Source organism: Micromys minutus (assembly GCF_963924665.1).
Source record: "Micromys minutus genome assembly, chromosome: 13".
Lineage (NCBI taxonomy): Eukaryota > Metazoa > Chordata > Mammalia > Rodentia > Muridae > Micromys > Micromys minutus.
Window position 1 is genome coordinate 1181352 of NC_137982.1, and position 286780 is coordinate 1468131.

At 46.0% G+C, this 286780-nt stretch overlaps 9 protein-coding genes and 5 pseudogenes across 31 annotated transcripts in view; 6 read left to right on the forward strand and 8 right to left on the reverse strand.

Moving 5' to 3' along the window:
• Positions 1-231: 231 nt before the first annotated feature.
• EHMT1 (euchromatic histone lysine methyltransferase 1) lies at positions 232-130556 on the reverse strand (the record flags this gene model as incomplete). 8 transcript variants are annotated; one of them, XM_080928039.1, is made up of 27 exons in its annotated part: positions 232-1463; positions 1618-1793; positions 10122-10200; positions 10621-10707; positions 11512-11627; positions 12363-12440; positions 13172-13316; positions 13507-13674; positions 14467-14621; positions 20936-21040; positions 22716-22817; positions 29662-29784; positions 35775-35881; positions 36990-37072; positions 38089-38256; positions 39247-39473; positions 40356-40499; positions 47639-47784; positions 51913-52050; positions 53980-54100; positions 55490-55567; positions 59748-59936; positions 60262-60395; positions 73992-74163; positions 79953-80509; positions 82186-82249; positions 130494-130556. In XM_080928039.1, 27 exons carry the CDS (start codon positions 130554-130556, stop codon positions 1283-1285), a joined length of 3906 nt encoding a protein of 1301 aa, XP_080784165.1. In that variant the 3' UTR covers positions 232-1282. The 8 variants fall into 8 exon arrangements, with proteins under 8 accessions (XP_080784165.1, XP_080784164.1, XP_080784163.1 ...); XM_080928038.1 differs by having other exon boundaries at positions 60262-60398; XM_080928037.1 differs by having other exon boundaries at positions 60262-60419.
• Positions 105473-106324, forward strand: LOC308428746 (large ribosomal subunit protein uL2-like; annotated as a pseudogene). Its single transcript has one exon. The product of its transcript is annotated as a large ribosomal subunit protein uL2-like (transcript).
• Positions 130557-136323: 5767 nt separating the features above from the next.
• ARRDC1 (arrestin domain containing 1) lies at positions 136324-144794 on the reverse strand. 2 transcript variants are annotated; one of them, XM_080928024.1, is made up of 8 exons: positions 144659-144794; positions 138577-138687; positions 137975-138025; positions 137725-137879; positions 137395-137577; positions 137122-137295; positions 136604-137042; positions 136324-136524 (listed from the first exon to the last, which is right to left on the reverse strand). In XM_080928024.1, exons 1-8 carry the CDS (start codon positions 144774-144776, stop codon positions 136454-136456), a joined length of 1302 nt encoding a protein of 433 aa, XP_080784150.1. In that variant the 5' UTR covers positions 144777-144794; the 3' UTR covers positions 136324-136453. The 2 variants fall into 2 exon arrangements, with proteins under 2 accessions (XP_080784150.1, XP_080784149.1); XM_080928023.1 differs by having other exon boundaries at positions 137122-137298.
• A 13023-nt stretch (positions 144795-157817) lies between these two features.
• On the forward strand, positions 157818-164133 carry ZMYND19 (zinc finger MYND-type containing 19). The gene is made up of 6 exons (XM_080927061.1): positions 157818-158079; positions 159392-159451; positions 160290-160396; positions 160951-161091; positions 162150-162330; positions 162822-164133. The coding sequence occupies exons 1-6, from the start codon at positions 158029-158031 to the stop codon at positions 162963-162965; spliced, it is 684 nt and encodes a 227-aa protein (XP_080783187.1). The 5' UTR covers positions 157818-158028; the 3' UTR covers positions 162966-164133.
• Positions 164134-165949: 1816 nt separating this feature from the next.
• On the forward strand, positions 165950-174172 carry DPH7 (diphthamide biosynthesis 7; the record flags this gene model as incomplete). 2 transcript variants are annotated; one of them, XM_080927564.1, is made up of 8 exons in its annotated part: positions 165950-166096; positions 166475-166608; positions 166926-167013; positions 168569-168663; positions 169115-169287; positions 171436-171571; positions 171828-172000; positions 173544-174172. In XM_080927564.1, the coding sequence occupies 8 exons, from the start codon at positions 165950-165952 to the stop codon at positions 173987-173989; spliced, it is 1392 nt and encodes a 463-aa protein (XP_080783690.1). In that variant the 3' UTR covers positions 173990-174172. The 2 variants fall into 2 exon arrangements, with proteins under 2 accessions (XP_080783690.1, XP_080783691.1); XM_080927565.1 differs by lacking the exons at positions 165950-166096; positions 166475-166608; positions 166926-167013 and adding an exon at positions 167703-167832.
• A 1591-nt stretch (positions 174173-175763) lies between these two features.
• Positions 175764-177480, reverse strand: MRPL41 (mitochondrial ribosomal protein L41). Of its 3 annotated transcripts, none has more exons than XM_080927425.1 (2): positions 177143-177480; positions 175764-176327 (listed from the first exon to the last, which is right to left on the reverse strand). In XM_080927425.1, the coding sequence occupies exon 2, from the start codon at positions 176302-176304 to the stop codon at positions 175897-175899; it is 408 nt and encodes a 135-aa protein (XP_080783551.1). In that variant the 5' UTR covers positions 176305-176327; positions 177143-177480; the 3' UTR covers positions 175764-175896. The 3 variants fall into 3 exon arrangements, with proteins under 3 accessions (XP_080783551.1, XP_080783553.1, XP_080783552.1); XM_080927427.1 differs by lacking the exon at positions 177143-177480 and adding an exon at positions 176884-177130; XM_080927426.1 differs by lacking the exon at positions 177143-177480 and adding an exon at positions 176546-176875.
• A 202-nt stretch (positions 177481-177682) lies between these two features.
• Positions 177683-250602, forward strand: PNPLA7 (patatin like domain 7, lysophospholipase). 2 transcript variants are annotated; one of them, XM_080928198.1, is made up of 35 exons: positions 177683-177925; positions 180520-180594; positions 180687-180774; positions 181171-181250; positions 181866-181957; positions 182106-182246; positions 184192-184351; positions 186379-186459; positions 194355-194483; positions 195298-195378; positions 196260-196383; positions 198268-198405; positions 201901-202001; positions 202180-202323; positions 209062-209139; positions 209936-210141; positions 212566-212697; positions 213876-213999; positions 214870-214983; positions 220527-220596; positions 228176-228325; positions 237995-238058; positions 238595-238763; positions 239824-240006; positions 240788-240906; positions 245030-245186; positions 247021-247137; positions 247277-247346; positions 247825-247941; positions 248538-248686; positions 248943-249095; positions 249210-249320; positions 249413-249497; positions 250228-250331; positions 250465-250602. In XM_080928198.1, the coding sequence occupies exons 1-35, from the start codon at positions 177896-177898 to the stop codon at positions 250573-250575; spliced, it is 4047 nt and encodes a 1348-aa protein (XP_080784324.1). In that variant the 5' UTR covers positions 177683-177895; the 3' UTR covers positions 250576-250602. The 2 variants fall into 2 exon arrangements, with proteins under 2 accessions (XP_080784324.1, XP_080784325.1); XM_080928199.1 differs by having other exon boundaries at positions 249000-249095.
• On the reverse strand, positions 183327-183758 carry LOC308428634 (protein MIX23-like; annotated as a pseudogene). The gene has a single exon. The product of its transcript is annotated as a protein MIX23-like (transcript).
• LOC308428603 (huntingtin-interacting protein K-like) lies at positions 192452-192820 on the reverse strand (annotated as a pseudogene). Its single transcript has one exon. The product of its transcript is annotated as a huntingtin-interacting protein K-like (transcript).
• On the reverse strand, positions 217101-218053 carry LOC308428747 (mortality factor 4-like protein 1; annotated as a pseudogene). The gene has a single exon. The product of its transcript is annotated as a mortality factor 4-like protein 1 (transcript).
• LOC308429406 (eukaryotic translation elongation factor 1 epsilon-1-like) lies at positions 224460-224918 on the reverse strand (annotated as a pseudogene). Its single transcript has one exon. The product of its transcript is annotated as a eukaryotic translation elongation factor 1 epsilon-1-like (transcript).
• Positions 250603-251377: 775 nt separating the features above from the next.
• On the forward strand, positions 251378-259366 carry NSMF (NMDA receptor synaptonuclear signaling and neuronal migration factor). 4 transcript variants are annotated; one of them, XM_080928203.1, is made up of 15 exons: positions 251378-251497; positions 251833-251894; positions 252401-252901; positions 253790-253889; positions 254943-255011; positions 255618-255670; positions 256185-256274; positions 256690-256814; positions 257047-257130; positions 257259-257292; positions 257381-257451; positions 257583-257662; positions 257750-257852; positions 257999-258074; positions 258172-259366. In XM_080928203.1, exons 1-15 carry the CDS (start codon positions 251427-251429, stop codon positions 258267-258269), a joined length of 1617 nt encoding a protein of 538 aa, XP_080784329.1. In that variant the 5' UTR covers positions 251378-251426; the 3' UTR covers positions 258270-259366. The 4 variants fall into 4 exon arrangements, with proteins under 4 accessions (XP_080784329.1, XP_080784328.1, XP_080784326.1 ...); XM_080928202.1 differs by having other exon boundaries at positions 253814-253889; positions 254919-255011; XM_080928200.1 differs by having other exon boundaries at positions 253814-253889.
• A 17273-nt stretch (positions 259367-276639) lies between these two features.
• On the forward strand, positions 276640-280010 carry ENTPD8 (ectonucleoside triphosphate diphosphohydrolase 8; the record flags this gene model as incomplete). Of its 3 annotated transcripts, none has more annotated exons than XM_080928093.1 (9): positions 276640-276765; positions 276852-276969; positions 277745-277895; positions 278028-278187; positions 278298-278534; positions 278626-278889; positions 279084-279198; positions 279608-279738; positions 279819-280010. In XM_080928093.1, 9 exons carry the CDS (start codon positions 276640-276642, stop codon positions 280008-280010), a joined length of 1494 nt encoding a protein of 497 aa, XP_080784219.1. The 3 variants fall into 3 exon arrangements, with proteins under 3 accessions (XP_080784219.1, XP_080784220.1, XP_080784221.1); XM_080928094.1 differs by having other exon boundaries at positions 278635-278889; XM_080928095.1 differs by lacking the exon at positions 279084-279198 and having other exon boundaries at positions 278635-278889; positions 279604-279738.
• A 420-nt stretch (positions 280011-280430) lies between these two features.
• The window catches only part of NOXA1 (NADPH oxidase activator 1), a gene marked incomplete at its 5' end in the record, with an annotated part of 8913 nt that continues 2563 nt past the window's right edge, over positions 280431-286780 (reverse strand). Inside the window, 10 exons of the mRNA XM_080927346.1 lie at positions 280431-280668; positions 280783-280897; positions 281002-281116; positions 281430-281584; positions 281748-281836; positions 281946-282015; positions 283823-283876; positions 284764-284871; positions 285056-285190; positions 286345-286453. Of these exons, the coding sequence (XP_080783472.1) occupies positions 280538-280668; positions 280783-280897; positions 281002-281116; positions 281430-281584; positions 281748-281836; positions 281946-282015; positions 283823-283876; positions 284764-284871; positions 285056-285190; positions 286345-286453 (1081 nt within the window). The 3' untranslated portion in view covers positions 280431-280537. The remainder of the gene's footprint in view (positions 280669-280782; positions 280898-281001; positions 281117-281429; positions 281585-281747; positions 281837-281945; positions 282016-283822; positions 283877-284763; positions 284872-285055; positions 285191-286344; positions 286454-286780) is intronic.

Here is a 286780-nt window from a genome sequence, read left to right on the forward strand (position 1 = left end):
CTCACCTGTTCTTCAGAATGGCTCTCAACCTTGAACACTGGGCAGCCCTCCAGGCACGGGTGGCAGTGGGCCTAGCAGACCGCAGAAACCATGGAACCTGAGTGTAGCACCAAGAGTGGAAGGGCCAGGGATTTGCAGAAACCAGGGAAAGAATGTATCATAATGAAAACTCCATTTAAAGTACTTTTTTTTTTATTGATTTCATTGAAAACAGAACAAGAAATGGTCTGAGCCAAAAGACTGCTCTTAAAACTGTCAAAAAACATTTTAACAGAAAAAAATAAACATGACTGCATTATGAATGTTTTAGAAGAGTCACACAAAAAAACCCACTGTCGCTGCACTAATTACAGTATTTAGAAAGGTATATGCCAAAAAAAAGTACATGACCTGCCAGGCCACCACACAAAAGGTGATGGCGAATTTATTCAACTACAAGACTAACATTTTAAAAAAGTTTTTCCTGCACTTTATTCTAAAATCATTTTGTTCTTTTTTTACAGTTGATAGTTATTTTCATGTGGTGAGAGGAACCACACCAGATTCAGCACCGTTGTCTGTTTGTGTTTTATTCTTTGTTTGCCTTAATGTTCAGTAATGGTAAAAAACAAACGGGTTTATTCATCCTCATAGCATGTGGCTTAGAAATCAACAAAGGTGCCTGCGTCAGCGGAACGGGCTGGGGCCGCACAGGGTCTGCCTGCACCGCCAACCTGCTTCCTCGCAAAGAAACACCAGTAAGAGGCTTGATATATGGGGCTAGATATAGGGTTTCTTTAAAAAGCAAACCCACATTTCATCAGAATGAGTGGTGGGTCAGCCAGACTCTCCAAGGCTTAAGGGAGCTGGTGTCCTCCAGTGGCACATGGGAGCTGGTGCCAGCAACACGGGCTGTGGGCAGCAGGCCTAACGGAGCAGCTTGTAGGTGACGGTGGCCTTGGTGAGTGCCATACAGGAGCGTGACCAGACAGTATACAAACAAAACTGGCAGTGGAGCAAGGGCCTCGGAGACCAGAGGGAGGTGTGGGAAGTGCTGCAGCACAGAGTCATCACCAGTAACTCACAAGTTAAGCAACATCAAGTCCCAGGTCTCTGAGGTGCAGGACCAGAGGCACGCTCTGGCCTGAGCACTGGGCCAGCTGAAATGAACACCTCAGGCCCAGAACATTCCCGGGAGGTAGCCACACCTCCAGTTCCTCTTGGACATGTGCAGACTTTCTTCCTCTCTAAATTGAAGTCACCAGAATCTGATTTTGAGGGTCCCACTGGCCCCACTGGCAATTCATAGAGGGTCAGCAGTGGCTGCAGAGCTGGTATCTGGAAGGCCATTCTCTTGAGCTTCCTGGGCTGCACTGGCTTGCCGCTGGGCCAGTGCTGCGCTTGAGTGCCGACACTTGGGAGACCCACACCGGCAACTGAAGAGCTTGCCTTTGACGTCCCAAAATCGTTCCCCATAGTCGAACCTGGGGGAGAAAAACTCAGGTGAGATAACTCAAGGTTCCCTGAGCTGTCCCACCCAGGCTCAGAACCCTACATGCTGGAAGCACAGTCAAGGCTAGGAAGGCAGAAAGCACACCCACCCAGCCAGGGTCACACTGTGCGTGCGGCGATACATACCCCAGCTGTTCCCCAGCCTGAATCAGGCGGGTACTGAAGAAGGCAATTCTGGGAAAGCGTAGGTCCTGGTGTGACATGAACACTCGCACAGGCACAAGGTTGGGCTCGCAGTGGTGGTTTATGAACCGGCTGACATTCCCATAGAACCGAGCATCAATGCAGTACACCTCGCCATCCTTGGGGACAAGCACAGGGGTGGATGACAGGCTGCAGTCAGTGTCGGTCCAGGGCATGTCCCCAGACAGCAGCACTGCCAGGATTAAACAACTTTCTTCTGTGGCCCACAGTGACGGCTCAGGGCTCAGCAAAGCAGACCTGTCACAGCCATGTTGCACTAAATCCTGCAGTGCACAATGCTAACCTCGGACACTGAGGAGGTCCTGGTGGGCTGTGCTAACTCTTGAGCCATTTAAGCCATTGTCTCACAGAGACCCTGTGTGTGAGCAGCTCCTCGGTTTGAGGACTGCAGGACAGAGGAGGCCTTTGCTGCAGCGCAGGCCTGACATGCAGAAAAGACCTGGAAACTGTTCCAAATGCTGACACGAGGTCTGTAGGCTTGTGCTATGGGTGTAACTATCACACACACAGCATATAAGAGAGGAGAAGAAAGCAGGTGTGCTGGAATTAAGTGTGTGATGCAGGCGTTGTAGGACCTGCCTCTGTGAAGGAGAAAACCCAAACAAGAACCTGCTCTAGACATCTGCACACACCCATGACAACACACTCAGAATTCAGGCAAAAGTCAAACCCAAACCAAGAAGGGGAAAGCCTGGGTCTGAGATGGGTATTCGACAACCTGTAACTTCAAGACTTGCAGGATATGGACACGGGTAAATATACTCCAGCAATATCCTATGAGAGAATCTACCAACAACCACTCAGATCAAAGACAGAGCAACCCATGTCCTGCATCTGCCATAAAGACAGTAATCTAAGAGACTTGGGTGTTATCGTTTTGAGACTATTCACAGACCCCGGCTTCCTTTGACCCGCACTGGCTGGTTCTGACCCAGTTACTTCTCTACCAGCTGAGAACTTAGCTCACATTTCCCAGAGCCTGGAAAAAAACATGACTCAACAATCAATAACTTATCAAACAGATTTATATGTGAAGTTCTCAATCCACAACCCATCCACATAATAAACATAACAAGCTGACAAAGACATAAACCACCTACCTAGGTAAGATAGACTGACCTACAGACATCTATCCCTTAGAAAGTACACAATCTATGGCTACTCAGGGCTGCACTGACCGAGATGGGTCATCTTTGTCATCCATCTTGAATCCCCTGCTTTTCCTTCTCCTCTCCTCCTTCCTAGACCTTTTCCCCGCCTACCCTTCCTTCTCATCCACTTAGGCTTCTGGGTTGGGTGCCAAAGTCTATACACTGAGATTTCTGGCTGATCTAGCCCATATTCAAAGGAGGCATCAAGCTGACTGGAAGCAATGAACATTTGGACAGAGACCAGAGCTGTGCATGAACAGCAGAGTTTGAATCTGAAGCTGGGCTTAAAAATAAGGGGGATGGGGAGGAGGACGAGCAGAAAACACACTTCAGAATACACACGAGCGCCAGTACAGTAGGTGCTCACACACCTTTACTCCCAACACTCAGTTCAAGGCCACCCTGGTCTACAGAGTTACAGGACAGCCACAACTACACAGAGAAGTCCTGCCTTGAACCCCCCTCATGAGCCAGGTGGGCACAGGAAGCAGAGGCATGTGAATCTCTGTTGAGTTTGGAGCCAGCCTGCTCTAAAGTTTCAGGACAGACAGAGCTACTTAGACACTGCCTCAAGATGAGTAAATAAGTAAAAAAGCAAGCAAACAAATAATATTAAAAAGTCAGCCCAAGACACACAAATGCTACACAGGGACAAGAGTTCCAGGAGCTGCCATGTTCTGTGTAACACAAACAGAAGGCCAGAGCACAGTCACTACAGAGAAGTGCACAGTCCAGGCTAAGAGAGGATGTAGTAGAGACTCAAGCAGGATTCTACTGAGGTCCACGGGCTACTTAGCCTCCTCCACATAATGGAGTAGGACCCGCAGCAGCAGCTGTACATCACTGCAGGGGAAACTCACTGAGATGCCATTTGCAAAATAGCCAAGGTGAAACCAACCGTCATATCCCCAAACGATGAAGAGAAGACTACGTGCTGATGGCTTCTGCACTGTACTATCAAGTGAGAAAGGAAACAAGCCTATACCGCTTTCTGTGTAAGCACAGAGAATAAGTACCTTTATTCCCACAAATAGTCCCTGATGGGAACGGCACCATGAGGGAGTGTCCATTCCCCTTTACTGCGACTTGAATCCTCACCTCCCAGAAATAGAATCAATAGGGACAGAAGATGGGCTACTAGGGAAGTGACAGCAGATGAGACTTAAACAAGAAGACTCAGAGTTCATGCCTCACAGAGCACAGGTACTGGCCATTTCCAGTGGTGGCCTCCACCAGCCTGAGAACTGTGAGGAACAGGGTACTGAGGTACAACAGCCAGAGAAGACGCCAACATCCAGAACCAGCACAGAACATGCAAAGAAGCACAACTTTTCTGACTGTTAACAGTTTCTACTTTTAAAACACACAGCCTTCTGCACACTCAAAAGTCTGATAAAATGCTTGGATAGCATATCCCAAATCCAATCTCCCAGCACCCCAGTACAAACGAACAAACCAACAACTCAGTCATTTTATTATTTTGGGAAATTACAATGCTTAAGGCAAAGGTTTCTGCCACTGAACCTAACCTGAGTTTGATCTGCAGAACACACATGAAAGAAAGGAGCCAATTCCCTCCCTCCCTCCCTCCCTCCCTCCCTCTCTCTTTCTCATTTTTAAAGAATGTATCTCTGAGAGACTGAACTATGTGAGACCAGTCTGCTCAGCACAGGGGTCGGGACTGCACATGTGCTGCCATGCTTGACAAAGCCACAAATTCTCAAACTCCCCAATCTGAATTAACTAACACATTAATATAACTGAGTAACAAATTGGTAACACATCTGCACAGAAATAAAATTACAATCCTTTAAGCCCTCAGTAAAGCACGTGCCAAGAACCAGACAGCTGTAGACAAGCAGGACAGACAGCAGCTGTGCTCTAAGTATGGTCTTAACATCAGCAAGGCCACTAGGACACAGACTGCAAGAACCTGAGCAGAGTGGACAGCCATGTGTCACACTGGTGACTCCAACTGTGACCCCATAATTACACATAAGTTTCAGCACCTTGGACAGGTGTCGTGGCACACCGTTAGGATTGATGTAAGTTCTGAGCCAGCCGTGTCCACCATGGTGAGTTCCATACAGGTCAGAAAGGCTACAGAGTTATTAGACAGAGGGGGCGGGTGGGGGTGGAGCACAGAGGTAGCTGGACAGATCTGTTCAGTGGTTAAGAGCTCTCACTGAACACCTGTGTTGATTCCCAGCTCCCAGGTTTACAACTGAGAAAGCAATTCCAGTTCCAAGTGACCTGGGCTCTTCTGATCTCCAAGGGCAGCAGGCACACTCATGGTACACAGAGATACAATACATGCAGGCAAAATACCCAGACTCATAAAAGAATGAATGAATGAATGAGTGAATGAATGAATGAATATCTTAGCAGAAGATTTTGTTCTATGAAATCCATTCTCACAAAGGACACAGGTGTCTTTAAAAAAATAAGATCGCAACTGTGAGGCTGGGCTGGTCACAGAAACCTACTGGTGCCAGAGAACAGCAGGACAGGTAAGGGGCAAGGTCTGTGGGACCCAAAACAAGAGCAATATGCACATTAAAGGGCTGTAACTGATCAAAACATACTGCAAATATTTTCTAAAAGAGACAGACAAACCGTGATCTATACCAACATTCAAGACAAAGGGTGATGGTATGCACCTGTAATCCCAGCTCTTGGGGGGCAGAGGCAAGAGGATGGTCACAAGTTCAAAACCAACCTAATATAAATAGTAAAATCCTATCTTAAAACACACAAAGGGAGAGAAATTAAAACAGTAAATTTCGCTTCACCTCTGGAAATGGGCAGACGCATGGACAGAGGCGTACCCACCTTCCCCAGGAAAGAGCAGATGGCTGGACATGGGGCAGAAACATCTTTATTTTCTTTCAAAAACAAAACAACATAACAAATTCTGGGCTGTGAAGTCAGGGAAGTGTCAGCCACACTAGGAATTTGAGTGTAGAACCATAGCACCATGTAAAAGCATGGAGATGCTCTGTTGTGTCAATAAGCCCACGCCAAAAAATCTGGTTGCAAGCAACAAGACACTAGATGCCAACATTAAGAGACACACATTCTACAGCCCAAAGTAAAAAGTTCCTTAGATGGATGCAAAGATGGCAGACGTCCTAGCAGTAGAGAAATGTCAGGTAAAAGGGGACAGCCAAGCTCACAAGTACCAGAGTTCCTGCGTGTGACTGGGCCTCAGGAAGCAAGTGCAGTAACAGCTGGGCACAGACACGCCCCAGTGGCGCTCTGTAGGTCTGTGACTGTCTGCTGAGGACAGCAAGCCTGAGTGCAGTCCTGACTAGCTCTGGGAACCTGCTCAACGTTGTCAGTCACAGGGATATCACAGAAAGACACACACTGGTGCAATGCTGTGAAATGGCTTATTCATGGGAGGGAGGAAAATTGTGCAAAACAATGCAGATCCCGTGGTAGCGGGACAGTGGGGTTGTCTTTGTACCTCTGGTACAAAGTACCTCTGGTTGTCTTTGCTCTTTTGCAGGTACACATTAAAAAAAAAGAGGCTGTTCTAACTGTTTGATAAATACCCCCAAGAAATGGCAGCCAAGTGAATGCATTCTTCTCTTTTTTCTTGTCCGCCCTTTCTTTTATCATCTACATGAAAGACTTCTTTAAAATTAGGGAAGGGCAGCAGAGAACAATCAGGCCAGAAATACATGTGTGAGGAAGGGTTAGAGCACAAGTGAGATGGTGGGGAGCAGGAGAGCTCACAGGGGTGTCCTGCACACGTACACATGCCTATGTTCTTTACTGCAGCTAACCAGGGCCCAACTCAGAAACTCAGGCTAAAAGCACAGGCTTTAGAACTTAGAGACAAACTCTGCCCTTGGAGCGAGCAATTTTCTATACCCGACTTTGGCTCTAGCAAACCAACTTCATGCATGTTCTGTTAATGCCAGCCTTTTCCAGAGCAGGGACAGTGTGGACTGCCATACCTCCTTTGAATAGGCCTCATCCAGCCCATTTCTCCTGTCAGAACCTGTCAGAGTCCTCAAGAAATCGCCGAGTCCTTCCTATGTGCCTGCATTTTGTTCTGAGTTTCTTTAATAAGCACACACAGATCTCAGTAAGACCACAGGACACAGTGCACTTGAAGGGCTGTCAGGGACCCTGTGCCCAGGCATCTGAATGAGGTGATACATAAATGTGGGCATTTTCTGGTCAAGGGACACCAACATGGTGCTCAGGGAGACACACTCTGGGGTTTGATCTAAGCAGGTATAGGAAACAGAAGGCCTTGGTATACTTCAGCTTTGGGTCCTGAATGAACAAAAAACACTGACACGGTATTCGAAGGTAAAAAATACAATAGCAGAAATCGAGAAGGATGGTCACGTAGCAGTGGTGGTGAGGGAGACGCCACAGGAAGTGATGAAAGAACATGGGAAAGGCTGAGACTCTGAGAAACAGTCCTAGATACCAGCCTCATCCTACAGCCATGGGGTAACGGGCGTGACCTCTTAGGAAGTGCTGATGAGTGTGAGTACCTGCCAGACTGCTGTACTAACACAGTACATAATTGTATATGCAACGAATATTAATCAATAACCAATAAAAAATACCAAAATTAAAAATTAAAGTGTGGGCTGGAGAGACAGCTCAGCGGTTAAGAGCACTGACTGCTCTTCCAGAGGTCCTGAGTTCAAATCCCAGCAACCACATGGTGGCTCACAACCATCTTTAATGGGATCTGGTGCCCTCTTCTGGTAAGTCTGAAGACAGCTACAGTATACTCATAAATAAAAATTAATTAAAAAAATAAAAAATAATAAAAAACAAAATCTAAAAACATGGGATTACCCATTAATAAAAAATGTTTTTAAAAAATTTTAAAAGTGAATAAAGCAAAATCAACCAAAATAAAGCAAAAGCAAACAAACACTCTGAAGTATTTTCCATAATTAGTTGAGAAATGAAATGAAAGGCAACAGCATTTTAAGAGCCATGTATAAGATCTATGCGCTGCCCAGCGAGGCTTTGCAGAGAGAAAGTCGGGCCCTAGTGGGTCTGGACACCTAGAATGCAGTGTTACGTATCTGAGTGGACAAGGTCCATGTAAGTCCCCACAAAGGCTGCAGAGCTGTTGACCATGCAGACACCACACTGACTCAGATGGACTGGGGAAGCTCACGTCCAGGCATGGAAGGGACAGTCTGAGGACTAACACCAATTGCACGAGTGACTCTACCATCAAGAGGGTGGTACCGGTATGAGAGTCAGAAACCAGACAAAGGACAAAAACACACCCCATCACAGACAGCAGCGGATGAGTGAGAGGCGAGTCCTGTCTAGCAGTGCCTGGATGACAAGTCCTCACAGACAGAAAACAGGTACAGAGCCAAACACAGTTTCTATAGAAAGGCATGGGAGAAAAGCGTTATGACCTTAGGGGAGATAGAGGTTCCTCAAGCCAGATGGACTGAACATTAAAAACATTTGACTGGAGAGATGGCTTAGTAGTTACAGTGCTGGATTCCATTACCCACATGGTGGCTCACAACCATCTCTAGCTCCAGTTTCAGGGGATCTGATTCCCTCTTCTGGGTTCTGTGAGCACTAGACACACAGGTCATATATATATTTATATGCATGCAAAATATACCATACATATAAAGTAAAACTAAAACTATTAAAAAAAAAAAAACCTGGAAGGAACAGGGAGATGGTTCAGTGGGTAAAGAGCTTGCTGCACAAATACAAGGAATTATGTTCAGAACATCAGCATCCTTGGTAAGAACTGAGCTGAAGTACACTACACACCTGCTGCTGGGAAGCCCTCAGACCAACAGAGAGCATCAGAACTCTTAGGACTACAGTTACAGACAGTTTTGAGTTGCCATGAGGGTGTTGGGAACTGGAACCAGAAATTCTTCTGGAATATCAGGCAGTGCTCTTAACTGCTGCGGCATCTTTCTAATACCTACAGTGGGTCATAACTAGATCTTGTTTCACAAACGCTAACCTCTTGAGTAACTGCAAGAGTCAGGGCCTGGGGTTAGAGTGGCCCAGTTCTCTGGGGATAATACTGATTCCATGATCGGGTAGTTAGTTAGAGCATAGAAAACCTTCATTGCCTTGCCAGCTAGCACAGAACGCGAGATGTAGTATGTATTTACTTAATTCCCTACTTGAAATGTAGGGAGCATTTCTGGCACCTCTGGACATTCTGAAGCTGGCCAAAGGCAGGAACCTGGCCTCAGTGCTACGCCCTGAGAAGGCTATGGGGAAGTACATCTGCATCTACAGCTCAAGGCAGCTACATACCCTTAGGGATGTAGCTCAGGGCAAGGCAGATTCAAATGTAGGCACAGCAGTCTCTTAGGATCCATTTTTGTCCCTGACCTTTACACCTGGTCTTCAGAAAGATGTTTACGGTTGTTAACGTGCTTGTTCCCGGACTCAGAACAGATGTTATATTTCTGCATGTAATTAAAGTGATTTAAAAGACGGAATAAACCAGGCTTTGCTTCAGCCTCAAGTCTGGCGGAAGTCATGTTACAATTTTTACTAACCTGTCTTTTTTTTTTCAATCCTCGCTCCGGCCCTGGGGAACCTGTTGTCTGACTGAGCTGGTCTCAGACATTTAAACAGCGTTACATTGCTTAACTCTGGCTGGTTTCACACTCAGAGACCTGCCTTTTTCTGTTCCTGGGTTCAAATATTGAAGATGTGTGCAACCACACCCAGCTTTAAGAGGTTTTTACAGAACAATTCCTGAGTTCAGAGACAGTGATGGGCCTTTTGCCTGGCCCAGAAGCCATTGGAAACCCCACTCCTGGAGCAGACCGAGCTTGGTCCTCTGTTCTCTCCCAACAACATAGGATATTAGTAACCCGATGTCAGTAGACACAGAAGCCTCTTCCATGGCCTGCATTTCTGGATTTCCTTCTTCTTCCTATTCGACTCTATGAGCTGCTCCCTATTGCTTGGTCTTAGGGGACCAGCCTGGGAACTGGGGGACATAATGAGGTGTCCCCAGTAGCTATTCCCTTGAGGAAGATAGCTTGCTACAACACAGAGATATCTCAAGTTAGGGGCCTATGCCTTGAACACCAAAAATGACCCCAGAACTGTGTGACAAACTTAACAGATGTGTAAGAAGCCTACACCCACATGTAGCAGGGTGTTTATCTGGAGCTAGCCTGCCTGTCCCAGTCACTTTCCAAAATCAACCAAAACAAAGTGTCCAAGTTTTACATTTTGTAACCATTTGTTCATATGCTCTGGCCCTTCACAACACATTACCTTATTGTCAAGATCAAAGAGGTAAGAGTCCTCTTCCCGAACATCAGCTTCAGAGTCTGAAATCAGCTCCCCTACGTATCTGTAGTGAGAAAAGGGAAGAGCCATGTCACCTCTGTGCCCTCAGACAAGGAACAATGCCACAGAAGGATGAGGATACGGGACACTCTGGAAAGTTCTATAGGCTAGAATCTGGATCTGGCCCCGGGTGTCTGCAGTAGAAGGTATGACCAAGGATGGCTTACCCAGATACCAGTACTAAAATTCTACAGCTAACACCTTTAGTGAATGACTGAGGTCGAACATCTGAACACAACAAGACCCTGGCTGGTGTAATCAACACCTCCAGTGCCTATACCCACTTCTGCATGACAGTGGAACATGCTCCCAAGGGTGTCTTAGATCATGAACATGTATGAGAAATCCCAGAAATGAAAATCAAAACAAACTAACAAACAAAAACACAATCAACAGAGCTGTGGGACTCTGGGGACCCACTTACTCGCAAACAAAGGTGCCCAGTGGGATATCCTGGAGGGATCGCACACCCCAGCCCATGTCCTGTGTCCGATAAAGCTGCAACCTTGCCCTGGAAAACAAACAGAGGGTAGGTGGTCATGGACCTGATGGTCTGCAAACCGACTATATCCATTCTCAAGTGAGCTAGATGAGCAAATAGAGAAAAATTACGAAGGTTCCAATGAAGGAAGAATTATGACTCTATAGTTGATTGAAAGCAGTTCCTTAAAGACACAGCACCACACACAGAGTGAGCTGAGAACCCAAGATTCAGACTGTCAAAGCACAAGCAACCCTTGGTTTCCTCAACTTATGGCTTAACCCACAAGGTAGCAGTGAAGACTAAAGGTATTCACCTCATACAAGTGTTTCCACTAGAGCCCAGACTACTGCCATTCCATTACTCAGGGAGGTTCCTATTGACTGGTGAGTTCTAAGGAGACCATACTTAAGGACTTCACCCTCTTTTCAAGGCATTCTCAGATAATGCCCATCCTACTGGCCCATCTGTAGATATGGGAACACAGTGTGTGTGCACTCTGCCCTTGCTGCACTATGAACAGAGCATAGCCACCAAGGTTTAAGACTTGAGTCTGGCTGTGACACAGGAGGCACAGGAAAAGGAACAATACAAAGATAGGGGGCTCAAGAACCAGAAAGGAATACAACAGTCTGAGAAAAGCCAACCAATATCACCATTCTCAACATTGGCCGGCTTTCTCTAACACTAAAGCCAAATGAAGCAAGCCCACTCATATCTAAGCCAGTCAAGCTTGGTTGGCTGTCTACACACATTCCGTCTCCCAGACAGTGGCTCTACCCACAGATATACATACCCCTGGCTAGCATGACCTGATGCATCTACAGCCCTCACCTGAGACCATTTTGCACCACACGATTCCGGCAGTTCCTCCAGCAGGAACAGGCATGATTGCACTCGAAGATCAAGGGTGGTTCTGCCATGTTAAACTCAGGCAGAAGACGGCCATCCTATTAACAGATGGCCACAAGGGCCAGCAGATGTCAGTCAGCATTTCCTTTAAGTGAACTTTAATGACATGTTCTTACAAAATGCCCAGTCTGGCTTCAAATGTACACAAACAATGGCTTACAGATAGACATCAACAGCTAGGGGAGTAACAGGGTTAGGCTCCACACCTGCAGTTTGAATGGAAATTTCATGGGATATGATACAGGTTTGAGGACCTCTTGGAGGAATCTCCCCTGGTTCTAATCCTGGTTAATGCTGTTCTAATCCTCCTGTCCTGCCCTGTCTCTAGACTACCCACCTCTTCTCTCTGTATACCTTGTCCCTGAGCTGCAGCCCGGGCCCCAAGGCTCTGCTGTCTTGGTGCCTGCTCCCCCTAGCACTGTCTATTATTTGTTAAGACTAGGACCCTAACCCCAGGCACATGGCAGGGCTCACCAAACAAAAACAACAAAATTGTTTCCTTCTATGGCTATGCCAGGACAATCACTGTACCACCATCCAGGTAGTGACAAAGAACACGATTTCAATCCTAGGACTCTGGGAACCCACACCTTAGCCCCATGACTACCCTTTAACTTCAGCTTGTCACCTCCTTCTACTTGTTTTCCATAGTCAGCTCACCTCCAATTGTCCCGATGTCACCAGGACATGTGAGAATCAGAAAACATGCTCAGAGACTCACTCTCATGGAACTTACCACGTAAGCACATGTGCAGCAAATGTGCTTTCCTCACCTTATCATACCAGCAGCGCATGCTCAGCTGGCCACACATGCAGGTGCTAGAGGAGCAGTCATCGACACACACGCAGTACTGAAAACAGAGTGCACAGCATTTCACACAGGCATCACAGTCTGCAACCCAACCCTGCTCTTACAGTCACTATCAAATGCTTGGAGAAATCTCAATTGGGCTAATTTGCTAATAGTCTCTCTTAGGAGCAGGGTGGAAATGCATGGGATACCCTGAAGAAATGCGCCATGTTGGGCATAGAGCAGGTAGGAGTTTAGATAGGTGTAGCCTGCAGGGAACTAAAAGGCCTGTTGCATTCAAGGCCAATTACCTCTCAGGAAAGATGAGAAGAAAGAATCTCTCACAACTAAACTAATGTTTATACAGCTTATTTTGTGAGAATCAGGAGATTCCCTTAAGCACAACTGTAAGGAAAAGCCTTTCAAATGAAAAAGTCAAAGAATGGGAAAACTGTGTGTTGGGCGATGGCTGCTGGGGCTGGGAAGCATTCAGTGACCTCTTAGCCCAGTATGGACCCTCTTGCTCATGACGTAAGGACCAGGCACTACTGAGGCTCTGAGCAACCACTGATCAGGGACACTTAGGGCCTTCGATAGGCTTTCAAAGTACGCTAGGAAAGCTGGCGTCCTGCCTAACAGGGAACTCGAGATTTTTATCTTTCTTCCACCTCTTTCCTTCAAGACAAGTACAGAGAGAACAGGATTTCCTGGGAAACCTCCACAGGCCTTCTTCCAGAATGGTGCTAAATAGGACCCAGTCCTAGGGATCTGCCATCCCTTCTACCCACAAACCTGCAAATGAGTGATGTTCCTGTCAATGTTCATGGGGGATGTCACACAGTTCTGGGAGACGTACTTATAGTTGGTGGGACACAACTCACTGTCCACGGCATTGACACAGGGAATCGGAATGCGCTCATACCCTCGAGCAATGTCTCTGCACAAAAAGGGAGATATTACTTGTGCTGTTTCAGATTCTGCCCCATGGGAGACAGACACAGCTGCCAACCAGTACCCACACTAGACTTGGATCCTGGGGTCTGGGCTTCACAAGTGTTTGCTCCAATCTCTTCTAGCCCACCTGTCAATGGTTTGCTAGAATCATCTCAGTCTTAGAACCTTCTCACCTGCTCACCGTCTTCTCAACAGCAACGGGTTTGTCAGGGGCTGAGTCTCGAAGTGCTTTGCTCATCTGCAGTGCACTCCACACCTGAGAATTGAGGCTTGCACACTGCAAGGGAGTCTCTCCTTCCTTGTTTTTCAGAGTAACATCTGAATCCCGAGAAAGAAAGAGGCTAAAAAGGAAAATGTAAGCTGACAAACCATCCAGGTCTGAATTTAGAAGAGACACTGTTAAGACACACAAAACGACTATCTGTCATGTAGCAAGCACCCAACTGCTAGCTCAGTGACTCTGGAAGAAGCTTGACTTACCAGGAGCACATCTCACCACCCAATACTCATAATGAGGTACCAGTCTTCTCACCCAAACATGCACATAGGCACTAAGAATGCTCAGTTAATTCTTAGTCTTTGTTTTCCAATTTGCCTTATATGTATGCAGAAGGGCAGCCCATCATGTCTGCCTGATAAAGGAAGAATGGCCACCACACCTGTACTAGAGTTGCAAGCACCTCTAAGCCACTTCATTTCCCGTTCCAGGTGAAGGAGAGAAGCCACCTGCTCATCAGAGCAGTCACTGCCCTCCCTCTCATTCCAAAGGAAATGGCAGACATGCTACACCATGCATACCACTGCCGGCTTGTAAAATCCTGCTTAAAAGCACCCTAAACAGCCACCATTTCAACCCAAGAAAGAGAACCAACAGTGCCCTCCTGAACTCTCCCCACACTGCTGGATCTGAGACTTTGTTAAGATTCAACTAAGAATGTAGGTGAGTTTGTTTCTGTTTTCTAAGACAACTATGAGCCCAAAGGGAACATAGCTGGTCTGAGATATCAGTTGGGAAAGGTTCTTCTCCACCTACACTGCATCAGCTCTAGGTAGAGTGTGGACACAGCCATTCAGCAGCCACTCCAGTGGCCTGGAAGCAAGAGCTATATTGACTGGCACAGGGCCGCACTCACACAACACAGTCGTAGCGATTCTCCCTGGCTGCGATGTGCAGGGGTGAGTCTCCATGGATATTCACAGCATGCAGGTCACACTTGGCAGCCAGAAGTATTTCAGCTATGTCCACACAGCCTGAAAATGCTGCCCAGTGCAGACAAATGTTCTCTTCCTGCACAGAGATAAAGTGAGAGCCCAGTGAAGATGGTCTCTGGCTTAGAACACAACGCTGGAACCACACAAGGCCAGCTTTGGTACTTGCGTACAGCTGGTTATTCCTAGCACTACACTGGAGAAGGGATTTGTAGTTTCACCAAACAGAACAAAAATCCTATCTAAACTGCAGCATTTATCTTTTTTTTTTTTTTATTTTAAAAGTAATATAATATGCGGCTGGAGCCATGGCTCAATGATAAAGACCACATGCTCCTCTTGCAGAGGGTAAGGCACCACAATGGGCGGCTTCCAGAGGATTCAACACACACATTTTTAAAAACTTAGGAGAAAAAGGGTAAAGAATCACATATAGACTATTTTGAAAATAGAATCATACAGAATTATGCCACCTTGAATAGGATAATTATTAAAATAACAAGTAGTAGATTTTTCTTCTTAAAAGTAAAAGCACTTAATGACCTAAGTTTAACCCCCAAAACTCACGTGAAAGTGAAGAAGAAATCTGAGAAAATATTGACAGTTGATGACATCTGGGGAAGAGTCATTTTCCTTAAGGATATGGCCAGTGATGATTCACAACTGTATTTGGTAGTTATTTAAGACAAAATAACGGAGGACATTAAGTCGGACAGGGCTGAAGAGGTAGGAAGTGGATGTGAGGAAGTTAGGTGGTCAATATAATCAAGTACAGTTTATGAATTCTCAGTAAAACATTAAGTATTTTTGAAAGGCAGGAGCTGAAGACAGTGGCTCAGAGCACTTATTGCTCTACCATGAGGACTGGAGTTTGGCTCCTAGCTCCTAAACAAGAAGCAAGGCGTCCAGAAATGGCTGTAAGTCCCACTCTGTGGGACTCTAGTGTGCACACACATATGCACAGACATCCTCACATGTTCACTATCATCTCACACAATGGCAACAAGCCTGTCAGCCTCTGCCTTCTACGCTCGTCATCCCTCTGAGGGACCCCAACTGAGCTTGCAACTACAGCCGACTTGTTTTCATAACGCTTAGGGCTTTTCCTTTCCACTTAATGATCGGCCCATCTATGATTGAGTAACTCTCTTAATTTATTGGATGCTGTTTTTCCTCTGGAATGTAATACTAATAATTATTCTTATCCACTCCTTCCTCTTACCCTCCTTTTCTCTTTCTTGTGGATTCTTTCTCAGGTCTCAACATTCAGATAGGAGTTTCTGGTTATAGATATAAAAGATTGGCCTGAAGTGGCTTCCTCTATATGATCAACTCATTGTGGCTTCCTTCCCCTCACGAATAGCTACAGACAAAAGTCTACCCTGACCACTCCTTAGTTCCCAGAGATCCCTGCGGTGAAAGCCATCCCAGGCCCCACAGCATCAGATCTGTCTTCTCTGTCAAGTGGGCAATGCCAAGCCACACCCCAGGGAAATTCTGCAGGCCCGTGGGGTCACATTCATCTGAATACTCTGGTGCTCTCCGACAACTGGACAGTCTAGTCTCCCTTCCAGTGCCCACATGGTGAGGTGGAGTCAGGGCTTTTCAATTCAATGAACACTTGAAAACACAGAAACAGAACGGAGTGTGTGCTGCCTATCAGCATCACTCCCAAACTGCCCCAAGCGCAGGCTTTGTTTCACTGCACTTTGTTTCACAAGCACTAAAAGCAAAGTGCTTGTGTTCAACATTAGCTATGTGAGTTCTGTTCAGTTGCTCTCAGTGACTCTCAGCCCTCTGGTTACACGGTCACTCCACTCATCTCAGAGCTCAAGCACAGTCCTGATCTCTCAGGGTCACTTTTCCTTACCGGAATGATCTGTCCCTGTACAGAATTACACTGTTCTTAAATTCTAAGATCCTACTCTTAGGAGACTGCTTACTACAGAGCCACCACTCTGGCCTGTGCTTCAGAGCAGCTTCACCTCCACAGTGGGAGTGACACTTTCTGCTTCCATGTGTCAGACTGAACAAACCCCCTACGATCGAGAAATGTGAAACAGAACAGTGTACGACCATAGTTATCAACTCTACACTGACAACAGGAGACAAACCAGGCAGCTGGAGCTGACTACTCAGTCAACCATCAGAGAAACCATAACAGGATGGAGCAATACAACAGCCTGTGGAGACTGAGCTTCCTACAGAGCAATTGGAGCAGACATAAGAGAAAACACCCAGAGGGCTCCAATCTTTCAGCCATCCCTTCAGCCAGGTGTGAAGCACCATCAGTGTGCAGACTGCCACGACCCTGCACCGAGAACTGCTATAGATTCACTAGACCAGACCAAAGACCCCACATCTATGCTGTAAGAAAAAGGAGAAGAAAAAAACCTCAAGAATATAGACAGCAAGGTGTAAGTTAACAGCAAACTGCCATCTGGCTTTAAGTCCTGACACACAGATAAAAGGCAAACTGACCACTGACAAGGCAGAACTGGTATGGACACTGAACTGAAATATCTGGCCATTAGGCTCCTGCTATGTCTGGATCTTACACACTCAGAATGTAAGGAGACATGGTAGAAATTACATACCAAAGCCCTTCCATTTCATTCCCACCAACACACAGTAAAGAAAAAAACTTACAGAGAGCTGAAAACCACATCTAAGGTAAAAAAAACTACAAAGAAAGGCAGTATATTAGCGGATACAGTAAAACCAGATGAACCAAAAATAAGAGTAGAAAAGCCGTATGTACAACCTGAAAAGACCATCCAAAGCCATCAGGACAATTCTTACAGTCTAATTCATATTATCTGAAGAAATCACAATTAAAATTCAAAATCTGAGAAAAACCCTAAATCACAGATCTAAGACATCCAATCAGCCTCCACATACAGAGATTAGTAGCACCAAGGCACATCACAAAGTAGTCATAACAGCTTGAAGAAAAAGCATATATTACTTTTTAAACAGACACGAGAAAAGGTGCAACAGTTTCCAAAGATCTTAGTAAGGACTCTGGAAAGCAACATGCACAACATAAACCCACTGACCAGAAAGAACTCTACACCAAGAAAACATATCCCCCAAACATGAGGCAGCTAGAGACCATTCTGCCGTGAAAACTAGCATGCGTAACAGGAGGAAGCAGAATCGAACAGATGTTCAGCTGGAGAGGAGCAACTACCCAAGGTACAGCTGACAGTCTTCCCAGAACTAAGTGTAAAAGAAGTGACATGTGACCTAGGCTCAGGATTACCCGCAGCTAATGTACAGAAAAATGGCCTCAAGTTGAGGTGGGAGACGGAAAAGACTCTTCTGCTACACACACGTGCTACTATTACCTCCACAAGGACATACTACGCTAGACCAGTCTCCTGTCTATGAGGAGATCTTGAGCTCTATGAAAAAAGAATGGCTTTCTTCACTTCAGCACTGGCAAATGCTCACATGAAAAGGAGGAAGAGGAGAAGAAAGAGGAGGAGGATGAAGGGCTGCACGCCTTTAATCCCCATCCTCAGGAGGCAGAAGCAGGCAGATCTCTGTAAATTTGAGACCAGCCTAGTCTATAAAGCAAGACCTAGAACAGCCAGGTCTGTCACACAGAGGAACCCTGTCTCAAAAAACTTTCATCCACATCTCACACAATATACAAAAATTGATTCAAAATAGACCATAGGCCTAAATGCAAAGCCAAAAGTTACACTGTAAAAACACAGAAAGCAGTGATATTTTGTTGCTGCTGCTGCTGTTTTTTGTTTGTTTTGAGAAGGGTTTCACTGTACCCCAGAGTGGTCTGGCTGAATTCCTCACAATCCACCTGCTTCAGCCTCTCAGGTGCTGGGATTTAGAAGCATGAGCCCCGATGTCCAGCTAAGCAACGGTCTTTAATACAAGAGAGGAAGCAGCTTCCACACACATTCACGAAAACAAAGACTATTCTAATGTTTGCCCCTCTCCAGGCCAACTCAGCCCCTGTGATAAGGAGAAGGGGGAACAGCAGCAGCAGCAGCAGCTACTACCCAATGATCTGAACACATCCTTCATCAAAAAGCTATAAAACAGCAAAAAAGCCCACAAGAAGATGTTAACAGCAAACAGCTACTACATGAATAAAAATTAAATGAAGATTAAAACAAACAGAAGCCAGAAACAGTAAGACAATGTGGCAGCTCCTCTAGATAGTTTCCCTTTCCAGGATTCATTTGGGAAAAGTCAGGCACAAATACAACTCAGGGGGTCAATAAATGGTCAATAAATAGACATTTCAAGCAACAGGAAAAAACTACCAACAGAGTGTAGAATGAATCCAGGACAGTCACTTCTCCTGAGAATTAGCCTCCATTTAGATAAAACCCAGAAAGAAAGCCAAATGTGAACACCTCACTATGCTCTTTAAATTCACTTAATCTGCAACTATATGTCAACAAAGGCAGCTAAATACAGTGTCATACTGGATAAGTAACAAACTTAAGGGCTAAGTGTGCTGGCAGATGCATTTGATCCCAACACTCAGGAGGCAGAGGCAGGCAGATCTCTGTGAAGTTGAGGCCAGCTTTTCTATATAGTTCAGTTCCAGGCCGGCCAAAACTTACATTGTAAGACCTGACATGAATAAACATACTAACAAAATCAACCCAAAAGCCAAACCTGACAGCTAAGTAATCCTTCCACATTGTAGGAACAGCCACCAACATGTCAAAGATACGTGACACTCATTTCTCAACAAAGCTATGAAAGCCGAAGGACTGAACACTGACTTAAAACTTTGACAATTGTAAAGTCTGAGGTGTCAGTGAAATACAAGACAGCTGGGCAAGTCTGTTTGATCCCCAGAACTCGTGTAAAAGTACTGAAAGAAACTGACTCCTCAAAATTGTCCTCTGACCTCCAAACAGTCCTATTACATGTACAACTCCCACTCCTAAATTCATAAATTAAAAAAAGAAAAGAAAATGATAAAACTTAAAAAACCTCAGCGTTAGCTGGGCAATGGCAGCACATAACTTTAATCCCAGCACTCAGGAGGCAGAGGCAGGCAGATCTCTGTGAGTTCGAGGCCAGCCTAGACTACAAAGCTAGTTCTAAGACAGCTAGGGCTACACAGAGGAAGGAAGGAAGCTCAGCAGCACGCTACAGTGAAGCCAGCTGGGCTGTGAAGAACGCTGGAGTATGGATGGCAGGAAGAACTGACATGCCTACTCGTGCACCTGCACCAAACGCTGCTCTAACTCAGCTCCTGCTGTGCTGCACCTTGCTGACATTGCTGTCTGTAGTTTTTACCCAACTTTCATTTGCTTAGAATGGACTAGGATAGCCCTTAAGAGATTCTGTCCCCTCTCTGTAACGAGATTTTATTATGTAACTCTTGAGTGAGTTGCAGATTTGGAAAAGCATCTGGAAGAACAATAAAAATAGCAGTTAAATGAGTCTGAATGAGAGCACAGTGCATGGGTGGGAAAAGGCGTTCTTGGAAGCCATAAGGTTGCTAAATGAGAATCTCAGGGCCAGAAGGAGGGTCCATTCCTAGGAGCTGTTGGCTGGCGAGGCTAGGCCAAGGTCCACAAACATCAGAGCTATTTCTACTGCTTTGGCTGCGCACTAGAACCAGCTGCTGATACACTGGTGCTGCTTAGTTTTTATCATCAACTTGATCCACATGAGAGTCACCTTGGAAGAGGGAATTTTAAATAAGGAATTCGCCCAATCAGGTCAGCCTCTGGCCAACTGTCTTGATGTTACTGATGTTGGAGAACCCACCATATAGACTCACTGGTTTCCCAAAGTGAACGGCAATGGTGGGATCATGGCTCAGCTTGCTGAGGACCTTACAAAAAGGGGTTGACACTGCTCCTACCTCTGTGAAAAGAAATTTTAGCAACAGATGGTACACTTGCTTCTTTGGTCTCTGTGGTCTATGATGAATGTCTGTCTGGGATGAATGAACATTTGTTCAGCTATCCCCAGGAAAAGTCACATGGTGTCTAGAGGGATAACAGAACTACTTCTCTGACTCCATAAAACTAGGCACCACTGAGTGTACATTTCTTTCTCTTTCAGATCACGACCCCTACATGAGACCTGATTTGTAGTGGTTTTTCTTGGGCTCATCCCCCAGGTCAGGTCAGCCAGGGACATGAGCCAGGAGAAAAGCATTGGGCAGGGATTCACATAAGCTACACCCATGAACACTTACACAAAGGCCAGATCTGAAGGGCTCCAGTACAAGATCCATGTTGGGTCAGTATACTGTTGACTACAAAGGGTCAAAATAACCACTTCAGAGATTTAAGCCCTCCAGAAGGAAGGAGCTGCTAAGTAGCCTTGCTCCTCTGGCCTTCTAAGAGGCTTTGTCCTAAGGTTCCTAAAGCACCCTGAAAAACTCACATTGTCCCGGATATTGATGTCAGAACCTTTAGACAGCAGCAGCTTCACCAGGTCCACGTGCTTGTACTCAGTGGCCCAGATCATAGGTGTCCAACCACCATCATCCTGAGTGTAAGACACAAAAGGTATCAACACCACAGACAGCAAGTGATAGAAGGACTGACGTCATGCAGCTTGCTCAGGGGCTGGGGACCTCAGAGAACTGTTTTTGGAAAGTTCCCTCTGAAGTAGGGGAGATGGGCTGCTGGCTGAGCTCTCTGCTTCGGCTAACACTTTTGTCAGGACTGAACTTTCAGTCAGCCTCAAACAGCCCAGGGAGGACCCATGGCAAGGTTTTTGGGAAGCATGAACAGAATGTTTCATTCTTGCTCTTGGCCCACAAGACCAACCAGCAGACAGACTAATAAATCAGGCACAGAAGAAATGGTCACTGCCTCCTTTAGAAAAGCAGAAGGGGCAGAAAGAGGAATCCTGTCTGAAACTCTGTAAGATCCATTAAGGATCTCATGAGTCGCCTTCCTACCACTATAGAGAGATTAATGTATGTTAAGTATTTCATTTAGACCAGAAAAGGTATCTGCAGAAACTGAGTGCTCTGTCAGCACTCATCAGTCTGGAGGTGGGAGACAGCCTCTTCCTACACACCTCCAAAGGGCTCCCAGTCCACCCACACATGCAAGTCCTCATAGACACAAGCAGCCTCCACGAATAGACAGTGGTGACAGAAGGGCACACATCTGCGTAAACACCAGCCCAGAGTGACAAGGAACATAATGTCTCACAGTAACCCAACAGGATTAGTAAATATATAATGCTAAAAACAGTTAAATCAGACGTGTTACTTTCAGATCATGAAAAGGGGAAGGGGTCCAACTGTAAGCTGGTTTTTTCTAGTCCACATGGCAGGAGATCACAGCTAAGACAGGACAAGCAGCCAGGACTAAAGCAAAATGGCAGGAAGGTCCTGAGCTACAGACGTAGGGACATGAGGGAGATGGAAATGCAACCTTAAACCAAAGATCAAGGAGCCCTGCCATGGTGTGTGGGACAGTCATGGAGCCAGCTCCTTTAGATCATCTGCTGGACTGATGTGTATTTGGAGATACCTATTGTTGCCTAGCAACCATGCAGCATAGGGGGTGAGACAGGTCATCGAGATCACATACAGTGAGACAATGGGCAGTGCCAAAGCACAGCCAGATCTAGAAAGGAGGCCTGGGTACTCTCTGGAGGGGCAGAAGCCCTCGTGGGTATGAGAGTTAGACAGGAGGAGGCCTGACAGAATACCAAGGATGGAACCATTAGCCAAGTATTACAGAGAGACCCTACAGAGCAAGATTATTGGGATGAGGCCTGCACTAGCCACTTTTAGTCTACTTAATATAAGCTAGGGTCATCTGGGAAGAGTGAACCTCAACTGAGAAAATACATTCATCAGAGATTGTATAAACCTGTCTGTGGGGGCATTTTCTTGTTTCACAATTGATGTGAAATAGCCCATCCTAGGCAGGTGGTCTTGGAATCTATTAGAAAGCAAACTAAGCAAACAAGCCAGTAAGTGTTGTTCTACCGTGGATTCTGCTGCAATTTCTGCCTCTAGGTTCCTACCCTGAGTTCCATCAATTAGGGACCACAGAACCTGTAAGATCAGATAGCCCCCTTCCTCTCCAAGTTACTTTGGTTATGGTGTTTATCACAGCAACAAAAACTAAGGGTAGGAGATGCATGCATGAAAAAGGAGGAGAGACAGTTTTGCCACCTCACAGAAAAATGGCTTTACCTGGCAGTTGACATCCATCTGTCCATTTGAAAGCAGATACTGTACCACATCATAGTGGCCTTTCTTGGCAGCCAAGTGCAAACATGTGGAGCCCTCTGCGTCCTGCAATACAAATGCCATTCAATCCAGAGAAACCACTTATGACTTAATTCTGGTGCAAAAGACAGAAAAATTATGTTCCCAGCCTAAAGAGGTCTTGTCAATAAATCTACTATACTGAACCCAGGCTAAGAGGATCAGGGTCCTGTCCCAAAAGCTCACAGCCAAGACCCAAGTCCTTTGTCCCTATTAGGGAAACCCTTGGGTTAGGAAAAAACCTCCTGTTCCAATCACACACACCTATACAACTTATGCATCATGATGAAGAAAACTTGCCCATTTCTATCCAACTCTTTCTGGGACCAGTTCCAACATGAACATGTGTCCCATTTAGGCCACAGCTGCTCCTTAAAGGACTGTGGTAACAGAGCACATAGAAAATGAAGTGACTCGATCAGTTAGAGCCATCCACATACAGACAACTTAAAACAAGGTGAAAAGAACAGGCAAACTTGTTGTACAGATGCAATTCTGTATTACTGCTTCGTATCCTATGGTGCTGTGAATATTTCATTAGCTTTTGATTCTGCTTCCTCCTAGATTCTACACACATCATATTACTTCACAATAAAAATAATAAGACACTGACCAAGACACTCCAGGACAGGCAAAAAGTCTACACAACAAAAAAGTGAGTAGACCCACCAGACCAGTCGTAGTTCCTCTGCCTGCTTTGACTGATCACAAGGACCATATGGATACACTGGCCACTGCTCTGAAAGACAATTCTCCCCACCCTCATTTTGTGCTGACCTGATTTATCTCTATTGCCTTTCTCCACATAAGTTTTAACACTTATTATGAACATATATCAATACATCTGATATTAATCAGGATGCCCATCTTTCTAAAGAACTGTCTGGATACCCAATTCCATGTCACTGATATTGAGAATCAATACTGGAAATTTTTAAGAATAGTGATGACATACATCGCAGAAAGAATTCCTAGGTCAATGAACTATGAGACAACTATGAGGCAAGCATGAATGTTTGTGTGTGTGTGTGTGTGTGTGTGTGTGTGTGTGTGTGTGTGTGTGCACATACACGGACACAGACACACACTTCATGTCACCAAGGTATGTGAGTGTGTATGTGCATGCATACTCGTGCTCCAGGAAAAAGAAGTGTGAGGGAGTGGTTCTTAAAAGGTAAACTGAACAGTATTTAAGGCAAAAGAAACTCACAGGACTAAGGCATGAAATTAACAAATGGCAGGGAAAGGCTGTGGTACACTGTTCAAAGTCATCAGTAGTACTGTCTCCAAGTACAACTCAAGTTTTTTTTACACCCACCACAGAAACATTCACACAGCTTCCTACCTTTTCACCTTTACCTTCCTTACCTTTGCTGTCCCCCCAAAATCCCCAAGGACAACGGCTCTCTTACTATCTAGTTTTGTGATGTATTTCTATACTACCATAGTGGGGATCTTAAATGACTTATAATAATGTGCATTGTTCTACAGGTCTTTCACATTCCTTCCTATGAAGACAAAAGTCCATTTACTGAATGTTTACACATGGAGATTCTGCGGCCCGTGTCTCCTGGGACTGGGTTGCAGATTATGGTAATCAGCAGTCTGCAGCCATGACAGCAGGCACAATGCTTTGCAAGGCCTACTTGGCCATGCTCTCCCTGTCTCGTCTGCGTTACTACTTCCACCATGGCAGCTACAGAAACTGTTTTCCAGACTCCATTCTACTTTCTGCTGGCATTATTTCCCTTTAAGTCTTTACTTCGATGGTTTGGTATCTGGATCACTTGTTCCCCTGGTGGAGAAACTGAGTTCAGTTCCCAGCGGTCTGCCTGCTCCAGGCGGCTCAGGACCCCTGGAAATCTGAAGTCCGCTTTAGCTCTTCCCATACACCTGCCTCACATGTATAAATCTACAGAGACTCAGCGCAAAATTAGAAATAAATTCTTAAGTGTTCACTAAACCACTACTAAATATTTATTGACTGCATTCACAATATTTACCCCATGCCCACAGGAGTCCTCATGGGCTCACCAAGAGGACTGTGCAAGCGATGGAGACCACTACAGAAACCATGGCCCCTGCAGCTGAGAAGCCCAACTGACACCTCTACAAACAAGGAAAGGCTCTAAGGAAACAGGAAGTTGGCTATGAGACGAAGTACCCTAGCAATGTCAGAGAAGCTACACCCATGAAGTCTCAACAACACAGCTGCCAAAATATGAACTGAACAAGGAGGATACCAACAGACATGCTAATGGGCGGGGGAACTCAGGCAGACTCGGTCCTAGACAAAGAACGGCAGGAAACTAAGGAATGCTGAGAGTGGAGAAAAAGGTGTTCCCAGGAAATAGCCCCCACACTGGCTACACACCAAAGGGTCAGCTCTAAAAACCTATACATACAAGTAACATCATACAGACTGAGCAGGTCGTCTTTATATACTTATGTATGTGTGTGTATACACATATATAGACACATATATAATATACACATAAAAGTAACCATGAATTTGAGGGGAGAAGGTTCTGAGGGAGGAATGGGAAGGGGGAAATGATGTAATTATATTATAATCTCAAAAAATAAAAATATTTTAAAAAACATTATTCATCTATAATTAGTGTATGCAATAACTTTATGGACTGTTCCCATTTGCACACTACCTTTCTCTGATCTATTAATGTTATGATTTATTTGTAAATCTATATAAACTCCATCATAAGTATCCTTGTCTTAAACAGCTTCTTGTCTTGAAATTTTTTAAAGAAGTGAGTCTGGGAATAGTGCAGACTCATGTAACAGGCCCTCTGTACCACAACACTCAAAAAGGTCAGCTCAGAATGGGCATCAAAGGAGAAGCCCAAGTGTAGATCATCAAGGCTCTGCTAAGTTTGTGCCTACACAGTGGGAACAAAGGCCAAAGGGGCCTGGCTAAGGATGAAGTCATCAGACAAAAAAGAATAAACAAGACATAAGACAGAAACGGTAAACAGGCTGAAGTGGCTAGCCAAGCATCCAGATCTGCTTCAGACAACGGAAAGGCTAAGATCCAAGAGGCCAGCTTCCAGTTACAAGCCACGTTTAGCCCATCAGTCACTGTATCTATTGGTGTCTCCCGACTCCCGAATGTGTACCCCACTCCTCTACGGCCCAAAAGAATATTTACCCACCATGTTCTGAATGCAAGTTCTCAGTAACTAGAAACATTTTAAAAAGGAGAATCCCACCTCGTTCCATTTTTAAATATAAATAATTAAAAAAAAAAAAGAAGTGTAATCACTCACTTTTTGGTACAACCGGAAGAGAAAGTAGGACACTGACTGAACCATGGGAGGCTGTGACAGGTTCAGGTATCAGCTTAACATTCCACATAGGGCTAAGTTTTTCATCTTATAATATAAAGCATACTTAATGGAAATTTGGAATCTCAGTCATACACTTAATGTGTTTCAAGTGTTTTAAATTACTTCTAGCTTCATGTTTCTAGAACTGTTTTCTTTATAAATCAATCAATCAATCAATCAATCAATCAATCAATCAATCCTTGGTCCTTGTCTGGTCAAAACTGAGAGCTAAGTAGGCTATAGTGGTACACAGCTTTAATCTCATCACTTGGGAGGTAGAGAAGTTTGAGGGCAGCTTGATCTAGTTCCAGGACAGTCAAGACTATATAGAAAGACCCAGTCTCAAAAGAAAACAAAACACAACAAAACAAAACAAAACAAAAACCCCTAACAAACAAAAGAAAAAAGAGAAACTCTACCATCTTTAACATTTCTAGTTGTGGTGGTAACAACGTTGTATGAAAACTACAACCTTGAGCATGAAATATAGGTCAAAACTGAATGAGGATGTGAAGACCCTGTCGTTTGGTGATGTGTAAGAGCCTAAAGGAGAAAGCCGGAACATCACTGCAGTAACTGGTTCAGGAGAAGCATAACACACGGCTCTCGGGTTTTTGGTACATATATTAAAATTGTGTATGAGCTGAAATGTCTGTGTATTGATCCTCAATCAATAAAATCTCAGTTACTAAAAAGAAGGAAGTTTAAACAACAGCTTTTATTGTCACTTTATTGTTGAGACAGTGTCTCTCTGTGGAGCCCAGGCTGGCCTTGAACTCGGCACCCACTTGCCTCTGCCTCCCAAGTCATGAGCCGTCTACCACACCTAGTTTTACTTCACTCTCTGGGCTCTTTTCTTCTCAGACGACTTTCTGTGGCACAATGACAGTAGCCTCTTCTCATCCACTGCAAGTCAAATTGGTAGCAGCACAGGGTGTTTGCCAATATGCAGACTGCAGGATGTCTGTCTGTCTGCACTGCTTTTGCCAGATGTGTCTGAGTGTGGTGTGTTCTCTGTTTGCCTCACGCAAGTTTTATTGAGTTGATCTTTTGTTTGTTTGGTGAGACCTGTGGGTTACTGGTTCTTTTCGGTTTTTAAACTCATGATCATCATCATCTTTTTTTTTTTTTTTTGTTCTCCTATTAGGTTTTCTCTGCTGTCTTTCTAAGAAATTTGGCACAAAGATGTTGGGTGGTTTGGTATCTAACAATGTTTGAATACTGAAGAGTTCCCTCACCCTTTCTTTTGCTGTACTAAACCTGCTGCCAACCCACACATTCTCAGTCTTGACATCTGACCTCTACACTTTGGACTGCAGCTCCTCTAGTTCTTGGTTTTGTAACCCAACTGTTCTAGATGAACACTTAGCACTCCTCCTCTTTGAGACCCAAGAATTGTATTCAATACCAGAGAAACAGTAAACATTTTACTTGATGTGAGAACGGACATGATCAAGTCTGCACAGGGCTATGGTTGTATTTCGTTGACAAATACTGATGAAAATGACTTTCCAGTGCCACACAAATGAATGCTTTGTGCACACTTTACCACTGACTGACACCTATTCATTACGTTGTTTACTTACTGCGGTTACATTAAATGTTTTGTTTCCAGTCCTATGTACCAAGTCTGGCCCTTGAAGTCTCTCTTTAGCCAAGACTAACTTCTGAACCCCAAACTTCTAGTTCCCAGTGTAAATAACAGACTGACCCAACCATACCAGTTTATGTGGCATGAAACTGTGGGCATAAGTAAATAAATAAATAAATAAACAAACAGACAAGCAGACTTAAAATAGTACAATAAAAGCTAGAGGGCTGATGGTGGCTCACTGACTGGAGTGATTGTCTGGCATGCTCAAATTCCTAAGTTTGAGGTATTTATTCACTTCCCATCCCAACCACAACCTCTCCTCACCCCCCTTCTTTGCAAATCAGGGAGAGGGAACCTTGGGTACCAGTACACCCGGCACATCAAGTTACTGCAAGACACAGCACATCCTCTCTCACTGAGGCCAAGGCAGCTCAGCTACGGAACAGGATCCACAGCCAGGCAATAAGAGTCAGGGACAGCCCCTGCTTCAGTTGTTGGGGACCCACATGGAGACCAAACCTAGCCTATAGCTGTATGTTTATACTAGAACAACACCATTTTCGTTACTGTAGCTTTGTAATGAGTTCTGAAACAAGAACTTGTTCCACTATTCTAGACCTCATAATAAATCTCTATCAAATTTAGAATGGGTATTTCTGTATTTGGTGGAATTTTGATAAGGATTACATTAAATATGTACACACAAAGGATGACCTCCCATTTCTTGTTGTTTTTGTTTTGTTTTTAAGACAGGGAAATAGTCTAGTCTGGCATCAAAGTTACTACGTAACCAAAGCAAACCTTGAACTCCTGATTATACTTCCCAAGTGTTAGAATTAAAGATTTATACAGGGCTTAATGTGGTGCTGAGACAAGCACCCTACCAACCAAGCTATATATTACAGTCTCCTTTAACAACTGATTGAGTTTTCAATGTGTAAGCTTTTTCACTCTTTGATTAAACATACTTGTAAGTATTTTGCTCTTTTTGATGTTACTGTAAATGAAACTAACTCAACTTCCTTTTGGATAATTTAACTGAAAGAACATAGAAATATAAAGCAAGCATGGTGACACATACCTGTAACCCCAATACCTAGGAGACTGAAGCAAGAGGACCCCAAGTCCTAAGCTCACAGTATATAATAAGACCCTGTACCCAAAAAACAACAACCCACAAAATAGAGATAGAGAAATGTAACTGTTATTTGTGTCAACTTTGTCCTACATTTGTTAAATTGTTTCACTAACTCTAACAATACTTTTGTTGGTCCTTTATAACTATGACCTGAGTGGCATTAAGTCCTCTTTCCAATCTGGGTATCTTCCATTTCTCTTCTTGCCCAATTGCTCTAATCTAAACAAGAAGGACAACACAATCAAAGAGGGAACAAATCCTTTATGACCATCTCCTTACTGACTGCTCTGTCTATTACTGGACAGATTCAGATCCAGTGGCTACTAGAGACCTTTACTAGTAAGTCAAGTCACCACATATTTATAGTTTGCATTGAAATGTTCCCAAAGGCTTATTCCCAGCTTAAAATTTGTAGAATTTTCAGAAGGTGGACCTGGCTGTCAGAAGGAGATCACCTGTGTGGCTCCTCCTGCTCCTGAGCCCAGCTTACATCCTCCCGCTCTGCTCTATCCAGCAAGTTCCGGCTGCAATTCTGCCATGCCTCTGCACTTTGAGGGAGCAAAATCCCTCCGAAATCATGAGCCAAAGTAAATCTTTACTCCCATAAGTCACTCTGTCAGACATTTTGTCACAGTGTCAGAAAAGGAGCTACATCAAGTACAAACGCTCTGCTAGACAATAGGGCAAACGTTTGATGGAACAAGTTCCGACAGTGTTTCAAGGAGAAAACGCTCCCTGTTCATCTAAGAGACATCTACACATGAAATAGGAATATGAACCTGACTGGGTGGGTACCTTCGGATCCACCTGTGCTCCGGCCTTGATGAGGTACTTCACTGCATCCAAGTGGTTGTTTTCTGCAGCCTCCATCAGTGGGGTCCGCTGATCCTCTGAGCAAGTGTCAATGTTGGCACCCGCCTAGTAAAACAGAGACTGCTTAGATGTGTTGAGGGCAATGTCTGCATCCCCATCCCAGTAAGTAAAAGAGCTGTGAGGTTTCTGCATTTGTCATGAAGAGACTTAACAAACAACATTAAAACTGTTTTACTGACCAGCTGATTCTTCAAAGTTGCATTCAAGACAGAGTAACTAAAGCTGGGCTATTTAGTGGTAGGTACCCGATTGCATCAACAAGGCCCTGGATTTAATGTCTAGCCCCAACAAGTGCAAGATATTTAACACCCCACACACAGTCCCACACAGAGACAGGCACAATTACTCTATCACACTCTAGCTCAAACAGAGTATCTTTGCTAGATTTCATTTCTAAATGAGCCTGACATACAGGCACAGCAGGAGTGGACATGTTAAGGAAGGGGTGGAGAGCCTTACTCAGGGGAGGAGTACGAAGGGCATGGGACAGCATCAATTCAGCCTGCTTTGCAAAATACTATTTTCCAGAATAAGCAAAACAAAAACTAGCTTCAAGTAATACAGATTTTAGGATAATTTGTAGCTTTTTCAATAAAATAAAGAGACAGATGGACAGACAAGTACACACAGGAAAGGCCCCCATTTGATGTCAGCTGTGACCCAAAGCAAGTCGACTGCTAAAAGCTGAGCCTCCTCCATGATGGTCTCCATTTGCTTCTTAGATGAAGGACAAAGAACTAATAGCTTACAAAGTAAAACTGGCATTAAGTTCTTGCTGTCAACAGTAAAAAGAGACTTCAAAAAGAACTGTAGTTCTTCACAAGACAGAGACCAGAGATCCAGTGAGCATAGCAAGGTCTAGCTGCTGAAAACAAAGGAAAGCCATGCTTCAAAGCAGTTAATTTTTAATAAACAAGTAAATTTTAAAAACACACAGAATGGCTAGGCAGGTGGCACACACCTTTAACCCCAGCACTCAGCACAGCAGGTGCACAGCAGCCAGGAATACAAAAAAGCCTCTAAGATCATTAAAGCAGTTTGAGGGTGGGAATATAAACGTAAGGCCCACAAAGTGACTTTCAAATAGAGAAATATATTCTTCATTGCTGGACTCTACCACACCTCCATCACATAGGCAGAGTCTTGGATTTGGGGTACTTAAACCACCATGAAATTGGCGTGACCTGCTTCAGAAGCTTCCCCAAGCCCTCACTGAGGGTAAGAGAGCAAACCTAGGAGGGATAGTGACAGAGTGAGTAAGGGGAGGGGAGGGGAAGGAAAAAGGGAAGGAAAGGACACAGGGAGGGAGGGAGGGAGTGTTGAAGGTCTCTCTCTTATCAAGGGGGGTCATCTCCTCTGCAACCCTGTCAGTTACCCTCCAGAACCCTCAGCATAGCAGGAAATACTACAAAAGAATAAAGTGCTGGGAGGCAGAGCTCGGTCAATGAGTAGATACCCACAGACTAACGCTACTAGATACGCAGCCAGGCATAATGGCGCTTCCATGATCATTGCTCTCTCGGCCCAAGAGCCACACGTGAGTACCCACATCACTGTCGTAAGAGCACTTCCAGCAAAGGTAGGATAGAATGCCTTCATGTCACTCAGATTGTAGCCCCAAAGACCTGAGGAGCAGGCAAACAACACATGCAACAGGGGCCACATGCTGTAACTCCAGTTCCAAGGATCTGACACCTCTCCTGGACTCAAGGCAAGCATGTGACACACAAACACACACACGAAATACTTCTAGACCTAATGGTTTATTTAAAAAATAAATTAAAATATATTTTACAAAAGCAGAGAATCCCGGAGTCCGTCTGGCTCACCCTGAGTGCAGCCCAGAGAAAGAATCTGAAGAGCCTTCACGGTACCAGTCTTCAGTGAGGACTAACCAGAGCTTGTAGGTGATAGTAAATATGAAGGCACTACACAAATGCTGTAACCTGGAGAAGCAACACCCCTGGACACAGGAAAAACTAAAAGTAAATATATTCTACTGTTCTTCCTGGAAAACGTTGGTGATACGGATTAGGCTCTGGGGGTGAAACATACACAAAACTATAGGGCATCCTAAGAACAGCTTACGAACACTGCGGGAAGTAGCCCGAGTGCCTGTGAGGAGTGAGCAAGCTGTGCCGAGCTCTTTTTAGAGCTCCTATATATATAAGGTTACCCAGATACACAGCTCATTCTGCAGTGTGTTCAGGCTTACAAGACGTGATGAGCGAGGAAAACTGACTCACCCACACACAAGCTAACCTGACAGAGACAGGAAGCACCTTGGCCTCAAGCAACAAAAAACAAAAGATAATGTGTGGGGAGAAATCATAAACAAACAATCCTGGTCTTGATACTGAACTTCAGACAGAACTCACTTGAATTCCCCCCCCCTTGCATATACTCATTTTGGCTCTTCTTTTATGCTTTTCTGTTATTGTGTGTTTTTTGTTGTTGTTCTGTAATAAATGAAGCTAGATTTAAAAAATGCACTATTATATCTAAATTAGCTTAAATGCTAAAACTGAAAGTGAACTATACTGCCTGTGAGTGCCTCAGGGCAGTGCTAAGGCCAGAAACAAAGATAGTTTGTATAAAATACAAAAGCACAAAGTATTTCTCCACTTGCTATTATAACTACCCTGAGAAAAACAATTTAAGATAGGAAGGGTTTATTTTCCTTCAAGAGGAATTGGGGTATCAGGGTGGCAGGAACTTAAAACATCTCATCAGGAAGACAATGATGGATACTTATGTTCAAGAAGCTTCCTCTTAGGCTGGACAGATGGCTCAGTGGTTAAGAGCACTGACTGAGTTCAATTCCCAGCAACAACATGGTAGCTCACAGCCATCTGTAATAAGATCTGTTGCCCTCTTCTGGTGTGTCTAAAGACAGCTACAGTGCTCTTAAATAAACAAACAAACAAACAAACAAATCTTTGCAGGAGAGGCAGCAGCTTCTTTTTAGGTAATTTCAGTCCCAAGTCCAGAGAATAATATAGATGTAATAATAATATATAATAATGTAGATATAATAATAACATGTATACCCAGAGGCTAATCTAATCTAAATAACTCCTCAGAGGTATGCATAGAGGCTTGTCTCCTAAGTGGTCCCAAATGTCCTCAAGTTGACGACCAACAATAGCAATGAATATGCTACAGCACCAAGCCATATCCCCGAGGGACCATGGGCAAGAATCAGTCCATAAGACCCTGATGTAGAAGAATCCTCGCAGGAGAAAGCCAAGACAAAAGGAGATGCTTCTGGAGATTATATGGGAAAGGACCATAGGCCATGGACCTGAAGGATTGAAAATGACCCTAATGACAAGAGAATTCAGATCACTGAGGTGAAAGAACAATTCTTGAGGCATACAGGAATAAGCAAAACATCACATATGAGGTGTCAGAAGTCTGTGGTACTGCAGGAGATGTCAGTGTGGCACCTACTAATGTCAGTGAAAAAACTCCCACATTCTATGCATAGGAACCAGCTCAACCATGGCAAAACAAGACAACAGTGACTAAAGATAGATTAAAATACCATTGTAATCTTAACTAAGCATGAAAAGTATGTGCCGAAGACGTTCTAAGCTTTTGCCAGAACAACAAAGTGTGCATAAGCGTGCATGTACATTTATAAAGCCATCGACAACACGACATATGAAACTTGTATCATGAAGAGAAACAACAATTACATGTATAGTTATTCTAGAAGGATAAGGAAAACATACAGAAAACTTGTTCAGAGAAATAACTAATGAAAAGCTTACAAATCTTGAACTAGAACCAGGAAGCCACAAAGGGCCCCAAAATAGAATCAACCAAAGCAGATAGTCTTTAAGGCTTATATTATCAAAAGCTCAACACAGAGTGAGAATCTCAAACACAGCCAGAAAGAAAAAAGTTCCACACAAAGGAATCTCAATTACGCCGCAGCAGGTTTTTGAACTAGAAATCTAGGTGAGAGTAAAATGGTATCTGGAGAGTGCTGAAAGAAAGCCAGAACCAGGCCATCTGCTAGGTGAGATACGTACCCCAATAGCTACCATCAAAAAAAGGAAGTTGGAGCACAGACTTTTAAGGCAACCAATACCGAGACTTTGGTCACAGAGGAAAAAGTATTAGAAATAAAACAAACAAAAACAAACAAACAACAACAAAAACCCAAACAAGATAACTGTCCTGAAAGCATATGGAAGGGCTCTCCAAGATGAAAGAGGAACAAAGCCTGTCCATACAGATGCAGAAAACCAGACACAGGGATGAAAAGGGATATATAATAATGGGATGAATAAGGAACAAGCTGGCAGGATTATGTCCTCAGAAATAATAGCCTTGAGAGAGAGAGAAAATTCATGAAAATAAAAAATAGGGGCTGGAGAGATGGCTCAGTGGTTAAGAGCACTGACTGCTCTTCCAGAGGTCCAAGGATTAATGCCAGCATTTCTAAAACCACTTGAAGGGGGAGGGGCACTCTCCTAAGGAGGCCATCACATCATCATTGACACCACCAATAGGCACAACATCAAAACCTACAGAAAACACTTATCCCTGGTGCAGATTTTAAAATCTACACAAAACACTAGCAACTGATTAAATAGAAGTTGAGATACATCACTAGGATCAAGCGCTTTATCCTAGGGGTGCAAGATAGATTCCATACGGCAACCTCCAAACCTCTGCACAGCATAGCAAACAATGAGCAGGGTTAGTAGGTGGCCTTCAGAGCAGAAGGAAGTGTATGGAAAATATTCATTCAGCAAGGAATTAATTTCCAAAACTCATACAACTCAATAGCAAATAACCCAAGCTTGTAAAGACTAACAATCGGACACATTCCTCAAAAGAAAATAACCAGAAACACAAGAATGTGAAAACTGCTCAGCACTTCTAATTGTCAAGAAAACACAAACTGAAAAATAAATATGTGACCAATGCCACACAGATGTGGAGAAAGAAGACCACTTAGGACTTGGATGGGCAACCAGACTGGCACTATGGAAGTCAGTATGGAGGCTTCTCAGCTTCGGGAGCTGAGCAACCAAGTGATCCTAAGTACTGAAAGTGTACTTCTGTGTATATCCAAAAGGAAGGAATGTCTGTCTGAGAGATCTCTCAGGTCAGTCCACAGCTCTAATCACAGAAGCCATGACACTGAACCTGGTGTCTACCAAGAAAGTGCTCAAAAAGCAAAGCGGTAGACAGACACAGTTGATAGTTGCCATAACAAGTCTACGGTCCTTTATTTACAGTGACATAATAAAGCAGTGCACACTCACTTGTGTGTGGGAACCAGCCACTGGGAAAGGCATGGGAAGGACCAGAGAGGACAGCTGGTGGTCACCAGAGTGTGGCTGGATGGGAAATAACGTTCTAAATACTGCAGGGTAATTGGGTTGACACAATTAATTGAACTACTTCAAAATAACTAAGAAAGGCTTTTAATGTTCCAGCCACAAGGAAAATAATGACTACATATTATATGCTGAAATACTCTGTAACACGTAAATATATACAATTATGATATGTGCAAAAGGTTAAAATTTTAAGTATTTACATTATCATAGTTTTGACTTAAGTTTTTACATTCTTTACAATTAGGGGAGATGTGTGCATACAACACAAGACATGTGAATATCAGAACAATTTGTGTTCTCTTTTTCCACCATGTGAGTTCCAAGAGTCAAACTCAAGCTTGTCTTTAACTCCTCAGTCATCTCATAAAGTTAGAGCAAATTGTAGGTGTGACTTAAACAATGAGGGATATATTACTAGTCACTAGGATTAGAAGAGGAAAGGATCTGGGCCCCAGTAAGCCTCCATCTTCTGCAGCAGGCCTTAAATATTAAAACTAGAAAGTAAGTGGAGACACAGCTACTCCAACAGAGGCCAATGTCGGGATAAATGGCAGAGCAACTTCTAATGGTAGCCTTGAAGTCCTATTGCAATTTTAGCCTTCCACTAGAAACCTAGTGACACTTAAGACACACTGAGAGAAGGAAGATCTATTCAAAGCTATCCTTCCAAACCTGAACCAGCATGTGGCAGATGTCCACGTGGCCAGCCTCCGCAGCAGCATGTAATGGGGAACGCTTACTTTGGTGCTCCATTTTGAAGTTGGGATCAATTCCATCAACTGTAAACAAACAGTTTTACTAATTATATCATATGCAACCACAATGGCTTTCCACAATGATGCTTATGACATGGACATCTTCAAGATAAAAAGTAAGCTCTGGAGCCATGATGTAGCCACCTGTACAACAATGGCCTGTCTGCAGGCAGAATTCAGGCCCCACCTGTGCTTCAGGACCAAGAGAACCTATAACAGCCCCACACGAAACCTCCCAAGCAGGTCTGTCAGATTGCCTCACCATGTCTCTTGCAAGCTCATACAAACAGTAATAAAGGAAAACTGAGCTCTAAGAACAGACATGTCTCAGAAGTAGAAGTCTGACCCTGAGACTAGGGACACTTCTGATTTCATTTTTATTTTGGAGGGCACAGAACCTCACTATGTAACCTAGACTGGCTGTTTACATTCAAATCCCCCTACCTTAGCCTCCCAAATATTGTACATTTTTCTAGACATTTACCCGAGGTACCATGCAAAAAAAGTAACGAAGCAATGTAATATTACATGAAGTTCATGAACAGTAAAACTAACATTTATAAATTAAACTTTCTCATCTTCCCCGTCTCCTTAAATAAGCTTTAGCTTCTTTTATGATTTGCTGTCAGCCAATGAGCTCTTTACTTATGTTCTCAACCTAATGAAGACGGACATCAGAGATCAAGCCTAGAATTATGAGCTCAGGTATCAAGCTGCAATGGGACGGCACACTGTCAGACAGAAGAGTGCTAAGCCAAGCTCCAGAGCTGCAGAGGCACACACAGCAGCATTCTCCTGGTCACTTCACGCAGCAGCACTGCTCCTCTCAGCACAAGCCCTGGGCTCTTCACTTCAACACCTCACAACAGGACCTTGTCATGCTGCCTTCCCTACACACACGTCTGCTTCATCTAGTCATCACCTAACTGATTCCTTTTTAGAGATGCAGAGAACATTTCTAGTGCAATAAGGCAGACTAAATACAAGGGAGCACTTTTACTTTTTCCTTTACTATTCAGAGGAATCAAAGAATTACAAACATCAGACACTGAGATGGGGCTCATGAGAAAGGGGTAACTAACAAGGCTTCTTTCTCTGTGCTCCTTCTACGGCCTCAGGCGTTGCCACTCACCCAGCATGAGAAGCACCTTCTGCAGCTCACCCTGCCTGGCAGAGAAGTACAGCTGCTTCGGGTGGAAGCGAAGTTTCTTGGGTCTGTAAAGAGCAGAGGACAGCAATCAGCACCAGACTCTTATTGTCAAAACAACAGGCAAGAGGTACAGCTCAATGTTGAGAGCATTTGCCAGCATGTTTAAATCCCTGAGGCACTGCCCCACAAATGAACAACTGAAACAGTGAAGAAACCCAAGCAACATCATCAAAGTGATACACACGGAAACACCGCTGGTACGATGACACAGAGCCTATCCCAGGTACAGACAAGCTGCTGCATTATAGGGTCAGTCATCACAGACACGCAAGATGACACAATAAGTGCCAAGCAAAGTGTCCAGAGTGACCTCTACAGACCAAACAATGACAACTGTCATGGGGTGATACTAACTACCCTCTAGCATCAAGAAGAGGCTTGAACCAATGTATTTGCTAGGAAATTTACATCAACTCATAAACAGGGGTTAGAGATGGACGATCAGGAAAATTCTGGGGCCTGGCCTATAGATAAGAAATATGGGTATCAGATGGACCAGGACAGAGATAGAGGCTATTCAGAATAAGGAAGAGTAACAGAGGGACCTGTCTGTTTGTTAAGAATGAGTGACCTACTTTCCTTCCAGGGCAGAGTAAATTTAGAGGTTACACTCTCTAAGGAGTGTAACACGGTCTTCAAGGAGAGAGGACACAGGTGAACCTGTGAACCAACAAAGACTGCAGTGTTGGGACTAGCAAGTAGTCTGAGGGGTCACCTGGTCTAACCCACACTAGGCAAAGATTAGGCAGAGGCTCACAGAGTGAGTGCTCTAGGAGCCTGCAGGCAGTTCACTCAGTAAAGATCATGTTAGGTTAACAATAATCTCACTTCTTGCTCTTGGCATAAACGGATAATTATTTGCAACAATTTATCCATGACTGGAAAGACATATGAGGCTGACACTTCCCAAGTTCATCCTTTTAATGAAGTGTTTCTCCAAAAGCTGCAAAGTATTAGGAAGCCCTGACTCTAAGCTGTCTCTGAAAAACAAAAACAGAAAAAGAAACAGGCTGGCTCTTACTTTTCAGAGTCCAGAGCGATTAGAGCACTTTCCAGGGTTTCCTTTCCCGGGCCCTGGGAAAGGCTAGAAGTGGGCCTCACGAAACCAGCTGGTCCTGCAGGATCGAAGCACTCTGGTGCCTGGGTGACTGTGCTTTGCGATTTTTCATCCTCTGGGGCTCCGGCAATGCTTCATGAGAAGAAAATTATTAAAATTATTAAAAATTTCATTATCTGGAAAACCGTCCTTTCTCATGGAAACTGACTGTATAAAATAAGACCTATTCCAACCTGACCACACAGGTTGCCTCTGAGTAGAGTCAACAACCAGTCTATTGACTACCTATAAATCTCAAGAGAGCTGTTGGAAATGCAGAACCACATCCACTGATAACCAAGACACTCAGAAGTCAGCACAACATAACTAGGAGTACCACCTGCTCACTCAAACCTTATTTTAATAAACAAACTTCAGGCTATATCTAGCAAATTTACTGCTTTCCACAATTTGAGAATAATGAATTTGAAAATTAATAGGAAAGCATTAAGATCTTCCCACCTCGTGGTTTAGCTGTATACACAAGCTCAGTCTTCTAAATGACCTTTTCCCACTGCTGCTATGCTCATCCAACTACCTTCCTCTTCTGCTAAGAAACTTGACGGCTGTTACCATCTGGAAAGAATCTTTTCACTATTCCTTTCCTATTACAGCCTGCCTGGCAGGAGAGACTGCAGTCATCTGTCTATCCCCCTTAGCTTGAAAGCTCTTTCTACTGGTTCGTTTTAAAAAAGCAAATTGTGTGTGTGTGTGTGTGTGTGTGTGTGTGTGTGTGTAAATCTTGGCTTTAACCCTGTAGCAAACAGTGCAGCAGGTCCTACAGCTGCTGAGACAGCTTCGGGGTGTGGAGACTGCATATGTGAGTGACAAAAACACAAAAAGCTGTATCATGTCAATGAATATAAAAACTGATTCAAGATAGATGATTTTACCAAGCCAAAATAAAAGAGACCCATGTACAAATGGTATTAAATGAACACAAACACTTCTTAGAGATTAGAAACCATGACAAATGACAAAGTTCACTGTGGCTTCTGGCAAAAGCAACAGAAACTGGTAACTATAAAAGATGTATCTTTAGGCATACTATATGGAAAGCTTGGCCACAGCTATTTTTAGTACCTGCCCGTGGTCGTGTCGGCCCTGCCCTCAGCAGCCAAGCTCTTCTCCTGTCCAGGGGCCAGGGTCACTGTGGAGGTCGTGTCTGCTTTCGCTATGGTCACCTCTTTGGCCTTGGAAGTCTCTTCCCCACAATGAGGACAATAGCTGGCATTGTTGACTCGAGAGGCACAATCCTTATGGAAACGATGAGAGATGCTGCTCTCGGGCTGACATTCCATGAAGTTACCCTAAAAATCGACGATGAAATCATTTTTAAAAAATCATTTTAAAAAAAATGTTATTCTAACATTTACAGAATTGCAGGAAGCTCTATTGAACCATTCAGGTTCAGGCAAGTAGAAGCCCATGGCCTGGTGACTAACAGGAGGGAAACAAAACACTGAGTTTACTAAGAGCTCACAAAGTAAGCAGAGGCCACCAAAGGTTGTCTTATAGCCACTACCACCCATCTTCAATCCCCAGCGACCCAGCTGAGGCCTTGGTCCGGCCACTCTGAACAAGCAAGAGATACACAAGACAGTCTAGAAGGCCCACATGATATAATGACAGATAGAGTCGGAGTCTCAAAGGTGACCATTTTAATAAAGACCAAATACAGCACCAATTAGAACAGCTGTTCTTGCAGAGCCAGAAACAATGGAATTCAGAGGAGTTCTCTTTTTTTCACAAAAAGGGAAGCCTAGGAAGAAAACCAGGTACAGAACTCAAAGATAAGCCCTCAGAGCAGGAGTTCCTGGCCTAGGTCACAGAGGACAGCAGAACATCTGAAGGTACAGGGAGGAGAAGGCGCTCACAGAGCCATCATAAGAAGGAGCCTGTCCTATGGGCCTGGTGGATGCATAAATCTCATGAACAGAGTCATCAAAGACAAGATCTCAGAAATAACTAATAGACCAAAGAGAGTTTAGAGGAGGAGGCATGCCCGCCTCTGTACTCGACAGGAATCCACAGAACAAAACAAGGGAAACTGGGGACAGCAGGTCATTTGTCTATACTAAGAAAGCTCAAGAACTGTAGTGAAGAGCTTATGGAACAGACCCTACGTGTGGGATGATGCTGGAATGAGTCTGGAGGACTCTTGAAGCCCGGCAGGCAGGTTGGGCTCTTACCGCTGTGCAGAAGTAGCCGCAGCCAGGACAGCACTGGTGCTTCACCATGCGACCCCGATGGTCTTCACACAGCACCAAGAGTGGTGCTTTGTTGGAAGGGCGCATCAGCTCATACTTGACCACGCTGTTTGTACACCGGCCCAACTGCAAGCAGACAAGACCAGGGGTCAGTGACAGAGCTGTGAGGGAACAGCTTTTCCACCCACTGGGCAATGGAAAGCACCAGACAGACAGAAAATCTCAGCAGACATGAGGTGACTGAAGGAGTCACGAGCCTTCAGAGAGCCTAGATTCACAAGTAGTATAAAGTACCTGCCACACAACAGTTAGCCCCAACCACCATCCCTGTCAGCAGCCCAGGGATTATGACAGCAGGTAATCAAAGTCAGAGGGTCAGGTGATCAGAAAATCAAGGGCTCAGTCTGGGCATATATCAAGGAAAATATCAGGATGAAATGAACATACTGTAGGTAACAAGTGACCAGTGAGTTACAGCACAGTGAGTCCCAAGTGGTCCATCTGGAGTCTCCTACACACAGAATTAAGCCTGAGATGCAAGAAACAAAGCACTGTCTCTCGAATATACCTGAGGGACACAAGCACAGGAAGTACCAAGAAAGCCAAAATTCAAAAACAATTGTTACAGTCTAAACAGAAACTGCTCTGTGAGATGTTTCTATGTACCAGAAAAGTGACTGTGTGCTATGCAGACCAAAGAGTGCTGCTTCAATATAGGAAGCTTCTCCTACAGTCAATAATAAGACAAAAAATAGCCCGAAAAAAGAAGATGATGAGTGGTAATTGTAAAAAAATAAAAACGATGGATGTTCCCCAGCAAACAGTAACTGCTCAGATATACTGATAAAGAAATATGGCATAGCCTCCACCATCTCTGTGCTCTGTTGGTACAATATATTCAGCTGGACCGTATGGCCAGGAGCCATAGGAGCTACAGAAAGGACCTAGGCTTGAGTTCTAAACAACAGGCAATGTGAAATACAAATCAGAAAGCTTCCAGTTACATCTGTTCCTAAGACTCCATCTGAAAATGTGACTAAGTGTGCCAAGGATGACCCCCAAGAGCCCAGCAAGGAAAGCATAAGCTGTGGAAACAAGAGACAGGAACTGACAGACCAACAGGTACTTTGCTGATGCCTATCCAGACTGTGCAGCAATCAGAGAACTTTTCAAGGCAGCCTAGATGCTTGTTCCCATATCTAAGACATAAAACTCAAAATGGGGAAAGCCAGGGCATGGATATCTTGAAACAGCCACATGATACCAGACTCTCAGTCAAGACCTATAGACACAAGTTCTTTATAGATAAGTGATTGGAGAAGAAGGGGTGAGTAATATATAAAAGAAAATGTGAAAAAGTATAGACACAGACCTATACAAAAAGATGCTAAAACAATTCGCTAATTTTGGAATCTGAAATTTCATGCACGTGTTTAGTATTTGAAAGATTTTATAAAGAGCTTGTGCTATCTGTATGATCATAAAATGATAAGATGATTTTGTCCAGCCACTGCAGTGGAAATGGGGACAGAGTTGAGGGCTAGGGGAATGTGGACTGAACAGTATAGTAGAGAGGTAATCTCCTGGAAAGTGCTTCAATGGAACTTTCTGAAGGCTGGGAAGAGAAGTAGTTCATGAACAAGGTTAAAAGCAAGCACGCAAGCATGAATGATGGCAAACAGATTCAGATACGTTTGTCTGGAGGCAAAGATGAAGTGCAGAATGGGAAGAAACTAAAGTTGCAGCATACTCCACAAGGAAAACCACATTTGCAATAAGAAAGGCAGGGCAGAGACACAGCCTCATCCTTTGTGTGCTTTAGAGTGCCTTTTCTTTTAATTAAGCATTCTATTAGGGAAAGCTTTAATAATGGAGACTGAGACGTAAACTGGAGAGTTGGCTCAGCAGCTAGGACCCAGGTTCAATTCTCAGCACCCACATGGCAGCTCAAAATTGTCAAGATCTGACATATATCACACAGACATACATGTAGGCAAAACACCAATGCACATAAAAAGCATGGAGAATGGAGTACAGTTAAGCTACTTTTAAGCCCATGTCTACTTTTAAAGTTCCTAACATTCTCGCCTGAGCAGTCCACTTTTAACTTTTCCACAAGATTATTTATAGGTGAAATTACAGTGTTTTATTCATTAAACGTTCAAGATACCATATTTAGTATGACCTTAAGAAAATTCACAAACTTAACAAGAATGGTAATAATTCCCAACTCAGAGCTTGAAGGGCATGAGAGAAGAGGGAAGAAAGGGGGGTTGGGGGAGAAGATGAGACAACACAGAGGGCGGTGGAGGCACTGTAGTATTTCGGTAGAGGCCAGAACAACTTTGCAGGGTTGGTTTTCTCTTTCCACCTTTTACATGGCTTCTGGGTATTTAACTCAAATCTTAAGGCTTGGGTAACATGTGCCTTTACCGACTGAGCCACTGTAATAGCCCTCAATTTATCTTATATAGCAATAAACCTACCATGCCAATATGAAAACCATATTTTAACACCAAAAACTTTCAAAAAGAATTTGAATGAGTAGCATTGTTCTCTAATGCTACAGCTCTTTATTTAATATAGCAGATCATTTAATAAAGATGGCATAGTGTCAAATCCCCTTTCACAGTTGAAATCTGGTGACTGTGGATACTGGTTTTTGATATCCTATCAAACTACAGGTTGCATTCCACTAGAACCAATTTGATAATGTGGTGTCTTCTTTTTATTTTTACTTTTTTTTTTAAAGCTCAAGGACAACTTTTATTAATTTAAAAGATAAAAAAGAGAAAAGAAAAGGGAAAAAAAAAAAAAAACTGGGTAAGCAAGCTGTAAATCTCAGAAGCTGTCTACCCAGGGAAAAGGGAAACAAAACTGTGACATTTAAGCTGGGATGGAGTCAGACACATGACAGAAGGAAGAAAGGCTTTAGAGATTGAGTAAGGAAGCCCAAAGGGTCAGAAGAAGTATGTTTCTCTTCTATCCAGCTTCTGAAAGAGACAGACCAAAGAAAAAGATAAAGTTATACCTTTCTGAGTCTGGCCTCAGAAAAGCAGATCCAGCCAAACCACAAGATAGCCCATGTGGTGTTTTCTTAAATATCTGATGCAGTATCTTGAACGCGGGAGCACAAAGATCCTTGTACCACACATCTCCAGAAAAACCAGGAATATTAAGCACCCAGAACTGATCTTTCAAAGGGAAGGACATACAACTTGTTTTTCCAGAAGGCTGGGAATTAGCAGTGATAAATAAATAGTCTGGTGATTTATGTTATCTGTTGGGCCAGTCCATATGAAGATCCTACAACTTCAATTAGCTGGCTGGTAATCTAAATGATCCTCATATTACCTATACAGCCGGGGGCTCCACCCAGCTCCCTCACCCAGAGGTGGCTAACAGCCCAAATGATCTCTATCCTATCAATATGACTGAGACCAAGTTAGATCCTTCCTTAAGCTAATACAGGTATCTCTAGAACCCATCTTCCTGGAAGAAATGACATGTACCCTGAGTTGAACGTCAATGTAATTATACTTCCTTCTGTACTGCAAATTGTATTACACCAGAAAACTTTTCCAAACTATATTGTGTTTAAACATGCTGACAATAAAGAGCCAGGCATCAGGCTCCCCAAGTCGGATCCAGGTTGATGAAGCCAATCTCAAAGGAGTTTCATTCTCACCTCTTCAGTTCATCTTTCTGTCTATCTTGACTCCACTATCAAACTTCCAGCCCTGTTATGTTAGTGTCAAGTTGTGTGCTTGTACTCTTCCGTGGCTCCTTCACCTTTGCACAACTCTACAACACCAACATTAACAACCAGACAGACCTCACAATCAGTGGTTCTGGTCTTCCAAATGCATACTATGTGGAAGCTTAAAAAAAGAGAATTTACCAAACTGCTAGTGTCTTTTCCCAGGAAGCAAGAGTAAGGCTATCTGAGCTTTAATAACAATACAAATAATTCAGCTTACCAAATACTGAAATATAACAGTTCATAACAACATTGTAAAAGGAGTACTAGTTAACTTCAAAATCTGTGGAAAAATCAAGTTAGTGTCTTAAAGACTACTAGACACAGGGCAAGTCGCATATCAGTTCTGCGCTGCCTTTGAGAGGCATACAACTAGGCAATGAAGTCGGTGAGATTATTTTGACCAACAAATGACAATCCATCGAAAAACTACAGCAACATTCTGAAACCTCCAATGCATGATCAAGGCAGACATCGGGTATCAGTTGCTAACATCAGTGAAAAGTATCTTGTGCTCAGTTTAGACACAGCCTTCCCACAGTCTTGCAAAGAAATTGGGCTCATCTGGCCTTTCCAACCCTGTCAAGAAATTCAAAAAGATGCTGAACTACACCTTAGATGAAGGAACCAGACAGAGAATGTCCAAATCCAAGCATCCTTGAAAGCGGCTGTTTCTTGGACTTGACAGTTCCATCAGAGGTTGCTTGAGATGGTGTGACTATGGAATCCAAGTTCAATTTTATTTTTAAAAAAACATAATAGATATCATACACCGAAAAACATAAATTTCCAAGAATGCTGTAGAAATATGGAAGGAGGAATTAAGAAGGAAATCATACCCGAATTACAGAACTGAAGCCAAAGCACAAAACCCCGGTTCTGTAGAGAAGCCACAGCTATGTGCTTTGCCTTTCCAATCTGAAGCATAGTTCAAAAACACTACACCACTCTAGCAGACAAAGGAGCACTCACTTGTACCAAAGAATTCTAACTACTGATGGCAGAAGAAACCAATAGAAATAACAAACAAAACTGAACTTGAAATAAAACAATGAACACAGCCAGTCATCAATCAGGAGTTAAAACCTACAAGCAAAACCCTGATGAGGAAGAACAGAAGTTCCCATGGAAATCCTACCACTCCTGCCCTGCAGCATGCCCTCCTTGCCAAGGTTAAATCATATGGATTGGCTTTTGTTGTTCCTGTGGGGGCGGTGGGGGTGGGCGCAGAGTTTCTCTGTGTAATAGCCCTGGCTGCCTAGACTTGCTTTGAAGACCAAGCTGACCTTGAACTCAGAGATCCACCTGCCTCTGCCTCCCAAGTGCTAGGATTAAAGCCGTATACCATCATGCCCCACACTATATAAGTGGTAAACCTTACATCTGCCCATGTCTTCAGATTTAGTTTTCAAGTAACAAACACTACAGGAAATGACTTAAACATAAGACCACCATCAGCTGGGGTCAAGAGATGGCTCAGCAGTTAAGAGCACCACTGACTGCTCTTTCAGAGGTCCTGGGTTCAAATCCCAACAACCACACGGTGGCTCACAACCATGTGTAATGAGATCTGATGCCCTCCTCTGGTGTGTCTGAAGACGGCTACATATAATAAATAAATAAATACACTTACATATAATAAATAAATATATCTTAAAAAGAAAAGACCACCATCAGCTAAATTCAGTATCTGGGATCCATTTCCCTGTAGGTTAGTGGCACAAGGAAGTAGAAGACAAGTGAAAGAGAAAACACTTAAAATCTTCTAAATCTTCTAATATAGGGGCTGGAGAGATGGCTAAGGAGTTAAGAGGAATGGTTGCTCTCCCAGAGCACTCAATTCTCAGCACAGGGAACCTGACACCAGCTCCTGGCATCTATGAGCACTAGGAACACACATGTGGTACACAGGCAAAACACCTGTACACATAAATAAATAAATAAATAAATAAATAAATAAATAAATAAATAAATTTTATGCACATAGATTTTTGAATACAAAGATACCATAAATGCTGAAAACAACATGTAAATTCTGTTTAATCCAATGAGTGAAAGGGAAAAAAAAATGTTGAAAAGCCAGTAAGCTGAGACATAGATATATAGACATTAAATTTAGAGAAAATAAAGTCTGAAATTGAGAAAATACTTCACTAGATCTTCCCTAACAGCCATGTCAAGAGACTAGAGGTTTTCAAAACGTGGTTCCTGGACCACAGAGTAGTAGAAGTTAAAGCTCTGAGAAAAGCAACACTTACAACACCAATTCCACTGCAGCAAAAGCTGGCCATAGTAACAGGCACTAGGAGTAATGACCGGGCAAATCAGGTAGCATCAGCCCACAACCAGCTGGCCTGGCACCAATAAAAACACAGCAGGCCCTCCCATTAACTGCCCAAGTCTGGCAATGTGGGCAGCTCAGGACCGACCTCTGGATCCATCTTTATTCCTACCTTTTCCTGGACTGGACAAGTGACCACCTGTCAAACACAAGGAAACTGCAGGGGCCAAGGGCCAACTACAGAGCCCCATGGCCACACGCTACAGCTGCAAACACCTGTGCTGCTACTGCCACATCTCCTTCAACCCAAAATGGACAGTCACAGCTCAATTATTTACTTACTGGGAAAGCCTCCGAAGATCAAATGGTCCAGAAACCGTACTGGAATGGTTTTCACATTCATTCACAAACACAGGACTCAGCAGGGAGTCAACAGAACCAAAGCACCAGGTCCTGGCCCAGGCCTTTCCCCAGAGGCCATGCCACAGCACCTCTCCACCATACTTACTGCCCCGTCTCTTGTACCTGCTCCTACTTTGTTCACCAGCAGCCAAGTAGCATGATAAGCTGAAGGGAAAACAATCTTGCCAAAACCAGAGACATTCTTAGAAAAAGCATTGTCTCTACAGTGCCTGCTTGCCTTCTTCCAATGCAGAAGGAATAAGGATGAAGGGCCATCAGTCCTCCCGGTTTACATCAGATACAGCAGGAGAAGTGGAGTAGCTGGAGCTCAAAGGCACTAGAGCATCTCAGGCAGTGCCTCTCTCAAGCAAGGACACACTGCAGCAACAATTTATTCACTTCTCAGTAAAAACAGCAATGGTAAAAACCCTTAGTAAAAGCATCATCTTGAAACATACCACTTTCATGCAAATAGTTTGTACATTATCTTCCTTTTTAAAAAAATTTTTTATTTGTGTGTATGACAAAGGAGTACAATATGTAAGAATAATATGCCCGGAGAAATCAGAACACAGCAAGTCACAGGAGGCTGAAAGCCACTTCATGTGGGTGCTGGGAACTGAACTTGGGTCCTCTACAGGAGCAGCAAGTGCTGTTTACCACTGAGCCATCTCTCCAGCTCCCGTCTTTCTTGGGTTTTTGTTTGTTTTTAAAAGCAATACTATATAGGTTCCCAGCTATCTGACACTGACTAGGGTTTAGCAGTGACTCTTAAGTCTGACAGTTCTTGTTGCCGTCTTAAGGAAAAATGAACATGCTTACTTCGTGATCCACGCTCTCAGTGGCCATGCACTGGTTGTTGGCCAGGGTGCTGATCTCGCGGCTCTTGGGTGTTTCCATTCGGCAGCTGCAGAGAGGCACTTCCTGGAGGCCGTCCGTCTCCAGCACATCCGGACCATTGGCCAGCCCTAAGTCACACAGACACATCAGCTCAAGCAACCCTGACCTACAAAGGGTTGTCCAGAAAACAATCAATTACAGTCCTTACAGTGATCTTCTGTACACTGAATTACACAGCAGCACTGCTCAGTGGCAAGTGTTCCATTACTCTTCTGTAACATCCTACATGGGAAGTAAGGCAGTAGACTGCATCTCACCCACAAACATCAGCTACCAAGTCCTCCTCATTCATTCATATTTACATATTCATGTCATAGGTTAGGCTGCAAGTTCAGCAGCAATTCCTGAATGCAGTTTTCAAGCAAGGAAAAACTTCACTGTATGTTGAGACATTTGGTTCCAAATTATACCCTTAAAAAGAAAATCCATGTAGAGGGCTTTAATAGTAGTTTAATATTATTCACCAACCAAAAAATCCATATAATAGGCTGAAGAAGGAAAACAAAGGAAAGTGGGGCCAGTGAGATGGCTTGTCAAGTAAGGGTACTAGTGGCCAAGTCTCAATACCCAAGTTCAATCCCCAAGACCCACATGGGGGAAGAAGCAAGAGCTAAAAAGTTGTCTTTAAACCTCCACACACGCATGCGATGGCCCACATGCCTACACACATCATAGACGGCAGGCAGACAACCGAAAATGTTCACAATAACACAGTCCCTAATAGCAAGATGAGAAACAAAAGCTGTAAGATTGAAGCAAGCCCTATGCACTACAAAGCTAAATTTACCCCTTCCTAGAAAGAGCATGCAAAAAGGATTCTGGGATCTGACTAGGAGCTTCCAGGATGACTACTTCCCAAAGACATCGGAGCAGACCATGTCCTCTTTCTTGCTAAAGAACAGAGATAAAAGAGGAACTGAGTTTAAAACAGTACTGCAGCTCTAAAAATAATCCATTAATATTCATACCTCAAACAGACTAGGACTGGACAAGACAGTGCAGGCCTTTAATCCCAGCACTTTTGACACAGATACAGGAAGATTGCTTGAGTTCTAGGCCACCCTGAACTATTTATCAAGTTCCAGTCCATCCATGTTGCATATCTGGACCCTGTCTCAAGTATTAATTAATACATTTAATTTAATACAGTAACTCTCATTAAGACCACACCCAAAGAACCCAAGCACTTTAAGCTAGCTAGCTCACTGCATGAAAACTTTGGAACTAGCTATGCAATGTATCAAGGGACTCATCAACAGAACAGAACAAATAACTGTAACCAAATTATTTTTCTGCCCAACTTCCAGTTTGCTCAACACAAGTCTTCTCTGAACCTCTCTGTCCCCCACTTTCCCCCACAGTAAACCCTGAACTGCTTCTAGTTTCAACTGCCTGGTCTACAAAGCACTCAAACTCTCCATTCACACACAATGCCTCAGTTGGTCTCTAGCCATGAACCCGGGGTCCACCTTTACCTAAGGAAGTCATTCACTGCTTACCTCTGGCCTCTTGAAAATGCGGTACAGGTCCTAGCCAATCTAGTCCCTACGAAGGGCTAGTAAATGATGGGCAGGACTGATAATATGGCTCAGTCAGCAGCGCGTTTACCCAACATGCACCAAGTTTCGAATTGGATCCTCAGCACCAAAGACAATGGGTGTACACATGCCTATAATTGCAGTCTATACATGCCTATAAGACATGCCTATAACCACAGTCTTTACATGCTATAATCGCAGCAATCAGGAGGATAAGAGGCAGAGTCATCAGAAATCTCAGGCCAATCTGACAACACAGGAAAGTCAAGGCCATGCTAGGCTAAATAAAACACTATCTCAAAGACAACAAATTTCTGTGGAACAGGGGAACTGATCTCATACAAATCTAGCTGCCTGACCTCCCACACACAGCAAAAGATCAGAAAGTCTAAAGTGAAACTCAAACCAGAATCACTGAAAGTAGGAAATGAGCTTGTGAGGAGTTCCTGCTCAGTAATCTGGTGTAAACACACGCACATAAATACAAAAAGAAATACTCAAGCAAATATCCTACTGCCACAGCAGCCATCTGTCTCTGAGGAGGCTGCTGTGAGATGGAAAGAGTGTGCACTCCTGGGCAGCACCGTCAGAACACACACAACTGAAGAACTCCTGAGACACTGAAAGGAGAAACTGCCACAACCTTCATGTGTGCACACTGCTGGAACATGGACCAAGACAGGCATTGTATAAGATTTCTGAGTGCTTGTGAAAAACCCCAAGAAACGGTAAGAGCCTTGTGACCTAGGTTTCTTGGAATGTGTGTCCGTGACCCTCTCAGGTAGAGAGGAGTGAGTTTACTTCAGATTATTCATTACAACTGAGTGCTATTATTTGTGTCTGAGCCTCTATGGCACGTGGCTTCCCCGTTACAAGTGGGCTCTCTGTCATGTGTGGCTTCCCTTTGTGATTGTACCTCTCAACCCTCAGAGTATAAGCTGTCTGAGGCTCTGAATAAAGTTGGCTATTGATGAGACTTTAGCCTGCCCCGTTGATTGCTCCCACTCTCCTACCCACACATGCAAACTCTCGTGTGAGCTTCAGACCCCTCGTCACACACATCGCCAGTGTCCTTATCTCCTGTCTTTACCCAAACGCAAGCCCTCAGCCTATACACACCTATAAGCAAATATAATGGGAAAAGACAAGGCAAACAATGATTTATAACCTCAGCACAAGCTTAGACCCTCTTGAACCAAAGTTGGATTGACCACCTGAATGCACTGACCAGTCTCAGCAGGTTCCCAAGACACCTGCTCTCCTACTACATAACCATCAGGTATCCCAGTTCCATGCTTTCAAAATGAAAGCAACAGTGCTGCTTTTCATCAAGGTGCTGGTTCTCAAAGTCAAAAGCATGTTTGTTGTACACAGACCAATCACTGATTGATCAACCAGTGTTGATCAATCACAAAATGCCATAGAACCCAAAGGAACAACTTTTCAACCCCGCCACACCCCCACCTGCCAGCTTGCCTATCTCAGGAACCTGGATACAACCCTATAGGATGTGTTTCCACTCTCAAGTCTTTACAGCTGCATTTAATGGAGCAGCACATTCCTACTTAAACGGGCCCTAAATCTCATCACAGTCTCCTCTTAATGCACCTACAAGGCAGGATTCTGATGAACAGTACTGGGGTTGATTTGATAAACACTATTTTCTGATTATAATTAAATTTCTAATCATCCAAATCTAGACGTTTACAATACTTAAAACAAGGTTCTATTTACCTTAGAAAGCAAATACAAGTTACCTACAACAGGGCTTTATGAAATCTGAAAAGGCTTGTGCTCTACTTACAAGAAGAAAAGAAAAAACAAAAACAAAAACAAAAACAAATCACTTCTTAAACAAACCCAAGATTCATGAGGGGCAAAATATGTGGTTTACTACATTACTAAACTACAAAAGTAAATCAGTTTCCTCAAAGTTTAAAATCTTAAAAGCTGGGGTGTCTGCCCTTTATCATTAAATCCCTACAGTAAACATAACCATGATTTAAAAATCTGAACAGAGTGTAAACAGCTGTGGAGTCTTACATTTATTTTCCCCTTAACATTCTGTTTCATAAAGATTTAAAAATCATTAACTGGTTAGTTTTCACTGCTACAGATTTTTAGGTGATTTAAAGGGAAGGGAGCAGGCAGAAGAAAATGAGAACAAGCCAAAATAATGCAAGCACAATGGCACATACTATGCCCCCGTGACTGGAGGTTGTACTCCACACATCAGAGAAAGGTCAGCTCAAGAGAAGCTAGAAGACAAGCTACAACTAACCAGAGCTAAAATCAGAGATCACTTACAGGCGTACCACACAAAATATATACCCTTTACATCCAGAGAAGGGTGGCATCTTTTTCTCAAGAATCCTGCACACAAAGTATGTCTGCTCACAATTGGGAACGAAAGTGAAACACGATTACTGACACCCCAAATACTGCAAAAGGCGTCTGCTGCTTCAATCTTAGAGGCTCTCACACTTTCTGTTTCCCACCTGAGCAGTTAATGACCTGGCAAATGATCTGCATCGTGTCCATTCAGTCAGCTTTAAATGGTGAGTGCTTTGTCAAACTGTCCACCAGGGGATGTCAGGCTAACACAGAGAGCTAAGCCAATAAGCAAGCAAGATGGTATAGTCACACTCCAACACCAACCTTCATTTTCCGTCTGAGAAGACAGAATTCCTCTGACACGAAGATCCAGGGAATCCAGAGAAACTTCCATATACCCAGCGCTGTCTCCCAGAGCTACCTGCTCCATGCTTCCTGGAGATGACTTACAGGCCTCAGAACCTATACACAGAATGCATATATCATGAAAAACTGCCCCATAACTATATCCACAACGTTCCAGGAAGACTGGAGAGATGGCTCCATAGGTAACAGTGCTTGTAGCCAAGTCCAACAACCTAAGTTCAATCCACGGAACCCACATTAAAGAGACTATGCTCCCATAAGCTATCCTCTAGCCTACATAAACACACCCACACAATAAAAATACTGGTTTTAAAAACACAAAAATAAAACATACCAACAAGTGTTCTAGTTAAGAGGCCAATTCCCAGAAAAATAATTCATTTGAATGAACTCAGATGAATTTAAATAACACTACCTAGGCCATTTCTGTTTCATATCCCAAAAAAGAGACTGACCAGAAAAAAATCTAAAAAGCCAGTACTGTGCCTCATGCTTCTAACAGCACTTAGGAGAACAAGGTCAGCATGGGGTAAACAATGCCTTCTAAGCTACCCTGGGCTACAGAGTAAGATTTCCCCCACACCCACCCAAAAACCAAACATGGTATTCATATACATATACAGGCAAACACTCATACACATGAATAAAAATAAGTAAATCTTTAAAAAAAGCTAAGGAGTAGTAGTCTTCTTTTGCCCCACTGATGGACTGCATACCCACAGAAGGGGCTGACACATGGCCCTCACACATGCAAACGCTGACTCAATGCACTAAGGACCTGTGTGAATGCTGAAAGCATGAAAAGAAAATGTGGGCTTCGTGCTGGTCACCTGGTTGACTCAAAGATTTCTTAGAGCAAAAAAGCAAGAACCATAAAAGAAAACAATTCATAAATTTAACTTCAACAAAAAATTTTCACAGGTGTTGTTACCTAAATATACTGTTATGAAAATGGAAATGCAATCCTCAGACTAGGTACAAAATATGTAAAATATTCATCTGATTAAAATTCTACCCATAACATTTAAAGAACACTTACAACTCAGTGAGAAAGGAATGAAAGACACAGACACACACTTCAGAAAAGAGAATACACTGAAGCTACTGAGGACCACTGCACACCCACTGGAAGCAATCAAAGTTTAAAGATGGACCCCTCCAAGCAGTGGCAAGGACAGAAGGAATGCACAGCCTGTGGTGAGTGACACACAATGAAACTCATAGTTCAGAAAAGTTTAGTAGTTTCCCAAAGACCTGAGCACACTGTATCTGTCTGAGCTAGGTAAGCCAGAGATGTCAAACACCAGTGCAGTAACCTAGCTGAGACAAGGGTCCACCCACAAGAAATGTCTAACAAGCAATAGCATCTCACAGTTGGCACACTTCTCAGACGGGAACAAAACAAACTCTGTGAACATACACAACAGGAAGGTACTCAAATGATTATCTCAAAGGAACCAGAGCAGGAAAAAAAGTGTTCATCTTAAGCAATTCCGTTCACACAGAATTCTGTAAGTACTAGCCTATCAGGAGCACAGAACATCAAGGGCTGTCTGGGAATGGGGAGGCGGTCACGAGCATGAGGAAAGTTCCTCCAGGGCAGCGGAGTAGGGACTTCTAGAGGGTGAATACAATGCTGGCCTGATCCTGGTGAGAGTTCTATACTCTAATTTCTAAACATTCCACTGTGTGCCAGGAACAACTCAACAAAGCTATACAATGAACTTAATCTTCCTAAACTCACCTTAACAAACTATTACTACGACCTAAGGGTGAGGCACAAAGTCACTCAGGCCACAGAGGCGGCCAGGGACCACAGACTTCCTACTTCCATATGGTATGTATGAAACACATCCACCCAGCAAAAAAGGTACTTCTCCTGAGTACTACCTGAGGATCACTTACACGTCTCCAAAGAAGTAATTTAGAACATTTTCAGGAGACCCCTCTTTTCACGTAAAATGCTTCATACAAACTAGCCCCAGACAGCTTCCTGCTGAAACACTCCAGCTCCACTGTGCTTACCGAGCATACTGCTTGGCTTCTTTCTACTTCTTCGCCTCCTTTTCCGAGCAGGTTTGATCCAGGGGCTGTCAGTCTTCCCTCTCCTCTTGAGAAATTTCTTCTTGATACTGGATTCAGAACTCTGGAGGACCAGAAGGCAAGCATATCAAAGGCAAAGCAGGGAGTGCTCCAGAGAGCAAAAAAAACTAAGTTGTTTGCCTCAAAAACCAAATACTTGATTCTTTCTCTAAAGGATCTACTTCACTTTTGCACATGTTTCTGGGTTATATTCTAAAGGTACCTATGCTGTTCCTAAACATCTCAGTAAGGCCAGTAAGCCTAGTAAGACCAGTCCTTTTAGAGGCAACAAGACAAGAAAACTAATTTAGAATGCAAAAGTTCTATTTAAGTTTGGAACAATGGAAAAAAATAAACTAGACATTTCTCCTTAGGACTAAGTATATAAGCTCAGTATATCATTTACTTTTGACTCCACATATCCACTGATCTCGCTCAGGAAGAAGTAATGTTCGATGAGCCCTAGAATCACACAGGCGCATGCTATATGCAGAACAAGAAAGAAGGATAATCAATTTATTGCAACAGAAGAGATGGCTTATCTGTACCTATCTATGCTGAGAGGGCAGGAAGGACATCTAACAACCACAAATCACAACTGTCCTACAGCGCCATTTCTAGTGCTAAGGGATGCTAGAAAGAGGTCACATGAATAAAGCACATGGTCTCTCAACCCTATCTCCCAAGAACATATACAGACCCTGGGAACATTATGCTGACACATAAGCTGAGTCACATGGCACAGAATGTCTAGCCACCCCGATATACTTAAACAAGTATGTGCACTCATCAAAGCCCTGAGTTGGATGTGTGGGTCTATGTCAGTCTCCCCAGGAAAACAGTGCTGAGGAACATCTCCACAACACATGCAACCCGAACCTTCACTTTATCCTATGTTTTCACACAGAAATACTTCACACTGAAAAACTTCACCATATTTTCCACTGTCTGGATCATGATCTGGAACCCCAAGAAATGTTTCCTCATCAAACCCAAAGATCCTGCATATGTCCTCCTCTCCTTCACCAAATGCTGACACCAGGGGAGATTTCTCCCTCTTCAGTTCCTGGTCCAATACTCTATCCCACACATAGTACTTCTTCCTCAAGCTAACGAGCTTCTTGTCTTCTCTACTTAATATTCACACATGGGCTACTCCTGAGACTCCATTCCAGCAATGTCCCTATTTTCAACATACCCAGCTACTACAAACCTCAGGTTCTACCTGTCAAATAAAAAAGACAGCCCAAGACTGCTGGTGTGAGAAACCAAACCCCCTCCCTTCCCTCAGAGCCTGGCCATCAGCACAACTGCTCTACTTCCTCTGTGCAGCAACTCTACACAACCTCCTTCACCACTCTACCCTCAGGCCAGACCCTGTGCCCAGCATACAGCTGAGGTGCTCTCAGCTGCAGATATGAATTATGTAAACATACAAAAAATGTGAGGTTACCAGGTCAGACTCGTCTCCACCATCTTCATCCTCCCCTGTGTCAGGAGACTCCTGTTCCTCCTCTGAATCTCCATCCATCTGATCAAGCCAAATAAAAAGAAAAAACAATTAGATCTTGTCGTAGATCCCAAACAAATGTTAACAAACACTGGCAGACATACATGGAAGGGACCTTACTGTCTGCCCCCAATGTAGAAACAAACTGTCTGGATGGCCCTGGCCAGAGAATTTCCAAGCAGACAACAAGATACCAGAGTTTCTGTTAACACTCCCTGCTAAGATACTCTATCCCCAGTGGACTCACTCTGATGACTCAAATAAATCAACTGCACCTTGGAGGTTACAGATGCATGCCAGATATCTGTAAAAAGTAGTAGTGTACGCACACGCACGCACGCACACACACACACACACACACACACACACACAGAGAGAGAGAGAGAGAGAGAGAGAGAGAGAGAGAGAGAGAGAGAGAGATTATAAAGAGCTGTAAAATAATACATAACCAAACCTACTTATACTCACCCAAGAACAGTCTAGCCCAAAAGCCATCCCTACCATGTTGCCTGACCACTTCCAGCTACACTGAGCCGATTCTTAAACCTGTTTCCTCCTAGACTTACTTCAATAAGTTTATTCTTTTTTAATTATAAACAAGCTTTGGAATCCTTTCTACAGCAGAATGGCAAAGATGCCTTGTTTTTACTCCTGTATTTATCACTTCCACCTGCACTGTCGATGAGTGGAGTCCGTGTCCACCTGCCCCAGATCCACTCACTCAGTCAGTACTGCAGTCTGACCGTCTGTAGGATCTACTCTAGAGTGTCACTCACTCAGTCAGTACTGCAATCTGACCGTCTGTAGGATCACTCCAGAGTGTCTTCTCTCTGACATTCCCAGCTCAACAGAACCTATAGGGTTCATAGTCAAGCTGCATTCCAAACAAGCCAAGTCCGTCAGCATATAGGCAGCTGAGGACAAATGCGGCGCTGAGTCAAATGGGGCTCTCTCCAGAGCTCACTAACGCCCTGTGTATCTCTCGTCTTGCCCACTCTTGATAGTCCACTTCACTACATCTTGATGAAACGGTTCTGAACTTAGAGATAAACCTGGAAACAATAGTTTTTATTTGCATAAATAATAGGTCTCTTGCTAACCTAATTTAGCATATTTCTGCTGTTCTCTTACACCATATTATTGTTGAATGTGTCACCTACCCTAGGTAGTCTGGAGATGCCAAGAATTACCCTGCCTCTGCCTTCCCGTGCTGGGATTAAAGGTAAATACCACCACACCACACTAATTTTCTTTTTGACCTTTTAAAAAACATGCTTAGGCATTTATAAATATGTTGGTGTTTATTGTAACTTTACATGAAAACAAGAAATGTCTATGTCTTGATCACATGGAAATTTAGTTTGATAGCTAAAATAGTTTTCTGGGGTTTTTCCAGGATTTTAAGATAAATTTTTATGTTCTCTCTTCTTCTTTTAAATAATAAATTCTCTTTCTAGCTTTTTTCTTACAGCATCGGTCAAAATTATTCTCCTTGTGTTAAAGCTAAAAGCAGGAAACTCACCCTCATTTTATGACTGACAGTTGAAATGCTTTCAATTTTCATCATTAAATATAACCTTCATTGTAGAACTCTGGTATTTTGTTAGTTTTGTGTAATTTTAAATTGTCTTCTAATTCATTGGGCAGGTGCTCATTTTTTAATTTTAAATGTAACTGAGCAATGCAACTGCCAATTAGAAAAGGATACAGAGAAGCCCTGTCTGACAATCACACATGCCTATGTAAGGAGGAAAAGGAGAGAAAGGCGGTGGTTTTCGGGGCAGTGGTGGCATACAACTCTATATTCCTAGCATTCAGGTGGCAGAGGCAGGAGGATCTCTGAGTTCAAGACCAGTCTGGTCTAAAAAAGGAGTTCCAGGACAGCCAGGGCTGCACAGAGAAACCTGTCTCACCACCACCTGCCAAAAAATAAAACAACAACAAAAAAAGAGCACTAGTGAGCAAAGAATAAACCAGAAGGAAGGAACCAAATGGGATACAACTAAAAGCCGTGTTCGGTGGGCTGCTCTCATTATAAAAACAGCAGGAGACAACGCTGATCAGCACCTGCAGCTTACCAGCTAAGAGATAAGGCACTCAGAACTGCCAGTGGGCTCAAATTAGCTTCTAATCCACACATGGAGATGCAAGCACCAATCTATGACGCAGCAACATGATCCTGTACTGACTACAGAAACAGAAATCATTTCTGAATCAAAGACCTTCTACAAAATGAAAAAAAGACAAGTAACTTAATATCTAATAGATAAATGGCTGATCAAGTTCTTCACACACACAAAAAAAAACCATCTGTGGTGCTCTAAGAATGGTCCCCACAGGCTCATAGATTTGAATACTTAGTCACTGAAGGGTAGCACTATTTGAAAGGATTATAAGGATTAAAGGAGTGGCCTTGTTGGAGGAAGTGTGTCACTGGGATTGGGCTTTGACCTTTCAAAAGCCTACACTAGGCCCAGACTCCCCTCTTCCTGCTATTTGGGGATCCAGATATAGAACTCTCAGCCACTTCTCCAGCACCAGTTTCCCACCATGATAATAATGGGCTAATCCCTCTGAACAAAGCCTCAATTAAATGCTTGCTTTAATAAGAGTTGCCAGAATCATAGTATAACTTCACAGCAATAAAACAGCGACTAAGACAGTACACAAATAGAAAACAGAATTGTAGTCAATGTTCTAGAAATCAGAAAATGTGCATTAAAACTATAATGTTCTAGCACTATAGGCTCACTGACTGGACAGTGGCAAGGCCGGCAAAGCCAGCACGATGGACAAGGTGCTCCGAAGTGGCTGGCAGAGCCTGCAATCCTCTTCACACCACTCTAGCAGTGTCTATGGCCTAACAGGCACAGTGACTATTCCCAGTGTGCCCCAGGAAACGACCTGTGCATGGGCTATTGGTGGGACTGTCATTATGTACAGTGTCCATAGACCATATTGGACATCTACATGGGGATAACGTCCCACAGAGGAACATGGTGGTACTCTCTACAAGGATGCCTAAAACTATGAAGCACTTCTATTAATTTGCCTACTAACATTTATTCCAGTAGTTTTGGGTTGAGAATGTTCAAATTAGAAGAGTTAAGTCATCAATGCAAAGACAGAAACATACATAAGTCTCTAAAGACTAAAGTGGCAGACATCTGAGCATGTTATGATAGTCCCAGTCTTTCAGATCCCCAGACCACCTGAAATGAACAAAGGTCTAAACATAGTAGGTGAGACAACCTATATAACAAGAAAATCAAACAAATAAGAGAAAAAAAAAAGCACTGTGAAGTTCCGCTTACGTAAGAACAAAGATGAGCACAATGTCAATGCTGGTATTTGGAAGGAGTGTCTTGTCTATTTAATTATACGATGGGATCTTGGAATGCAATACTGACTAGTCTCAAAGTCTTAGGCTCAATTCATCCCACTGCCTCAATCCTCCAAGCATCTGAGACTATAGGTACATGACATCGTGCCTGGCTTACTACTGAAAACACCAGCTGGAAGCCGAGCATTGGTGGTGCATGTCTTTAATCCCAGCAGTGGGGAGACAGAGGCAGGAATAACCAGAGTTTGAGGTTAGCCTGGTCTACACAGTACACAGAGAGAAAGGGGTGGGGTTATATGTACATACACTCTTTGGCTTTTCTTTGTTAATTTGGTAAATCTAGTTAAGAATTCCTACTAATCAATCACTCTCTCCTGGCCATTACTCTGATAGCACATAGTTATATGTGACTACTATTAGGGGTTTTATGGGAATGTTGCCTAAGAATGAGCAACAATGCCTTTTCTATCTTTATTTTTCAATAATTGTTTACATAACAAATCACTACTGACTCAGTGAGATTTACTCTAGCCACCTTATTTTCTTTTCCACTAATGACATTTTCTTTTTGCTCTACCTTTTGTTTCCTGGCTCTTTTGTTAGCTGACAGATATTTTTTTATTTTTCATGTTTTGGAGATGGGCTATTACTATGTAGTTTTGGCAGCATGAAATTCACTATATAGACCAGGCTGGCTTGAACTCAAGGCTCTGCCTGGCTCTACTCCTGAGTCACCAGCTACTTCATTTTTTTTACAAATGTTAAACAAAAAGAAAAAACATTTCACCAGCACGTAACAGTGCACAGAATGTGAGAAGCTATAGTGGACTTCATGGTCCTGTGGAAGTGGAGTCGTACCTTTGCGGCGCGGTCAGTCTCGGACATGCTCTCCTTAGAGGTCCTACTGTCCTCGGTGGGAAATGCAGCAGCTTGCTCGGCTCCATGGTCCTCCTCATCCTCCAGCTCATCGGAGTCTTCCTCTTCGGAGTCCATCTCTAAGCTCTCTCCATTTACATGCAGGGCACTGTCGTCCAAGACTTTCTCACCCTGCAACACAGCAGTCCACAGTTCTCAGAAGTACAAGAAAACTTTATTGGCTCACAATGAACTCATGACAGGAGATGTAAAGGTCTGCCAGTCATGAGACACAATGAAGAGGCTGGCAGGAAGGACTCCTGGAGTGTGTGTTGGTGTCCACAAGCCACCTCCACGAGAATATGCTACAGCAGAGTTCAAGAACTCTAATTTCTTTTATGGTGATTAAGGTCATTAAATTAATAATGACCTTAACAAACTGTTCTTTTAGTCTAAGACTTTGAAACCAGGAACACATTTCCAAGAATGTGGCAAACAATCCCCACACCCCTCTTACCTTGGCGCCCACAGTAGAATGAGTTATGCTTTTAAACATCTCAATCACCGTCCTCTGCTTTAATACTTTGGTCTTTTTCTTGGGAACTAAGCTATAGGTTCCCATTCTTCGTTTTTTCTTCCGAGATACTGCAGCTGCTAAAACAAAAGGCAAGCAAGCTAAAAAAAAAAAAGTCAAAGGGGGACAAAAGAGGAAAAGAAACACCATTCAAATGTCTTTAGAGGTAAAAGACAGGCTATAGAATTTATCACAACAATCATCAGTACACCCCCTCAGTTTAGACACATTTCTATAGGCATCAACAACAAAAGAGTACAATAGGCATTTCTTACTTGAGACAAATTGAAGGGGAAGCTCAAACACTTTCAAGAAGACCAGAAAAAACAGAAATCATCAGAAACAAGGCCTTAAGCCCTTCCTACTAATAGTTTCATGGACTTAAAATTAAATACACGAAGCTCTGTCCTGAGAAGCCTCTCCTTTCATCATATGCCTGAAAGGAGCAAGTATGCACCAGGAAGGAATGAAGACAGAAGTACATCGCTCACTGTGGAGTGGCCCCAGCTAGTCTTCCAAGATACAGGAATCTCACTCATAGGTAGTTTCTCTGTCTACAGATTTTCTGGGGCCTTTTCCTAACCACTAAAGCATCAAAAAGGAAGATTTTCCTCGAAATACTGTACAGCTCACTTTAACAGTGATCTCTGGGGGCTTCAAGTATTGTGGGTTTTGTTAAGATTTACTTATTTATTATATATAAGTACACTGTCACTGTCTTCAGTCACACCAGAAGAGGGCATCAGATCCCATGACTGATGGTTGTGAGCCACCATGTGGTTGCTGGGACTTGAACTCAGGACTCTGGAAGAGCAGTCAGAGCTCTAACCAACTCTGCAGCCCCAAGTACTGTTTGTTTGTTTGTTTCTCTTGAAACTTTATTTTTAAAAAAGAGAACCCCCCCCCCCAACTGGAGCGATGGCTCCGTGGTTAAACAGAGTTTCTGAGTTCAAGTCCCAGCAACCACATGGTGGCTCATAACCATCTGTAATGGGATCTGACGCCCTCTTCTGGTGTGTCTGAAGATAGTGACAGTGTATAGTGTACTCACATAAAATAAATAAATCTTTAAAAAAAAGAGAGAGAAAGATACATGTACAGATTTTTAAGGGCATTTTGGCATAACACTATATGAATATATTTTTGTCAGTACGTAATTCTTTTAGAGGTTTGATGGTATGCATTGAAATCCCACTAGTTACCATAAGCATAAAGTACATGTAGGACAGAACGTAACTTGGAAACAAAGTTTTTGTGGTGTGTATAAATTAAAAGGTATTGTTTTTTTTAAACAAGAAATGGCAACAAGAAAATAGAGAGGAGTTCTCAGAAACTCCAGACCCTTGCAAACAAAACAGCACAAGGATAAAGACTTTATATAAGGAGATTCTCTGCAATATTTTTTTACTTTTTAATTCCAAGGACAAAGACACCACTATAGCATGGAGTAATCTATTGGAGGCCTGGGTAAAGATACATGTTTTGATTCTGAAACAAAGGAAAAGAAAGGGGAGAACATGCATAAGCATGAACCATCTAAAATGAGGGTCATGTGACAATGCCTGCAACACCATCTCCACATCCAACAACTCCGTATTAATAAAAGACTATAGGGAACCAATCTCTCTCATGGATAAAAGAGATAACTATAAGCACCTTCCAGTACTGTCTGAAATTCTCAGAAATGTCTTTTTTTTTTTAACTCAACATAGTAACCTATAATAATTAATGAAACAGATCAGAGCACTGTGGTGGGATCTATTAACCGACTAGGCATTTATAAACAGGTGGCTGAAGAAAAATAAGGGGTTGGGGGTGCCGCTGCCAGGTTCCAAGAGAGGCCTTCACAGTATGCAGGTGGAAGGTCCAGGCCCAGAGTCAGATGATTGGGATCAAGACTGGTAAGGGGCAGGAGAGGAAAGTCATTATAAACACAGGTAATATATAGAAAGGACTGGAGGAATGCTGTTTGTTACACAAGAACATTCACACAGGAATGCCAGTTTGGTGGTTTGACTGAGATATCCCCATACATACTGATACATTTGAACATTTGGTTCCTTATTATTAGTGATGATTTGAGTATTAAGAGGTAACCTTGTTGAAGGAGATTTGTCATTGGGGGCATTGGGGGAAAAAAACTTTCCCATTGCACAGTCCTCAGTCCATTCTCTCTGCTTCTTATTTGCAGACCGAGGTGTGAGTTCTCAGCTACTCAAGTGTTATACCTGCCTATGGCCATGCTCCCTGTCATAGGGGCTGTACGCCCAAAATAAACTCTTAACTCCTGTAAGTTGCCTTGGTCCTGGTACTGTGTCACAGCAATGGAAAAGTAACTAAGACAATAAAGGAGCGTACAGAGCTAAACAAAGAATTCTCAACTGAGAAATACTGAATGGCTGAGAAGCACCTAAGTAAATGCTCAACATCCCTAGTCATCAGGGAAATGCAAATCAAAACAACTCTGAGATTCCACCTCACACCAGTCAGAATGTCTAAGATCAAAAACTCAGATGACGGCACATGCTGGTGAGGATACAGAGAAAGAGGAACACTCCTTCACTGTTGGTGGGGTTGTACACTGGTACAACCACTCTGGAAATCAGTCTGCCGGTTCCTCAGAAAATTGGACATAGTCCTACCTGAAGACCCAGTTATTCCACTTCTGGGCATATATTCCAAAGATGCTCCAACATGCAATGAGGATACATGCACTACCATGTTCATAGCAGCCCTATTTATAATAGTCAGAAGCTGGAAAGAACCCAGATGTCCTTCAGTAGATGAATGGATACAGAAATTGTGGTATATTTACACAATGGAATACTACTCAGCTATTATAAACAATGACTTTATGAAATTCCTAGGAAAATGGATATATCTAGAGAATATCATCCTGAGTGAGGTAACCCAGTCACAAAAGAACAGACATAATATGCACTCACTGATAATTGGATACTAGCCCCAGAAAGCTCTAAATACCCAAGAAACTACTCACAGACCATATGAAGCTCAAAAAAAAAAAGAAAGAAAGAAAGAAAGAAAGAAAGAAAGAAAGGCCAAAAAGTGGAAGCCTCAGTCCTTCTTAGGAAAAAAAAAAAAAAAAAAAGTAAGTGTATAGCACCCTCTCAGAGTGGGGTACATCTAGACCTTAAATCATTAATAATAACTCAAGAGCTAAGAAGATAGCCTTATGGCAATTTTTGGTATTTAAAAATCATTATGTTTAATCTTTACACACCAAGAAAACTTTGAAGAAAAAATTTCCATGTTACATTTTGTTTTACATATACTTTATGATCATTGTAAATAATAAGATTTCAATGCATACTATCAAACCTTTAAAAAAATCAAGTACTGACAAAAATATATTAATATAGTTTTATGCTAAAATGCTTTTAATAATCTGTACATGTATCTCTGATTTTTTTAAATAAAGTTGTAAGGGGAAAAAAAAGAAATGAAAAAAATAAAGACAACAAAGGAACTCATGACACTAACTAGCACCTCCAGGACACTTTAGGATTACACCAAGCACAAGCAGGGAAGGCTCACAGAAAGGTTAGGATTCCTATTAAATGCAGTCATTGTGTGGAGGTGTGGGGTGGGGGCAGGGCTCAACAGGTAAACTGCTTGCTCTACAAGCCTGATGACCTGAGTTTAAAACTTAGAACCCAGATAAAGGTGAAAACCAATCCCACAAAGTTTTCTTCCAGCCTCCATATGCACACTGTGGCAAACCATGCACTCTCTACATCACATATACACGATGAGAAAGAGGAAGACCTGGCAGGCATACAGGCAGGCATACAGGCAGGCATACAGGCAGGCATACAGGCAGGCATACAGGCAGGCAGTCAGGCAGGCATACAGGCAAGCAGTCAGGCAGGCATACAGGCAAGCATACAGGCAGGCAAGCTGCTCCAGGTTCCAGAATGTGGACAGGGCTAACAAAAAGTGGGGATAAGAGAAAGCTATGTGCACAGGAAACCTCTCCCTAAGACCATCACGGCCGCTGTTACAACCTTTAAAAGATGTGCTGCCTCAAATCAGATTCATGCCAGAGCTGACCTTATCCTTGGAAACACGCCACAAAGTACTAAGTTAACTCCACCTTCCTTGCCAGTCTGACAAGCCTACAGATACTCCAGGCCTCTCTGACCCCCATCAACCCACACAGAGCCTAAACCAAAGTGCATAGGCAAATGCAGAACTTCCATCTATAAATGTCCAAAGATGACGGGCCACATGGTGCAGGGGAGTTTCTCCTTGAAAATTCCACTGCAGCACGGTAATACTTCATAATGTCCACTAAGGCTGGAGTTAGTTCAAGAAACTGGGTTCAAGAAATACATAGCATAAAACATGTCTCGGTTATACTTCCTATTGCTGTAAAAGAGACCCAGGCAACTTATAAATTGAAGCCTTACTAATGGGAGAGATAAGAAGAAACAGAGACAGACACTGGGCTTGCTGTGAGCTTTTGAAACCTCAATGACATGACCTCCTCCATAAAGGCCACACCTCCTAACCATCCTTAAACGACCCAGGAACTGAGAACATAAGGATTCAAATATATAAGGCTCTCTAATTCAAGCTAACACAGAACTTGCAATTTTACTCATCAACTGAACAGTTCACTGACACTAAACATGTCCTAATTTTGAAGAACCATTCCCACATTCACTTCCATGGCTCTTTACGTCTTGTGAAATTCAACTCTCTTCCCATTAAATGCCAACTGCACAGCCACTAACATCTAGTATTGTACTGTCTTCATGACTTTGACTACTATAGAGACCCTATATGAATAGAAGCATATATTTGCCCTTGGGTAATCGGCTTGTTCCACTTACTGTCCTCAAGGTTCATCCATCCTGAACCATACAGCAAAAATGAGCACTGTTCTGTTGTATGCACAGGCTACATTTGTTTCCCAATTCATACACTGATGGACACCAGGGTGATTGCCACCTTTTGGCTACAGTGATAATGTTGCTATGAATGTAGATATCCCTGATTTCAATTATTTTAAAGACATATCAGAATTAAGCTACAGGATCCATGGCCATGCATACAGAATTCTCTGAAGGAGCTACTATACTGTTTTCCACGACACATGTATTATTTACATCCTAACCACAGTATACAAGGGTTCCAATGACCTAATCACTAACACATTGTTTCTCTAATATCGAACATCTTAATGTGTGACATAGTATTGTTATTTGGTTGATTTTTATTTCTGTTGAGCATCTGTTCATCTGGCTATTTTCATGTCATCATTAAAGAAATGTCTATTCAAATCCCACAGTAACAGGTGTTGCTTAGCAGTTAAAGAGTACTTACTGTTCTTCCAGAAGATATAAGTTCAATTCCCAGAACCCACATCAGACAGCTCACAAACACCTGTAATTCTAGTCAAGCCCTTCTTCTAGCTTCTGTAGGCACCCACCCACCCATGACATTAAAATACATAAACACAAGGATGAATAAAAATTAAAAATAGGGGCTGGAGAGTTAGCTTAGCACTTATGAGTACTGGATGCTCTTCCAGAGGTCCTGAGTTCAATCCCCAACACCCACATGGTGGTTCGCCCACATGGGATCTGATGAGATCTTTTGCCATGCTAAACAAAAAAAGTTTAAAAGAGTAATAAAAAAAAGTGAAAATTAATTTTTCCCCCATAGTTCCTTTGACGCTGGAGAGGGCTCAGAGGCTAAAAGCACTGACTATTCTTTTATAGGGTATGAGATATGGCCTAGTAGTTAAAGAGACTATGCTGTTCTTGCAAAGGGTCCAGGTAAAGCTCCACATACCTGGTGGCTCAGAACCATGTGTAATCCCAGTCTCTGGGGATCTGAGGATCACCCTCTCCCAAGCTCCATAGGTGCTACAAATCACATGGTGCAGACTGACTGTCTCACTGCTATTGAATTGTAGTACTTCTCTATGTAATACAAAGACCAATTTCTTGTCAGAAGACAAAAGTTTCCAAATAATTTTGGCCTATTCTATAGACTTGATTTTTCTTCAGGGTATATTTTGACATACATATATTTTATGTGGGTTGCTTGTGTTTTTGGTCTTGTACTAATTAGGGTTCTCTAGGGGAACAGAACTGACAGAATGAATATATATATATATATATATATATATATATATATATATATATATATATATAATTTATTATGGGATTTATTAGAATAGTTTACATGACATGATCCAGCTACTCTAACATAATAATAGAAGGTCCAAAAATCCAGTATGTGTTCTGTCCAGAAAACTAGATGTCTCAGCTGATCTTCTCAGTATATGCCAGAAGAAGTACAACTCTAATGCCAGGGAAGAAAAGGACTTGGAGTGAGACCAAGAGCAAGCAGGCAAAGAAAGCAAGCAAGCTTCCTTCCTCCTGTCCTTATATAGGCTGCCAGCAGGTGTGGCCCAGATTAAAGGTGAATTTTCACACCTAAAAAAATCTGGATTAAAACTGTAACTTCCTGCTTCAAAGATCCAGACTGATGTGAGTTCACCCATTTCCAAAGATTTAGTTAATGTGCTCAGCCATTTATATTTTAGTTAATTCTACATGTTGACAACTAGGAATAGCAATCACAAGACCAGACCACCCCTTGTCAGTATAATACAGAATCATATCTCCCTGAACACAGGGACCCCAATGAAGGTGATAAAGAAAGGCCTGAAGGAGCTGAAAGGGTCTGCAACCTCACGAGAAGAACATTATCAACCAACCAAACTCTCCACAACTCCCATGGACTAAAACTCCAACCACTGAGCACACATGGAGAGACCCATGGCTCCAGTTGCATATGTAGCAAAGATAGCAGTGTCTGGCATCAATGGGAGAAGAGGTCTTTGGTCCAGTTACGGGAATGCCAGGGAACTGAGGAAGAGAGGGTGACTGGGAGAGGGTGCACCTTCACAGACACAAGTTGAGGGAGAGGGGGAATGGGAGCGTAGTGGGGGAAGGGAATATCATTTAATTTATTGATTTATATTTAATTTAAAAAAAGAATCATATATCCTTATGTCATGGTGAAAACAATAACCAGGTCATAATTATGCCTAACATGACATAACCATCCCTTGTACAACCGCAATTACATATTTAAGATAGTTGGCAATGTCCCTTGAGGAACATTCTTTTAGTATCTAATTTATTCTGCATTACATTATTAAGAAATAAAAAAAAAAAAAAAAAAAACAATTATCTGCACAAAACCATTCTTAACAAAATACAACAGGAAAACTCATGTCAATTATAAGCCTTATTCTGCAGTTGGTCATGGGGCCTTAGCTAGTATGTACACCAGCCTTACCCAAAAGCCCATTCTGTATTTCCTCTAATCTTAGCAAGCACAAGTCTTAGCTCTTTCCCTAGAGGAGTGGTCTGCACTTTCATTACTGAAGAGTCTTTAATCATCCTGCTTGAACTAGGTTGTTGAATTTCCCATTGATTTTAATCCCAGGACATGGTAGCACCAAGAGATGGCCTTAAAGGATGTCCTGCACTCCAAACCTAATCTTTCTTACCTCCACTGTGGAGAAGCAATCCAATTTTCCCTTACTAATCTGATCAATCACCTAACACTGATCAATTTCTAATACTGTTGCTCTTTTCTTGGCTTGTTCCCTTCAGGGTATCAGAAGCCCAAACTGTCCAGGAGAGAACTCTGAGCTTCCAGTTCAGTGTAATGTTTGTTGTGAAGCAAAAGCACTCCTCCCTCTGGAAACTTCTGAGCCAGCAGAAGGTCCTGACAACAAGAAGCAAAACATTTCCTAAGGGAAAATTCCAGGAGAGACAGTGAGTGGAACTATTAATTCCCAGACCCCAAAGATCCTGGTTATGAGAGAAATACTGTCATATGTTGGATGCTGATATAAAACATATACCACCTTCTGGTGAACCCTACCCCAACCCTTCAGGTTGTGCCTAATTAGCGCTATCACTGTCTTCAAAGAGCCATTCCAAGTTTCTATCGGACCAGCTGCTTCTGGATGTGAGAGAACATGGTAACACCAGTGGAGGCCATATTCACGGGCCACTGCCACACTTCTCTGGCAGTGAAGTTACTTCCTTGGTCAGAAAAAGTACTATATCGAATACCATATGGTGGATAAGGCATTCTCTAAGTTCATTCTATAAGTTGTTTTGGCAAAAGCATTACATGCAAGGAAGGCAAATACACAAGCAGAAATAAGATTCTACTCCAGCAAGGACAAAACACTGTCATTTGAACAGAGGAATCAATTTGTTACCAGGTTGGTCACCCAGAAAACAGTGTCCTATCTGGGGCTCAGTGTTGGTCTCTACTGTTAGCAGATCTTGCACTCAGTAAGGCTGTATTCAGGTGGTCCTTGTGACTGGAAGTGCATGTTGGCAAGCTCATGCATCACGCCCTTCTGTGCCATAACGGCTACTTTGTTAATGGGCCCTTTGGACAGTGACAGGAATGGCTGCAGAAGAGTCTGACTGTCCAGAATGGTCATCCTATCTACTTGATTACTGACCCCTCTTCAGCTGAAGTCACCTTTTGAGGAGCATTTACATGGGACAAGTATAACTAGAGACACAAATATTTTCACATCCTCTGCCCATATGGAGAGATCTAATCACATATTTCTTCTCCAGATATCTTTCTCAATTTTCTAACCATGGTCTTCCCAAGTCCCTAACCGTCCACCCAATCCATTGACTACAACCCCGCATATTAGTGAACAATTACATATCTGGGCATTTCTACTTCCAAACAAAATATATAATAATGTGTACCACCCAATGCTCTGCCCACTGTGAAGATTTCCTTTCACCTAGGGTTGTCCCAGAAAGGGGTTATAACTGCAGCTGTGCACTTTTGGGTGGTGCCTGCAAAAGAATCACAGGTTGGCAGGTCTTCTATTCCTCAGTCAATAGATCATGAGGCTGTAAGTGCACTTTTGGCAGCATTAGCATTGTCATGGAAGTAGAAACCATAGGTTTGTGGGTAACTTCATGCAACTTACTTGTGCCTCCAGAACCTAGCCAGGCTTAGTCACTTCCACTTGATAACAGATGGCTGCTATGCATGTCCTACTTTATGACTTGGGGTTAGATAATACCCAGCTAATGGTGGCAGTTCAGGTCACACGATAACTTGGTAGCCAGCTGTCAAATGTTCAATTTCCACAAAAGCCCAATAGCAGGCCAAGAATAATGGCAAAATTTGCCCTAATTTCTACGGTTCTCCCAGGGATGCGACACTGCTTTGATTCACTATTTTCCCTGGCAGAGGAAACTAAAAAGATTTCCATCTAGTCTTTCCAACCATAACAGCCCTCACTCCACAGGTCAGGGAACCAATGTGAGAATTCTGCCACCTTCTAAGTCTATCTCTTTCAAATATACATCCTGAGACTGGGGAAATAACCACAGAATGAGTTCAGGGACCCACTAGACCTACTGTGAGTCAGACTTCAGCCAAAACTCCATTAATCCCCTGGCCTCCATAAGTTCCTACTTTAACTGGAGGCCACAATGTTTTTGGGGATCTCCCAGAATCAATGAGACTCTGGAGAGTCTGACTGTTCCCTCGCCCCAGTATACCCTTGTCAAAGGCCATAGTACCCTCTGGGGAAAGGCTAGCAATAAAATTCCTAGGTAATTTACTAAGGTCCTTCCCCAGGGGAACCTGGGTAACCCTTCACTCAAGGGGTTCTAGGTGTGCAAACTGGCTCAAGTCTGAAATTTTATTCACAGACCTAGATTCTAACTTTGCCATGATTCAGTGGGGCCTTTCTTTCACTTGTTTGAGAATTTTTTCACTTGTCCAGATCAAACAAAACTTCAGTAGGCCTCTCATCTAGTTCATGCCCGGAAACACCATGACTGATCATCAAAGGTCCAGATGAGTGAGGCCGTCAGAGTCAGTTCATGACTGTCCTGACCGTTACGGGCTGGCCATTCCTCACCTCACGGTCACACATTGATTTGTCGGTGCTATGACGTCTACAATCAGCTTGCCTTTCACGATTCACTGCTGCCATCTGGCCCCTGCTACCTTGGGCACAATTAGAGCTACAGCATTTCATTCATTCAGCAGAGTAGCAGCATCTCCAGCCCTGCAGTCCAGCACAAGAAAAAGGGCGACAACGCTTCTCAAATGTGCTGCTGCTCCTCTCCACATTCTGCATCTTACAGGATTAGTGATGGGCTTTCTTCTGGGCCCTCCCGTTGTGGAGGATTGGGTTTTACACAGTGTACTCGCTCTAGCATTACAACTTCCCTGAGCCCTACAATCCCTTCATCAACACAAACCAAGGGATATCAGGCATCAACTATCCTTGTCAGTAGGCCATCTTATGACAAGCAATTCAGCCAACCATTCAAACTACAGGGACCAAGTGCATCCTTCACCCGCATGCCCCATATCACTAGACTCCCAAGAATTTCACTGAGGTAGGATGCCCTTAAATTTTGGTTGGATATATTTCCCATCCTCTGAGCATACACATTACTAACAAGTCCAAAGTACTGCCTTCTGCTCACGTCCAATCAGCATGATATCATCAATACAGTGTACCAATGTGATACTGGCTGGTCATCCAGGGGAATGAGCCATATCTGAGACTAAGTGTTAGTCTCTGTTATGGGCAGAACTGGTTATAAGCACTGGAGAGGCTAGATACCTTCCTCAATTAATTGTATTCTACCTTACTTACTGAGGCAAGGTCTCTATATGAGCTCACCAATTGAGCCAATCTAGCTAGATGTAGAAACCCTATCTCTTCAAGTGCTGGCATTAAGAGCAGGCATCTCCCTGGCTTTTATGTGGAGCTGAGGATCTGAACGCCTATGTACTGAGCCATTCACTGTCCTCTGTTTGCTTCCCATATTCATTGCCTGGACTGTCCTACACTGAAGGAGATACACAGGGTTCCCACGCTCTGCCAGCAAAGGTTTTTCACATCTGACTGAAAAACAAAAGGGTTAGAGTCAGGGACTTATATCTCTCTGAGGTAGAAATCAACCACCCAATATAGCTTGTCTACAGTTTTAGGCATAAAGTGCACTTTTAGCCAAGGGGAATCTGCTCATCTCTGCTTGAGTTAAGCCCACTGGTTCAGCAGGAGGAAAAAGAACAGAGCCTTCTGTGATAATCCATCATAGTGGTATTAAAAATTAATGTCTGGAATCAGAGCCTGATCCCCAATGAACAAAAGGGCATACAGAAGAATGCGGTCATGAGAAGCAGAACAGGATGGAAACTTCGAGCATCACATCTGTATACAAAGGAGTAGGCTCCCTTCGTACCACACTAATACTTATATGCCTCAACCTCTGGTTTTCCCAGAAGCCTGCTGTAACACCCTTAGAGTTAAACTTCTATAATCGACAGCGATGAGGAGAGATGGCCTGCAGGGCCTGCTTCTCTCCAAGAAACATGCAGAACAGATTCTGTTCTTCATCCTGGAAAGTGGGACAAGCCCTGAAGTGGCAACAGAAAAACAACTTGGGCTAGGGAAGAATCTGTCACTACAGAACCAAAACAAGCCAGCCACTGCTGAAGCACTTCACATTTACATTTGAGGCTACTTCAGTAGGTGCAGAGTAACAGGCTAACTAACTAGCAGTTTGCGGGGAAACACAGCCTAAAGGAAAGGACAAGAAACAATAAATGGAAGGACTGATGAACAAACGGGGCATCTAGTTTTTAAAAGGTCTGACAGAAAATAATAAAAGGACACAACACAAACACTGACTTTAACACTCCTTGTCACTCCTATGTGAAACTGTAATTGTTCCAAACCAGCAACACTGGCATAGGCTCTTGGCCACGTCTACTGTGAGAATGAAGACAATTCTCAGCAATCAGACGGTCGACATTCCAGAAAATATCACTCTGAAGGGGCGGACAAGCACTGTGAAAGGCCCCAGGGGAACTCCACAGAGGTACAATAGCATCAATGTAGAGCTGAGTCTTCTTGGAAATAAATGAAAGGGCTCCATGTTGACAATGGTGGGGTAACAGAAAGGAGCTGGCCACTGCCAGAACCCTCTGCAATCATATTCAGAACATGATCAGGGTCTCACGCTGGACTTCTGTTACGAGGTGAGGTCTGTGGATGCTCACTTCCCCATCAACATCGTTATTCAGGAGAATGGGTCTTTGGTTGGAATCTGAAATTTCTTGGGTAAAAATACATCTGCAGGGTTCGCATGAGGACAGGTGTTTGTCTTTGTTGTTAATGGAGGGAAATCTGTTACCTCAGCACTCAGGAAGTTAAGGCCAGAAGGAGAGTTCAAGGCCAGCTTGAGCACAGAATGAGGGAAAAAAAACAGGAAAGGACAGACAGGGGCTCAAAGGAGAAAGAAGAGAGAAGGTAAAGGACAGTGACCAGAAGAAGGGAAAGATACTTAAAAAGTAAAAGGGGGGAGGGCAGAAAAGATGATTTGGAGGTTTGAGAGTACATGTTGCTCTTGCAGAGAAACCTGGTGCCGTCCCCAACACCTACACAGCAGCTAAAGCAACCTGTGACTCCAACACCCTCCTCCTCTGACCTCCAAGGGCATCAGGCATGCATGTGGTGGTGCAGAGACATACAGGCAAGCAAGACACTCGTAGACAGAGGAAGTGGGGTGGAGGAGACCAGTGGCAAGTAGAACCTTTCTAAAATAAACCTTCCAGATCAGGCACTTTCCAACTTGAACTTTTCCACTGGTTCATGATAGAAGGAGAAGCTCATCTCCTCAGATGTTAAGTACATACACCGTACAGACTGGTGAAAAAAGCCTGGTTGAATCTGAGGCATCTGTCACACAGAGACACAGAAGGTACTGATGAGGTATCCTGTGGGACGGTCCTGTGCTATCCCACCTCAAATAAAATCCTCTCACAATTGGGCTGGAAAGATGGGCCATCAGTTAATCACATGTATAGTTCTGGAAGAGGAGTGAGCATCTGGGTCAAGTAACTCAAAACTGCCTGTAATTCCAGTTCCACAAGATCCAATCTCCTCTTTTGGTCTCCTTGGGCACCCTTACTCAGGCGCACATATCCACATACAAGCATAAACATATTTTTAAAAAACAGGAGTAAAAAAGCTGAGCATGGTGGCACACGCCTTTAATCCCAGCACTTGAGAGTCAGAAGAAGTCTACCTGGTCTACAGAGCTAGTACCACAACACATAGGGCTACAAACAAAAACTCTGGGAAAAAATAAAATAGAACAATACCAATAATAAAACAAAAATGAAATAAAATAAAAATAAATATATAAGGAAAGCCACACACAACAACAACAACAACAATAATAATAATCACTAGCCACTTCTCCCATTGACAAGCCCTGTAGCAGGCCCAGAATGAGCTAGTTCATCTATACAGCTAGCGATGAACTCGAGCCCGAGGACAGCTCTCCGCACCTTGGCCTAGCACCTTAGTGCCTCTACCTGCACTTCACTGTGTCAGTAAGAAACACAACAAACATCTTGAGGCTAGAAGCAAGTCAGGAGAGCAAAATAGGTGTCATAAAGTCTTGAGGGCAGAGGGCTTCTTAGCCATGCAAAACTATCACCGTATGTCCAAAAATAGCCATCATCAACTGCTGGAGAGCAACACGCTCACCACATGCATGAGGAGTGGGAGTTGGGGCACGAGGTGACTGGTTTACCTGTCTGGGACTTTGTGGTGGCCATGTAGCACTGATTCTGAGGTAGCGACTGGTGGAGGGCTGGGAAGGTTGGTATAAGCTGCTGTCGCCCACATTCAGAAATGTTTCTGTTCATATCCTCTTTTGGTTCCTTATGGTCTTGAACTTCTCTATGGTCTTTGCTGGCTGCATGCTTCAAAAGAAAGACAAATAATTAATGACTGCAGAAGGAGATGGTGGCTGAAATAACATGCATCAACATCAATGCTTTTCTCATTAATTCCCATCTACTGAAACACAGGCCATTGAAGAGGAAGACAGAAAGTCCACAAATTCAAGAAGTACAGCTATTTGCAAAGAACCTAACTCCAGACGCACAGGAGCAGAACACTCAGTCTTACCGTCTTACCGTGCTCTGCTGGCTCAGGTATGAGACAGCTGATTTCAGTTTAAATGCATTTCTAGCAAACAAGTCATTTAATAATTCCTCTTTGTCACAAGAGTGTCAATTCCATCCCAGATACCAACTGAGGAGTAAGGCGGGTGAAGACTCACAAAGACAATTCCTTGTGATCTAAAATAATAGATAGTCTTCACTGCAGAAGAATAGTAACTTGGAGGCACTTAGATAAGAAGCCCAGTAAAATTCACCAGGCAGTGGTGGCACACACCTTTAATCCCAGCACTAGGGAGGCAGAGGCAGGCAGATCTTCTGAGTTCAAGGACAGGCTGGTCTACATAGCAAGTTCCAGGGCCTAGAGAAACCCTATCTTGGAAAAGAACAAAAAGAAGCTAAACTGTAAAGGTAGAGGAGGAAGTCTTGCTAGCATACTGCTGCTCTACCTGCAGGGCAGACAGAGACAGAGAGGCAAGTAGATTTCTCCTAGGCTGCCTTGTTTCTTAAAAGTGGTATTCAAGGGCGCAGGGCCATCTCTCAATCTCCTTAACTGGTTTTTAGTCTAGTTTCCTGCAAAGCAGTAACCCGTGAGACCATTAATAAACCCTCAGTGCTTGACACCCCTGATCTCCTTCACAAGGCCAAACCTCCCTCTATCTGTGTCCACAACTCACAGGTGTTTTTGAGTGAGTTTAAGCAACATACAATTCACCTTCAACTAAATTTTATAGTATACATAAGTAATTGCCTAATAGTGTAAAGCATTCAAAGGCAAGTCTGTCTTCAGCATACATGGCTTCTGAGGACAAAAAATATCTACATATGAAAGAATGAAGTATCACAGGTATGGTGGTACAGGACTTTAATCCCAGCACCTCAGGAGGCAGAGGATCTAGGCCAGGGCCTACTGAGGCCCCTCCTTAAAGGAGACGTGTACAGAGAAGAGCACTGGCTACTCTTACAGAGGACTCTGCTTCACTTCCCAGCAGCCACACCATAGCTTACAACCATTTGTAACTCCAGGCCAAATGGAATTAAACACCTCTTCCAGCCTTTGTAGATACTGCATGTACATGGTGCACAGACATGTGGGCAAGCAAAACACACATACACATAAAATAAAATGAAATGTTTTTAAACGTTTAAAGAAAGATATCTGAATATCCTAGGAGATCTTGTGGCACACTCCTTTAATGCCAGCACTGAGAAGGCAGAGGCAGGTGGACTTCTGTTGACTTTGAGGCCTGTGTTGTCTACACACTAAGTTCCAGGACAGTCAGAACTATGTAGAAAGACCCTGTCTCAGATAGACTGGATGGATGGACGGACAAACACACAGATAGATATAATCAAATAAAAAGTAAAAACAAAAAATGAGGAAGAGGTAGAAGGAGACCTATTATCTCATACCACATACAACACACACACTGTTCCCTACCCCCCCCCCAGCACACACACAGATACATCCCCTTCTCATCCACCTACTAGCATCAACTGCTCAGGATTCTACCCAGACAGAACCTGGGCAGCAGTGTGAGTTCTCAGACTGACAATTCATTGCAATCAGAACTCAACACTGAACTCCATCATTAACAAGAACCAATCTCCCACATATGGCATGGCAGAACCATCTCCCACTACACATCTAAACTAAATTAGCTAGAACATGTAGGAAAAAGGTGCAGAAACAGATCCAGAGAGAAAAGTAGATAACTATTACAAACAATTCATATGTACAATTCAGACAGGAAAGAAGCTGGAGAAACTAAAGATCTGGGTCAAGTAAAGAGCTCTCACAAATGACACCAAGAACATAGCCTCAGATATAAAACTGGTCAGTTGAATTCAACTGAAATGACACATCAAACTTCAGTTCATCTCAATGAAAAATCAGGGTAAGGTGGGAAGCAAATGTAAGAATAGCAGGCAGAAGACCGAGCTGCTGCACAACATGGTGATTATACTCTTAACACAGAAATAGGAAAAATTATCTACAGACAACGTAAGTGGTCACAACAGCTGTAACTGCCCAAGACTAGATACACTAACTCAGAAGACAGAAGCAGAAAGATCGCTGTTTGAAGCAAGACAGGTCTGCCTAGCAAGTTCAAGACAAGCCCTGGACACCAAGGAGGGAATGAGAAGGGCAGGACAGGGGACATGAACAGACGTAGATGGGACTGATGCCTCATAACTGACAAGAAGCCCTGTAGACAGCCCTTACCCAGGAATCCTGGAGCTAAGAATTTATTTATCTCAGTAGTAGGGGGCTTGCCCACTGGGTTGAAAAGCAGCACTGAGTATGGAAAAAAGGAAAGGGAAGCAAGGGAAATATTAAAAGCTAATAAAATACTTGATAATAAAAAGGTAAAAGATGTAAGAGGAACAACAGGGTTGGCAAAGGAGCACCAAGAAAAGCCACATCACATTTGCAAGTTCAAAAAAGTTCAAATTAAATCCTAGCAAAGCATTGACACCACCACCAACGGCCGCACAAATGCTGGGAAGGACACCAGAAACCAGGTAGCTCCAAGAAGAAAGCTTGCCAAGGCTGATGACCTAAATTCAACCCCAAGACCTACATTGTGAAAGGACAAAGCCAAGTATTAAAAACTGCCCATATGACTATGGCACATACGCACTGTGTGTGTACAAACTTACTCATGTATAATAAATGACAAATACATAAAATACAATTTTGAAACTTTTTAAATGAGAAGACTGAAAATGCACATATATATGTTAATATTATTTTTAAGCTTCCTGTTAACTTTTTTGGTTTTTCTATCATATTTTTTAAAAGATTTATTCATTTATTGTGTATAGAATTCTGCCTGCATGTACACTTGCACAGCAGAAGAGGGCACCAGAGCCCATTAAGGATGGTCGTGAGCCACCATGTGGTTGCTGGGAATTGAACTCAGGACCTGTGGAAGAGCAGTCAGTGCTCTTAACTGCTGAGCCATCTCTGCAGCCCTACTATCTAACATATTTTAATGTATATTTTTTGCATATATATCTGTTTGAGGATATCAGGTCCCCTGGAACTGGAGTTACAGACAGTTGTGAACTGTGCGTGGGTGCTAGGAATTGAACCCAGGTCCCCTGGAAGAGCAGCCAGTGTTCCTAACCATTGATCCACCTCTCCAGTCTTAATATATTGATTTGTTTTGTTTCTGTTTGGTTGTTTCTGTTTTTGTTTTTGTTTTTTTTTGTGGTAAAAGACTCTATCCCCAGCTGTCCTAGAATTCACAAGCATCCATAAGTGCTAAAATTACCAATTACCCTCTTTTTATTTTGGTTTTTTTTTTTTCTTAAAAATACATAGTTAAGTTGGTGAGTTGGTCTGAATATGGGTATGTGAAAATCAATGCATGTATCTGAGGCAGCCAGAAGCAGGTGGTGTGACCTACCTAATACAGATGCTAGGAACCAACCTAGGGTCCTCTGGATCTGCAATAATAGAAGCTCTTCGTGCTCACAAACATACTTGGGAAACCAGGATGTTAAGCACACAGAACTGTCTCTTCAAAGGAAGAGATGTATAAACTGCTTTCTCTCCAAACAGCTGGCAACAGACAGGGTTAACAGCCTGGTGACCTCTGTGGTATCTGTAGAGCTGGGCTACCTTTGGCTCCCCAGACTGTTTATCTTAGACTTTTCCTCCCTAGACCTAGATTGTTGTTTCTAAGTCAGCTGCATCTAACTTTATGGGAGATGTTGCATGGATCTTACAAATGGCGCAGAGGTAGTTGGCAGCCTGGTGACGACCTCTTATGGCCAGGCAATACAGACTCTTATATTTACCAAGCTAGCCAAGCTGACAATTTGGGTCCCCCAGGCCAAGGTAACTAACAGATGTTCCTTAAGGTTAAACCACACGAATGCCTGGCAAGAGGGCAGAACACCTGGTGGCTGTGGACTCCATACTGCAAAGATGTCTGGTGGCAAGCAGCTCCAACCTCTACCCAATGCAGTGGTGGCTACTAATACACACATGGTACTTGGGCATTCTGAACCAGTATCACAAAGATAGAGACAAGCACTCTTGGAAAAACACCATCAATTAAAAGCTGCTACATTCAATTAGAACTTCTCTGAGGAATTGGAATCCTTAGAGACTGTGGAAGAACTGGTAATATCTCTCCACCCACCCCATCATCTTCATGTCTGCATCTGTGTGTATATAAAGAAAGGGGTGTCTGTCTATACACCAAAGGTTTAATAACACTAGATCCTGTTCCCCAATCACTTCTCCACCTCATGTTTTGAGAGACTCTCTCCACTCAACCTGGAGCTACTGATCCAACTAGCCTGGCTAGCCAGCATCACCCAGGTTTCCTCGTTTCCACCACAGTAACACAAGAAGAACAAGCATGGGACACTGTGCCCAGCTTTTATGTGAATGCTGGGGACAAGCTCGGGTGTTCATTCCCATTCAGCAGACACTTTGGTCACTGAGCCACCTCTTCAGTGTGTGTGTAAAGATGAAATATAAGTTGGGCACAGTAGTATATACCCACAATTTCAGAATTTGGAAGGTAGGGGCAGGCATAACAGGAATGTGAGCCTGAGTCCAGCCTGAACTAAATAAAACCCTATTGAAAACCAAAACATAAATATAATTCATAACTGTTTTTAAAAATTAAAAAAACAAGCTGAAGAGGTGGCTCAGCAGTTAAGAGCACTGACTGTTCTTCTAGAGGTCCTGAGTTCAATTCCCAGCACCCACATGGTGGCTCACAACCATCTATAATGAGATCTGATGCCCTCTTCTGGTGTGTCTGAAGACAGGGACAGTGTACTCATATAAAATAAATAAATCTTTTTAAAAAAATTAAAAAGACTAACCAGAAATTTGGAGTATTAAAAAAAAACAGGTATTAAAATTTTAAGACATCAACATAAAGAATAGAACATAAGAGTTAAAGCATCAAGCAGGAAGTAGAGAACAAGCCAGGAGCCACTATACAAGTGCACACGTATAAGGGAGTCTCTGGGAGGAAACAAACAACCACACACCATACACTACGTTTCTAGAACTGACCTTACCAATCGACAGACTGATAGAGTCCTGGGGAAAAGCTCCAAGCACGAAGCCCCAAAAGCTACAGAAAAAACAGCAAATGGTCTGCACCTGTAGGGCACTAGAAATCGCACTGGAATGTGATCATGAATGTAGAATCCACCCAAGCTAAATCCATGTCAGGAAACAAAACAACAGTATTCCACTCATTACAGGGAGCAGTGCTCCAGCCGGGACTCGTCTTGCTCTCAGTGGCCCTGAACAAGGCAAGCCTTTCAGAAAGAGCAGTGGTGGTTCATGCCTTCATCCCAGCACTCGGAGACAGAGGCAGTTGATCTGTGGGTTTGGATCTACAGAGCTAGTTTCAGGACAGCCAAATCTACACAGAGGAATGGGGAGCGGTATTTACTGACAGATGACTCATCTTAGAGTGTCATCTGACTTTGTTGTTCATATTGGCTACCTACTGATGACTACTGCCATTAACTGGCTTTTCCCTTTGTTGAGTCAAAGTCTATTTGTTTTCAATGCAAAAGAGAAGAAAAGAAGACAAAATTACCAGGCCCAGGATGGACTTCGGCATGGTCTTGCGTGCCCTGTGAACCCTGACATCAGTGCCCGAGGCTGTAGGCTTTCTGTCCTCTGTGTCTGCACTCCCTTCCCCAGGCACAGTGGGTGCTGTGGTTGGTGTCTGAGGAAGTGCACTTGGAGTCCTGCATTTACTGGCTCCTCCAGGAAGAGTTTTTGCGGCATGACCAGGAAGCGAGGAATTTAGAGTGTTGGGAGTCCTCAAGGGCTGCCCCTGCAGGGCTGGTTTATTTAAGAAATATCCATTGCTGCCAATGACAGATGTCTGCATGAAGTCGTCAGCTGTGACATGGTTTTGCTTTCCGACTTCTGTGTCTCTTTCTGAAACCCCATTTTCCGCCACCCGAGATACTCTGTTGGTACCTTCCGGTGGGCTAGCTCTTGTGTTCTCCTGAGTATGTTTGGGTGCGTTTGGAAGGCTGGTGTCGCCACTCCTTTCACAAGACCCATTTGTTTCTCCATCTGCAGCCATGGGAGACTCTCCTGCTTGCTTCTCTGTGGAACCTTCATCAGCAGCCATAGGTGTATCTGTGAACAAAGAAAGGAGTGTCACAGCTTCTGGGACCCATCAATCCACATAACTATCACCATAAATTACAGTTTCTTTGGCTGGCACACATAGAGCTACTTACAATTCTGGCATGTAGTTCAATGGGAAAACATGTACAAGGCCCTGGGTTCAATTCTCAGCACAAAACAAAAACAAAAACATGCCTGCCTTCAAAAATCATTTGTCTCATATACAAACCAACATTTAAAATTCTAATCAATTAAATGCAAATGTATTTTTTTAAAAAAATACTAACTTTTGGTTAAGTTTGAGAAGTCAGCCTATTTTTAAAAAGCTTGCATGAGTCTGGCTCAGAGAGATGGCTCAAAGGGTAAGAGCAATTGTTGCTCTTCCAGGGGTCCTGAGTTCAATTCCCAGCAACCACATGGTGGCTCATAGCCATCTATAATGGGATCAGATGCCCTCCTCTGGCCTGCAGGGATATATGTGGCTAGAGTATTCATACATGTAATTTCTTTAAAAGCTAGATATGAAACTAGATATGAAAAAAGGCACAACTTATAACAAAGTTAGTTGGCAAGACATTCAGAGATGAAGAGCTTAACAGAAAACATACATGTGACAAGGACAATTCTCTGTATCTGCCTACCCAACAGACCTGCAGAGGCTGAGAACCTCCTGTGTAAACAAAATGTGATAAAACTTACAGCATATCAGCGAAAACACCAAGAAAAGGGGGAAAATGAAAAGAAAATGAGCTGATACTTAGGGAATAGTAAAGCAGTGTTACATCCTTGAAGGGAAAAATATTTAAAAAAGCCTTAACACAAGAGTTCCAAGCTATCTAGTACTATATAGAGACCCTACCTCAAATACATACATACATACATACATACATACATACATACATACATACATACATACATACATACATACAGTGGAGGGAAGTGAAAGGGATATATATATATATATATATATATATATATATATATATATATATATATAAATAATTGATTTTTTTGAGGAAAAATTATGAGTTCCCTATTTTAAAAAGGACAAATGTAGATACAAATTTCAGATTAAACCATTAACAAGATAAAAGATAATGGAGCATCATTTTTAAACTGTTCAGGAAAGACTAATTTAGGATTATTACATATAATGTCCTTCAAATGTGACAGACAAGGGCTGAGAAGACCATGCGCTGGTGAGTTTTAACCGTCAACTTGGCACAACCTAGATTCACATGGTAAAGAGTCCTAAGCTGCTTGAGTTTCTGCCCTGACTTCTGAATGTAAGCCGTTTCCTCCTCTTAAGATGCTTTTGTTAGTGTTTCATCCCAGCAACAGAAATAAACCCAGGAAAACGAACTCACAGAAAAGCAGCATAAGTAAGACTGACACTACAGAACACGCTGTGTAGACGAGCTCACTGGCCAGGCATGAGACAAACCTGGCATACATACCTTAAAAAGTGTGCGTGTGTGTGTGTGTGCGTGTGTGCGTGTGTGTGCTCGCGCGCACGCACATGAATGAGTGGTGTGTGCAAGTGCATGTGTCTGTTCAAGAATGGGAGAGATTAAAAATTATCCTGGAACTCTAAATAAGTTCCAAGAAAGTGAAAAGGCTGGGCGAGATCACAGGGAAGGGTGCAGGCAGCAAAGCCCCTCTCTTGTCGGGAACCTGGCCCTTACCTTCCCTTAGCAGCTCTGTTTTCATGCAGCAATCCTGCTTGGTCTCTTGCTTGGCCAGAACTGCCTGCCGGAGGGGGAAGAGAAAAAAGACAATGGGCATCTTCAAATCAAATCAATTACTAAAGTCCTCACCCTTCCAAAGAGGGTTTACTAGGCCACCATTAGCACAATCCCTCCAGGAAGAGGACTGACTTTCAGAAAACACCCCCAGGAAAAATTGCCTAGTCTGCCAGCTCTGAATAGTATTCCTGTTTGCTCGTTTCCTTTGTAATTTTGTTTTTGTTTTTTGAGACAAGACATCTCAGTCTAACAGCCCTGGCTTTCCTGGACCTCACTCTGTAGACAAGGCTGACCCTAAAGGTACATACCAGCCCCACCCTCTTAAAAATGTGTTTATATCCTTCTCACATAGTTAGAAATCTGAAATGCTTTGACTCTATTACAGCAATTTACTTTGATATGCATCTGTTAACTCTTTTCATTTACCTTAAGTCATTTTGTTAATGCTATTTAAATACTTCAAGTGTTTGACACCTATAAAAAAGTCACAGAAAGTGAGGCTGAAGAGATCCTCACTGGTTAAGAGCAATGCTGCTCTCCCAGAGGACTGGAATTCAGTTCTCAGTCCTCCATGAGGTGGCACAAAACTGCTCTAAGTCCAACTCCAGGGATCCAATGCCCTCTTCTGGAGTAATACAAGAAGAGTAACAGTATACAGCCACACACACATAATTTAAAAATAACAGGTCTGGTGTAGTGGCACACACTTTTAATTCCAGCACTTAGGGGAGAACTTTGTGAGTTCAAGGTCACCCTAACCTATATAGCAAGTTCCAGGCCAGCCAGAGTTACACAGTGAAACCCTCTCAAAATAGTAGCAGTAGCAGTAGTAGTAACAATAATAATTTTTTAAAGTTACAAAAGTGGGTAAATAAAATTAAATTAGACATTTAAGTTACTGTATTGGTCCATGTGGAGGGATATATCATATTTCCAAGGTCTTGAACACCAAAATTCCACACTCCTGAAACTACAAAAAAGACTTTCAACTTGTAGAACCTAAAGGTATGATCCCCATCGTAGTTCTGATAACCTCTGAGGAATACTTTCTTCAAAGATACCTAAAAGCTTCCTCAGAAAATCACAAGGATCCTTCAGCTCACTGTTAACTCTACTTTCCCAACCTCCCAAGAGCAGGTTCGTGCTCTTCTCTGCCCCAAGTCTAATATCGCACAAGCATCTAAAGAAACCTAGTCCTAGTTCTCTTACAAGAACTGGTAGAGAAACACAGGCCATCCCAACTTCAAGAAAGGAGCAGGAGGACCTACCTCACTTTCCCCTTCTAATCCTAGGCTAGTTCACGCACGTCTTCCAAGGACCGACAGGTGATTTTCAGTGTAGTCTAAGTCTAGGACCAGGATGTTTTTTTAGGTGTTTGCACAGACATTCAGGGAAGAGGTCCTGTTCGAACACACAGTTCCTACCCCTAACCTACAGGAAAAACCAATGGATGCTTATAACCATCACTGCTAATACCTGGAGTGAAGGTCAGTGAGGACCACTAAGTGCACTATCTAGTCCCAGATACAAAAAAAACCTCAGTGGGTGCATATAGGCCCTGTTTCACATCCATCAAGCTCAACTTAAGAGTTCTGAGCACAGACCAATTGAATGTGGTTTTCCATCTTCCCAGCCTGAGCGACAGTGACGTCACACTGACAAAAGCAAACACGTAAAACAAACCTCTGAGGCAAAACCATCTGCAGCACCTTTTCAGAAAAAGCTCATCACCTCCTTGTGATAGTTAATATGAATTATTAACTAGATAGGTTGGAAACATCTATGAGGGATTTTCTAGATTAGGTTAACTGAGGTGGTGTGACAATTAGCTGTATTTGTCAACACAACCTAGAGTCACCAGAGAAGAGAGCCTAACCATGGACTGTCCATATTGCGATAGTGTCAGAACACAGTCCAAGAATGGGGTCATACAAAGGGAATTCTGAGTGCTTGTAAGAAAACGTCAAGGAAAAAAGACAAGAGTCTTGTGACTTCAAAAAACACAGAACTTTCCTTGGAATGTGCTTTCATGCCTCTCCCAGTTGTAGCTGACTGGAGTTTACTTTAAATTATTCATTACAACTGGCTATTATTACTTATTTATATGCCTCTGTTAGGAAACCCTGCTACTTATTTAGATCAAAGTCTACCATGTCCAGATAGCTCCTCTGAGCTCAGCACAAAATGGAGGTCTCCCTTTTCCAGCAGGGATTCTCCTTTTCTGACCGTATCTGGGGAGCCCAACCCCACACCCTCTACCTAAGGAAGGTCACGTAGTCCTTGGCAAACCTACATGTTTACCTTCTCTTTCCCTATAAAAACCCACCCATCAAGTACCTAGATTCCTGGAATGCCTCTTCCTGGAATGCCTCTCCCTGCAAATCAGGCATTATAGTATTTTAAACTCTAGCCAATGCTTTACCTTCACCTGAAAATTCCTTCCCATGCTCCAATGTTCATACACGGCCTTTGTTTACCATGAGTAAAGTGTATACACCCAAGTTGTTTCACTGAATACTGTTGGAAAATGGCTTCAACTAAAACAGTTATAACACTGAAGTCCTTGGAGAAAACCTCCTGGTTCCCACCCCAGACCCTGGTACTTACTCCCAGCCAGACTGGGATCCTGCAGACCCCACCCATTCTAGACTCCAATTCACTATTCCAGGGTGCATGGACAACCTGAGGGAGAGCAGAACCCAGAACCACAGCTGCTGCCCAACCAAAACAGATACACATGCCTCTATGAAAAATGTTTTTGCCACATTAACACCTAGGAGTATAAACTAACTGCCTGGTCCTCTGAATGAAGTTGGCTGCTGCATTTAGCTTGCCTCATTTTTAGGCTTCACTCTCCAGGTCCCACCTCCAGTAGAGCAGTGAACAGGATGGCCTGTGAAGAAGCATCTTAGTTAACAGGTATGAGAAGACCCAACCCAGTGTGGGTGGCTCTGCTCTTTAAGTAGGGTCCTAAACTGTTTAAAAGTAGAAAAGCAGAGCTTAGTGGTAGCAAGCATGCATGTATATAGTCATTTCTTTCTACTTTTGAATGTGGATGTGATAGGAGTACCAAACCCTTTCTTTCCTAAGGAGCGTTTGTGCTGTGAAATTTATTAAAGCAACAGAAATGAATCTACAACAGGTGGGAAGACGGGATTACATAAAGTGAAATCCAGGGCTAAATACAAAGAGAGGAAGCAGACCACCTGCAACTCTCTTTTCATCTCTGCAGACATAATCACACATGGTACACAGACATACATGTAAGCAAAACATGCATGTATAAAGTAAATAAGTAAACCTTATAATAAATGGTTTTTACTATTATGGTAAATGCACGTGTATGGGTACACAGAATGACATCAGAAGACAACTTTCCAGAGTCAACTCTCTCCCTCTACAGCAGGTCAAGGGCTCAGCTCAGTTCAGGCTTGTGCAGACTCACTGTGTCATGTCCCTGACCCAGCCTTTCCTAAACTAGACAGTCACTAAAACTAAAAACAGGCCTTTCAGAGAGCTTCCTAATCCTAAAATGCTACTTTGCTCTTTCTTTTCAACATTTATTCTCTGTGTGTGTTTGTGTGTGTGTGCATGTGTTGCATATGTGCACACATGCACACATGCACAGATGTCTTCAAAAACCAAAAGACATCTAGTTCTTTCCTTCTACTATGTGAGTTCCAGAAATTGTTTGGTTTTGTTGTGGTTGTTTGTTTTAATGTGCACTGGTGTTTTGCCTGCAAGTGTATCTGTGTGAAGAGGTCAGAACTCCTGGAGCTGGAGTCACTGTGGTGAGCGTCCACATAGGTGCTGAGGATGGAACCCTGGTCCTCTGAGTGTTCCTGCCATCATCTCTCCATCTCCCTGACTGTTTTTAAATAAAGACGACATATACATAGCACTCAATTGAATGAACTCCCCTCATGAATGACACAAGAGTACTGCTTTTCATTTACAAGGCTATTTATCCTTTGCCATTCTAACATAAATGACTTTTCATCAAATATAACTTGTCATAATACAGCTAATGTAAATTTCACAACAAATTTTAAGATGTTTTTAAAAAGATATTTAGTCAGTGTATATTATTAAACTAAAATTTTCATACATTGTTAACTTCAAATTGGTTAAAGGGTCAATTGCTATCTTTCCAGGAAGACGACCAAGCATTCCTGGTATTTAACTGTCTGTTGCTGCCTCCCCTTCATTGTATCTGCACATCATGCATACCTGACATTACCTAACAAACATGACAGCTTCCTGCGCAGAGGGAAAGTCAGGGCACATCTTCAGGGAAGGCTCCATGCCCAAGTCAGCATCCCAGGTATTTATTTGCCCATCTATTTCTGCCAAACTGTTAATTTTGAATTTTACTAAAAGAAATCTAAGGAAGAGAAATATAGAAACTCAAAAACATTCTACCCTTTGCAAGAGTTCTAAATTTCAAAGACAAATAAGAACTATATGTACTCTGGATAATGTGTACTAAATTTATTCAAAGACAAAAGTCAATGACAATGACAGTGTTTATATACCCTTTACCCCCACCCACCCACACACTTCAGTTTGGTTTGTTTTTGAGACAGGGTCTTACTATGTAAGCAGGCCTCATACTTGCAATTCTAGTTCCTCTACCTCCCAAATACTAGAATTAGTGTCTACCCTCAGACCCACTTTAACTCTGTAAACTAAAGTCTTACAGACAGGGGAGAACTAATGGAGTTGCCTCAGCTCTGAGCTGGAGCCTTTGGTGTGTCCCAAGAGAAGACATCTACCCAGTATCTGCCAGGAAACCCGGCACGGCTATGACTAGGCCTCATCCCTGCAGCAGAGCCAGCAGGACATCGGCTCTGAGTGCCGATGGTTCCAGGCAAAGGCTTGTTCCTATCATACTGTATATGTTTTCATGCACCTCCTTCAGGGAAACTCTCACTGCGGTTAATGACTCTGAAAATATGGGTTCAAAATATATAATTTCTCAACTATGCAGAAATCTAAGCATGCAGTATGAGTCTATGCAGGACCTCACAGACCTAAGAGAACAGAGACAGGTGCACTGACAAGCCAGCTCGTCAAAGTTATTAAGGAGAGATTTAGGGAATGGTGATCTAAGAGCAAGATCCCAAAAGGCAGGCAGATTCCTGAGTTCAAGATCAGCATGGGATAGAGTGAGCTTAGGTCCAGGTGTGGTGAAAATGGAATGTTATTTCGGGACAAGATCTCACCCAACTACACTTAATACCTGTGCTTATGAAGACAGGCAGATCTCTCAGTTCATTTGCTATGGTTTAAAAAAAAAAAAAGAAAACAGAAAAAGTACTGGCTGTCTCTAAGAATCCAAGGTACTAAAATGCTGATAATCAAAGGGGAACTTAGGGTAATGACTGAATTGATATGCAAATAAAAGACTTCGCATAACACAGGCTGCACCCAAGATTGCTTCTGCTTCCAGTCATTCTTTCTCGGCTCCCAAACAACCCACTTCCTAAGGAACCCCTCTCTAAGCCAACGCTGACCCTTGGCAGGACATTACTGAAGTTTTGTTCTATCAGACCATTTCCTTTTGTGCTAATTAAAAATTAGTCAATCACATCATATTGTGAGGATAAGCTCCCACCAATGGATGGAGAGGGGCAGTCACCAAATGAATCTCCCATTCCAAAGTGTTTGCTCACCAGGTACCCTTTGCAAAAATAAAATTACCTTGCCAAGTTACTTTCACTTTGCTGATTTGTCTCTTTGACACTAGAAAAATTCTAATATTCTTTTCAAACACACCCTCAAATGCAATCATTTTATTCCTCAATACCTAAATTTACCACAGTATAACCTGCTGTGAACTGAGAATTCAGCCAGCCAACTAATAGCAAGTAGTTCTTGCTGAAGAAGCAATGGTTTGATTCTGCCCAGTATCTCTGTGGATTACTAAAAGCTGAAGAGAAGCAAGAGGACTTGGTCATAAGCTTGGCCAGCACAGCAGCCACATCCCCTCTACAGGCCAGACTGATAAAGGCACAAACAGATGATGTCCAGGCATAACAGCAAAAGGATACGTAATCTCATTCCCAGGGCTCTTCTGCTCACCAGAAAGATGTGTTCAAAATGTGACAAAAGAAAAAAATGGTAGCTGAGGTCTGGAGAGATGCCTCAGTGGTTAGAGCACTGGCTGCTCTTCCAGAGGTCCTGAGTTCAACTCCCAGCACCCACATGGCAGCCCACAACCATCTGTACTACTCTCTTCAGGTGTACATGCAGAGAGCACTCACATACATTAAATAAATAAATATTTTTAAAAGTTGTTGGCTGAGCCTGACTCTGTGTAAGATGCATAAACGGTATGAGTAAAAATATAGTTGTTGGCTGGGCCTGACTATGTAAGATTATGCACGAGTAAATGTAAGATGTATGGTATGAGTAAAAATAACCTCTTGCATTTTCATTTGCCCTGGCATGGAGACAAAAGAACCCAAAAGAAGAATGTCTCATCTCAGCATCAAGGTTAACCACAAAAAAGTGGCTACACATGAGGACTAAAGTAAAATCCTACCAGGTATGATGGCACATGCCTTTAAACCCACCACTTGGGGCTAAAACAAGAGGATCTCTGTAAGTTCCAGGCCACCCAGGGCTACACAGTGAGACCTCTCTCAAACAAACAAAAATATAAAATCCTTTAAGTTACTGAAACATAAAATGCTTCAAAGTCTTCACAGCAGTGGAGAGTGGGGGAGGGTAAAGTGGACAGCCCAGTGGACAGGTCATCATACCTGGAAGGAAAGGGGATATTTTCAAAGATACTTGTGCCCTCACTCTGTCTGTCCTATCTGAACTATTAGAACAAGACACAGGGAGCTGGAACTCAGCAGTTAAGAGCACTGGCTGCTCTTCCAAAAAGACCCAGGCACTTGCCATGAGGAAAAAGAAACAGATTTTATACAGTGCCTTTCTTTACAGAAAAAGACGGGAGCCAAGATAATGATAGGTCAACAGTGGTCTATCTTAGCCAGGCCTAGTGGTGGTAGATGCCTTTGATCCTATCACTCGGGACACAGAGAGGCAGGCAGATCTCTGTGAGTTCAAGGACAGCTTGATCTACAAATCAAGTCCAGAACAGCCAGGGCTGGTTATACTGAGAAACCCTGTTTTGAAAAACTGACGATGACGATGATGATAAAATATACATCTTGACTGCTTAATTATGACATATCTTGCTTTCTAAAACCATGTTCATGTTAGGAGCCTGGGTTACTAGATCTCTTTGTCCTTCTTCCCAATGCAGCCACACACCATTTTTTGTTTGTTTTTCACTACTAATTTGGCTCTTCTAAGATGGATGGCCAAATCTAGCTTATTAGAACTATGTTGAGTAATATTTTGTACATTGAGTAAAGGCTCTCTCTGTATATTCAATTATTAATTCTGTACCAGCGGAGGGCTGTATGACCCATCACCAGGCTTTCTATTTTGTAAACATTAACTTTCTTCACTTGCTGACTGGCTTAATTAAAACAGCAAGAGAGGGCAAAACTTTTGGGCAAAGAAAGGGTCTCTGGGAGAACTGGGAGGTGGGAGATTCCCCACCAGGACAGGTCAGATGTGAACAAGAGCAGAGAGGTAAAGAACTAGCCACATGGTCCGACACAGGGCTAAAATAGCATAATTTCGATTGAGCTAGTTGAGGGTCTGCCCAGCTAAAGGCCTAAGCTATAATAAGTACTAATAAGTCTCTATGTTATTATTTAACCGCTGGCGGGTCCAAAGAATCCCACTATTGGGCTGCCAGGGCACAGACACTCACCCAACCTCCAATCATAACCCCACAACTAGCTGTATCCAAAGGGCAAACCTCTCTGGCCCTAGTTCTTGCTCTGTAATCCACAGACATCAACCTAATCACTATAACCGAGCACACAGGTCCAAAGAACAGCTCTGGGCACTGACGAAGGCTTTCCAGACAGCATGAACAACACTGCAGGCCACTCTTCATCTCCCAGCCTTGCGTCCTAGCACACAGGACCCTCGGAGCTTTATCCCACCCTTGATACAGAATTTCCCAACTTCCTCTTCCCTAACTTAAAGATCATGCAAATGCAGAGAAGGCTAACTATAACTGCTGTACAGGGCTTATGTCTAAGAAGAAAAAAAAAAGTCTAAGCCAGGGTTGCAGAGATGGCTCAGCAGTTAAGAGCACTGACTGCTCTTACAGAGGTCCTGAGTTCAATTCCCAGAAACCACATGGTGGCTCATGACCATCTGTAATGGGATCTGATGCCCTCTTCTGGCATGTCAGCTACAGTATAGTCATATACATTAAATAAATTAATCTTTAAAAAAAAAACTTCCTCCATTTAAAAAAGATCAAAAAATAGAATTCCTTATCAGGCAAAGTGAAAGATAAAAGTGACTGAATAAATTTCCTATGAAAAGCAGAGAGGGAGAAACTGAAGAAAATATGTCTGTTGTAATTGATACCTTTTGTACATTTACCTAAGTATTTCTGTTTGTACTGAAGAACAGATCAGCTTTCACATATCTATCTATGCTTAAGGATATTTCCTGATTAGGAAGAAAAACTTCTCGCACTCTGTAAAAACTTGTTCTGGGGATTTTACAGCTGAGAGTGACCTCAGTGTTTACATTGAGAGGCAACTGAGGAGAGGCTTTCCCTATGCCGAATGCCTTAACCACCTGGAATTTTCTCAACGCTAACAGGGCAAAGATCACCCTCTCTCTACCAGACGGCGGAGGCCGAGTTCTAGTCAAAATAAGAAAAATGTCACTGTACTGGTTTGAATGAAAATGCTTCCCAAAAGTTCATTTAGGAGGTGGTCTTGTTGGAGAAAGTGTCTCACTGGGGGTGGGCTTTAAGCTTTTAAGTGCTCCAGCCAGGCCAAAGAACTCTCTCTTCCTGCTGCCTGCCAGTCCAGATCTAGAACTCTCTCAGCTTCCACTCCAGCACCAGGCTGTCTGCATGCAGTCATGCTTCCCCACCATGTTGATAAGGGACTAAACCAAGAGTGGTTGTGACCATAGTGTGTATTCACAGCAATAAAACCTCAACTAAGACAGAAAGAAGCCACTGAATTCTGTCTCAAGATAGAATTATCCTGGGTTAGAAACAGCACCTCAAGAACTGAGAGAACAAAGGAGATGCAAGACATGAACAGTTCTCAAAGACAGGAGCATCAGGAGCTCAGCAATCAGACTCAAAACACTCCCCACCCCTGAGTCTGCGCACACCAGCTTTACCGGCTAATTAACAAGGGGGTTGGGGAGGGGACTCTTTCAATGTCTGAGGTTTTTTTTACACCCTTTTGTCTTTGTTTTTTATCCCTTGGCAGAAAAAAAAAATAATCCATTCCTAAATTTGGAATATACATTTGATATCCAAAGTAGCCCCAGAAATTTCATTTAAGGGATTTCAAACTCCAGAACAGATTCCCTTCCCATCTACTTAACCCTTCACTGGGCCTTTCTACTAAGAAACAAACTAAGATCTCTCCACCACTGCTATTTCTAACAAGCATTCCTTCAGCCCCTGCACTTTCCCAGAGAAGGCAGGACTAAGCCCTGTCCCACTATGAGTATTCCCACCACAATCTCACCTAGACCACTGCGATTTCTGTTCTCTCTCATAGCTGCCTAGCCCAACAGAATACAGTGCAATAATTCCCATGGACCCCTGAACCCAGACCACGGCATCAGCACTGCTCCTCTGCCAGACTAGCTACCATGGTACCATGAATGAGGAACCTTCACACAAGAGCTGCAGATGTTCCAACAGTGAGCATGACCACAGACGTGTAAGCATAAACAAGCCCACAGCTGAGTTCAGCCCAGTGTCCAACACTTCTAAGCCTAGACTCATAAGTCCAACAAGTGTCACAGGCATACTCATGTACTTTGTCTGAAGATGACTCTTATTTTAACCACTAAACTACATGGTAAGGTATTATGTGGCAATCTTCCTCCTGCCCTTCTCCTCCCTGCTACAGATCTCTACAGTGGGAAAAGATCTGGAACACAGAAGTCATCTGACAACACAAACTCTATGTGCACTGGCCACCAAAACCTGGGCTAAGCACAAAGGAAGGATGAACAAACCAAGAATTCAAGCAATTGAGCTGGTTGTTATAACCAAATCTGAAAAGGATAAGTCACTGGGCAGGAAGACACAGACAGAAAGCACCCCTTCCCACTGTAAACAACCTTAAAGGTGAAGAAACAAAACAAAATCTATGTAGTAACAGGCCTGTAACTCCCACCACCAAAAAAGCTGAGACAGGAGAATCAGTAGTTTGAGGCTAACCTGGGCTAGAGTAAGACCCTGTCTCTAAAAAAAATCTATAAAGGTCACCTAGGACTAGAAAGTGTGCTGACAAAGGAATTTGATCTTTGATCTATTTAATCCAATTTAATCTATTAATCTTGAGCAGAATTAGATGAAAACATACGCATTAGTTTGACTCTCCCCTAGACTTGCAAGTAAGAGACACTGTGTCAAAAAACAAGGTGGATACTTGTTGGGTTGTGTTGATCAAGGTTTACTTCTGGCCGCTACAAAAGAGTGTGAACCCATTCCCAGCACGAATGCACTCGAACACACATGCACACATCCGTACAAGACTGCACAGAGGTATGGTAGTAATAGCACGGGCAAGTCCTGAGTTTGATTCTCATCACTGCACATACAAAACAACAAGTTAAAGAAGACTGAGTATTTTGTTTATCCATATCTTGAAACCTAGATAACCTGGTTCTACTCCGAGAGCTACTAATTTGCTCCTGTGACTTAGCTAAACTCTTCATAATGAAAACCTATTATAAAGAGGGGGAAATGTCATGTGCCTCACAAATGCATCTGTTTTATAAAAATTAGTACAGAAAAAGTTCCACTCTACAGGACCCTGGTGCGCTACTGGCCAAGTCAGTGGCATAAGAGAACACAGTGTAGAAGAGACTGCTCTAAATATCATGAAGATGCTGAAATGTGAGGAGCCTGCTGTTAACAACAAAGGCATTCTGAGATCTGCAGAAGAGATCTGCATGTGTTAGATGCTATCAACAAATCACTGGTCATTTTACATTATACCAGCTTTGGTGTGTGTGTGTGTGTGTGTGTGTGTGTGTGTGTGTGTGTGTGTGTGTGTATGTGTGTGTACCACAGCATGCATGCAAAGGTCAGAAGACAACTTGAGGGAGTCAGTTCTCTTCTTCCAACATGTAGGACTGAACTCAGAACTCAGGCTCTCTGGGAGTTCAAAGCCAGCTTGGTCTACATATTGAGTTCTAGAACAGCCAGGGCTACAGAGCAAAATACTGTTTCAAAAGTAAATAAATAAATTTTTTTTAAACTTAAGCTTACAATCAGATGGGCTGGACTGAAACCTCAGCCTACCATCTCCTAGGTGTGCAGCTGCAGTCAAAGAGAACTACAGAAAACCCTGCGCAGAGCTATGATGAAGCAACATGGCATGCTGCCGATGATCTAATCAATGTATTTAATTAATACAAAATTCAAAGTGGCACACGCCTTTAATCCCGGCACTTAGGAAGTAGAGGATCTCTGAGTTCAAGGCCAGCCTGGTCTACAAAGAGTTCCAGGATAGCCAGGGCTACGGAAAGAAACCCTGTCTCAAACCCCCACTCCCTGCCTCCCCCCTTTAACATCTGCCATGTGCTAAAACAGAAACCCCATCTTATTATCCTCAAACCAAACTGCTCAAAATCATGTCCAGCCTCTGGAACCTGGCCTCACTTAGCGCTCTAGCCCTCATCCTGTGCCGGCCAAGTAAAAATACCAACCTGTTCTGATGTAACTTCTTCACTCCTTTTCTTTCTTTTTTTCCTCTTATTCTGAGAGGGTTTCTCACTGTATTGCTCAGACTGATCTCAAACTCTTGGGCTCAAGTGACTGATTCTACTGCTTCAGCTTCGCAAGTGCTGAAAAGACAGGTGCATCCAACATGCCCAGCTATCTCCCTCTTCAGAACAAAACCCCTCCAACCGCTGTTTAAAGACCACTGAAGCTCAAAAAAAGGACCTGGGTTCAGTTCCCACATCCACATGGAGGTTCACAGCTGTGTCAAACTCCAATCCCCGTCAGTAATTCTGGCACCCTCTTCTAGCCTCTGCAGGTACCAGGCACACACAGTACACAATGTACACATAAAGTGTAAAGCTGTAATTTGTTTCCTACAGTATATAAACAGTATGAAACCCAGGCAAGAGGCAGAGAGACATGATTCAGTCAATTCCAGTACCAAGGACAATCTTCCCTGGCTGGATATTCCACTCAGAACCCTCACATCCTGACTTTTCCTGTGCCTTTCCATGTGTCCATGCATATTACCTTTCTTCCCCTAAAAGCACCCTTGCTCGCCCTGCCTACTCCATTCTACTCCCCATCAGCCAACTACAGTATCAGCTCCACTTCCCATAACCCCAAACCAGTCTGGGCTGGATGGCCATACACTTTTTAAAAGACCTTGGCAGCTGTAGGCATAGGGCACTGGGTCTTAGCTACTTGATCAAAACCAAGAACACGTTTGAGGCTCTATCACTGCTCCCTAATAGGTACAGGCTCTCACACACTCCCATCAACATACAAGAGCATCTGAGTCTTCCCTGGTTTCTCCCAATGACTCTCTCCTAGTGATTTACACAAAAGTCACTTTTACCTGGAAATGTTTTCTCATTCTTTTGCGACTGTTAGAACTCTTTACTAGCATGGAAAGAAAATGTGAATTGGGATCAAACATAATGACCAAAGACACCAACAAATGCTCAAAAGGTTCCTGCAAATAAATGCTAAGCTAAGCCCTGCCCTGATACCCTGGCTCCTGAGTATGCATCACTGGTATGACTTTCATGTGTGTTGTTTCTAATGTTTCCAGAGACCAATCAACTTTCTCATCGATTACTACTATTTTTGCATATCAACAGAATCAGTAATTTCCTGTGAACTATACTCCATTTATATTTTATGGAAAGAGAACAATTTTTAAAGCTTCCAAATTCAATAATAGAAATAAAACAATAAGAACCAGGAAGTACAATGCTATAGTCCAAAAAGAACAGAGCAGACACAGCCGAGAGCAAGTCAGTCCCCATCACCACAGCACAGCACCTGTAGAGGACAGCTATAATCACAAAGGTGGACAACAGCAAGTGATGATGTGGGGAAACTAACATCCTTGTTCACTGTTGGCAAGGACAGAAATCGGAGCCATTGCTGCACAAAACAGTATGGCAGCTCCTCAAAACAACAACAGAATTATCAGCCAGTCACCTGGGCCCTTCTTAGTGCCCTCTATCAGAGCAAACTGCAGCACTGCCTGACCTTTGTACTCAACAGGCTGCAGTGCTTGGGGCAGGTAGCAAAATGGAAAAAACTGTGGAGAGACTAAGATGGAAAATGTTGCCTTAGCATTCCTACAACTAGCCAAACACAGTAAGGGAAAGAGAATATAAGTAAGATCTCTGTTAAAGAACCCTGCCTAGACCCAAATACTTGGAATTCACACAAAATTACCACAATCTGCATGGCCTGGGTTGTGAAATGCTGACTCTGGGCAGAAAGGGATGAGGGAATATAAAAGCACAGACATACAAGAAAGCTGGGATCAGGTGAAGGAAGGTTTGCACTGCTGAGGGAAACTCAGCTTGTTTATGAGGGACAGGGCAAGGGGGTGGGGGTGAGCTACTGTCAGTTGTTAGTCTCTGTAGATGAGCAGTCTCAGGCTGTAAGCATCCCGCAGAAGGAAATAACAGTAGTTGCTAGTCTTTGCACAAATTCACTCACTCACAGTTGGACTCCCAAGAAAAGCTTTGCAATCCCTCTTGACCTCACCTGGGTAAGGCTCTGCCATCCATGTGGGGATGAGGCTGTGCCCATGTCAACAGCACACAGTCATTCAAGACTTGATTTCTGGCTTCCTCTGCTTCCTTCACAAAGTATTGCATATTGAGGAAGAAGGGATCAAGAGGAAAAGAACAAATGATATACCCCTCAGGCCTGACATTTAATAGAGAAGGGGGAAAAATTCATGATTCAACATATAGATGATTGGAGATCAGTAACAGTCTGGTGCATGAGAGAAACCACAATAGTCAGATAGCATTTGAGTTGGGAAGGACGTTGAGCAATAAATGGAATAACCCCGTCTTAGTCACTTTTCTATTGCTATAAAAAAAGACACCATGACCACAACAACTCTTACAAAAGAAAACATTTAACTGGGAGTTGCTTACAGTTTCAGTCCATTATCATCATGACAAGGAGCAAGATGGGCACAAGCAGACATGGCAACTGATGTGGCTAGGAGTTCTACCATCCTGATCCACAGACAGCAAGACAAGAGAACAACACTGGACCTGGCTTGGGCTTTAGAAATCTCAGAACCTATCCCCAGTGACACACTTCTTCCAACAAGGCCACACCTCCTAAGGGTGACCCACATTTGGTACAGTAAGTCAGGACAAAAGCCTCAAGTAATAACAGGCCACAGAAGAGAGGCCACAGACAGTGTTTTGTTTGTTGAATGGATGTGGTGATTCCATCAAACTGCCTTTAAATGTGCTCCCCCTACTCATCACTGTTTCCCTCAGCCTCACTTTGTCATGGAAGGAAACTTCTGATTGCAGTATAATGTAGATGTACTAAAGAGACTAATTTTTATTTTCATTTCACCAAGCTCCTGAAGAGAAGTGCTGGTTGATACAATATTCAAACATCTGTTAACGGCTCTAAGACTCAGGGATCATGCAAAAGGAGGCACAAAGACTCTTAAGAGCTGGAGTGTTGGTTAGCAATGTCCTCCAAACTGAAACATGTCTTCCTGGAGGAAGGCTAGTTGACTCAGGAAGTAAACAACTCACAAGTCTCAGAAGTTCATGAAAAAAAGATTTAAAGTCCCTCTCTCCACAATGTTATAAAAGCCATAGGATTTCTAGGAGACATCTCTGACTTAAGCTGCCTCCAAGTCATGCAGAGAACTCCAAAGTTGCAGCTTGAGTTGCCTCAGAATAATCCACACTCCCCTAGGTAACCATTCACCATATTCCTATGGTATCTCCAATGAAGTCATTGGTTCATCACATTTCCCATTGGTCTAGCACCGGTGCCCGATCTGGAGTGAAGAGACAGTTGTTCTGCTAGGAAAAGTCATACAACACTGTGGAATTCAGTAACTGAAAGCAGGTCTAAAAGAGTTGTTTGGTTTTTTACACTCATGTTCACAACAGTATTATTCAAAATAGCAGAGGGGTAAAAGTAACTTCAGCGTCTAAGTATAGAAGAATGGATAAGCAAAATATGCTAAGTACATATGATGGGATGGATACTCTAACCAAAGAGGGAAGTGAGTTATGTAATATACTAAAACAGATGAACCGAAAGGATGGTATTTACAGAATAAGCAGAATGAAGTAAGGCACACACAAGAAGATAACTACTGTATGGTGCATTTAAACAGGTCCTTTAGAAGAATCAAAAACCAGAAGACAAAACAGGAGAGTTTCAGGGGAGCTGACTAGTAACTAAAGGAAACTGAATTCCAGGCAGGAAGGTAAGGAGGTTATAAAAACCTATGGAGGAAGTGACTATAAAACACTCAGCTGGACAGTTTTAGATTACGGAGTGATATATGTATTACACTACAACTCTGGAATGTTTGTAATGAGCACATTATGCATAACTCAGCACCTCATTTCAAGGTGTTCACCTGGAGAAAAGCATGATGAACAGGTAGACACAAGGGTCAAGGAGGAGACCCTAGAAGAACACAATTCTAACAGCAAACACATGCAATAACCACCCAAAGCCAGAACACCATCCTCTAACACAGAGTGCACAAACCGTCACCCGCCTGTTACTTCCTTACTTGCAAAGCTTCTTCTCATCCCCAGGAATCCTCAGTATGCCTACTAGACACTGTCACCACCATGTGTCTGGCCTTATGCCTCTCACATCTTATCTCTTTCCAGATACCTCCAGTCTCAACACAGAACCCACAACATCAAATTTTGTCAGATAATGTACTGTTTCTCTGCTTAAAACATACTAATTGCTTCCTGTTTTGCTCTGAAAAATAGCCAAATTCTTTCATTCCTGGCAAGCAAATCCCTACCCTTGTTTGTCTTCTGTACCTCATGAACTAGGTGTGGAGGTAGGATGATTTTTAGAAGTTCCAGGTCATTCTCACATAAATAGCCAATTGAGACCAGCCTAGGACAAAGACCCTGGAGAGGAAGAAGGAAAGATGGGAAGGAAGAAAGGGAACTTTTTAAAAAAAAATAGTAATTCCAGGATAAAATATAGTTCAATAGCATGCCTAAGAGTTTCAGATCAATACCATAATTGCTTCCTGTAATGCTGAGTCCTGACGGAGGCTCAGGTAAAAGAACTGGTTCAGACCAAATAAATCAGTCCTCTCACCACATCTGGTAAAATGAATGCATAGCCCAGAATTCACAAAAGTCCAAGACTGCTTGAGAAGAGACTGAAAACAAGAGACAATAAGCCTACGTAAGTATCAGGGAATAAAGTCTTAGTTCTTAGTCACTAAAAGAAATAAACCATTTTTTTTCTTTTTTTTAAGGTTTATTTACCTTCATGTGTCTGAATGTTTTACCTGTATGTATAGCATTCACTCATATCACATGAATAAATATCTGGTACCCATGAAGGCCAGAAAAGAGTACTGAACCTACTGGAGCCTGAGTTACAGTTTTAAGGATATAAGTGGTTTTTGGAGCAAGTTAGAGTAGCAGAATTAGTTACTTCTGAGTTCAAGTTAGATACAGATACATACACAGAGAGAGAAAGACAGAGAGGGAGAGAGACAAACAGACAGACAGAGACAGAGAGAAACAGAGAGAGAGACAGACAGACAGACAGACAGGCAGAACCAAGCAATTAGGAAAGACAGGCAACGGTGGTGAAGACTTTAACCCCGTACTCGAGAGAGAAGATGCAGGCAGGTCTCTGCGTTTGAGGCCAGCCTACCTAGGGGAGAGGCCCACGACAGGCCCACGACAGGCCCACGACAGCCCTGCCTTGAAATCCAATCAACAAAGAGATTTCAACCTTCAACCTTTGGCACCACACAAATGCACATGTACGTGTTCTTCTACAACCCAGATTCAACTGACAGAACAATAGACAGATAAATGCATGCATACATATATGCATAAACACAGATCACAATGCAAAAAAACAGTGATTTTAAAATACTGAGGCTATGGAGACAGCTCAAGACCTTGAGTTCAAACCCCAGCACCCAGGTGGTAGATCACCACAATCTGTAACTCCAGTTCCCAAAAATCCTATGCTCTCTCCAGGCCTCTGAAGGCACTTCACACATATGGTGAACAGACATACATGCAGGCAAAACACCCATACATAGGAAATAAAATATTGGGAAAAAACTATTTTAAAATTTTTGTTTATGCACTGTCACTGTCTTTGGACACACCGGAATAGGAAGGACATCAGATCCCATTACAGATGGTTGTCAGCCACCATGTAGTTGCTGGGATTTGAACTCAGGACCTCTGGAAGAGCAGTCAGTGCTCTTAACTGCTGAGCCATCTCTCCAGCCCAAAAACAAAATACAAAAACATTAGTAAGTTACACATGATGTGGTAGCCAATAATACTACCTTCTTCTAATAAACACATGTAATTTATCTCCATGCAAATAATAGTCCAGTAGTGTTTCAATGACACAAATAGCATCAACAACATCACAAGTCTAAGATTCAAACATCGTGTAGGATTATGGACAATTATATTCATCAGTCACAGCTAGAGAGAAAAACCTAAATATCCTAAAATTTCTCATGAAACATGAGGGACTAGAAACAGTTACCGTAAAAATGAAAATTAAAATACAAAACAGGAACAAGCTGTGCTGGCACACCTACAGTTTTAGTATTTGAAGAAGGATTCTGAGTTTGAGACAATCTGGGCTACACAGTAAATGCCCCATCTGCAAAAAATAAAAAACAAAAGTATCACTTTCAGCCATGGGTCGAGAATCTACATAACTGACACTATCACATAAGGTCCTTTCATACAGAGGCTCTTTTTTGTAGTGTGAAAGATGCAAACCTCCATGTTGGAGAGAGGTCTGTACTGTAAGAAACTTAAGTTAACAGCTCCACACAAAACAAACGTCCTCAGTCCAACACCTCAGGAAGAACTGAAACATTTCAAGTACTGAACCTGAAAGCAAATCCATCCCCCAGCTCTGAAAGGCACTTTCCTCATGATAATCCATGGTCAGAGAATCCAACTACGTCTTGCCAAGTTTCCTTGATCCCAGCATTGTTCTAAGAAAGAAATAAAAACAAATAGGGCTTGCAATTATATAACATGTACACAGCAGCCCTGGACTCAACTTCCAGCACTAAAAAACAAAAGTGGAGAAAGGGCTGTGTCTTAGTCAGGGTTGTGATCCTGCACAAAATACCATGACCAAGAAGCAAATTGGGGTTTATTTGGTTTACCCTTCCATATCCATGTTCATCAAAGGAAATCAGGACAGGTACTCACACAGGGTAGGAACTTGGAGGCAGGAGCTGATGCAGAGGCCATGGAGGGATGCCGCTTACCGGCTTGCTTCCCCTGGCTTGCTCATCTTGCTTTCTTATAGAACCCAGGACTATCAGCCCAAGGATGGCATCACCCACAGTGGTCTAGGCCACTGATCACTAATTGAGAAAATGCCTTACAACTAGATCAAATGGAGCCATTTCCTCAAGGGAGGCTCCTTTCTCCATTGTTAACTCCAGCTCGTTTCCAGTTGACACACAAAACCAGCCAGTACAGGCTGGGAGCTTTATAAAAGCAGCAGGGAAAATACTTTACAACCTGAAATGAGAAATCCTGATTCTAAGCATAGCACTAAGAGTAGGAAGCATAAAGCAAGGCTAGGAATTCGTTCAGACAGTAAAGTGCTTGTTATGCAAGCAGGGTCCCCCAAACCACACAAATATCTAACACATTGTGAAGACACATAGTTCTCTGAGGATTGTTAGAAAACTGGCCTGGCAAATCGATGATTCCCCAGATCAATCTGAGAACCTTTCTCAAAACACAAGGCAACAGCTTTTAAAGTTAGTTGTTCTCTGGTCATATAAGCATACTCCTACACCATGCAACACACACACATACACACAAAACCACAAATAAAAATTGTGATCTTACGAATTATTTTTTTTTAATTTCATGGACATGAATGTTTTAGCTAGATCTATGTTTATGCACCATTTGTGTGTCCAATACTCACAGAGGCCCCGGGGGAAAAAGCATCAAATAATCTGAAGCTAGAGTCATAGATGGTACACCAACCCAGGTTCCTCTGGAAGTGCAGCCAGTGCTCTTAACCTCTGAGTCTCCAACCCCTATAATGATCATCTTTTAAAACCCAGTGGCATAGCCGGGCAGTGGTGGAACATGCCTTTAATCCCAGCACTAGGAAGGCAGGCGGGTGGATTTCCATGAATTTGAGGTCAGCCAGTGAATTCCAGGGCTACACAAAGAAACCCTTACCTCAAAAAACAAAACAAAACATCATAGAACAAAAAGAAGAGAAAAATGCTGAACAATATGGTGCAATGCCTACATTCATATCAGTCAAGAATCTCGGGCAAGAGTTCAAGGACTGACTCACCTCCTACATAGTAAGTTCCAGTTAAGTGTGAACAAGACTGTCCCTTTTTTAACTGAGTGGTGGGCTGGAAAGATGGTTCAGCAGTTAAAAGCACTGACTGATCTTCTAGTTACAGACGTTCTAAGTTCAATTCCCAGCAATCACATGTGGCTCAAAACCATGTGATTCTCAGTGCCAACAAGATCAAGTTTATGCTTGGTAACAAGGCACAGGTGTGGTCCAATTTCCTTATACAAAGAATGGTTTTTACTTTTTTCTAAGTTGTTAAAAATACAAAAGTAGGGCTAGAATAGGGCTCAATGGTTAAGAGCTTTAACGGCTTTTCCAGAGGTCCTGAGTTCAATTCCCAGCAACCACATGGTGGCTCACAACCATTGGTAATGGGATCCAATGCTCTCTTCTGGTGTGTCTGAAGATAGTAACAGTGTACTCATGTACATTAAATAAATAAATCTTAAAATTAAAAAAAAAAGTATATGCACTAATACCCTTCATTCACATTTGGTCTTTTACAATGAAAACTGTGGGCCCTAACTTTAGACCAGGGTGGCCTCCCTCGAACTCACAGATATCCACCTGCCTCTGCTTCCCAAGTGCTAGGATTAAAGGTGTGGACCACCACTGCCCTGCTAAAGATTTATTGATTTATTTCATTTTATTTTTTAATCTGAGTGTTTTGCCTGTATATCTGTGTACTGCATGCACATTATGCAAAAACAAAAGCATAGTGTTTTCTTCTTGTCATTCTTCAACACTGAAGTACCAAACACATTATGGTACACTATACTATTTTAAAATGTCTCAGAATAGGACATAATTTGGAGACAAGGTCTCACTCTGTCGCTCAGACTAGACTCCAGCCCTCAGTACTCCTGACCGGAGAAAGACATGCAAGCACACGTGCACACACGCATGCCCGAGTGTCAGGGAGCAGCTGCAGTCTAGGCTATCAGTAGCTCTTCTGCAGCCGTGCTGCTCCTGCAGTGCCCTGAAGTGGTGAACAACTTAAACTAGGCTGCCCACCACGCCCGTCTAAGGGACAACTTAACAATAAAATGAAGATAGCCCTCCTGTCGGCCTCCAGAAACACAAAGTGAAGGCTGAACAAAGCAGAGATACTGCTGCTTCCCACTTCTTCCAGCTTGGTAGCAAGGAAGGAAAAGTACAAATCAGATCTATGCTAAGCATTCCCTCTTGAAATCCTAAAACAATAGAGAAGAAAACAAGGTGGAAATGACAGTGAAGAAACTCAAGCTTGCATCTTTAATCCCAGCATTCAGGAGACAGAGGCAGTCAGATCTCTGTAAATGCAAGACCAGCCTGATCTACAGAATTCTAGGACAGCCAGAGCTACATAGAGAGACCTGTCCAAAAAGAAAAAGAAACCAAGCATGTTTAATTGAAGGAAGAATTATATCTGTTTAGATAAGCTTTTATTGACTTAATTTGGTTTTGATGTGGAGCTAATTCACATTCAAGGTGAACTGATGTTCCCTGCTAACAGATTTCTTGGTTGGGTATACAAATGGTTATTCTCTATTTGTTGTTAATTGGAACAGCCTGTCAATTAGTAGCACTATTCCCAAGACTGGTAGTGTTCCCTGCACAGTGACACACCTAAGCACTGCTTGGCATTATACATTAAACACAGAGGTTAAAGTTTAGCTGTGGCTTTGTGCAGCACCATAGTGATGTCCATATCCTAAAGTATCATCACACGGTTCAGTTTTCCTCAGTCAGTGAAGACTGGAAGGGAACGTCAGGGAATTGGCTTGAATGTTGTATGAGAATACCCAGTTAGCCAGATATTAAAAACAAGGCATTTAGGATATAATTTGCCTCGTGATGTTTGACAGTCATTGTTTTTACTTTGAAGGTTGTATTTAAAGCTATTTGGGATTGTTGCCAGGAGAATCACTAGATTTATGGAGGAATTAGCCACAAGTGACTTGTAGAAAATACTGTCATATAGTTCATTTTACCATTCTCTCTTGCAGGAAGCCACTCCACCACAGAATGCTAATACGCCAGTAGTACCTAGTACCTCTTGTATATAGTTATTGCAAATACTGTTCTGAAATGCATAAGTTCAAAATTACCTTTTTTAAAGTAAATAATTGTTTGAAATCTATTTTGTAAAGATAAAACGTACAATAGAATTTCTGGAGTACAGATTAAACTATTTGCACTAAAAAAAAGGGTCAGTGTGAGACTGGTGGTTAACTAAGTCATATAGAATTGTGTTCACTGAAAAGTTAAGAAAGTTAAGTTCAGTAGGAATATCACTATTGATATGGGACTTCTGTAGCTATACTGAGCCTCGTGGTAGGACAAGACCTTCACCAGTAGAAGACGTTCTAGTGATTGAGCAACTTAGAACAGTATGTAACTCAGTATGTAAAGTGTCAAGGCAATTAAGAGGCAGTGAGAAAAGTAGACCAAAGTACCTGCTGAAGTCACTAAACGTGAAATGTGTGTTAGGGTTGGGGAGCTAGGTGGTGTTTGCTTTGTGAATGTGAGGACCTGACTTGGATCCCTAGCTCCCCTGTAAAAACCTGCAGTCCTCTTTAGATTAGGTGGAGAGGACAGAGGAAGAAAGCAATGTGACCTCTTAACCTCTGCATTGTTTACATGGGTAAAGGCGCATTCATAGCATTTTATACATACAGCTTACGAACACTCCCAGCTCCTCTAGTATCCGAGTTTGGTTCCCAAAACCCATGTCAGTGATTCACAAGTACGTGGAACTCAAGCTGTAAAGGATTCCACATTTTCTGGCCTCCTCTGGCACTACACACACACACACACACACACACACACACACACACAGGGCAGGGGTGGACAGAGAGATATACACTTTTTTTTATTTTATCTATTGTAAAGAATTTGTTAAAAGCTGAAGTTGCAAGGGAAATTTTTAACAGAAAGACAACTATTGTCTTAAGAGCATCTATAAAGTTTTAAAGTACAAAGAACAGTTCGCCAAAGAGGTAACAAGATGCAAAGAATCCCCTCGGCACTGGCTGCTGAGGGGGAAATACATTTGTGAACTGACTCAGCCAGCTGCTTCTTCACAGGGTCGTCACACAGAGCCTGCAGGTGAGGACCAGGGGTGCCTTATGGCTCTGTACCCAAATCTACTAAGTAAAGAGTGTCTGTGGCTGGGCGGGTGACAGGGCAGGTGTGCCTTGGTCTCTGACAGGACTTATAAAAGTATCAAAGGCAATGGGCAATAGTGAACAGATAAATATGAAGAATGAGCTGAGCTTGTTTGGTAAATATTCTCCCCAAAAGTATGCTGTGTGTTTCTTCTTCTGGGAACGTTGCCAGCTCTGATGCCTTTCAACAGCCAGATGTGGCCAATGAGAAGCTGTGGCAAGCTTGACAAGCATATGAGATCCTAAGAACAAGAACAAGCACAAGAGAAGCACACGCATGACCCTAATTTCACTTCAGCCCTGGCAAGGCAGAAAAACACTAGCTCACTTTCTTGTTTTTTAACTATCCAGTTAGCTGCTGAATCCCAAGACCAATGGATTCTTGCTTGGAATGGACAACAAAGGGCCTTCACAGATTGTTCCCAACTTTGTTGTTAAAAGGTTTCACCAATTTCCTCTTTCGGCCTTGCTTACCGGCAGACTCTTGATCCGAGGGCAGAGGAAAGGCGCCGGTCCTGTGTTTCCTGCGCACGTGAAACACCGTAAGGGCACCGCGCGTCTGCGTGCAGTGGACTTCGCTGTGCGACACGGCTACATTAAAAGCATCGTAAAGGAGGACATCATTCATGACCCCGGCCGCGGCGCTCCCCTCGCGAAAGTTGGTCTTTCGTGATCCCTACCGATTCAAGAAGTGGACGGAGCTGTTCATCGCAGCAGAGGGAATCCACACTGGACAGTTTGTGTACTGCGGCAAGAAGGCCCAGCTGAATATCGGCAATGTTTTGCCCGTGGGCACCATGCCTGAGGGTACCATCGTGTGTTGTCTGGAGGAGAAGCTTGGGGACAGGGGCAAACTGGCAAGAGCTTCCGGGAACTACGCCAGGGTCTCCCACAACCCCAGAGACCAAGAAGACCCGAGTGAAGCTACCCTCAGGATCCAAGAAGGTCATTTCCTCTGCCAACAGGGCTGTTGATGGTGTTGTGGCCGGTGGGGGCAGAATTGACAAGCCTATCCTAAAAGCTGGCCGTGCTTACCACAAGTACAAGGCAAAGAGGAACTGTTGGCCACGTGTGCGAGGTGTGGCCATGAATCCTGGAGCATCCCTTTGGAGGTGGTAACCACCAGCACGTTGGCAAGCCCTCCCCTATCCGAAGAGATGCCCCTGCTGGGCGAAAAGTGGGTCTCATTGCTGCCCGCCGGACTGGACAGCTACGTGGAACCAAAACTGTACAGGAGAACTAGAGTTTGGGAGCTAATAAAATATGTCCTTTGGCTAAAAAAAAAAGGTTTCACCAACACCAACCTTGGAATGTACAGACTTGGGAGTGCACCTGAAGTATGTGCAAAAGCATCTAAAGGAGTGAGGGTGGGAAATCAGTCCACATGGGATCGGGAGCCAAGTGACTGTTAAACTTGGACGTTTTAAGGATAGTAAGGCACAGAAGACAGCTGATAAAGTGACTGAGAAAATCCTACAAGTCTGTCCCTCTTAAGTGTTAAAACTAATTAAAAACATGAAGACACCCCTAGAAGCCATAAGGTTACTGAATAAAAATTCAAGGATAGACTGGATAAAAATGCAGGATAGAGGGCTGGAGAGATGGCTCAGCGGTTAAGAGCACTGACTGCTCTTCCGGAGGTCAGGAGTTCAAATCCCAGCAACCACATGGTGGCTCACAACCATCTGTAATGAGATCTGATGTCCTCTTCTGGTGTGTCTGAAGACAGCTACAGTGTACTTATATAATAAATAAATCTTTTTTAAAAAATGCAGGATAGACTGCATCCCTGAATTATTAGTCAAAGACGCCTCGAAGGCTCCACATAATAAACAGGCCAGTGAGTTAGTCAGCAACATGCCAAACTAGATAGGAAGACCCTATTGGGGCTTAAGACAGCACAAGGACATGAATAAATATTAGGACTGTTGATGACTTGGTAGTCATGAAAGGCACTGTACAGGCTACTCGGCTATGTGTTAATGCCATCAGCATACTAAGCGTGGTGCTCCCAATAATGGAATAAAGGCACAGCTACTGTGGGTACAATCATTTATTGTCCAGCTGAATTTAAGACCTATTTTAATAGAAGTGTAATCTAACACAGAAACCTGTGCGTGGGGACACCATAGACTCTAAAAAGAGAGCTACTGCTGCCTGTTGTTAGATGTGTATAATTTACCTTTCAATTTGCTTTATAAACATTTATACTTCAGGCAGATTACTGCTGCTGTTGGCCTCAGTAAAGAAAGCTTGTTTTTGCAGTGGGTAGCATTACATTGTGAAAAATTCATAATGTTTTGCATAATTTTACATAATTTCAAATTTTGTAACTGGTCAAACTGCTCATCCTGAAAGGAAAAAAATAAGCAAAAATCTGTATCACCCTCTCTGTAGCTCATCAAGTTTCAAGGAAGAATATAACAGAATGTTAAGAGTTAGAGGGGCCTGAGCTTATAGAACACTTCTTGACATGAGCTGGCCATTATTGTCTTGAAATGAGATTACCCATGAGACCTTCACAAGAGCCAGTCAAATGAACATTTCCTTGTGAAGGATGGAGTGCCATGAAGTCCCCCACTCCAGATTGCAACCACTCTCTCCCTCCTGCCTCCCTCAGCTACATGCAGCTCTCCTGAAGTGCAAAACCTTTTTAACAAATGCTGGGCAGGGTGTGGTGTGGTGGTGCAGGCCATTTTTAAATTCCAGATCTCTGTGAGTTTGAGGCCAACCTGATCCACAAAGTGAGTTCCCAGACAGCTAGGACACAGAGAAACTGGGTGGGGGTGAAGGGGAGTATGGAAGTGGCAGAATATATGAATATGAAATTCAGTCCCTGCTTTCCTAGGAAGGCACCAGCTTGAATCAGCCTGCCTAGAAAAAGGCCACCATCTTGTGGTTAAAAAAGTCAGTGCAGGCTATAGAAAAAGACTGCAAAAAATGTCAGTCAGCTCCTTAACCAAAAGGTTAAGAAATTCCTTGACCTTCCTAAAATTCTTACTCTTGCTCATACTAGAAGGGTTTTAATCCTTCTAGAATGTTCTGCATCAGGATTGATGACACAAAAACACAGATTTCTACATGAATTTTATCCATATTCTAACATTGATTTCATTTAAAAAAAAAAAAAAAAAAAGTGTCACTTCCACCAGATGCTGGTAGCACACACCTTTAATCCTAGAACTCCAGGCAGAGGGAGGCAAATACCTATGAGTTCAAAGCCAAATATCTGAGTTTGAGGCCACCTAGTCTGTAGAGCAAGTTCCAGGACAACCAGGACTACATAGAGAAACCATGTATCAAAAAAGAAAGGAAGGAAGGAAGGAAAGAAGGGAGGGAGGGAGGGAGGACAGGACAGGACAGGACAGGAAAAGGAAAAGGAAAAGGAAAAGGAAAAGGAAAGGAAACAGAAAGTTGTCAGTTCTCTTAAAAATAACACTGGATCTCCTAAAATTGGAGTTACAAAGCCACCGTATAGGTTCTAAGAACTGAATGTTTTTAGCAACATGATTCCTAATAGCCAATGAAGTGCGAGCAACCAAAAAAAAAAAAAAAATCAACCAACAAAATGAACAAAACTGACTCAACAACAGATTATTGTTCAACCATACAAGAAGCAAGACACACACACCACAGGAGCATAACTGAAGGTTAAAAGCACAGAGCTGGATAAAACATGCCACTCACAGAAGACTCCAGTTATATAACACCATTTACATGAAACGAGGAAGAAACTCCTAATGGATGATGAAAATATTTCATGGTTTCCATTCCTTCACTGTGTAGTAAGTAACTAAGATGCAAACAGTGGGTGAATGGTGAGCAGATCGATAGGAACAGTGTGGAGGAAAAGAAGGGAGTGGGGTGAGGAAGAGACAGGGGGAACAAGGTGAGAGGGAAACTTCTTCTAGAAGACAGTTACAAAGCCCAGGCTCCTAGACAACAGCGTCTGTGGTCATCTCCAACAAAAGTCCCTTCTTTCTCTGTAGAGCTATTTGTCTCCTAAGGCTGCTGCTTCTTCTCCAAAAAAAAAAAAAAAAAAAAAAAAAAAGGAAGGAAGGAAGGAAGGAAGGAAGGAAGGAAGGAAGGAAGAAAGAAAAAAGGTATCTATAAAAGTCTATAAAAGTAGAAATGAGGGCTGGAGAGATGATTCAGTGGTTGAGGGCACTGACTGCTCTTCCAGAGGTCCTAAGTTCAAATCCCCATCAACCACATGGCTCACAACCATCTGTAATGGGATCTGATACCCTCTTCTACAGTGTACTTATATATAATAAATAAATCCTTTTTTTAAGAAAGTAGAAATGAGCTCTTTCATTTTTTGTAAATTAAAAAAGCTCAAGCCCTCTCAGAAATCCTACCTTACCATTTTAAAATATAATCTCAAAGGCTAGAAAGATGGCTCAATAATTGAAAATATGTTCTCCCAGAGGACCCAAGATCAGTTCCCAGCACACATATGGTAGCTCCAACCCATGGGGACCCAACACCCTCTTCGGACTTCCTCAGGTACCAGGTATGCAAGTGATCTACAGATATACATGCAAGTAAAACACTCATACACATAAAAAGTAACTTTAAAAAACTTATTTATTTTATGTATATGACTACACTGTAGCCATCTTCAGACACACCAGAGGAGGGCATCAAATCCATTACAGATGGCTGTGAGCCACCATTTCCTGGGGATTGAACTCAGGACCTCTGGAATGGCAGTGAGTGCACTTAACCTCTGAGCCATCTCTCCAGCTCTCAAAGAAAAAGTTTTTTTAAAGCAATCTATTGGCCAGACAGTGGCAGCACATGCCTTTAATCCCAGAACTTGGGAGGCAAAGACAGGTATAAATCTGTGGGTTCCAGCCCAGCCTGGTCTATGAAGCAAGTTCCAGGATAGCTAGACTGTTATACAGAGAAACCCTAACTATAAATAAATGAATGAATAAATGAATGAATGAATGTGTGTGTGTGTGTGTGTGTGTGTGTGTGGCGTGACCTATCCCTGAAGGCAAAAATAATTTGTATAAGCTCTTTTTTTCTCAACTCTTGAAACTAATTAAGCTACATGATACACTTCAAAACGAGATAAATTCCTAGATTTCAAACAGCAACACCCAGACCATGACACAACCACCACGGATCTTTCCTGCCCTTGGAGGCAAAGACGGGTAGATCTCACGGCCAGCCTGGTCTACCTCAAAAGATCCCAGAAAGCAAAGGGGAGGGGAAAAGAGAGGAGGGAGAGGAGGGAAGAAGAGAGAACAGGAAAAGAAAGCACATGCCTGTGCTATATAGCCTATCCATTCTACTTCCCATAAACATAAGACCAGCCAACATCTGCCAACACATCCTTGGAGACAGGGAGAACAGAACAACCAACCAGATGCATGGGGCACAGCTTCAGTATGCCCAGGGAAATGGTTTCCCCAAGAAACATATAAATTTTATATATTAAACTTTATATATTATTTTATATATTTTACATATATTAAAGTTTATATCACAGACTTTTTAAAAAAGACCCTGGTAACAGCACATTTGCATGTCCAACTGGACTGTTTTTCTCAGAACCACCACCCAAGACAGTCATTTTTGAGTACACTGCATCCCCACTCATTACCACTGCTGGGGACACTTGAGTGACGGCAATGCATAATAGACTTAGCAATGCCTCCCCCATTTCTTCTCAAGGGCAGGCACAAAGGAATCATCCCCATTGTTCCTGTGTCCTCATTACTGTGCTGAGCTGCATTTCCTCAGATCCGGGAGAATAACCCACCTACCCTCCCCCACCCTTTTGTTCCAAGAACATGCTCAGAAACAGATTACCAACCAATCTATCTAATCTGTCGTTTGCAATAAATCATTAAATAGCGAAAACACAGTTCCTGTTGGATCTCTTTCCAAAAACTGTTCTGTACTTACCTATACATCTTATTTTTCTATAAAATCACTTTAAAGAGCCAGGTGTGCTATGTTGCCTTAGGCTTCCACATTTCTTAACAAGGAAAATGGAATCAACGAGACAGACAGGGCAACGAAAAATGTAAACACTGACTAAATGGTTTTGGTATCTGCTGTTCTTAAAGTTCCTGTGAGCAGAGCAGAGAGATCTCCCCTTCTACCCCTCCAGCCCAGATCTCTAGTCCCTGGAGTGAAGTACCTGAACTGGCTCACCAGGAAGAGTCTGCCTCTCAATCACTACCACTGAGATTATCCTTGGGATAGAGAAGGAGAAGAAAACAAGAGTCACAGTTAACAACAGGAAGAAAGGAATAATTACTGATTTATCATCAGCATAGGTGAAAAGGCCATAGCCAGTTTAGTGGTGGCACACACCTTTAATACCTGCACTCTGGAGGCAGAGGGAGATAGATCTGTGAATTTGAGGCCAACCTGATCTACAGAGAGAGTTCCAGTACAGCCAGGACAGAGAAACCAAAAGGAGGAAGAGGAGGAGAGGGGAAAGAGGAGGAGAGAGAAGGGAAAGGAGGAGGGAGGTAGAGGAAGAAGTAAATAAAAAGCCATGAGCTTCTTCCTGTCATAGAAAACATAAGCAACTAATTTCAAGTGTTCTTCAAAGCTAGGGGAACCTCTCACTCTTAAGAAAGTGCACATATCAAGTGCCAGACAAGAGGGACAAAAAAGTAGCATTCAGAATTACAGCAAAGATCCCCACTTTACTGGTTCTTTACAGCCAAGACTCTCTGGGTTGAGAAAGATTCAACAAAGTTCCATGCACCAACTATCTGTGAACCTCTATCAACCTCTCTTCTGTCTAAGTAGTTGTTTACTGTAGGTAAATGCAGAGAGACTAAAACTATGTAATTTCACCATACCTTCCTGCAAAGCTGGATTCTCACTGGGCATGCCCAAACTGTCCTGTGTCTCATTCTTTCTGAAATGAAAGCTACTCAAGAATCCACTCTAAGGCATCTTAGGTGTCCCCAGGCTAACCAGGACTTACTTACAGATTTTGAGTTACATCAAAAAGTGTATTTCCCCCCCAAAACTGGAGAAGAATCTCAACATAGAACCCACCAATGAGTTAAGTTCAGCTCACAAAACAATCACATCTCAGGGTCACTCAGGACAGCTTTGTGTAAAAAAGTATCAGTAAGACTCAAAACAGACCGGAAATCTGAGGACAAGTATAATGAAAGAAAAAGTCAGAGGCCAAGGCAGCAGCAGATACAAGGGCAGCCAGGCCCAGAATGATCCCGTTCCCTCCTGCAGCCACAGCTCCTGTGCAGAGGTTCGGCAAGCAGACAGCAGCCTCCCTACACTCAGGCACCCACGTGCTTACATCAACCCAGCTTTAGCCACAGGCATTAAACAGCTCTTAATACTATCCGAAGCTCTTTTGTTTTAAAGTAAGAAATATTTTTAAAACAGTACCATCAAGTTTTATACAACCTGGAAAACTTTCTATGTAAATAAATCCTGCAACCCACACACTTGCAATTGTGGACTGTACCAGAGCAGCTACATGGCTGGTCTGATACAGGACCGCCATCTGTCCCTATCCCAGCGTAATCCAACCAGTGACCTGAGCCAGGATGAAAAAAACCTCAAGTGATCCCCCTTCGATACAGAGCACAAGTTCAATAGTGCAAAAATCATAATGTAACTGATTCATGCTAATAAAACACGATCACTTACACACCTACCTGCTACCCACACAGAAAACAGAGAATGAGCTCCCTCTAGTAAAATAGACAAAATACGGAAAAATAAACTGAAGAAAAATTAATTCATATGGCAAGTAAAAATTGATAAGCAGGGATCAGACAAATGGCTCAAAAGTTAAGAGCACTGGCTCTAGCAGTGGACCTAGGTTCAAATCCCAGCACCCATATGGCAGCAAACAACTATCTGTAACTCTAGCCACAGGGGAGCTGGTACTCTATTTTAGATTCTTCAGGTAACAGGTATGCACATAGTACACACACATATATGCAAGCAAAACATTCATACACATAAAAAATAAACAGATAAATATAATTAAAATGCAAATAAATGAGCAACTGAAAATATATATAAATCAAGAAAGACACCATTTTTTTACATGATAGAATATTTTAATTATTAAAGTACAAAATAATATAAAATAGACATGTCTGCTTGGCACTGGTATAAGTCTTTAATCCTAGCCCTTGGGAAGCAGAGGAAGGAGGATCTCCGTGAATTTGAAGCCAGCCTGATCTACATAGAGAGTACCAGGACAGCTATAAAGCTCAAAATCCCTGTGACCTCAAAGTATCTTTAGATAACTATAATATCTATGTTAACTGCATAAAACCAGGGTGATATTTTCATGACAAGCATAAGATGCTTCAATGGCAGTTACCCACTCCCTCCATTACCCATGTTTTACTCTACCCCTTCCTTCTATTCCTTAACAGCCTCCTTTTCTACTGTTAGGACTCTTTTCCTCCACATGAGAGAACTATGCAATATTTGTCAGATGTTTCTGTTTTGTTTTTGTGTGGTGCCGGGATTGAACCTAAGACCTTATGTATGCTAGACAAACTACCACAGAAGTACATCTTGTTAGAACAGGGGCCTGCCATCAAGACAGTGGTCACTCGAACAGACTAAATCCCAGTCTGAAAAGATCAGGCCAAGCCTTCCTATACTTAGCTCTCTCTAGGGCAAAGAATTAAGAAGCAGTCTACACTGTGACACCTCAGTTCTTGACTTATGATAGCTGGTTATTACAGCTCTTTGTCACAAACCCTATGTTGAACTAACTCATGAGGTGTGGAACTTTCCACCAGTGCCCCCAAAATCTTTTTATGAACTTTAAGGTTCTAATATTTACTTTTATGTATCTATCTATGCCTGTATCTGAGTGTTTAGAGTGCAAAGTGTGTGTCCATGCTTGTGGAGACTAGAGGATGTAAGATTTCCTAGAACTGGAGTTGCAAGTGGTGGTGAGCCATTTGACATAGGTGCTAGGAATCGAACCAAGATCCTCTTCAATGGCAGCAAGACTCTCTCCAGCACCCCTCCAGTGTCCGCACACCACCGTTCTCATGTTCTCTCACTCTCTTAGTCAAACTCCTCTCCAGCATTTATTTTATTTTTAACTTTTGAGGCAGAGTCTCTCTATGTGGACTAGGATAGCTTCAAACACAGAGATTTGCCTACCTCTGGCTCCTGAGATAATCTTATCTTTTTTTTTAAGTGTATGGGTATTTTGCCTAAATGTATGTCTGTGCACCACCTGCATGAAGTACCCAGAGGCCAAAATAAAGTATCTGCTCTCTCCAGAGCCAGAGTTAGAAGCAACTGCTCTTAAACACTAAGCCATCTTTCGATTTTATTTACTTTTTAAAATACTTTTAATGATTTTATTTTCTTTTATTGAACTTTTTCCAACCCTGATTTTATTCTTAATACTGAATGAAATGCTGTTACATATGTGTGTATGTGTGTGTGTGTGCGCGCGCGTGCGCACTTTCTTCATCCATTTGCTGATGAATACCTTCCCTAATTCCATGACTTAGCTACCACAAATAGTACTGAAATAAACATAGATACATAGATTTTGCTGTAGTATGTGCAACTGGATTCCTTAGTATGCTACATATATACTTACTTATTCTTATCCATTTATATATATGCATATATATTTATATGCTTACCTTAGTATATACATACTTAGCTAAAGCATATAGGTCTATTTTTAATTTAGTAATTCATTTAATAAGAAATATACCCAGAAAAAAATTTAAAGGAAGCTAAGGCAGAGCAACTGTAAGAACTGAGAATTAACTTGGCTACAAGGAGGAATTCAAGACAAACATATTAATTTAGTGGAAACTCGTTTCAAAATAAAGCTAAAAGAGGCCGAGGATACAGCCCAATGGTACAGCGCTTGCCTAGTATACACAAGGCTCTGAGTCTGACTTCCAAAAGAACAAACAATATAATCAATAAAATGGGCAAATGAATTGGACACTTTTCAAATGAAGAAATAAGAGTGGCCAACAAATTCATGAAAAATGTTCAACAACTCTAGTCATCAAGAAATTCACGAAAAAAACTATGGAGGGCTAACCAGATGGCTCACAGATAAAGTCAATTAGCACCAAGGCTGATGACCTGAGTTCAATTCTTGAAATCCTGAATTGATAGAACCAACTCCTGCCAAGTTGTCCTCTGCAAGATATCCATACCTGCCATGTAGGAGTGCACATCTACTCACATCACACATAAACATGCCTTCTTTGGCCTCATGGACACCAAGCACACAGTAGTGCACATAAATAAAAGTAGGCAAACTACCCATACACATAAAACAAAGGGAAAAAACTATATGAGAGTTGGCATGGAGGCACACATCTGTAATCCCAGTATTTGGGAAACAGAGGCAGGAGGACTGCTGTCAATTCATAGCCACCCTGGTCTATATAGAAAGTTCCTATCCAACCCGAGGTACATAGCCAGATTTATCTCAAAACAAAAGAGAACCTACCCAGAGACTCTACCTCACTTGGGTAGAATGACTATCAGTGAGTACAGGAAGTAGGGTGTAAGATTTGGCTCAACAGGTAAAAACACAATACTGCTCTTGCAAATGACTCAAGTTCAGTTTCTAGCCTGCAAGTCAGGTAGCTCACACCCACCTGTAACTAGCTCAAGGCAATCCAAAGTCTTCTGAGGACACATATCCACTTTGTAGGCACAGGTGCCCAAGCACACACAGAGACCATGTAAATAAAGTAAGGTCTGGCGAGATGGCTTGGCTGCTAAGAGCACTGGCTGCTTTTCTGAAAGATCCAGGTTGATTCCCAGGGTCTACCTGGAAGTTCACAACCTTTTTAAAAGGACTTGTTACCTGAAGCCAAAAACTAGGTACTCATGAAAATAAAAGATTTCTTATCTCATGCTGTTTATTTTTTTAAAAAATGAAAACACAAAAAAGTAAACTTTAGGGGATGGAAACATGGCTAAGCAGTTTAAAGCACTGACTGCTCCTCCAGAGGACCTGAGTTCAATTCACAACACCCACAAGGTGGTTAGCAACCACATAAAACTCTAGGTCTAGGGGATCCACACACACTTCTGGACTCCTCAGTCAATAAGCATACATACACACAATCAAAACAATCATGAAGCTATAATAAAAATAATTTTTTAAAAAAAGTCAACTTGGGGGACTTTTGGAAGGGTAGTTTTTATTTTGTTTTGTTTTTTTGAGACAAGGTCTTTCTTCATGTAACTGTGGCTAGTCTGGAACGCCCTATATAGACCAGAAACATTAAGAAGCACTGAGCAGGGGACTGAAGAGACGGGTCAGTGGTTAGAGCACTGACTGCTCTTCCAGAGGTTCTGAGTTCAATTACCAACAACCACATGGTGGCTCACAACCATTTGTCATGGGATCTGATGCCCTCTTCTGGTGTGTCTGAGGACAGCTACAGTGTACTCACATAACATAAAATAAATAAACCTTGAAGGAAGGAAGGAAGGAAGGAAGGAAGGAAGGAAGGAAGGAAGGAAGGAAGGAAGGAAGGAAGACTGAGCAGGGCTAAAGAGAAGGTCCTGAGTTCAACTCCCAAAAACCACATTGTGGCTCACAACCATCTATAATGCATTCTAATGTCTTCTTCTGGCACACAGGTATACATGCAGATAGAGCACTCATATATTTAAAATAAATTTAAAACAAAACAAAAACAAGAAGCACTGAGTACCAAGCTAGGCATAAAAGCATATATCTACAATCCCAGCACTCAGGAAGATGGCAAGATCATGAATTCAATTCTAACCTGAGCTACACAATGAAAATGGAGTTGAAATCTTTTAAAATAAAAACTTGAAGGGGCTGGAGAGATGGCTCAGCAGTTAAGAGCACTGACTGTTCTTCCAGAGGTCCTGAGTTCAATCCCCAGCAACCACATGGTGGCTCACAACCATCTGTAATGGGAGCTGATGTCCTCTTCTGGTGTGTCTGAAGACAGCTACAGTGTACTCACACATAAAATAAATTAATCTTTAAAAAAAAATTCTTAAAAAGGCATCATTTGCGGATAAATGTCTTTCAGCCTATGGTTCAAAATATAAAGAGAAACTTTAAAATGGGCATGGTGGTATACACCTTTAATTCCAGCACCAGGGGAGCAAAAGTTAGAAGATCTGAGTTCAAAGCCAGCCTCATCTATATATCAAGCTCCAGGATAGCTAGGGTTATACGGAGAGACTCTGCCTCAAAAAAGGTAAACAAATAAATAACTTTTTGTGTGGGAATGTGGGCTAGAGAGACTGACAGAATCAATGAAGTGCTAGCAAGCTGAGAACCTCACTGGATTCCCAGAGCTCAGGTAAAAACTCAGGTGTGGTGATACACACTTGTAATGCCAGCCCTAGAGAAATGAAGTCAGGAGGATTCTTGCAGCTTGCTGACCAGCCAATTTATCACAGTCAGCAAGCTCCAATTAAGCCAAGAATACTGTTTCTAAAAAATATGGTGAAGAATCTGAAGACAAGGCTCAGCAGTTAAAGAACATTTACTTCTTTTCAGAAGACCCAGGTTAAATTTCCAACACCCACATGATGGTTCACAGCCTTAACTCCAGTTCCAAGAAATCCAACACCCTCTTCTGGCACCCACAGCACCAAGCATTTGAGCCACCACTAGTTTGTCTTGGTTTGGTTTTTTTTTTTTTTTTTTTTTTTTTTTTTTTTTTTGGTTTTGTTTTGTTATTAAAGAAAAATACATATATTCACACACTGTAACTGTCTTCAGACACACCAGAAGAGGGTATCAGCTCCCATTACAGATGGTTGTGAGCCACCATGTGGTTGCTGGGGATTGAACTCAGGACCTCTGGAAGAGCAGTCAGTGCTCTTAACTGCTGAGCCATCTCTCCAGCCTGCAAAACACCGTTTTATTTATATATTTTTTTCTTTAATTTTTGGTTTGCCCAGCATAGTGGTTCATGCCTTTGATCCCAGCACTCAGGAGGTAGATGCAGGCAGATTTCTGTGAGTTCAAGGCTGGCCTGGTCTAGAGAGAGATCCAGAACAGTCAGGCCTACACAGTAAGTTCCTGTCTCAAAGGATTAAAAAAAAAAAGTTGAGTGATCTAACTCAGGTGACCTGCTGTCATTCTTGACATTATTCTCACCTGTACCGTTGCTTTAAATAAAGTTTCTTGCTATTTCTGAAAAGGATAGAAAGCAACTGAGGAAGATACAAAATGTTAACTTCTAGCCTACACACACACACACACACACACACACACACACACACACACATACAAATCAGGGGCAGGGGCTGGAGAGATGGCTCAGTGACGGGATCTGACACTCTTCTGGTGTGTCTGGAGACAGCTACAGTGTACTTACTAAATAAATAGATAAATAAAATTAGGGACATATATTCACAATGCACACACAAGATTAGTAGTAGAAATGTACCCAAAGTTAGTAAATGAGAAAAGTACAAACCAACAGAAAACAATGAAAGACAGGCTGATGGCTCTGCCTCCGCCTCCGCCTTACTGGACTCCTAGTAAAGAACTGGAGAGGCCAGAGAGATTAGCCAGTTAAGGGCAATCCGCAATGGCCCCAGAAACAGGATACAACCAAGAAGCTAGAAAAATGGCCAGATTCTTACTACACTGAATCTCTGCACCAATTCTCAGCTCACAGCCATACTCAGGCCTGAGTGAATAGAAGCCAAGGAAGCTACTAGATATACCAATAACCAGGTCAACTCCACCGTCCAAACCATGTACTGTCATGACCATGATAGTCACATCTAATTCCCATCTCTTCTTACAAACGCCAAGCTAGGAGCTACATCAACCTACACATTCATACCCAGACGTCTGACAGACTATCTCCTACCAGATAGAACCTAATCAAGTCCATAGTCAAGCTTCTTCTGCCGTTTGACAGCATACTGGTTGAGAGGAAGAAAACTAAAACCAAAGGGGACATCCTGCTTCCAGGAAACTCTCCTGGCAAAGTAGTACAAACAATACAGTCAAGCACCAAAGTACTTCCAGGCGACAAGGATTCTTTCTTTTTTTTTCCCCAGACAGGTTTGTCTTTGTATCCCTAGCTAATCTGGAACTCTCTGTAGACCAAGCTGGCCTTGAACTGCCTGCCTCTGCCTCCCGAGTGCTGAGATTAAAGGCTGCACTACCACGGCCCAGCACATTATTATTTAGAGATTTGACATCCTTAGAAAATATATGGACTGAAATCACTACTGACATGCCCATTCCACTCAGATTCTGAACTATTGTATCATATTAATAACTCCCATGCCTCTCCTTTAGAATAAACTAAAGATATCCAATTAATTAATTAAAATATTAAAAGTAAAGTCTGTAGTTCTAGCACTTGGGAGGTAGAAGCAAGAAGTTCAAGAATTCAACGTGACCTACACAGTGAGTTCAACGGCAGCCAGAGACACATAAGAACCTGCCTCAAAAAACAAAACGAAACAACACAAAGGAGTATAAATGGAAAACTTCAAAATAAGAATCACTACTCCAACTCAAATTTTTTCATTTTTTCTTCCAACTTTTCTGTGTATGTGCATGTTTTACATAGTTGCAAGCTATACAAGCTACTTCCCTTCCACATCCATCAGTCACAATGTTTGACAACCACACTATGATAATAGACGATTTCTTTCATTAGGTTCAAAGATTATAAAGTATTAAAACAAGGAGTCTCAAGTATACTGCCTAGCACCCACAAGGTTGGATTCCAAAGAGAGGAAAGTATTTTAAAGCAGACTTTGAAAGCACTACTAGAGTCTTGATGTGATAACTGTGAAGTAAGCATACGTTTTGTTCTCTTCTCTCCAAGTAAAATGCTCTGGGAAGATTCCTGTGCACACAAACAACAGCATCTTCTGGTCTTCTACACGATGAGCAAATCTTTTCTATCTCTAAGAGTTTTGGTTGTTTTGTTTTTTAGATTTGTTATTTTATATGTTATGTACCTGCATTAAGAATATGCACCACACAGGTGCCTGGTGCCTATAGAAGTCAGGAAGGGGTTAGGACCCTGCCCTACCCCCAAGTCATGAACTGCTCTACATGGGCACTAGAGCCAAACCCTGGTGTTGCAACCACTCTTAACTTTGAGCCACCATCGCTCCATCCCTGGTTTGTTTTGAGACAGATCTACCTTAGAGTTGTGTCTGGCCCCGTTTCTCTATCCCTAGCCTCCCACTCACAACACTTCTGCCACCAGAGCAGAAGTTACAGATGTGTCGGTAACATTTTTTTTACCAACCTAGTACTTGGAAACAGTCCTTGCATTCCTTCTGCCAGACCCCCTCAAGTCTCTAGCACCCACCCCTGGTCCTCACGGTGGCACTTATGAACCAAGAGCATCAGAACCCCAACTTGGATGCCCTACTATCCAGTGGAGTTCAAGTACCCCATGTGCTCAGCTCATTGCATTTCATATTCTGAGCTTTTTGGTTGTTTTTTATGTTATGCTAGGCAGGGGTTCTACACTGAACTACATTCCCAGCTCTACTTTATTTCCCAAGTACAATATACAACTCCATATCTGACTTGAGGTCTCAGTGTTCACTCAAGTCTCTTGGTCTAAGGAGCTCTGTACCTACCTGACCCATCCTACCTTGACCTAGCTAACTTCTTCAACCTTCTGTTTAAACTGATCTCACTAGGCAAAAATCTCTGTGAATTCCAGGACAACCTGGACTACATACAGAGACCCTGTTTCCAAAAACCAAAAATTAACTTGGACCTCACTTCAGGGTCCCCATGAAGGCATCTAGGATTTCACCATATGTCTTTGTTCCTCTTCCCAATGTGGCCACTTTGAGTACATCTTCTTTTTCAGCTTCCCATTTTTAATTTGGCTCTTTAATTAGCTTACTAAAGGTGAGTAGCCAGACAGGACTTGGGGCACATATTATCATATTTTTTTCAAAATAAGAAAATAAAGGTTTTTAGAAACCAGGTGGTGGCACATGTCTTTAATCCCAATACTCAGGAGTCAGAGGCAGGTGAATGTCTGTGAGTTCCAGAACAGCCAGGGTTATGCAGAGACCCTGTCTATTAAAAAAAAAAAAAAAAAAAAAAGGAAGGAAGAAAGGAAGGAAGGGAGGGAGGGAGGGTGGGAGGGTGGGAGGGAGGGAGGGAGGGTGGGAAGGAGGGAAGGAAAAATGACAAAGAGACTGGAGATAGGGCTCATAGGGCTCGGTGAGTCATCCACTGCTCTTCCAAAGCTCCTGAGTTCAAATCCCAGCAACCACTTGGTGGCTCACAGCCATCTGTAATGGGATCAAATGCCCTCTTCTGGTGTGTCTGAAGACAGCAACAGTGTACTCACATTAAATAAATAAATCTTTTAAAAAGAAACTGACAAAGATGACTTTCTTTTGTTTATAGCCAACAGATTCAGATGCCAAACATTTAAAGCAATACCCCAAAATGAGACTGAGCCCTTCCATAAAAATGAGAGAAGCAGTCAACTTTAGCACACAGCCTCCAGTCAATAGACAGATGGTAAAGTTCTGACCATACAAGACTTCCTGACAGAACCCAAGAGAAAAGTCCTATTCTACTCTCACACAGCTTGTCTTGGCAAGCTTGGTTTTCCAGCACAGAGCAGATGAGTGAGAATCCCACAGGAAAAAGGAAACTAGAGCAGGCCAAGTCCACAGACAATCATGGAGTGGGGCACTCAGGTAATGACTAAATAAAAGGAACACGCTGGAGCTGGAGAGATGGCTCAGTGGTTAAGAGCACCGTCTGCTTTTCCAGAGGTCCCAAGTTCCCAGCAACCACATGGTGGCTCACAACCATCTGTAATGGGATCTGGTGCCCTCTTCTGCTATGCAGGCATACATTGTATACATAATAAATAAATCTTACAAAAAAACAAAAACAAAAATAAATAAATAAAAGAACATGCTGGGCAGAGCTTGGTGGTGTGCACCATTAATCTCAGCAGCAGGGAGGACTGATCTACAGAGTGAGACCCTGCCTCAAAATAAACTAAAACAAACAGAAATGAACCACTGAAGCCCAGAGTAGGACCACCTATGAATTCAAGGCTAATATGATCTACAGAGCAAGTTCTAGAAAAAGCAAAAAATAAAATGCCAAGCTTGGAAAAGAAAGTGGGGTGGGGAGGATCATGGAAAAGAAATCAAATAAATTCAGAGATTTGAGGTATCTACCAAGACACTTTGGTCTTTCATGGGGGAAGGTGCTTTTGGAGACAGTTTTACTATGTACCCCTATATGGCCTGGAACTTTGGTAAAACGGACTAAGCTTGAACTTGTGGCTGTCCTCCTGCATCTGCCTCCCAAGTGCTGAGAATACAGGGATGTGACACCGCTCATGCATGCTGTTCCTTTCAGACTGAAATAATAAATCTGAACACTAACAGGACATTAGTTAAGTGAAATAAAACACTCCCCAGCAGAACCCTTTCACACTCACTGTCAATGGGATGGCGAAGTACAAGTGACACGAGACCGTCAGGAGGTGACTTCATGCTGGGATGCAGCAATGTCCACCACAGTTCTGCCTCTGCTTTCTGTCTTGATTTTTCAAGACAGTTGTCTCCCAACGTCTCTTAGGCCAACCTGGAACTGGCTATATACCCCAGACTTGTGTTGAATTCATGATCCTCTTGCCTCAACCTGGGATTACAGATGTCCAACCACACACACAGCCTTCTTCTTATCTCATCTACTTAAATAAATTCGAAAAAGTTTCCATAACGAAAAGCCTAAAATACCTATCAGTGTCTCTGTTTATACACTCAGGAATCAAGCACTCTCCCCCTACCCCTTAAAAAAATATAGGGTCTTGCTAGCCTGATACCCAAGTGCTGCGACTAAAGTCATTCACCACCACTGGGACTCAGGAATATCTTTTAGGATGCACATTAAGTATTGTCGACCTGTCAAAAGAACTAGTAAGAATGGTTACTAGACAGATGTATGCACACCATGGGAACTGTTCCATCACAGCGACAGAGGCCTACTGCTCTTGCAGATTCCAAGCACCGGAGCTAGATAGCTGACAACTCCTCTTGTAACTCCAGTTCCTGGGGACCCACCACAGGCAACTGCAGTTATGTGTACACTGCCACACAGACATCACAGAACCAGGAAATGACTGAACAGATCAGTAATTAACAGCAACTACTGCTTCTGCAGAGGCCCTGGATTCAGCTGCCAGCACCCACATGGCAGCTCACAACTTCCTGTTACTCCAGTTCCAGAGGATCTAACACCATGCAAGCATATGGTGCACATACATTCACACACACTCTCTCTCACACACACACACAAAATAAATATTAAAAAAATAAGATAAAAACTGAATAAGTCCATTTTTCTCAAGACAGCTATCAGTGTAGCCCTGGCTACCCTGGAACTCACTCTGGAAACCAGGATGGCCTCAAATTTAAAAATCCACCTGTCTCTGCCTCCAAGTGTTGGGATTAAAGGAATACACCACCACAACCTGGCAACAAATCAGTTTTTAAAAATACTCAGGCTAGAGATGGAGTTCAGTTAGAGTGCTTGCTTACCATATGCCAGCCCCTGGACTTGATCCCTAGAACCACACAAAGCCTGTCCTGGTCGAGTACATCTATGACCCAAACACTCAAGTGGAAACAGAAGGATCATAAATTCACCCTCATCCTTCATGGTAAGCCAACCTGCATTACATGAGACCCTGTCTTCTGAGCCAAGCAACTGACATCTTGGAACATTCAGCTATGCCCTTGCAAAAGATCAACTGGGTTTCTTGATGGTTTATACCCCAGAACAGGAAGGTAAAGGGGGATACCAGATTCTCACACATTAACTGCATGTGGCATGGGGGAGGGACAGAGTATACACATGTGGGAGAAGTCTAAAGCAAAGGTTTACATCTAAGCAGCTATGAAGACTTCATTCCTGCTGGGTAAAGGCTCCTGTTACAGAGCAAGCATACCCTGTAAGTAATCCCTCACCTATGAGCAAGGAAACTCAATAAAAACTTATTGGTTCACCAGACTGAACACTGGCAGAACCACGTCTGTTTGTTGTGAGACCTTCGGAAAAAGAATGCACGCTGTTCATGTCTCCTGAGTTGGAGCATAAAGGTACTTTGCACCAAGGGAGTATAAGGGAACCAGGAATGCTAAACACAGAGGGACTGCTCATCAAAACACACACACACACACACACACACAAACTGTTTTCCTGTCAAAAGGCTAGGAGTGGATCTTGTTAAAGAACTGGGGTCTTTTTACTGTCTGCACATGCAGACCTCACCCAAATCCCCCAGTCTCCCTCCCTAGGCCTATATCTTTAACTCTAGTTAATAGACCCATCCTTGGGGAAGATGTCACATGTGACAGCCTACTGACCTCTATACCATTCCACTCAGAGGACTCTAAACTGGTTAGGTACAGAGCCTACCCTTGTGGTCACATGTACTTCGTAAAGGAGTTTCTAAGTAGTCACAACTCAGGCTTTACTGTGCACCTGGAACTGAAATGATTGTTGCCTGGAAACCTGGAATGGAAATAACTGTTGCACTGTGTTTTAAACATGCTGGCAATAAAGCGCCTGGCATCAGACTCCCCAAGTCTGATCCAGGTTGATGAAGTCAATCTCAAAGGAGTTTCATTCTCACCTCTTCAGTTTTCTTCCCTGCCTGGACACCTGCAGGGTCCCTTTTACTCCTAGAGAAGAATTTTAGCAAAAATATAATATAGGAGAGATGGCCCAGCAACCACATTGTGGCTCACAAACATCTGTAATAGGGTAAGATGCCCTCTTCTGGTATGTCTGAAGACAGCTACAGTGTAGTCGCACACATAAATCTTTTTTTAAAATGCTCCTAAAAAAAGCAAAAAACAAAAAACAAAACAACAACAAAAAAAAGTAACACAATACAATAAAAAGTCAGATGCAGTGGTACATGCACTCAGAAGGCAGAAACAGAAGCACTACAAATTTAAGAGTAGCTTGATATAAATAGCAGCTTCTATGACAGGTGGGGAGCTACAGTCGAACTACCTCAAGACCATCGCTTCCCCAAAATCCTCAAAATAGAGGACTTACAAGCTAAATGATTTTAAAGCAGAGCTAAACAGACTGTTCTCATATGTAGAGGCAGAAGCAGGAAATCAGGGCGCTAGCCTCCACTCTGGCAATGAGCACTCAAACTCAAGTGTCCACAGAAGCTCTACAGAGTTGGAGCTGAAGGACAAGCACCTCTGCTGGCCTGTCAAGCCACTAAGCACTCCTATCACAAACCATTCAGTCACCCCGTCACACTCACAAACACAAATAAATGTGAAAAACTTATTCTTTATTCATTTATTTGGTTTTCTGAGACAAGGTTTCTTTGTATAGCTCTGGCTGTCCTGAAATTCACCCTGTAGACCAGGCTGGCCTTAAACTCACAGAGATCCACCTGCCTCTGCCTCCTGAGTGCTAAGGTTAAAGGTGTGCAACCATCACCACCCAGCCTTTTCTTTTTTAATTTCTTATTTTATTTTATGTGCATTGGTTTTTAGCCTGCATGTATGTCTGTGTGAGGTTGTCAGATCTTGGAGTTATAGACAGTTGTGAGCTGTCTGTGGTGCTGGGAATTAAACCCAGGTCCTCTGGAAGAGCAGTCAGTGCTCTTTAACTGCCTAGCCATCTCTCCAGCCTGTAAAAAAAAGAAAAATTTAAGGACATTCATTATAGCATTATTTGTAAAGATAAAAAATAAATTATAGTTTAAAAGCCATATATATAGGCTTTTATATTGTTACATTTTAAAGGGTAAAGTACATCTGTGTTAAAACAAAACAAAATATTACTCAGGCAGCGATGGTGCAAGCTTTAATCCCAGCACTCAGGAGCAGAGCCAGGCTGAGCACACTACACACAGGCATACACACAAGCTTTTAAGTTACAGTACAAACCACGCCTCAAGTGGATCTCTGAGTTCAAGGCCAGACTGGTCTACATAGACCACGACTACATACAGAGACCCTGTCTCAAAAGACAAAAACAAGCAAAACCTGTTTTCAATAAATAAAATTGGATTCAATTCCAGCACAAGGAAACTGTACAACTACAAATTAACTCAAGGACAGTCTACACCATGCGGTCTCAAAAATGATGATGATCAAGATAATAAATAAACAAAATTAAAAAGGAAAAAGCTCGTCATTGTGGAACACTCCTTTAATTTCAGCAGAGGCAGATGGATCTGAGTTCAAGATCAGCCTGGTCTACAAAGTGAGTTCCAGGACAGCCAGTAATAAGCAGAAAAACCCTGTCTCAAGGGAAAAAACAATAGTAATGACTTAAAAATCAAATGGAGTCTGGGTCTAGAGCTGAGTGGCATCAGAAGAGCCTGTAACCCTGGGTTTGCTCTCCAGAGCACTGGGAGTGGGTGGGGGGTTCAAACTACAACAGCGACAGAACAGTCAGGGTGCAGCTCAGCAGTACAGTCCTTGCTAAGTATTTGTGGCACTTCCTTGAGATAAAAGCCTTGGAACCATACTGGCCTCAAATCCTCACTGATCCTGGACATACATTTAAACACACACACACACACACACATACACACACACATACACACACACACACACACACCACTTCAAATTGACTTCCAAGCAGCTATTTCATGTTTAACCAAAAGTTCTCTTCAAGTGTGATAGTGGTGAACTAAGTAGATCTACATTTTTAGACATTACAAAAGGTTCTGTGTCACTGGAGCCTTCTTTTAGTTTTTTGAGTTTTTTGTTTACTTGCTTGTTTTGAGACAGAGTCTCAAATGCCTTAAACTTTTGAAATTGCTGAGGATGACCTAATCTGATCTCCCTGCCTCTACCTCCAGAAGGTTGAGATGACAGGTATGCATTTAGACCAGCACCCTATCAGTTGAGTCACATCCTCAGGCCCGCTGTCTATGTAAGCAGCTACTAGAAAATATATTTCATCCCGAAGGAATAGAGAGAGTGAGAGCAGGAAAGGGAGGCCAAATTCCAAAGACAATGCTGGACACCAGGCCAAGAAAATGTCCGTTCTAGCTAGCAGGTGAACAGAGTGTAGAAGAGTTAAATGCTCACTTTCTATTACTGGAAGTACACAGATAATCCCTACAGCTGGGAAGTAGAGACATAACACCAGCATATAGTCAGAAAAATACAGAAACAAAGTTGCTGCTGCCTTTGTAGAAGACTAAAGAGCTTTCAATAATGTCTCTTAGCACTGACTTTTCAAATTATATATCTATATATTCTAAAAAACAAGGGGGTTGGTGCTTAGTTTTTGGTGGTGGCTGGTTTTCTTTTGTTTTAAAGGATACTTTTTCTCTGCGTAGTTCTGGTTGTCCTAGACTAACTCCTTCTATAGACCAGGCTAGCCTTGAACTTAGTAATCGCCTGCCTCTGCCTCCTGAGTGCCAGGACTAAAAGAGTGCCCCACCACATGTGGATGTTTTTACTCTTTAAGACAAATTTTAATTACTGTACACCAGGCTAACCCAAGTTATGATCTTTCTGCTTCAGCTTCCATGAACTAAAATCATTATTATGCATTTCCATCCCAATTAAAATGTAATAATAAAGCGAAACAAAAACAGGCATAATACACACCCAGGAAGACCAAGGTCAACATTAGGGGCATAGCAAATGAGAGGTCAGCTGGGACACGTGAGGAGACCCTATCTCAAAAAATAAATAAATAAATAAATAAATAAATAAATAAATAAATAAATAAATAAATAAAAATAAAAAGCAAACACCGGGACTGGGAGTGATAACTCAGAAGTTAAGAGACTTGTTGCTGTTTCAGAGGCCCAGGTTCAACTCCCAGCACCTACTTGATGGTTCGTAACCACCCTAACTCCAGTCTAAAGGTTCCACTGCCTCCACTGACACCTGACATGGGAACACAGAATATAAAATATTCATACACATAAAATTATACATAAAGGCAAAACATTCATGCACATAAAGTTAAGCAATTTTTTAATCCTAATAAAAAGGTACACATTAGATACTCTATTAAGTACAGATTTTGTTTTGGTAGGCCCTCCTGCTGCAAGATAACATTTTTGCTGAGACAAAAGGCCTATGCATCGGACACAGTAGGATTCTGTGATTAGGACATACATTTAAACCCAAGAAGTGGAGGAGCCCGCACAAACCTACAAATAGAGAATAGGAGATATATTAATAAACCTCTCCACTACCTAAGTAGTTCTCAGTGTGAAAAGGTGTTGGGAGCTGGGGTGAAGGGAAGATGGGGATACAATCATGACACATACATAAAAACATATTTAGGTAAGTTTCAAGTGTCAGCTCTACTGGGTTAATCATCCCCCAATTTGTGAACCCTAGCCAGTAGATATTTCAATATTCAATGAGGACAAACTCATGTAGGTCCAACTCCATAGTACTGTATTACAGACAGGGGCCCCTCACCCTGTCATGTACTTCCAAGATAAACACTTAAAAATCATAAATCCACACAGGTGTAACACATGGTTTAAGGAGCATGGGCTCGGTAGACACAGAGCCTGTGTCTTCTAATGCATCAAAAACTCTGTAATCCTATGTGCCTGTTGCCTCACCTGCAAAAGGAATACCAGAAAGGCTACTTGGTAAGACTACCATCATGTTTTCAAGATACAATATGCACAAAATGCCTACAGCGGGGCTGGGACCAGGCACAAGCTCACCCTACACACAATCTATGTAATCTGCCTGTAAAATCAGAGACACTGGAAGCCACTGACAACCCACCTTCTTCTGGGGCTGAGAGGGGCAGGTTTGAAATAAGCTAAGAACAGGTAGCTTGGAACATGCAATCCTCCTGCCTTGGCCTCCCAAGTGCTAGGATAACAAGCATGCACTACCACTAACCAATATAAACACCAACTATATGTCTAGCATTGAAAAATGGCAAAGCAAGGGGCTGGAGCAGTAAGTCAGTGGTTAAGAGCACTAAAGGTCCTGAATTTATTTCCCAGCCCACATACAGGCTCACAATCATCTTAAATGGGATTGGATGCCCTCTTCTGTCATGCAGACGTACATGCAAATAGTGCACTTGTATACATAAATAAGTCTTTAAAAAGAAAAGAAAAATGGCCAGGCCTACAACTGATCAAGCAAAGTTACTTAACCCCTGCAAAGTCTTACTATCTTCATCTGCTAAATAGGGAATAACAATACAGGCTGCAGGAGTCATTATACAAACTGGATGGGGTAACTTCTCCGAGGGCTTTAAACAACACCTGAAACACAAGTGCTCCATAAATGACTGAGAATCACTATGTCTCTCCTTCCTTATACTCCAGGAAATGACTTAGATTATCGCATGTACATATGTGTTCTCGGTGCCTAAGTCAGTTCTTGAACGTTATAAGTACTCAACAAATCCTCCTTCCATTAGATCTGCAAACTAGCCATTCACTTATATAAATACCCCTCAGAAAGGCGAGAAGGAAAAAAGAAAGCAACGACCACACATTGAGGTAAAATGTACTCCTAAGCCTGTACACCGCATGTGTCAGCTTCTCAATACACCTTCACTTTCTGAGGTCTGGAAGTCCCAAAAGCTAACTATTCCCGGAGCTAATATCGGAGGAAAACTGTTAGGTTATACTTTCTTCCAAACCGGCCCCGTACTTCGGCCCTACGAACACAACACTAGAGCGCGTTCTGAGGACCCCCGACTCCTGCTGGCCTTTCCCAGCTCCGGGAAGACAGCGGCCCCTCTCACCCGGGCATAACGTTTACGCCGCAAAAACCAGGAAGCAAACTATCCCGCAGAAAGAGCAGAGGGAAGGCCACCACGCGAACAAAAGACCGCTAAGTCGCCGTCCTCCGCCGCTTTGGTGCCATCGGTGAAGAAATAAACTTGGGTACGCAGACATTCCTCTGTCGAGCGTGCTGCCCGTGGTCACCCTGCTGCAGCGGCTTTGTGCGCGGGAGACGCGCGGGACTGGCCAACTTTTCCTTAAAGATGGTGCCACGCTCTCGCGGCGAGTGAAAGGTCACGGCGCGGGGCAGCAGGCACAGGCCCGCCTCACCTCCACCGCGCACAAGTTGGCCCGCTCCACTTTGCCTTTTGTCTCCGCCACCCCCGCTCCGACCCGGCCGCAGTCAAGCTCCGGGCTGCGGGCTGCGGAGCCGCGGCCTCCTACCGTCCGCCGCGCTGCTGCCGCCGCCGCCGCTGCTCAGGCCCGCCGTGCACAAAGCGCGCTGGCGGAGCGCGGGCCGGACGCTGGGGCCTCGGCGCCGCCGGGCCCGAGACGGCGGGGGCGCGCGGCCCCACCCAGCTCGCGGTTCGCTTGGGTTCCTGTCCCCTCGCCGAGGCTGTTGCCAGCATAATCGTGGCCCGCGCCCCAGCGCCGACAGCCGGCCCCGCACCTCACCTCAGCATCCGCGGCGGCCATGGCCCGGGCCCGCAGCGTGGCCCCGCCCCTCCCGCGCGCCATCGCCCCGCCCGCGCTTCGCGGCCTAGGGCCGGGGCGGGGCTGGCCGGTCATTCCTGCGCCTGCGCTAGCATCTGCGGCTGCGCACTGGAACCCAGCCGTGAGGCGCCTGCGTCTGGAGGCGAGGCCAGGTGGCGCCTGCGCGCTGAAATTCAACCTGGGCTCCTGGAGCTGAGAGTTCACCAGTGGGAGTTGCTCTGTTTGTCGTTTCCTTGGTTTCGCTCCCACTCATTTACTTGCAGTCCACCAATATTCCATAGAAAGTTACAGAGATAAGCTAGCCCAGCATTTCAAGTTAGGCGCAGTTCTGAGTTAGCCTTGAAGATCGATTTTCCGTTTGGTTCCGCTGTGTGCTGGCTGAGCACCCTTCTAGAGGCTTGTTGACTGTCGGTAGCCCGCTGGATTTCCACTCTATTAACTTGAATCCTGACAACCCTTATTCTATTTAACAGTGACCCCAAAGTGCAAGGAAGGTGATGAGACCTTTCCAAACTGCTAGAGAACCATAAAGTGCTCCCTTTAAGTGGAAAGGCAGAAGATTCAAATAAATAAGTCTTAACGATGGGGTATCTAAGAGAAGAACCCTAAGAACTCGCTTCAAATGAAATTGGGAAAGAAATATATGTTAGCCCTGCTGTCGAACTTCACATTGCAAAAGTTCCAGCCACGGGGAATAAGTGCTAAGATGGAAAGGAGTTAGATATGTAGATAAAGGATGTGAAAAATGTGTTCCAGTGATGAGCACTGAAGCTGTATGAAGACTTCTGAAAGGCGGTACCTTAAAAAAGAGGGGGCACCAAGCCATTTTATTGCAAGTGAGAGTTGGCTATATAGATTCAGAGAGGTCTGGACTCGTGTGTGTGTGTGTGTGTGTGTGTGTGTGTGTGTGTGTGTGTGTGTGTGTAGAGCTTTCTTGTACAATTGAAGCTACCACATCTCAAGCAGACTTGGAAAAAAGAGGAGTAAGGTGAAAGTACTTAGAGAACTTCCATCATCTGAGGAAGATGAAGAAACTGAAGCAGAGGCAGGAATGTACGAATGAGCAAAAGTGGCTGGAATGTTTCAAATTTTCTAAATATTAGGGGACAAATTATGGGATATGTACCTAAGATGGAGCACAGTAGTAAAGTCACCAGCACAGCCAAACATGGTGGTATACACCTCTAATCTCAGCACTAGGTCCCTGAGCTACATAGAGAGACTCTGTTAACAAACAAAAAAAGAAGGCAAATGACTTCACATGCTAGGCTAGCATTCTACCAATGAACTACAACCTCAGTCCTTTCCGTTTTCCTTTTCTTTCTAACCAACAGGACCTTGGTGAGGCCGGCCTTGATGCTGTCCTTCTATCAGCCTCTCTTATAGCTGGGATTACAGGCCTTACCACTACAGACTGATTTAAATTTTCTATTTATTTCAGGATTTTTGTTTTGTTTTATGTGTGTTGGTGTTTTTCTACATTTATGCTTGTGTGAGGGTGTCAGGGCCCCTGGAACTGGAGCTACAGATAGTTGTGAGTTTCCATGTTAGTGCTGGGAATTGAATCCAGTCTTCTGGAAGAGTAGTCAGTGCTCTTAACTAGTGAGCCATCTTTCCAGCCCCCATGTGTAGCCCAGGCTGCCCTTGAACTCAAGTGTTCCTCCTGCCTCTGCCTCCTTCAGCAAATCCTACTGGGAAACTCCACCATAAACAGCTTGTGTTATTCCTGAAGCAGGGTCTCAGTGCAAAGCATTGACAGCCTCGAACTTTCAGTGTTCCTCCTGCCTCCATTTACTGAAGGAATAGAGGTATGCCTACACCACATTTAGCATAGCAAACATTTTATAAAACTAAACTTTTCACTGTACAGTCACTAAAAGACTATTTTCTGCCTCAGCACTACAATGAATTAAAACTGTAAAGACAGAGGACTTTCCGTTATGTTTTTTTCTCCAAAAGTCCCCAGATGGGTGAGGGTGACCTCTACTGTTGAGCATCCTTACTCATTTTATCATCTGCTACCAACATCAAATCTCAAGTCATGATGCAACAACGGATGCTCCAGACATTGCTGATCAGTATGAACCAGTGTGGCAGTGCCTGTGCCGTGTGCCAGAGCGTCACTCTGTCATTGTAGCATCTCAAGTCCCTGTAAAGGAGAGCAAAACTCAAAAATCATTTGGAAGTGAGACCACATTCATGTAAGTTTGTTACAATTAGTCTCGAACTTGATATATTATTATTTGTACTAAACTCTTCCTGTGCTGAATTTATAAACCTCTATCATACCTATAAATAAAAATAAAATATAAACAAAATGCTATGCTATGTGCAGTTTTGGACATCCACAGGGTGTCTTAGAACATACTCCTTGCAGATGAGAAGACACTGCTGAATCTTCTTGTTCTAAATTGGTTTCTAGTAAGTTGGTCAGAGAGCCTGCCTTGGGCAACCAACACAGGGCCTTTAGTGTTCTGGTTTCAGACAGTTATCCTGGAACTCTGTTCACCAGGATGGCCTTGAACGCAGAGATCTACCTGGCCCTGCCTTCCAAGTGCTGGGATTAAAGGTGTGCACCACCAGTACCTCACTAAGGCTTTGAGTCTTAAACTTATGTCACACAGTTTTTTTTTTCCTTGGTTTTCCCAAAAAGTAGATACCGTGAGTTGTATCCTGGGGGATGCCTCAGTACGGGGCCTAGGGATGGGGTTGCTCTGCTTGTGAGGTACACCGGTAAAAGATGGTGGTCTGACATGAGGAAGGTCCTAGATGAAAAGGTCAGGGGGAGTGTCACAGCTGAGAGGAGGGAATCCTAGTAAGAGGTTTGTGTCAACTTTGTAGTGAACATTCTGTTTAGGAAAGATGAGTCTGAGTACACAAAGGGGATTCTGTTGGGAAGATGATCCAAGGGAAGAAAAGTAATCTCTTAAGTAGCATATCTGCCCCCCACAAGAGGGGGCTGTTCCAACAGGAAGAAATGTCCCAGCTGGCCACCCCCTCACCCTTATTAATGAGAATACAAACTGGATATTCTGGATAGGAGGGTTTGTCTGAAACGTGTATGCTACTGAGAAAGCTCACCCTGATTGTGGAGATTCCTAAATGGAGAGATACTGACCCCAGTTAGCATGGAGTGTTCCAGTTGAGAGGTGTGCTCTCCCTGGTTACCCCGGAGTCTGCCAGACGACACAAGCTTCCTGTGTTCCCTTTCCCCACAGACCAGTAACTTTCACTAGACTGAAAACCTAGTGCCACATGAACTATCTTAGGCCACCTGATCTCTATGAACGATTCTGTCTTTCCCATCTGAGACTTCGAAGAGAAGCTAAGTGAGGTCTTATTAAGGAAGTCTTGAGTTTTTATGACCAGTCTAGACTATCACGAGACAGACTCTGGAAAATGGCTCTGCTAAGTTGGCCACTGTGGGTTCTTATACACACAGAGCAGGAAATGGACAGCCTCCACTGGTGTCCAAGGATTCTTTGGGACAACTGAACTGTTAAGGCTTTGTATGATGGACTGGCAAACAGTCTTTCTGGAGATGATGGGAAACTGAGCCATCTGCCCCGCCCCTCTTCATCCTGCGGCTAGAGTGGAGCCTCTTGTGTCTTTTCCCTGAGATCCTTTGTCTCAGTTATCTGCATAGCTTTCTCCTTTACTAGCCTTTGTACCTTAAATATCATTGCCTCAGAAAAACCATCTTCTTCCCCCTACCCATTTTCATCCATTATCCTCGCTGTCTTTTTCTCTGCTTTCTCTTATTTATTTCAGTCAGGTGTTTTGGAGTTTTTGTTGTTCTTTAAAATACTTTTTTTTTTGTATATGGCTGTCCTCAGACACACCAGAAGAGGGCATCTGATCCCATCATAGATGGTTGTGAGCCACCATGTGGTTGCTGGGATTTGAACTCAGGACCTCTGGAAGAGCAGTCAGTGCTCTTAACCACTGAACCATCTCTCCAGTCCAGATGTTTTAAGACAGGGTCTCATCATGTAGACCAAGCTGGCCTCAAACTCAGATTTACCTGCTCCTGCCTCCAAGTGCTATAATTAACAGTGTGTCACTATGTCGGGCTCCTATACTCTTATCGTGTATAACCACTGTTTTCTGTGTTTACTGCCCACAACAATACCCTCTTGCATAAACAGAATTTTAAAAAAAATTTAAGAGGTTAAAACCCAGGGGAGACTTTTGACCAAGCACATATGGTGTGACAGAAACTGCTGGAAGGCTAAAGGCCCTTTAATACCCAACCTACAGTCAGCCACAGTTACACTACAGCCAGTCCCACTGCCTACCTACCAGTGCTCCTGCTCTAGACAGGTGAAGTGTGTCCATACTGACAGCTCTGAGAGACAAGCCCATTTCTATTCCCATTTCCTAAGTGAGTGAACCAAAGAAAGGGAGTTGAATTTTTACAGCCAGCCTGAGAGGAGGTAGGATCCAGACCCAAGCTTTTCTTTCACTGGTTCCAGGAGGTGTGTGGAGACCTGCGGCCTACCTTCTGTCTTCCTCCAGGACCCTCCTGACCCACAGACACAAATGTGAGCCAGGTATGTGAAGGGCATGTTTTGAGCAATAGACGATGTACTTCAGAAGATACCTTCTGACACTAGGGTGTAAACTGAGTTGGCTAAATGATGTGAAAAGCAGACAAATGCCTAAGGATCAGCACGGTAAGCACAAGTGGGGTGCTGTTTGGGCACTGCCAGCATTCTGCTCTCTACTGCACTTTGTTCGCTAAAAGTCTGTGACCTGGCTGATTTCATAGGCAAGATGGCCACCATGCCTGCAAGAGGCTCTTCCCCATGAGAGATAGAATTTAACAACCACCACAATAACCACTTCCAGTGCACATATTACACTACAAGGACAACAGACCAGACCTGTCATGGAGACCAAGGGGACTGCAGGGTGCCTCTGAAATGCTGTTGCAGGGAGCTGTTGTCTTTCCTTCTTATTCTGAGGCCCTAGATCATGGTCCCAAGGTCTTGTGTGTACAACAATGGTAAATAAAGAAAGGCACAATGCTCAGAGCTGAAAGTGGCCTCGTGCCTAAGAGTAGGAGGTTCTACCACGTGGGTTCCTAGAACAATAGTTTGGAACGCAAGCCAGAGTGTGTCCCAAAGAATGCCAGGAACATCCTTAAGCACTCTTTAAAAAGAGGACGTGGCTGGAGAGATGGTTCAGCGGCTGAGAACACTGACTGCTCTTGCAGAGGTCCCGAGTTCAATTCCCAGCAACCACATGGTGGTTCACAGCCATCTGTAATGGGATCTGATGCCCTCTTCTGGTGTGTCTGAAGATAGTTACAGTGAACTCACATATAGTAGATAAATAAATAAATCTTTAAAAAAGAAAAGAAAGAAAAAGGACAGAGTGAACAGCACAGCACTATCCAGGCTGCATTCTCGGGGACTGTAAAGGAGCCCATAGGCAGGGCACCAGTGAACTGAGAAATAGGCTTGAAATAGAGTTTGAAGTAGGATTGGGCAGGGCCAGGGGAAAAGCCCAAGGATGCATCCTACAGGATCTGATAAGGGGAGGAGCTCTGAGAGGGAGGAGTATCTTTCAGATGTGGGGGTCAAATGAGCAGCTTGGATGGTTTCAGCCTTCAGGGCGGAGCTCGTACAGTGGGGCCACCTTGAGGCTAGACTGTAGGGCGAGAAGGCCAACCACTTGCCCAGCTCTACAAATAAAGCTTTATTTATACAGTCTCTCAAGGCCCCAGATCTCTGAGGAGGACTGATTAATCCCAGAGGAGCCAGAAGTGGCTGGTTCACAAGGGGTCGTCCCGACAGCTGCAGGTCCTGAGTAGCTGGGCCAGGTAGAGAGCAAAGGCACGAGACCCTGGACATCCCATGCCAGGGCAAAGGCCAGAACCACCGAAGCAGGTGGCATGGGTTAGCAGCACACCAGGGTCAGCTCCCTGGGATCAGGCCAGTGTCTGTACCACCAGCACCACAGCTCTGCTCATAGGATGGTGGAGCCTCTGTGGGGAGAAAGAAGGATCTACAAGGGGCTCAGGGCACTCTCATTTTCTCACCCCAGTCCCTGTCATTCCCACTCACCATAGGGGTAGCCCCATGAACTGTACTCTGGAGGGAGGATCAAAGCGCTGGTGGTGGGTACCGGGCCTCCAGAGCCTTCTGCAAAGTAAGGGACAGTGGCACCTATAGAGATGCACAAGGGAGGGTGCAGAGAGTGTCTAACAGGGCTTCCAACCTGAACACAGGGCTCAACGGCGGTAACAGACACAGAACCCAACGTAGCCGACAGTGGCTGCTGCTGAGAATGGCTCTTGGTGGAGAGGGAAACTGGGTGTGAGAAGTGAGGGCCACTAGCTACTGCTTCATCCTCTTCCTGGGGTGGTGCAGAGGGCACCACTGGGGACAAGGTCCCAAGAGAAGACCCTGAGCCTGGACAGGGGCTCAGTGGGGTTTGGTTCACAGCAATATTGCCAACAAATAGTGGGAGAGTCACAGTTGCCTCAGGTGCCTTCATGGAGACCTGGAAAAAAATGGAGGTATTGAGGAGTCAGGCCAAGGCCACCTAGCCTCAGACTACCCAGCCTTGGGCAACACCAAACCTGAAGGTAATAGTCGATGTGGATAAGGCTGCAGCCAGGCAGAGCTGACTGGGGCAGGGCAGGCACCAGGATCTGTTCTTGCCACTGAGCACACCTCCAGGCCTTGACGCCTGTGCCCTCCACCTCTGCAATGGTCCGCACATCATAGATCCAACGCTTGGCCTTGTAGGACACCTTCTAAGGAAAGACTGGACGGTGAGCTCGGGCAGGCCAGCACCCACCCCTTCTGTCCCATGGGAAAGGGACAGGCTCAGGGACCCAGATGGCTCTGACCTGTAGCAAGCTGGCCACCACAGGGCTGGTGTCTTTGCCTGACTGGTTCTCAATGTCAGCCTGCAGCCGCAGCACCTGTCCCACTACATAGCCACGAAGGTCAGTGCTAGCTGTGAGAACCACACTGCCGGTCTTCACCAGCTTATAGGAGAACTTCTTGGTAGTGGAGGCCACATTGGGTTGCTTGAAGGGAAAGGGGGGAAAAATTTGTCAAGCGAGCATAGACTACCTCAGGCTACCCTAGACACTAGTAACCAGCTTAAAACAGGGCCTGGGTGCCTGGTCCAAGAAGAGTGCAGGTAACCAAGGAAGCCTCGGTTCCATCCTTACCTCAATATCTGGGATGCTGTTCAGGTTCAAGGGGCTCAGGATGTAGAACACGAGGCTACATTTGTGATCCTTGGAAAAACGTGGAGTGTCGATGGACGCCCTCACCTGGTGCACAATCTTCCCAAAGGGTCCCTCGAAAGATGTGGGTGCTGTGGCTACCGAGATAATACGGATTGGCTAGCACCCAGCACCTCCCACCCGAAGGTCTGTCCATTGCAAGGCTGCTGTCCCCCACAAGCTTTCCACTCACCAGGAAGCAGGAACTGAAAGGGGAAGTTGTGCTCTCCAGCCGGCAGACTTCCTACAGAGACAGGAGGTGGGAGCAAACCAGAGAAATCCACAGTGGCCACAGTGCCAGACCAGAAGTAGACACTGCATCCACCAGTCCACACTACTGTCTCCAGCACAGTAGCAGCATGACCATAGCAGGAGCTACAGGCTATATACAAGGGCTTGGTTTAAATGAGTCTGTGGGGCTGGAAATGTAGTTGGTAGAGTGCTTAGCACACACAAAGCTTTAGTTCACTTCCAAGGACTATGCAAACCACGCACGGTAGCACACCCCTGGGAGGTGGGAGGAGGAAAATCAGAAAAAGTTTGAGGGCATTCTCTGTTAAACAGCAAGCTCAAGGCCAGCCTGGGCTTTACAAAACCCTGTCTCAAAACGAATACATTTAATATAAAATAAAAAACAGGAGGGTGGCTGAGAGTAGAGGACAGGAAAGAGACAGTCACACTAAGCGTCAGAGCCCACCCAGACCCAGAACCAGAAAGCGGGAATCCAAGAGATGGTTACTGGGAAGGGAAGGGACAGACTGACCCCCTGTGATCACTGCTGGCTCCCACACTCACCCTTGTCAGCCAGTGACAGGGAGCTGTTGAAGTAGCTCTCCTCCACCACCCATGCCCCATCGTTGGCCTTGTTGGAGACCCCACAGGAACCCGTGCAGGTCACCCGGATAGCTGTAAGGGGAAGGGTGCCATAAGCCTATGCCAGCTGATGGCATAGGCTCCTCCCTGTCCCCAGCACAGGATTCCATGGAGGTCTGGAAGTACCCATTGTTAGGATTCTGTACACCCTACCCCACAGTTACCTGGCAACAGCCAAATACTCTCCACCCCACAGTTACTTGGCACTATAAAAGGGGCTGCTTGCCCCCCCCACTCTTTTGCTCTCTTCTCTTGCCCTTACCCCTCTGTCCCTCCTCTCCCCATTCCCTTCCCTCCTCTCTCTCCACGTGCTCATAGCCGTCCTCTTCTCTTCTCCTCTTCTCTCTCTGCCCCTACTACCCTCTTAACTCCCCTCCCCATGCCCTGAATAAACTCTATTCTATTCTATACCATCATGTGGTTGGTCCCTCAGGGGGAAGGGATGCCTCAACATGGGTCCACCAGAGGCATCCCCCTTCCCCCATACCTCACCACACCTCCATAGAACATACCCCCCTACTCTTTATCTTTTTTCTAATACCCATGGGTCAAGCAACCTGGCCAGCAGAAGGCCAGGCAGACAGGTCATCTTCCCAAGAATACCTCCTGGCCTTTCCCAATCTTGGTGTTCTCCCAGGGAACCAGGCTGGCAAGGAAATTGTTAAGCAGTGTTTCATCAGCCCTGCAGACACGGTAGGAGGCCAATATTCTCCTAGATAATCCCCAGGCTACCCTCAAAAAGGTTATTTCAGCCTCTAGCCAGACCTATAAAAACCCAGCTACCCTTTGTTCATGATGCAAATCAGTTAGGTCAGGAGCTGCCCCTCCTCAAACGCCAGCCCTCTCCCTGTGGGAATGCAGTCAAACCTGTCTGAGCGAGTCAACAATCTAGCCCTGGAAGGCAAACCCTGATTTCCTTCCTGAACAGTAGTGCCCAGGAGGCTGAGTTTCTACACCATGAGGTAGTTGGTCCTCTCCCACTAGTGGGAGCACCCAGAGCAAGAAGCACTAAAGACAGAGCTCACATTCCTCTGTTTAACAAATACATCCTGGTCCTACTGTGGTCAGGTAGCTGCAGCAGAATGAGGGAGCACAGCTGAATCTGGTCACAGGAGACAGGGCTCCAACAAGATGTATGTGGGATCCAAGAGAGGCACCCTGAAGTAACACCCTTCTCCCTGTAGTTAGGTAACTCATGGTTTCAGCCCTTTTCCCAGACTTATTTGACAGGGTCACAAGAGGGGAAGATAATTCAAACTTTTTTCAACTTTGTGACAAAGCCACTAAGCAGGAAGAACAAAGAAATCCAAGCACCTAGAAGTTGATCACACCTGGCTCATGTATAGTGTCCCTGCATCATGGTCCAGGTATCCCACTGGTCACCCACAAACTTTATCCTATAAACCTTTAGCTCATCCTCAATCCACACAGCTCTCCACAGGTGCACTCTCCACAGGTGCACTCTCCACAGGTGCACTCTCCACAGGTGCACTCTGATGTTTTGTAAAGTGCCATATGGTGTGGTTGGAGAGGGTGCCCCAGTAGGCCCATGTTGAGGCAATCCTCATCCTGAGGTACCAGCCATGGGATGGGTCTAGTATAAAATGAAGTTTAGTTGGGGTCATGGGAAGGGAGAAAGAAGTCAGTGAGAGAGGCCAAATAGTCATTTTTTAAAGCAAGCCTGGCCTACCTGGCTGTTGCTAGGTAACTGTTAGGCAGATCCTAGAGGGAATGCTAACAGGCTAACCCACTCCCTCACCTGAGGGCTGCCAGCACCCGTTCCTACTCTTGAGATAGTCCAGCATTCCTGCTGTACTACTATCTATATCCTTGGAAGTGCCAATGTCTGTCTGTCACAAGTCAGCCCTCAAACCTCTAACCTCCAACCTGGTTTGAAATACACACACTCCTGGTGCCATGGCCTCTGAAGACAAAGTGGCCCACTTTAAGTCTGAACAGTAGTGGCGTTTATAGGCCAGGAAATAGTTCTTGAGATGACAGGGTAAGTGGAGGTTCAAAGATCTGCTAGAGGACTCAAGAAGCTTCACAAAGGGAACATCTCCCTAAAGTGCTGAGGGTGCCTACAATAAATGGCACGGTGCTACTCAAATGCTCCATACTCAGTGGTGCAGGAGCAATAGCAAACTGGTTACGTTAGCTGTTTAGTTTAGGGGTGGTTTGTTATTTGAATGACCTTTTGTAGCCACAGACAACAGAAACCAATACCCAGCCACACTAGAAACCAGGGGAAACCCAGGTGACTTACATGTTTACTGGTCAGAATGACAACTGCTAAGTACTTTGACCTATGTTGGGAAGGGGACAGAGAAGCCATACAGTGACACCAGACCAGCTTCTGTGTTTGCACCTGTACATCCCAGGACACCTGTCAGGTCTCCAGGCCTACAATGCTTCATCAGGAGTCCCTCATAGCACAGCTCAGAACAACAATCAACCCAACCTGGACCTCCTACAGTTCAGGCAAAGGAGCATGAGACCACCAGATTCCAGGAAAACAAGCCACATCCAAACTGGGAGAAGGGGGATTGAACTCTGATCTTTCCAATGCCAGGCATTTCCCACACTACAGGGCTCTTGGGAAGACCCTGCCAGTGTGGACATCCTCTAGCCCCTGAGGTGAACACATCCTGTGTCACGTACTCTCTTGTGACTGAGGAAAAGGGCGTGCAAACATTATGTCCTCTGCTCCCCCAAGGAAACATTTGGAGGTTCTCCTTTGCCTCAGTAGCATCACAATAAAGGTGTAAACATTTCCCCAGAAAATTCCTCCAAGAACCATTTTCCCTGGCCAAGGACAATGCCCGAAGCCAGGTATGTACCTTCTCAAACCACTGGAGCAGGAAAAACCGTACACTATATAAGCTATCTTGAGAAATGAGGGAGTTCTGAGCATATGAGGTGGTCTCTCTGCTGCTGCTCCTGCAAGACACTGGACATGGCTCTTTTTAAATAACGCCATGCTGCTTTTCAGTAATATCTCTACAGTACTCCTCCTCCACTCTCATGCAAAGGTATCTGGGAAGCAGCCATGGTCCCCTCAGGCTCCTGCCCTGAAGCAAAGCATAGCCAGGAAACCAGGGCAAGTGGATTCTATCAGTCCTCTACTGCAGAGCATCCAATGGCAGCCTACATAACAATATATACCTTAAGGTGCCAACCAACTATAAAAAAACACTCCTAAGAGTGTTTCTCACTATAATAAAAGGCAGTCAACACTCACCAAACTGACTAGGGACCACCAAACTGGCAGGTGTTCACCACTGGAGACTGGAAGCTGCTCTTATGTTGTTGTTGTTGTTGTTGTTGTTGTTTATGACACAGGGTTTCTTTGTATAGCTTTAGCTATTCTGGAACTAGCTCTGTAGACCAGGCTGGCCTTGAACTCACAGAGATCCACCTTCTCCTGCCTCCCGCATACTGGGATTAAAGGTTTCCTCCATCTTATAGCAGTTCTGGTTCTCTAAAGAAAAGCTTGGTGTGTGTTTTGTCCCACGGAGACAACGGGCACTTTCTTCCCCAATGGGTACTTCTACCTTCTAGCAGCTTCTTACCACGTGCCATGAAGAAAACCTTCCCATGCTTCTTCCGGGTCCAAAGGTCTTGAACCTGACTATCCCCACCAGCTAACACACTGTACCATTAAGTCTGTGCTTGTCCTGCTTCTGATTGTACCACAGACTAACAAGGGCAGCTACCTCTGGGGTCCTGTGAAAACACAGCTACCTATAAAAAACTGCAGGCTGGAGAGAGCTTGGGAGTTACACGCACTTGTTCCTCTTGCAGAAAACCCAAATTCCATTCCCAGAACCCAGAGTCGCGTCTAACTCTGGGTCAAGAACATTTGATGCTCTTCTGTATTCTACGGCACACAAGCGAGTATTGTGCGCACACACACACACACACACACACACATGCAGACAAAACATGTACACATGGAAAATAACATGAATAAGTCTAATTTATATAAAAAGGAGTGGAGGTGCACACACGCATCAACATTAGAAGCCTGTGTCAGGATCGCAAGCTTGAGGTCAGTCTGGGCAACACAGAAAGATACTGTTTCTAAACAAAAACAATTGCAATAAAATAAATGTCTAAAAAACAGGAAAAAAAAAAGAGGGCTGGGAGCTCAGCTCAGTGGGGCACTTATCCAGCATGGTCTAAATTAAATTCCTAGCACCTGAAAAGATTCAGAAGAAGGAAAGCAAGTAGAAAGACCTCCATCTATGGGGTGGGGGGTACGGGCTGTAGAGAGCCATAAGAAAAATACAGTAGGTCCTGCTGCTCTCCTGGGTCAGCTGTGTTCCATATCACCTCAGAGCTATTATCCTCTCGGATGGGTGCCAGTCACCATCAACAAGTACTCCATAAGCCAAACTGAAAATCTCAAGACAGTACTCATTGAGAATAGAGGAGTGGGGTGGGGCTCTTCTACTGGGCCTAGCAGAAGTTCAACAGGTATCCTCTGAATGAAGGAAAATAAGAACCATGGTTATCTCTATCCCAAGCAGGACTGGGGGAGAGAGAAAGAGAATCCCAACGGCTAGCAGTATAAATGATCCACCTTCCAGCCCCAGCCCCTGATCCTGGGCACTTTCGCAGTTGGAACCATCAGCTGGGGCTCTGGCCCCTATAAGGTCAGCTGTCCATTTACTCTCTACCTGCTGCAAGGAAGCCAGGAGACAGGTCATCCTCACACTGTATTTGGCAACAGCCTGTTCACCCCATGTCTTGTCAGGAGAAAATGACAGAAAAGAAGAACTAAATAGTTCTAGATAGGGCCTCTCTGCTATACCCCAAACCACAAGCCTGTGGCCTGTACCATGTTCCCCTCAGCCAGTGTGGAGTTCTTTACACTTCTGGTACCTGTCTTGGGTTCAGGAAGAGCTGACCTATCATGCTGTAAGCCTCTTCAAAATCAACATCAGCTCTCACCCAAACCACATACTCTCAATAAAAATAAGTAATGTGATCCTAACCAGAAGCCTCAAGAAAATCAGAGCCTAACAGGGACCTACAATCCAGATTCCTCCTTGAGCTGGGTTCAGGTGTTCATGCGGAGCCTAGGATGGCTGAGGAGGATAGCTCTCCATCCTCAGCAGACACCAGAAGTGTTTGTACACAACTGTGGTTTGGCCAGGCAGCCAGGCAGTTCTCAGGGAAAACAAAAGTAGAAGAGCACCAAGCAGGGACACTCATAAAATCTTGCAGTCAGTGCCAGACAGAGGTCACAACAGCGCCCACCTGACCCCGGAGAACTAAGTCATCAAATCCCACACAGGGTCCCCTATTCGTGAACGCAGCACCAAGGAGGCTGCACCTGAGAATGCCCTGTTAATGGCAAAGCAGCAACCTGATCCCTAGCATCAGCAAAGGACTCAGCTCAGCTCCCACAAGGCCTTAGGACAGGAGCAAGGGGATTGCCCTGCGGAACAGGGCCCCCTGCCAGCAACTACAATCTTTAAGCTGAAAGTAAGAAGGTACCCTGTGGATCCTGCTGGGAACCTGCACACTAGGACCAGAACTGTCTTTGAAGTAGGTCCTGCATAGAAGCCTGGAGACGAGGAAAAGAGAGGACCCGGAGCTCACTAGGTTCTAGGAGGGGGTCCAGCAGGTGCAGAGTGCAGCGGAGCTTGGACAACTGAATAAGGGAAGACTGAAGGCCTGCATGCTTCTACCGCCAGGGTTGTCTGGGCATAGTGAACAAGCACTTAGGCCCTCGCAGACTCTGGCCGCCTAGGCAGAGAACACAGGACGGGACAGATGCGGAAGGACTGGGCTACCGAGCTGCCTGCCCCGCCCTGCCCTCCGTGGGCCTCCCAGAACAGCCTGTCCCTGGCGCCCGCGGTTCCGTCGTAACCCGGGGCTTCCTGGAGACAGAATCCAGTCGCGGAGCCCACTGATCGCACGGTTTCCGAGGCCCCGCCCCACTGCAGGTAAGAACGCATCTACCCACTCTCCCCCGAGGGGATCCCCGGCCCACCTCGGAAGGGCAATGGCGCTCCCAGGCGCAAGTGCACCGCTCCAGCCAACGGCTCCCCAGGACTGTAGACGACACGGCCCTGACTCAGGCGGATCTCGAAGAGCTGCACCCTCCCCATACCGCGGTCTCCCGCGCCGCGGTCTGACGCCTGCTAGGGCAGTGGCTTCGAGGCCCGCCCCCCTCCCCTTCCCCGACAGAGGACACGCCCAGGCTGCAGGACCCGCCTGGGCGGGAATACTAGCTGGTGCCCCTCCCCAAGACCCACCCTCATCCCAAAGACCCGCCCCTTTCTGATCCAAGGCCCGCCTTCTCCAGAGCTGATCTCCGACAGAGGACACGCCCATGGATGAGGACACGCCTCACAAGGACCCGCCTATTTTCCTAGATTTGCCTCCCTTAACACAAGCACCTGGTCCCAACAAGCCAGTCATGCTCCTGCCCTAGCCTGAAGGCCCGCCCAGACCAGCAGGGTGGGCTACGGAGTACGCGTCCGGTACGCTCTAGTCTAAGACCCTCACGGGATCCTTAAGATTCTGGTGCTCAGGCGTGAGGACTGCTCACCTGTAAGCGAAAGCGGGTCCCCTGACACCCATGTTCAACGCTAGGTGGCTACGAGAGGTGCTCGGTGCTCCGGCGGTGTGGGTCCCCGGCTATGCACTCTTACTGAGGTGTGGTGGGCAGTAGCGCCCCAGAACACCGGTGCTTGAGTAGGGAGAAGCTCAGGACAGAAACAAGAGACCCTTGCAAAACTTGGGACGTGGAGTGAGGAGACGCGGACAGAGGAGGGACCGATTCTGAATCATATTTTCCCCCAAGACAGGGTGTATCCCTGGACCGCGCTCTGTTGACAAAATTGGCCTCGAACTCAGAGAGCTCTGTCCTGCCCTGCCATCTGAGTGCTGGGATAATTGCTTGTGCCACCGCCACCAGCCTAAATCACATTTTTAAAAAGGTCTTGGTGTTCGTTGTGAACTGGAAGAAAGGTCTTAAATTCATCTGTTCACAATTTATTGTTCTATATTAACTATAGTGTGAAAGCCAATTTAAGCAATCCTGAATTTTTTCATTTGGTGCTGTATCTAATTATATGATATATTACAAGACGGTCACTGTGGAGGGGGTTGGCTCAGTGGTATAGCACTTGCCTAGATCAAGCAAGGCTCTGGGTCCCTAAACTACAAACGCACATACAGCGCTTTGTATTAGATCATATTTACCCATTATAGGTGGATGTGCTGGCCTGAGGCCATACCAGTATTTGCTACTTTTCATTTTGACTGGTCCTTTAGAAATTGATGGGAATCTATACCCAATGGAACAGAACAATGGCAGGATCGCTTGTACTAGTCTAGGACAGAGATGCCTCAGGGACCCTGCTGGCTGGTTAAACGTGGAGGAAATGAAGTGGAGCGGCAGTTACCAGAACGGTTAACAAAGAGTTCCTCAGTGGAAGATGCAAAGCGTTTTGTGGTAGAAGCCATGACATGCATAGCCTTGGTGCCCCCATACCCAATTTAGGGGAATCAAAGGGCTAAAACAAAAAAACTTGTATGCAGATAACTGAAGTTTTGCTAGGTGGTGGGGACGTGATCCAGAATTTAATCTGATTCTCAACAAAAGGAGAAGGCTGGGTGTGGTGGTACACCTTAGGTTTCAAGCCCAGATGCAAGGCTGGGGTGCCTACTCAACATATTAAGTTTCTCTGGTGTCTCCCAGAATCCCTCAGTCCCTACCTTTTACAGGGTCCTCCTGGCTGCTGCACCTGGTTCCCCTCTCCTCACATGGCTCAGGGTCATATTCATTCTGGATTCTCCTGGATATTTCTGTCTCCCTTTTATCTACAATAAACTTTTCCCACCATACCTAGACACAGTCATGTCCGTTCCTTTTAGTTTTCATTTTTAAAAAAAGATTTATTTTATGTATGTGAGTACACTGCCGCTAAGGACATCGGACCCCATTACAGATGGTCGTGAGCCACCATGTGGTCACTGGGACTTGAACTCAGGACCTCTGGAAGAGCAGTCAGTGCTCTTAATCACTGAGCCATCTCTCCAGCCCTCATTTTTCATTTATCTGGTGCCAAAACCTGGGACCAGTCATGTTCCTTTTCTTTTTGTTTCTGGTTTTCATTCATCTGGTGTCAAACTCAGGGAGTGACATAAATGATATCCTTCCCCAGCAAACTGGCTGCTCTGGATCAAGGATGCTAGTGAGACCCCACCTCAAAGAAAGAATGGAAGGAAAGAGGGAAGAAAAGGGCATCCCGAGCTCCAACACTGGCTTTCACCACACTACTGCAGTACCGGCACAAACAGGCAATCTGGGAGCCTTCAAAATAAGGATTGGGGATATTAGTTGGAAAGAGAAAGACAATGCCCCAGGGTGACAAACTGACAAAACAGGAAGTGTTTCAGTAAAGGGACAGTTTGGAGTCTGCAGAGTTACAACAGAACAGACCTGAGTAGACTTTATTCTAGGCCTCCTAAGCAATTATAACAATTGTTCTAATCCTAGACAACCCATTTCATTCTGGGATCCATTTTTGCACAGCTGCCTGCATCCAGTCTCTGCTCCCGTCAGGAGCCTTTCAGATTTAGATGTTTCATTATTCAACCACTGTAACAGCAGTAAGCATGGACCTCTGCTCCGGACGGGTCCTGGTAGCCATTTGCAACTCCCAGCTTTAACTCTCGGGATCTGGAAATACTGACCCACCATTTCCCATGCTCCCTCTGCTAGCTCCTGGCTAGTCCCCTCTTTTCCTGGTGATTCTATCCCTAACTCTCCCTCGTTTTGAAATTTCACTATTGGTGAGGCACTCTGACTTCAGGTGAAAAGCTTCCTCTGATTCCCAGACATTCTAGTTTGGTATCCATGGTTCCTAAGAGGCACTACCACTGGGAAAGTACCAGACTTGTCAAGAGTGAGGGAAGGACGTGTATGACCTTTGTTTCCCACATAGAAGAAAAAAAATCAGAGCAGGAGAGAAAAGGGATGCTTAAGACTACATGGCTGAGATTCTTAATCTTGATGGTCAACCTGGCAGACTGTTAGGCGGTCCTCTAAGGGATTTTCTTCATCAGATTTAAAGTGGAAAGACTCAAATGTGAGTGGCATCTTCTGGTAACAGCACAGTGAAAGGAGCCAAAGGACACTCCTCCCGGGCTGCTTCCACTCCTGCAGGCTATGCATCTCTGATGCTGCACTGACACATTAGAACCAGCAGTTCTCCAAGACTCCTCCAGGGTTTCAGCACCTAACCAGGACCACTGAGACATCCAGCATTTTGGACTGAGCAAATTGCTGGATTTTTGGTCTCTCCGTCATGAGACAGCCATTGTGGGACTACCCAGATTTTATCATGAAACCAATCTAAATCTACACACACATCTCTTTTGGGGAGAGGGGGGTCAGTCTCACTATGTAGTCCTTTCTGGCCTGGAACTTCCTATACAAGACAGAGCCACTTCTGCCCGACAAGTGCTGAGATTAAAGACATGTGCACCACACACCTCCACACCTCTCCAATTAAAAAAATTTTTTTTGAGACAGTGCTTCTCGAAATAACCCTGGCTGTCCTAGAACTCACTCTGTACACCAGGCTGGCCTTGAACTCACAGAGCTGTTTGCCTCTGCTTCCCAAATGCTGAGATTAAAGGCATGCTCCATCATGCCCATCATTTAAAGGAGTTAAAGTGTATGTATGTGGGTTTTTTTTGTTGTTTTTAATTTATACGAGTACACTGTAGCACCATTAGAGGGCGTCAGATCCCATTACAGATGGTTGTGAGTTGCTGGGAATTGAAGCAGTCAATGTTCTTAACCCTGAGCCATCTCTGGAGTGTGTGCATCTCTATGTGAGGTATATGTGGTGTTCATGAAGGCCAGGTGTTGAATTCTGTAGAGCTGAGACTACAGACTATTGTGGATGGTAAGAACCGAGCCCAGGACCTCTGAAGCAGCAGCAAGCATTTCTACTGAACCAGCTCTGCACCCACCTCCCCCTCTTACATTTAAGGTTTTATTTTTAATTATGTTTTTTTATTGTATATTCTCTGTATTCACATTTCAAATGTTATTCCTTTTCCCTCCTCTCCCATCCCCCTTCTTCCATGAAGATGCTCTCACTCCCAACCACCTCAGTGCCTAGGCATTCCCCTACACTTCGAAACAAGCCTTCACTGGACCAAAGGCCTCTCCTCCCATTGATGCCAGACAATGTCATCCTCTGCTACATATGCAACTGGAGCCATGGGTCTAATTGTTTTTCTATATGTATGTGTATGTCCTAGTCAGGATTTCTTTTTCTGCACAAACATCAAAACCAAGAAGCAAGTTAGGGAGCAAAGGATTTATTCAGCTTACACTTCCAAAATACTGTTTATCACCAAAGAAAGTCAGGAAGCAGGAGCTGTCGCAGATGCCATGGAGGGATATTACTGGCTTGCTTCCCCTGGCTGGCTCAACTTGCTTTCTTATAGAACCCAGGTCCACCAGCCCAGGGATGGCACCACCCACAATGGGCTGGGCCCTAACCTTTTGATCACTAGTTGAGAAAATGCCTTACTGCTGGATCTCTTAGAGGCATTTCCTCAACTGAGGCTCCTTTCTCTGTGATAACTCCAGCTTGTGTCAAGTTGACACAAAACCAGCCAGTATAGTGTATGTGGGTGCTCAGAGAGACCAAAAGAGGGTGTCTAATTCCCTGAAGCTAACTGTGGGCCTCCTAACATGAATGCTAGGGAGCAACTTCTGGGTCCTCTGTAAGAGTAACAAATTCTCTGAAGCACTGAGCCATCTAACTATACAGAGGTCTTGAGAATGCTCAGACATGAGCCTCAAGTAGACCCAAATAAGCTCAGGGATATGGTAACTTGGCTGTTTCAGCATCAGGTGTCACGTGCCCTGCCACGCCGATTTATTATGTAGCTGAATAACTGGGCTAGTCTCAGACAGGAGGCTCTTGTCCACTGGCCGTTATTTGCTAACAATACAAGGACTAAGATACAGATGGCCCCCAAACAACTGCCAATTTTCTTTCTGGAGTTGGTGAGGTGACTTCCTTTGTGGCCTCTTTCTGATGTGCAGTATCCACTAGAGAAGACTGCCCAGACATAGGTTTAAGTCTATAGAAGGTCTTTATTAGCTGGCTGGTGACTACACTGGGTGTTTGGGATTCCAGTGTAGCACTGTGTCTTCCTCAGGATGAGCTTTTATGCGCACACACACACACACACACACACACACACACACACACACAACCATATTCTGGGCTGACATGCTTCAGTTAACAAGAGCATTTATCCAGAAGTGGAAGTACAGAAGCCAAAAGCAAAGCCATTTAGAAACCTTCCCAGCACTTTGATGGGTCAGGTCTTTGTTTTTATTTTGTCTGTGGAGCTGTCTGTGTGCCAAGTGTCACAGCCTGAATGGTCCTTCCATCATGGAGTCAGTGGTGCTAAGTCTGGTCACTTCTTCATGGCGAGCTTGGGGCTCTACATAGAACACTGGTCTCTTAATACAAATAGTTATCACAAGATGAAAGTACTATTGCTGAGGCTAGGTTTATAACATCCCAAATTTTCTAGTCCTCCCTCACTTTATCCACCCATCCATCCATCCATCTTCTGTGTAGCTCTGGCTGTCTTGGCTGATCTTCACCTCAGAGATCTACCAGCAGCTGCCCCTGAGTGCTGAGATTTAAAGGTATGCTACATCATACCTGGCCCAAATCACATTAATTCTCTCTCAAAGTAGTCACAGAATCAGTACTAGGCATGGCAAGTAAAAGAGGATAGGAGGGAGTTGGTGAAGGTGTTCATTTTTCTTTCACTTTTATTGATAGTGATACTTTGAAACAACGACTCAACAGTAGAACTGACCAGCTGGGTCCACCTAAATTTCAAAATCGTTAACTAGTTATTCAAAGTCATTTAGTTTGGGGGTTGCTTTTTTGTTGTTTTAGGTTGTTTTGTTGAGACAGGCCCTCTCTACATAGAGCTGGCTGTCCTGGAACTCACTATGTAGAGCAGGAAGGCCTCAAACTCACTGCTGGGATTTAAGGCATGCACTACTATGCCCATCGTGTTTTTATTTTTTAGAGCAGAGTCCTTGTAACTCAGAGTAGTCTTCAACTCTTTATATAGCTAAGGATGAGCCAGAACTTCTGAGCCTGTTATTTTCACATTGAGAGTGCTGGGATTATAGACATGTACTTGTTTCTTCTGAGAACTAAATCCAGGATGTCCTTGTTTACTAAGGTAAGCTACCATGCAATCTACCTGATGTGCATCCCCAGCCACGAGCTTGTTTATTATGAAGCAAATTGGAAGAGAAACTAGGCTTTACAAAGGAGACACTGCCACTGGAAGAGAAACTAGCACTTACAAAGGAGACACTGCTACGACAAAATTCTAAAAGGAAGTACTGGCCTGGCTGTTGCACAAGTGGGAGAGCATAACTGTATCCCCAGGATCCACGTGAAAAGCAAACAACAGGTATGGAGGCTAAAGAGATGCCTCGGCAGTTAGGAGTGCACGGGCTTCTCTTCTAGAACTGAGTCCTAGCACTCCCATGGCAGCCCCACAGCCTTCTGTAACTCCGGTTCTGTAACTCCAGTTGCAGGCCCAGGGGTTCCAGCAGCCTCTTCTGTCCTCCAAGGGCACCAACATGCATGAGCACACACGTGGCACACAGACATAATGCCCATGTATTTAAAAAAAGAAGGCAGGTGTGGTAAGCATGCCCATAATGCCAGCTCTAGGAAGGCAGAGGCAGGAGGACTCCTGGGGTTCTCTGTCCAGCCAGTCTAAGCAAATTTGTGAGCTCTGATCTCAGAGAAAAATGCTGTTTGCAAAAGTAAGGTGGAGTAAGCTGGAGAGATAGCTCAGCCACTGTGTTTACAGAGGACCTGGGTTTGATTTCCAGCACCAACATGGTTGCTCACAATGTCATAAACTCTAGTTCCTGAGCAGCCAACCCCTCTTCTAATTTCTGAAAGTACCAGGCACACATGTAGTATACAGATCTATATGCAAGTAAAATACTCATATACACTGTCTTAGTTATAGTAGAGCTATGAACAGACACTACGACCAAGGCAACTCTTAAAAGAACAACATTTAACTGGGACTAGCTTACAGGTTCAGAGGTTCAGTCCATTATCGTTTAGGTGAAAACAAGGCAGCGTCCAGGCAGGCATGGTACAGGAGCTGAGAGTTCTACATCTTCATCTGAAGGCTGCTAGCAGAATACTGACTTCCAGGCAGCAGCTAGAATGAGGGTCTTAAAGCCAACACCCACAGGGCTACACCTACTCCAACAAGGCCACACCTTCTAACAGTGGCATTTACATACATTACATTAAAAAAAAACAAAAAAAAATTTTTTAAAAACTGGAGAGCTTTTGAGGAGGACACTTGACATCAACTTTTGGCTTTCACATCTACATGCACGCACACACACACAAACTTGTATCATACAGCACAAACATAAATGTAGCAGACTTTGGAACCAGCAGGGGAAGGATGAAGGATATAGAATAGACTAGCACCTAGGACCTAAATGGCATGGAGGAGCTAAGTTGCTCACCTCACAGCAGCCAGGAAATCAGGGGTTGTAGCTCCCACCTTTAATCCTAGCACTTGGCAGAGGCAGGCAGATCTGTGTTTAAAGTCGGCCTGGATTACACAGTGAGCCCTGTCTCAAACTCTCCCTCACAATTACATACATCCCTAATACCTTACTTTCTACAAGTCTTACCTCCAACTATCTCTCTAAATTTTCATCAAATTGAGACTCCACCAATTGTTTAATTCATCAATAAAACAGTGATTCAATTGCCTGTCAAAAATTCTACCCAACAGTGGAACACTTAGTCTTTTACACAAGAATCTTTTGAGGCTGTTAGCAGAAGGAATAAGCCAGACACAAATGAGTAGTTTTGGTTTTTATGTAGAGCGCCCCTTAGTGAAAGCCAAGATTCTTTTTCTCTTTATCATTTTAATTGTGCATGCATCTGTGTGTGTATGTGTTTTTTTTTTTTAAGATGTATTTATTTTTATTTATATGAGTACACTGCAGCTGTCCTCAGACACCAGAAGATGGAATTGGTTCCCATTACACATGGTTGTGAGCCACCATGTGGTTGCTGGGGAATTGAACTCAGAACCTCTGGAAGAGCAGTCAGTGCTCCCAACCACCAAGCCTCCAGCCTGTGTCTGTGTGTCTGTGTGTCTGTGTGTGTGTGTGTGTGTGTGTGTATGTGAGACACAGAGGTCAGAGGTGTCAGACTCATCTAGGGCTCGGATTACAGGCAGTTGTTTTGTTTTCATCTTTGCTCTTAGAGAGGAGGTTTCTCTGCATAACTGCTTGACGGTCCTGGAACTCACTCTGTAGACCAGGCTGACCTCTGACCTTAATACACACACACACACCCATATATATATGGGTGTGTATGTGTATATATATGTATATATATATATATATAATCTGAGGTTGGAGATGGAGATATGGCTTAGCAGTTAAGACCACTGGCTGCTCTTCCAGAGGACTCATTGGATTCAGAACACCTACCTGCTGACTAACAAGTCTATAACTCATTCCAGTCCCAAGGGATCTAATGCCTTCTTCTGGCCCTTGTAGACAGCTAGAGACATACATGCAGGCAAAAATACCCTTACATATAAAATAATTTTTAAACATACACACACTTTTTTGAGAATGTCAGTCAGTGTAGTCCTGGCTGTCCTGTACCTCACTATATAGATCAGACTTGGCCTTGAGTTAACAGATCCACCTTGGTCTCTCAAGTACTGGGATTAAAGGCAAGTGCTAGTACGCTCAGCTATAAAGATGATTTAATTTTATGTTTACTTGTTTCTCTACCTACCTGCCTGTACCTAGCAAGACATGGTCTGTGTATGGAACTCGCTACGTAGATGAGGCCCTCCACCTCCCTTACCTGTATTAAAGGCATGTACCACCACACCTGGCTTATTTATTTATTGTTGGGAGAGGCATATGCATGCCATCGCACTATTGAGGAAATCAGAGGACAGCCTTCTGAAGTCAAAGAATAAGTTTTTGCTTCTACCATTTTAAATCTCAGGGATCAAACTGAGGTCATAAGGTTTTGGCAGCAAGCACTTTTACTCACCGAGTCTTCTCAACCATCCTTCCAAAATTGTGTAAATTTGGGGACTTAACTTTGGTTATCAGGCTTGTAAGGTAAGTGCCTTTATCCACTGAACCATCTTGCTAGCCTCACTCCCAGTGAACAAACATATTTCTCCCCCATTCTATAGTATCTCTTGACCATCCTCTTGTTAGCTATGACCCTCAAGTCTCAGAAAAGCTGTTTCTCATTGTTTCCAATTTGCTCTTCTTTTTAAAAACTGTTTTTGATACAGGATCCATTTAGCCCAGGCTGGTCTTGAATTTCCTATAAAACTAAGAATGAGCATGAAATCCTGATTCTCTGACCTCCACATCTCAGATTCTGAGGTTCCAGGCCCATTTGCTTTTCTTTCTTTCTTTTTTTTTTTTAAAGAAGAAATCTCACTCATTGTATAGCTCAGATTAGTTTAGATCCCATGCAATTTACCACAATCTAGGATGGTTTCAAACCTCCTACTTCTGCCTCAACCACACTCAGAATGCCAGGTATGTGCCTTAGTGCCCAGCCTTCTATTCCTGAACATTGACCTTATTCCTCAACTCAAACTGGACATTTCAAGGTAGCCAGTGACCCCAGGACGCTGAGTCCATTGTTTCATTCTGGTCCCAACACAAACGTCTGGTTTCTAGGCCACTGCCATCTCTGGTTGTCCTTCCTAGCTGACATCTTAGTTCTTGCTAAGTTGTGATCTTTCCAGTTATTTTCAGCCTTGATATAAGCACATCCAAGATCCAAGCTTGTCTCTCTCTCGCCATTTCTTCCATGGTGATCTTACCCAGTTTTAGGCTTCACTGTGTTTTTAATGTTTCTGGTCCTCTAAAACTCTCATGTTAAGAAGCATTCAGGAGGCAGAGCAGATAGATCTCTGTGGATTTGAGGCTAGTCTGGTCTACAGAATGAGTTACAAGACAGCCAGGGCTACACACAGATGGCTCCAGAGTCAAGAACACTTGCTGTTCTTGCAGAGGACCTGAGTTCAGTTCTCAGCACCATCAGTTCAGAACCATCTGTGACTCCAGTTACATCTAGTTTCCTCAGACTTCTCTGTTGTACTGCATGCATATATGTATGTATGTATGTGTATTCATATTCATGCACAAAAAAGCAAACAATTTAAAGTGTAACAATATAAAAGATGATAATAAAATAATTAAAATAGACAGTGAGTGCCAGGATCCAGCAAGTACACACGCTTGCTGTCAAGTCTGATGACAACACGGTAGAGAGAACATGTCCACCAGTTAGCCATCTCACTGCATGTGCACGCATGTGCATGAGAGGACTGTCACACACACACACACACTCACACACACACACACACACACACACACGCACACACCACGCACCATGAATAACTACTAAACATTTTTAAAACAAGTTGATTGTTAGTATACATCAGAAACCTTCCATCATTTAGGACAGAGGAGCTGTTTTGAGATGGCTCAATGGTTAAAAGTGCTTGCTACCCTGACGATCTGATTGGTCACCAGAACTCTCATAAAAGGAGTACCAGTGCCCGAAAGCTGTCTTTTGTTTTAAACCATTTATTTATTTTATGTAGGAGTGCTTATCTGCATATAGACTTGCATGCCAAAAAGGGGCATCAGATAATTGTGAGCCCCATTACAGATAGTTGTGAGCCACCATGTGGTTGCGGTTGCTGGGAATTGAACTCAGGACCTCTGGAAGAGCAGCCAGTGCTCTAACCACTGAGCCACCTCTCCACCCCAAGAGTTGTCTTCTGATACATACACTCACAAAATAATTAAGTATAAAAAAAATCATGTTCAAATTTGATCTCCAATGAAATAGTACCCAAAAATAATGAGGTAATCAAAGTTCTTTCCTCATGGAAGGGTTAGAACTTTTTGTTTTGAGACCGGGTTTCTTTGTGCAACCCTGGCTGTCCTGGAACTCACTCCGTAGACCAGGGTGACCTTGAACTCAGAGAGCAGACTGCCTTTGCCTCCCAAATACTGGGGTTGAGTAGTAAGGAGTCAGGGTTTGGCATGGCCTCAGAAGGTAGCAACACAAACAACCTAAAAACAATTACCCAGCTTTAGGTATTTTTGCTCCCCTCCCCGCAAAATCAAAACCACCAGGTCCTCACTGTGTAGTTCTGGCTGTCCTGGAACTTACAAGGGTCTACCAGCACTCTGTCTCCCCAGTGCTGGGATTAACAGCATGCAATACTGGTGCTCTCACTAGTAAGGATTCTTTCTAGGTTCGGTAGGAAGACTCACTGAAACAAAGTTCAGGAGACCAGATCTTTTAATAATGCAGGCTACAGAGTGGGCAGCTGATTCAGTGGTTACAAGCATTTGTTTCTGGACCCAGCTATTGGCTCCCATATAGAGGCTCACAGTCAGTCATTAACTCTTGTTCTGGGGAACTTGACACCTTCTTTTGGTCTTCAAGGGCACTCACTGCACACACACATTACACATACATGCATGAAGGCAAAACATAAAGGGGAGGGCTGGAGAGATTACTCAGCAATTAAGAGCACTGACTGCTCTTCCAGAGGATGAGTTCAATTCCCAGCAACCACATGGTGGCTCACAACCATCTGTAATGAGATCTGATGCCCTCTTCTGGTGTGTCTGAAGACAGCTACAGTGTACTTCTATGTAATAAATAAATAAATGGGTCATTTGTAGTGAGGGAAGCTGGAATATGGTCGAGATCTAGCAGTAGCTGAAGGAAAAAGAAAAATTATATTTGTATCTATTATGTCTTCTTCCCTTAAAGAAAATAGTCCCTGAGCTCAAGGGGTAGGGATTTTTGAGTTTAGCAGATTAGTGAAGGTACTAAATAGGTTGCAAAGCCATCGTTTAGGATCTAATCTCACTGCTGCAGGCATCCTACCTTGTGGCTACCTCTACTCATACGTCAGCTTAAAGTACTTAATAGGGTATGAGTGTTGCTGATCTCAATAAGGGCACTCCTTGATCTAACAGGTGTATCCTGGGTCTCTTTTCAAGTTTTGTGGGACGTGTTGAATTATTGTCTTGGAGGAATATTCAATAAGAAAGATGGTTTTATTACCATGGAAGCACCCTAAGCATTCCACTTCTTATTAAAAAGCTTTCTCCTGGGGGTTGGAGATTAGCTCAGTGGTAGAGCGTCTGGCTAGCAAGCGCGAGGCCCTGGGTTCGGTCCTCAGCTCTGATGGAAAAAAAAAAAAAAGCGCTTTCTCTTCACAAGTCTGAAGGGGATAATGGAGAGCAGAAAAACAACTGCGAGTAATGTTAAATACCAGGGGCTGAGAGGAGTCCTAGCGTCTCTCCACAATCCTTTGCTCCCGGTAATTCGTAATTCCAAAACGGAGCAATGAGGTAGAAACGTTTGCAGATCCAGAGCCTGGGGTCACCTTGAAGCAGGTGGAGCCTAACCCTGGTCTCGAACTCTAGGCTTTATCAGCTAAGTCAGGATTCGAGACTAAGTCTCTCTTTTCCGGAGAGAGATACCCACCCCAGCCTCCGGCTCCTTCCGGAAGGTCTTATCCTTCCTACAAGACCCAAGGCGCATGGGTTTCAGGAAGCATCGAGTAGGTACCCGCCGCTGCCTGATTCTGGAGACCTGGACGACTCACACAGCATCCTGCTAGCCGGTAACTACCGGGTAACGACAGACGTTCTATGCTGTACACAACTCAAAGACGCGCACGCAAGCGGCTGGAGTCAGGAAGAAGCCGCGACCTCCTGCGCTCTCTCCCGCGCCTCAACCGCGGCCGCAGCGCGCACAAAGCTTCCCGCGAAATTGACGTTGCGCCGGCCGCTGCGCAGGCGCCGCCCCCGGCTCGCCCCTCCCCCGCACTTGGTTCCTTTTCTTTGCGCCTGCGCCTGTTTCCTATTCCCATTGGACACTTGGCCTCGGCGCGCCACGACCGGCGAAAGGCGCATCTCGCGATTGGTCGGCCGCCGCCGGTGGGGGGTGTGTCCCGGTCGCGCCCCGCCCTCTGCTCCGCTCGCTGGGGTGCGCGCGGCGGTGGCGGCGGCGCGTGGCAGGTCCGGCGGGCGCGAGGCGGCGGCGGTGGCCCGAGCCTGGCCCAGCCTCGTCCGCCCGTGGCCCGCCCGGCCTGACCCCGGCCCCGGCCTGACCGGGAGTGCCGTGGCTTCGCTACCACCGGCCCGGTCCGGAGCCTCCCCAGGGAGCGGCTCCGCCTGCCGAGAGCGCAGGCCCGGCCATGACCGACTTTAAATTGGGCATCGTGCGGCTCGGCCGGGTGGCCGGGAAGGTGAGCAGTGTGGAGCGGTGGCGAGGCCTGCGCGGGCTGGGGCACCAGGGCGAGCAGCTGCGCGGGCCTGCTTGGTCCGGGCGCCGCCTTCCTCGCGGCAATCTTCCCCGCGGCCGGGGGCGCGCCCCTCGGCCTTAGGAGTCATGTGGGACTGGCTGGTGTGGAACAGTTCCCGGGGTTCATGTTGTGCCTTCCCGGGCACCTGCGGCGGCTCCCGCGGCCGGGCTGCACCTGCGGCCGCGCGGTTTAAACGCGACGGCCTCTCGCCGTGACGCTCTCGGCCCGAAGCTCTGAGGCGAGCGGAGCAGCCGGTCCGCGGTATCTCTCGACGGCGCGTTTTAACGTTGACCTAAGGTTGGCCACGTTCGGTCACTCGAGTCACAGGCTTCCCTAGAGCACAGACGAAGAGCCAGGGCCCTGATCTTGGTAGGCTCCACGGCTCTCAGATGCTCCTCGCCTGGGCCACCACCCACCACATGTTGAAGCTGGGCTTCGTGTCCTGGTGCTGTTCAGAAACTGAAGTGTTCCTTCCACCAGTGGCGGCGGCTGCTAGTGGGAGAGAGGAACAGACAGAAAGTAGAGAGGCAGGTAAACGAGATCCTCTAAAGAGCTTCCAGGAAAGTGAAAACGACCTGTCTTGAGCCCAGAAAAGGACTCCTGGAACTTTGTGACACGGGAGGAGTGGGAAAGCTTTTGACTCAGGAATTATTTGCAGGAGCTTGGGCCATTAAAGCTTTTGGGAATATTTGAGACTAGGTGAAGAACTACCCAGTTAACACGTGGAACAGGAACCATCCAGCCTACTGAACATACATCTCTTGAAACCTGGATGTTCTATCTTAGTCCCATTCTTTTCCTCTACTCCACTAGACTTGTGTTTGACTGAGTTTTTGGGTGCATTAAAAGCTCAGTGGCACTTGTCAGGGTCTATCAGATGTGGATGGGCTCTGACGCTAATTACCCTACACTGCTACATGTGGTACATACTGAATCCGATGTCTCTTTCTTCCTCTCTTCCTCTCTCTTTCTTTTTGAGGCAGGATCTTACTACGTGGTACTGGCTGTTCTGGAACTCTCAGAGTTCTGCCATTACCTTTGTTGGGATTAAAAGGTGTGTACCACCATGCCCAGTTTGGACTGCAATTTGATGTAGACTGCTAAATGAGTCGGAGCAAGCCTCCCCGCCCCCCACAGTGTGGTTCCTTTCTGTCTCACTGGACAGTATTACAGATTCCTGCTGCTACAAGTTGTGTTGTTACCTGTTTCTCAGGTGGATCTCAGATGTAATTTTTGAAACATGGTTTATTTTCAGACCAAATACACGCTGATAGATGAGCAGGACATACCACTGGTGGAGAGCTACTCCTTCGAGGTAAGCAACTGTTGTTGCCCAGGAAGAATGAGAAGTGAGTTTCCTTCCTTGTTCTGGGAGAACAAGAGGATACCCATTGATATTTATGATATTTAGCTCCAAAGCAGGTTGTGACAACCTGGAGACTGATTGCCAGTAGCCCATTGTGACCTCTCTCACCCTGATTACTGGCCACAGTAATCTCCCTGCTTTGTTGTGTTTATGATTGCATGTCTGTTAAACCAGATGAGCACACTTTGGGGTGTAGCTAAGCCTTTGCACCTTAGCCAGGGAGGCCATCCTGCTCTCATTTTTTATGGTAAAGAACTACCACCCCTCTTGTGGTGGCCTTTTGGGGACTGGGGGTTGGGGGTAAGGTCTTGCTCCCCTAAGCCTGCTGTGAATACTCAAATCTCCCTGTCTTTACCTGAGTGCTGAGATTACAGATGTGGACCATTACAGCTAATGGGTTTTTTCCCCCTCAAGTATATTTTCCCCTTGGGTTTAATTTACTTACCTGTATTAATGTTTTCCTGAATATCTGTGCATACGTCACAGATGTTTGTGAGCCACCAGGTGGCTGTCGGGAATCAAACCCAGGGTCCTCTGAAAGAGCAGCCAGTTCTCACTGCTGAGCCATCTCTAGTTCCCCATTGCCTGTTCTGAACTTATTTAAGGGCAGGAAAATTTACTTCTTGGTGTTCGAAATATTTTGGGAATGGTTCATCAGGTTGTGCCCCCTGTACTTTTGGGGTCCTAGGAGCAGGATATCATCTGTTCCTCTGGCATTTTTCTGAGGTGGATTCGAAATGTGATGAGTTAAAGGCTTTCCAACAGATGCACTCTGCTCTGTCCTCAGGCTCGAATGGAAGTAGATGCTGATGGAAATGGTGCTAAGATATTTGCATACGCCTTTGACAAAAACCGAGGAAGGGGCTCAGGCAGGCTTCTGCATGAGCTGCTATGGTGAGTATTTTCCAACTGATAAGTCTTCCCACCTAAGCCCCATGTGAGCTGTGATATGCACAGTGTGCCTAAAGGCTAGGGAGCATTCTACTCAGTGGAGTCAGACTAAGTCTGGGACTTTATTATGACCTTTGCCGCTCACCCAGAATGACTAATGTGCATATCACTTTAAACAGCTAGTGGAATACCGCTGAGAGGAGAATGTGGGTTCTTCTGGTAAGTCATAGGTCACATCCTTGGAAAAGGGGATTCTGGATGGGTATGGTGGAGTTTGAAATGTTGGTATCATCCACATTATCTCTAAATAATTTTGTTGGTTTGGGGTTCTCTCCATTGCCCTCTGAGGCAAGCCCTTAATCCAGGTGCCGAATCATTAACCTGGTCCTCTGTCTGTGTGGGCCATAGACTGATGTGCTTGGCTCTCTTCTGATATGCTGTTTCAGGATAAGGGTCCAGTTCAGACCATATGACTGGTATTTCTGTGTGGTTGAGCATTGGTGCTTGAGTAGAAGTGCTTGAGGGTCTTGTCCTCAAGAAAAAAATTCTTTCCCCAGGGAACGACACAGGGGAGGTGTGGCTCCCGGGTTTCAGGTGGTACATCTCAATGCTGTGACTGTGGATAATCGGCTGGACAACCTGCAGCTAGTACCTTGGGGCTGGAGACCAAAAGCTGAAGAGACCTCCAGCAAACAAAGGTGGGTCTTCCCTGGCCAGCATCTGATCCTTGAAGGGTCATCCCATGTTTCTGTGTTCCCATTTTGTGCTTTTACTATGAGTGTGGTGGGGCCTTGGTATCTGCCCATGTGTGAGGATTTTTCTTCATGGGAAAGGGAAGAATTTTTTTTATATTTTGTTTTGAAAACAGGGTCCCTATGTAACCCTTGCTGTTTTGGGACTTGCTGTGTATCCCAGGCCTTGAAATCACAGCAATCCTTCTCTGCCTCCCCTGTGCTAAGATTAAAGATGCATATATACTTCTATACTTAGCTAACTTTTTTAAAAGATTTATTAATTTTATCTTATATGAATACACTGTAGCTGTCTTCAGAAGCACCAGAAGAGGGCATCAGATCCCATTACAGATGGTTGTGAGCCACCATGTGGTTTCTGGGAACTGAACTCAGGACCTCTGAAAGAGCAGTCAGTGTTCTTAACTGCTGAGCCATCTCTCCAGCCCAAGTTCTTAAGTCTTTAAGCAACCTTCTTTGGCTAACAGTAGTAGTAGTTAGTACTTCTTAAGGTAAAGGGCAGATTGAAGGTCTTACTGGCAGCATAAGTAGCCAAGCTTGCCAAACTCAATACCTTGATACTATGTGCCTTACTGGGAGACAGGATTCAAAAGACACGGAGGGTTAGGGGGCTCGGAAAGGTGGTATTATGTAGCTCTGGCTGTTCTGGAACTATGTTGACTAGGCTGGTCTTGATTGAACTCAGAGTTCTACCTACCTTCCCAGTGCTGGGATCAAAGCTTTGTGTGCTACTACACCTGACTGGGATTTTAAAGGTTTTTTTTTTTTTTTCCTAACTATTGATTCTGTGTGAGTTTCACATCATGCACCTTAATCCTGCTAATTTCCCTATGCCCTAGGATTTAAAGTTTTTAATTTGGAGTGGTAAATACCTGTAGTAGAGATGGACAATCAAAACTTAAGTTGTTAGAACTGGGCAGAGCTTGCTTGCCTAGGGTTATGTCTTCTCTCCTTGTGCTGACTTGGTCAGGCAAGAGTACACTGAGGCCTCTGCTTTCTTTCAGGGAGCAAAGCTTATACTGGCTTGCAATCCAGCAGCTTCCCACAGACCCTATAGAAGAACAATTCCCTGTCTTGAATGTGACCCGGTACTATAATGCCAATGGGGATGTGGTGGAAGAGGAAGAGAATTCCTGTACCTACTATGAGTGTCATTATCCTCCTTGTACGGTGATTGAAAAGCAGGTATAGTATGCTACACTGAGCCCTTGGCCCCTCGACACCTCTGTCCAGCAGTCTAGATGTGGTGATAGGTTCTCCCTGTAGACCCCTGGGTAACATTGGGTGAGTCACTAAAGTGACTCTTTCTTTGCTGTTGTTCCTATCCAGACAGTCTCTATGTCTTTCAGCCACAGTACCTGTATAGTTTTTATGTTTGTGTGTGGGACTTTGTGAGACAAGATCTTAATCTGTAAACCAGCCTGGCCTGGAACTCACTATATATATAGATTAACTTAGTCAGATATCACCACAGTCCTGGATCAGACATCCTGTGCAGGGATTACAAGAACCACACTATCTGGCTTTTTTCAGGGAGAAAAAGTGCTGGGGTTTCAATCCAGGTCCCTTGCATGTAGACCATACACCAAACTTCATTCCCACATTGGGCTGCTAAGATGATAGTTTTCATACGTCTCATTAGTGTAATATTGACACCACAGTGTTCTGTGTTTCAGCTTCGAGAGTTCAACATCTGTGGGCGTTGCCAGGTAGCTCGATACTGTGGCTCTCAGTGCCAGCAGAAGGACTGGCCTGCCCACAAGAAGCACTGTCGGGAGAGGAAGCGTCCCTTCCAGCATGAGCTTGAGCCAGAGCGATGACGGGCTGAAGAGCTGCCAGTGCTGCAGGTTCAAAGTCTCCAGCTCCTCGTGAGCACATGGAAGACAGACTGGCAGTTGAACCTGGAGGTGCCAAAGAAGCCAGCAATGGATCCAGAGCAGCTGCCATCAGACCTCACAGCAACAAGCAGCCTGTGGGGACAGTGCCCTCCAGTTTTCACCTTCACAGAGACAGCGGGGAGGCTCCTAGGACCTTTCTCATTATTTATATGTTAATATGTTTGTAAACTCATGTACAGTTTTTTTTGGGGGGGAGGCAAGGGGAGGGTTAGCAACTTCAAATAGAATCATTTGTTGTATTCCTCAATGGTAAACAGTTACCATTCAGCTAGAGACTGTTGTGGAGTCAAGCTTCTCTCTCCTGGGCAGTGGGGGGTCCCACTGAAAGGCTTGCAGAGTCATGTCTAAACAGGCCGAGTAAAGGAGTAGTTATCTTTATGGCCAGTCTCTGCTCCTCAAACCCCTGTTGTCCAGCCTTTTTCTTTTTAAGACAGGGTCTCTCCTGGAACTTCATATGTAAATCAGGCTGGCCTTGAACTCAGATCCACCTGCCTCTGCCTCCTGAGTGCTGGGATTAACATGCCTGGCTCAACTTTTTTTTTAAAGAAACTAGTTATAATGAAACCGGTTTTATTAAATGGACTGGGAGGCCATGCCTCAGTCATCACTCCAGAGCATGACTGAGGGCAGAGTATGTTAGCAAGGAGTGCAAGGGAGGCTCTGCTCTCTCTGGTGGCAGGTGTTCTGGAGTGTTCCAGTAGGCTGGCTATTTGTCTTACTTTCTATCAGAGCAATAAGCAACCTGGGAAGGAGGGATTATTTCAGCTTACAGTTCCACATCACAATCCACTGAAGGAAGGTAGAACTAAGTTGATACAGGCCATGGAGGACTGCTACTTACTGTTTGCCCTTCATATCTTGCTCAGCCTAGGTTCTTATAGCACCCAGGATTTCCAGCCTGGGGGTGGCATTGTACAAAGTGAGCTTGGCCCTCCCAAAGTTTTTAAGAAATATCAGGACAGACTTACTGCAGGCCAACCTAGTGGGGCCATTTTCATAATTGTCTTCTCCCAAAATGTTCTTGTTTGTACTAGGTTGACATAAAGCTAGCTAGCAACGTATTATATATCCCTGTTGGTAAATGGCCACTTTCAAGCACAGACCCTTGGAGCCAGTAGGAAGCTGCTGCCCTTTCCCAGTTGTGGGTTGGAGTAGGTAGTGGGGGCAGACAACCAAAGTGAGGCTTTGTTCACTGCTGAGCTGTGGTGTCTGACAGCTATTTGGCATCTTAGCTATCTCAGGGTATGACCCCTCTTGTTCAAGCTTTCTACCTGACTGCTGACCTAGGCAGCTCTCAGGCCTTCTGGTTGGTTTGCAATTCCCTGTTAAACCCTTCCTATTGCACTGTATCTATCACATTCTTGATTTTCTGTGAGCTAAATGCTGTCTGGCTGAGCACAACCCTTTGGTAGCCTTAGGCATATGAGTCCAGCTTCTATGGCCATCTTTGCTTTTATGGTACAGTGTCCTAGAGGGAAGATGGTTGAAGCTCAACATGGCACCATCCCTTGAATGTTTACGCTTTGACAGTTGCCTATTTCAGATCTGTACCAAGAAACTTCCCCTTTTTTGTTCTGAAGGTCATGGTTGCTTTTAGTTGGGATCCCTACTCAGACCCCAGGTAGAACATCAGTCTGATATCATTGGGAGGGGGAGAGATGTGTATATTGTAAAATATTGCTATATGCAGCAGCTGATTCATGCCTTCAATGTCTACTTGGATAAACTACTTTTAAGAGGCCGGTCTTGTAAAGGGATCCTATGTGGGTCAAGTTTCTTGGGATGGACCATCTGGACTACAAGTGAGTATTGATGTTTGGTTGTATCTAAATGGCCAGGTCAGCACTTTATCCTTTCATTGTCCCGTTCCTCTGCGTTGGAAAATTCCACCTAGAGAGGGCCACACAGTGTTGGAGAGCTGACCAAGGGACTGCTGTTAGAGGTGGTATACATTGGGCTTGCCTGTGGGTTTTCCCTATCAACTCTCACACTTGTTAGCACAACTAGTGCGTGCCATGAGCTGGGGTCTATCCAGCCAATCTGTTCTTTACCCCATATAGTACCATCCTTGATCACCCTTCTGATTAGCCCTGCTTCTTCTTTGTAGCCGTTTAGGCTGTTGTATGAATGTTCTCATGGTTCAAAGATGGGACCTCCTCGTGTAGTGTGTTGAGCTACTTGGCTTTGGGACAATCTAGTGCTGGAGGGATTGGGGTCTTTTCAGAATTGCTTTGGTACCACCTCTGCTTCAGCTGCTCACTGGCCTGCAAGCTAGGCCATACAGCCATATTCCTTCTTCAGTTCTAGGGCTGGATACCCAGGTGTCCTGTGAATTTGCTTCCTGGAGCTGCTGTAACTAAGTGCCCAAAACTGGATGGACTAAAGAGATTATTGTCTGCTGGGTCTGTCTCATGGTTTAATCATGTGTTTGCTACCACAGCCACTGCGAGTGCTGGGGGAAAGGTGCAGGTCTATCTGGTAGCATTCTGGGCTCACTTATGCACCCATTGTCTCAGACTTCAAAGGCACATTAAGGCCTCTGCATGTTTCCAAAATCTCCTTTACATGAAGACTATCCAGAGCTCACCTGGAGCAGCCTTTTGTCTCTGTAAAGACCACACATCCAAAGTTTTGAGACATAGTTGGATCAACAAGGTCTAAAAACCTGGTTTCCTGAAGCCTGTTACAATACAGGAATTTTCTTGAAGGCTTCTGTATCTCTGAGATCGTTTCTCTTTCCTAAACATTGCTTGTTCTCCGCACTTGGTGCTACTCTGCATCGGTTTCCTGTGGTCCTCCGGCCAGTAGGGGGCGCAGTGTCTCTATCTCTCCATACCGGAAATCTAACGAGTGACTGAAGGAAGTGGAGAAGGAGTGTTGCACGTGCGTCTTTAGGTTCCGCCTCAATGGCGCGCAGCTGCACGGGCGTGTTGCGAGCGCTGCAGGCAGTGGACACTGAGCTTACTGCGGACTCGGTGGAATGGTGCCCAGTAGAGGGTTACCAGCATCTGCTGGCCTGCGGAACCTACCAGCTGGGAGCGCCCAAGGACCAGGTGCATGACTGGGAGGGTGAGGCCAGGGCAGAAGAGGGACTGCTAACCCAAAAAGCCTAGAACTGTGAGAACTCGTGGCAAGCGACTTTTCTGAGCAGCTCCCCCACCCCTAAAAATACAAACAAAAAAGCTACTTAAGTACAGTTGCGGCCATGTAACTAACTGCAGGCAAGTCGGGACTGTCCTGGCTGTGCTGGGTTCGGGAGAGCTCCCTTGTTCGTTGAACACTTGGCAGGAAAAGAGACTCTTTTCTAAGAATTGAACGCATCTACCTCAGTTATCCTCCGCCTTGACCCTCCTTTTCGCTCCAGTTAGGTTCCCCATCCTTTGCTATCGCAGCATTTGTTAAGGTAATCGAAGAATATGTGTACTCCGTAGCTTGCACTGGATGGCAGTGAGCCTCAAGTTCGTCTGGGTCGTGTCTACCTGTTCAGCTTCAGTGAGGACAACACGGCTGAACCTCTGATTGAGGTCCAAAGAAGGGATTCTTCTGCTGTCCTGGACATGAAATGGTAGGATTTGGGTAACCTCTCCTGCTCTGAAAGCCTGGTGCTCTAGGGACCTTCAGTGATACAGTGAACAACTGAACTCCAGGTTCTGTCATTTGTTGTCCTTGGGAGGTAAAAGACCTTGTACTTGGCATTTCCCAGCCCCAGAGTCAGGATTAGTCTGGGAAGCAATTTGAGTTCAAGTTTTATAATCTGAAAAGCCTTGTTTTGGAGACAACAGTTGGCTCTAGCTCGGTTTTGGAAATGAAATATAGTAAATCACTGGGATTCATGAAGTTCTTCAAAGCTGTGAGTGCGTGCTTTTATCTGTTCTCTCACAGGTGCCATATCCCAGTGTCTGGCCGTGTGCTTTTAGGTTTGGCAAATGCCAGTGGATCTGTAGAGCTGCTCCGCCTGATGGAATGTGAGGTCGGTGAGGCTAAGGGTTAGAAGGAAAAGGACCTAGTGGAGAGTGTGGAATGTTTTAAGAAATCATGGAGTCATCTGGGCTGTGGTACATCCTTTTAAGCTCAGCACTCTGGTGGCAGAGGCAGACAGATCTCTCGAGGTGGAGACCAGCCTAGTCTAAAGAGCAAGTTCCAGGACAGCCAGGACACAGTGAAAACTGTCCTGAAACAAACAAAAATCATGGAGTCTATTTTAGGTTGTACAGTGTTGTGAGATGAGGTCACCTGGAATATCCAATAGAAAGGTGTCAGTAGGTCTGGGTCTCTGTAGGGGCGTGCATTACAAGCCTGTCTTGGGTTTATACCAAGGATAAGAATACCAGTAAATTTTCCATGTGCGTGTGCCATGCCCACAGAGGCCAGGAGTCAGGTCCCCTGGAGCTGGAATTACAGGTAGTTGTTAGCTGCCTGATATGGATGCTAGGACTCTGTCCTAAGGAAGGGTAGGAAAAGTTTTAACCACTGAGCCATTTTTCTAGCTCAGAAATGATATGTCTTACAGGTTTTGGAAGAGCCAAGTTCCTAAGTGATCATGTGTTTCATGGTGATCCTGATTCATGCATTAGCAAAATGACTGATTATCAGGAGGACTGGACAGGCCTGTGGGGATAATGGAGCCCATCACAAACTATGCACTGCCTAGAAGATGCTGACTGGCAGCAGCGGAGACCCTGTGTGGGAAGGAGGACGGGGCCCCAGGGCCAGATTTCAAGGCAGGAACACAAAATCCAGGACAAAACTCTGCCATAGCAGCCTGCTGGGGAAGGCAAACGCTATTCAGGTAGTTTAGATAGTAAAACTCACACAGAGCCTAGACAAGAAAAGCAACTTCTCTTTAGTTTTTTTTTTTTTTTTTTTTTTGTTGTTGTTGTTGCTGCTGTCATTTGGGGGTTCAAGACAGAATTTCTCTCTAAAGCTCTGGCTCTCCTGAAACTCTCTGTAGACCAGGCTGAATTCACAGATCCACCTGTCTCTGCTTCCTTGAGTGCTGGGATTAAAGGCGTGCACCACCGCCACCTGGCTGAGAAATGACATTTTAGTGGCTGGTCTGGCTTCTGGAATGGAAGCAGTAGAACATTTATTTCTATTTCCTTATCTCGGGGAATATGAGGTGGCAGGATTCTGAGGGCAAGGGTGATGTGGAGTATGTCCCAGCAGTGGCTGCTGGAGCCACAAAGGCAGCTCATGTACCTAGGAGTGCATAGAGGGAGCATCCCCAGCACAGTGGCAGACTGCTTACCTAGCATGCATGAGTCCTCGAGCTCCCTCTAGCTATTAAAGCTATTAACGCATAAATAACAACAGCAGAAACCCCAGAACCTCCCTCTACCAAGTACTTGGGGAGGTAAAATGAAATGAGTGTTTGAACTTGAAAGTTCAAGATGAATCTGAGCAACCTAGAGGAGGCTCCGTCTTGCAAAACCAAACAGAAGTAACCAATGTACTTTGCTCATGCAGGGAGCACCTTAGGGATCGGAGGCTTGCTTACCCAAGGGCGTCCCCTTTCTCTCCGTTAGAAAAATGGCTATACCCTGCAGCCAATATCCAGCCTTACCCTGGATGAGAGCTGTCTGTCCTTGTCACTGGATTGGTCCACTGGGAAATCTATAAGGTAAGGGCTAGGTTGGTTAGTATCTGAGTCTCCTGAGGAACATTTCCTGTTCAATTCTACAAAGGATTAAAGCTGCCTCTGCTAGCTTGGTTCCCCAAAGCTGCATGTCGTTGTCAGTCCTGACCTTAACTGAAAACTAGCATTTTGGACAATTAGTGATGATGAGAACATGAGAGATGTTCAAGAGAAGCCAACCATGGTTTCAGTGATGAACTATGTGATAGTTTCATCCTTCCAAGAGGCCATCTTGGAAGCTTGGTTACATGACAATGTCTTCTGGGACATACGTTGGAAAGCTAGAAGAGAATGTGATGGTTCTTCCTTGTAATGCCGTTATTCAGGAAGCTGAGGCAGGTGGATTTTAAGTTTACGGTGCACCTGTCTCAAAAACAAACCAGAAAAGAACACTGAGCAGACTTTAACAGCCTCTCTACTGGCTCCTTGTTTCCAGGGCCAGAGAACAACCCTTGAAGATCATTACCAGTGATTCTAAGGGGCAGTTGCACCTCCTCATGGTGAATGAGGGCACAGCTGAACTACAGCTGGCAGTGTCTTGGCCAGCCCATCACTTTGAGGCGTGGGTTGCTGCTTTCAATTACTGGCAGACTGAAGTCGTATATTCAGGTGCGTAGCCTTGTACGTCAGTACCGTCATCTCTGATGCAGACTTGGGACAGATAGGAAGAGGAGAGACTGGGTGAGGCCAAAGCTGTGACTGAAGATGTGTGAGGCCTTAGGACTGTAGCAGCGATGGCTGGCATCATGTCCCACTTCTCAGGAAGTGTGCACAGTTGGCCTTTGGCACCTAAGGCTTGTGGAGTTGGCCAAGGTTGAACGGAGCAGGCACCCTACCCAACTGCCCTGTTCCATGGTGCTCTCCTGTGAAATCCACTCCCATCTGATGTTCATGCTCTTTACCAGCTCTCAGGAAAGGAAACATGAGGGAAATATGTAGATTACCTGATTTTTGAGTGGTTAATACTTTGGGACTACTTGTAGGAGAAGGAGAAGTTAACGAATTGGCCATTTTAGGTAGCTTCTCTCTCAGGTGGCGTTCATTCGTGTGGGCTGGGAAAAGCTGGTCTTAGAGAAGACAGGATAAAATGTAAAATATCTGATATTTCCAAGGCCTTCTGTGGTTTGGTCCCAGCTTCTCTCTTTGGTCCTTTTTGTTGGACTTGGTTTGTTTGTTTGTTTTTTGAGACAGGTCTTTTTATGTAGCCTAGGCTGGCCTTGAACTGGCATTGGAGGTGTGCACTACCACCCCTGGCTTTGCTTTCTTTTTAGAGAGAGGTCTGTACCAGTCCACTCCATGTCCTCTCTCTCATGGTCCCCAGCACTCACCATGATTCTTACTGTATGTGTGATGCTTATTTTAATTTTCCAAGGGTTGGGTCCTTACCTGTGTTATTTGCTTTGAATGTTTTCTAAAAACTATGAAGAGTCCTTTTTTAAGGGTTTCCTTATTTTATGTATATGGGCACACTGTAGCTATCTTCAGACACACCAGAAGAAGACATCAGATCCCATTACAGATGGTTGTGAGCCACCATGTGGTTGCTGGGAATTGAACTCAGGACCTCTGGAAGAGCAATCGGTGCTCTTAACCACTGAGTCACCTCTCCAGCCCCGAAGAGTCCATTTTAAAGTTCTTTAATTCTGGGGTTGGTTCCACCTGGAAGAAAAGCTGATGTAGTTAGAATGAAGCCATGTCTGATAACTGCAGGATGAGGCTCTCACTGGGCTCTGTCATGGGGCTTCACATATCGCTGTGAGTCTGATGTAAGGCTGAGCTACATGCATAGCCAGACTGAAAACAATGCCAGACGTGATAACCTTCATTCCCCCAAAATTGAAACAAATGGCCAAAATTCAAAATAATCCACCTTCAAATTAGAGAACCAAAACCAAACAAAGCCATAAACAGAAATACAAGCGTCGTTTATGTAATGGGGTGCCTTAGCGCAGACTATGTTCTCCATGCTTACATCAAACAGGGAGAGTGAAGCCTACTGCCGTATAACACGGGGATTGCACACAGTTAAAGGTGGGGACGCTCTGGGAGCAGAAGGATGCACATCACTGTTGCAGCACATGCAGTGAGCGGTGGGCCTGTTGTGTGAGAAGAGCAGCCAGCACAGCCAGTGTGAAGATGGCAGGGTTTGAGATGAGAGGCAGCAAGGGCAGACCTCAGGAGGGACTGGAGTGAAGTGCAGTGGCTGCGGAGAAGCTAAGTTTCCTGATTTACAGCTTAAAGTGGTAGTTTATGGAACAGGAGGGCAGAGTCTGGAGCCTTTTGACCAGGGTAGGATACGAGAGTGTTGTGCTGGGCTAGAGGGATGGCTCAGTGGTTAGGCACTGGCTGCTCTTGCAGAGGTCCTGGGTGCAGCTGTCAGCATCCACATGGAAGCTCACACCTGTGTAACTCCAGCTCCAACGAACCTGATGGCCGGGTGGTGGGTGCTGGTATATGGGGGAATAGACGCAGTAAGATGGCAAAGAGTGGGGTACTCCTGCCTAGTCTACCTCATTCACCGGCTCCGTTCTCCCAGGTCCAACTGACTCTAGAGCCGTAAACATCACTTTGATCTTTTACCCTGGTTTCCTAAATCAGAATTAGACAGAGTGATTAATGGCTGTTCCTGGCATTCTCTCTGGGGCTTTCCTAACCAGTGGTGCCACAAAAGCACTTAAGAAATGCATATGCCCTAAGACTTTCTTGCAGATTCCTTATCATTCATGTCATTGTGGGTGGACTTCTGTCTTCCCACAGGGGGAGATGACTGCCTTCTGAAAGCCTGGGACACTAGGATGCTGGGCACACCCATCTTCACTAGCAAAAGACACTCAATGGGTGTGTGCAGCATCCAGAGCAACCCCCATCGGGAGCATTTACTGACTACTGGAAGGTGAGTCCCTGGAACAGGTTTGCTGGTCTGTATTTCTCAGCTTCTCTCCACAAGGACTTCACAATTTAGTCCATAGCTCTCAACCAACCCACAGTTCAGATATCCAGGTCTAGGAAGTGGAGCTTACCTTCATCCTTAAAGATAAGTGGGACAGATGATTTGCACAGGACTTGAACTCTAGCACTAGGGAGGCAGAGACAGGTGAATTTCTTTAAGTTTGAGGAGACCCTGTGTGCCAATGGTTGGATGATTACAGCTATGATGAGCACGTTCTGCTGTGGGACACTCGGAACATAAGACAGCCGTTGGCAGATGTACCAGTGCAAGGAGGCGTGTGGAGGCTCAGGTGGCACCCAGTCCACCACCAGCTACTCCTGGCGGCCTGCATGCACAATGGCTTCAAGATTCTCAACTGCCAGAAGGCCATCGGTAAGTGGGGACAGAGAGCTGACTTCAGGGTAGGGCTCAGGTGATTTTCTCCATAGGCCACACTCAGACCTTGCATTGGACCTCATCTCATCCTGGCTTCCCGTGCCCACCCTTCCTGAATTGTGCAGCTCCCTAATCGCTGGGACCCTGTCCAGAAGCATTATCATTTGTCACATGGTCACCCTTGCCCTGCCTTCTCTGCTTAGACTCTAGTCATTATTGTTCCCTTTCTCACAGAGCCTGGTATTAGTTAAGCTCAACTCTACCTGTGGCTATAGGTAAGGAGCTCATTTGCAGGGCACACTGTAGGAAGCTCTTGGATATGCTTGGTGAACCGCAACATGAACTCACATTATCAGAACTAATTCTCATTTAATTCTCATTAAAACTAATTTAGGCCCTAACTCCTTTCTCTCTTCATTCAGATCAGTTTTTCTTCTTGGCCCTTTCCCTCTCTCCCCCTCTGAAAAGAAGCAATTTGCAGACTATCTCAGATGCCATCATTAAATTGCTGATCTTTAAGTCATCACTCCTTGTATCTCTTTAGTTGTCCTTCTCCTTTTAAAAATGATTTAATTTGTGTGTCGCATACAGGGTCTCATGTAATCCAAGCTGGCTTCAAATTTGACAGGTATTTGAAGCAGGCCTTGAACTCAATGGCAATCCTCCTGTCTCAGTGTCTTGGGTACTGGGATTACAGAAATAAGCATATCTTTTGGCATCCCTGCTGGTTCTTGAAGCTACTTTCCCCATTGTCACCGTGCTCCTGACTGAGCCTGTTCTGGTTTAGTTCCTTCTTTCCTCTTTCCATAACATCTCTTCCATGTTCTTGTGGCTCTGTGCACTGTTTACTGGCTTATTTCTGACACTTGCCTCATCTGTCAAGCTGAGTCTGCAGACCTACTCGGGCTGCAAGTTCCTAGTCAGTGTCCTACAGCCGGAAGCATTGCAGCTGCTCACTCTTCCTGACCTCTTCTTAGCCTCTCTCTGTACTGCACTGAGCTCCCCACTGGTTCTCTTTTAAGATACTTGTGTGTGTGTGTGTGTGTGTGTGTGTGTGTGTGTGTGTGTGTGTGTGTACACACATGGAGGGATATGAACCTCTGAACTGGAGTTTCTGGCAGGTATTACCTGCCATGAGAGTGATGCAAACTGAACCCACGTCTTCTGCAAGAGCAGCAAGTGCTCTTAGACATTGCCATCTCTCTTCCTCTTGCTTCCCCATTGTTTCCCTCATTGCTGTTTTTCCTTTTCCCATCTTACTCACTTCAAGAAAGCGTTTGTCAAATCCTCCAGTTTGGAAACATGCCCCATTTGTGGGTCTTGTGTAGCCCTGGCTGATCTCAGAGACACAGTGCACATTGCAGAATGCTATCTGCTTTAGTTTTCTACCCAGCTGTCCACATCTTCATCCTCATACAGAATGGCCGCTACTCAGTGAATGTGTGCTAACTGAATGGCTGCCATTGCTGGGAGTTGATGGGAGTCATAAATGGAGGCTAACTAGCTTTGAGTAATGTTTTTCTTCTGTCTCTTCCTACAGAGGAGAAGCAGGAAATAACTGTTCTAACATCGCACAAAATGCCTAACTCATTACTATATGGGGCTGACTGGTCCTGGCTTCTTCCCCATTCCATAAAGCCCACACCTACCTCGTCCTTTGATCAAAATGTCACGGGAGCCAAAGCAGTAGACCACTATAGCCTGAAGGTGACAGAGGAGCCACCAGCACATTCTCATGAACACACAGTGGCTCACCAAGTGGAAGGCCCAGCTAGAGCTCATGGCAGAGCTGAACTGAAGGATTCTCTCCTTCCATTAACAGAGGACATGGAAAACAAGAGCCAAGGGCACTCCTCATCCTCAGTCCAGATGAATGATATTAGCCACTGCTCTAGTGAACAGAACTTTGACAGTAGCCTCCTGGCTACCTGCTCCTTTTATGATCATGTTCTCCACCTTTGGAAGTGGGAGACGAAGCAAGCTTGAGCTGCACTCTCTGCGGGGACACTGATGATCCGGGGAGTGCTGGCCATTGAGTCTGGACTCTGATTCTATTTTGGTAGTGAATGGGACTTTCCAGCTCTACAACTAAGTGTCTTGGGTTTTGACTTTTAGCTCTTCATTTTGTATTTAAGTCCCTGTTAATTAAATAACTTTTTTTTTTTTAAGTTAAAAAAAAATTGTAAGTATGCGTATATATCTGTCTGAGTGTGGATGCTAGAAGAAGCCAGAAGAGGACTCTGGATCCCCTCGGTTACAGGTGGTTGTGAGCCACCTTGTATGTTCTAAGAACCACACTTGGGTCATATTATTTTATGTATATGAGTGTTTTATTGTGCTCCCAGAGGTCAGGTGAGGTTATTGGGTCACCTGGAAGTTAGGGTCACAGCTGTGAGGCACCTTTGCAAGTGTAGTGGAAGAGTAGGGAGCACCACTCACCCTTGAACCATCTCTCGCCTACAGCCCCTAAAAAGTTTTCTTCTTTTTGAGTACATAAATACTACTGTGCACATGTGGAGATCACGGTACAATGTGCAGGGGGTTCCAGGGATCCAACTCAGGTATCAGGCTTGGCACGAAGTACCACTGAGCCATCTTGCTAGCCCTACAGCTCCTCTTTAAACTCTCACCTGATAAACTTAGTATAAGTTATTTCCTTTCTTGGCATTGGACATTTCATTGCATTATGCAGACAATGTTCCCAGCCCTGAGCTGATTTTAAAGGTGGGTGATGGAGTAAAGGGGTGTATGTAAACATTGTCAGCTGCTCCGGGGAACAGGCTTGTTCTGGTCAGGATGGGCACTCATCAGTTCTTATGTCTACATAGATGGGCTCTGTGGGACCTATCAAGATCCGCATTTTGATAGTCTTTTCTGGGAAGAGAGGGCATTGGAATGTGTCTAACCCTCAGCATCATACACAAGTGTCCAGAAGAGAAATTGTTATTTTTTAAATAAAGCTTATCAAATATAGGGGCATGGTAGACAAGTTATGGTTACCTGGCACTTAACTGTATTCCCAGCCATCTTTTCCTTCCCTGTGCCTCTATATTCCAGACTGATCATAAGCTTACTAAGGTCTAGGCTGAGATCTACCTACCTAAGGCTGAGCTCACAGATGTAAAACGGGCTGTGGTGATGTATCCCTTTAATCCCAGCACTCAAGAAGCACATGAAGACAGATCTCTGTCAGGCTGAAGGCAGCCTGGTTGTCTTCATAGTAAGGTATGAGACATCAAGACCCTTGTCCCCAAAAGGGAAAAAAAAAAGGGTCTAACTACATAGCCCAGGCTGGACTGAAACTTGTAACCCCTTCTTAGTCTCTTAAGTGTCCAATACCACCTTGTTTGCTTGCATATATACATAAGCATGAGCGTGGGAGACGGAGGTCAACCTCAGGTGTCATTCACGAAGCCCTAGAGACCCTGTTGTCCCAGTACTGCTGAGATTACAAGCATGGACCACACTTGCTTTTCACACGGGCGTGACTTGGGTAAGCACCCTGTGGGCTCAACTCTCTCCCCAGGCATCATGTTATTTTCTGATGAGGTAACTGGTCATAAAAAAGCAGTTTGGCACCAACTGCTTTAGTGACTTCCATCTTGGGGTTTTCCTTGGAGATGGTTACTTTCACCCACCAGGAACTACCCTCACCTTGGAAGTGAGCCCCCAGACCTGACATGGTTGGGATTTGTTATGAACTCAGTAGCTACTGCATGGAGTCTGCCTGCAGCACACTTCAATGACGAGATTTAAAACACATTGTACCAAAGGCATTTAATTTAATAGACATACGCAAGGAAGCTGCCCCTACTCTGAGACACCCAGAATTCAAGGCTTGGTCAGTATCGTCTCCACTTGGTAGACAAGCCTTGGGTCAGTGTCACGGTCTTCTAGCGTGGAAAATTCTTAGGATACAATTGGAACAGCTTTCCTTCCTGTGTGGGCTCGAAGCCATATTTCTCCAGGTTGTCAGGATCAAAAGTACCTTCTTTAAAGTCTTTTTCGATAGCGGGTGCAACTGTTTCCAGGAAGAGCGCTTTGGCGGTCAGAGGTGTGTCTATGCCTGCAGGAGCTCGGTAATTAACGTAGGGCTTGAGCTTGAAGCCGGTCAAGTCCGGGACGACAAATTCTGGGACCATTTCTTTTATTTGCACAAACTTCCTATCAGAAGTGTAGATGCCTGTTTTCTTGGCACCCCGACTCTTATAGAAGGTGCGTGGTCCCCGCTTGCTTGTCCACTTGCTCATCCTGTCCGCTCCCCGCACCAGGCCTTGAGTCACGGCGGTCAGGAAACCCATGCTGGGCTCTGGATAAATCAGCTCTGCAAGAACAAGGCAGCTGAGGGAGTCAATCAGAGCCAGACACTTACCCAGAACCCGAGATCCCAGATGCCTGTGGGGCCCGTGGGAGATTATCAGAGAAGCCACGGGCGGAGAGGGCTCAAGATCCCTCCAGAGGAGACTACCCCTAGCCCGGAAAGATCCCGGACCCCGAAGAACCCCGTGCAGGAGGCGCCAACTTGGAGACGCTCAAACCGACCTGGGCTGGCGGCTCTAGAGCTCGGCCCGCAAACCTCTCGCCCCTTTCGACCTGAGTCAGGTCAGACACGGTTTCCCCGCCTGAGCCGTTTAAAGCACCGCCAGACCGCCGTCCGCCGGCACAGCACGGTCCTCACGGCGTTTCCGACCGTAGGCGGGGCCAGGCGCTCCGTAGTAAGAGCCTCGCCGACTGGTCACCCAGGCGCCCAATGCCCAGCCTCAGCCTGTGCGGCCCAGGGGACTAAGCCAATCCGCGCGGTCGCGCAGAGCGGATGTGGATGGAGCGCGCACCGCCCTGCTCTCTCGCCTTGAGCCGGGAGGTGGCGGTCGAGCTCTTGCCTGTGGAGACGTCGCTCTTAGCTCTCGTCAGCCCCACGACAGAAGGCTCACAACCGCTGCGCCGTAGGCCGGCCGCAGGACTGGTGCGGGCGACAGCCGAGCTGCCCTGGGTGTTGGGAGTAGGGGCTTGCGGACCCGCGGTTTCCCGGACTGTCGCGCTATAGAGGACCGGCCAGTGACCGGAGGCCTGGCGCGTGGCCAAGTCTACGTGGGTCCTAGTGGTCCTCTAGTTAATCATCTTTGGTCCCACCACACGCACCATGCCTGTGATGTCGTCCTTACGCTGCGCGCTATGGCTGGGTCCCTCTTCAGCCTTCACTCCTCTCCTTTGATATCCCGTCGTCTGGTCCCTCCCTTACTGCCAGGGCTCTTCTCCGGGGGTTACCGGAGGCTATAACCACCTCCCCTTCCCTCACTCCTGTTCGAGACCCCTTCGGGGCTGGGCTCTTTCCTGCGCTGTGAGACCTCATTCCTTATCCTTCCGCTTGCCTACATCACCCCGCCCGGTCACCTTCTAGCCTTCTTAACAAGTCACACTTCCCCATTGCCTGCCTCTTTCGTCCCCGTTCTGCTTTGCTCCTGAGCCACTTTCTTATGTGTCCCACCAGTCTCCGCTGCCCCACCTCCCTGAACTGTCAACCAATTTACACTCCGGTCTCCTCCCCTAACTCCACCCCCCAACCCCATTCGGCCGTTCCCACGTGGCCGCCTGATCCCTGACTGTTCGGCTCAACTCCCCACCCCCCCACCCCAACCCCAGGCTGCAGTTGTGGGTTCCTCTTAGACCACGTGAGGCTGTTTACAGGAGACAGACGCACACAGAGAAAGCAGACGCTTTTGGAAAACAACTTGTCTTGGAGCACAGAGTTCTGAAGTCCCTTCCAATAAGAGCGTTTGTGTGGAAAGGAGTTGGCAAGACTGGAACTACAGCTGTCCTGCTGTAAAAGTTCTGGTAGAGCAGCTTGTCTCAGCCCGTCTCCTTTTCGCCCTCCACGTTGTCTTGCTTTCAGTCATGCAGAAAAAGGAAGATGTCTGCCCTGAGGTAGGTAGACCTGGCATGGTGAGACCCAAACCCTTAGAACTCACAGGGGAAGCTTTTCCAGAAATCAGAAGGACCCTTTGCCTCCCAAGTGCTGGGACTTTTTATAAGCTAGGAAAGTAGATCCAAACTAGTAACCATTCAAAGCTAAACAGGCTGAGATGATCCTGTGGGAGACTGTGTAGTACCTTTTCTTAGATAAGCTAAACTCAGAAGAACATAGAGGGAGTGGTTGGTGTGCTCATGTGCACCCCAGTTGATAGAGTCCTGATGCAGCGGAGAAGGGAGGTGGGTGCCTAGGTTTTGAAACTGAAAACATACTGGCTATACACTGAACTGCAGGGTTCTGGTCAACAATAGACCACATGCAATAGTGATCCACAGATTGTATTGATTGGTTGGGTAATAGTGCCTTGTGACATTCGCACCTTGTGACATTTGCACCGTGAGGAAGTAGCCTAGGAACATACTGGGCCAAGCACTGGTGTCCCAATGCCTTTAATTCCAGCACCGCCCAAACAAAAACAGAACATACTTACAGTTTTTTTCTAGACAGGGTCTCTCGGTGCAGCCCTGGCTGTCTTGGAACTCACTTGTAGACCAGGCTCTCCTTGAATCAGAGAGCTGCCTGCCTCTGCCTTCCCAGTGCTGGGATTAAAGGCATGAAACACCAACTCCCGCAGAACATGTTCTTCCTCTTCCTTAAACAATGCTCAATTGTTTGCCTCCTGAACCAAGAGCAGGATGTTTTCTAGGCAACCCACTTACTCTGTAAGGATAGAGAACTGTGCCTGTGGGGTTTTTGTTGTGTGGTCTTCAGCTCTCCATGGGTTTCTGGCAGAGTCTGCAGCAAGCTGTTTTTTTTTTACTTTTTTTTTCTTACCACTTTTTTTTTTAAAGAGGGATACATATACAGATTTTAAAGGCATTTTGGCATAACATTATATGAATATTTTTGTCAGTACTTAATTCTTTTAGAGGTTTGATACTATGCATTGAAATCCAACTAGTTACCATAAGCATGAAGTACATGTAGGACAGAACGTAACATGGAAACAGATTTCTTGGTGAGTATAGATTAAGCATAATGATCTGTGAATACCAAAGATTGCCACAAGGCTATTATTTTAGCTCTTGGATTATTAATGATTTAAAGCTGTTTGTTTTTAAGGCTAGGCTTTGATCTTCAGCAGTTAGGTAGAAACTGGGGATGGATAAGAGGGCCCCTGCACTGGTTAGCTCCTAAGTGCTTGGGAGAAAGGAGTAGCTGATGTTGGAGGACGGAGGGACAGCTGTTCTCTTTAGTTTTTGGGAGCAGCACTCCTTGTGGGTCACCCCTCACCTACATTCTGAGTCTTGTTTTCCTGCCGCCTCCTGTCACTTCCTTCTTAGAGACCACAGACGACAGTGGAGACAGGATTCTCTCTGCCATTTCTTCTTCAGGATGTGAACCAATGAGGGATGTCTCAAAATCCAGACACATCTGTCCTTGGGGCTTCTTTTTGTCTGGTGTCCTTTTTAGTTTTGAAGACTGCATGTCATGGGTTGTCTAGGCTGGGCTGGAACTCCTGGGTGTATATAATCCTCTTGCCTCTTCCTTTCAGTAGTTGGGACTAACATGAATGCACATGCCACAAGTACACTGTAGCTGTCCTCAGACACACCAGAAGAGGGCGTCAGATCTCATTACAGATGGTTGTCAGCCACCATGTGGTTCCTGGGGATTGAACTCAGGACCTCTGGAAGAGCAATCAGTGCTCTTAACCACTGAGCCATCTCTGCAGCCCACATGCCACACTCTTGACATACTCTCAGGAGTTTCTGAGCATTCATTCTGAATGGGCGGGCTCTAATGGATCCTGGGATTTGTGGTCCTAGTCCAATTGGTATCCAGAGGAACCAAGAGATAGCTTTGATCTCCGTTAGGCTTCTTGAGGCCTGGAGAGCCAGAAGTCTGGTTTATAAGTGAACATGGTATTTGCCAGTAGTACAGTGCTTACCCATCTAGTGCCAAAGGAGACAGGCTGCTGCTTTTCTGTCCTTACAGTTGAGCTCAGAGGGTCTCAGCACCCCAGCAAGATCATTGATCATTTCTCTAAAATTAAAAATATAGTTATTGGGCTGAAGAGGTGGCTCAGTGGTTAAGAACACTGACTGCTCTTCAGAGGTCCTGAGTTCAGTTCCCAGCAACCATGTGGTGACTCAAAACCATCTGTAATGGGATCTGATGCCCACTTCTGGTGTGTCTGAAGACAGCAACAATGTGCTCACATACATAAGATTTTTAAAAAAGTGTAGATAAAGTTATTACATTTCGTTGTGTATGTAACTGTGTTTAACTATGTAATGGCACCTACATAGAATGGAGGCAGAGAACAGCTCACACAGTGTGTCCTACCCTGGCACCATACAGGTTTCTCAGACTTGGCTGCAAATGCCTTGTCCACTGAGTTGTCTGGTAAGCCCCATTTCTCAGCAGTCTTTAGGGTTATTGATTTTCCCCCCCTTGCTCCTGACTTACCTTTGATCTCTAATCAAACTCAGACTGAGAAATTGGGCTCCTTAGCTGCCCGTCTTGACTTCTGTTCTCTCCTCAGGACGGCTACTGTTTGAGCACCACCCTGAGCTCCTGGGGGCTGCACTTCATGGAGGAGCATTCCCAGTCCACCATGGTAATCACTCCGGGCTCCCCAGGGGATGGGCCTGGTAGGCCTGTGGCTGTGTTCACCTTGCTGACACTCCTGTCATCCCCCATCCCGTGTAGCTGATGGGGATTGGAATTGGCGCCCTCCTAACGCTGGCCTTCCTTGGTGTCACCTTCTATTTTGTGTACCGAAGAGTGAGCAGATTGCGTGAGTGCCTTTGTTTGGCCTCTGGCTGAGCAGAGGGGAGTTTGCTGCATTTGCGTCCTATGAGATATTTTAGAGCTTCTCGAAGCTTTCCTAAAGGCTGTTGGAATGTGCTCACCTACTGGGGCTTGACGATCTCAGTCTGTCTATAGCCTCTTTTGCTCTCTCCAGTAAGAACAGAAGAGACTCCTGACTCTTCTAAGATGCTTCTCCTATGTTACCGCTTCCCGGGCGTCTGAGCCGTAGCCAGGGATAGGGTGGAGCAGGGTTCATCGTCAGCACCTTCACCCTCAGGGCTGTCCTGTGCTTACACTTTACTGTGTTGTAACCCTGTTCACTGCAAAGCCATTCAGGACTGGTCACCCAGATCCCTGCCATCTCCCATCTCTCCTCTCACAGGACGAGCAGAGCCCACTCCTCAGTACAGGTTCCGGAAGAGAGACAAAGTTATGTTTTATGGCCGGAAGATCATGAGGAAGGTAACTTGTATGGAAGCCCTGGGTTGCATTAGGTGGTGGTGAGAGTCTCTCCGTTTTTTTTTTTTTTTTTTTTTTTTAAAGATGTATTTATTTATTTTATGTCTAGGAGTACCCTATTGCTCTCTTCAGACACACCAGAAGAGGGTGTCGGATCCCATTACAGATGGTTTTGAGCCACCATGTGGTTGCTGGGAATTGAACTCAGACCCTCTGAAAGAGCAGCCAGTGCTCTAACCACTGAGCCATCTCTCCAGCCCGAGAGTCTCTTCTAAATAGCCTTTGTGGAATGGGGATCTGCTGCTTGCCAGTCCTCAATCTCTTGATCTCTACAGCTCCCGATACGTGCTGCCATCTGCTCTGGGTATAGGATTTAGGGGATGGTTTAAGTCATACTGGATGTTATCTACCTCCCCATAAGAACCAACACATTTTACCTACAAGTACCTGGGACTGTGTAGTATGCTCTTGTCCATATGTTTTCCTGTTGTCCTTGACAGTGATATCTCATTCAAGAAACCAGAGTGGCCCCTAGTAGTGCAGGTCAGGTAGGTCGCAAATCATAGCCAGGTCCAGGGGACAGACTCTGAGGATGAGAGCTTTCTCTTGGTTCTGCAGGTGACCACACTCCCCCATACTTTGGTTGGGAATACCGCTGCACCCCGGCAGCGAGTCAGGAAGAGGACCAAAGTGCTGTCGTTGGCCAAGAGGTACTGAGAATTTTCTTAAGGTCCCTGCCCTGCTGTGGCTCCTCCCACATCAGGACACAGCAAGACGGAAGCTTTTTCAGCCTTTGAAGTGCTCGTTGTATTGGATTTGGGCTCTGTGATTTCTTACTTACGAGTCTCTGCTTTGCAGGATTCTGCGCTTTAAGAAAGAATATCCCACTTTACAGCCAAAAGAGCCCCCACCCTCCCTGCTTGAGGCTGATCTTACGGAGTTTGATGTAAAGAATTCTCATCTGCCTTCTGAAGTTTTGTACATGTTGAAAAATGTTCGGTAAGTCAGTGGAGGGGCAGCAGGAGGGTTCCGTCTAGAGCATGTCTCTAGAGGTATTCGCTTTCCTTCCTTGGATTGTGTTCAAGGTAGTTTTCCTGTGTCAGCGACGGTGGGCAAAGCCTGTTTTCTTCCCACCTCAAGACTGTAGCTTCCCTGCTTCATGGTAGCAGACATGTTGAGCAGAGTCCAGGGTGCTTCATCTGTGTGGAATCTCATGCTCAGCTCACCTTTTTAGCTGTTACTCAACAGTTGGCAGCGTTTTTAATCCCCAGTGGCTGCTCCCACACCCCACCCTGCCTCTCTCACCCTTTCTAACAGGATCTTGCCATGTCGCCTAAGCTGGCCTTTAGCTCTCGGGCCTGTACCTCATCTTCCCGCATGCTGGCATCCACGCTCCATTCTGTCAGCTTCGTTTTTAACATTATTTTTAACTTTTGAAGTGTAATATTATTGTTGTGGGGGAGGGATAAGTGACGGCAGGGACAATGTGCCGCAGTCCATGTGTGGAAATCAGGACAGTTTTGTGGAGTTGGTTCTCCACTATCCATCTTTACGTTGTGTGGTTTGAATAAGAATGGCCCCACAGCCCATAGATTTGAATTCTTTGTCATAAAGGAGTGGCACTGTTTCTGAAGGATCAGGAGGTGTGGCCTTGTTGGGGATGGACTTGGAGGTTTCAAGAGGCCCTGCCCTGCCTCACACACTTACACATCTGCAGATGAGGATGCAGCTCTCAACTGCTGCTCCTGCACCATGCATGCTACCACCATTTCTGCCTTGATCATAATGGACAAAGCCTTGGAAACTGGAAGCCAGCTCTTAGTTAAATTCTTTTTTTTTTTTTTTAAACAAAACAGAGTCAAAATTATTTTAATAGCTACAAAACATTTTTTACAGAATCGGTATGAAATAGCAATTGACTATTTTATAATTATGAGAATTAGACTTGAGGTCTTGGCTGAATGGGGCTGAACCAAGCAAAGGCCTTGGCCTGCTGGCTCAGAGACCAAACTTGGAAGCTGGCCCTGCTGACGTCTGTCATGCTCAGGCGGTGAAATGACCGGCTCATTTAAAAAAACTCTACTCATTCTTTGGAGGCTTGAAGTGAATTCAGCAGCGTTCATTAGACACCTTCCAGCTCCTGTCTTTTACCACTTCTTTGACATTTAGTTCTGGCTGCATCCATTTCAACTTTGTCTGTTCTTTTCTAAGTTGTTTTAATAACATTAAGTCATCCAGGGTCTATTCTCTCTCTTGGAGACTTTTTACTACTGCTGAGGTCTGGGCTATACAGTTCTTTATAACTCTGTCCCTACTGACATGAGCTGCCATCAAAGACTCGTACAGTTGTTTAGAGGTTTGGCTGGCATCAATTTTCCCTGCAAAGGAGGCTGTTGGAACCATCGTGTTTAATTCATGTACTGTCCTGTCATCAATTGTCCTCATCACCTTGAATAATTCCTGGAACTCGGCGAACTCTTCACAGTTCACACCGCCACTGGGTGCCGCCATATTGGATCAGTTAAATTCTTTTATAAGAGTTGCCAGGGTCGTGTCTTTTCATAGCCTTAGAACAGTGACTGAGATGTGGGCTCTGAGGGTTGAACTGAGGTTGTCAGGCTGTGGTGCAAGTACTTTCCCTGCTGACCCACTGCACAGTCTGCTTTCCTCCTTATACTTGTGCATCATGGGGGTGGGGCTTGTGTTTTCTCTTTGACTTAGATTACTACTCACAGATCGAGAAATTTTTTGAGCTAATGGTTATCTCAGACTCAGATGTTTAAAACTCTGGTTGCCTAGAACAGCAGACTGGCTGAATCCGCCTTGCAGAGGCCTAGACCTCTCTATGTCATACCCAGTTCCAGAGCTGAGAGCTTAGACCAATGCACAAAATGGCCTGCGCCCCTTACTTCCTGGAGAGTTTGCTCTTCCTGTTCTGTTGCAGGGTTCTAGGCCACTTTGAGAAGCCACTATTCCTGGAACTTTGCAAACACATGGTCTTTGTGCAGCTGCAAGAGGGGGAGCATGTATTCCAACCTGGGGAGCCCGACATCAGCATCTATGTGGTTCAGGATGGACGGCTGGAGGTCTGCATCCAAGATGCTGTGAGTCAGGGGCCGGAGTGGGACAGGGGCCAGGGTCCTGAGCTCTCAATTAGCTGTCCATCACTTTAAAGCTTTGAAAAGCTTCCCATTAAAAAGTGAGTATACTGGGGCTGGAGAGATGGCTCAGTGTTTAAGAACACCGGCTGCTCTCCCAGAGCGCCCAGGTTCAGTTTCCAGCACCCACATGGCAGCTCACAACAGTCTGTAACTCCTGTACCCGGAGATCTGACACCCTCACACAGACACACATGCAGCCAAATCACTAATGTACAAATAAAAAAGTTAGTGTAAAATTTTAACCTTAATTGTTTGGAAAAATTAACAGTATTATCCCAGTGTCCAAACAGCTGCTATTCTTATTTTGGCAACACAACACACATACACACACACACACACACACACACACACACACACACACACACACACAGATTTTCATTCAGTAGTCCAAGGACAGTCTGGAACTCACTATGTAGCCCAGGCTATCCTTGAGTTCAGGACAATTCTCCTACCTTTGCCTCTTGAGTGCTGGGATTACATTCCCGAACCAACACATCTGACATGTTGTCTTTACTGTTAGGTCCATACAAGTCTCTGACTCAAAAATATTGTAATTTGATTACAGTTTTCTACAGTGGCATCATTTGTAGTAGGTTTGGAGGATACGGGCTGTGTACTGGGAAGCTGTGGCTGGGTTTGGCAGGGATCTTTTCCATTGGTTCTCTACTGTGTGCGCATGTGTGCATGAGTGTGTGCTTTAGGCTTTCTATTGCTGTCATAAAATTCCTTGACGAAAAGCAACTTGGGGTGGAAACGGTTTAGTTCAGCTTACAGTTCCACATCACAGTCTATCAGCAAAGAAAGGCAGGACAGGAACTACCGAGAGGTAGGACCTGTGTAGGAGTGCTGGGGGGGGGGGGGGCTGCAGGGGGAGGAGCACTGCGGGGAGAGCGCTATGGAGGGGCTGAACACCTCAAGCGAGCACCACACATCTGACTGCTGTCGTGTCCCCAGCACTGGATCACAGATCCACACCGACAGACCTGACATTTAACATGTTTCAGTTACTACTTTCTGTGAGTGCCACGGTGGCTGCATGGAAGGCCAGAGAAAATTGGAAATTTGTTCTTTAAATCTGGAGCTCCAGGTTGTCAGCCTTGCAGGGCAGTGCCTTTAACTACTGAGCCGTCTCACTGGACCATACTTGGCATTTGGGGGGAGTTGGGGATGGGGACAATCTCACTGTGTGTGGCAATTCAATATAATGAAAATAAATGTTACTTTTAAGAAAGTAGAACTTGTTCTGGCCCTCACAGCCAGAGTTAATGACATACTGTGAGGTGACTTAAGACAACACTGATACTGTTTGTTTAGCCTCCGTTAAGAGAACAATGTAATAGCCAACCTTACTTGCCTTGGATTTCCTAAGTATTAACTTTTATAAGCTAAGCTAATGTTTAGCTGTAGTTATAAATTATGTATTTTCCATACCCCTGACCCACAAATAATGCTTATATGTATATATAAGTTAAGTATCATGTGTTCAAAGCAACATGTAACCCTGGCTGGCTTGGAAATCACTATACAGACCAGGCAGGCCTGGAATTCTCAAAGATCTGCCTGCCTGTGCCTCCCAAGTGCTGGGGTTAAAGGTGTGCACCTGCCATTATTTATTTATTTAAACATTTATCATCTTCTTTCAAGCTTATGATATCTCTCTTTTTAAAAAAAAGATTTATTTTTACATGCATGTGAGGGTAGAGGTCAGAAGAGGGTATCAGGTCCCCTGAAGTGAGCAGCTGATTGTGAGCCCCTGAAGTGGGTGCTGGGAACCCAACTTGGATCCTGTAGAAGCTCAGCAAGCATGGTACTGATGAGCCATTTCTGCAGCCCTGTTTATGGCATGTCTTAACCCTGATGACTCCAGCAAGGCTCTTGTGCAGAGATGAGTATGTATGCCAGCTGTCCTAGGTGCCAGCTGGACCTCCCTGCCCTGTACTCACACCTGTCATTCTGTTCTCTAAGCACAGGATGGCACTGAGGTGGTGGTCAAAGAAGTCCTGCCAGGGGACAGTGTCCACAGTCTCCTCAGCATTTTGGATGTGATCACTGTGAGTATCCCCCACTCCTTCCCTGCTATAGGTGTCCAAGCATCGCTGGCTGGCCCACAGTCTGTGTGTCCTGTCTTGCTAGACCGTGAGTTCTGTATCTACACAGGTGATGGCGCTGTCCAGGATGAGAAGGCCCTCTCTCATTCTGTAGTTAAGGGGTGTCTGTAGGAACAACTTTGACACTGTGTTTTAAGATAGAATGCATTTAGTAAGGCTTTGGTGGTCCTTTCTATTTCTTCTTTGTCTGTCTTTCTCTGTCTGGTTCTAGGGCCTTACTGTGGATAGCCCAGGCTTGCCTCACACTATTGCTCCTCCTGTCTCTCAGAGTCCTGGGATTACAAACGCGTGTGCTACTGCCCCAACATTCTTCACTTTTTTCCCCCAATATTTATTTATTTTGTACCATGTAGCTGTTTTCACACACACCAGAAGAGGGCATCAGATCCCATTACAGATGGTTGTGAGCCACCATGTGGTTGCTGGGAATTGAACTCAGAACCTCTGGAAGAGCAGTCAGTGCTCTTAACCACTGAGCCATCTCTCCATCTTCATTCTTTATGTCTTATTGAATCTGTTCACATATAGAAGTGAACAGAACAATCACATCAGCCTATTTCTCATCCTGGCTAATTACTTTTTGTTGCTAAGTACAGAAATACCTGACAAAAGCAATTAAGGAAAGCAGTGCTCATTTCAGCTCACAGTTTAAAGGTGTGGCCTATTGTGTGGGAGAAAGAATGACAGCAGAGCTGGGAGACATACCCCTGGCATAGTGCTGCCCACATTCATGGTGGGGCTTCCAAGTTAATACCTTTCTGGAAGGTATAGGAGTAGGCTCTTATACACACCCTGGAGTGTGTTTCGATGGTGACTCCAAATTTAGCCAAGTTCACGATGAGGTTAACAATCACACCTCTATTCTATCTAGACTGTGTTACACAGAGAAGTTGAGTAGAGCCTTCTGTAGGGATGTTCAGATATGCTGAATCCAGGAGCCCAAGCCTTTGTACAGGATCATATGAAGAGCCTAAATGGGGTCCACTGATGCATGATGCATACTTGCATGCTTGCAAATATGCTGGGGTATCTTGTGTGTCTAGGACATTGCTGCCTATCAGATAGGCAAAATGATTAGTCTTGTTTGGTGGCCTAGAGGCATAAATGAGACCTCTATGTCTTTCTGTGCTCCACTTGACCGGAGTTGGGGAGGTTGCTTGCCCAAGGGAAAAAGATATCCATCTTTGAGTGTCTTTTAATTGTCTTTGAAAGACTGGTGCTGGGCTTTGAGGAAGCTACTAACATGGGCTGATGGGGATAAACAGGAACTGGTATTCATGTGTTCCTGGTGCTGGAGCTCACTCTGAGGATGCTCCAAATGTGTAGAAGGATGTTGGTATATGTGGAGTAGGTAGACCAGTTAGCCATTTGATATCTGCTTCCTTCCTCCATCCTGCTAAATAGTTTTTCTTTTAAGCAAAAAATTTCATGTAAACTGTGGCATGGACCTTTCTTTGTTACTTGTTTTTGATCCTGGTCTCATTGCAGTTTTTAAACTGAATGTCATTTATTCCAGCATGTGATGAAAATGGCAGGAAGTAGGTTATGGCTGTGGCCAGAGCTAGGGTTTCTCCTGAATTGACTATCCCAGTGTGTACATATCAGGCTGGCCCCTTTCCCTAGAGGAGTCTGTCTTGTGAGACTGGACGAGGCAGAAAAGATGGAGGGATGACAGTGGAGAGAAGATGACCACCGTATGGCTTTTACCTGGGCATTTTTCAGCCTCACCAAATGTTTGTAGTTATTACATTTTACAATTAAATTTTTGGGGGTTTTTGTTTGTTTGTTTTGTAAGATCTCACAAATATGTTTTGTTTTTGATTTTTGGGACAGTCTCCCTACTTGGCCCTGGCTGTCCTGGAACTCACTGGCCTCCAACTCACAGAGATTTATCTGCCTCTGTCTCTAAGAGTTTGTATTAAAGGTGTGCTCCAGTATACCTGGAAAGAACTTAGACTTTCTACAAAATAGCGTGTACAGACATTTTAGGATGCACTTGCTGTTTCATAAACAACAATCGCCTGCCTGCCCTCCCTGAGACCTTTCTTCTTTCAGGTTCTTTTCACACGTCTTAGGCACACCGGCTCCATTTCTGGAGAATGGAGAGGAACCCCTCTCCGGCCCATCTTGCTCTCAGAGCTTCTCCTGTCCCCTCATTTCTAACCATCCATGCATGTGTTGCACAGCTGAGCCACAGAGTGTCCTAGGGAAACTGGTTGCTAGGGAAACTGGTTGCTTGTCAGCTTTTGTTCTCTTGTTGCTAAAGTTACAGAAGTTTGCCCTGGCCTGCCTCCCTGAGGAGCACTTTTCTCTGGGAAACTGTCCCACCTTCCTTACCCTGCCATCTCATGCTACCTGGGATTCCCTGTACTCTGCCGGAGGGACCTCTTGTTTCCTCTTCATCGTCCCCTTTCTCGTTTTGGTGAAGCAAACCTTGTGTTAGCTTCTGGAAGAATGTACAGGAGACATGTATTTGTGAGATCTTACAAAGAGAGAACCAGTCTTCCTTATGTTTTTCTTAAACCTACTACTATATGTAATTTAGTATATATAATTTCAGTGTAGTGTGTGTGTGTGTGTGTGTGTGTATTAACATATATGTGTCAGACTTAGCCTGGTTTTCTATTGACTTCCATTGAATTCCTTATTTTTAATATATGTGTTTATGTGTATGACTGAGAGGGTATATTTGTACACCACACATGAGCAGGATCCCACAAAGTTCAGAAGAGGGTATTAAATCCCGTGGAACTGTAGTTGTAGGCACTTGTTAGTGGCCATGTGGGGGTGATGGGATCCAAGCCCAGGTCTTCAGCAAGAGCAGTAAGCACTGTTATTACTGTACCATTTCTTTAGCCCCCTTCCACTGAGTTTTTAATTGTTAATTTTAACTTTATTTTTGGATGTTTAAAATTGTTGGCATGTATAAGTATTATCCTGCATGTGTACAACTTGTGTTTGGTAACCACTGAGGCAGGAGAAGGTGGAGAATCCCGTGGGACTTAGAGTACAGACAGATGTACCATGGGAATTGAACCCAGCAACAGCAGCAAGTTCTCTTAAGCTCTCTGTCATTTCTCCTGAATCCTTCTTTTAATTTAAAAAAAAAATGGGTGTGTGTGGTGTGGGGTCTATGTACCTTTTAATGTAGGTGTGTGTACATATCCCTTTGTAAAATTAAAACTATGGCGTCGGCATGTGTACATGTGTGTGTGTTTGTCACAGCCAAAGGCAGACGTCAGGGGCCTTTTCTCAATTCCTTGCCACCTTTAGTTTTTGAGACAAGGTTGCTCAGTCTAAGCTTATCAATTACTATTCCATCTAGACCCACTAGACCAGTGAACTTCAGGGATCTCACCTCCACCTCCACATCCTTTTTGTTAGAGTCAGGGTTAACTGAAACTTGATATATAGCTCAGACTAGCTTCACACACGTGGTAATTCTCCTGCATCTGCCTCCCAAATATTGGCATTCCAGGTGTGTGGTACTATACTCTGCATTTAATAGCTTTCTCTGTTATCCTCTGAAAGATGTCACCAGCCTTCCTGAGCCTCCCCACCTGCACCCCTTGTATATTTTTGCTCTGTCTTTGAGATCAGGAGCTTCCCCATCCCTTGCTGTCCATTTGTGTGAGACTGCAGATGAGCGTTATAGGTGAGTTGTAGAACCGTTATCCAGGCCGAGAGAGGACATGCTGTTATCTGTGTACGCAAGTTCAAGTTCTCTGAAGAGCAGAGGCTGGCCAGCCAAAGGCTCAGTGGTAGATATTTATAGCTTTATAGACTGTATGATTTATTTATCGACAGGAAGTAAATTAGTAAGTGACACTGTGCTCAAAACACTCTTTTCTTTTCTCTTTCTTATTTTCCTTTTTGTTTTGTTTTTTGTGTTTTTTGTTTTTTTGAGACAGGGTTCCTATGTGCAGCTCTGGCTGTCCTGGAGCTTGCTCTGTAGAACGGGCTAGCCTTGAACTCAGAGATCCACCTGCCCCATGGCCTGCCTCTAAAATATTGTTCTCTCAGGTGATGAGAAGATTTGACCCCGGGCTGCTCTGTGGCTGAGATCAGATCAGTGACGTCATGTCACACGTCTGTGCTGGGTTTGACTCCAGGCGTCACAAGATACTCTGATTACTAAAAGTCTTTGTGACTCAGCTGGTAATTATGTGGATCAATTATGAGAGAAAGAAGCCCCTTAAAAACAGAGTTCCATAGGTGTGATAGCACATACCTTTAATCTCAGCAGTCTAGAGGCAGATGGAACCTGTGAGTTCAGGGCTAGCCTGAACTAAGCTGCACAGAAGCAGAAGCAAGGCAAGGTATAATGAAAGAGCTGACCTCCACACGCACACTGTATCAGGTGTGAGCTTGTGCTCCCATGTGTGTGTGTGTGTATACACACTCACACACTGAAAGAAGACAAACTCATGTTTATGGTCCAGGTTGTTAACGGGAGACTCTCAGGACAGTAAACTGAAGGATTCTTCCTTCAGGGGTTGAGAGACCTAGACATCGTGTCTGTAGGCCTGTTGTATGTCTTTATGGGTAGATAAGGATGAGCCCAGGGTCTTCACATGCTAGGCAAGGGCTCTCCTGTAGAGATATATCTCCAGACTCTGTATTTGAGACAGTATTGCTCCAAATCCTTCTGCGTCTACTTCCCAAGTACTGAGATGACTGTGTCCACCTAATTGGCTTTCTTTCCCCCAAGACAAGGTTAGCTTTTGACATAATCTGTGGGATAATCACCATTTATATCTCTTTAGAGAGCAGAGACATCAGAAACAAAAGACCCAGCAATTCTGCCCACGAACCTCTTTAAATGTCAGGATAAGCTATAAGGAGCAGAGCAAAAGCAACAAGAATTAGATCAATATTCAGACTTCAGTCCAGATCTCAGGTTAACTCCTAAGTGATGTTTGGTAGCAGAGCAATATAACAGCTAAAAACCTGTCTTTCTAGAGAAGACCTACAAGGTGTAATTACAACAGTAAGAGGCAGATCATAATGTCCTATGAACTTTTTTGTGGGGAAGCATGGTCAGATGTCTTGTTTGCTTAGACAGGGTACCAATCATGAACCAAAGTGAATATTCTGAACATGTGTGGCTTTGCTGAACCACTGAGTTTGTCTGGCTTACGTACAGGAGCGTGGGGCACCCTTCCCTCACAAACAGCTGTACTTTAGTTGCTTTCCTCACTGGTGTGACACAGTCCTTGACGAGAAACAGTTTAAGGGAGGAAGGCTGTACTCGGATGACAGTTTGAGACCCATCGTGGTAGGGGAGGCATGAAGAGATGAGCAGGGAGGTAGCTGGTCACATTGCACCCACAAAAGCAGAGGAAATGGGACCTACAAAACCTCGAGGCCCACATCTCTTGATTACGTTCTTCAGCGAGGCCGTGCCTCCTAAAATATCTTCAGCCTTTCCTTTTTGGCTTTTTGTTTGTTGTTGTTGTTGTTGGGGTCTGAGAATTGCCACACAAACCACTCAAACACGATCACAGTCAAACAGGGATGGTTTATTGAGTGCCATACCCCAAAACGGATCCATCAGCACCAGAGACCAGACTTGGGAGCTGGCTGTGACATTGAGTTAAGATTCTATAGGGCTTTAAAATTTTTTTATTTTTTAAAATTAGGCCTCCTAGAAGTCACATTATTTTTTTTAAAGATTTATTTAATTATTTTATAAGTAGACTGTAGCTGTCTTCAGACACACCAGAAGAGGGTGTCTGAGTCCTATTACAGATGGTTGTGAGCCACCATTTGGTTGCTGGGGATTGAACACAGAACCTCTGGAAGAGTAGCCAGTGCTCTAACCACTGAGCCACCTCTCCAGCCCCCTCTATAGGGCTTTTTTTTTTTTTTTAACCAGCAAAACAGAACACTATATTTCAGTAAACCAGTCCAGAATGTCTAAAAGAGCACAATTTCAGTTGGTTAGGGCAGTGAGAGCCTCCACCACATTGCCCATATGTTCCCTCAAGCTCCTTTCTGCTGCTGCTCAAGATATCTCCATTTCTGTCACTATCAACTCCAGATCTTCCTTCTTGATAGTGACCTTTGCCAGTTCCGTCTCCCGCTCCTGTTTGGCCTTTTGCTCCCTGGACCGTCTGTCTCCAATGGACATATCCGTCTCAAGATTCGAACTCTGGATCTCCTTCTCCTCCGCATAGTCAGTGACCTGCTCTAGGTCAGCAGCACCACTGTCATGTTTCCTTGGCTTCTCGGGAAGCTGCTCCGGGCCGCTGGTCTCTGTCTCCAGCTCCAGCTCCACGTCTCCCTCGGTTGCCATTTCGGCCTCACCACCTCTATAGGGCTTTTAAAGCCTAAAATCCACAAATATCTGTGCCAAGTTATCCCACCAATTATTATTTAGAGATGGGATTTCCTTAAGAACACGCCTCTTTTGTACGTGTATCCTGTTTGCATTGGTGGGGTACTCACCTGTGGCAGGAGGTGGGCCTTGTCTGATATTCACGCTGTGATTTGCCAGCCAGGATGTCAGTTACACTCATCCAATTCCCATAGAAGTCTCGGGAATTAAACTTTGCTCAACTCCTACTCAGAATGGAAGTCTTATTCCAAATGGCTTCTTATATTGGTACAGGTGTCTTTCTCATGTAGGGGTCCATCCCAGGGGCAGCAAAAACCATAAAATCTCACACATAGGTACAGGAAGCATTGCTTGACAGTTGGTTCAGCTTTGTAGCTAACTATACAAAGCAGTTCTAACTGGCCTCTGTTGTGATCAGTTTCCCAAGAATAACAGGGTCTGCAATTAAAAAGCACATGAGAAAGTTTCCTTATACCATAACAACAGCGGGAAATGGCAGGTTAGGCAGATAACAGTTAGACAGGGTTTCTCTGTGTAGACCAGGCTGGTCTCAAACTCAGAGATCCACCTGCCTCTGCCTCTTGAGTGCTGGGATTGAAGGCATTCTCCAGCACACCTGGCCTTTCCTAGTCTAATGAGGTATTTCAGTTATGCACGAAGTTCTAAAACCCACAGCACCCCGTGATTCTGACAGCAGTGAGTACCGAGGTATTTCAGTTATGCACGAAGTTCTAAAACCCGCAGCACCCCGTGATTCTGACAGCAGTGAGTACCGTGAGGACACACAGGAGCAGGAACTCACACTGCTGGTGAGAATTCAGAATGGTGCAGCCACTGTGGAAGACAATCTGGTGTGGTTTTGTTGGTTTTTGGTTTTTTATCTGGTAGAAATTTGGCTTGGCTTTGTTTTGATTTTTACAGAGTTAAGGATGCAGATATCATGTGACCTAGGGCTACCTTCCTCCTCAATATTTAGCAAGAGATAGGAATATAGAAACTTATATGTGTGCATTATAGCATCTTTACATTGGCTATATGCTGGAAGCAACGCAGCCCCTTGGAGATACTGGAACATGCATGGAGGTTCTAGCGAGAGTATGACAGCCATCGTGTGACTGTCTGATGGTGATGCTGTCTGCTGTTTGTGACCCTTTCAGAAAGCATGTACATGGGTTGGGTCTCTGTGCCTTTTTGGCAAGAGTTTATAGCTAGGGTTGGTTGTTGAAGAGCCAGGCCTGTGAGTCTCAGGAGAGCGTGTAAAAGCATTACCCAGTAAACATGCAGGTCAGTGGGCCTGACCCCCAACTCCTGTCAGCCGAACCTTCACTATGTTTTGCCGTGACAAATTTTGGTTTACATTAAAATATCGGTGTCCACAGTGCCCATCCAGGATATGAGTAGAAGCCAGTCAGGGCCTCCAGAAACCTCTATGGGTTGTAGAGATCCCCCAGGAGCTTCCTAGGTCCCTCATGAAGGCCTAACCAAGTCACTGTTCCAGGGTCACACGGCACCCTACAAAACCGTTTCTGCCCGTGCGGCTGTTTCATCCACTGTTCTCTGGCTTCCTGCGGCAGCTTTCCAAGGAGTGTTTGAGAAATACCCGGAAACTCTGGTGAGAGTTGTGCAGGTGAGTTTCTTTCTCCCTGACTTTTCTGTCTGCCATGGCCATCTCGGGAGCCACAGCTGCACTGCACGGAACCGTTAGGACTGAGCACAGCATCGTGGGGAATCAGAGGGTGCAGGATTGGCTTTGCGCACATGTCCTGGGGAGGCTAGTTGGCCATCCAGCCGAGTGTAGCCAGTGAGTTCCAGGTCCCAGTGAGAGACCCTGTCTTAAAACAAACATAGTGGCTCACTCCTAAGGAGCAACATCTCTACCCTCCATGTGCATGTACACATCTGTCTCTGTTCACACACACACACACACACACACACATGAACACGCAGTCATATCAATATGAATAACTCCGCAGATGCTTTTAGACCTCACATTCTCCCAAAAGAGATTTCTAATTTTTTTTTACTACATATTTGGTTTTAATTTTAGATTTATAGGAAAATTAAAAATATTACTTAAGGGCTGGAAAGCTGTCTCAGTGGTTAGAGCACTAACTGCTCTTCCAGAGGTCTTGAGTTCAAATCCCAGCAACCACAAGGTGGCTCACAACCATCTGTAATGAGATCTGATGCCCTCTTCTGGTGTGTCTAAAGATAGCTACAGTGTACTTATGTATAATAAATAAATAAATCTTTTTTAAAAATGGAAAAGAAAACACTGCTTAATTCCTATGTGTCCCACATTGTTCCTCATGCTAGCGCCCTGCTCTACAAATGGGGGTTGTTGGGCCGTGAGAAAAGGTGAGCTGTGGGGCTCAGCAGACATTCCATGTGGCACTGCTGGTGCCTAGCCTAGATGTCTCATGCCTCGGTGTCTCTTGCAGATCATCATGGTACGGCTGCAGCGGGTGACTTTCCTGGCTCTGCACAACTACCTGGGGCTGACTACAGAGCTCTTCAACCCTGTGAGTGCAGCCCCTGCGTGGATCTCAGCAGGGCACCTCACAGCTGAGGGACTGAGAAGCAGCAGTGGGCTGGCTTCATGTTCTTAAGTATTTGCACACTGACGCTGATGCACCGCGTGACTCTACTGACAGGACTTGGGGCCCGTGGACGCACCAGATACTAGAGAGACCAGTTTGCTTTGTTGCCAGTTGTCCTGTTGTGCCTCTAAGGCCATAATTCTGGATGAATCTGGTGACCCAGATACTGAGACTGTGGGCCACCAGTCCTTTCCCCATGTCCTCCTGTCCTTGGCTCTGTGTCTGCACTTAGCACTGAACTGAGCTGTTACTAAGCTATGACTTGGAAGGGTTAGGACGTTGCCAAGGTGCCACGGCCTTGAATCTCCGATTTTGTATCTCCTGGTAAAATTACAGCCGGTCATAGCCTGTGAAACAGGGCAAAACTGGCTCTCCTCTAGAAGGGCTTATAAGGACGGAGCCAGTGGCTTTACTTACTGCTCCATTCCTGTACCTGAAGCAAAGGTAGATAGAGTCACTGTGATACACAAGTGACACGTTGATAAGAAGTGCTTTCTACCCATAAGTACCCACAATGGTTTCTCTAGTTTGGGTGATATCTTAGAGTTTGTCGTGCAGAGTTGCTGGTATCTTAGGGACTATTCTCTTATGTTACATGATTTCCCTAGTAATGAAGAGTTGAGGTTTCTGACTGCACGAGCTGCTATATGAAGACTTAGGCAGAACCTCAGAAAACACACTGAGCTGTAACCAGCTCGTCCTCTCTGAGCTGCCTGGATTCCAAGTGCTTGTCTTCTGATAGCATGCTGATAAGGAACCCAGGGAATTCCTCAAGCAGATCTAATGTTCTTTTCACCCTCCAGGAGAGCCAAGCCATCCCTCTCTTGTCAGTAGCAAGTGTGGCTGGACGAGCCAAGAGACAGATGTCATGTGGCCCAGAGGAGCAGCTTGAGAGGTCTCCAAGGCCCTTGGAGTTCAGCAGCTCAGGTACTGCTGCAGTTCAGGACCTTCTCTCTCCACTGTCCAGGTCTCCTCACTGCCCCCAGGTCTCCTCACTGTCCCCAGGTCTCCTCACTGTCCCCAGATCTCCTGCCCCCAGGTCTCCTCACTGCCCCCAGGTCTCCTCACTGCCCCCAGGTCTCCTCACTGCCCCCAGGTCTCCTCACTGTCCCCAGGTCTCCTCACTGTCCCCAGGTCTCCTCACTGTCCCCAGGTCTCCTCACTGCCCCCAGGTCTCCTCACTGTCCCCAGGTCTCCTCACTGCCCCCAGGTCTCCTCACTGTCCCCAGGTCTCCTCACTGCCCCCAGGTCTCCTCACTGTCCCCAGGTCTCCTCACTGTCCCCAGGTCTCCTCACTGTCCCCAGGTCTCCTCACTGTCCCCAGGTCTCCTCACTGCCCCCAGGTCTCCTCACTGTCCCCAGGTCTCCTCACTGCCCCCAGGTCTCCTCACTGTCCCCAGGTCTCCTCACTGCCCCCAGGTCTCCTCACTGCCCCCAGGTCTCCTCACTGTCCCCAGGTCTCCTCACTGTCCCCAGGTCTCCTCACTGTCCCCAGGTCTCCTGTCCCCAGGTCTCCTCACTGCCCCCAGGTCTCCTCACTGCCCCCAGGTCTCCTCACTGTCCCCAGGTCTCCTCACTGTCCCCAGGTCTCCTCACTGCCCCCAGGTCTCCTCACTGCCCCCAGGTCTCCTCACAAGGCCCCAAGCTTTCTGACCTGAGGTTTCCTCACAGGCACACAGTAATCCCAGAGCTCCTCAATGGTTACAGTTCTTACCTACCCTCAGTCCCCTTCATGCTTGCCCAGATTTCCTGGTCTAGGATTTCCTTATCTGTCCTCGGCCCTCTGAAGTTTCCCTCCGCTAACTACCCATATCCTGGGTCATGTTGCATGTGTCCGAGAATCTCACCTCTGTCTTTTGGTCCTTCCCAGTGAAGGGCTTGCTCCACAGGATACTGTTCAGGAGAACAACTTCTCAACTTTGCCCTCTGATCCTCACGGCTCCTATTTCTCAAGAGCAAGGGGATTGGGAGCTAAGTCGCCCAGGCTTACTTGAGCATTATATATCGCCTGTGCTAGATTACTTTGGAAGTAGCTACACCTTGAGTGTCTTAAATACTCTGCAGGATTTCAGGTGTCTAGAAACAGTGTTTGAAGTGAAGTGAGAACCTGTGTTATGAGGTAGACTAGAACAGTCTAAGACAAGACTTCGGCCTTTCGTGACCTTGAAACATGTCCTTGGTTAATCTGGTCTTCCCCAGAAATGTACTGTAAATCTATTTCCTGAGCACTGCTTTTCTCTCTGACGTTTTGGTCGGTTTAGTGATGGCACTTGGAGTCTTGTCCTCGGGAAGACGGTCGGCCGAAGGCAGCTATCAGTGTTGTCTTCATAGCAATTGGCTTGAGAAGGTCTGCAAACCTCTTTGGCGCAGACAGTAGTACAGTGTCCAGTGTGGTAGACCAGGTCAGGGTTCTGTAACACTCAGCCGGAGCATTCAAGCCTTGTTTTGCCGCAGGTGCGCTAATGCTCATCCCTACAGAAGGCCAAGGAAAAGGGGGCAACTGGCAGGTTCCTCTGCTTCAGGGTTTACGTTCAGAGCACGTGGGTGTTGCAGGAGGCCCATAGAGGAAGATGGCTAAGAGGGATGCCGGGTTGGAGGACCAGCCTGAGGCTAACATTCTTGTGTTACTCCCCTGGCAAATGCTATCAGTGAGATTGCCTGCAGGGCCCTGTTTGTGGGTAAGTTATCTGCAGGTTCGCAGCATACTTGGGAGAGCCTGGGTCATGTACTGTTTGTGGGGACGCTGTTCTTTGAGCCATTGGTAGCAACGAACCAGACAGAACTGGAGTAACGCCTTCCTGTCTCCCCCAGATCACGGGAGCTGCTGCGTGACAGTCTCTGGGCCTCTGCTGAAGAGGAGCTGCTCTGTGCCTCTGCCTTCCATCCATGGTGAGATGGATGAGCTCAGACAGCCCCAGGGAAGTGGCTCTAACACCTCAGCCTTCCAAGGTAACGGTCCCCTATTGCTGCAGCTGGTTCTATATGTCATTAGATGAGGTAAGCTGTTCCATCTCCCAGTGTCTTATCCTGACCACAGAGGTGAACATCTCAAACTTGGTACCATTTATGGTTGGATGAGAGCCTGTGGCCGTGGCACTCCTCTGCCTGGGCCCGAGTCACTGGGGGCCGTCTTGCTGCTTTGTACATCCTGGTGAACTCTGCACTTTGCCCCGGTCTATCAACCCTGTACAGGATCCCTTCTCTGCTGAACCCTAGACCTGCCCACACCCATTGGTGGGTAACTGGCGGCTTTACGACAGCCTGCTTCATGTTCTTTATTATGTACTTACATGCTGGCCTCAAACTCACAGTCTTCTTGCCCCAATCTCTTTAACCTTAATTGTTGCAAAGATTTTTCTCCTGTCTCCATCTCCGAAACTCAGCCTAGGGGCCTTTTCATTATCAGGACAATGTTCCTCTACTAAAAACAAGTTGTTTACTGTGCTCAGTGGCTCATGCTTCTAATCCCAGCACTTGGGAGGCTGAGGCAGGAGAATTGCCATGAGTTTGAGACCAGCCTGGACCTCAGAATAAGAGTCTGTCTCAAACCACCTTCACATTTCATATATGTGAATAAACTGTCACTGTCCTTCAGACACACAAGAAGAGGGCATCAGATCCCATTACAGATGGTTGTGAGCCACCATGTGGGTTCTGGGATTTGAACTCAGGACCTGTGGAAGAGCAGTCACCAGTAGCCATCTCTCCAGTCCAGTGGTGTGTATCTTTATCCTAAGACTCAGGAGACAGAGGCAGTGGTCTGGGCAGCCTGGTCTAGATAGTGAGACCCTACCTTGAAAGAAAGGCTGTCAGGAAAGAAGGAAGTAAGGAGGGAGAGAAAGAAGGAAGGATGGAGGGAAGAAGGGAGGGAGGAAGTAAAGCAAGAAAGGAAGGCAGGCAGGCAAACACTTGGCACAGTGTAGTTACTTTTTATATTTTATTCTTGGCTCAGTCTTGACTTATACATGCATCCAGGATGATTTTTGTTAGTTTCCATACTGAGGCCTTTCATTCCTCTGTTATTCATTTTTACAGTGTAACGCAGTGAAACTTACCATGCCTGACTCTATATGATAGTCTGCCCAATATCATTAATAGAACAGTCTCTGGCTCTTCACAAAAGTGCCATCTTCAATTCAGTATCATATTCCGAGTCTGTGTGAGTTCCCCCCCCCACCGCCCCCTGAAAATACTGTTTTTTTTTTTCATTTGCTTGTTTTTGAGATGGGGGTGGGGTCTCTCTCTGTACCAAAGCTAGCCAGTGGGTGCCAGGAATCTGCCTGTCTGTCCCCCAGCACTGGAATTACACACATGTGCTATCACAGCTGTGGGCTTTTAGCTGCTGGAGCTCCGAATTCAGGTCCTAATATTTGCATAGCAAGTACTTTATCCATGTATGCACCTCTCAGGCTGCTGTCACAGCTTTGTGCCTTCGGTACAGGAAAGGTTACAGCACACAGTGTCTCTTTCTCCTCCTCCTCCTCCTCCTCACCACCCCCCCTCCCCCTCAGCAGGTTCTTGTTCTGTAGCTCAGGCCTGAACTCCTGACGGTAACCTCCTAACTGCTCAGGTTACTGGTGTGGGTGGCTGGCCTGGCTTAGGAAGTTTCATTAAACCACAGCCCTGCCACCTGGGCATATGCTGTCACACTGCATGTGGCATATCTCAAGGGCTTCTCTCTGTGCTCGTTGTACTTTTCTCTGCTTCTGTCAGCACCCTGTGGCTCACTGCTCTGGACAGAATGTGCCTTCTGGTGCAAGTGTGAAACACTGGGCTCTGGGCTCCCAAGCCTGGGCTACTTTCCAATGGCTTTCTTTCCAAAGCTAAGCATCGCTTCTGCTGACAGCTTCCACATCGATTAACGCCAACCTAGAACTGCTTTCAAGATTAATTTTCATTTTGTTTCTTAAAGTTATTTGTATGTATACATGCAATGTTTGTGTTGGTGTTTGTGTAGGTCAGAGGTATAAGGTCTGCCTGGACCTTGGGTTACAGGGCTTGTGAGCCACCTAGTGTGGGTGCTCAGAACTGAATTCTGTTCTCCAAGAACAGAACAGTACTTGCTTCTAATACTGAATCATTTTCCTACCTCCCAGAACTGTTTTAATCACTAATTATAGTCCTTGAATTTTCCTTTCTGATTGGAAGACCATCAGGACAGTCAGTGACCTCACTCCTCGGGAGTCGTGAGGCAGGGTTTCTCTTTGGGACCTTGGGATTGCCAAGTAGGCAGACTGGCTCATGAGCAAGCACGAAGGAGCTTCCTCTTTCTACCGCTCAACTGACGTTTATTTATTTAAAAGGGTTTGTTTATTTATTTTTAATTTTTAATATTTATTTATTTTATTTGTATGAGTGTTTTGCCTGCATGTATAAATGTGCAATGAATGTGTGCCTGGTATCTGCCTAGAACTGGAATTGCAAACAGTTGAAACGCCATGTGAGTGCTGAGAATTGAACCCGTGCTCCCCTCAAAGGCAGCAAGTGCTCTTTGACCTCTGAGCATCTCTGCAGCCCCTGTTTGTTTTTATTCTGTGTGTATGATTGTTTTTGACTCCATGTATGTAAGTGAACTGCATGTGTGTCTATCACTCACAGAGGCCAGCAGAGGGCGCTCTTTCCCCTGAAACTGGAGCTATTGATGGTTGTAAGTCTCTCCAGGCCAATGCCCGACTTTAAATCAGCTTCTCACCCTTGTGCAGCAAGTACTGAATCGACTGAATTCTCTCCCAAGTGCCAAGGCTTTTTTTTTTTTTTTTTTTAATTAAACCAGTTTTAAAAAAACATTATACACACAAATAATATACACAATAAATAAATCAGTAAATAAACTTAAGAAATATAGTAAAGAATTTTTTAAAAGGCAATGCCACTACATTTGTTTGGCTCTTTGTGCATATAACTGCTTTTCTTTCTGCTGTTTTGATTTATTCTGATGGAATCAGAACTTCTTTACTAGAAGCTGACCAACTTGGACCAGACAGGCCTTGGCTCCTAGCCTCTGAAACCATGAGCTTAACAGACATTTTGGCTTTTTGGCTTTTTGGTTTTTTAGTTTTCGCCTTGTTTTGTTTTGTCTTGCCCTGCTTTGTTTTGTTTTGATACAGGGTTTCTCTGCATAGCCTGGCTTCCTGGAACTACATTTGTAGACCAGGGTAGCCATGAATTCAAGAGATCTGCCTGCCTCTGCCTCCTGAGTGTTGGGATTGAAGGTGTGCACCATCACACAGAGCTACCTCGTTACTTTTTTACAGTACCAGCTTCAGATGTCCAAATACAAATGGAGAATGATACTGTAACAAAGATGCTAGCAGTACAGCCTTGATGTCTAGAGTTTGAGTCTTGTCTACGCAGCTGATACTGTTAGATGCTCACTGCCCTTTCTCTGCCTGTGCACATGAACCAGCAGTTGAGCACTGACCCGAGTCTGCTTTCTGTTTGTAGAAAGCCATGAGGGAGCCACCTCAGACCTGGGGATGGCATACAACCGTGCCAGGATTTTACCACACTCAGATGAACCACTTGGGAACTCTTTGGCCAGCAAGGTACATCCATCCGTGCCCACTTTATTGTCCCCTGGGGCCTTGCCTGCTCCCCTATTTGCTAGTGCTGTGGGTGAGGCCCACGGCCGACATCCCCAGCATCAGCTGTAGGTGATGGAGATGCATGCATTCTGCCCTCCTCCTACCTCTTCTGATGCTTTGTATCTTTGTTCTTTTCAAGTCCAAGAAAAGTGCTGTTGCCGAGACCCCCTCTGCCGTCTTCCACTACTCAGAAAATTCCTGGGATGAGACTGGGACCAGTGGGAGGACAGATGCTATCCTCAGAGCTGCCACGAAGGATCTCCTTACCCTGATGAAGTTAGATGTAAGTGTGTGGGTCAGAAAGGGTGGTGATGACTCCTGATCGCCACGCAGCCTCCTTTCCCCCATTTTTGTAGCACACCCCTCTAATGCTTCCTCGGTATCTGTGACCTGCACTGTGGTTTTCTTTATCCAGGCCTGCCAGTAGTGGGGGTCCACATCTACAGGTGTAGTCTTGGTTCAAATCAGTGTATCTTTGGGCTTTTATAATCACCTGGGCACTTGGAACTACATCCTCACATGTGTTTTAAGTTATTCCCCCCCCCCACACTGTGTGTGTGTGTGTGTGTGTGTGTGTGTGTGTGTGGTTCAGGCTGGGTCCTGTCTCATCTTTCTGAGTGCTGTAGTGAACAGGCATATGTCACCATGCCTGGCCCTCATATTTGTTTAATGCATGAAAATATATGTGTGTCTTAGTCAGTGTTCTTCTATTATTAAGATATGACATGATGTAGTTGTCCTGCAGCTGTTTGCATTTTGATGTCAATTCTACTTCCCCAAGAAGGGCTGCCTAGTCACTACTCAGGTGACTTCATCAGAACCTTCTTCCCACTTTAATTAGTAAAGTAAAGGCAAGAGCTGGTGATTGGGCAGGGGAAGGGAGGTGGAGAGAGAGGGTCAGAGGAGAAGGGGAGAAAGAAAGGATCAAGATGGAGCTCGGGAAGGATGAGCTGGATCCAGGTGGACTTAATTGGCGTTAGGTAGCTATGAACAATTAAGGATTTTATAGGTCTTTTAATCTCATATGGAAGGGCGGTTTGTATCTTTGTCCATTTGATTGTGTAGAGGGTTTGTGGATTGAGAGTTTGATATGTAAACCTGTGTGAGAAGCTATTGGGCCAGAGAGTCAGAATGAACCACTAGAGAGCTGAACCGAGCAGAGTACGGCTTGTGGACCGAGTGACAGACTCCATGCACCGGCTCCATACAAAAGTGGCGCCCTCAGAGTGAGACTGCGGGGCGATAAAGTAAGCCGTCCATTTTAAATATCTACTGCAACAATGGAAGTGCGTATAAAAGCGTTTAATTGGGGCTGGCTTACACTTAAACGTTTATTAGTCCATTGTCCTCATGGCAGGAAGCATGGCAGCAGACAGACATGGCGCTGGAGAAGGAGCCGAGAGTCCCACATCCGGATGCACAGGCAGCAGGAAGACAGAGACATGGGGTGGGCCTGGCTTGAGCATTTGAAACCCCAAAGCCTACCTGCCTTCTCTATCCTTTTTGACACATTTCTACAAGGCCACACCTCCTAATCCCTCTCAAGTAGCACTCCTTGATGACCAAATCTGAGAGCCAATGGGGGCCATTCTTACTCGGATCACCACTGTATATGGAGACTAAGAGAACAGCTTTGGGCGTCACCCTCAGGAACATGTACAGCTCATTCGAGGCAGGATCTCTCATTGACCTGAAGCCTGCTGGATAAGCTGACCAGTGAACCTGCAGGACTCCCTTGTCTCACTAGCCTTGGCTGCTTTTAAGGATCAAAGTTAGGTTCTTGTGCTTCTAAGGAAGTGCTTTATCGGCATGGCCATATTTCTAGCCCCATCTCATGCTTTTAAGCAATATGAAGACCTTGTGCACAGGCTAGGAATGTACCTGTGTTCACCTCTGAGGATCCACAAAGCCAGCTGTATTAGTTTCTTTTGTTGTGTTAAAACACACACCAAGGCAAGTTATAGAAGGAAGAGCTTATCTGAGGCTTCAAATTCCGGCTCGATAGAAGCACCTCAGAGTGGGAAGCACAGCAGCTGTCCAGCAAGCAGGGTGCTGGAAGCCGGCTCGGGGACCTCACATCCCGATCCTGCCCCTAGTGACAACCAGCCTAACTCCTTCCCAAACAGCTCCTTACCGGGGACCTAAAGACAGATGCTCCAGCGTTGAGGAATGAGGGACTGTCCAGGTAGCCAGCTGTCTCTGCAGTTTGCTTACGTTTTGGAAGCTATGTTTTACGCTTCCTATAGATTCAGGTGATATTTAATTTGTTCTTGAATCTCTGACATAGCTGAAGACTAATTATAGTCTCATAATCAAACTTAAGTTGCTTAACATTGAGGAAGATGATGTTGATTTGAAAGAATGGTTTTCAGATGATAATACAAGTTAAAATTGAAACATAATTCAGGTACAGAATCGTAAGCTCTTTAAGTTAAGATAAATGTTAGAGTTTTATATATATATATATATAAATTGACAAAATTGATGGACGAGATGTTAGTTATGTAGCATACTTTATAATTTACAAAATTGTTATGGTTGTGCTCAATTTTATGTCTGAGAGAAAAGAACCTTTTTTAATTGAACAAAAAGAGTAAGATGCTAGAGATTGAATATATACTTACGTGAGAATTCATATGTCCGCTCCAGGGTACCTAGCAATAGTTGGTTTTTTGACTGGTCAATAAAGAGCCAGCAGCCAATGGCTGGGCAGGAGGACAGAGGTGGGACTTGGAGGATTCCCAGAGAGGAAACATAGGATGGGGAGAGGGAAAATCACCAGGGCGGGAGGGAGGGAAGGAGGGAGGGGATACAAACATGAGAGCTATGGAATACAGAGACCCAACCATGTAAGAATCAAGGAAAAATGGCCCCAGGGGCCACTCCCTCCCCATTTGGGTCTGAGATATCAAAGATAAAGATTTTAGAAGGGAATAATCAAGAATATTGGAGGGTGTGTATTAGCCATGTGAAGGTTCAGGAGTGGCCTGGCCATTGAGCTAGTTAGGGCATATTCAAATATAAAGGCTGTGTGTGTGTGTGTGTGTGTGTGTGTGTGTGTGTGTGTGACAGATTTTCTGTGTAGCCCTGGCTGCCCTGGAACTTGTAGACCAGGCTGGCCTCAAACTCAGAGATTCTGCTGACTCTGCCTCCTGAGTGCTGGCGTAGGTCACTGTTGCCGAAGTCATTGTCATTCAAATCCATCAGCACATGGATGGAGTGCAAACCGTCAGCACCCTCAAGCCCACTGCGCATGTTTTAGGTCAGCCTTCTTCTACCCAAATAGGCCCATCTGCATCAGGCTGTCCCCCTGGATGCCCTGGTTGCTTTCACCTGACTCTAGGCTAAGTAATTCATGCCAAGTATGTTATTTAGAGTGATTGCCACATGTTCAGCATGTTGATTGATTCACATGGTCGTCTGTGGTTGGAATTTGGTCTCCATCATCACTGTCCACTGTCCGTCCTGTGAAAACATTGGCCTTAGTCCTTCAGTCACCTGCATTGCTGGTGGATTCATGGATTCCCAGCAGCTGTAGCAACCCAGTTGTTTCCAGTCACTGTGTGTACCTTGTTCACCCTTGGTAAGGGCCCAGGCATGGATGCTGGGCCACCGAACGTCTCTAGTTTACTCTCTCAGAAACTGGGGCGAACAAGGCTTAAGTCAGTACCAGCTCTTAACTTTTCTGGCTCTCTGGTTCTCTCTCTCTCTCTCTGGGTCCTCCACTCTGCCTCTCTGTCTCTCTGTCTGTCTGTCTGTCTGTCTGTCTGTCTGTCTCTCTCTCTCTTTCTCTCTCTCTCTCTCTCTCTCTCTCTCTCTCTCTGTGTGTGTGTGTGTGTGTGTGTGTGTGTGTGTGTGTGTAAGGCAGGGGAATAATGGCCACACCTACTAGGGAGCACTTCCCCTGAGCTTCACTCCAGAGCACTGAGAGCTTTTAAAGAGACTCAGATACACACTCAGAATTGGAGGCCTAACGGTGGGAGACTCCCGAGGGCAGGCAACTCACCCGTTCGTCTGGCTGGCTTGGCCTACACTGGAACAGGGATGTCCATCTGAGTTAGAGGCCCAAGTTTGGCTGTTCTTTATGGTCCTGTAATTTCTACTTCTTACAGAACTCTGCTGTCACTATTCAGATGTTTCTAGTTTGGGGCTGGAAAGCCAGCTCAGGAGGGAAAGTACTTGCTTGCTGTTGAAGCGTGAGAACCTAAGTTTGGATTCCCAGCACTCAGTGGGAGTGGTTATCTTAGGGTAGGTGGCTGTGTGTGTTTGTAACCCGAACCCTGGGGCAGTGTGGAGGCCGGAACAGAGACAGGTAAATTCTGGGGCATGCTGAGTAGCATGCCCCCCTGAAACAGGGAGCTCCCTATTTACTGAGAGACCCAGTTTCAAAAAATAAAATGGAGGGACTAGAGAAATAAATGGTTTGGCAAGTAAGAACATATACTTCTCTTACATAGGACTGGGGTTCGATTCCCAGCACTGACATGCTGATTTACAGCTCTGAAAATCTCGTTCCAGGAGATCTGTATGCCCTTTTCTGACCTCAGTTGGCACTGCACGCACATAGTACACTTATAAGCATGCAGACAAAGCACTTATAAACATAAAATAAAAATAAATAATTATAAAATAATTTATGTGCATTGGTGTATTGTGTGCATGTATGTCTGAGTGAGGGCGTCAGGTCCCCTGGAACTGGAGTTACAGAGCTGTGAGCTGCCACGTGGTTGCTGGGAATTGAATCCAGGTCCTCTGGAAGAGCAACTAGTGCTTTTAACCACTGAGCCATCTCTCTAGCCTCAAAGAAATTCAGACAAGCAAACAAAAAATGGGGTGTGAAGGTAGATCATGGATAAAGGCACCTGCCATCAAGCTTGATGATCTGAGTTCGATCCCTGGGACCCACATTATGGAAGAAGAAAACCAACTTCTGCAGGTTGTCCTCTGATCTTCACATGTACGTGTGTTGCCGCCTCCCCTGAAAAAAAACAAAACAAAACAAAGAAAACCATAAATGCAATAAACAGCTTTTTAAAGAAAGAGATTTATAGACATGAACATGTACTGCCAACCTCTGGCCTTCCTATACACAGATACAGGCCCCTGTGAAAACACATTCACACGTACACACACACACACACACACACACACACACACACACACACGTACATTTCTTGGTATTGCTAAATGCTTTAGAGTTTCCTATTTTGTCAGACAAACCTCTCTCTCAGAGGTTTGTCTCTTGAAGTCATGTGTGTTTAGTCCCTTCTGTGTCTTGCTCAGGCCATCCCCGCTTCTGTGTGTGACACTGGGGTATTCACTGTTGACATCATGGGAACCCTAAGATGACACTTTCCTTTCTGCAGCAGACAAGACTGCTTAGCTAGTGTCCAGCTTTCTGGTGATCTCAGTAACTGTGCAGGTGATGGAAGCATTCATGCTGAGCTAGCTCATGTGTGCCCACAGCTTCTCTCCTTGGTTCTCTTCTGTACTGGCTGGTTTTGTGTCAACTTGACACAAGCTGGAGTTGTCACAGAGAAAGGAGCCTCAGTTGAGGAAATGCCTCCATGAGATCCAGCTGTAAGGCATTTTCTCAACTAGTAATCAGTGAGGGAGGGCCCAGCCCATTGTGGGTGGTGCCATCCCTGGGCTGGTAGACCTGGGTTCTGTAAGAAAGCAGGCTGAGCAAGCCGGGGAAGCAAGCCAGTAACATCCCTCCATGGCCTCTGTATCAGCTCCTGCTTCCTGACCTGCTTGAGTTCCAGTCCTGACTTCCTTTGGTGATGAACAACAATGTGGAAGTGTGAGCTGGATAAACCCTTTCCTCCCCAGCTTGCTTCTTGGTCATGATGCTTGGGCAGGAATAGAAACCCTGACTAAGACACCATCCCTCTCCGACTTTCTTTTTATGACCTCTTTTTTTGTTTTGAGCTAGCTTTCTTCCCTTGAATTTAGTAAAGGTTCAGAAATGTTCTCTGTTGATTGAGCCACAGTGTAGGTGCTTAGAACCAAACCGGAGTCCTCTGCAAGAGCAACAAATGCTCTTAAACACCAGGTCATCTCTCTAGCCCTTTACTGCCATTTTCTTATGGTGGCCAGTGACCTTTCTTATTATTTTTATTTTACTATCACTAAGAGCTGTGAATTTAAATTTATTTTTAACAGCCTTTTGCAGGTACTGTGCCTATATACATACAACACTCGGTCCCTGCAAGCTCCTGTGTGCTCTGATAACCCCCAGTTGTGCTGGATTGCAGGTTATTTCTGACTTCATGAGGCAGGTAGGAAGCCAGGTTTTGCAGGTGGGATGGGAGATGGTACCCTAGTTAGATTTATCTAAGTTGGCTTTTTAAAAGAGCAGCCTATGTCTCAAGAAGGAAAAGAGAGAGAGAGACACACACAGAGAGACACACACATGGAGAGAGCCAGAGAGAGCCAGAGTGCACTAACTCTCATGCTGGACTTGAACTTGTGAGTTGAAGAGCTTCTTGTGTCTCTGTTGTTTGTTTTTTGTGAGGCATATGGTAAAGGCCCATGTTGGTTCCTCCCTTTATACTGGTGATCTTTATGAAATGAACTAACTGCCTTTCCTTGCTGAGATAATTCTGCCTTACGCTGTATAGAATTCTAAACATATTGATCTGCATCTCTGCGATTTCTGCTGTGTCTGCTGATGTGCTGTGCAGAATGTGATCTTGTTTGTTAGTGGACAGGCCTGAGAGAAGCACGAAACACAGCCATACGGGTGTCGTCTCTGTCCTCGCTCTCAGGCCCATCTTCTATGCCTTCACTTAAATACCTCTTCATGTTCCTTCTTGAAGTTTGTTCTGGGGGCTGGAGAGGTGGCTCAGTAGTTAGAGCACTGACTGCTCTTCCAGAGGTCCTGAGTTCAATTCCCAGCAACCACATGGTGGCTCACAACCATCTGTAATGGGATCTCTTCTGACATGCAGGCGGAATGCTGTATACATAATAAATAAATTAAAAAGAAGAAAAATAAGAAATCTGTTCTGTGTTTTAGGACCCATCCCTGTTGGATGGCCGGGTGGCATTTCTTCATGTTCCTGCAGGCACCATCGTGTCAAAACAGGGAGACCAGGTAAGTTAAGAACCTCAGTGCTAAAGCCTGTCCCTGCAGTTCGGTGCTGGGGAGAGCATGGCTGAGGCCCAGTGGTGGGGAATCACCCCTGTGCTGCACTGCCAGTCTCTGGGCAGCCCAGGGCTCCGCCACTGTTGTACCTGCTACCCTGGCACCTTTTCTGGAATCTAGGGGGTTTGGGTGAGAAGATTTGCAGTGAGTTCCATAATAGATACAAAGATGTTGGGTCAAAACATGTGACTCTAATGGGTAGCTCCTTCATTTCTGTGGGGAAAGGGGCTGACATTTATGTAGAGCTGTGGAAAGGCACGAGGAGGGGAAGGACGTATGTCTGAGATTGAGAAAGGAAATTCCCTGTAATTTTTAAAAAATATTTATTTGTTTGTTTATCTTATTAATGACCACACTGTCCTTGACACACCAGAAGAGGACGTCGGATCTCATTACAGATGGTTGTGAGCCACCATGTGGTTGCTGGGGTTTGAACTCAGAAACTTTGGAAGAGCAGTCAGTGCCTTTAACCACTGAGCCATCTCTCCAGCCCCCATGTATTGATAAAAAGCAACAACAACAACAACAAAAAAAATCATAGGCACTAAATAACAAAGCTATAGGGCTGTTGTGATGTTCTGAGTGGAAATGTGTCCAAGGCTATATATAACCTAGAATAGGCAAAAAAGCAGCTGCCTGTACCAATGTGACTCTGAGGCTCAGGAAACATCTCTGGGTTCCATGGGACATTCCAGGCCCCTGTCACATACATGGTGCTGAAGGTAGCCTTCTCTGCTTTTCTTAGGATGTCAACATTTTGTTTGTGGTCTCGGGGATGCTGCATGTGTACCAGCAGAAGATTGACAGCTTGGAGGATACTTGCCTGTTTCTCACACATCCCGGGGAGATGGTGGGGCAGCTGGCGGTGCTTACTGGAGAGCCTCTAATGTTCACCATCAGAGCCAATCGGGACTGCAGCTTTCTGTCCATCTCGAAGGCCCACTTCTATGAGTGAGTCTCCTTGTTCCCTAGGGCTCTCAGGGATGGGCGTGCTGCTGGCCTCCCCTGGCTCTTTAGCTCAGGAGCTGCATACACTGGAACCCACACAAACTTCAGTCAGAGAGCCTCCATGTGGCCTGTGATATCTGACATTTGCAACTTCCTCTGTTGCTGTCCGGCTCTCATCCAGTCATCTTGTGGTTGGTACTTTCTGCGACCACACATCTGGGGGGTAGAGCTGGAATTGGGGTCTGGCTTATTGCTTAGACGCCGGTTCACAGTAGACTGGGTCTGGCTGAAAGGCATGGTGGCAGTCATGGAGTGGCCTGCTCACTCTCCTTCCTTAAGGTGGGTTTTGTTATTGTTGTTTGTTTGCTTTTCAAGACAGGCTTTCTCATTGTATCCCTAATTGTCCTGGAACTCCTTCTGTAGAACAGGCAGGTCTCAAACTCATAGAGATCCCCCTGCCTCTGCCTCCTGAGTGCTGGGATTCATGTCATGTGCCACTGTCACTCAGTGTAGCTTACTATACAGAACTGGAAATTTGGATCTACCTAGCCACCAAATATGTCCTTCACCTCCAGTGATGTCCTCCTCAGCTTGTCTGAGAGGTCACAGGCTACATCTTCTGCTGGCCTTTCTGCTTGACTTGTGAGTTTCAGAGCGTAAGATTAAAAATAGTCTCAATTTGTTCCTTGCTTTGCAGGGTGGGGGTGGGTTGTCTGTCAGGGTCCACAATTATTCTGAATCTAGCTGAGCAACCTCCCCTCACGTTCATCTGTGCTAGTCAGCATCCATCTTTGTTCCTACATGGCTAGAAGGCCTCTCCATCCATGCCTGATGTGTGCTATGACCTTGTAGCTCTTCTGTCTGAAAGTTGGGTAGAGGAGATAGATCAGGTCAGGGGCCAGAAGGTCATGGAAGCGTAGCAGCTTAAAAACCATGTTTCAACGAAGGTGCTTTCAAAACAGTAGTCGAGGCCAGGGAAGGGAAGGCCTTCTCCAGATGCAGCCTCCCTCTCCTAGGGTTTGCCTGGGTGCTCTGTCCTGGTTCCCTGATGCTATACCCTCTGATATCTTCAGCATGCTAAGGGTAAGGACCTCATTTCACAGATGGCAGACATATCAAAAAGGCAGAACTATGCCCCAATCCTCTCCTAGAGTTTGCCTTCCTCTTGAGCTGCAAGGATCTTCTCAGAGATACAGAGATGTTCTCAGTCTGCCGTCCCCAGCCCCTGCCCATCTGTACCAAGGCAAAGCTCTAGAGGGAGAGTCAGGAAGGTGAACAGGAATCATGGCCTTGCTTTTTTCTCTTTACTCCTCTGACTTTGGCATAGCCTGATCCTTTCTTGCCCATGCATATGTGCTTGTCTGTGCCTCTACAAGTCTATGTAGGACGTCTCTGTGTGCTCAGTACATGTCCTTATCCACATGTCTGAGTGTGCCTATATGTTACTCTCTATATGCATGTTTCTTATTTGTGTATATATCTGTCTATATGTCCTTGTCTGTGTCCACACCTGTATGTATGCACATATCCTTGTTTATGTGTGTATATATATATATATATATTATATACATATACATACATATATATGTAATATATATGCACACACACGTGTCTGTTAATTTTATTTATGTGACCTTGTTTGTGTGTTTTCATCTGTGTGTGCATGTATTATTTGTCCTTGCCCATGTGTATCTCTATGTGTCCTAGTCTCTGAGTATACATGCCTTTGAATGTCCTTGTCTGCATGCATGTGCTTGTATGTGCATAAAAACTCCTGATACAGGTATTTCTCACTTTACGGACATGGTCCAGCAAATGTCATGGGGACTCACTCAATCTTGGGCATAAAGTTTTATCATTGGCCTCTCGGAAGCTATCATCATCTGGTATTTGCCTTCCTGCCCAGGTTGGCGAAGGCACATAGATAATGGAGAATTATCCTCAGCACGTAGCAGTGCTGTTCCCTGTTTCTAACAGACTGGCAGTTCCATGCCTCTAGGTCCAAAGGCCCTGTGCCTATGCACAGACACAAATGCCCCTCCCTGAACTGTATACCTCACTGTACTGGCTGTCGGCACATGTGGAGGCTGGAACTCTGTTCCCAAGACCTGGAGCTTAGGGGTGTCCCGTGCTCAAGGGGCCTTCATGAAGTGGACAGTCATGTGAGTGGATTTGTCAACAAATCCATTGTTCCAGTACAGCTGAGAGCAGATGGTTGCCTAGGCACCATCCTGTCTCAGCCCCCAGTGTCTTCTTCCCTCAAAATAAACAATCAAGGGTCCTTCTGTGGAAGGTGGGGTTGAAAGTTCTGCTGTTCTCAAACGCTGTGACTCTTCTTGTGAGGGGTGGATCTAGAAGGGCCGGATGTGAAGTGGGAGGTGAGAGGAGGCCTCATGGGAATGGAAATGACTTAAGATTCCATGACAGGATCATGAGGAAACGGCCAGATGTCGTCCTGGGCGTGGCACACACAGTGGTAAAGAGGATGTCGTCCTTTGTAAGGCAGATTGACTTTGCTCTAGACTGGATGGAAGTAGAGGCCGGCCGTGCCATATACAGGTGAGACTCACAGAGACCCAGTGTGCAGAGAAAGTCACAGGTAGACAGTATGTGAAGGGCCAAGGGGTGCAGTGCACAGGTGTGTGACAGTGGACAATGGCACTGCTAATAGACCAGATCCATGTCCATGAAGCTTGTATGACAAAGAGGGTGAGTTTCTTTATCCAAGTCTCACTCCTGAAACCCATGGAAACATTGTTTAACGTCCTGGGTTCTTTGTATACATACACAGGCACATACATACATACACAGGCACATACATACATACACAGGCACATACATACATACACAGGCACATACATACATACACAGGCACATACATACACAGGCACATACATACACAGGCACATACATACATACACAGGCACATACATACATACACAGGCACATACATACACAGGCACATACATACACAGGCACATACATACACAGGCACATACATACACAGGCACATACATACACAGGCACATACAGACACAGGCACATACATACACAGGCACATACATACATACACAGGCACATACATACATACACAGGCACATACATACACATGCACATACATACACAGGCACATACATACACAGGCACATACATACACAGGCACATACATACACAGGCACATACATACATACACAGGCACATACATACACAGGCACATACATACACAGGCACATACATACACAGGCACATACATACATACACAGGCACATACATACATGCACAGGCACATACATACACAGGCACATACATACACAGGCACAAATGCACTTTAGCAGACAACTTTCCATGTGCTTACATGTAAACCACATCATCCTATCAAATGACCTGAGAGCCATCCGAATTGGCTTTTGTCCTCTGACCCCAGCTGGGCTGCCTTTGCTGGCTTTACCTCTGCTCAGATCACAGAGAGACCCGGGTTGTAGCTGTCTGTTTTTGTACTGCTTAAAATTTAAGCCAAGGAAAAGTTAGAATCCTTATCTGAAGTAGTAGTAAACCCATCCATGCTAGCACAAATATTCTAAAGTGAAAAGTAATTCCACTCTATATTATTTACTTTATGTAGGCTTGTCTCAAGAATTCACTGTGTAGACCCGAGTGCAGGAATTAGAGGGTGTATCCTGGGGCTGGTTCTGTGAGCAGCATAGGCTGATGAGCTGAGCTCCTTTGCATCTCTGCAGGCAAGGGGACAAGTCTGACTGCACATACATCGTCCTCAGTGGCAGGCTGCGGTCTGTGATCCGAAAGGATGATGGGAAAAAACGCCTGGCAGGGGAATATGGCCGAGGAGACCTTGTTGGTGTGGTAGGTGCCAGCTACCCTTTGCCTTCCATGACACTCTGGAACCTGCCTGTTTAGTTACCTGAAGAGGAGGAGGAAGCCTGGGTGAGGCAGGAGCATGGCTCCCACCCACTCCCTGCTGCCTGCCTTTGTCTGGGGCCCTATCTTAGTTTTCTGGGAGAGCCAAGATTCTGGCCCTGGTTTCTGGCTGCTTATTTGTACCCAGCCAGTGCAGAAGGCTTGGTGGATAGTAAAAGGACCTGACGGAGGGTCACTATAGCTTCCCCTAGCTTCCTCATGCTGCCTACATAGGCGGCTTTCTCTGTCCTGGTCTGTTAGGGACCAGCTCCAGGATGGTGCAGTGTGGGTGCTGGGAATTGAACCTCAGTCCTTTGAAAGAGCAGCCAAAACCCTTGTGTTTAGTTTGTCTGCTTGCTTTTGGATTTTGTGGAGGGTTTGGTGGTGTTGGTTTTGGTTATTTTGTTTTTGTTTTCCAAGACTTGTAGCCTTGGATATCCTGGCACTTACTCTGCAGACCAGGCTGGCCTTGAACTCACAGTGATTGGCCTCGTTGTGAGTAGTTTAAGAAAGCCAGTCTGTAATAGTAAGTAGCATTCTCCATGGCTTTTGCTTTAGCTCTTCCTCCAGGGTCTTGTCCTGTTTGAGTTCCTGCCCTGACTTCCCTCAGTGATGGCGTGTGAGCAGAGGTATAAGATGAAGTAAGCCCTTTCTTCCCCAAGGTATTTTTGGCCATTGTGATTTATCACAACTGTCTTAGAGACTCTAATGCATCTGACCTGCACATGCCTTGGCTGGACTCCAAGCATCCTCAACCTGGCTCTCCTGGACTTTGGCTGGTCTTTGAGACCCCAGGGTTTGGCTCTTCTTCCCTAGGTGGAGACGCTAACCCACCAGGCCAGAGCAACCACAGTGCATGCCGTCCGGGACTCAGAACTGGCCAAGCTGCCAGCAGGAGCTCTGACATCTATCAAGCGGAGGTACCCACAGGTGAGTCTGCTGCAGGTGAGGTGAGCCTGCCACACAGGTGAGGTGAGCCTGCCACACAGGTGAGGTGAGCCTGCTGCAGGTGAGGTGAGCCTGCTGCAGGTGAGGTGAGCCTGCCACACAGGTGAGGTGAGCCTGCTGCAGGTGAGGTGAGCCTGCTGCAGGTGAGGTGAGCCTACCACACAGGTGAGGTGAGCCTGCTGCAGGTGAGGTGAGCCTGCTGCAGGTGAGGTGAGCCTGCCACACAGGTGAGGTGAGCCTGCCACACAGGTGAGGTGAGCCTGCTGCAGGTGAGGTGGGCCTGCTGCAGGTGAGGTGAGCCTGCTGCAGGTGAGGTGAGCCTGCTGCAGGTGAGGTGAGCCTGCTGCAGGTGAGGTGAGCCTGCTGCAGGTGAGGTGAGCCTGCCACACAGGTGAGGTGAGCCTGATGCACAGGTGAGACTTCTAGCTGCACTTCTGGCCCAGGTGAGAATTTAGTCAAGTATACACAGACACACACACTGGAACAGGTCGGGAGGAGGTTGTAAAAGTGGCACACAAATCACACTCTTAGATGGGGACTCCTTTACCTCTGGTTATATGACACTATATCTGGGAACACATAAACAAAAATCAGGCTTACCTCAGATACAGAACTGATAACAAAGTAAAGACACTGCCAAAGTGCAAATTGATAAATCAGTGGTTTCTGTTGGAGTCCTCTCAGGAATACAGCGAGGAATTACTGACAGGTGCAGAATTGACTCAAAGACCCCATCACTGAGGCCCCCGAGCATGGGTGACGGCTCACAGAGCTGAGAGCCTGGAACCTGAAGGCAGCTCACCAGGTCACAGTGTCTTTTCCAGATAGGTCAGATGTTTGGGCATCTTTTAGGCTGTTCTGCTTGTCAGCAGCTCTTGCTGCTTGTGTGCACCTACGCAGAGAAGAGACCTATTTATCTAGTATATCTGGTATTTCAGGGATGTCCTGAGGCCTTTACATAGTTTATCTCCTGAGCTTGAGGGGCTTTTCCTGTCTTAGGGAGTGTTTGTCCTTCTGCCTGCTTTAGAATGTCTTGTCTTAGGGAGCGTCCCTCTGAGATGGAAGGATTTTTCTTTTTCTTTTTTTTTTTTTTTTTAATTTAAAGAAAAATTTATTGGGGCTGGAGAGATAATTAAGAGTACTGACTGGTCTTCCAGAGGTCCTGAGTTCAAATTCCAGCAACCACACGGTGGCTCACAGCCATCTCTAATGGGATCTTCTGGTCTGTTTGAAAATTGCTACAGTGTAGTCACATAAAATAAATAAATAAATCTTTAAAAAAAAAAAGAAAGAAAGAAGTCACTGAAGATCTGAAAAACAACTCCTACAAGACTGACTATTCCATAAAACTGAAGCTACATGATGCATTGCGTGCGTCTATCATGTTAAAACGTGCATTAGACACACATACAAAAACCATGACAACAAGCCACCATTCTTTAACAACCGAGCAAAGATAAAAATGCTAAGGAACAACATGGATGACTTGCAAAGGATGGGCTCTTTAAGCACCATTAAAAAAAGGGCACAGATGGACGAGTGTTCAGTTATAGACACTGAAGTGACCTTTGGCACTAGGAATCAGAGCACTTTGTCACAGAGCATTAACACATAGTATAAAAGTGCATAGTGTCAAAGGAACAGAACCAGCAGTGTTCAAAAGCAGCTTCGTCAACCAGGCAAACAGTCTACGTCCTGTCTCTTTGTTGTCCATACACTGGTAGAAACTTTGAAAAGAAGAAAAGAAAGAAAAAAGGAGCAGTTGCTCCTTTTATTTTCTCTGTTTAAATTCAAACAGGAAACAAACATCAACTCTGTTATACACTAACGGTCCTCAAAGTACATCATCTGTACAAGAGAAGAACTGAGAACTAGACTGTTCACAGAGACCCAAGCACACATGAGAGAGAGAGCACACGTGAGAGAGAGCACACATGAGAGAGAGAGAGCACACGTGAGAGAGAGCACACGTGAGAGAGAGAGCACACGCGAGAGAGAGAACACACGTGAGAGAGAGAGCACACGTGAGAGAGAGAGAGCACATGTGAGAGAGAGAGCACACGTGAGAGAGAGAGCACATGTGAGAGAGAGCACACCCCTCACTCAGCTTTCCGATGGCACTTGGGAGGAGCCACTTCATAATCATGGGCACTGAACAAAATTGCTGAATTCTTTGCTGGGTACTTGAGGAAATCATGTGGATAGTTCAGTAATAAAGCAAGACTTTTCTCATCTAGAGGTGTATAGGCCAACATTGCTTCAATTCACACAAATAATCTCAGTAAGTGTGGCGCTCCATGCACCTGGGGCATGGGTGTATCCGGGTGACCGGCCAGAATTTCAGCATACTGTGGTCTCTCACATTTGTAGAGTAGCTGAGTGCCCAAGGTTACACTGAAGTGCTCCTTTATCCCTGCCACAACCCCATTAACAGCATGCTCCTCATTATCTGTATTCCCTCAGGATAATCCTCCAAAATGGGGTCCACATTCTTCTTGGCAAGAAGATAAAAAAGCTGCTTTTGTCTGATGATCAAGTTCCAGTCATCCACAAGCCATGGTTTCAGCTCTTCAGGAATCTTCACTTTAACTTCAACTCTGTTCATAAATGTTTTTTCCATAGTAGGATGTACCAGGCTCTCTTCTTCCTAGGAGGCCAGGGTGTCTGACTGGCACTGCCGCCATCTCTGTTTCCAGGTGTTGCCTGCTTGTTCTTTTTTTTTGTTTTTGCTTCAACATTTTTCTGTTGCAGACCAGTTGCCTTCTTCCCTGGAGCAGGCCCTCTCCTCTTGCCCTCTGCATATTGTTCCTGATTGGCCTTTTGAAGTTCTCGCTGTTTCTGCAAATTGGTGTCCAAATGCTTGAGTGCTCTGTTTTTTTTGGCACCCAGTCATCCCAATTTTTATTCCAGCCACTGTAATTGATAAAGTACTTCATTTGTTTCTCCTTTATAACAACCTTTTCACACTTTGCTTCATAAAGAAGAGCCCATGAAAGCACAGCACTCGCTTGCCCTCCTGGAATTTAGGCTTCAGGCCCTGCTGGGGCGCCATTTATAAGTGATTCGCTACCACCTTCTGCCATCCCGACTACCCGATGGAAGGCTTTCTAGAGGTGGAAATTACTACACCACACCTAGAGCTTAGGACAACAACTTGAAGAGAGCTTACCAAGTAGCAGCAGGGGGTTGGCAAAGGAGGACCAAGGCTGCATCTCTGAGCTGTTACTTAGCTGCCTTTTCTGGTTATCCTCCCTGCCTGTGAGTAACAAGGTTGTCACAGGAGAGAAGGGACAACCCTACATTCTGGACTAAATCCCCAGAGTTCTGTAGTGGCATTTTTACTCAGCATTTTGCCCTCAGTCTTAAAACTGCCTCCCAGTTACTATGTTTGCTTTCTTTCCAAATCCTCTCCTCCCCCTCATTTCCTCCTTCCTCCTCCTCCTCCGTGTGCATGCCTGCATGTGTTCGTGTGCTAGAGATGAAACCCAAGGCCTCGTTGCTTGCTAATTGTGTATAAATGAACTAGTACCAGATGTAGTTCTTGTGAACAGTCCAGCAGTATCCCACTGGACTTCTTTTCTATTTGTTCTCTAGGTGGTGGGTGTTGGAATGATTCTAGTTGGGACTATCAGGTTTGAAAGGCTGCTGAAACATTCTTGATGAATATTATAAACATTCGCTCGTTCAGTTGTTAGGTCACAAGATAGATGTGTGTTTTGGAAACTGTGGACACCTCTCCAGTTGTCTGTGGCTGCTGCTTCACAGCCCAGTTTGATGTGGTTCCTGATCCTGGAGTGCAGCCAGCACACAGCAGCTTCTTGTACCAAGAGTTCTCACCAGCACATCACAGTGCTGTGCATCCGCAGTGTTTTAAGGTGCCAGATACTTTTTTGTGAACTCATTGGCCTATTTTAAATCGATACCACTTGACGCAGAAATAATCCCTTAAAAAATTACCTTTGGGGCTGGAGAGATGGCTCAGAGGTTAAGAGCACTGTCTGTTCTTCCAGAGGTCCTGAGTTCAATTCCCAACAACCACATGGTGGCTCACAGCCATCTGTAATGGGATCTGATGCCCTCTTCTGGTGTGTCTGAAGACAGCTACGGTGTACTCATATAAATAAAATAAATAAATAAGTCTTTAAAAAAAATTACCTTTAGTGGCCAGACATACTGGTCTGCTTTTAATCATAGTACTGGGGAGTCAGAGCCAACCAAGGTCATAGTCAGATCTCTGAGTTCAAAGCCAGCCTAGGTCAACGTAGTGAATTCAAGGTAGCCCGGACTACAATAGTGAGGCCCTGTCTCAAAAAAAAAGAAGTCTCACTTTGAATTTAAATGTGACAATTTTACTTCTTTCTTTGTGGTGGTACTAGAGATTAAGCTCAGGGCCTTGCCTATACCATGCAAGCACCACACCACTGGATGACATCCCCAGCTCTTTTCAATTCTTATTTTGAGACAGGGTGTTGCTAAGTTTCCAGGCTGGCCTTGAAGTTGTCTTGTGGTCCAGGGAGGCCTCAAAATTATCTCCTAACTCAGCCTCCCACTGCTGGTATGAAAAGTGTATTTCTTGCTTTGCTGATTATAGGTATTGGTTTGTTTGTTTGTTTTGGCTCTTGGCCTCTAGAGAAATATTCAGATACTTAGAATAGAGCCCCCTGAGTGCTCCCCAGGGGCTGTTTATGAAGTAAAACTGCTGAGGTGGCAACCTCCTCACCTAGCTCACTTTCAGACTGCTCTGCTCAGACTAGTTTTAAATCTGAATCTGAACAGTTTCATTTAGATCTGATGTGAGCTCTGATCCCACCACCCTGGGCTAAATAAGCAGCCCTAACTTAGCTTGCTTGAATGGCCCTGGTGCCACCTAATTGACATAAAACCCAGCTGGTGCCCCTGTGTGAGATGAGCTCTCCTCTCAGGTGGCTGTCAGGCTGTCTTTGCCATACCTGGGTCATGGATGGGATGGTCCCTTAGGTCATTTGCTACTTGGAGTATGAGGCTCAGGGCCAGAGTGTGGCTTGCATCTTTTCTGTTTCTACCCTTCCAAACACGTCATTTCCCCCTCCCCCCAGGCAAGCTCCTTTTCCCTGGTAAAATACCACAACAAAAGAAAGCCAAAGGAAAGTGTCTTATTTTGCTCACAGTCTCACATTCCTGTCTGTCCTAGTAGGGAAATCACAGAGACCAGAGCTAGAGGAGGCATTTGTCACATTATATTCATAATCAAGAACAGGGAACAGCGAATTCAGGATACAGCGACCCAGGTCTGGTCCACAATGGGTCTTCCTACACTTACTGTAGTCGCGACAATCCCAATAGGAATGTCTAGGGGCTATGTCTCAGGTACATCTGTGTTTGCCATGCTGGCCCTTGCCGTCTGCAGCCCTTGTTTATTTCCAGTCACTGACAGGTTTGAAAAAGCAAACCCAGCGTGCTGTGTAACATCACGTGGCATTTCCCAACCCTTCACCATTTAAACATGTGCTTTAAGATTTTCTTCTTCCTTCTTTCTCTGCCCTAAGGTTGTAACCCGACTGATCCATCTCTTGGGTGAGAAGATCTTAGGCAGTCTCCAGCAGGGATCTGCAACAGGTGAGTTTTAGATCTATTTTGGAGCCCTTCCTCAGTTCATGAGCGCTCACTGCCATACAATTCCCCTGGCAGGGAAGACCTTGGGGACATTGTGGGACATTGTGCTGCATGACTCTTGAGAACATCAGGGAAAGTTTCACCAAGCACAGCTCCGAGTCAGGAGGGCTTAGATTTTTAGCAGTGCCAGCATATTTTGCCAAGCTATGTCTCAGTATGAGCAACACAGAAGGAAATGGTGACCTATCTGCCTTGTGTTTGGAAAGAGGATGAGGCCTCTGGAAGAGTGGTTGTCTGTCACATGCGGAGTATGAAAAGGTGGTGTGAGAACTCTGGGTATCGGGAACTAAGTTCTACCCCAGCATAAATGTTTTCTTCTAGCTCTCAGAGTGTCCATAATTTGGGAGCCACTGGTCACTCTGTTTCAATGCTGCTCTTTCCCCTGAATCCCACGTGTTTGAGGCTTTGATGTTGCTCTTACTGTTCTGTGTGCACTTTGCCTGTGGCTGTCTCCTGCCTCTACCTCCAGCACCTGGCCTGGGATGCTGGTCTATATTTGTGTGTGCCCGTGGTCCACCCACCGGTTCTGCTCATCTTGTGTTTCCTCCTCCACTCGTTCTGAGGCTCACTTGTGGCCTGTTTCTGCATAAATAAGCTTTACATCTGTTTTCAGATGTGTACTGAATGGAATGTTTGCTAAAAGGACAGATGCACGGGTAAACAGGCTGTTTAACTCTTTACTCTCAGTACTCCTAGTCATTTGGGTCATTTATATGTTTATATTGATTTGTAAAGATTTATTTATTAATGTATATAGTATTTCTGCACACATGTAGACCTGCATGCCTGAAGAGGCCATCAGATCCCATTACAGATGGTTGTGAGCCACCATGTGGTGGCTGGGAATTGAACTCAGGACCTCTGGAAGAGTAGTCAGTGCTCTTAACCACTGAGCCATCTCTCCAGCCCTACATCCAGTAATTTAAGTATTATGTTAAACAAACTGTCTGCACTTGCAGTGTGTATCCGGCAATGGGAAGATGTGATCCAAAGTGAATTCATCTTAACTTTATCAATCTGTAAGGCTGTACTCCCATGTGAGACCATATGCTGAAGTTCTGAGTGGACATGAATTTTAGGAGAGATACCACCATCTGAAACTTCTTGAGTGTTGTGTCAGCATTCAGAAGTTCTGAATCTAGGAACATCTGCTACTTTAAAATTAGGAATGTTTGACCTGTAGTCTGGAAATGTTCCAAAACCTGAAAAAGTCAGATCTCCAACCCACCCAAGCAGCATGAATTCAGCTCATGGCGCTCTCCGGCCTTACGGCCTACCCTTCATCCTTCTCATCTTTATTTTTCAGAGGCTTAATCGCTTTGGGTTTATGTCATTTGGGGGTAGTTTTACTTTATTTTGTAGATTTGTATCTTTTAGCAAATTCTGGAACTTGTTAGCCCTTTTTTGTCTTTATATCTTCTTCCAACCATGTATTCTTTCTTTTCTTCTGGAAACAAAATGTCACAGCACTGGGCCTTTTGTTATTGTCCTGAAGGAATCTGGGGCACTGTTCACTATTTTATCTCTCTGTCCCCAGGATGTTCAAATAGAATTTCTACTGTCCTCAGTGTCACCTGCTCTTTCCTGTCACCTCGATTCTCCTCTTAGCCCATATAAATTGGTTTAAAACATTTTTTTTGGTTGTTATTATTATTTTGAGACACGATCTTGCCATGTGTCCAGGCTGGCCTCGGACTCATTATATTGCCCAGACTGACCTAGAATTGGCCACTTTCCGCCCCAAGGCTCCCTCTGTAGTCCCATAACCCCCTGCAGGGTTTCCAGTGTTTGTAGCTATCACTCTATGCAGTCTGTCAATCTCCCCTCCGTCAGTCCTTAGGTGACTCCAACCCCCCCTTGTATTTTAGCTCTTTGTTTTGCTAAGGTTTTCTGGTTTTGTGTGTTTTAGAAGTGTTTGTGATTTCAGGATTGCTGGCTGTAACTAGCTGCATTTTCTTTGTTCCTGGCGAACAACTCTGACCCTTGTTGTATTGTCTGCTGACTGACTTTTCTCATTCAAATTAAAATTTTTTCTCTAGAGGCACACGTCTTTAATCCTACCATTCAGGAAGCAGAGTTCAAGGCCAGCCTAGTCAACTAAGGGAGTTCTAAGACAGAGACCACACACACACACACACACACACACACACACACACACACACACACATTCTAAATGCAACCTGTCACAAAATGTTCCTGTCTTCAAGGAAATAATATTATCTGTTCTTGGTGTACCTAGTAATTTAGTGTGTAAGACTTGAACAGAACCTTAGCTACCTACCTGGGGAATCCATGAATGAGATCGGGGATCGATGCAGAAGCAAGAGGTTTATTAGTCCAGTGCAGTGGGGTTTGCCAACATCTAGAGGAGAGGCAGCCCTGAGCTATTCCTTAGTACAGTTTTTATATACTTTGTAACGAGTGAGCTATAGCAATAGTGATCAGGCATGTGAACATTGGTGGGTTTTGTTGACTTTAAAGTTGACTGGCTGCTGCCAACATGGGTTGCATCTCAGGACCTTTGCCCTACACTCTAGGGACTGCTGCCAGATAAGGACTAGACACTTCTCCCTGGGAGGAAGGGCTGCTTTGGTGCCAAGGCCTTTGCCCTACATTCCAGGGGCTGCCCAGATAAGGTTGAAGTACTTCTTGGAGGGTGTGGGACTGAAAAAGCCCTCAGTGGGAGAGGGGAGCTGTAAGACCCTCTGTGGGAGGGGAAAGCAGCAAGAGAGTGTGGGACTGTGAAAGCCCTTAATGTATTCTGAATTTTTTAATAAGTATATATTTTTGAATATCACATTTTATATAAATCTTATGTGGCTCTCAGTGTGTGTATATTCACAGCTCAAGTTCTGCCCTAGGTTTGTGGCCATGGTAGTTTGGTCAGTCTGTGTGTCCTTGAGCCAGTAAGCCAGTATGGCTGCTAGGACTCTGTACTCCTTTGTTCTGTCCTTCTGTGGGGACTTTGGAGAATGAGGCACCAAAGAGAGCCCATTGTAGGCTTTCCTACCAGAGTCACGAGAGGCCATATGCTTCACCCCCCAGCTACCTCTTGGAGCTGAGGGGTGTGTGAGCAGAGGGTGGTGCCAGGCAGCAAGCGCCAAGGGCATTGGTCAGGGAGGATCAGATGCCCAGTTCGTGACGAATGTCAGAACATGCTGAGCAGGGCTTGTTTGCTTATTTAAATAAATTTAGACATACAGGCAGGTTTGAGATGTTTACTTAATAATGAAATTATTTTTATAGTAACTATAAAACTATAGCTATTAATTGTAGCTATTTCATTCAATAGCTTTTCTTACCAATATGTAAAAATATAGTCTTCTTTTGATTTTTAAAACCATTTACTAGCTCACATAAATATTTCAAGAACAAATATATCTCCCCTGATTCCTCAACATAATTTTTCATATGTTTTAGTAAACAAACTACAGTAAATATCTAATAGAAAAATAAGATTTAAAAACATGAAAACGGCAAACAGCCAGATGTGACACCAACAGCTGCACTTTTTAAAAAGCTGAGCCACTGATTTGCAACTGTCACTAAAATCAACTTTGGCCATAAAAAAAATGAGATTTGTAATTTGATTGTGATTTGTTTGGATAACAGCTGAACTTTCACATTAAAAAAACTGCAAAGCCTCAACTAAGGGACAAATAAAACATTCAGACTTGAGCTTACACTTTAAAAACTCTTCCAACATTAACAAAGAAACAATGACGTTATATTGATTTACGTTAGTACCATGGTCCAAACACATTTCCCATTACACTTCTATTCTGGCTGCTGCACTGCAGGGGCTTCTAGTGGGAGTTAGCATGCGGTCTGTTCTTGATGAAGACGCTGGACAGATGTTGCCTGATGTCTGGGTAATGTTGAAGGTGACAAAGCCAGCGAGGCACATTAAGGTATTTCTCCTTTTCTTGAACTGTTAGGTCAACTATAAAGTGGTGCAGCCCGTGGTGCAGGAGGATATCCTCCAGGGTGATGTCATGTCCTGCAAGGATAGGAATGAAGACCCTTCAGCGGAGTCTGGGAGTCTTCTTTACTGCAGTGTCCATCTACTCCAGTGACCCTGAGCTCCAACCACTGCTCCCCAGCACGTGCTCCCCAGCAAGTGCTCCTTACTGGCTTGCTTGACTAGATGGACCATTGTTTGTTTGCAGTACTGGAATCTGTCACTTGCCCTGAGCGCTGTACTAATTCCTTGGCTTCCATCCCAGACTCTTCTCCAGCAGCCTTAGCTCTGCAGCTGCCGCCATCTTCTGGTCCAGCTCCTAGGCAAATATGGTCTTTTTATTAATTAACTTATTTACTGTGCATCCTGAACACAGTCCCCCTCCTCTCTCCCTGTGCCTCCTCCCCACCTACCCCATCCATTCTTCCTCCGGAAAGGGCAGGTTTCCTATGTACCATCAGCCAAACATGGCACATCAAGTTACAGTTAGATGAGGCACCTCCCCTCAAAATAACCTGGACAAGGCAGCCCAGTATGAGGACAAGGGTCCAAGTGCAGGCAAGAGAGTCAGAGGCAGCCCCTGCTTCCACTGTTAGGAGTCCCACAAGAAGACCAACTGAACATGTGTGCAGGAAGCCTAGGTTAGACCCATGCTGCCCCTGGTTGTTAGTTCAGTCTCTGTGAGCCCTGGATAATTGATTCTGTGAGTTTTCTTGTGTCCCTGACCCCTCTGGTTCCTATAATCCTTCCTCCCCCTCTTCCACAGATTCTCTGAGCAGCTCTGCAGAATGTGAGGCTGTGGTCTCTGCATCTGTTTCCATCAGCCGCTCTCTGATGACAGCTGGGCTCAGCACTGATCTCTGAGTAGAGCAGAATGTCATTGAGAGTCATTTTGTACCCTAGGTCTCTGAGCTGTCCAGCCTCTGTGTCCTGGCCCTCCAGGCAGTGGCGGGGGTGGTTTTCATTGCTAGGAGGCTGAGCTAGGGTCACCTTTGTGGATTCCTGGAAGTTTCCATTGTACTAGGTTTCTAGCTCATGTCTGAGATGCCCCCAATCCAGCTGTCTCTCCCAGTCCCCTCTCCCTCCATCCAGCCCCCACCAGATCCCTCTTGTTCCCATCCCAGCCTCCATCATCCCACTCTTCATCCTACCCCCCACTCCTCCCACCCCCACCTCCCACCTCCACCCCCCACTCCTCCTCCCACCTCCACCCCCCACTCCTCCCACCCCCACCTCCACCCCCCACTCCTCCTCCCACCTCCACCCCCCACTCCTCCCACCCCCACCTCCATCCCCCACTCCTCCTCCCACCTCCACCCCCCACTCCTCCCACCCCCACCTCCACCCCCCACTCCTCCCACCCTCACCTCCCACCTCCACCCCCCACTCCTCCTCCCACCTCCACCCCCCACTCCTCCCACCCCCACCTCCACCCCCCACTCCTCCTCCCACCCCCACCTCCACCCCCCACTCCTCCCACCCTCACCTCCCACCTCCACCCCCCACTCCTCCTCCCACCTCCACCCCCCACCTCCTCCTCCCACCTCTTACTTCTCACCTCTCACCTTCATTCTCCATTCTCACCTCCCTCCATTGTGGAGATGAACCACATTTTTTTTATCCATTTCCTGGTTGAGGGACATGTAGATTGTTTCCAGTGTCTGGCTGTTGTGAATAATAAGGACATAGTTGAGCAAGTGTCCTTGTGGTATGATGGAGCATCTGGGTATACGTTCAGGAGTGGGGTAGCTCGCTGGATTTTAAGGTAGATTGATTCCCGATTTGTTAAGAAACTACCGTATCGATTTTCAAGTTAACTGTAAGAGTTGCATTCCCACCAGTAATGGAAGGGAGGGTTTCTCTGTGTAGCCCTGGCTTTCCTGGAACTTGCTCTGTAGACCAGGTTGGCCTTGAACTCAGAGATTCACCTGCCTCTGCCTCCCAAGTGCTGGGATTAAGGGTCAGCTTTTTTGTTATTACTGTTATGTTTTTTGTTTTGTTTTACTTTTTTGAGACAGGTTATCATTATGTGTCCCTGGCTGCCTGGCGCTTACCATGTAGACCAGGCTGGCCTCAAAGCCACCAAGATCCTCCTGTCTCTGCCTCCCACGTTCTATGATGAAAGGTGTGCACTGCTATCCTGGTCTTCTCAGCTCCTTCAAACAGTCCTGCAGTAACTACCTTTGTATATGTGTGTATGTGAGGCATGTATGTGAGGTGTGTATGTGTGGTACACATAAGGTACACGTATGTGCTACATGTGTGATGTATGCATAGTACCCAGGCGGTATGTATGGGACTTGTGTCTGTGAGTGACGTATATAAATGCGTGTGAGATATATATGTAAAGTGTGTGTATTGCGTGTGCATTATGTATGTAGTGTGTATGTGAGGCACTTGTATCCTATTAAGAATGCAGGCTTGTTTCTGCTCGTCTGAAAACATGGCAGCTGTCTTGAACCCAGCTTCACTAGTTGCTGGCTCTCTGTGTACAGATCTCTGACCAGGGCCGCACGTAGCCCCACCTGGACCTCTGCGTCTGACTTCAAGTCAGTGTCTGTGCAGACACATGTCCATCCTATTGGAATCGTGTGTCTGGACAGTGCCTGGCTGCACCTGGGGCGAGGCACAGAGAAGAAGCCAGCCATTTGGAAACTGCCTTTATGGGAGACAGACAGTTCAGGCCTAAACTGGGTCTGTGGCTCTGTAAAACAGGTCAGGTGTGGGCGAGACATCCTAGAGGGGGCTGGGCCGTCAGTGGCCAGGGATCCCATAGCATGACAATGCCACAGGAAACCCTGGTCAAGTGGGGATATGCCTACCAGGTGACATGGTGTGTGCTTAGCCACCTTCATGGAAACAAGAGGGACACATGCCAAAAGAAGAAACTGTAACGGGATCTTTTGCTAGAGGGTAGCAGAATAAAAATGTCTTTGGTCTTGCACTTGTGTTAGAGGGGTGGCCCTTCATCCCCTGCAACTGAGTAGAGCCCAGGGAGAAGGTAAGAAGCCCTGGGTGTCTAGGTAAGGAACTATGGAACCCGTGACTACCACGGTCTTGGGGAGGCTCTGCCTGCTTTGGTCTCCTCCCAGTGGTCTCTTCAGGCACCGCCCGGCACAACTGCCCCTGCCCAGAACCTTATTGATTCTCTGTTTGCTTTCAGTTTGAAAACCTCATGTGGATAAGAGATGATAAAGGTGTGTTTGTTACCCTTCTAAACTTACCATTTCTAGGTTAAAATACAAAACCAAAAAAAAAAAAAAAAAAAAACTGTACAGAGAAACAAGTCCTTCCCAGCATGGTGGTATATACACAGTTAACACAGGCAAATTTGAGGCCAGCCTAGGCTACATGCTGAGGCTGTGAGGGGAGGAGTACTCTCAGCTCGCAGAATGTTTCCTAGATTTCCTTGCTCCTTGAGTTCCCAAGCTCTGGAGGGTCAGCGTAGTTTGGGTATTGCTCACGGGCTGCTTCAGTCAGTGGGAACTGAAGGCAGAGACCACGAAAGCTGTTCTGCTGGTGTCCCGGTCTTCCAAGTGATTCCTGGTTCTATGCTTGCAGGACACCAGCTTGGATTTAACACGGCAAGCAGCAAATGGGACTTGGGAAACCCCCCTGGTAATTTGTCCACGGTGGCAGCAATGCCTGTTTCTGAGGATGTGCCCCTAACTGCCTTTGCCCTGGAGCTCCAACATGCCCTCAGTGCCATTGGTAAGTCACATAGATGTCCTGAAAGTAAAACTTACCAGTTGCCCTCTACCCTGGGGATACATCCTGAGCCAGGGGAGGCTCTGCTCTAAGGGAACTCTCCATGGTGAGGGAATTTAGGTTCTGAGATCTACATGGGCACAGAGTATATAGTGGTGTGTAACGTACTAGAAATTCTTAAGATGGGGGGACCAGGGGCATTGCTATGAGATCTCTATAGAGACACCTCCTGTTCAGGACGTATTTTTGGGTTCTGAGTCCATGCCTGCACTCTGCTGGCTGCAGTGGATGCTGGAGCACATGGCTATGTTTACTGGCCGGAAAATGCCCTTGGTTCGGACCAGGTAGCTCTGGTAGGGGCGGGGGTTAGAACAAGAGTACTCTGTCTTGGGCCAGCAGTCGCTGGGATATGTCAGTCTTAGGATGAAGCCCAGGGAAACCGCTCATCAGGAAGAAGCTGTTGAATTTTAGAGCTTAGGCCTGGCAAGATGGTGAAGCAGTTAACTGACATGCTTTGAGCCTGAGCACTTACGTTTGATCCCCACCACCTGCGTGATGGGAGGGAAAGGCCAGCCCCCCCATACTCATGTGCACCCCACACATAGTAAATTAAAATGTATATGTTTAACATATTCATATCTAAGAATACACAACTTACGAGAATTCCCGAGAATTTCCAAGCTGGTAAGGTGTTCTGTATTTAACATTTTTTTTTACAAGTGTTCATGTAATTTTGAGTGAACATATGATAAGACCCTCACTTTCTTCGGTCGGCTGTAGGGAAAATGTCAGGACTATCTCTGTAAAACATAACAATAAATGCAGACAACATGCCCGATAATCATAAACAAGATATTATGACCAGAATATCCATTTTAGTATGGCACATATATCCCCTCTACCCATATAGACTTAATTATATAAAATAGTGGTTATCAACCTGAGGATCATGACCCCTTTGAGGGGATCACATATCAGATGTCCTGCTTATCAGATGTTTACATTACAATTTTTAATAGTAGCAAAGTTACAGTTCTGAAGGAGTAACAAAATAATGCTATGGTTCGGGTCAGCGCGACATGAGGAGCTGTGTCAAAGGGTCGCAGCAAGAGGAAGGTTGAGAACCACTGACAGAAAACATTAAAGAATGCAAGCCAAAGATCTGTAAAATTGAGAGATAATACACTATCTTTTATTTATAAATTATTCTTAAAATAAAAGCTTAATGTAGTAGTATATAGTACATGCAGTGTAAAATTTGGTTGTTTTCGTTTTGTTTTGTTTTTGAGACAGTCTTTCTATGTAGCTCTGGCTGTCCTGGAATTCTCTATATAGACCAGACTGGTTTTGAACTCACAGAGATGAGCCTGCCTCTGCTTCCAGGGTGCTGGACTTAAAGCATGTGTCCCCCATGCCTGGCTTGTTTGATATTCTTGAACCATACTACAGGTATATAGAAAGTCCCATTCATTTGAGGCGACGCTGGTCGGACACTTAAGGCTGAGTCCAGTGCAATGGCGAGTTGCTTGGTGGAGAAAACTGTTTTATTTTGAGACAATTGTGAGATTACAAGAAATGGCAACCCAATGAGGAAAGGCCCCCATACCTTTCCCAGTGTCACCTATGATGACACCATACATGAGGCTTAAGACTGGCAACATGTTACCGTGTATACTCCTAATGGCCAGCTACAGACTCATCAGCTGTCCTTGTGTGTGTGTGTGTGTGTGTGTGTGTGTGTGTGTGTGTATGCACATGTATGTGTGTTAATGCACATGTGCCCCCTCTTTTGACACAGGCATAGCCTGGTAGGATCACACCAAAGCCACAAAACTCTCATTGCCATAGAAACCTTGTAGCTACCACTTGGAAGCCACACATTCTAGCGACTTCTGGCTGACAGACATCTAAACAGCTGTCCTTGATATCTGACTGCTACCCTTCAGGTCTGAGAAATGTGTACACCTAGAATTGTAGCATGTGGATGTGAGGTTTTTCACATGGAGAGCCTTCGCCCATTGGCATGTCATCTTTGCTCAGGGGCCGCGCTAATCTGTATTATTTCAGGTTGAGTATCTGTGCTGCCAGAACAAGCGTGGCTTGCTTTCTTTACTGCTAGAGTGTCCTCACACCACTAAAGGCATGGCTCAGTCGCCCCACAAACTCATGAACACCAATCTCAGTTAAAGGGGGATGGTTTATTGAATACACACCCCAAGACTGATTGACCAGGGTGACAGCTCAAGCTCAAGAGCTGAAAGCTGTGCACTGGACATTTTTCAGGGCCAGCTTACAAAGGCTAAGAATGCAAAAGCCAAAATGAGCTAGCTCAGACTCGGGTGCTGAAAGTGTTACCTGGTAGTGGTTTTTGACTGAAGCCATTTTAGACATAACAGCACATATTGACCTTTAATTTGATGGGCCTACATAAAGCTTTGTGGAATTTAAGATTAACAAACCTTATACAGAACATATGGAAGGAACTTAACAAGATAAGTGATCAGCATGACCTTGCTCTGAGACAGTGACTGTGTCTCAGACTGTGTTACAGCAACAGTGTAGACTAGCTGGAGGCATGAACAAAATGGCCACAGCCGTGCTGGGGAGCCTGCCTCGACAGACGTCTTTCTTCCTATAAACTTTCATTTTTCTGGAGTCTAAGAATATATTCAGTCTACTAGGAGCCTGCCAGGCTTTCTCCACAATATCTGGACCATTTTGTATTCCCACTATCAATGTGCAAAGAGCCAGTTTCTCCACATCTTTGCCAATGTTCTGTGTCACTGGTATTTTAAATTTAATTTTAACTATTCTTATGGGCTCACAGTGATAGCGTGGCCTAATTTTATACATTTGTTTATTTTTTTATTTAGTATTATTTTTTTGGAGATAGGATCTCACAGTGTTTCCTTGGCTGGCCTGAAGCTCACTCTGTAGACTAGGCTGGCCTTGAACTCACAGGGATCTGCCAGCCTCTGCCTTCTGAGTATGAGAATCAAATGTGTGCAGCACTACACCCAGCTCCTTCTTCTTATTTTCTCATCGGGCTATTCCTTTTTTTACTATGGAGGCTGGTGGCAAAGGGAACTCACTTTTTAAAGTCAAGTATGGTGGCACATACCTGTAATCCCAGCACCTGGGGAGGCAGAGGCAGGAAGAGTGCTGCAAACTGAAGGCTGTTGTGGTTTTCAGTGAGCTGTAGCCAGTCACAGCAGCATGGAAAGACCTTGACTCACAAAAACAAAACAACCCAAAGCAATAGGAAGCCTTGGCTTTGAAGAGAAGTGGAATTAGCAGACTGGGAAGAAGCCTGATTGCTCAGGGTTTCCCTGCCCTGTCTCTCAGGGTCTCCCTGCCCTGTCTCTCAGGGTCTCCCTGCCCTGTCTCTCAGGGTCTCCCTGCCCTGTCTCTCAGGGTTTCCCTGCCCTGCCTCGAGACCCCACTGCTGTCACGGTCGAATTGCACATGATGGCTCACTCCTGTTGTAGCTCTGTGGGCAGATGTGTGAGTGCGCACCACCGCGGGTCTCGGCAGTCCGAGGGGCCTCTGTGCTCTGCTCATTGCTTCTCCAGAGCAAACCCTGCTGGCTGCTGACCTTTTGTTGTTTCCCCAATTTAGCTGTTTTTCAGAGTGACACATGGTTGGGATTCGACATCTGAGCTCCTCTATGCCTTTTGGTAGATGATTTGGTAACTTCTTGTGTGTTTTATTTTGTTTCCAGACAGGGTTTCTCTGTGTAGCCCTGGCTTTCCTGGAACTCACTCTGTAGACCAGGCTGGCCTCGAACTCAGAGAACCACCTGCCTCTGGACATGTGTCACTACTACCCAATTTGATAACTTTTTTTATTTTCTTTTTGTAACGATCATTTATTTATTGTTTATTTGCATTTTATGTGCGTTGGCATTCTGCCTGCACATATATGTGTGTGAAGGTATTAGATTTCCTCAGATTGAACAATTGTGAGCTGCCGTGTGGTTGCTGGGAATTGAACTCAGGACCTGTGGAAGAGCAGCCAGTGCCCTTAACCACTGAGCCATCTCTCCAGCCCAAGAGCTGTCTTTGTTAAAACTTTTCTTAGGAAGAGAGATGAATAGCAGTCCTTTGCTCACTCAGCAGTTCATCCACCCTGTGAAGGACTTGTTGATGGCCTCCAGTTTTGGTAATAACAGTAGGCATCTACACGCAGATTTTTATATGGACATGTTTTTAGCTCCTTTGGATACATACTAGGAATGAAATTTTTGAGTCACATGGCAAATATTTATTTAGTTTATAAAGGAAATGGCCAGACCACTTCCCAGACAATTATACCCATTAACTGGCAGAGCTTCTGTTGCTCCCTGCCCCCATCCTGCCTTCTCGGAGCATTTGCTGGTGTTAGTGATGGACGGTGCTGCCACATTTTAATTTGTCTTTCCTTTTTGATAAGTGATACTCGATATCTTTTCCCGTGCTTTGCTTGTTGGAGTCAGCTAGACTAGCTGCTAGCGAACTCGGGGCCCTCCCATCACTGTCCCTCCAGGGCTGGGATTGCAGGCGAGCCTAGGCTTCTGCATCTGCGGGTGCAAGTTCTGATCCTCAGGTCCATGTGACAAGAACTTTTCCACCTGAGCTGTCGTCCCAGGCTCCTGTTGTTCTCATATGATTGAAATTTAAGACTCTTTTGTGTATATTCTAGATAACATTTTTTGTTACACAGTTACTTTTGTGAATATTCTTTCCTGGTCAGTATCTTGTCATTTTATTCATTGAACAATGTCTTCTGTCCTTCCTTCCTTCCTTCCTTCTTTTCTTCCTTCCTTCCCCCTTTCTTCCTTCTTTTCTTCCTTTCTTCCTTCCCCCTTCCTTCCTTCCCTCCTTCCTTTCTTCCCCCTTCTTTCCTTCCTTCCTTCTTTTCTTCTTTCCTTTCTTCCTTCCTTCTCTCCTTCCTTCCCCCTTCCTTCCTTCCTTCCCTCTTCCTTCCTTTTTTTCTTTTAAAGAATTATTTATTTTATGTATGAGTACATTATAACTGTCTTCAGACACACCAGAAGAGGGCATCAGATCCCATTACAGATGGCTGTGAGCCACTTGGGACCTCTGGAAGAGCAGTGAATACTGTCTCTTTTTTAAACAACTGTTCTGAGATGAGCCTGGAGTCATCAGAAGTGGTAGACCCCTGGGGCTGGAAAATGCCTCTGGTGACTGTTAGATGAAGTGTTGTTTTCAAATGTTATTTGGAAAGGGGCCAAGCATATATGACTTTTTATTTTATTGGATATTCTCTGTATTTACATTTTAGATGTTATCCCCTTTCCCCCAACTCCCATCCCCCCCATTGCCTCCATGAAGGTGCTCCCTCTCCCAACCACCCTCTCCCACCTCAGCGCTTTAGCATTCCCCTACACTGGAAAAAGCAAGCCTTCGCTAGACCAAAGGCCTCTCCTCCAATTGATGCCAGAGAATTCTATCCTCTGCTACATATGCACCTGGAGCCATGGGTCTTTCAGTGCGAACTCATTGGTTGGTGTTTTAGTCCCTGGTGCTGTGGTGGGTTTGGTTAGTTGATAATTTTTTTCTTCCCATGGGGTTGCAGACACTTTCAGCTCCTTCAGTCCTTTCTCTAGCTCCTTCATTGAAGACAGTCAATACTCTTAACCACTGGGCCTTCTCTCCAACCCGAACAATGTCTTTCTTTTTCCTCCTCCTCCTCCTCTTCTTTTTAAAATTTATTTATTTTTATTTTAAGTGCATTGGTGTTTTGCCTGCATGTGTGAGGGTGTCAGATTCCCTGGAACTGGAATTGCAGACAGCTGTGAGCTGTTATGCAGGTCCTGGGAAAGGTGAACCAGGTCCTGGGAAAAGTGAACCTGGTCCTCTGGAATAGCAGCCAGTGCTCTAACCACTGGGCATCTTCTCAGGCCCCAACACTGTCTTTCACAGAGCAGGAATTTTTATAGAATGCAAGTACAACTTACTGGTTATTTATTTCATGGGTCACATCACAAAACAGCGAGAGAGAATACTCACACACCGGATGCTTGTGACCTTACTAGTGGAGAGATGTGACAAGTAGCTGGCTGCCCCACCCAGATGGGACCAATGACAAACTAAAGGCCACCAATGCCTCACGTCGTGAACCAGTGAGTTTTACTGGGGCTACTTACAGGTGCAGAAGTGACTCAGAGACAGCTGTATCACCAAGGCCCACCCCAGCATGAGTGACAGCCACAGCAGCCGAGAACCCAGGGTGAGCCGTAGGGCATAACCTGTGGGCAGCTCAACATGGTGGGGAGTGTTCTCTCCAGCAGCTCAGCTGCTCTCTGACTCCTCAGGCAGCTGGGCTGATCTGTCCCTGCCAAACCACGAGTCTCTCAGCCATCCTTGCTTATGTGTGCACTTGGGAAGGGCAGAACCTAGTGAGTCTGGTTAGTGCCAGTGACTTCCTAGAATTGTGTGAGTTGTTTGCTTAGTTTAATTTCCCTGCAAGATGGAAACGTCCTCTCTCCTTTTAATTTCCTCTTGTTTCACCTTTTAATATCCTGTCTTTTTTTTTCCCCTTAATGTTTTTCCTAGACAGGGTTTCCTCTGTGTAACATAACTCTAGCTGTCCAGGACTTTCTTTGTAGACCAGGATGGCCTTGAACTCACAGAGATCCACCTGCCTCTGCCCCGAAAGTGCTGGATTAAAGGTGTGTGCCACCACGCCCAGCTAATCTTAATGCGCTTCCCTCTAAGATACAGTTTTATCTTGGAGAAACATGTTATGTGACACCAAAGCAAATTTATTGGAGTGGGCAGCAAAGAACGGCAGCAGGTGCACTGGGCTCAGGACGGCTGCTCAGGAGCCCGGAAAGTAGCCTGCCCCGGGTATTATACCCATGGGACAGGGCCATCAGTGGATCAGAGCTGCAGGTAAGGGAGTGGGCAGTAAGCCACCTGGGAAACTGTCCTGTCAGTTAAGTCAGAACCTCACCTGAGAAGCCAAATTGTGCCACATTTGCCCTGAGTCCGGTGACAGTTTGGTAGGCGCCTTTCATTTCCAAGGGTGTTAAGCTTGTGAGGAATCCATGGACGAAAACCAAGAAGTTTTCTTTTTTTCATGGAAGGTGTTGTTCCCTTGTCCTTCAGCTTCCCTGGATCCAGCAATCTAGAAGCGAAGCTGCCGGGCAGCAGGTGACATGCAGGTGACATGCAGATAGAGCATTCCTACATCCCAGGCCAGCAGGGATGTGGGAGGCAACCTGACTGGCTGCCTGTAGGCTGTGCTCTACAGAGTGGACACAGGCAGCGCTGGGAGCCTCCTGACTGTTGGACACTTTGTTCCAGCGAGTCCAGTCCAGAGGCTGCGCTCACCTAGACTGGCCTGCCTGGCGCTCTGTCGGAGAAGTGTCCTCCCTGTACAGACAGAGACATGGTCACCATGGGCTTGATGGCAAGAGCTGGAAGCTTTGGCTGTGAGAACCTAGGTTCTCTAGGGAGCTCTACACTTCTTTATAGCTCCCAAATGCAGCAGGAGAACTTAGACAGTTCAGGTACCCTGAGGGTGGGTAGACCAGCCGGGGTCAGGCCAGCATCTTCCTTTTTGTCTTTTATTTTTGTTTGTTGTGTGTGTGTTGTTTTTAATATTTATTTATTTATTTATTTTATCATCAATGTATGAATGCTCTATCTGCATGTACACCTGCATGCCAGAAGTGGGTACCAGATCCACCCGATTCCAGTATAGATGATTGCAAGCCACCATGTGGTTGCTGGGAATTGAACTCAGGACCTCTGGGAGAACAGCCAGTGTTCTTAACCACTGAACCATTTCCAGCAGCATCTACATGTTCCGTGTAGCAAGATCTCCTCTACCTTACGCTGGATGGCCTCTTAACAGGGGCGGATAGGAAAACAATGTGTGGCCCCATCTCCTGCTACTGTCCAGGTTGAAGAAGCAGTAGCCTCAAGGTGCATATGGTCTGCTGTCCTGTGCTCTTCACCTCTGTAGTGGGGCAGATTTGCCTGCTTCAAAAATTTCTACTCCCCCTTACCCCCAAACAGGGTTCTTCTGTGAAGCCTGGCTATCCTGGAACTCGCCTTGTAGACCCAGCCATCTTCAAACTCAGAGATCCACTTGCCTCTGCTTCCCCAGTGCTGGGATTAAAGACAAATACCACCGCAGGGGCTTGTTTTGTCTCTCTGGCTGGCCTGGAACTCCCAGAGGTCCACCTCCCTCTGCAGGCAGGTGCCACCATGCCTGGCTGCATTTGTACGGTTTAATTTGGAGTTGTAATAGCCATATTCCAGTAGCTTTCACAACTGTAACGATATCCTTATTCTGTATGCTGCTAAGAAACGGCACTGTTGCCAGATACAGTGGAGTTTGCTTATAGTCCCTTAAACAGCAGAGCTGGGTCTATTGCTTGAACTTAGGAGTTCAAGGCCAGCTTGAGACTCTTTACAGAGAAGGTAGAATCTTTACAAATTATCTCTTAATTGCACACTTTTGGAAGAACTTAATTTAGAATAATTTTTTTTTTGAGACAATGTCTAACTTTGTGGCTCTAGCCTAGCTGATCTGGAAGCATGTAGACCAGGCTAGCCTTGATTTATAAAGATCCTGATTGGTTTGTTAAGAATGGTTTAAGTCTCCTTGTGTTGCAATAATAATAAATACTAAATAATGAACCACCAACCCTCACTATTGCCAGCATCATAGAGACATATGGCATTTGCAGGGCATTTTCATCTCAGCCCAACTCGGCAGACTCTCTGGTTCCAGCTGTGGCTGTCCTGCAATTCTCTGCCGTGAACTCTGTTCACATTTCTAGCAACTGCCCTCTGTGGTTATTGTCACAATTACCACTAGCCCAACAGAATCAAAACTCTAGAAGCTTGTAATTTAACAATCAGGTTTATACCAGTAAATTCTTACTCCATAAGATGTCCACATAATAAACTCAGAGTCAATTGAAATGGTACAATCTGCCCACCTAGACAAGACAAATCACCCCATAATAATTCATCCCTATTAAGACATTATAGCTACCTGTGGCTATCCAAAGCCACACGGAGATGGTTCATCCTTGTTCCCCATCTTGCCTTCTTCCCCTCTCTTGGTTTCTCTCCCCTTTCCAAAACTCTGTCCCAGCCTTGCTTTTCCACTGCCCAATCACAGGCCTTGTGTTATCTTGTGCTGCCTCACCTGTACATCAGCCACATCCTTGTGTGTTGTTGGCTTCCCCATGGCTGGGCCCTTGTCCACTATGGCCATGCGAGGCAGCTTCCTGAGGTGCCCACTGCTCTGTACTCTGTATTTCCTTGGAGCTGCATGTGACCTTTCCTTGGCTAATTTGAGAAGCACCGGTATAAAAGCTTGTCAAATGCATGTGAAGGAACCAGATTTTGATCCGGGTCACTTTAGATGTGGTTTGGGCAGTCACAGGATTTCAAGCTTTACTGTCGCATGCGGCCTGTGCCACCACCATGTGCCCACACACCTGACTGCAGCTAGGATTGCAAGGACTTGGTTCACATGTCAACAGGAGCCCCAGATTTGGAGAGGCAGCCTAAAAGCTTGGCTCATCCCATTGCCAGCAATCCCTCCCAGGGAGCTGACCTCAGGACAAGATGTAAGCACTGATCCCGTGCTATTCCTAAGAGGTGGCTGCTGGGACAGACTTCTGAAATGGGTGGTTATTTTCAGGTCCTGTCCTGCTGCTGACCAGTGACAACATCAAACAGCGCCTTGGTTCTGCTGCTCTAGACAGGTGCGCCCCTGACCCCCTTGTGGTCTCACATGGGGAAATTTAGCCAACCTGAACTTCTCTCTTAGCTCTCCTGGCATGGTCCTAAGATGGACCTCATTATCCCTGTGTCTTGGTGTCTGCACATAACAGCCTGACCCTTGTCCTGCTATCCTTTCTACTCTATATATGTCCTTGGGTACCACTAGAGGTCCAGGAGGCAGCAGTCCCTCTCTAACATGTGGGCAGCTCTGCATCTCACGTTCTCTTAAGCCCCAACCTGGGGACCTGGCCACAGCCTCTGTTCACCTGCCCAGTTCTAAGCCTCCTCTGCTGCTCTGTGGGAGGGATGCTAATGAAGATGAGCCTTAGAGCCCATAGAAGGTGAGAAGCCAGCAATTGGGAGGAAGAGGCCGGCCAATCTCTGTAAGTTCAAGGATAGCCTAGCCTACAGAGTGAGTTCCAGGCCAGCCAATGCCATATAGTGAGAAACTGTAAAAAAAAAAAAAAAAAGAAAAAAGAAAAAAAGAAATGAAGGTGAGGTGCGCCCTGTCTTGCAGCATCCATGAGTACCGGCTCTCCAGCTGGCTGGGGCAGCAGGAGGACATCCACAGGATTGTGCTGTACCAGGCGGACAGCACACTCACACCCTGGACCCAGCGCTGCATTCGTCAGGCTGACTGCATCCTCATTGTGGGCTTGGGTGAGCAAGAGCCAGCAGTAGGTGAGGTGAGTGCTCGGAGGGACTTCCATTCCCAGAACCCTGTTCATCTTTGCTTTGGCTGAAATATTACTCAGAAGAGGGCCTACATATCTACCACCCACTCTTTGGATGCCTTTGCTGTATTCACTCCTAGATTATAGAGAAACAGAGGCTTATTTTATATCACTATGAAGTTTACTGTTTGGGGTGCTGGGACAGGGTTTCACTCTGTATCCCTGGCTGTCCCTGAACTCACTGTATGGCCCAGGCTGGCCTCTGAACTCAGAGATCCATCTGCCTCTGCCACCCAAGCATTGGGACCAGAGGTGTGTGCCACCTCCACCCAGCATGAAGTTTGCCTTTCTGTCAGTCTGTAGGTTTTGATGCAGAGCCTACCGTTTGGTCCATTGTTACGGCTGTTTGTCTGCCTACACAGTCTGCATTTGCCGAGAGTAATGAGCCAAAGGGCATGTTTCTTCTTACTCTGCTGCCAGTGCTGAGCTTCTTGTTCTCAGTTTCCCTTTGTGGATGGCGGCAGGTATGGCCAGAAAGCTCCATGTCCTTCCCGAAAGGAAATCTCTGAGAAGCAGTGTCTTCATTTTGATTAGTGTTCCTGTCTCTCCTGGTGTGCCTGCTCAGCTCTCATTTCAGGCGTGTCCTCTGCCTGTCTAATACTGGAGCAGCTAGATTCCTCCCCTGTGCCTTGTGTCCCCATTGTGGAGGAGCAGTGCTATTCTGTAAGGGTAGTTTCTCCAAAGCTGTGCATTATTTGTGAAGGTCGTAGCACATATTCACATAGAGGTGTTTGAGACACCGGACACACTCCTGTCTCGTGCCCCGCGCACCCTTACAGCCTTGTTGGCCACCCAGCATAAACAGTTGAGTGGGCCATGTGGCCGGGCTATTATCAACCCCAAGATGGGCCATCTTTCTAACCCAGCTTCTAGCTAGACCCATTACACACTGTCCTCTCTGGGGCCAGCCATCAGGGTAGTGTTGAGTGTGAATCTTGGGGACCCCTCTGTGAATGTCCTTGGCTCTATACTAGCTTGCCTGTACTTGCTGACCAGGCCCCCTCTCCCTCAGCTGGAGCAGATGTTGGAAAGCACAGCTGTGCGTGCCCAGAAGCAACTCATCCTGCTGCACAAAGAGGATGGTCCAGTGCCTTCCCGCACAGTGGAGTGGCTCAACATGCGAAGTTGGTGTTCTGGCCATTTGCACCTCTGCTGCCCACGCCGTGTCTTCTCTAAGAGGAGCTTGCCCAAGTTGGTGAGGCCTGGTGGTCTGGCTCAGTGAGACTTGGCCCTGACTCCATCTCTGGCCTCCAACTATATATTCAGAGCTGTCTTCCTCCACATTTATGCAGCCCCAGGGCTTGTGGGTTCTGGCTGGGCTGTGTCTTCTGCTGCTGAACTCTTGACTGTGACCTTAACTCTTGGGGTTGCCTTGCAGATGAAGAAAGGCAGGCACAGCATGGTGGGGGCACAAGCACAGAGCCCATCAAGACTTGGGAACCTGAGCATGAACCCAGGAGTCTGTGCTTGATTTAGGTTCAGGGTTCAAGGCTGAGCTCCTCACATTTAGCCAAAACCCCAAAGAGATCTCACGGTCAGGTCCCTATGCTATCCCTTCAGGACAGAAGCAGACACGTCTTCCTTGGGTCAACTTTAGTTCTTTGGGCCCAGTGTGAAAACTAGGTGGTGCTTACATGTCATAGCCCATTCAAAACCCACAGCTCAACGGATAGCATCCTGTTAGCTGCATCTCTCTGCTCAGAACATACGCCCCTGAGAGTACTGTGTACACATGGGGCCAGTGGAAAGTCTCTGGTGGGACATCCCGGGGGCTCTGTGGTCTTAAGTAGTCTAGAAGCTCCCTCCAGGTGTGTTTGTCTTCTGCTGGCAGCCCCCAGGTGAGCTTGGACCTTTGCAGGCACTTTGGTGCTATTAGGGCTGTATTCTGGGAAGGACAGGATCTGAGACAAATCAGGACATGCAGGGTTTTAGCTGAAGAAATGCTTAAATCTCTGTCTTCCTTTGGCTCCTCTCAGGTTGAGATGTACACACGTGTTTTCCAACGCCCACCAGACCGTCATTCTGACTTTTCCCGCCTGGCACGGATGCTAACAGGCAATGCCATTGCCTTGGTGCTTGGAGGAGGTGGAGCCAGGTGAGTCCCCTTCCACTGTGTGCTGGGGGGGGGGGTTATGCTCACTGTCTTTACCCCTAGCATGAAGAAGATGGTAGTGTGGTTCCGTAGATGAAGAGACCCTTGGACTACTCTATATTCTCAGGATAGAGTCTGCATGGATAGCAAGGGTGTGATCTGCATGCCTAAGTATATGGGTCCATGAACATTTATAGCCCAGATGTTCTAGATTTCCCTGATGCCGGGTGGTAGAAGAAAACGTGTATTGTCTGAGCATCTATGCTTAGAAGCATTTGTTTGGTTATCATGAGCCTCCTCTTTAAATACTGTCTGTTCCTGTTCTTTGCCGATTCCCCAGTGGGATCCCCATGAGGGTCTTCTCACTTTCATATACTCTCTTTGTAGGAATGACCAGATGTGCTCATGAACTAGAGAAATAGCCTTTAGTTCTCTGGGCTCTGGGTTCTTCACAGGACTTTTAGCCCATGTAATTCCTGCCCTGAGTTGTCATCTGATCCTTCTGAGCTGAAAGAAGTGGAGGCCCAGGGCATCACGGGGAAGATGAAGTGTGATCTAGACATGCACGAAGGGCAGCATCTCCTAGGAAGAGGGTGCTCTGGGGCTGGCCTCAGCTCAATCTGGTAGTGAAGCGACACCACTGCATCTTTTTTTTTTAAAGACTTATTTATTATATATAAATACACATTATTCAGACACACCAGAAGAAGGCATCGGACCTCATTGCAGATGGTTGTGAGCCACCATGTGGTTGCTGGGATTTGAACTCAGGATTTCTGGAAGAGCAGTCAGTGCTCTTAACCTCTGAGCCATCTCCCCAGCCCGACACCACTGCATCTTGAGGTCCCGGGGGAAGCTGGCCTAGCGGAGTGGCGTGACAACCTCCTCTGCCCCGTAGGATGAGGCCCTGGCCCTTCCTGTGGCTCTGGATAGTAGAGGCTCAGAACAGTTAGGTCTAGACTGGGTCCTGGTTTTCAGGTCGATGACTATTCCACTTTGTTCAAGGTATTCCTTTCTGGAGCCTTACAGGAGTCCTTTTAACCTGTTGTTCTGAGTGGATGTGGTGGTGTCTCAGCGCTGCTGCCAGTCTCGCCTATGACCGGAGTCCCCGAGGCCCTTTCACATTTGGAAATCTATGAGGTTGAAACTCTAGGAAATGTTTCAATTTTCATTGTTTTATTTTATGTATGTAGATATTTTATCTGCATGTGAAGTTCATGAATGTCTGTTGTCGGCAGAGGTCTGGAGAAGGTGTCGGGTCCTCTAGAACTGTAGTCACAGACAGTTGTGAGCTGACATGTTGGTGCTAGGAATTAAACCCAGATGCTCTGGAGGAGCAGTCTGTGTGCTCTTAGCCACTGAACCATCTCTCTAGTCTCAAAGTGTTTGGTTTTTTAAAATAACCTTTGCTTTTCTCTGTTCTCTCTACCCAGGGCTTAATAGTGGTACCCTAAGAGAAGCCTCCACTTCCTATATCTTCTTAAACTCTGTCTTTGTTCTATTTTCTTAGAGTTTTTTTTTCAATTATATCTTTGCTTTTTATTTTTTAAAAAAAAAGATTTATTTATTTTATTTTTATGAGTACACTGTAGCTGTCTTCAGACACACCAGAAGAGGGCATCAAATTCCATTCCAGATGGTTGTGAGCCACCATGTGGTTGCTGGGATTTGAACTCAGGACCTCTGGAAGAGCAGTCAGTGCTCTAACCACTGAGCCATCTCTCCAGCCCTTGAGTTTTATTTTTGTCTATTTTGTTTTGTTTCTTTTTACCTGACTCAAGCTGGCCCGAAGCTTGAGGTTGTCCTGCCACAGCCTCACAAGTGCTGGTGTTAAAATGTGTGCCATCATGTCCCAGCCCAGATGCCCTTCCTCCCATAGCGTTCTCTCTTCCGCTAACTTGCTGTGACCGAGGCTGACAGTGGCACAGCTTTTATGTATTGCTTTGTTTGCTGGCTCCCAATTTTCCATACATGCGCATGTGTCTAGGTTTGTCCCCTCAGAGTGATGACTAGCGTTTGTGTTCTGGGGGTGGGGGGAGGGTCCATAATGAGTTGCCCTCATATCTGCATTTTGACAGCCTTCCTTCTATTTAGATGCTTGGGTTTTCTGGTTCCAGTTATAAAGAGCAGAATTATAATTATCTTTTTTCTTTTTAGTAGATGTATGTTTTTCTTTCCTCTTGGACAAATACAGGAGTAGGGTAGTGATACCATTTACACCCCACCAGCCATGTGTGAGAATCCCGTGATGTTGAAGCCACTGTGGTGGGTGTGCAGCAGCTGGTCTGTTGACTCAGATTTGTAACTCTGCAGGCTGTTACACCAGACTCACTGGGCCCTCACTCCTTGTTGCAAAGTGTCCATTTAAAGTCTTCACCCATTTTGAATAGATTGAGAAAAGTCTTAATTTCTTCTTCCTGAGTCTTTAGGCACATTTATCCTCCAGCCTCTGGTTCTCTTTCAGTGGCAGCTTTGAACGAAGGCACTAAGTTTACATCCTTCTCTCGGCATCTCTGTATCTCTGCCTCTCTGTGTGTCTCTGCTTCTGTCTGTTTGTCTGTCTGTCTCTTTCTCTGCATGTATGTGTGTGCATGTGTGCCCATGCTTGTGAGCGTGTTTGTGACAGTGGTCCCAGAGGACAACCTCAGGTGTCATTCCTCAGGTATCAGGTACCATTGCTTTTTGAGACAGGGTCTTTTACCTCGGAGTTTGCTAAGCAGACTAGGCAGCGCCCCTCCCTCGCTGCTGTCCAGGACCCTAGCAGCTTCTCAGTAACTATGTAGCTAATACCTTACTACTAGCCATCTGCAGTGGCCTTTCATATCTATACTGACTCTGCTTCCAGTAAAGGCTTTTCAGTCCTTTTGTAGCTATTCTGTAACACACACACACACACATACACACACACAGAGAGAGAGAGAGAGAGAGATACATATAGACACCCGGGCACACACACATATATACAGACACACACACTGATACATAGGCACATACATACACATACACACACATAGGGACACACGGACACTCATATACACATACAGAGACACACAGAGATACACACACACAGGCATGCACAGACAACCACACACACAGACACACACACACTGGTATGAAAGAGCATTGGACAGCCCAGCTATTGAGGGAAATGAGGGTGAATCTGAGGCCAGCACAGGCTACAGTGTTTTAGAAAATAGCCAAGAGCAGACATTAAAGACCTGAAATCTAAGCAGACATTAGAAAGTGTCAACAAAGCGAAAGTGTGGGCTTTGAAAGGACAGATGGGGAAGAGTGAGGTGTGGAGGCCCCGTGAGTGTCAGGCAGGCTGTCACAGGTGCTCTGATTTCAGGACAGCAATGTCCCTGCTGGCACCAAGGAGTTACACCGAACCTCTCTTCAGCTGTGTCTGCTCTGCCGTTACACTGCTTTGCTGGTTTCCCCACCGTGGTTCTGCATTCGAGGTCTATGATGTCTGTTGGTCCTGTGTATAGTCCCCACTCTGTCTGTTACCAATCTTGCCTTTGTTTCTTCAACTCTTATTTTTCGTCATTTGTTTGTTTGTTGTTGTTGTTGTTTGTTTGTTTGTTTTTTAAGGAAACACTGTCTCTCTGTTCCTGGAACTTACTATGGAAACCAGGCTGGGGGCTGCCGAGAAGACCCAATGGTCAAAAGCACTGGCTGCTCTTCCAGAGGACCCTGGTTTAATTCCCAGCACCACATGGACTTCTTTTCTCTAAATTTTCTCATTTCCATTTTTCCTAACCACAGTAAGCTAAAACAAAACAAAAACAACAACAACAACAACAACAAAAAACTGGTTCACTTTCCTGGACTCTGGTGCTCTGGTGGAGTCAGCAGTGCATAGAAAAAGCCACCCTGACTCTCTCTTAGTAAAGCCCGCCTTCCCTTTCCAGCCCTCCAGAGAGAGGGATGTGAATTATATTCAGACTTCTCTCTCGGCCTTTGTGTCTTTGCCCCGTTGTCTGTGGTCATGCAGACTCCGGTTCTGAGCAGGGAAGAGTGGTCCAGTTTGGGGCAGCTGCCTGCCAGGCCTTCACAGGGCATAGAGCTCACGGGCTGGCCTGGTTCCACTGCTGATTTTCTTTCTCTGTTCTTATTGGTGAAGAGGGTGTGCCCAGGTAGGTATCCTCAGGGCACTGGCAGAGTGCGGCATCCCTGTGGACATAATCGGAGGGACATCCATTGGGGCTTTCATGGGTGCTCTGTTTGCCGAGGAGCGGAGCTACAGTCAGATACGTATCCGGGCCAAGCAGTGGGCAGAGGTAAGTAGGTAACCACCCTCGGGAAGGCTCTACTTTCTAGTAGACAGGCACACAGTTCCAAGTATGGCGTCTGTGGCAAATGGTGGGAGATGGCCAGAAGTAGGCACAGAATAACCCGAGGAGGGCGGGGAATGTGGCCAGGCAGTAATAGGAGCTGGTCTGCTTTATGCTGTCTTAACTGATAGGCTTACCTGGGGACAGCATGGAGGCCATGTCACTGAGCTAATGGTTCCTGTAGTCTCTGGAAACCAGTCACTTAAGATCAAGAACCAGTCAGATGTCTTTTTTTTAAAATTAATTTTTATCCTTGAGAATTTTGTGTGCATGTACAATAAATCAGGATCTACCTCCCACTTACCCTCTGGAGCCCCGTTAATCTCCTAGCACATCCTCTTTCTACCCCTCCCCCAACTCCTTCGATGTCCTCTCCCTCCCCAACCATGCCTTGGGCTTCTAAGGCAAAGGCAAGAAGGGGTGTTCAGCTTCAGGTTGATTAGTGTGGATCATTCCAGCAGGCTTTGGGGGCATTTCTTATTGCCTTGTCCCTAGCCCTACAAGACTTAATAGAAGGGAGTATGGCCTTGGTGTAAGTCAAACCAGGGAGGAGCTGTGGGCTCCAGGCTGCACAGCAAGTGGAACTTCTGTTAGTGTGTTAGTGCAGCCTTGTCATAAATGGACACCAGAATCAGAATCGAGACATCAAACGGAACCAAAGGAAACAGAACAGGTTCCTTTAGCTCCTTGCTTCCAGCAGGCAGGCAGCTCATAGCCTCAACAAGGCCGGGCCACTCCTGCAGAACAAATGGAACCCTGCTGAATTCATACGTGGGATCAAAAGACTGTGTGCTCTCCTTTTTCAAAGAAAAAAAAAGGTGGTCAGCCTTCATGCAGAAGTTGAGAATCAGCTATTTGCTGCATTCACAGAGGGAAGGACAAGCCTGAGGTTCTCTGTCCAGAAATATTTCTTCCATGGAATGGGTGCCAAGAGGGGAGGGGGGAAGGAGGGAGGGGGGGTAGAGAGAGAGGGAGAGAGAGAGGGCGAGAGCGAGCGAGCCAGGTGACACATCCTGTCTTTAGTGATGTGTCAGCAATCACTGGGGGTGGCCTCTAAGATCAGTGGCCACAGGAAAATGTGTTCAGTTGGTGCAGAACAGCTTAGATGTAGTTCTAGGCTGGGAAGCCCAGCCCAGGACCTGTGAGAATATTCTCCCTTCCCCCCTGCTCACTTATTGCAGCAGTGTGAGTAGCCGGGGTGCTTTGGGCTGGTCCTCCCACCGTCCTGAGGGTGAACTAAGCTCTGGTACCCTGCCAAGGTAGCCACCATGCAGGAGGCTACTGCTGGACTTAACGGAGGTGGAGCAATAGACAGACATCCCAGCCAGTCATGCTGAAGAGGTGCATGACATTGGGGACCATTTGTCCAGCAGCTTCCCTGGTGCAGGCTGGCTCAAGCTATCTCATTCCTGTGATTACCTTTCCAGAGCTGGTGGCTCTGTCTAGCCATGTGCTCCTGCTACTGTAGCAGCACAGAGGTCTGCCAGAGCCCCAAGGATCTCAAGATCTGGCTGGGTGAGGAAGGGGCAGGAGGCATGGAGCCATGTGAGGCTGCATTTTGACTTCAAAGCCCTGGGAACGTCTGCTGCCTCCTTTTGGCCCACACTAAGGCTCTGCCCCACAGGGAGTGCTCTCCTGAAATTTCAGGCATTTGGACCTTGGATTCTTTTGGCTTCTTGTGTTCTGAGGCAGAAAGCATGTGCTGTTCCTGTATCCTGCTTTAGCAGAGTCTCATAGGCCGGAGTGTGATTTCCTCAGTAAAGGTCTCCCGTGTCTCTAGGACATGACATCAATGGTGAAGACTATACTGGACCTGACCTACCCAATTACATCTATGTTCTCTGGCACTGGCTTCAATAGCAGCATCAGCAACATCTTCAAAGACCGGCAGATTGAGGTGTGTCTCTAGCTTACCTGGCTTGCATTGGCTGCTCAGTGGGCTTGGTCCTGTCTTGCTTTCTCCATGTTCATTTGTCCCTAGATGGACAGGGGACAGTGAGAGAGGAGGTGTCTTCTGATCCCTGTCCTCTCCACAGGACCTGTGGCTCCCCTACTTTGCCATCACCACTGACATCACAGCCTCTGCCATGCGGGTTCACACAGATGGTGAGAGCCTTCTCCAGCCAAAAGTGTCATAGGGTCAGCTCAGTCATGATAGCGGTTCTAGGATCACAGGCTGGCTTGGGATTGTTGAAGGCACTGAGGGTCTTACAAAGCAAGAGTCACAGGCACGTCCTGATACGGTAGGTAGAGGGTGTCTCTGCCAGGAGCACTTGGTGAATTAGGGCAGTCAGGAACTGACTGGTGGGTAAACTGGTATCTGGCGGGGAAAGGGACAGAAGGAGGGGCGTACTCGGGCAAAGTGGGATTTCTGGGGACCACCTGTTTTCAGGGCAAAGCCCTTTGGTGGTAAGAGGTCTGGGGGTGGTCTGCAGGTTTAGTGTTCTCCCTGGAGGTTGGATCTACGGGCTTTCAGACTGAAGAGCTACGGCTCTGATTCTCAAGGGCAGGACAAGGACCACAGAGGGCAGAGAAAGGCTCCTCCTGTCTGGCTCCTTCCCACCAGATCTCTTTGATGCTCCAGGCTCTCTGTGGAGGTATGTCCGTGCAAGCATGTCCTTGTCAGGCTATATGCCCCCACTCTGCGACCCCAAGGATGGACATCTGCTGATGGATGGCGGTTACATCAACAACCTCCCAGGTACTGCAGAGGACGCGGGAGTGCCCCCATGCTGGCACATAGTTCTTTGGTCATTCTGCCCTGTGGCTGTCTGCCACAGCCGCCTCCACACCAGGAAGGCTGGGGTGGTACACGTTTTCCTTGGAGTATGCCAAGAGAAAATGTCAGGTTGGCATCAGCTGCTAGAGAACACATGCGCGTGTGCCTGTGCATGCGCGTGCGCACAGCATGCTCCTAGCATATGGCTTTGCCTGTTAGCACAGCAGCGGCAGAACAAAGGCCAAGGAGACAAACCAGGGGCAATTGATTTCCATCTGTGCCCACAGTTGGAAACTAAGAGCCTGCAGGTGCCGAGTGTGCTGTGAGCGAGGTCACACTCACTACCTGTTGGCTGCATTCTGAGAAGGGCTCAGACACTCCTGAGCTACACATAAGCTGAGACATTCGATCTGCCTCCATAGGCCCAGGAAGAGCACTAGAGAGGGTCCCCTGGTGGAGCCACCAAGAGAAACAAAAGCCCTCTTGGTGCTTAGAAAAGCAGGGTCTGCCTCCCATCTGTTTTTCCCATTTCTCCTGGAGTGCTGCCTCATACCCTGGTTTTACCTTTTTCTCTGTAGCGGATGTAGCAAGATCCATGGGGGCAAAGGTTGTGATTGCCATCGATGTTGGCAGCCGGGATGAGACGGACCTCACCAACTATGGTGATGCCTTGTCTGGATGGTGGCTGCTTTGGAAACGCTGGAACCCCTTGGCCACAAAAGTCAAGGTAGATTTGGTACCAAATGGACAAGATAGGCTCTCTGGGGCTCATCTCTCATCCTCCTTGAGCCATCCCTCGGGATGTGGAAGCATCTCCCTAGTTCAGAGTCCAGTGCACCAACTTTGGGACAGGATGGGCTGAAACGGTTTCATGGCTCACTAAGGTCACATCTTCCAGACTCTGGCCCAGAGCCCATCATGTTTCTGGGTCAGGAGGGATGGGGAGGGAAGGCCATGGTAGGAGGCTCAAGCATTCTTGGCAGGTGTTGAACATGGCAGAGATTCAGACACGACTGGCCTATGTGTGCTGCGTCCGGCAGCTAGAGATGGTGAAGAACAGCGATTACTGTGAGTACCTGAGGCCTCCCATCGACAGTTACCGAACCCTGGACTTCGGCAAGTTTGATGAGATCTGTGTGAGTAGCAGCACCTGGGGTTTAGTTATGATGGTGGTAACCGCTCCAGCCTCTTTTCTAAGAGCACTAGGAGGGGCTTCCTCAAGTCCCTGATGGGGCCTCCTATGTACACAGGAAGTCGGGTATCAACATGGGCGGACAGTGTTTGACATCTGGGTTCGGAGTGGTGTCCTAGAGAAGATGTTGCAGGACCAGAAGGGAACAAGCAAGAGGAAGGACTGTGGGGTGAGATGGCAGGAGGGTCAGATCGGGAAGGGTGGAGGTCCTCTGCACCAGCCCGAGACAGCTGATGTGCCACACTTTGTGCCTTTCTCCAGGTGTTCACCTGTCCCAATGCCTCCTTCACGGACCTTGCTGAGATTGTGTCACGGATTGAGCCGGCCAAGGTGGCTGCGGTGGATGGTGAGTTAGATCTCTGGGAAGTGGGGCAGGAAAGAGGTAGTCAGACTCCACTACGCCAGACCCTCACTCTTGCCCTTGAAGAAGTCACCAGCTCTTGAGCTCTGCTGGACAAGGTGCTCAGTATTGTTTCTCCACTGTGTCAAGACCCAGAGCCCAAACATGGGACTGCCTCCTGGGCCACCCGGGCCTTGTCACTTGGTATAGTATCCTAACCACACCATAGACCTTAAGGGGAGCTTATATGAGGCCTGAGGGCCACGTCCAACAACCGTGGCTCTGATCTACAGCCCTACAGTGGGGCCATCAACTACCATCCCTTCTGCCGTCCTGCATCAGAACATGTTCTGCAGAATTTCCATAAAGAACTTGAAAGATGGCCTGGAGTCTTCTCAGCGTGAGAGCTCCAGGCACTGAACTGGGTTTGTGCTGGTATTTCCTAATGCAGCCCTGAGCAGACCCCCATGCGTGGTTAGGGAGTAGGTAAGGAGGGCCAGACTACTCCATGTTTTTGTGAAAAACACACAGGACACATTGTGGAGTGAGATGAACAAAGGCCAAGGAGATGCGTTGCTGGGTCTTTGCAGCTTCCTCTGGCCCAGGACTGAACGGGCATGTGAGGGGACTGTTAGCGTGGGGCCAGGATGGCCATGTTCTGCTTCAGTTTTAGCTTTGCTGGGCACAGCCACTGTCTGCAGAGAGATGACCAATGTAGCCCTTTCTGCTGCTCCAGATGAGTCTGACTATCAGACAGAATATGAGGAGGAGCTGCCAGTCACCGCCAAGGAGACGTACGCTGACTTCCAGAGCACTGGGATCGAACCGGACTCTGACGTGGTGAGCTGCTGGACCCTGCCTCACCTGCCCTGTTCCCTGCCTCTGGAGCTACTTCTTCCCTCCAGGTGATGCAGCCTGGGGTCTATGCAATCCCCCACTTTGCATTTCTTGACCATGTATGATTTGCTTTCAGGAGTATGAGCCCTCGATGTCGCAAGGGCCCCCCAGCTTGACTTCCCCAGAACAGTCCCAGGACTCCTTCCCTTGGCTCCCTAATCAAGATGACCAGGGGCCAAGACTGTAACATCCTTCCTGACCGGATTAATACAATACAGCACCTGGGCCTCACCCTTAGACGGAGGCTGCACCCACTCCTTGGAGGCTGTACTTCAACTGCCTAACAGATCTAACTGGGTGGTATATCCCTCTGGTTTCTTACAGGGGCGTGGGCTGTGTATTGGGGTCACGGGCCTCTTCTCTTCCCTGGCACCCTTCATATCCCCACAGCAATGCTGAGGAGCACTGCAGCCTCTGTGAGGCTTGGGAGTGTGGAATTGGTATATTAATAAACGTCATTCCGATTGTGTTGCTATTTTACTGTGCTGTAAAGGTTGCAGGGGCAAAGAGCTAGGTGGACCTTAGGTCCAGAAGGTCAACAGGGTGGCCCCCATGTTCTCTTAGGACCCTTTTGCTGGTACCTGAAACCTTCCAGACAGCACCTCTAGGCTAGGCAGGTCGGATGCTCTGAGTCTGGAGGAAACTAGGGTTTCCCCCACAAACCAACGGTTTCTTAGGGCATACATGGACATTCACGGGCCCTGGCCTAAGGGGAAGGGCCTCTTTTTTACGCCCCCAGGAAGAAAGCCTCCAGGAGGAGCCGCCTTTTAGCCACGCCCATATCAGTCATCATGGGGGTGGTGCCAACTCGGGCTAGGCGGCAGGAGGCGGAGCACCGCCCCCGGGTCCAGCCGCGGTCTCCTACAGTGGCTGGACGCGCTGGGTGCTGGGTGCGGCCATGCGGGGCCCGGGCCTAAGTGTGACCCTGACCCTGAGGCCGAGACCTAGCGCGACCTCAGGCACCGTACGGCTCCCCCGGCAGAGGCGGCGGGCGCGGGGCGCGCTCTGAAACCCGGGGGATGCGCGGGCGCCGTGACCATGGGTGCCGCCGCCTCCAGGAGGAGGGCGCTGAGGAGCGAGGCCATGTCCTCGGTAGCGGCCAAAGTAAGGTGAGTGCGGCGGGCTGCCCGGGAGGTCAGGCAGCCGCTGCTGGCTCCTCTCCCTGGTGTGTGCTGCTGCCCCAGTACCCCGTGGTTTTCCTGTTCCGACCGGAGTGGGCCTCGGGCCTTAAAACCTGACGCCCACAGGCTGGGCAGATTGGACAGAAAGCAGTTGGAGGTCTGTGACCAGGATGCCCTGGCTCTCTGCGATGGGTGGAGAGAGCCCACTTCTCATGTTGATGTGGAGGGCCTGGGTTGGGGTGGGTCTGGTAGGGAGGGTCTTGCCAGTGTCAAAGGCTGGTAGCCAGCATGTACTGACCGTGTATCCTCTGCCTACTCTGCAGAGCAGCCCGAGCGTTTGGAGAGTACCTGTCCCAGAGTCACCCTGAGAACCGCAACGGTGCAGGTAGGGACACAAGAAACAAAAAGGCTGTGCTGGGTGAGTCCTTAGCCCCGGGCCAGGGCCAGTGGAGTGCAAGCCAGCCCAGGTCCCTTGTTGGCTTTTCTTCCTCACATTCCTTGCCCTCCAGGGCCCAGAACCCTAGGAGGAGCTCCAATCACCCATCTCCATGGCGCCCTCCCAGCCTGGGTTGTTGGCATGGCAACAGGCCTCTTGGCACCCCCAGGGCTGGCACCACTGTCTGGGGGCCAGCTGGTGGGGGGAGGGGATATCTGCCTGTCTGTTCTTACTTCTGATGATTATGCACAGGTAGTAAGCCCTGCCTGCCGCCCCGAGCCTCACTCTCACTAGGGCTTTGGGCCCAGATAATCAGAGAGGCAGAACCTTTTCTAACAGCCACAGCCCCCCCTCATTAAGCTTGGTGCTTGTTGGGTGCGTGTTACCTTTCGTGTGCCAGAGGACCGGGAGGGTAGACTGTGAGGCTGAAGGTTCACCTAGTGCCTTTCCCTTAGACCACCTGCTGGCTGACGCCTACTCTGGCCACGACGGGTCCCCAGAGATGCAGCCTGCACCCCAGAACAAGCGCCGCCTCTCCCTCGTCTCCAATGGCCGCTATGAGGGCAGCATCTCAGATGAGGCAGTCAGCGGGAAGCCAGCTACAGAGGGCCCCCAGCCCCGTGTGTACACCATCTCTAGAGAGCCAGCCCTGCTGCCTGGCTCTGAAGCGGAAGCCATTGAGCTAGCGGTGGTGAAAGGGAGGAGGCAGCGGGAGCGGCATCCTCACCACCATAGCCAGCCCCTGCGTGCCAGCCCAGGCAGCAGCCGTGAGGACATCAGCAGGCCCTGCCAGAGCTGGGCAGGAAGCCGCCAGGGCTCGAAAGAATGCCCAGGATGTGCCCAGCTGGTCCCTGGTCCCTCCCCTCGGGCCTTTGGGCTGGAGCAGCCACCTCTGCCCGAGGCTTCTGGCCGCCACAAGAAGCTGGAAAGGATGTATAGTGTGGATGGAGTGTCTGGTGAGGGGCCTTATCTTTGGGCCTGGCAGGTTTGGGGGTACCTGCTGCTAGGGCCTCTCTCAGATGGCAAACAAACCTGCCACAGTTTATCAAAGATACTTCCTAGAGGAGAGGGCTGGGAGGGTCTTGCAGACATAGAGAACGTGGCTTAACGGAAGATCAGACTGTCTTCAGAAGCTACAAGGGAAGGGGGTTGTTTGGACCCTGAGATTATTGATGTGAAGCTGGGAGGGAGGGTTGGGATTCCCTGAGGCCTGCTGTACTTAGTAACTATTCTTAGCTCCCACCGTAGGACAGTCCAGCAGCCATGCCTGGGCTGCAGAGAGTAGCTCTAGGGGCCCTGGGAAGTGGACAACTCAGCAAGGCGGTCTGCACTCTGAGGACCTCCTACCCTCTTGTGGGGATAAAAGGAGGGAAACAGCTGGCAGCTGAGAAGGGGGACAAAGTGTGACAGTGCAGAGATACCTCTGAGAATGTCCCTCACACCAAACCTTTAAAGGGAAAGTTAAACAGAGAATACCTCAAGCCAGGGGCTAGAAAGAGCTCAGGGGCTAAGAACACTTACCACCAGTGCAAGAGGACCAAGTTTGGTTTTTAGCACTCACATTAGACAGCTCACAACCACCTGTGAACCCCACCAGGGTCAGGCACCTCTAGCCTCTCCTCCTCCCCTCCCCCTTCTCTCACAAAAATAAAAATAACAAAAAATAATAAAGTGAATCTTTTTTTTTTTTTTTTTTTTTGCCACAAGTCAGAGAGGGTGGATGGGTGATTATGTCCCACCCTGAGCCAGCTTTTGTCTCTACTTGAGAATCATCCTGCCCCTGGGCCCAGAGTCTCTTCAAAAATAGAGAGGGGACAGGGCTTCAGGACTCCTGTCCTTGCCAGTCATAGCTTCTTCTTTTCTTTCAGATGATGTCCCCATCCGTACCTGGTTCCCTAAGGAAAACCTTTTCAGCTTCCAGACGGCAACCACAGCTATGCAAGCGTGAGTTCAGCGTCCACGGCCGGGTGGTCTCTTCCTAGGGCTCAGGAAGTACTGACAGCTGTTGGCTGGGCTCTGGCTCAGTCCAGGGCTTCTTGTGAACAGCTGCATGTGCCAACTGTGCGGGATCTGTGGATGGGCCAGGCTGAGGCTCTGAGCCCCAGCAGGCAGGCCTACCTGCTCCCTCAGACCATATCCTAACTCCGCTTCTCCCTGCCTTTCCTCACTTACACTCAAGAGTACCTCCTGTATTTAGACTGTCCACTTAACCTCGGCCTGTTATCTTCGTTTTTGCCAGAGGACCTGACCCCTGTATGCAGCTGATCACATCATCACTAAGTAGTGTTTTTTTTTGGGGGGGGGGGGACTGTTCTAACCCTCATGTGTACCCTGAACTCTAATCTCATGCTGCTCCTGTGTGACAGGTGACTATTACCAGAATCTCTTGGAGGTCTGCTCTTCTTTACCTGATATGCATCTAGATTTTCCTCCCAAGGATATGCCTTTGAAGCAGAGTCCCTCACCAAAACAGTCCCACCCCAACCCTAATTGCTATGGCAAAGTGCACAGGGCACAGGCAGATTTCAGTAGAACCAAATCCCAGCCTTGCCTGGCTAAAACTCAACATCTGGTGGTGTGGGCCAGTGACTCGGCCTCTAACCTGTTGGGAGGAAACTACCGTCAGGGGACCTGGGGGGACTGAAGGAAGACAGGCCCACACTCACGGTGTCTTCTTTCTCTTGCTGCCTCTTGACACTGTGACTTCAGCATCTCGTAAGTATGCCATGCACTTTGCACTTAGGGGCACAGCCATTGTCCTGGGGACCCTCCCACCCTTGGATAGAATTCTGCAGGTCAGGGACCCTGGGCCTGGGCAGTGAGTAGCGCTAAGCTCCCATTGGTCCAGCTTCCCGTGGACAACTAGGCCGCAGCAGGGCCTGCTGGGAGCTGGGCCTGGGATGCCCCACTGAGCCCCCGTGCTTGCACCTCTGTCTCCACGTCTGTGTCCCTACTGCCTTCAGCCAAGGGCAGTGCTGACTTGCGGCGGTTTCTCAGGGTATTCAGGGGCTACGCGGAGAGGAAGCGTCGGAAACGGGAGAATGATTCCGCGTCTGTAATCCAGAGGTAGGGCCTGCCAGCCACTCGCCACCAGGGTCTATCTCTGGTCTGCACTGGCCTGGTCAGGGCCCTCCTGGCCCTGGAAGACCTGATGGGGGAAGGGTGGTGGTGACCACTGGCCTGGCCCTGCTCTGGGGACGTGGCAGGCAGGAGGCCATGTGGCCAGGCTGCATTTCAGCCTCTGGACCCATCCTTTGAGGGTATATTGATAGTCATACTGAAGCTACCTGGCCCAGCCATGTCTTTGTAACCCTGAAGACCAGAGCTGTCCATCCAGTGGCACAGCCTACCCTCTCCAACTCCCACACACCTCAGAGGTGTGTCTGGGAAGCTGGACATGGGGTCTTGGCAGGGCACAAATTTAGGGGAGAAAAAGAACCTTGTCTCCCTTGTGGGTAAGGGATACTCTGAAAGCCCCAGAGCAGCTTGTGGGTTCAGGTAGAGGATGTCTGCAACAGAGGAAGTTTCTGTGAGAAGCTCCAGCAGGGAACAAAGATGGAAGGAGGAAGGCATCATGCCTCTGCTCTGGAGTTTTGGATGGGGCTCAGGAGCAGGCAGGAGCCAACATCCACCCTGCTGTGGACCCTCATCACCCCACACTTTCTCCTTCAGGAACTTCCGTAAACACCTACGCATGGTTGGCAGTCGGCGGGTGAAGGCCCAGAGTAAGAGGGGTCTTGGGGAGGTGGGCATCGCTGTGCTTGGCAGTCTGGGGCTTCTTGGCAAGCTGGGCTTTGCATGTTGGCAGCCCACCTCCCTCAGCCTGTTCTGGCCCCACATACGTATCTACAGGCAGCACTGCCCATTGGCCTGTCCTGGCTTCTCCTTAGCTCTTGACCCCTCTCTTGTGTTCTGCTCCTGTCCATCTCCTCTGTCTCAGTGTTCTGTCTTGTCCCCAACAGTGTTCTACCTCACCTAGGCCTCACTTGACCAGTCCCCTAACCTAGTGTTCTGCCCTGAGCCCACAGTAGTCCACCCTCATGTCCTCTGAGTCCAGAGTCTCTAGTATTCTGTGCCTCTACATGAGCCTTACTGTTGGTCTTAGTCCACTCCGTGTGACCTCAGGCCCGACCCCTGTCAGCTTCTGCCTCTCTGCACACCCAGCCCCCGTCCCAGGGCCTGAGTCTGCCCGTTCTTACCCCCTCTGGTTAATGGGGGTTTTGCTCTCACTCACTGCAGCGTTCGCTGAGCGGCGCGAACGGAGCTTCAGCCGGTCCTGGAGCGACCCCACCCCTATGAAAGCCGACACTTCCCACGACTCCCGAGACAGTAGGTGTCCAGGTGCAGGCTGGCCCACTTCCTGACCTTCCTGTAGGCCCCATATCCCTGTCAGGGTCCCAATGCCAGTACCGCTAGGCTTCTGCGCTTTTGCTCTCTGAGCCTCAGTTTACCTGTCTATGAGATGGGAATACCTGGTATTGCCTATCTCTTAGTTGGGGTTAACTAATGGCTAAGCAGTGCTGACAGGGGCATCTATAAGGTGGCACCCGTTGTCTCTTAGGGCATTCTTGGCCGCAGGTGACACCTGTGCTGGGTCCCAGCTTCACATTCTCTCTTCCTGTGTGGGGCTGCTTCCCACGGGTGTCAGTGACTGTAACCTTCACACCTACCCAGAGACCCTTCAGGACATGGTTGGGCTCTGGGGGTGGTTTGCCACTCTCCTCGTGACCCCTCCTGCCTGCAGGCAGTGACCTGCAGAGCTCACACTGCACCCTGGATGAGGCTTGTGAGGACCTGGACTGGGACACAGAGAGAGGCCTGGAGGCCATGGCCTGCGACACTGAGGGCTTCTTGCCACCCAAGGTCATGGTGAGGCCCACTTAGGTGCAGCACAGCCTTGTCCCCCTACCCGACCCTCTATACCCACACTCCATCCTCGACTTGGGGAGGGGTCTCCAAGGCTTCACCTCAGGGGTGAAAGTCCTTAGGGTCTCAGCCCTCTGCTTCCTAGGGGAGTTTCAAAAGTTAGGGTTACAGGGGAGGTGGGGGCTCACTCCTGACTGTGAGGTGTACCTCACAGGGCTTTTTCTGATGCCCACAGCTAATCTCCTCCAAAGTGCCAAAAGCTGAGTACATCCCTACCATCATCCGCAGAGACGACCCGTCCATCATCCCCATCCTCTACGTGAGTGTCCTCCCCGACTCTGCAGCCATACAAATCCTGGGTACCGCGCTCCCTCCGGGTCTAACTACCAGTGCCTTAACGCCCTGGGGACCAGCAAGGGCCCTGATGTGTGACCTGTCTGTTTTCAGGACCACGAGCATGCAACGTTTGAGGACATCCTGGGTGTGTATCCCGCTTACTTCCTCTGGTGTCTGTCAGGATGGGCGGGCTTGCATGGGGAGGGGCGGTGCTCATAGCCCTCTGCCCACAGAGGAAATAGAGAAGAAGCTGAACATCTATCACAAGGGGGCCAAGATCTGGAAGATGCTGATTTTCTGCCAGGTAGAAGCAGCCTTTCCTTTCTTCCCCAGGAGGTCAGTGTGGGAGCGTGGTACATTTGTGGACTGTGTGTGTGGACACCTCATCCTAGCCTCCCTCTAGTTCCCCTGAGGCCTGACCATGACCTCTTTCAGGGCGGCCCGGGACACCTTTATTTGCTCAAGAACAAGGTGGCCACCTTTGCCAAAGTGGAGAAGGAGGAGGACATGATCCAGTGAGAGCGGAGGGCGCCCTGGGCTGTGGGAGGGAAGTCTTGAACCCGGTCCCTCCCTCCACTGAGGCCCATCTGTCACTCCACCAGCTTCTGGAAGAGGTTGAGCCGCCTGATGAGCAAGGTGAACCCCGAACCGAATGTCATCCACATCATGGGCTGCTACATTCTGGGGAACCCTAACGGGGAGAAGGTAGGGGCTCCAGATGTGCGAGGAAGGCGGGCAGGGCCTTCCCTCTGCTTTAGCCCTCCTCTGGAAAGCTCTCAGGCCTAGGGTCCTGAACAAGGAGGGTGGGCCGCGCTCTTAACCCCAGACTCATGGCCTTGCCCTTCCTGAAGCTATTCCAGAACCTCAGGACTCTCATGACCCCTTACAAGGTTACCTTTGAGTCGCCCCTGGAGCTGTCTGCCCAAGGTGAGTCATCCCCACTGCATGGTTACCGGGCTGCCTAGGTTTTACTCTCTGGCGCCCGTCAGGCCTGAGCTCCTCGGCCTTTCTCTCTCCTGCCCAGGGAAGCAGATGATCGAGACCTACTTTGACTTCCGGCTGTACCGCCTGTGGAAGAGCCGCCAGCATTCGAAGCTGCTGGACTTTGATGATGTCCTGTGAGCAGCATGAGCCATGCCCAGGCACCACCAGGCCATTTCCTCTGGGCTGGGAACCTAGAGCCGGGCCACCTCTTGCTTCCAGGACCGTGTGGCCCTGCCCTTGCCCACAGCCACTTCAGGGACCCTCAGACGTTGCTCAGGTTCTCGTAGGGTCTGGTCCTCACTGTACCAGTGGGCCACAGAGGCCACAGTCCTGGTGGCCCAGATTAACAATCTCAGCTCGTGGCTTGTGGCCTCTTAAATGGCCAGGGCATCGACCCGCCATGCCTCGCCTGGAGGCTGCAGCGTTGGGAATCCCCTCTGTGGGGTTCATAGAAATAAGTGCAATTTTTTTACACCCCCGAAACAATTTGAAGGGAAGCAGCATTACTAACTAACTAGTTCAGCACTCCGCTACTAGTTACAGTGTAGACAACCGGCCCAGTGTGTGTTCAGGTCCTCCTGTCCCCCAGCCTCTCAGCCCTGCTGTATTTGATCACCAGCACCAGGATGGCCCATCAATGTGGGGCTGGTTCTGTCAGGCTGCCTAGCCTGCCCCAGTCTACACTGGCCAAATCTGGCCTGCTTTCACCCCTCTTGTCACCCCTGGCTTACTTTGACCTTGTCCTGGCAGGGGTAGCCTGGGTAGTAGGAAGGAAGAGCCTCATCTCCCTCTTGTCAGGGGAGGCGCTGGTTTGCTCCCTGTTGCCCACCTCCTCATTTCCCTTGCTGCCGTTGAACTCGGCTTTTCCCAGCCTTGGTCTGGAAACCACAGCCCAGCACAGAGGCCTAGGGGTGTGATGGGACCAGCGGGGGCTGGGCCCAGGAGGGCAAGAACCTCACCAACATTGTGATGGTGGTAGTGGGGGCCTATATCTGTCACCCCAGGCTGGAGAGTCAAGTAGCTGGTGAACTGTGAGGTCCCCATGACTCCCTTCAGTCTTGCCCAGGGTCTAGCAGAGTAGGCTCTCTTGTACATAGTTGGAGCTTGGGGGCAGGCCCCCCTTTTGTAGAGCCTGGGGTCTGAGGACACCTGGCTGTGTTCCCTGACCCAGGGGAGTTAGGATTGGGCTCTGAAAAATGTACGATATCCCTTAGAGTGACCATTAAACTCGACCCTCTGCTGCAGCTGCTGTGTGGGTCTTCTCATTTGCGACTCAAATGTGCGTACTAGCCTGAGTTCACTGCTGCATGGCTTCCTTCACACCTGGGCCATCAGAACAGCCACCTTAAGGCTATGTACCATGGGAAGATATGGTAGGGATCTCCCAGAATGTCCACCAGTACAGGTAGTCGAGACACTACCTTCTCCCTGCAATGGTAAGAATCAGGGGGCGGGGGCTTGGGGAAGGTTGCTGGAGAGATGGCTCAGTGGTTAAGAGCCCTGACTGCTCTTCCAGAGGTCCTGAGTTCAATTTCCAACAACCACATGGTGGCTCACAACCATCTGTAATGAGATCTGACGCCCTCTTCTGGTGTGTCTGAAGAGCTACAGTGTACTTGCATACATAAATAATTTATAAAAATGGAAAAAAAAAAAAAAGAAAAGAATCGGGCAGGGGTCTGAGGTCCTAGAAGAGGGTTAAGCAGAGTCTGAGGTGAGCAGAAACCACCTGTATCCCAACCTCTTTTGGGTCACCCTGTTCATGTGGCCAGAGCAAGAAGCCAGGGGTAGCTACAGCCTCAGTTGTGAGCCACGTGCCCTCCATGCCCAGGGTACAACCAGACATAGCTGTTTGATCATTACCTGTCCAGTGGCAAGGACCCAAGCAGCTGAGCAAGTCAAGGGCTAGGGATGCACTGCTGTCACCATATGCAGCAGAGCAGGTCAAAGCCTGGTGGGCTTGAGGCTAGGTGCTGGGGACCACCCTTCTGAGGAGCTTGCCACCTGGACACTCCGGGGAAGACCAGAAAGAAGAAGGCACGGTTTGGGTGCCACCATGAGCATAATTTTAGAAGACTGGCCTAGGTTAGTCTGTATTTTCACTTAGGTGCACATGCTCTGTGAAAGTAATGTAAATCACATGATCGAGCATGTGTGTGTGTGTGTGTGTGTGTGTGTGTGTGTGTGTGTGTGTACATGCTGCTGTTATGCAAGTGGGTTCGTGTTTGTGGTTCCAATCTCCCAGCGCTGCTGTTTGGAAGGCACGTTTAAGGCTGTAGTCCTGACCTCGGTCCTGGAGCAGGCAGACGTTTGCTCTGAGTGGCCCTATAGGCTCAGCCTGGGGGTAGCACAAGAGCTGCTTCCAGCCCTGAAAGTTGGCTAGACCAGTGAGTGGGGTTTGTGTAGTCCACAGCCCAAGATGTCCTCCAGCCTTTCTAAAGCACCCATTCACTTTTCTCAATCAAAATCAGCAGACAGCCACCAAAAACAGTTGGGCGGAAATATTTGAAAACATAAAGTGTTAATATCTTTTTGTTTGAAGCTTTTGTTTTTAATTCCCAGATAGGGTCTCACTGTGTAGCCCTGAATGGCCCAGAACTGGCTATGTAGATCTGGCTGGCCTTAAACTCACAGAGACTTATCTCCCTCTGCCTCCCAAGTGCTGGCATCAAAGGCATTCAACCCTACACTCAGCAAGAATGTTTTAGTGTCTTAATTAGAGTTTTATTGACACCACGACCAAGGCAACTTTCATAAAGGAAAAATTTAATTGGGCTGGCTTACGGTTTCAGAGGTTCAGTCCATTATTGTCATGGCGGGAAGCATGGCAGCGTCCAGGCAGACGTGGTTCTATATCTTGGCCTGAAGGCAGCAGAGGGAGACTCTTCTACAGGCAGTAAGGAGGAGTCTGGATCACACTGGCCAGACCTAAAAGCTCCACTTCCACAGTAACCACTTCCTCTAACAAGGCTGCACCCCCTAAGAGCACCACTTCCCACGCATACTCAAATCATTACGTTCCACTCTCTGGTACCCACTGGTTTGTTCAGACAAGTCTGTGGGGACCATACATTAGCCATAGCATAATGCAAAATACATTTATTCCAAGTTCAAAAATTCCAGTGTCGGCACAGCCTCAACAATGTTCAGAAGTTCGAAACTTCTTCTGAGATTCACACAATCTCTTAATTGTAATCCCCTATAAAATCAAAATCAAAAGGCAAATCACATACTTCCAACATCATAGGATACACATTATAATTTCAAAGCATTTCAGTGAGGAAACACTAGACCAAAGCAAGACCAAAAAAAACCAGCTGGGCAAACTCCAAACTCTGCATCTCCCTGTCTGACGTCCAAGTCCTTTCAGCTTTGTTGACAGCAGTGCAATTCTTTCTCTTGGGCCGGTTCCACTTCATGTTAGCAGCTTTCCTCAGCAGGTATCCCACGGCTCTGGCATCTCTAACATCTTGGAGTCTCCAAGGCAACTTCAACTTAATAGCTTCTTGTTCCAGTGTCTGGGTTCCACACATGATCTTCTGGGCTCCTCCGAAGGGCTGGTGTCACTCCTCCAGCTCTGCCCTCCGTAGCACTCGAGGCGCTGGCTGACTCCACTGCTGCTGTCCCTGGTGATCATCCAGTTACTGGCATCTCCAATGCACTGAAAATCTGTAAGCCAGCTCCAATGAAATGTTTGCCTTTATAAGAGTTGCTTTGGTCATGGTGTTTCTTTGCAGTAATAAAATCCTAAACAGAAGTTAGTACCAGGAATGGGGTCTCATCTGGACTGGGAAGGGCCTCCACAGTGACACTTCCTCTAACAAGACCACACCTCCTTCAGTAAGGCCACATCTCCTAACAGTGTCACTCCCATGGGCCAAGCATATACAGAGCACCACAGGATGTGACTGTGAGTTTGTGGTGCCAAGAAGTTGACTTTAGGGCTTCAGGCTAATACACAGCATTCTACCGTGAGAGGTACAGCGCCACTCTCTACCACCTTTTAAATCTTATTTTGAGACAGGGTGTCACTAGGTCATGCTGCCTTTGAAGTCATTCATTCTATGGTTCAGGCTGACTTTGAATTTACAGTGCTACTGGGCAGCCTCTTTAGTGACTTAATTACAGCCTATTAGCCTCAATATATAAAAAGCCTTTTTAGATTGCTCTTCCAGAAGTCCTGAGTTCAATTCCCAGCAACCACATGGTGGCTCACAACCATCTGTAGTGGGATCCGATGCCCTCTTCTGGTGTGTCTGAAGACAGCTACAGTGTATTCACATACATAAAAGAAATCAAATCTTTTTTTAAAAGCCTTTTTAATTAAAAATATTTTATGGTTCTGTGTGTATGTGTGGGCACATGCTTACGAGTGCAGGTACTTACAGAATTCAGAAGCCCTCAAGAAGAGAAGTCACAGCAATTGTGACCTGCCTAACATAGGTGCTGCCCTGGCTAGTTTTATGTCAACTTGACACAAGCTAGAGGCATCTTAAAAGAAGGACGCCCAATTGAGAAAATGCCTCCATGAGAGCCAGCTGTAAGGCATTTTCTTAATTTGTGATTGATGGGAGAGGGCCCTGCTCATAAGTGATGGCATCCCTGGGCTGCTGCTGATGTTAGGCAGGTCACAATTGCTTGTGACTTCTGTAAGGACAAGCAGCAGTGGCTGGCTCCCTGCCACATTCTCAGAGAGTTAACTAACAGCCATCTATGCAAATGCAGCTGGTTAGCTGTCCACACTGTGCCCAGGAAGCAGGGTATTGCCAGGTCATCCAGGTAGTGTCTTGAAGGGCAGACTGATCATTCAAAGGATTTGCGAGGTGGGGTTGGTTGGTTTTTGGTTTTTCGAGATAGGATTTCTCTGTGTAGCCTTGGAACTCTCTCTGTAGATCAGGCTAGCCTCAAACTCACAGAGATACAGAGATCTGACTACCTCTACCTCCCGAGTGCTGGGATAGAGGTGTGAGCCACTGCTGCTGGCTAGTCAGAGTTCTTAGGATTCCAGAGGAAGTGTGGCCAGGGCAGCCAGAACCCTGAATACCACCAGCTGAAGGATACCGCTGAAGGCGGATAATGGTCTCCCGTCCACTAACTTCAGAAGAACAGCATGAGGTCATTCAGCCTTCGCCCGTGTCTTGTTTGGTGATGGTCCCCATGTAGGCCTCCTCTCAAGTATGGACACTCTGGCCTTTGTGTTCGGGCTTATCTACAGAAGTCCAAGTGGATACCCCAAGGCAGTTCTTGGACTGGACGCACACCCTAGCAGAGTGCTTTCCTTCCAGAGAACCAGGCGTGGGTACGGGAGCCGTGCCCCTGGGGTTGGAACATTAAGCACCTGCTAAGTGGTGGTTCTCTTGCTACCAGTGCTGAGAATAAATGTTTAGATGCTACAGCAGTCACACCCTTCATTGGGTACCTTGCTTGCTGGGGCAGAAAAGGAGTGGGACTTATTTCTGAAAGGGCCCCAGCAACCTAGAGGAAGGCAGGCCAGCTCTTCTACGTGGGGAAGCTCCCACTTCTATGTGAGTTGTTACTGATTCCCCCTTTACTTGGGGCCTGGGAATCAGAACCAGGAACTGTAAAGTTTCAGAAACCACCCAACCCCACTTCAAAGTCTACTTATGCACAATTTACATGAACTCAGAACTGACCCATCCCCAGGTCCCTACTGTGGGACCTAGTGCTGCCAAAGGAGACAGTTCGCCCACTGGTCTTGAGCTCACATCCCACTGAGGGTGAAACTCAACATCAGAATCTCAGAAATAAGATTCAAGATGCTCCAAGCAGAATTACTTTGCTACTAAAGAACCAAAAAGACAGACACCAAGGACAGGAACACAGGGCTAAAGCTATGCTCAAAATACTGGGAAGTTCCAGCTAGAAGGAGGAGGAAGAAGGGGAGGAGGAGGAGGGAGGAGGAAGAGGAAGAAGGAAAAGAAGAAAAGAGGAAGAGGACGAGGCTGGAGAAATGACAGCGATTAAGGGACTGTCTTCAGGCTCCATTTCCAGCTCACATGGTAGCTAACAACCTTCTGTAACTCCCACAAGCACCAGGTACTCACGTGTTGTAGAGACATACACACAGGTAAAACCCTCATACACATAAGATAATAAATCTTTTAAAAAGAAAAGAAAATCAGACTGATTTCTTATAGTCCTCCAGGCTAAAGTGAGAAATCTAGGAATTAGGGTATGGTTCTTCTGGGGTCTCTCCCAGCTTACAGATGCCATCTGTCCCACATTCATTCATTCTCACAGGGCCAGTGCTCTGTGTCCCTCAAGTGAACGTGTGACAGTTATATTCACCGCATGGAAGTCCCCAAGGATGTCCACATCCAATTTGGATTCTAGTTCCATGAGTTACATTCTGAGTTACATTTCCCCAACTTCTGGCTATAAAGCCAGGTTCTCACAAACCCTCTTTTTAGGTGCGCGCGCTCGCACGTGTGTGTGTGTGTGTGTGTGTGTGTGTGTGTGTGTGTGTGTGTGTATGCATGTGCCTGTGTATGTGTGTGTGCCTGTGTGTGTGTGTATGCATGTGCCTGTGTATGTGTATGTGCCTGTGTGTGTGTATGCATGTGCCTGTGTGTGTGTGTATGCATGTGCCTGTGTATGTGTGTGTGCCTGTGTGTGTGTGTGTGTGTGTATGCATGTGCCTGTGTATGTGTGTGTGCCTGTGTGTGTGTGTGCCTGTGTGTATGCATGTGCCTGTGTGTGTGTGTGTGTGTGTGTATGAATGTGCCTGTGTGTGTGTGTGTGTGTGTGTGTGTGTGTGTGTGTGTGTGTGTGTTGGTGTACCTACAAGCAAGTGAGCATGCACATGCACTCAAGCCACAGTGTGACAGACAAGTTGCAGGAGCTGACTCTCCTTCACTCCGGGACTCCAGGGATTGACCTCAGGTCATAAGACTTGTTGGCAAGTACCTCATGGAGCCACCACCCGAGGCCCTCTCCTCGGTTTTGTTAGTTTGCTAGAGTGGCTCACCGGACCCAGAGAAACACGTTTCCTGATATATCACAAAGGACATGAGGAAGGACACAAATGAAGGAATGTGTATGACAGAGCTCAAGGAAGCGCCACGGAAGGGCTCTCTACTTGGAGATTGCCTCCAGGCTCCCATCCATGTGATCAACTTTCTGCAGCTTCCAAGCAGCAATTCTGACTTCCGGCTTGTGAAGGAGAGGGAATGGCAGGAAGTACACAAACCGGAACTACAGATAAACCCCAGGCCACCTCTGGCTGTTGAGCACAAAATCCGCACACCAAAAGGATGTACAGCTCCAAGGACTCTGGGACTTTAGTAGGATACTACTCAGTTGATAACTAGCCACACCTTTCCTTCTATTAAATACATCTCCCCAGGCAAGGCCACTGGAGTTTGCAAAAGCTACAGTAGTCTTGGCAAATGGCCTCACCTCTCCAATCATGTGGTACAATTGAGCACACACAGTGCTCTCTCCTGCTCTGTGCCTCTAAGAACATTATGCAACCTTTGGCTTCCCCCATTCCCAATCTGTTTAACCATTACTGCTACCTACTAGTCTCTTTCATGAACAGAAAAATCACCTTTTAAAGGGACAGCAGGTATGGCCACTGCTGGGCCAGATTCAGGCAAGATGCCTCCCTCCCCTACTCCATTCAGATAAAGTGGGCTGACAGGGTTGGGGTATGTGGGCTGTGTCACCACCAGGAAGTACAGATGTGTTCAGTGCTGACAAGCATTCCCTGATGACTCAAGGGTGCACAGCCTGGGCTACTCTGACCTACAGGCCTAAGAACATGGCTGTAGCTGCCTGTATAGAAGTCACCCCAATCTCCTTCACTTGTGGTTCCAGACCCCCTGCCCCTGGAATGAGGAGAGGGAGCATGTGTACCCTTTACTACTTCACTCTGACTCCGTGGCCACTGCCCACAAGTCAACAAGACTCCATCACAGGTGCCAGCCACTGCCTCGGTCTTCCTGGGGCTGACTTGGCTAACCTTCTCCCACCACAGCAGAAACGTTCACAGTCCCAGGAGCTCCAGTAGCCAGGAGACAGCTGTTCAGTAGCACACTATCTCATGACAGGCAGAACCTAGTCACAGCTCCAGGCAGTCCTGGGTGTGCCTCTCAGCTCCCGAGAACTTCCTTTCACAGGCTATATAACCCTGTGCAGGTATTTCCCTTTTCTCTGGAACTCCGGTGGGCATGGGTGTTTCCTCAGAGTTCCCATGACATCCTCAAGAAATTTGGTGCATTGGGCTCCAGTTTCAGGATCACCACGACCTTCATTCAGTGCATCTCGGTCCCAGAGCAAAGTCCCCGCATTGCTGCTGACCTCTGCAGGCTCTTTCCCGGAAACTCTTGCACTGAGGCTGTCACATGGAGAGTCTGTCTGTCCCCTGAAGCTTCTGCCCTGCACTGTGTGCTCACAGGAATCCCCAGGGCCTGCATAGCAAGTCCAGCTAAGTTTATCCGAGGGCAGTTTGCCTCTTCCTGGTTTCCAGTGCAAGGTAAGAAGAGTCCCCAGTCAGAAGCAGTGTGCACACTATGATAAGTCCGTAAGAGGGACACAGTTACTTACAGAGTGTGGGTCCAAGCACACTGCCTCACTAACAGCTTATGCCTTAATCCTCACCCCTATTTTCCTAAATTCTGTCATTAGGACCCTACCCCCTGCTTTCCATCTTTTTTTTTTAAGATTTTATTTATTTTATGTATATATGAGTACATTGTAACTGTCGTCAGACACACCAGAAGAGGGCATCAGATCCCATTCCAGATAGTTGTGAGCCACTATGTGGTTGCTGGGATTTGAACTCAGGACCTCTGGAAGAGCAGTCAGTGCTCTTAACCACTGAGCCATCTCTCCAGCCCCACTGCTTTCCATCTTATTAACCAAACTTCTCAGTAATAACCTGGAGTAATAAACGGCAGGTTCCCACCAGGGGGACACTACAACGCTCCCCTTTCTCTCAAGGTTTTATTCCTTCAATGGTTTCTTCGTTCATCTCATTTCCTCTTTCTGTGGTCCTGAAGGTCTAACCCATGGCTTCCCACATGCCAGCCAGGTGGCTTGCTGAAGAACTGCCTCCCTAGGCTACCTCATTTCAACCTCATTCCTTCACTCTGTCTCTTACAACATCCTCCTGAGGTAAGCAGGACTTGCGGCAGTCTGTTCCCATCTCTTATTAATTTAGTTGGTGTTCTGTTAACTTTCCAGGCCCTGAGGAAGCTGACTAAAGAGTTAATAAGTCTCCCTGAACTGCCTTCATTTTGCAGATGGCCTAAGTGTCCTTCCATTGCTCACAGCATTGGCCATGATCTGGGGCCGCCAAATACACAAACGAGAGGAGTCCCTGAAATAAAGGGCTTGTTGAGTCATTAGAGGTGCTGGTCAGAAAGGCACTAGGCTTAAACTGGCTCTGCAACGTCCAGGAGCACCTCAGGATAACTGTGAGCGTTTTTCTCCAGGATCAGTGCTGAGAACATTTCTTCCTAGTGAGAACTGGGAAGGAATGTAATAAATGGGATTATAAGGAGTCTACACTAGTTATCAACTAGAGCATGAGGTAGCAAGAAAGGCCTGGAGAGATGCCTCAGTGGTTCGGAGCATTTGTTGCACTACAGAGGAGTCAGTGTCTTACTTAGGGTTCTACTGCTGTGATGAAACACCGTGACCAAAGCAACTTGGGAGGAGGGGTTGATTCAGTTTACATTTCCTTATCATTACTCATGATTGAAGGAAATCAGGACAGAAACACAAACGGGTGGGACCTGGAGGCAGGCTGCTCACTGGCTGGCTCAGCCTGCTTCTTACAGAACCCAGGACCACCAGTTCAAGGATGGTGCCACCAACAATGAGCTCGGCCATCCCTGACCAATCACTAATTAAGAAAATACCTTACAGCTGGATCTTAGGGAGGCATTTTCTCAATTGAGAGTCCCTCCTTTCCAGTGACTCTAGCTTGTGTCAAGTTGACATAAAACTAGCCGGCACATCCACATTCTATGTCCAGCTCCTGAATGCCCATCCTCAAAAACCCATACACATAAAATAAAACAAATACACAAACAACCACTCCCCTCTTCCCCAAAAAGTCTGACATGGTGACATGGTGGCACATGCCTTTAGTCCTAGAGCTTAGGGAGTGGAGGCAAGCAGATCTCTATGAGTTTGAGGCCAGCATGGTCTACATAGCAAGTTCCAGGAAGTCAAGGCTACCTAGTGAAACCCTAGCCACAAAAAAAAAAAAAAAAAAAAAAAAAAAAGGTTTGGAGGTAGAATGACCATTGCTAATACTGCAGCTCTCTGGGCACCTCGCCTAGAGTTTCCAGCAAGATGCCACACACTGTCACTGACATCTCTTATTCATTCCCCTCCTAGCCTCTTATTTAAGATGCCTGAGGAGTGTTGACAATGGTGGTGTCCTGGTGCTGATGCACAGCTTCATCTCGGTGCAGCATCCACAGGTAGAAACATGGCCTTTCCCTGAAAGCTGGCTTCTCAGTGGGCTCCACCGAGTCTTCCTAGCTGGCAGCTCCCTGGGACAACTCGTGTGTCCCAACCACTCTCCACTTTCTAAGGCTGTTCATGGGAAACCATGGATCCCAAGTTGATGTAAAAAAACAAAGCTTTTAGAGGCTCTGAGACTTTTCTAAAACACCCATTCTTAGAATGTGGGATCCTAAAGACACAGAAATGGTTAAAATCACACTCAGACTTTCCAGTCATCCCAAGGCTGTGAGATCCGCCTGTGCCTAACAAATAAAAACAATGGCCCAGAATAATTCTCAGAAAAACACAGAATATACTGACTGGTAGACCTGACCCTCTAGAAAGCCCTAGATAGGGTCCTGACGCATGTCATAGTTAACTCATGCCCTAATCACCCAATTCTGAGAAACAAAACAAGGACAAAACCCCTCAAAGTTTTGAAATATGTAAACAAGTTTCTGAAAATGCAAAAACAAGGTTTTGTTGGACAAGTTAAGCTATGCTGACGAAGCTGAGTTAAGACAAAACAAAATGACTGCTTTAGGAACAGCTCCCCTACCCCTCCCTGTACTGAATTTCAAAGAGAATGCAAATTGTCAACAACCTTACTGCCAAAGTTTCTCCCCCTTTTCCTCCCCCTTCCTCTCCTCTTTCTGAAAATTATACTGCTGAACAACAGTACAACAGTAGTTCACCCCCTCACAAAAAAAGTATAAAGGATGTGTGCTTTTTGAGTTCGGGGTTGATTCTCCCTGTGAGGATGAGCAACCCCATGTGCATGGAATAAAACCTCCTGTTATTACAGCGCTCTAGCGTCTAATTGTGCTCAGTGGGTCGTGCTCGTGAGCTAAGACTGCTGGGGTCTTACGACAAGGTCAGCTCAAACATGCTATTCCAGTCCCGGAACCTCGTCTAAGTTCGTAGTTCTGCTGCTCCCTTTAGGGACTGATGGCTTCTTCGTACCAACCCACAGGATTCCTGGTTTGTAGGTCTTATTGTACCCGTCCATCCCCTTGGCACACTGACCATCTTCTGGATGATTAAACACTTAAAGATACTGTCACTGTTCTACAAGTGGTGGGACCTGGGAGAATGGAACCAATAAATGAGATGAACCACAGTATCATGCAATAGTGGACAATTCATGCTCTGAGGGTTAAGAGCAGTCATATGAGTAGAGTTTTCATAAGTTCAGACTGTATGACATTACAAGGACAAGCCACACACAGCAAAAACGTTTTCCCATAGAATGAGATGCCATTACACACTGACTGACCAGCTCCAGCAAACAGTAATGGGTATTCTAAAGGAAACTCATTCCTGTCCCATCTCCCGGGGAGGGGCATGAAGACACGTTCCAGGAATATTACCATGTGTTGAGGAAACTGTAGTCAAAGGCTTGTTTCCTTGGGTGGTCTGGAGGCGTCCTGAGCTCAGACAAGTCTTCTGATGTCTGCTTTTTCGTTCTTTCTCTTTCCTTTCAACCATGGCAGACACTAGTGACTATAGAGGCCACAAGAGGGCGCTGGATCCCTTGGAGCCAAAGTTACAGGAGATTGTGTTGATTTGTTTGTTTTCCTGTGTAGTCCTGGCTATCTTAGAACTTGCTCTGTAGACCAGGCTGGCCCCAGACTCAGAGATCTGCCTGCATCTGCCTCCTAGGTGCTGGGATTAAAGGTATGTGCCGCCATGCCTGGCCCCTGTTTCTACTTCCTGAGTTCAGATACAGTGTTACCAGCTGCCTCAGGCTCCTGGTCCCTGACTTCTCCAGGCTGAACTACAGACCAAATAAACACTGGTCCCTTAACTTGCTTTTGTCAGAACAGGAAACTAACACTCTGGAAGAAAATATTTTAAAGTCACTTATTCAAGAGCCTGTATCAAGACTGTGCAGGATCCTCTAAACAGAGTATTTTTTAAAAAGATTTATTATTCATTTTACGTATATGAGCGCAATGTAGATAGTTATCTTCAGACACTCCAGAAGAGGGCATCATTGGATCTCATTACACAACATGGTTGCTGGGAATTGAACTCGGGAAGGGGAGTCAGTGCTCTTAACCACTGAGCCATCTCTCCAGCCCCTAAACAGAGTATTAAAATGAGTAATAAACAAATATTAAAGCTCAACCAAAAGAGGACAGTTAAACAAAGGTTGTGATAAATACAGTAGGCCCATGAATGAATGCTCAACATCTCAATTCTAAGGAAAATGCAATTGATACCCACATGATATCTTATGGTCAGATTGGGCAAAAGTAAAAGCTGATACTAGTTTTGAAAACTGGTTCTTTTGTGATGAATAATTTTACATCAGATTAAACAGATCTCACTAAACATGCCATTACACCTTTCTTGGGTGTTTTGTTTGTTTGTTTGGTTGGTTGGTTTTTTTGTTTTTTGTTTTTGTTTTTGTTTTTTTAATCCGGATCTTTATACATAGCTCAGGCTGGGCTAGAACACACAAGAGATCTGCCTGCCTCTGCCTCCTGAGGACTGGGATTAAAGGTGTGCCCTGATGCACCTGGCTTTGGTGCTCTTAAATGAAGCTAAAGTCTTCAAAATACTCCTGCAAGGATGTTTACAGCATCTACACTAAACTGAAGTCCCCCAGCACAGGGAACACCCTGTGGGCACAAAGGAAGGGACCTCATGCAGCACGTGTGAGGCTAAGTGGAAGAGGTGGAGCAGCCTGGGGCACAGGGGACCCGACAATAGCTGTAAGAGACTCTTGTAGAAATGAGGAGATTTGTACCGTTAGCAAAGAATCCTTCATCATGGGTCCTTTCACATAGCAGAATATTCTTTCACCTGTGTCTGCTTCACCAAAATGTTCCTTTATGTGTTTGCCCCAGCAAAACACCATTCAACACAACTGACTTTCCAAAGAATACTTAAGTTTCCACTTCACTGTCTCAAAACAAACAAACAAACAACAAACAAAAAGAGACCAGCATCAGTGATGCAGAATCTTCTGGGAAGTGTCTCCTCTGGGTTATCGAGAAGCTCTGGTCCAGAGGCAGCCAGCTATGATAGTATAAAGCTGGGTCATGGTGGCACATGCCTTTAATTCCAGCACTCGGAAGGCAGAGGCGGGTGGATCTCTGAGTTGGAGGCCAGCCTGGTCTACAGAGCAAGTTCTGGGACAGTTGGGGCTACATAGAGAAACTCTTGTCTCAAGAAAGAAAAAAAGAAAAAAAATGAAAAGAATAAAAAGAAAGGAAGGAAGAAAGAAAGAAAGGAAGGAAGAAAGAAAGAAAGAAAACTCGGGCTATAGAGATGATTCAGTGGTTAAGAGCACTGACTGATCTTCCAGAGGTTCTGAGTTCAATTCCCACCTATCACATGGTGGCTCACACCATTATATAATATGATCTGATGCCCTCTTCTGGCCTGCAAGTGCACATGCAGATAGAACACTTCTATACATAAAATAAACATATAATAAAATTATACTATTACATATAATAAACAAACAATTATTTTATTATAAATAAATGCAGGGTTAAGGCCTAGGAAAAAATTAAGGCCTAGATGGAATGTTAAGGCCTAGGTAGCTGCTGCCTGGCTAGCCTGTCATTGGTTACTAATATTATAAGGAAACTTTCTCATGTGTTCGTTCTGCTGTTACTAGAAATCTACCTCACACCCAAGTTGATTACAGATCCTGTTATATTCTGTAGCCTTGGAAACCAATCATGATAGAAGTCAGTGGAACTGCTTTGTACAGTTGCCCACAATAAGCTTGGACATGAACCCCCACCCGGCAGCACTTCCTGCAGCTTTGTATGAGCTTTTCTGGTCTTTGCCTTTATAAGATGCCCCTGGGATGGACCCCAACATAAGCGACACCAATATATTTGGAATAAGACTTCCGTTTTGAGTAGTGGTAGAGTTTAAGTTCCCAAGACCTCCCTGGGAAATGACATGCTACTTGGCAGAGAGAGACATATGTGTGGGTAACTGACATCCTGGTTGACAAGTTAGGACATGAACGTTAGACAAAGCAAGTCACCAGCCACAGTGAACACCCCAACCAACGGGAGCTGGACAAGTGTACAACGAAAACATTTCCTGAGGAAATCCCCGTCCCTAAATCCTTATCGGTGGAATAACTTGGCACAGATGTTCGTAGATCTCAGGTTTGAAAAGCCCTGTTTATAAGCCTTGCTTAAAAAGTCCTTTGAAAGGGACCTTAACTCAGGGTCACTCACTGTTCAGTTCAGGAATCTGGATGTGGCCCACGTCAATCATGCTCAATGGACTAATCCTGTCTGACTGAGACCCGTCTTCATGTGGTTTGTGAGGCCATTCCTGGACACCAACAAAACAAACAAACATTGATATTGTAAGAGTCCTGCAGGTAGTGCTGGATTTGAAGGTCAGAAGGGGTCATGGAGAGCAGCTGAGGCTCAGCACTGAGCCCCAGAGCTGAAGCTCTAGAGATGTCGGACGAGGCCGTAGGTGAAGGTGAATCCTCAACTGCATGGACCCGAGGATCGAAGAGTTCATGGAGGGAAGGTGGGGCTTGTGTCTGAGGAAAACCTAGAGGAGGTCACTGGGGAAGATGCAGCCATGTGTATAGAGATGTCAGGACCATGGGTGACTGCTGAGGACAGCAACTGCCACACAGTGGAGCTGATGTGAGCTAGCCAAGCTGTGTGTTGCAGAGGGCAGGCAGGCCTTACCTGTCGCTGCAGAGCCTTGAGGAGCGCGTCACTGAACTTTGTAAACTGTTACATTTGGGTTTGGATTGGACTGGAATTGTACTGGTTCTCTCTTGGAGTAAGAAAGCATCTACTTATTTTTTCTTTTACAGGAATTCACAGTTAAAAGACTTTGGAATTTCAGAGAAACTTTGGATATTTTAGAGAGACTTTTATATATATTTTAACGCGCCTGAACTTTGAAGTGTTTGAATTTTTAAAGGTCATGAGACTTTTAAACATTGAAATGCTTTTCACTGTGATATCATTAACACTCTGAGATATTGAGATGAACAAGAAAGGAAACGAATGCTTTAACAGTAACAAGTTTGTGTCTCAGGCTTGTCACGTGCTGCCTTCCTGAGGTGAGGTCTGGGTTTTCTCGGTTCCAACCTGTGACCCACTTGTTCCTGTGCTTTGAGGTCATTCATAAAACACCGTCAGTGTCTCCATTCTTGTGGACTATGCTATGGGATACAAAGTCACAGAATTTCAAAGTGCTCAGAGGCTCAGGGAACACCCTGGCTTTGACTAGATTAGAAGGCAGCAACATCCATTGTGAGTGTTACTTTGAAGCAGAGTTAATTGTGTTGGTTAGTTTTTATGTCAGTTTGACACAAGCTATAGTCATTTGGGAGAGGGAATCTCAACTGAGAAAATGTCCCCACCAGGCTGGCCTCTAGGCAAGCCTATAGAACATTTTCTAGAATGATCAATGAGGGAGGGCCCAGCTCACTTGGACGGTGCTACCCTGGGCTGGTGATCCTGGGTTGTATAAGAAAGCAGGCCAAACATGAAAGAACAAGCCAGGAAGCAGGACTTCTCTCTCCATGGTCTCTGCATCAGCTCCTGCCTCCAGGTTCCTGTCCTGCTTGAGTTCCTGTCCTACTTTTCTCAGTGATGAACTGGTACCTCAAAGTGTAAGCAAACCAAGCCCTGTCCTCCCTGAGTTATTGTTGGTTATGGCGTTTATCACAGTAATAGAAGTCCTAACATGGACACAATCTGTCTGTCTGTCTACCTACATACAGCTATTATCTGTCTACTATCTATCTATCTATCTATCTATCTATCTATCTATCTATCTATCTTTCTTTCTTTCTTTCTTTCTTTCTTTCTATCTATCTATCTACCCACCCATCCATCCATCCATCCATCCATCCGAGACTGAGTCTTTCAGTGAACCTGAAGCTCTGAAGCTCAGCTGGACTGGTTAGCCAGTAAGATCTCAAGATTCATCTGCTTCTGTCCCCAACCTTGTCCACAATGCTGGGATTACAGACACATGCCACCATACCTAGTTTTTCTGTCAGTGCTGTGCCTCTGAACTCAGGTCCTCATGCTTGTGTGGCAAGCTCCTCACCATTGAACTATCTCTCCAGCTCCACCCCCACCCCAACCCCTCATTTTTTGAGGCAAGGTTTCCTGTAGCCCAAGTCGGCTTTGTACTCAGAGGATGACCTTAAACATCTGACCCTCCTGCCTCCTGAGTGCTAGGATTTCATGTAGTGCCAGGGCTTGAACAGGACTTCCTGCATGCTAGGTAAACAATTCTATTTACATTCAACTGAGCTTTATCTAGTACCTTGTTTTAAGAACCCAACGGGTCTAAAGGAGAGTGGCTTCTTCTGGCCCACCTACACCTGCAGCTCTGCAGCACCCGGTCCTGTAGCCTCTGGACTCTAAGTCACCTGTTACCTGACGACATCTGGTCTGGCCCAAGTGAGAAGGGCAGAGGGCAAGGTCCACAGTAGCGGGGAGGGTATCTGCAGTCCTGCCTTCTGTGTCATTCCCAGGTCAGTTCTAAAGTCCATTCTGAAGACTAGGGACGCTGCTCTTCCTCCCTCCCTAGGAGCAAATGTAAGCCAGGACTGAGGAGGAAGAGTAAATCTAGTAGACCTCTGGCCCAGGTAGCAACTGGAGAGCAGCGGGCTCCTCCCTCCGAGGCCCCACGTTTAAGTGGGTGGAGACGACGGGGTGTGGAGGAGAGCAGGTGTGCTGGTCAGAAGCAGAACTTCCTCCAGTTATCCTTGGAAGTTGGCTTCCAGCTCAGGTGAGGGACCCCAGGGGCTGTCGTGGTCTGTGGGCTGACTTTGGTGAGGGGACTTCCTGTCCTGGGTGAGGGGACTTCCTGTCCTGGGTGAGGGGACTTCCTGTCCTGGGTGAGGGGCGCCCGCCTTGTCCCATTGTGTGTGACTACCCAGTCTCAGGTGCTATGTTCCTGAGGTGGCGTCTGTGCTTTCTTGGTCCCTATCTGTGACACACGTGTCTCTGTGCTGGCTCCAGTTACAGTTCAGGCTCTGAGCAGGGCATTTGTCATCTTTCCTCAGTTTCCCTCCCTTTGGATGAGCTTGTGCCCCACTTAGCCTGTTCCCAGGAGCCCTAACCCTGTATGTCATTCTGAAGCACTGGAAGTGTCTCCACTCTTGGGGGATCTGCCATGAGATTCCAAGTCACAGAATTTCAAAGTGCTTGGAGGTTCAGTGAACACCCTGGCTTTGCCTTGTTCTGTGGGCAACAGCATCTGTTGTGAGGCTTGCTCTGAAGCAGAGCTGACCAGAAGCTGCCTAGTGTCTTCTCTGTCCATTGGTAGGTTGGAGTGAGTCAGGACTCACAACTGCTACTGGGCTCCAGGAGAAATAAGGAAATAGGTGTCCGGAGTATCATAGAGAATAGCATTCCATGGTCGGTCAGCTGCCCGGGTTCCTCTGGGGTCAGCTAAAATCTCTCAGATCTCCATTACAGAAATCCAAGTTTAGGATTTCAAGAAGAAACTGATGTCTTTGTTAAAAGTAGAATGCTAGCTGGCCCACACCTGTCCCCTGGAGTCTACACAGCATGGTCCTGAGGCTCCCAGAAAGAAGGATCATGGAAGACCCTGGCGTGAAGTTCTGAGTTTAGTCCAGAGCTGGGACTCTTCATGGGGAGTCAAGAAGGGCCCAGAGGGAGAGCAAAGCCTTCATAAGGCCTTCATAATGAGGCTCCATTTGCCATGGATAGTGGTACAAGAAATGGCTGTCCTGGCTCCACTGGGCTGTCCATTGACTGTATCCTCAGTCAGTACCCCCTGTACCGGCCCCCAGCTTCTGTAACAATACTGGGCTCACCCAGTTGGACTCCACAAACTGTTCATGGCGGTTTTCACTGTGGCTGTCCTGGCTACTGACCTCGCCAAGGAGGGTATCTGAGGCCTAGATTTGGTATCTGAGGAGGCTGGGCCGTGTCAAGGCCCTTCCTCTAGAAGGCTGGAGTTGGGACAGCAGGTGGAGTCTGAGTGTCCACTGCTGCCCACCTTCACTTGCAGCTCAGCCCCTCCCACCATGGGACGCTCCTGGAAGGAGCGGGTCTTCATGGCCCTGTTGGGAGTTGCAGCAGCTTCTGGCCTCACCATGCTCATCCTCATCCTGGTGAAAGCGACCAATGTCCTCCTGCCTGCAGACACCAAGGTTCGGCCCGGGGACCTAAGGAGGATGTTGGGCTGGGTGAACAGGATGTTGGTCTTAGCATCTTTCTGGTCACGTGTTGTCCCTAGTTTGGAATTGTGTTTGACGCCGGCTCCTCCCACACATCCCTGTTTGTGTACCAGTGGCCAGCAAACAAGGAGAAGGACACAGGAGTGGTCAGCCAGGCCATGACTTGCCAGATAGAAGGTCAGTGGACAGTCCTGTGGCAGGCCGTGGCCATGGCTTGGACTCCCAAGGGATAACAGGAAGCCCGGTGTGAGAGACATTTGTCCCACTTGGTGACAGGTGTCTACATCTCTAGTCCTCAGGAAAGCACATCAACCTAAAAGAAAAGGGCTTAGCGGAGAGGTGAGACACAGGGTCACATGCTTGGGCTGGCTCTGACGAGAATCCACACACAGATCTCAGACCCTGGATCTCCCCCAGCGCCTGGGGCAGAGGTCCCCTCATCTGTTCCCACATATGCCCAGCCAGGACCCTCTCTGGCACCCTGCAGCTTCCTACTGGGTCTACACTGCCCTGGTGATGGGGCCACCGGGTGCTAGCCCTGAGTTTATTTCCTGGGATTCCTCTCAATTCTAGAGACTAAAATCCTGAGCTCAGTGATGGTAGAACCACACTCTTCAGAAGCCCCAAAGTGGAAGAAACTCAGGTTTTCCTATCTTTCCCTCTAGGAACTGTCATCACTGGACTTGGGTGATGACAGACTGGCCTTATCTATAGGTGACAGGGTCTTGCTGTGTCCCAGATTAACATTAAATCCTCAGTCCCCTGCCACAGCCTCCTGAGTACTAGAATTATAGACAAGCGCCATCATGCCCCATTCAAAAATCCTTAATTTAACTTGGGAGCATTCTTCTTCCAGCAAAGGTCACATTCACAGGTGTCAGACATCTCTGGTGGCTGTCATTCAATCTCAACCTTTAGATTTGGAGCCTTTACCTAGGGCACTGTGTTTCAGGACCTGGAATCTCTTCTTATACCTCTGACCCGACACAGGCTGGGGAAAGCCTGAAGAGCTGCCTGGAGGAGGCACTGGCGCTGACCCCACAGACCCAGCATCCAGAGATGCCCACATTCTTGGGGGCCACAGCAGGAATGAGGCTGCTCAGGTGACATAGTAACAGGCCGCATCTGGTAGGGTCACTCACAAAAGCCAGGCTCGGACACCCTGGGTTGAACTAACTACAGTAGAGATTGGGATGAGGGCCATGGTTCCTTCAGTCATAGTTCTTTCTGCGCAGACAGAAGAACAGCTCGCAGGCGAGTCACATCCTAGCTGCAGTCTCCCAGACACTAAGCAAGGCTCCTGTGAATTTTTGGGGCGCCAAGATCCTGGCTGGGCAGGATGAAGGTGCCTTTGGTTGGATCACTATCAACTATGTCCTGGGAATGCTGCTGAAGGTGCAGGGGTGGCCTTGGGGGAGGGGCTGGTCTGACCAGCCAGTGCCTGGGGTGGTGGGCCAGGGGCCAGTGTGGCTGCCCAGAGAGCTAAGCAGTTCCTCTGTGGCCAGTACTCCTCTGGACAGTGGATCCTACCTGACGATGGAAGACTCGTTGGTGCTCTGGACCTCGGTGGGGCCTCCACACAGATCAGCTTCGTGCCTCAGGGCCCCATCCTGGACCAGAGCACCCAGGTTACCTTCCGCCTGTACGGCGCCAACTACAGCGTCTACACACACAGCTACCTCTGCTTTGGGCGGGACCAGATCCTGAAAAGGCTCCTGGCTGAACTGGCAAAGGTCAGGCTGGTATTTAAAAGGGCAGAGAGGTGAGATGGCGTGGGGTAGAGTGAAGGGGTGGATCAGAGCGTAGAGCTAATGCCCTCTCCTCTCTCTGCAGAGCAGCCAGGTGGGCCGGGTAAGACACCCATGTTACCACAGTGGCTACCAGGCCACACTGCCACTGGCTTCCTTGTATGATTCACCCTGCGTCCACACTACAGATTCCCTGAACCACACCCAGAACCTCACAGTTGAAGGGATAGGCAACCCTGGGAACTGTGTGGCAGCCCTCCGGCGCCTCTTCAACTTCTCCAGCTGTAAGGGCCAAGAGGATTGTGCTTTCGATGGGGTCTACCAACCTCCAGTGCATGGCCAGTTCTATGTAAGCACGGCCTCCCATGCGGTGAGGACCCTGTGGTCCTGGCTTCTTTCTGGAGCCCCAGGGGCCCTAAGGACAGGTTGAACAGGAGGTGACCTGGCTGGCTCTTAGGGACTCCAACACCTGTGGGGACCCCTGACTAAAGTGTGGAGTTGCAGATTCCGTTCAGGCTTGCAGCACCTTCTCTACTCCCCCAGGCATTCTCCAACTTTTATTACACCTTCCACTTCCTGAACCTCACCTCCAGGCAGCCACTGAACACTGTCAATGACACAATCTGGAAGTTCTGTGAGAAACCTTGGAAACTGGTGGGTGACCCTGGGTACCTACCCTAGCCTGTCTCAGTACTATACCACGGGCAAGCGGGGCCTCCTGGGTCTTCTGGGGTTTTCCTGGACAGAGATCTGTGATAAAGTCCCCTTGAGGTAGCGGGACTTGGGAGGAAAACACCGTGGCAGGGAAAGATGCCTGCTTCTGGGTTAGAAAAAGGTCCAGGGCAGTGATGGTGTTGGCCTCTGGTTGTTGTGAGGTCGGACACCCCAGCCCCTCCCAGCTGGGGGTGGTCTCCACAGGGATTTGCAGACAAGCTGTCTGAAAAAACTCAACAGTCTCCTGCTGTCTGGAGACTGCTTGGGTGGATGGAGGTCCCACCATAGCTGGAGGGAGGTGCCACAAGGTCATGGAACCTCACTTACTCATCGGCTTCCTGAACCCAAGGTAGAAGCCAGCTACCCAGGGCAGGAGCCCTGGCTACGGGACTACTGTGCCTCGGGCCTGTACATCCTTGTATTGCTGCTGGAGGGCTACAAATTCAGTGAGGAAACCTGGTCCAACATCCAGTTCCAGAAGCAGGTGACTACCCTAAGAACCTCATCATGTCTGGGTCAGGGTGAGAATGGGATTAGAGCCCTGAGGAGCCATGTGTCTCACAGGCAGGTGGCACGGACATTGGCTGGACACTGGGCTTCATGCTGAACCTGACAGGAATGCTTCCAGCTGAGGCGCCAACCCAGTGGCGGGCCCAGAGCTACGACATCTGGACGGCTGGAGTAGCATTCGCAGTGCTGACCCTTGTGGCCATTCTTGGGGCAGCTGCAGTCCAGCTCTTCTGGACCCAGGACTAGGTAGAAACAAAGCTGAAATAACTGCAGATGGCAATGTCTGAAGCAGGGACAGTCCGTGGTGATAATACTGCTGTGTGTTGTTAGCTTTGTGAACCACCATCAGCTGTCGTTGGGGAAAAAAGCCTGGGCACACAGGACCTTCTGAGCACATCCTAGGTGCCTACCTTCATGAACCCTTGACCCTTAAGGGCTCCTGCCGATGGAGCAGGCCAGGAGGGCCAATTTCTGATAGCACTGACGCCTCTGTCCCCTCAGGGTGGCACTGGCTATGGGGACTGATAGTTATCTAAGGGATAGAAACAGGAGAGGTGGCTGTGGGAACAGGGCTCCCTCAGAAGGCTATGGCCAGCCCAGCACAGGTAGACCAGATAGTCAGAGTCCAGGTCTGAGGCCAGCCTGAGACAAGAGCTTTTGGTTGGATTCTCTTTATAATCGGTCTCAGAATACAGATCAAATTGGGATGAAGGAGATAGTTTGTTGCTGTTTGTTTGTTTAAATGAATACTGGTTTTGTCACAGTATTTATTGCTAGTGCTGGTCTTCCGGCTGGGGTTCCGGTACTGGCAAGGCTTCCACACAGGTGCCAGCTGGGACCACAAAGCACTTGGGGAAAATGCCAACGTGACCGTCTCGGTGTCCTTCCAGCCATGCTTCATCCACTGTGGAGACATGTTGGGAGCTATGTCTGCCTGCAGCAAAGACTGAGCCCTATAGGGCACAGCCCCCACCAGGCCTGGGCAAGCCAGCAGTGTCGAGAAAGGGCAGCCTTCTACCTTCACACAGAACATCCACCGTGTCCCCTTTGTGAAAGTCCAAATCCTCCGGCCTTTGGGCACAATAGTTGTACTGAGCTGTTACTTGGTAGAGGACTGGCCGACCCCAGGCCCCCTGTAACAAATGGGTGGGCTGCAGGGGCAGCGCAAGAGAGGGGCTTCCCTTCCAACTGCCTGGGCTGTCCACAGCAGGCATCACGGCCTCTCCCCTTGACTCACCCGGCACTGGAGCTGCAACCCCCTTGGGCTCACGGGCACACTCCTCCATACACTCTGCAGTGACTCCTCTGTGGAGATGGGGATCCAGGGTCTCTCCTCTCCTGGGGCTCTGTAACTGCACAGGGAGTCCTGAAGGTGAGCTACAATTTGTAGGGGAAATACTTAGTGCCTGGTCTTTCCCTAAAGGAAATTAACTTCTGTGGCTCTCCATTGTTCTCAGCCTTTACTTGCAGTGGCTGCCCAGATTCTTAGGCATAGAGATAAGGAGGCCTTAGATTTGGTCCTGTCTTAGGCCTGAGAAGTGACTGCTTTAGAGCAAAACAGCAACAAAAGCCTTCTTTCCAGTTCAGAAGAAACCTTCACTCCTCATAGCTCAGATCTGTCCTCTTCTGTAACTTAGAGTCTCCTGTGCCCATTTTCTGACTTACCTGAGCTGCCCTGTCTGAGTCTGCTGAAGGAGGGCTTGAGATAGCAGTGTCCGAAAGCTGGACAGGCCAGTGCCTCTGGCAGCCTTCAGGGCCACCGTGAAGTGGCAGTGTACAGTGACAGTCACCAGGGATTCGAGGTCCTTTGTAGCTGCTCCCTGAGGACGGAAACAGGGCTGCTTAGCCTTTGAAGGTAGGTTTGTTCTTGGATCCAAGGAATCAGAGTAGAGGCTGGGCTGAAAGGTCAAAGGGAATCTGAGGTACAGCTTTCTTTGCTTCAGTGGCTGATGAGGAGAGACTGGAGAGAGGCACAGCTCTTACCTCAGCTCCTGAGGAATCTTTAGAGCGGTCTGGGCCAGGCCCTCCAGATGCCAGCAAACTGTCGCATAGGCCAGGGCTTATGTGACCACCTTTTCATAAAGGAGACACTTTGAAGTAGAGGAAAAGCTGGCAAGCAGCTCAAACCTTTCTTTAGAAAAAGTGCCCACGCCCCAGCTCCCCCGAAGAGGCTTCTCCTACCCCGTGAGCTCAGGACCCCCGTACACATGGATGGCCACAACTGGCGGCTGGCTTGCTCCACCTGGGACCTCTGCAAAAGTGGACAGTTGTTAGTGAGACCCTGGAGAACCTCACACATGCCGCTGTAGCCATCCTGACACATTTTAGTTGGTTTTGTTACATCTTACTTTGTACAAAACTACTTGTGTGTAAATTGTTTAAAAGTTACTTATGCACAATTTGAATACCTACCAGGGCTTTTACTATTTAGATTGCTAAGTTTCTTTGGGTGTGATAGGGGCAACATCCTTCTACTTAAAAGCATGTTTAACTGGATGTTGAGAGCCTAATCTGCATGTGGGGAAGCTACAGGAGCAAGCTATGAATAAAGGTAAGACACTTTGCCAACTTTCAATAGAGTTAACCTTTTCCTCAGAAGTTTGCAACTCATACTTCAGCCTTTACACTCAGTGTTTTGCTTCAAGAATGAGCTCTTGTATTCTAAGTAGGTCTAATCTGTATCATGAATCAATCAGAATAAATGTGTTCATAGTCTTCCTCTCTCCCTCAGGCCTTCAGCCAGCACTTGAGCTGGTAACCTGGCAACTAGTCAGCCAGTTCTGTATCTGTGAGTGCCCTTGTTAAGGATTTTTGTTGTATGCTGGCCTTGATGGTGTTATTTGGTGGAGTTTCCTAGACATTCCCTGGTGGGTTTTTACCTTTGTTGGATTTGTATAAACAAATATATATATTGCCTGAGGGTGAATCTGAGAGTACAGGGGTCTTGAGGTGCTGTATCTGGACTCAAGAAACTCCCTGGGCTCTGTCCTAGCACAGTCAGAGGTTAAAGATATAGTCTGGGAGTTTGGCCAGCAGTTAGCAGGAAGTCATTAGCCAAACCTCCTTGGCAGTAAATCGTGGTAGGCCAGACTGTAGGCACACCTTGAGACAGGGTTGAGTCCCCACAGACCTACAGTCCACAGAGCCCGGCACCAGTGGAGAGTCAGCTACTTCCCAGGTCTTCTATCAATCCCCAACTCTCAATGCTGGCTTCTCCACTGACCCTGAGAGGCTCAGGACAGTCTTAGGAGGTGCCCAGTCTAGAGTGCCCTGAGTTAGAGAGGACCTCCACCCTCTGCGGGACACTCATGAATGCGGTTTGTGAACTGGTCTTAAAGAGACACTATGGAAATGCACTGTGTATGGGTGTCTAATTGCTCGAAAGGACATTGTACCACTGGACTAGGATGAACTAAAGACTGGATCGAGTGGAGCGGACTGTCCTGTGTCCTGATACCAAACCTTTTCAAAGTGCTCACCACTGGCTCATGCAGCTGCTACAGCGAAGTGAGAGTCCCTGCCTAACTCCTCTTCACAAGAGCTTTGAAGCTTGCAATGGCCAAGAAGGAAGGCATCGTTGGGTCCTTCTGACCTGTATTTCCCCAGGCTACCAAGTGACCTGATCACCACATGTCCAACAAAGACTCCAGTGCTTCCTTTAACAGCTACCATCTGGTCCCTGTGGTGGGTTTGAATGTGTGCCAGTGAGTTGGCCCTACTGCCCCCATCCCCTGGTGTGGCTGACTCTTGCCATAACCATGGCCTGATTGTCAAGGAGGGCGCTTGCTCTCTTAGCTTAGGCTTAGTGTCTGGCCAGTGACAGGTGAATAAATGAGAGTGAACAGTTATCCCTGCCTGGCCAGAGGTGTGTCTCAGGGAGAGTGGGAATGTGGTGGGTGACAAGTCTCTAAAGGTTTAGGTTTCAAGCCACAGGAGAAGAGGTACCCTCATTCTCAGGGCTTTTTCACCATGGGGCTCAAGCCCTTGCCCGTCCCAACTAAACCTTGCTTTCTGCAAACCAGGCAAAGTTTGGATCTGCCTGAGGCCTACACACCTACCTGCTGAGGTTGGACGTCCAAGTTGTGATCATCAGGGATAACTGAAGCCACCACCTAGTGGGGGCAAGAATGTAGCTAGATTAGGGCCCCACTGGGTCTGCTCCTCCAGGTCCCCAATTCCCAGCAGCTCTGTGGTTTTACTTTGCAGGGTGTGCTACATGCACCGTAGCTCAAGACTGCTGGACCGCTGCAGCTAAATCAAAACAAAACAACCCAAACATACGACCCAGAGAAACATCTCTGCTAATACTACCAACAGAACGTAGTATAACATGTTCAACAGTTGTGTTTTTTGCAACAGCTGTGATAAGTGAACTCTGATAGATGGACAAATACAATTTCCTCTCCACCTGAACTGAGTTTGCATCACGGGGCATTCAATGTGCACCTCAGGCGGCTGCTCATGGTCACACAGTGTTGGTGGGTCCAGCACAAGTGACCATAGGTATGTGGCCAGCCCAGGGGCCATCCTTGCAATGCCAAGGTGGCCCTTCTTTGGGACACTGCTAGTGACTGTTTTCTTGAGTTCCTCTTATATTTGGAGGTGGGATCCCTCCATAGCCTGTGGCTTAGGGGGCTGGATATGGCCCAGAATGGTCACCGACTTCTGGGACCTTGCTGTTTATAGCAGAGGTATGGAACCAGACATGTGAGGATGCAGACATGGGCAACACCTGGAAAAGGAGCATAGGGTGAAGAGGGCACCAGGGATTCCCATCAGAAGGCCTGAGCCCTCCTTTGAAGCTGACTTCTGGTAAGTTCTGCCTCTAGTCTACAGCCTAGTGTGTGAATACTCACCCCAACCCCAGGAGCCTTGTGCCCACCTCCTACCTTCTGACTATTCCCAGCTGTCCAGAGCAGGGACCGGCGCACCATGAGTTTGACACAGGCTACGTGCTGGCAGCTGTGTCCCTGAGCTGGAGAACACTCTAGTGTTTTACCTTAGCCTTGCCGAGAAAATCCATGGGCTCCAGATGTTTCAGGTACCGCCTGGGAGGCTGGAAGACCTCACGCTTCGGTACTTGCCGCAGCTGCAGCGGTACCTGTTTCTGGGATGGAACACGTAAACCGGGTTAGCCACAGCTCCCAGAGTCCCGAGCCTCGACGCAGAAGAGCCTGCCTGGGCTCCCAGCATATGCCATGGTACAGGAAGTATGAGGCACCCAGGCTGCCTCTCTCCATGTTTAAAGGAGGAAGCTATAGAACCTGACTCCAAACCAATCTGACTCTCACCTGCACTTTGTCCATGGCAGTGTTCAGGACATCTTGGGCGCCCTCTGGCCATTTGGAGATTGCCTCCTCCAGAGTGCTGGCAGCCTTGGTCCAGAGACCTGCCTGGCTCTGTGCTGATGCCATGTTATATAGGACCTAGGAACAAGGACCAACATGACTGCAGAGGTCAGGGCCCCCAGGTGGTCCTCATATGAGCTCCTCAGTTGTAGTAGCTGAAGGTTCTTGTGTATGTTCAGCTGATGTTACAGGTAGGGACCAGGCCACCTGCTGCCTGACTGGCTCAGTTTTCAGACGCTAAGTTCTCATGCCCTGTATCTGTTTAGTCCTGGAGGGGCCATGCTTTGCTTTGGACTTTTCTGCTTGAAGCAGCAGAAGTAGCTCCCCCCTTTAAAGTGTCCCTCTTATAGCGAGTGAGGGGGCAGCTGGAGAGATGGCCCAGTGGTTAAGAGCACTTGTTACTCTTCCTAAGACTAGGGTTAGATTTTCAACTCTCACGTGATGGCTCACAAAGTCTCCGCTTAGCTGAACACCCTCTCAATTCTTTACCTTGCCACCATCTTTAACTGCTCCCTGTACTTCTGAGTCTAGAGTATGTGTAAGGGTTCCCGTTGGCAATGCAGGGATGCTCAGAACCTGGCATGCAATGGAAAGAGCATTCTCATGGGCAAAGAGGACTGACTTAAGGCCATCTCACACAGACAGGCAGACGAACTGACCTGATGCTGTGACCCTGCTCTCCCGTCTTGCTGGAGAGATAAGCACATTACCAAACAGCTTTGCTACAAAGGGAGAAACTTACCTACTCTGTGTTCCAATGGCTGTGTTCCTACTGTGTTCCTACAGCTGTGTTCCCAATGCTTCCTCCAGCCCAGCTATAGGTTCTGCTGAGCCAACCACCTTTTCCCCAAACTGTCTGTCGCTTTGTCATGATCTTCAAGTCTGTCCTGTTTGTATCCAACATGAGTCCATGCTGGCTGGCTCCAAAGTGTGAGCAGTCTGCCCCCTCTACTGCCTCTAGCCTCCTTGGGCAATCAAGGAGCTAGTGGATTTCAGGGCTCCAAAAGTCTTTGGTTAGACAGAATGCCTCATTCCACATGGCTGTCTACGACAGCAACACGAACATAAAGGAGAGAAACCCTTGCAAACTCCAGACTTCATCCCAGGACCCCAGAACCCAGGGCCATGCAGAACCTTAGAACTTCCACGAACCCCAGGGTCACAGAGAGCACCTCTAAGCCCCAGCGACACTGCTTGGCATCTGACCTCTGCGCCAGTCAATGCTCACTCACCTCCCAGGCCTGCAGTTTGAAGTCCAGACCCAGTTGTGTGTAGTCAATGACAGCATTGCCTCTCAGCTGTGCCAGGGCCAACTGGAAGTCAGACACAGCCTCCTGGAACCTGCGGGCACCAGGGGTCTCTCAATAGCTACAAGGGAGTGCTGAACCTCTGTGTCAGCTCTGGGAGACCTGTGGCAATAGTAGTCATCTTTGTGGGTACCAAGTCCAGGCAAGTGTGCTTAATGGCAGTTTCCTGGCTAATTCTGCTTAGCCACCTGAACACCTGCTCTCTGTGCCTACACCTCCAACTGTTATGGGCATTCCTTTCCTGCCTCTCAGGCCCTAACATTATGAGGCCTTCACTAATCTCTGACCTTCCAACTGTGGTTGAAATCCCTGTCAGTCACTAGATATCCCTCCTCCTGCATCCCTGATTATCTCTCCTCCC

Coding starts and splice junctions, on each gene's coding strand:
- MRPL41 (XM_080927425.1), bottom strand. CDS start 176,304: ATGGGTTTCCTGACCGCCGTGACTCAAGGCCTGGTGCGGGGAGCGGAC.
- ZMYND19 (XM_080927061.1), top strand. CDS start 158,029: ATGACCGACTTTAAATTGGGCATCGTGCGGCTCGGCCGGGTGGCCGGG. Junction 159,452..160,289: donor TGGAGAGCTACTCCTTCGAG/GTAAGCAACTGT, acceptor CTCTGTCCTCAG/GCTCGAATGGAAGTAGATGC. Junction 161,092..162,149: donor GAGACCTCCAGCAAACAAAG/GTGGGTCTTCCC, acceptor GCTTTCTTTCAG/GGAGCAAAGCTTATACTGGC.
- PNPLA7 (XM_080928198.1), top strand. CDS start 177,896: ATGCAGAAAAAGGAAGATGTCTGCCCTGAG. Junction 212,698..213,875: donor GCCGGCCGTGCCATATACAG/GTGAGACTCACA, acceptor GCATCTCTGCAG/GCAAGGGGACAAGTCTGACT. Junction 248,687..248,942: donor CCTTGGCCACAAAAGTCAAG/GTAGATTTGGTA, acceptor CATTCTTGGCAG/GTGTTGAACATGGCAGAGAT.
- NSMF (XM_080928203.1), top strand. CDS start 251,427: ATGGGTGCCGCCGCCTCCAGGAGGAGGGCGCTGAGGAGCGAGGCCATG. Junction 257,293..257,380: donor AACGTTTGAGGACATCCTGG/GTGTGTATCCCG, acceptor CTCTGCCCACAG/AGGAAATAGAGAAGAAGCTG. Junction 257,663..257,749: donor AAGGAGGAGGACATGATCCA/GTGAGAGCGGAG, acceptor TCACTCCACCAG/CTTCTGGAAGAGGTTGAGCC.
- ARRDC1 (XM_080928023.1), bottom strand. CDS start 144,776: ATGGGGAGGGTGCAGCTCTTCGAGATCCGCCTGAGTCAGGGCCGTGTC. Junction 138,688..144,658: donor AGCGCCATTGCCCTTCCGAG/GTGGGCCGGGGA, acceptor TTCCCCTTACAG/CTATCCGGGTGACCTGCACG. Junction 138,026..138,576: donor CCTGTCACTGGCTGACAAGG/GTGAGTGTGGGA, acceptor CTGTCTCTGTAG/GAAGTCTGCCGGCTGGAGAG.